General features: G+C 37.9%; 4 protein-coding genes and 1 pseudogene across 5 annotated transcripts in view; 3 read left to right on the top strand and 2 right to left on the bottom strand.

The window, feature by feature from the left end:
• Window positions 1-3438: 3438 nt before the first annotated feature.
• LOC127414520 (homeobox protein cut-like 2) lies at window positions 3439-204141 on the bottom strand. Its single transcript, XM_051652592.1, has 22 exons — window positions 204026-204141; window positions 121449-121559; window positions 115878-115925; window positions 64373-64451; window positions 36461-36601; window positions 34406-34544; window positions 33592-33668; window positions 33419-33485; window positions 26164-26212; window positions 23711-23806; window positions 23326-23511; window positions 19995-20053; window positions 19857-19905; window positions 19507-19606; window positions 17816-18460; window positions 13668-13766; window positions 11340-12166; window positions 9311-9476; window positions 8421-8705; window positions 7786-7974; window positions 7401-7677; window positions 3439-5203 (listed from the first exon to the last, which is right to left on the bottom strand). Exons 1-22 carry the CDS (start codon window positions 204086-204088, stop codon window positions 4489-4491), a joined length of 4467 nt encoding a protein of 1488 aa, XP_051508552.1. The 5' UTR covers window positions 204089-204141; the 3' UTR covers window positions 3439-4488.
• A 5565-nt stretch (window positions 204142-209706) lies between these two features.
• LOC127414810 (myosin regulatory light chain 2, ventricular/cardiac muscle isoform) lies at window positions 209707-223383 on the top strand. 2 transcript variants are annotated; one of them, XM_051653134.1, is made up of 7 exons: window positions 209716-209751; window positions 215121-215210; window positions 217313-217388; window positions 217491-217595; window positions 220925-221003; window positions 221146-221194; window positions 221375-223383. In XM_051653134.1, exons 1-7 carry the CDS (start codon window positions 209749-209751, stop codon window positions 221477-221479), a joined length of 507 nt encoding a protein of 168 aa, XP_051509094.1. In that variant the 5' UTR covers window positions 209716-209748; the 3' UTR covers window positions 221480-223383. The 2 variants fall into 2 exon arrangements, with proteins under 2 accessions (XP_051509095.1, XP_051509094.1); XM_051653135.1 differs by lacking the exon at window positions 215121-215210 and having other exon boundaries at window positions 209707-209751.
• Window positions 223384-227536: 4153 nt separating this feature from the next.
• LOC127415004 (protein phosphatase PTC7 homolog) lies at window positions 227537-242803 on the top strand. The gene is made up of 6 exons (XM_051653442.1): window positions 227537-228065; window positions 235312-235491; window positions 238066-238264; window positions 240923-241046; window positions 241132-241261; window positions 241512-242803. Exons 1-6 carry the CDS (start codon window positions 227864-227866, stop codon window positions 241568-241570), a joined length of 894 nt encoding a protein of 297 aa, XP_051509402.1. The 5' UTR covers window positions 227537-227863; the 3' UTR covers window positions 241571-242803.
• Window positions 242804-253272: 10469 nt separating this feature from the next.
• Window positions 253273-259466, top strand: LOC127414838 (SRR1-like protein; annotated as a pseudogene).
• A 132-nt stretch (window positions 259467-259598) lies between these two features.
• Window positions 259599-286673, bottom strand: part of LOC127414836 (clustered mitochondria protein homolog) — a 27697-nt gene continuing 622 nt past the window's right edge. Inside the window, exons 2-26 of the mRNA XM_051653177.1 lie at window positions 282480-282589; window positions 281414-281585; window positions 280070-280201; window positions 279669-279823; window positions 279330-279484; window positions 278464-278586; window positions 278254-278386; window positions 277765-277857; window positions 274045-274748; window positions 271554-271627; window positions 271358-271462; window positions 270028-270128; window positions 269792-269944; window positions 269587-269649; window positions 269176-269411; window positions 268765-268849; window positions 266172-266325; window positions 265948-266087; window positions 265403-265483; window positions 265186-265311; window positions 263687-263796; window positions 263207-263300; window positions 263001-263126; window positions 262836-262909; window positions 259599-260197 (exon numbers count right to left, since the gene is read on the bottom strand). Coding sequence (XP_051509137.1) covers window positions 259732-260197; window positions 262836-262909; window positions 263001-263126; window positions 263207-263300; window positions 263687-263796; window positions 265186-265311; window positions 265403-265483; window positions 265948-266087; window positions 266172-266325; window positions 268765-268849; window positions 269176-269411; window positions 269587-269649; window positions 269792-269944; window positions 270028-270128; window positions 271358-271462; window positions 271554-271627; window positions 274045-274748; window positions 277765-277857; window positions 278254-278386; window positions 278464-278586; window positions 279330-279484; window positions 279669-279823; window positions 280070-280201; window positions 281414-281585; window positions 282480-282589 — 3965 coding nt within the window. The 3' untranslated portion in view covers window positions 259599-259731. The remainder of the gene's footprint in view (window positions 260198-262835; window positions 262910-263000; window positions 263127-263206; window positions 263301-263686; window positions 263797-265185; window positions 265312-265402; window positions 265484-265947; window positions 266088-266171; window positions 266326-268764; window positions 268850-269175; window positions 269412-269586; window positions 269650-269791; window positions 269945-270027; window positions 270129-271357; window positions 271463-271553; window positions 271628-274044; window positions 274749-277764; window positions 277858-278253; window positions 278387-278463; window positions 278587-279329; window positions 279485-279668; window positions 279824-280069; window positions 280202-281413; window positions 281586-282479; window positions 282590-286673) is intronic.

Here is a 286673-nt window from a genome sequence, read left to right on the forward strand (position 1 = left end):
ACTGGTCGTGCTCTTACTGTAGATTCAAAAGAATTGGCTCATAAGAGTCATTTGTTTGGGAAATGCACTACACTGGTTGCGCTCTTACTGTAGATTAAAAATAACCAGCTCATAAGAGTCATTTGTTTGGGAACCACACTACACCGGTTGCGCTCTTACTGTAGATTCAAAAGAATTGGCTCATAAGAGTCATTTGTTTGGGAAACAGACTACACTAGTCGCATTGTAGATTCAAAACAACCAGCTCATAAGAGTCATTTGTTTGGGAAACGCACTACACAAGTCACGCTCTTACTGTAGATTAAAAAGAACCGGCTCATAAGAGTCATTTGTTAGGGAATCGGACTACACTGGTTGGGTTGTGTTTCTCGCTGTGGATTCAAAAGAACCGGCTCATAAGAGTCATTTGTTTGGGAAATGCACTACACTGGGCGTGCTGTAGATTTAAAAGAACTGAATCATAATTGTCATTCATTCGGGAATTGGACTAAACTGGGCGCACTGTGTGTTTCACGCTTTAGATTCAAAAGAACTGGTTCATAAGAGTAATTATTTTGGGAAGTGCACTACACTGGTCGTGCTTTTACTGTAGATTAAAAAGAACCTGCTCATAAGAGTAATTCGTTTGGGAATCGGACTACACTGGTTGGGTTGTGTTTCTCGCTGTGGATTCAAAAGAACCGGCTTATAAGAGTCATTTGTTGGGAAACGCACTACACTGGTCGCGCTTTTACTGTAGATTCAAAAGAACCGGCTCATAAGAGTCATTTGTTTGGGAACCACACTCTACTGGTCTCGCTTTAGATTCAAAAGAACCGGCTCCTAAGAGTCATTAGTTTGGAAATGCACTACACTGGTTGCATTGTGTGTTTCGAGCTGTAGATTCAAAAGAACCGTCATATATGAGTCATTTGTTTGGGAATTGGACTACAAGTGATCAATGTCACATATATGCTTACACTGGATTAGTACAATCTTAAATAAATAAGAAAAAAAAAATAATAATAATAATAAAATATTTCACAGCCCTAAAAACTTTATCTCCAGGTAAAAAAAAAAAAAAAAGATTTTCAACGTGGACTCAGACTTTTGGGCTGAATATAAGTTGTGTCACACACCATAATAAAAGTATGCACAATGGTACATAGTGCTTTTGTTTCTGATTTATTAGATATACAAAACACAATATCAGCCAACTGAAATGATCCAATACATTTGCACTTGAACATTGTTGGAAAGCAAAGCAAATGACAGTTTTGAACAGTAAACGTTGACCAGTGGTGTGACCTGACAGGTTTGTAAAGCTTAGAGAAGCAAGTCTACCCTGAGAGAAGTTTCTAGAACATGGGCAAGCTTGCCAGACCACCCCTGGCTTAATGTGTTTGGTTAATATAACTGTACACTCTTATTTAAATACCAGCACGCTAGTGTCCAGGACATAAGATATAACCTTTTCTGTAAATGTGTAATATTTATATATCTATACATATGTTTTCAAATCCAGTCCTCAGTACTATTAAGACATGTGCAAGAGTTTTAAATAGACCTCAACAAGACAAAAAGGCAAAGACTCATAGAAAACAAATTCAGAATAATAGCCGTACCTTCATCAATTCTTCACAATTTTGAAATTCGAAGTGCTGCACGCATTTTTCTCAAGTGGTACTGAGGAGCTGTAAATAGTGAGTACAAAACATGATACAGTAGGAAAAAATGCCAGTGTTTTAAAATATAAATAAAAAACATTTTAATCAACAGCAGCAAAACACACCAATGTGGAACCAGACTGATTGAATATAATGTGAGGTTTGAGTCATGTCATTTTAGATGCCAAATAAACACCGCGTGGTTCAATGTTTACAAACAAATACAAAACAAACTGCCCCCTCGTTTAGGAAAGAGTATTTGTTTTGCTTTGGTCACTGTGTTGCTTTTATCCTCCAATGTGTTCAGTGTTTTGTCTACAAACATGTTATTACATCTATGTACTTTTGATTTTATTATTATTATTGGTAACATTTAAAATAAGGTACCATTCGTTAACATTAGTAAATGCATTAGGTATCATGAAATAACAATTATTTTTATCAGCATTTATTATTCATTATTAATGGTAATTTATAAATATAGTTCATGTTAGTTCTTAGTGCATTAACTAATAATAACAAATACAAGTTCTAATTTAAAAAATGTATTACTATGTGTTAAAAATGAACTTAAAACAAGATTAATAAGTGCTTAAAAACAATTGTTTATTGTTTGTTCATGATAACTAATGAAGTTAACTAATGTTAACAAATGCAACCTTATGTAAAGTGTTACCTTATTATTATTATCATTCAGTATTATCATTATTATTGTTTTGAAGGAAAGTTTCAGTGAAGCTCCTACAGTAGAAAGAGCCTCTGAAAATAAGTATCAAAATCACAAGAATATAGCAAATGAGAACAAGTGCTCATGGGATATTAAAAATGATCAAACTGCACAAAACATCCTTATCTGATGTCTTGTATGTCATAAATTGATTTTAAGTGCATTTATTTTTGAACTCCCTGCTAAAAATTTGAAAAAAAAAAAAAAAAAATGACCTCAACATAAAGGCAATGTTCAGAATAGCATAGTGACATGTGATTATTTTTTTTTTTGTATGCATGGAATACCTGGATGACCTAAACTTGCCAAATGTGCGTTATACAACCAGAGCACTCTGCGGAGAACACCATGTATGCAGTACGCTATGCTAGTATGCCATTCCGAGCATTGCCAAAATACAATTGTTTTCCGTGTGCCGGTATGTCTTGCACACAGTGTGTGCGACGCAAATTTCGATGCGCAAAGACGCAAACAGTCCACGTGGCTGGAACAAATGTACTGCGTCTTTGCGTGTGGTTTGCACATGCACCTGTCGTTGCCTTAGCAAAAAGAGTACCACAAAGCAGTCGTAGTGTGCAGTCAAAAGAGTATACTTGAAGACGGCACACGGAAAAACAAAATATACCATAACCTTAGCATGTGACTCTCTTCCAACAAACCGCTTCTATTCATCACCTCGAATTGACTTTGTCATTCCATCAGATGTTATATATTGTGTCAAAGGTACATTAACAGTCGATGGAATGTTTGTTGAGACACAATGTCATGCAGGAGGAAACGGACTGGATGAACATGAGTATGATAAAACATGTACAGCATACAGCAAGTTTCCCTTCTGTTCTCGCCACCCGTGACCAAAAACTGCATCGCTGTTCAGTTTAAAACATATGCATGCTAACAATTCCCCGTGTAAAACCCACCCCACCAGTCTCTCCATCCATGGTCTTTGAGGCTTGTTCCCAGGGGCGTAGATTCCAGAGGGGATGGGGGGGGGGGGGGGGTAACCCTCCCAATAATCAAAACAAGCAAGTACAATCGCCCCCCCCCCCCCAAATGTTCAAGCCAAATCTACGCCCTTGCTTGTTCCACATGTATTGTACATCCAAACCTTTTGGCAGGAACTTAAGAATGGCAGTGGAAGTACACTGGCCCGTGCGTATGAGAGAGAGACCAGCTCGTAGAGACAGTAAAGTAAATGTATGATGAATTGTTGACAACGTGTAAACTGTTCTCACTCCCAAGTGCACTCGAGCCCTGGTGTGTAAACCTCAAAGTATCCAACCCCCAAAAAATGACATGTTTACTAAATGAATGAAAAATAATCTACCGTTGGACTTTTTTTTTTTTTTTACATTTCTTTTTCATGTTTTTTGCCGTTTTTCTCTTTTTATAGTATCGCTCAAGTATATCACAGGTTACTAGCTAGAGAGGAAATCGAGGGTAAATGATGTTCCATGCTACATCTTGTTAAGAGAAGGCTATTGCAGACGATTTCTACAACACACACATCATCACACGTTGTACGCTTGTATAACAAAAGATTCCAAACGTCACAAAGAAACTAAACACATACTGTTCACTATTTAGAGTCTTTTAGGACTATCCCTCGGACAATATGAAGCTGTCACATGTCACTTGAATTTGCTGTCCCGTCTTACAGACAAAAGTTGAAAAATTGCTATTCAAAAATTAGCAAATTTGGTCATTGTCTCTTATTATTTTTTAAATAAGTAGTGCTTTTTGATGGCTTAAGACAGAGGTCTTTAATTTTTTATAATCTCACCCAGTGGCAATCTACATGACGTCAGTGTGCATTTCATGACACCGTAGCGGCAAAGTTTTTCATCTCTCCTTCGCGGTTTAAAACGAATCCCAGCTAGTGCTGTTACACAGATTTCAAAGTTAGGTTTATCAAAATACCTAAAACACATTTATAAATATTAGTTTTTTTGCTTTCGTAAAATTCCGACAGGGATTTTTTTTTTTCATCAGAGTGCGACAATATCGTTTCCGAGTTCCCCGATGAAGTTCTTTAAGACGATCTTCAAGACCCTTTCCGGGTCGTTTCTCTCACAGAGTGAAAAGTGTACGTCTGCCACGCATGTTCGTAAACCTCTAGAACTCCCACTCGAGCGTTTCCTCTCGGTTCGCGGCTCGTTCCAGACGATGGATGATGTTGTTGAGGTTAGCCATTTTTTCGTTGCGCTTCTGAGTGCTTTTGTTGAGTTTGCCATTGAGCGACTCGACGTTGTGGTTGGGTTGATGGTTGGGGTTGGCCAGTGCGTTGGGTGGTGATGGAGAAATGGGGGCAGAAGATGACGGGACGGGGGACACGGACATCATGAGTCCTGGGGACGACGCGGCAGATGGCGAGTTGAGCGACACCTCCAGGCTGCTGCGAGAAGGTTCGGACGATGCTTTGAAACTAACGGGATCCTCAGGCGACTTCTCCAGCTCTTCGTTCCTCTGTGGGACCTCGGCAGATCCAAGACCCTGACTACGTCCCGGTTCCTCGTCCCGGACACTCAGGGGACGTTGTAGGTTCAAATCGGGGTCACTTTTAAGCTGCGATAACTGGACGCCAACAGAGAAGCACTTGGCCTGCCTCAGTCGGAACTCCTCGTCTTCATCCGGCTCGTTCACTTCCTGTTTGACTGCGAACCGTCGGGAGCCGACGCTGAGGGGGTGGATGCGGACAGCCGAGGGCTGCTTCCTGTCTTCACGGTCAGAGACGGGGCTGCGAGACGCGAGGGGGGAGTAGCTGTTGTGCTCAGCATCAGTGTCGTTGTCTTGGAGACCCTCCATCAGGACCTCTCGCCGCATACGGGACCTGTTTACAATAAAGAACAAGCTGTGTAAATGGCTGTACTTGGAATGAAACTCTAGCAGTATGTGCTGTATCTTTTTTTTTTTTTTACCTTAACACTTACTTAGTTTACTAATCTTAAACCATGACCTGCACTGCACACAAATAACTAATATTGGCATTATATTCATGATGTTAGTCAGAGTGAGTCTGGTTTCTCCCAAGGTTATTTTTCTCCATTAACCAACATCTTATGGAGTTTTGTGTTCCTTGACACAGTCGACTTCAGCTTGCTCACTGGGGTTCTAAATACAATTATTATTTAATTATTACATAACTATTAATCAAACTACACAATGATGACTCTAAGACTTTATAGATATTACAGTTTCATTTTCTGTTAATGCATGATCTTCTGTAAAGCTGCTTTGAAACGATGTGTGTTGTGAAAGGCGCTATACAAATAAAAATGACTTGACTTGTATCTGACATACTATTTTTTTTATAGTATGTGCAACAGTATGCAATGCATAATGTTTTAACCCGTTTACAGGACAATGATTAGAAGACAAGTTGTGAAAAATAGTACTGCTCAGTATGCATACTAATTTTTAAACCGTATGCAACAATGAAAGTCTCAATTGTATGTATTCAAGTAATATGCTAAATTTTTGCCATGTGATCTCACTGCATTGCATGTTTAATTCTCAGGAATAAATATTATTATTTTGCATTTTAATCAAATGTTTGATACAAATGTACAGTTTGTGAAACTTTATGCAGCATGTTAATGTTTCAAGCTGAAGTATACTGCATTGTTGTCACATGACCTCACTACATTGCATGTTTACATTAGTGAGTGGCATCCAATTATCATCTCAGGAATAAATATGATTATTTTGCATTTTTTATAAAAAAAAAAAATAAAAAAAAACTTTTTTTTTTAATGTCCAGTGTGTGAAACATTATGCAATATGACATGATAAACATTTCAAACTGTAGTATGCTACTGTTGTCACATGATCTCACTACGTTGCATGTTTATATCAGTGGCATCCAGTTATCATCTCAGGAATAAATATGATTATTTTTGCATTTTTAATTAAATTTTTGATAAAAATGTACAGTGTGTGAAACTATGCAGCATGTAAACATTTCAAACAGTAGTATGCTATTGTTGTCACATGACCTCGCTGTATTACATGCTTACATCATTAAGTGGCATCCATTTATCATCTCAAAAATACTTTTTTTTTTTCATTTTTAATCCAATTTTTAATCAAAATGTCCAGTATGTGAAACTCTATGCAGTATGTAAACATTTTAAACCGTAGAATTTTGTGTGTTATGATCTCACTACGTTGCATGTTTACGTTAGTATGTGGCATCCAGTTATCATCTCAGGAATAAATATGATCATTTTGCATTTTCTATCTTTAATGTCCAGTGTGTGAAACATTATGCAGTATGACACGATAAACCTTTCAAACTGTAGTATGCTACTGTTGTCACATGATCTCACTACGTTGCATGTTTCCACTAGTATATGGCATCCAGGTTATCATTTTAGAAATACGGTTATTTTGCATTAATAATAATGTTTTTTTTATAAAGTTGTCCAGTATGTGAGACACTATGCATTAATTAAATGTTTTAAACCACAGTATGCTGCATTGTTGTCATATGACTTCACTAAATTGCATGTTTACATCTGCTAGTTGCATCAAATTATCTCAGAAGTGAATGGTCATTTTACATTTTTAATCCGTTTTAAGTAGACATCGTCAATTTTGGCAGTCCGATTAAATAATAAGTCAAGAAGAAGAAGATATTAAAAACTATAATATTATGTTTATCTTGGTAGTTGTGTCTCAGGATGTCTAGTAAGTAATTGTGCAATACAAAAAAAGATTAATAAAAAAAAAAAAACAATCCATTCCTACAGAAAATTTGCACACTGTGCGCAGCACACATTCTGCATACTACTATCTTTCAAGAATTCTAGGAAGTGTGCTATTCTGAACATGCAATGATGTTGTTAGTGTTAAATTATTTCAATTCCTCCAATACCCACCAGGTGGTACCAAACTTTCATTTAAGGCTCACTAAGGCTTTGTCTAACGTTTAGCAACATATTTACCCTTTTTTCATCAGGACTTTTACGAGGTAAAAGTAGTAAAAGTTAGTTAACAGTAATAAACAGAAGAGAGCCGATTGTGACCTGTAGTTGTGGAACCAGTTAATGACAGTGTTGGTTTTGAGGTTGAGTTGTGCGGCCAGCATCTCTATGGTGTGTTGTGAAGGGTAAGGCTCCTGAAGATACGCCTTCCTCAGCGCCTCCTTCTCCTCCGTGGCCAGCACCACTCTGGGTTTCTTTGCTTGACTGAACGGGCAGAGCTCCAGCGCCGTCAGACCTGGACTGATGCAGTCTGAATGAGCACCGAACGAATCACTGTCTGATCCGGGACTCAACAGACCGTAACGTCTCTTCAGATAGGCTGAAAAAGAATGGAAGAGCAACAGAGATGTTTAATGGTGGTTTCGTTTGTTAAATGTTGTTTGTCACCATCAATAGAGCGCAATGATGACTGCACACTATTTCGTACCTTTCTTCTCCATTTTCTTGACGTCTCTCAGTTTGTCCACATTGTGCGGATCGTTGAGCCAAAGCTGCATACGGACGAACGGCTCTCGGCCCTTCAGACTGAGTTTGTGCCAGGGCTTCGGTCTGGACAACAGGTCAGACACTGAACCCTGGGTCAATCCCAGAATGCTCTCTCCAAACAGTCGCTGACCTGCACACATACATATACAAAGTCAGAAAATAACTTTTACAGTAAGGGGCAAATATCTGCCCCCTGGATTTGATTTTCAGGGGCATTTTTAACCTTATGAGAGCATATTTTTTTTTCTAACCATTTAAAACAAACTGTCTTACCCATTTATTTAAAATACATCATTTTGAATACAAATTCTCAATGTTGAGTGCATTACCTCTTACCCTAAGAATTAAATCAAATCCCATAATATATATAATAATGTATGATCGGTATAATAAGTCATGTTAAAAACAGACTTTATTTTACTAGTAAAAATTCAAAACTGCCATTATAAAACCCATTGGGAACTCCTGAGAAAAAGCTAATTGTCTTCTGGCTTTCAGAACTACAAGCTAAACAGCTCTACTGAGGATTGATACAGTTGTTTTGTTTATATTGTCCTGTAAATGATTGCTTCTCACCTAAGTTATTGTCTGTCAGAACTTCCTTCACTCTCTTGGTGATGGCGTATGTGTCCAGTTCGGGTGACATGGCCACCAGTTCCTGTATCCCCAGTGGTGTGTGGGGTTGTTGGGGGACGATCAGGCCGGCGCTGGTCTTTCCTTGGTGAGGTTCCACATGCTGCGGCTGCTGGTTCTCTTTACTGCTCTCCAGAGCCAAACTGACGGGCTCCATGTTCATGTTGGGTCCGTCTTCAGGACTCGGAGGAGGAGAGGGTGATGAGTGGGTCGTCACAGGACTCTTATCTGAGAAACAAATGCCAGTGATGATATCAGAGGACAAGAACTAAAGGATGTGTTTAATACTATTGTATCTGTTCTGGCCTATTGAAACAAAACCTGGTATCAGTCATTGCCTGAGCTGTATGAGGACAGGGTAAGAAATCGAAAGAATTTCTATTTTTGCATGCATTACGGGAGAAATGTGCTTAATTTGGATGAAATTAATGTCACAATGCAAAAAGGTTTAACTGTCTGAAAATTTCTTTTGATTTTGGTGTGAAATATGAGCCGGATATGTTTCATGAGATTCAACCATCTCCAACATTAACCATAAAATGTCCCTCGACCAACCCTTAATCAGTGGTATTATCGTTAAAAAGAATAAAACGAAAACTACATTTTCGCTAACTGAAATAAAGATGGAAAATACAAATAAAAATACATGGGCGAGAAAAAAAACTAAACCAAACTGTACAGAGTCTACGCAAACTTCATCAGTGGCTTTGCAACTACAGAATGCTGAAGCTTACAGAGAAATTACTCTGAAACTGGCTTTGAGTGGGTTTGAGTGTTTGTGTTTGGTTGTGCTTGGTTACATGTTTTTCTTAGGATGAGTAATCATGACTAACCTTGGTTGTGGTTGTGGCTGGGCAGCTGGTTGAGTCCCTGACCGAGCTGGTCCACTAGCCAAAGCTGCATACGTATAAACGGTTCTCTTCCCTTCTGAGTGAGTTTACTCCAGGGTTTCGGCCTGGACAACATGTCACTCACACTGCCCTGAGACAAACCCAACACCTACAGAAAAGAAAGAGAGAAGACGACACAGGTAATGAGACGCAAAAAAGTTGCCTGACCTAAAAACACATTTCAAGTTATTATAAATACACATATTTCCTTTTATTACACAATAGAGTTCCAATTTGAATCATTCCAGCTGCCACCACAAGATGGCAGCAAAGAACATCACACTATTCAAGGGCAACCTCTGCCCGTATAAACTTCAAACTGCTTTGTATTTCAGGAAATTGCATGCTTTTAACTTATATAAAGTGGACCAAAAAGTATGTGGACACTTTGGTCACACTTAAACATGTCTGAATGTAAAAGCAAGTGGCATCTGCAATCAAATGCAGCTCAAGCTTTTCTCAGAACTAACTTCACTTTTCTTAGCCATTTAGGTCTTTTAAACAAATGGGGTCAAGGTGGTTTTTAGTGGATGTATGAAGAAGAAGAAATGGGGGGAAATGTACTTAACTGTTTTATATATTCTGACAGTGTTTCCTGCTTCAGCATGAACACTGTGCGAATGACTCTAATGAGCCGGTTCTTTTGAATCTACAGCGCAAGGCACACAGCGGTACCAGTGTCGACTGATTCCCGAATCAATGACTCTTATGAGCCAGTTCATTTGAATCTATTGTGTGAAACTCACAGCATGACCAGTGTTGACCGATTCGCAAACTGATGACTCTTATAAGCCGGTTCTATTGAATCCACAGCGCTTCCTGTGTAGTCCGACTCCCTAACGAATGACTCTAATGAGCCGGTTCTTTTGAATCAATTGTGTGAAACTCACAGCATGACCAATGTCGTCCGATTCCCAAATGAATGACTGTTATAAGCTGGTTCTATTGAATCAACAGCACTTCCTGTGTAGTCCGACTCCCTAATGAATGACTCTTATGAGCCGGTTCTTTTGAATCTAAAGTGTGAGAGACAAAGCTGGACCAGTGTATTTCGATTCCCGAACGAATGACTCTTATGAGCTGGTTCTTTTGAATCTACAGCACGAAACACACAGCGGGACCAGAGCAGTCTGACTCACGAATAAATGACTATTATGAGCTGGTTCTTTTTAGTGAATCAAATAACATACAGTGCTACCCGCGTAGTCCGATTCCCAAACAAATGACTCTTTAAACTGGGTCTTTTGAATCTACAACATGAAACATACAGCACTACCAGCGTAGTCCGATTCCCGAACAAATGACTCTTATGAACTGGTTCTTTTTAGTGAATCAAAAAACATACAGTGCTACCCGCGTAGTCCGATTCCCAAACAAATGACTCTAATAAACCGGGTCTTTTGAATCTACAACAAATGTCTCTTATGAACTGGTTCTTTTTAGTGAATCAAAAAACATACAGTGCTACCCGTGTAGTACGATTCCCGAACAAATGACTCTTATGAGCAGATTCTTTTGAATCTACAGTGCGAGACACAAAGCACAACTAGTGTAGTCCGATTCCCGAACGAATTATTCTTATAAGCCAGTTCTTTTGAATCTACAGCACAAAAGGGTGACGAGTGCGGTTCCCGAACGAATGACTCTTTTGAGCCAGCTCTTTGTTGCGAGACTTCAAATCAGGCAGTCCAGTTACTGACTGGTTGTTCATATAAAAATAAATAAATAAATTAAACATGCCATTTTGTTTTGTTTTTTATCAATAGATTCCTTATGATTCCCATCCCCTATTTGAAGTGATCTGAAATGTGAAAAATCCAATCTCTACTGTTTACACACAGACAACAAGGTCCAATCTGTACCAGATATTTGAGAAAAAACAATGCAGTTTCCTTTGATGTTGACTCTTGACATGCCAACAATCTCTCCAGCTGTGCTGTTTTTGAAAAACAGACAATTCCACATATCCCACCTTCTCTCCAAAGATCCTCTGACAGATCCCGTTCTTGGCCAGTTTCTCCTTCACCTGCCGTGTCAACTCGATGGTGTCCACCTCGCGGTACATGTACATCTCATACTGCTCCGGGGTCAGCGGGGGTACCGTGGGTTTTAGGGTCCGAGGGATGTAGGTGGGGTAAAGCGACACTCGCCCTCCTCCACACGGAGCCTCTCCACTCACGGACGCGTCCGGTTCCACTTTAATCTCCACCGGCCGCGCCAACACGGGTTCGTCCTCCGGAGCTGATGCTTCCTCGCCGTTGGCGGGACAGTCTCCATTCTCCATTCGCGGCCATGGACGGGGCATCGATGAGTGACCCGTAGAAGAGGAAGAGGAGAGCGAGGGAGACACAGAGGTGAAAGGGCGAGAAGTGACGCCCGCTCCCATCATGACCACACCACGCTCCGCAGACCAGTGCTGGTCGAAATACGTGCCAGCCTCGCCAATCTCCGACTTCACTTTACGAATGATGTTCTGGACGAAGGCGGCAGGTGACAGTACGCTCAGAGGGGTATGAGGGCTGCTTGAAGGATTGGACACGCATGCTGGCACGGACACGCCCTCTTCCTGTTTGATAAAAGGCGGTGTTGGGGGTGGCTGACCCTTTGTGGGATCTTGCAAGGCGAGACGTTTGCTGGTGGATGCCCGGCCGCACGCCTCCATCTCCAGCAGGGCCTGCTGCTGCGCCTTCATCTCTCGACGGGCCTGCTCCAGAATGTTCTTTATGGTTTCATCTGAACTACTGCTTCCTCCAGAGCTGTTGCGCCCTGATGAACAGCCCATAGATGACTTACAATCACCTGTACAACACACAAACACAGATGAGATCAGAACATAATTCTACTAATATGCCATGCAGATCTGCAGAATAAGATTTAAAGCTCTGGCACAATGATTTAAGAACATGTTTACTGCATTCAACACTGAACATGACTGTTAAGTTTGCTTCCAGTACTTATAAAACATAGCACGACATATTTTACCCAAGAAGAACATGATCCTGGATCCACATTCTTTCAATTATTCTTTGGAAACAGGACGAAACATGTTCCTCAAATTAACCTGCCACTAGTTAGCAACAAATAGCAACATTTTTTTCTTTGCAATTCATCAGAGATTAGCAGTAGAATGTTCTTAACACAAACGTAACAATTTATCTTACTTTCTCTTTTTTTTTCTCTCAATTGTGTCTAAAATCACCTTTCCTTAGACCAAAACTCAGTACTTCATACAGATAAAAATCTATATTAATATAAAACACACACACACACACACACACACACACACATATATATATATATATACTTATTGCTTTATATTGAAATTGATTTATATTTGTATTGTACGTTTAACTTGTATTTTCCGTCCCAACCATGATATGTCAATTGTAAAAATTGTTTAGAATTTTTATACATTTGTTCTCATTTTAAGTAGGTCCTTTTAGTTTAGAAAAACAAAACAGCTACAGCATTTAAAGGAATATTCCAGGTTCGATACAAGTAAAGCTCAATTGACAGCATTGTGTTGATTACCACAAAAAAAAAATTAATTATTTTTTTAATTGTCCCTCCTCTTCTTTAAAAAAGCAAAAATCTGTGTTCCAGTGAGGCACTTACAATGGAAGTCAATGGGGCCAATATGTAAACGTTAACGTACTCAATGTTTCAAAAGTATAGACACAAGACGTAAATAATATGGGTGTTAACATGATTTTACTGTGATAAAATCACTTACTAACCGCATCTGTGTAAAATTACATTCAATTTGACAACTTTGGTGCCATGACGACGTAGTGCCATATTCACTGTAATGCCAGTAATTTTGTAGTCTGCCGCAAAAACGAAATTTTACACAACTTTACAGCTCAAATAATACACAAGTTTTAATAGAAGAATTAATGCAAGTACTTTTATAAAATTAAAAAATTGGCCCCATTCACTTCTATTGTAAGTACCTCACTGTTACCTTGATTTTTGCTTCTTATTATAGAAAAACAGGGACGAGTCGAAATTATTTTTGTGGCAAACAACATTATGCCACAAATGCTGTTGATTGAGCTTAACTTGTTGAACCCAGAATATTCCTTTTTAAATAAAAAAGCAGGAGATACAGAAGCACGCACACATAGGAAATACCTCATGTTTTACATATTAATGCAAAATATATGCATAGGTAAACACATCAAAGTCCATTTAACTATGTTGCTTGTTATTTTGTTGGTATAGAACGCAGCACCCAATTAGTGTGTGATTCATAAATTGGCTTTTCATACAATATTCTGCATGTTTCTTTGTAACGCACCTCTCTGTGACTGGATCTCCTTCTTGGCCTGTTCTAGAATGTTCTTGATGGCATCGTCTGACCCAGTTTCAGGAGTTCGGATGCGAGGAGTGATGCTCCCTGCCGGGGAGAGAGAGAGAGAGAGAGAGAGAGAGAGAGAGGTGAGGAGAGTGGGCCGTTGATCAGAGCGCCGCTCCGCAGCCTAATGTTTGATTGCTTGATCAATGGTGGCCTTTGAGAACTGGCATCAAGTGAGAGTGCAGTAACACGTGAAAGCTTCAATTTCAAAGCTCAGAGAGAAAACAGAGTATCACAACAAATACACGATTGAGAGGGAGTGAGGAAGTAGCGCATAAATACACCAGCGTTCTGGGACTGATAGAAACGTCTGAACAGGAAACCTCGATCGACTCATTTGAGGATCTGAAACGGTTCTGAGGCATTTAGAGGGATGAATCTTCAGGAAGTCAGATGGGCCTTTGGGATTAGTCAAAGTCCTTTTTAAAGTCAACATGAAACAGCATTCGCAACCCATTTTACTTCCGTAATGTGATGCATTTACGAGTGAAACAAGATATTCAACAGGAAAAAATAAGTAGGGTGGGACTTGACTTAATTCATCAGGAATTGACTGGATGGTGAAAAGTAGTCTCTTTATGACAGGTGGTTGGAGGGGAGCAGTTATGTTATCCATAAAATAAAGTCATTTTAGAGGTGGCACAAGTTTTTCTAAAGGAATAACATGCACTGATGAATCATCCACAATAAGACCAGAAATGTGTATTAAAGGATTAGTTCACCCAAAAATGAAGATTCAGTCATTGTTTACTCACCCATGTGTTGTTATAACCCTATATGACTTTCTTTCTTTTTCTGAACACAAAGGGAGAAATTGAACACAAAGGGAGAAATGATGTCACACAATGGCAGTTTATGGTGACCACCTCTTCAAGCTTCAAAAGAACACAAAAGTATAATTCAGAAGTCTAATAAATGATTCCATGAGACTCATGATTGTTATGAAAGCATACGATAAGATTTGATGAGAAACAAACTGAAATCTAACGGATTATTTAGTGAAAATGTTCACTGACCGTTGATCTCCTGTGTGCGGTCATGATAGGGTACGAGAGCAACAGTTCACGCAGCCGCCTCGTGACATTGGGGCGTTCAAGCAAAAACTAGTTTTGTTTATCTAAAAACAGGTCCGCCACAGCAATAGTGACAACAGAACACAACACAGCTGCACACAAAACAGAGAACAGAACTTACTAAACATGTCTGAAGAGTTTGTAGTCAAAGAATTGATGCATTTCTATGCCCAGCCTTATTTTTTTGAACGGAGCACTCGGAAATCAAACAGAAACATCGAGGAGGCTACAGGCAGCCACAGTCACACCGTGTCCTAAACTGACGGCAAACGACATACAATAAAGGTATATTTTCTATGGTAATCAGAGTTTTGTCCTAACCAGCAGTGACGAGCAATGGTACATTCTATCGATCGCTTGTTTTCAATTTTCGGATCGCGTGGGTAACTCTGTCCACTGTGAACTAGCACCAATCCAAAAACTTTCAAAAAAATAAAAAATAAGGCTGGGCATAGAAATGCATCAATTCTTCGACTACAAACTCTTCAGACATGTTTAGTAAGTTCTGTTCTCTGTTTTGTGAGCAGCTGTGTTGTGTTCTGTTGTCACTATCGCTGTAGCGGACCTGTTTTTAGAAAAACAAAATGAGATTTCACTTGAACGCCCCAATGTCGCGAGGGGGCAGCATGAACTGTTGTTCTCATGCAATATCGTGACCGTGCACCGGAGATCAACTGTCAGTGAACATTTTCACTAAATAATACATTAGATTTCAGTTTGTTTCTCATCAAATCTTATCGTATACTTTCATAACAATCATGAGTCTCATGGAATAATTTATTAGACTTCTGAATTATACTTTTGTGTTCTTTTGAAGCTTGAAGAGATGGTCACCATAAACTGCCATTGTATGACATCACTGAGCACAACGTTTTTTCACTATTTCTCTCTTTGTGTTCAGAAAAAGAAAGAAAGTCATATAGGGTTATAACAACACAGGGGTGAGTAAACAATGACTGAATCTTCATTTTTGGGTGAACTATCCTTTTAAGAAAGCAGTGATTTCATGTTGACTTTAAACATGAAATAGTGTAATTTTTCCAGAAACTAGCTACCTTTTCCAATGAGCATCAACAAATGTGTAGTGGAACAAAATGCTACAACACTGTTTTTGGCACATTGCCTGTCGAGCTGAGGGAGTAATCAAACATGCTTCACTAAACTCTTACATCTCTCATATGTAATGTTGGGAAGTTTAAATCATTTTAGTGAATTAGTTCATTGGTACGGCTCTTATATAAATAAAACGGTTAAAATAATTGTAATGAAAATAGTGACACAATACAAAAACAAATTAAAAAAATTAAAAATTGTCCTAAAAACAGTCCAGTTAAGTCATTTAATATTAAAGCATATTTAAAATCAATAAAAGTTGTGCCAATGGGCTAAACAACAGAAAGAATTATTATAGGGTCATTCCGTTTGAAGTCAACCAGAGGACAACATTTTATTTTTGACATTTATATATATGCACTACCAGTCAAAAGTTTTGAAACACTTACTCATTCTTTATTATAATTTTTTTCAGATTTTAGAATAATAGTAAAGTCATTAAAACTATGGAATAACATAAATGGAACTATGGGAATTAAATTGTGACTAAATAAAATCCAAAATAAATCACAACTGTGTTATATTTTAGCATCTTCAAAGTAGTCACCCTTTGCCTAGAATTTGCAGACATTTTCTCAAGCAACTTCTTGAGGTATCACCCTGGGATGCTTTTTAAACAGTATTGAAGGAGTTCCCATCTACAGTATGTTGGGCACTTATTGGCTGATTTTCTTTATTATTTGGTCCAAGTCATCAATTTCAGAAACTTTTTTTTTTCTTAATTAAATCTTAGTTTTATAATGAAATAAATGAATATGGTGGCACAATTATATTTTTATTTTTTTCAAATTTTATTAAATTTCAAACATTTAAGCATACACCTTCAGATCAAAAGATTTTTAAGATTGTGAAAAACATTTCAGTCAAGTGTTTCAAAACTTTTGACCAGTAGTGTATATTTATTATTATTATTATTATTATCATCATTTTTTTTACTGGTGGAAGTAATACCTAAATGATGATAAAAGCCAAAATATTAAAATGGCATGGATCAATGTTTATGGAAATACTACCAAAATTTGGTTTTCGACCACTAAAATAGGTAAAATGTAACAATTTCTGCATGGAGCCACGTTGAGAGCCCCATATCTCTGGGATTATACCATACAGGACAAATTTAGATACTGTATAAAAAGGAAAGTTTGTTCTAAACCAGATTCTAAAAGAATTTTAAGATATATTTAACATTTCTGGAGTTATAGGCACTCCAACTTTGGAAAAACAACACAGGAAAGTGTTTGTTGCCATTTTTGGACTCACACCATTGGCATATAATGCAACAAGAAGTGTTCAAGTCAACTGATTTTAATAATAGACTTGCCAATCTCTGTGTAAAAATAAAATAATGACACTGACACCTTTCTAAGGTTGTTTTTTGACCTGTAGTTTTGCTCCAAAATCATAGGTGAGAACTATCTTTTTGACCCCCTCTGCAAAACAGTGGATTACTCCGTAAATATTGATCCATGCCATTTAATATTTTGACTTTCATCAACATTTCTGTTTATCTTTCTTCAGAAAAAAGTATTAACAAAATCAAACATATCAGCCAGGGGAAGTTTCTGAAATTTGGTTGATTTGACATGCAATATCCCTATTAATATAAGAAAATAATCAAAAACTAATTCGAACAAATAAATAGAAACAGCATTTAAAAAAGTATATAGAAACAAGAACAATAATCAGATATAAAATAAAATAAATCAAGCAAAATATAATTTCTTCTTTTGATTTTGGGGTTAAATATGACATTATGGTTTACTTCGTTCTTTGGCGTGCCGTTCCATCTCATGCATGAGAGGCGCTCTAGCATTTCAAAATAAACTCTTCTGACTGCGAGCCCATACAAATGCGATTGATGCATTCGCACTACGACTGGTGAGTGGTTTGGTTAAGTCCACTCACCTCGCTGGCGAACCTGTATGGTGCGTAAAGCCAGAATGTTTTGCTCATCCGACAGGAACTGTTTCATTTTGATGAACGGCTCTTTGCCCTTGACGGTGAGCTTCCTCCAGGGTTTGGGTCGTGCGAGGATCTCGCTGACTGAGCCCTGCGAGAGGCCCAGCACATAGTGACCGAACACGCGCTGACCGATGTTGTGTTTCAGCAGCTGCTCTTTGACCTGAAATGCGATTTCTGATGTGTCCAGCTGGTCGTCGTCTCCTCCGCCTGAGCTCCCACTCTCTGATTGGTCACTTGGCATGCCTGTCTCCATGGCAACGGGCACAGAGGAGTTCTGATTGGCTGACATGAGGGCAGCTTTGGCGGCGTAGAGGGCAGTAGGGAATGCCATGATGGAGGCGCTGTCTTTCTTAAAGAGGGGCGACAGGAGTTGCTTCTGCAGGAGTTGATCCAATGGAAGTTTCTCGCTCGAGAAGGATGACACTGAAAAGGGGCGGGGCAGTTCAGGGGCAGAGGAAGGTGTGTCGTTGTCGGCCGGGTCTGGGCTGGAGGAAGTGTGGCCATCGATAGGCAACGTTCCAGGAGGGGAGGAATTCGACCCTGCGGGGCGACCCATGTCCTTACTGGAGTCCTCTGAGGGACTCTTATCTTAACAGACACAGATAAATGTTAATGTTTCATGAATGTTCAAATGTATTTAAAGGGATAGTTCCCCCAAAATGAAAATTCTGTCATCATTATTTACCATCATGTTGTTTTCAAACCCGTATGAACACAAAAGGAGATGTTATGCATTATATTGAAAGATGAAGTTAAAGTGAATGGTGACTGAAGCTCAAATTCTGCCTCATCAACATCATATTTTGTGTTTCACTGAGGAAAGGATGTCATATGGGTTTGGAACTTCATGAGGGTGAGTAAATGATGACAGAATTTCATTTTTAGGTGAACTATTCCTTTACATTTACTATTACGTTCAGATATTTAGCAAGAGGCTTTTATCCAAAGCGACTTACAAATGAGGAACATAGCAAGCAATTTGTCATACAAACTATTCCTTTAAGAGAAGAGAAAGGCGTAAATAGGCAGGGTTTAAAATTAAACATTTAAAATAAATACAAATGTAAACACTACAAACTATAGCCAACAAGACTTCTTTGTTATAATTTTATATTTCCTTTAACAAGTAAATAAGCAAACACAATATCTCATGTTTCATAATAACTACACACCCATAATATTTGATTCTTCTTAAATGATATTCCTTGTAATTATAAGAGAGTTTTAATTAGCATTATGGGGATTTAATCGAAAATAAGGCAGGCAAGATGTATATATATATATATATATATATATATATATATATATATATATATACACAAGCGTAAAGAAAATGTATTTTTTTTTAATTAGGCAAAGTTTCATTTTGATTTTAAAAAATAAATAAATACAAAAATAGCCTATTTACCTATTAACCAGGTAGTTAAAGGGGAAGGCGTTAGAAAATAAGAGGGCTTGGTGACATCAGCCAAAAAGCAAGTTATTACATTTTGATGAAAAATTGCAAAAAATAAAAAAATTATATTTGTCTTTGGAAAAAAACAGAAACATTTATTAAGAAAGCAAATATTGTCAGTTTTGATTTCATGTTGACTTTAATTAATACTGGTACATCTAAACAGATATTTCCTTACCATTTTTGTGTAACACTCTGACTTTATCCACAAAAAATTTGTGAGAAGACAAAAAGGCATCTTTGTCCAAAAGCAGGGCCTCTGCGGTTTTGGCTGAATCCTGCTCAAACACACACACAGGCAGTTAAAGTCAGATGAATCAATGTTAATGGCTGAGTGAATCAACATTATAGATGCTGCTAGTGAGGTGTTCACTCGCATCGCTGTAGTGTTTCCTCATTGACAGATTTAGACAAGTGAAATAAAACACCTGATTTTGTGGAGAAGTTTATTTGAGGGGCTAACAGTGTGTTAATGTAATGCAGTACTGTTAGATGCAGAATGAACACTTATTAGTTCAGTTTGCTCACCTGTGAGGAACTTCCGTTTGCTGATGCCAGTTTCATAGCTTTCAGGATACTGCAGGAGACACAGAGATACGCCATGTTAAGACTGTCCTTACTAAAAACAGGACCAGTTATCATAATCAGAATTATGCTAAACTTTACCTAAGTTCTGTTTTTATCTCTTCATAGTCCATCTGGGACTGAAGTTTGGCCTCAAGGGTCTGTAAAGACACCAAACGATATGATAGTTATGTCAGGTTATTGACAGATAACTGTATTTCTTTACTTTGTGAGTAGCAGAAAGTCTGCTGACAGTAAAAGTATCCTTTTAAATGTTGTCTTAATAAAATAGATAGATAGATAGATAGATATACAGATAGATAAAATTAACAATAGAACTAGTGTTAGACAGAAAGAACATAGAATGATAGAATGAACAACAATGAATGATAGAACAAATAACAGAACAAACAGTAGAATGAGTGGTACAACAAACAATAGAAGGAACATTGGAATGAAAAAACTATAGAAGGAATGTAGGATAGAAATTACGAACTATAGAATGAAAGACAGAACGAACAGTGGAACAACGAATGAAAGAACAAACAATAGATAGGTAAACAGAACGAAGGAATGATAGAATGAACAATAAAATGAACAAAAAATGAACAGACCGATAAAAGAACAAACAAATGATAGAACGAATGAACAAACGATACAATGAGCAATAGAACGAATGATAGAACAATACAACAAATGATAGAATGAACAATAGAACAAATGATGGATAGATGGATGCTATGAAGACTGAATGACAGAACAAAAGAACGAACGATACAATAAGCGATAGAATGAACAATAGAACAATACAACGAATGATAGAAGGAACGATGGATGGATATAAAGACAGAACGATAGAACAAACAAACTAACGACACGAGCAACAGAATGAACGATAGATCAATACAATGAATGATAGAACAAACGAACGAACAATGAGTGATAGAACGAAATATAGAACAATACAAAGAACGATAGAAGGAATGATAGATCGATTGATGATGGATATAAAGAACGATAGAGCAAACAAACAAATGATACAATGAGCAATAGAACGAATGATAGAACAATACGATGAACGATGGATGAATTTAAAGACAGAACAATAGAAGAAACAAACTAATGATACAATGAGCGATAGAACGAATGACACAACAATACAACGAATGATAGAACAAACTATAGAACGAACGATGGATGGATGGATAAAGACAGAACAATAGAACAAATGAACAAACAATCCAATGAGCAGTAGAACGAACGTTAGAACAATACAACGAAGGATAGAATGAAAGTGGATCGATGGATAAATTATGTTATAAAGACCGAACGATAGAACAAACCAATGAACATTAGAACAAACGATGGATTGATTGATGAAGGATATAAATAAAGAACCATAGAACAAACAAACAAATGATACAATAAGCATTAGAACGAACGATGGTATGGATGGATATGAAGACAGAACAATAGAACAAACAAATGAACGATACAATGAGCGATAGAATGAACATTAGAACAATATAATGAATGAACATTAGAATAAGCAGTAGAGCAAGCAATAGAACGAATGAAAGATTGAACAATGGAACAATAGATAGAACGAATGATGGATGGATGGATGGATGATTGATGATTAGACAGAATGACAGAACAAGTGAACGGACAATAGTGTGCGATAGAACAATACAACGAATGATAGAACATACGATAGAACGATGGATGGATGAATATAAAGACAGAACGATAGAGCAAATGATACAAAGAGTGATAGAACGACGTTAGAACAGTACAATGAACAAGAGATCAAATGATGGATTGATGGATAGATAGAATGATATAACAAATGAACAATAGAATACATGATAAAATGAGCTGTAGAGTGAGCAATAGAATGAACGAAAGATTGAACAATGGAAAAAAAAGATAGAACGAATGATGGATGGATGGATGGATGGACTGATGAATAGACAGAACGACAGAACAAGAGAACAAACAATACAATGAGCGATAGAACAAACGATATAACAATATAAATGATTATAAAACGAATGATGGATGGGTGATATAAAGATAGAACGATAGAACAAACGAAAAAACAATACAATGTGCAATAGAATGGACAATAGAATATAACAAACAACAGAATGAACAATATAACAATACACTGAACAATAGAATGAACGATAGAACGAATGATAGAACAATACAATGAACAATAGAAAAAACGATACAATGAGTGATAGAATGAACGATAGGACAATACAACGAACGATAGAACAAATGATGGATGGATGGATGGATGGATGGATATAAAGATAGAACAAACAAACAATAGAACGTAGGAACGATACAATAAGCGATAGAACAAATGATAGAACAATACAATGAATGATAAAAAGATTGATGGATCAATGTATGGATATAAAGATAGAACTGAAAGAACAAATGAACAAGTGAACAATAGAAGGAACAATAGAATGAACAATAGAACAAACGATACAATGAGTGATAGAACGAACGATAGGACTATACAATGAACAATAGAACAAATGATGGATCGTTGGATGGATATAAAGATAGAACGATAGAACAAACTAACAAGTGAACAATAGACCGAACAATAGAATGAACGATAGAACAAACGATACAATGAGTGATAGAACGAAGGATAGAACAATAGAATGAACAATAGAACAAACAATACAATGAGTGATAGAACGAACGATAGGACTATACAATGAACAACAGAACAAATGATGGATCGTTGGATGGATATAAAGATTGAATGATAGAACAAACGAACAAGTGAACAATACACCGAACAATAGAATGAACGATAGAACAAACGATACAATGAGTGATAGAACGAAGGATAGGACTATACAATGAACAATAGAACAAATGATGGATCGATGGATGGATATAAAGATAGAACGATAGAATAAACTAACAAGTGATCAATAGAAGGAACAATAGAATGAACGATGGAACAAACGATGGATCGATTGATGGATATAAAGATAGAACGATAGAACAAAGGAACAAGTGAACAACAGAAGGAACAATAGAATGAACGGTAGAGCAAGCAATAGAACGAACGATAGAATGAAGGAACACAAGAACAAACAATGAGCGAGAAATAAACAGAACGAACGGACAAATGAACGAACGATAGAAAGAGCAATAGAAAAACGACAGAATGAAAGATCGATAAATAAAAAGATAGATAGATAGATAAATAGAACGACAGAATGAACGATAGATATACTGTATAACTGTCCTGTTTAAATGAATTCCCCCCACAATACAATGAATACAAACTGTTCCAGTGAAAACACACGATACACAGTTTGTACGCTGCAATTTCCACATTAAACACTGTATAAAACAAGGTATAAAGGTTTAACAATTAGAGAAATGCTCTCACCTCTATAGCTTCTGACTTATAGGCTAACTGGCGTTCCAGCTCTACGATCTGATTGGCCGATGAGTCCTGGACTTCCTGTAAAGTGAACTGCAGCCTCTGGACGTTCTCGAGCAGTCTGAGGATCTCTCTGTCCTTCGAGAACAGCACCGCCTCCAGCCGCACGTCCCTCTCATCGCGCTCTCTCTCCTGAGACAGGAGTGGCAGAGGCTAACATGAAAATCTCGTTTCAACTTCAAAATATCCGCCTCCTCTGCCTTCCTATAATCACATTGCCTCAAAGAGCCACTAATGAGGTTGCGGACAGCAGATTGGATGCGTTAAGATGGTAATTTGCTGTGAAGCGAGTCGCTCGTCTTTCATCTAAAAGTTTGAGGCTCACTCTTACCTCTTTGGGTCCCTCCTCTGACGGGCCGGCCCCTTTAGAAGTATCAGTGAGCTGTTCACGAAGCCTGTCCACTTCTCTCTGGGCTAAATCTGCTCTCTGTCATCAAACACAAAACTTTTTAAAAACTCTGTTCCCACTTTAGTCACTGCGCATGTGCGCAATGTCCCCAAAACTATTTTAAAACTTGCGCTACACTTGATAATGTACAAATTAGATAAAATATCCAAGAAAGTGGCATTTATTTTGAATAAAGATAGCACAAGTACACTTTTAAAGAAAGAGAAGATCGCAAGGTTTCAAATGATAAAACAATAGATAAAGTGTTCAAAATTTGAATATAAAGTATTTGTAAAACCTCACTTTTTACAGTGGCGACCAAACACAGTGCCAAAACTGTTTTTCGCACCAAAAGAAAAACTTTTAGAGAAGTTTTATAGTTTAAGTGTTTGGTTTCTAAATGTGTCTTGAATTTTGATGGTTTCATGCTCTCGGCAGCCAATAATTCAAATGTAATGTTTACGATCATTCATGTCCATATCTCAAACGATGGTCCGGATGAGTTATGTATTGAAATTGAATGTTTTGGTTGGGTTAGGGATTTGTATAAAAATGATACAAATTATTTAAAAACAAAATGACACCTGGTTTGATATTTTATCTAGTTTAATAACAGTCAGACATTTGTAAGTGTGACTTTTAAGTCCCAAACACTTTTAGTCTTTATTTAGAAAATAATATCTATAGTTTGATCATTTCAAACCTAACAAACATCTTTTTTTGTGTGAAATATTTTGCTTGAAAAGTGTACTTGTGCTATCTTTATTTAACCTTGTGCGACCCCGCGTCCACATGCGTGGACGTTGTATTTTGGCTTCGCTATACGCAACGCATAATTTAATTTCATTTAAACCGACTGATATCAGTTCAGGAGACTCTGGGCTGTCAGTAAAGGGTTAAACTTTTGCAATGTACGGAGTCATGTGACAAAACAACATGGCGGCGTTCGCAGAGGAGTTTGTGTTTGGTTGAAACCCCAACACAACTGCATCTGGTAAGAAACCTAATTAAGCTTTTACATTGAAACCTGTTTGAGTCAAGAGTCTCTAGTTTCACCCGATATGCCATTTTTAAAACCTGAGTGATTTATCGTGAAACGGCACGCTTGTTAAACACAATGACCACATTCGTGGACTTCATGCTCAGTTTCAGTTAAAATATCCTATAGTCACTGTGCATTATCACATTGAGAATCAATGGGTTCATCCAAAAACTGGAACATGTTGCTTTCAGAGGCTGTCTATGGAGTTAGGATGAAAATAAGATGCATTTCGAACTGTTCTGAGACCAGTGCAGACAGACAGCATACTGAAGGTTTAGTCAGTCCCTAATTAGGAAGCAAGGGAGCATCCTATAGCTCTCTATGCAGCCAAGTACATTCAATCCAAACTTCCTATTTAAAGTTCAGTTTCAGGCTGCAGATGATGTTTGGACCACTCAACATGTTTGACAGACATGAGACAATGATAATCAGTACATAGATTCAGAATTTATAATGTATCATTTTATTTTAACATGGTTGACAGTGATTGGATGATGCTGGACTTAATAAACAATTTGATTTAAAAAAAATCTGACTTTCTATAGCTTTGTATTATTTAAAATTTCACAACTTAGTCCCACTGTCCACACATGTGGATATCAATTTTTAGGACATTTATGGGAATGGAAAATGCACACAGCAGTCATGCAGGGGTCTCAGGAGGTTAAATTAAAAGCCACTTGCTTCGATATTTTGTTTTCTAATGCTTTTTGTGTACAAGCCTGTCTTAAGTGTCCAAACACTTTTTGGGGCCACTGTACATGCAGAGCATTTAGTAAAATATCACACTGAAAATTGGAACATCAATAACAATCAGCCACATAAATTCCATTTCAATGCATTTTCAGGCCGAACACCCTCAAAACCTCAATCAGAGAGTTTTACAGGTGCTTCAAAACATCCGCAGGTAAAACAAGGCAGGCATCTCACTCTCTCTCTCCGTTCTGCTGAGGTGAATGTTTACTTGCAGCCACTTTCTTCCCAAACTGTTTACCTGCTCTGTCACACTCGGCCTGCTAATTAATGACTCATTTTCGAATCATTTATCTAAAAGCCGCCGGCGAAGGGAGAAAACGCAAATCACGGTGGAAAAAAGGAAGCAATCAGCGCAATGAGGGCACTAATAGCCCTCCTCGTTCACTTTGCATCGCACGCGGCTCTCAGCAGCCATCCCTCGCCACGCGTGCACCACCATGGGAAAGAGTGGCGGGTAATCACGGGCCCGTGCGAGCGAGGGCGAGGAGGAAGAGGGGCTGCAGGGGTGTCTAATTAAACTCAATGCTTAATTATGAAGGTGATTATGTTGACGTCGTAGCGTCTCAATCAGAGGATGAGAGGAGGGCACCACACTCACCTGGTTGGCCTTCTCCAGATTCGCCATTAGTACGCCCATCTCCTCCATTCTGGAAGATACAAACGACACGGTAAACATCAAACATCACGTTGCAAGCTCACACGTAACTGCACACAGGTCTATGCTGCTATAGTCGGTGTGCAAATTATCCAAACTCTGCCTGACATGAAAAGACACAATTTCTTCTGGAACAGCATACATGATGAGTGAGTGAGTACTAACTTTCTAAAGTAGTAGGCTAGCAGAGATTCACAGGTACATTAACAGCATTTGAACTTAATAACAAAATGTATCATGGTGGATTTTGACCGATATGGGTTTTCAAAGGCAAATAATGAATGTCGATATCTAGAGAGCAGGGTGACCAACAGATTATTTACAGAGCAACATCTACTGATAGCAAATGAGACATACATAAAAATCCGCACAAAATTAACCCATGCTGAAATTCATTATTTTACAAAACATTTACTCAGTTCTTTGCAAGCAGAAAATGGCTGTTGGTAGAGTTTGGAATTGGTAGGTAACACTGTGAATTGGCCAAGTGGGCACAGTTACGACACAGCCGATGCCAATAACTTCTCATTTTATTGTCCGGATCTATTAAGTGAATAAAATAAACCTCTGCTATGATGAACTTGTTTTCAAAAAGTCATTTTGATAATTCTTTCTGCGGCATGAAGTCAAAAAATGTTTGGGGTGATGCTGCATCTCTCATAAGTAGCATTGGGAGTTATGAATCATTCTAGTGAATTGGTTCATTTAGAGGTTTCATGTTAAGAAACGTATTCACATATCAAAAGATTCACTGATCAAATAAACAATTCACTGAACAAATATATGATTCACTGATGAAATAATTCATCAATCAAATAAAAGATTTACTGATCAAATAAGTCATTCACTGTTCAAATAAATGACTCACTGATCAAACAAATACTTTATTCATCCAATCATTTAATCCAGTGATTCAATGATCAAATAATTCACTGACTAAATAAATGATTCACTGAACAAGTATATGATTCACTGATGAAATAATTCAATGATCAAATAAGTGAGTCACTGATCAGATAAACAATTTACTGATCAAATAAATGATTCACTGATCAGATAAACAATTTACTGATCAAATAAATGATTCACTGATCAAATAAACAAATTGCTGATCAAATAAATGATTCACTGTTCAAATAAATGATTCACTGATCAAACAAATAATTTATTCATCCAATCATTTAATCCAGTGATTCAATGATCAAATAATTCACTGACTAAATAAACGATTCACTGAACAAGTATATGATTCACTGATGAAATAATTCAACGATCAAATAAGTGATTCACTGATCAAATAAACAATTTACTGATCAAATAAATGATTCACTGATCACATAAACAAATTACTGATCAAATAAATGATTCACTGTTCAAATAAATGAGTCACTGATCAAACAAATAATTTATTCATCCAATCATTCAATCCAATGATTCAATGATCAAATAAGCAATTCACTGATTAAATAAATGATTCACTAATCAAATAAATGATTCATTGATCGAATACACGATGCACTAATCAAATAAACAATTCACTGAAGAAGTACATGATTCACTGATGAGATAATTCAATGATCAAATAAACAATTTACTGAACAAATAAATGATTCACTGATCAAATAAACAAATGACTGATCAAATAAATTATTCACTGTTCAAATAAATGACTCACTGATCAAACAAATAATTTATTCATCCAATCATTCAATCCAATGATTCATTGATCAAATACACGATGTACTAATCAAATAAATGATTCACTGAACAAGTATATGATTCACTGATGAAATAATTCAACGATCAAATAAGTGATTCACTGATCACATAAATGACTCACTGATCAAACAAATAATTTATTCATCCAATCGTTCAATCCAATGATTCAATGATCAAATAAGCAATTCACTGATTAAATAAATGATTCACTAATCAAATAAATGATTCATTGATCAAATACATTATGCACTAATGAAATAAACAATTCACTGAACAAGTATATGATTCACTGATGAAATAATCGAATGATCAAATAAGTGATTCACTGTTCAAATAAATGACTCACAGATCAAATAAACAAATTACTCATCAAATCATTCAATCCAGTGATTCAATGATCAAATAAGCAATTCACTGATTAAATAAATGATTCACTGATCAAATAAATGATTCATTGATTGAATACACGATGCACTAATCAAATAAACAATTCACTGAAGAAGTACATGATTCACTGATGAGATAATTCAATGATCAAATAAGTGATTCACTGATCAAATAAACAATTTACTGAACAAATAAATGATTCACTGATCAAATAAACAAATTACTGATCAAATAAATGATTCACTGTTCAAATAAATGACTCACTGATCAAAAAAATAATTTATTCATCCAATCATTCAATCCAATGATTCATTGATCAAATACACAATGTACTAATCAAATAAATGATTCACTGAACAAGTATATGATTCACTGATGAAATAATTAAACGATCAAATAAGTGATTCACTGATCAAATAAACAATTTACTGATCAAATAAGTGATTCATTAATCAAATAAACAATTTACTGATCAAATAAATGATTCACAGTTCAAATAAAAGATTCACTGATCAAATAAACAAATGACTCCTCCAATCATTCAATCCAATAATTCAATGATCAAATAAGCAATTCACTGATTAAATAAATGATTCACTAATCAAATAAATGATTCATTGATCAAATACATGACGCACTAATGAAATAAACGATTCACTGAACAAGTATATGATTCACGGATTAAATAATTGAATGATCAGATCAGTAATTCACTGATCAAATAAGTGATTCATTGTTCAAATAAATGATTCACTGATCAAATAAACAAATGACTCATCCAATCATTCAATCCAATGATTCAATGATCAAATAAGCAATTCACTGATTAAATAAATGATTCACTAATCAAATAAATGATTCATTGATCAAATACATGACGCACTAATGAAATAAACGATTCACTGAACAAGTATATGATTCATGGATTAAATAATTGAATGATCAGATCAGTAATTCACTGATCAAATAAGTGATTCATTGTTCAAATAAATGATTCACTGATCAAATAAACAAATGACTCATCCAATCATTCAATCCAATGATTCAATGATCAAATAAGCAATTCACTGATTAAATAAATGATTCACTAATCAAATAAATGATTCATTGATCAAATACATGACGCACTAATGAAATAAACGATTCACTGAACAAGTATATGATTCATGGATTAAATAATTGAATGATCAGATCAGTAATTCACTGATCAAATAAGTGATTCATTGTTCAAATAAATGATTCACTGATCAAATAAACAAATGACTCATCCAATCATTCAATCCAATGATTCAATGATCAAATAAGCAATTCACTGATTAAATAAATGATTCACTAATCAAATAAATGATTCACTGATCAAAAAAGTGATTCACTGATCAAATAAGTGATTCACTGTTCAAATAAATGATTCACTGATCAAATAAGTGATTCACTGATCAAATAAGTGATTCACTGTTCAAATAAATGATTCACTGATCAAATGGTTCAATTCTCAAATATGCAATTCACTAATCAAATAAACGATTCATTGATCAAATAAACGATTCAAATAAACAGCTACTCTATGTTTCAGATTGGTTTAAAAACTAAAATGAATTAAAATGAATTATGTTGTGCACTCTCGTGTGTATTTAATGTGCAAGGAAAGTATTTTAATACCTTTTACTTTTACATTTTTAAGTCATTATATATATATATACTGTATTGATGTAGATTATTTTTTGTAAAGAAAATGCTACAAATGTTCTTCAAAAATGTTTGAAACCAACATGGACGACAAGATTTAATTTCTACACACTTGACAGACATGTTTTAAACTAGATTTTTTAAAAGATTTCTAATTTTTATCACTTCGGACAACATTGTGTCAGTGACCCAAACATCAGTCGACGATGTTACTATCAGGTCAAGTAATTTTTATTACGTTGTTTTAAAGCACCTTTACAAAAAATTGTACTGTTGTGTTTATAATATCTTGAACGTCCTAAAGTCCCCATTGAGCAGTTTCATTGAAAATCATGCCTTAATGTTTTTGTGCATAAGCTATTTTTTGTCTGTTACTATCTACGTTGGGGCACGAATAGCATCTTTATAATGTGTCACATTTCTGTACAACACAGACTCTAGAGAAACACCAGAATCCATCAATTGAAGAAATACTGTAAATAAACAAGTTCAATAGTTCTTAAGGGAGTCGCTGAAGTCAAGCAAGTATAAAGCAAGGTTTACTGTCATTAGAGTCGAGTGAGTCATTTCTTATCTAGCGCTCTCCTCGGCAACATCGTATCCCAACATGCCCACACACACTCTCGCACAATCAGAGCGCTCTCATTTGAATAGCATCTCGGGGAGATTATTCATAAGATTTGTTTGAAGTTCAACAGTTTCCTCTCAGCCATCAGGGAGTTGATTTTCAAAAGGTGGAGAGATGCATAATAAAGAGAAGTGAAAGATTGATTAAACACGCGCATCTCTGAGGCTGTGCTAAACAAAGACAGCTTCTCAATTACACAAGATTTACTTTCAGAGCACAATCAGAGAAAGCTCAAGTTTCCAGAGGAGAGGACCACTCAGTGTACTCGTGAGCCGTACAGTGCTTTCAGTTTCTCAGTGTAGCAAATGTCTAAGTTAACATAGCTAATGTAATTGCATCATCAGCACAGCTGCTAATAATATTTGGCAATCACAGTGGAACTTTGTCAAATGTAACCAAACCGGAATTGCTCTACCAAACTGTCCACTCTCTCAAAAGTAGCGTTGGGAGGTCTGAATCATTCTAGTGAATCGTTCGTTTAGAGGTTTCATGTAAATAAATGATTCACAGAAGAAATGATTCACTGATCAAATAAGCGATTCACTGATCAAATAAATGATTCACTTATGAAATTATTCAAATATCAAAAAAGCAATTCACTGATCAAATTAACGATTTATTGATCAAATAAGTGATTCACTCATCCAATCATTAAATCCAATGATTCAATGATAAAATATGCAACTCACTAATTAAATAAATGATTCATTGATTAAATGATACAATTATCAAATAAGTGATTCCCTGTTTAAATAAATGATTCACTGATAAAATAAACCATTCACTCATACAATCATTCAATCAAATGAATCAATGATCAAATAAAAGATTCACTGATTAAATAAATGGTTCACTCACCCAAACATTCAGTCCAATTATTCAATTATCAAATAAGCAATTCACTGATTAAATAAATGATTCAGTGATCAAATATGCAATTTACTAATCAAACAAACAATTCACTGATCTAATAAATGATTCACTGATTAAATGATTCAACGATCAAATAAGTAATTCACTAATCAAATAATTGATACATTGATCAAATACACAATTCACTAATCAAACAAAGAATTCACTGATCAAATAAATGATTCACTGATGACATGATTCAATGATCAAATATGCGATTCACTGATTAAATAAATGATTCACTGATCAAATGATTCAATTATTAAATATGTGATTCACTAATCAAACAAATGATTCAGTGATCAAATAAACTATCTACTCATCCAATCATCCAATCCAGCGATTCACTGATAAAATAAGTGATTCACTGATCAAATGATTCAATGATCAAATATGCAATTCACTATTCAAACAAACGATTGACTGTTCAAATAAATGATTCACTGATCAAATAAACTACCTACTCATCCAATCATCCAATCCAGCGATTCACTGATAAAATAAGTGATTCACTGATCAAAATATTCAATGATCAAATATGCAATTCACTAATCAAACAAACGATTGACTGTTCAAATAAATGATTGACTGTTCAAATAAATGATTCACTGATCAAATAAACTACCTACTCATCCAATCATCCAATCCAGCGATTCACTGATAAGTGATTCACTGATCAAATGATTCAATGATCAAATATGCAATTCACTAATCAAACAAAGGATTCTCTGATCAAATAAACGATTCACTGATCAAATGAACTATCTACTCATCCAATCATCCAATCCAGCAATTCACTGATAAAATAAGTGATTCACTGATCAAATGATTCAATGATCAAATATGCAATTCACTAATCAAACAAAGGATTGACTGTTCAAATAAACGATTCACTGATCAAATAAATTATCTACTCATCCAATAATTCAATCCAGCGATTCACTGATAAGTGATTCACTGATCAAATGATTCAATGATCAAATATGCAATTCATTAATCAAACAAATGATTCAGTGATCAAATAAACTATCTACTCATCCAATCATCCAATCCAGCGATTCACTGATAAAATAAGTGATTCAATGATCAAATATGCAATTGAATATTCAAACAAACGATTGACTGTTCAAATAAATGATTCACTGATCAAATAAACTACCTACTCATCCAATCATCCAATCCAGCGATTCACTGATAAAATAAGTGATTCACTGATCAAATGATTCAATGATCAAATATGCAATTCACTAATCAAACAAACGATTCTCTGATGAAATAAATGATTCTCTGATCAAATGAACGATTCACTCATCTAATCATTCACTCCAATTATTCAGTGATCAAATAAGTGATTCAATGATCAAATAAACAATTAACTAATCAAATAAATTCATGATCAAATATGCAATTCACTAATCAAATAAATGAATCGTTGATTAAATAAATAACTCAGTGAGCAAATAAACGATTCACTCTTTTAATTTGTGGCAAAATAATTCGCTAAATGCTACTGTTCATCAGTTTGCTTCCGACTCTGCTATTTAATGTGACGTGTTTTATAGTTTCAGTAGTTGTTTTTAGTGTAAAGTCCTTAAATTGAAAGATGTCACACAATTTGAGGTCCTAAATGTTTTTGTGCTAAACACTTTGATTGCAAAAATATATATATATATATAATCTTAAAGTTACATTTTTAAAAAGATATATATACCCCTTTAGTAGCTTCAATACCTCTATCTGCTTTTGTAGATAGCTAACTACTGTTTCAAAAGAGTAGATTGAGTTTAGTTTTACTAGATTAAATCAAATACATTGTTGCATGGCAAAAAAAATACATTTTACATTAAAGCTGTAAGAGTTTCTTACCTAGCAGCCATTTCCTTGTCGTATTTACATCTCATTGCCTGCAGCTCTGATTGGGCTGAGTTCAGTGCTGAACAAACACACAAAAAAAGAAGGAAAAAAAACCCCAGGTTGAATTATTGACCTTTGACCTCACAGAAGCCTCAGATGATGTCTGTGTCTGATATGGATCTTACATGACAGAAGTGCTTTGATCCGATCCTCAGCCTGGCCGAGTCTGACAGGCAGAGAAGCATCTGATTTATGTTCCGACCTGCAGAAGGATCAGAAAAATCTAGATCAGACCAGGAAGAGACTGAGACACTGATGAGAAATGATGAAGATGTTGAGTACATCATTTAAAATCCACTGATTTCAGTCAAACTTACTATTTTCACCTCAAGAAAAGGATGAAATCCCTTTAAAAAAAAAAAAAATGGCTATGCTTGTAGAATACTACAATAAGACTTGTACTATTTTTGGAGTGTGCACTGTGCAGTATGTATACTTTGCATAGTCTACAAAGGTATTTGTATGCATTAAATACCCAAATAACAGAACAGAACACAAACAGAAAACACTGTAAAATCACTGTGTAACGCTCAATATGTGCTCTGACTTGACCTTCATTTTCCAACCTGACCAATGCACACAATGACAAAAACAATACACATTTTTGTCCCATTCTAAACAGTTTATTTGAGCAGAGATGAAATTTGTTGCACAAAACTAGATTAAAAATGTATGTATTTCTGAAAGAATAACTGGACGGCATTTGCTGAATTAAGCATGCAACGTTATGAGAATATGTGACACTGTTGCATACTGCTTTTTGAAATAATTACCATTTCATACTGCATACTGTTTCACACACCTTTTAGTTTTAGGCATTATACAGAGCATACCGTGTAGTATGGAGGAAGCAGTTCGCTAGTATTCCATTCTGAACATGAATAGAATGAATACTTGTTGACAGTGTGTATGCGCTTTATCATTTTGTATGTCACATACTCTTCTTCCGTGTTCTGATGGATTTGGAGAGGTGACTCTCCATCCTGGATGTTCTGTGTGCTGTTTGGTGTCATCTTATGGGGCCGCTGTGCCAACGCCTCCCCTGTCTCCACGGTTACACACCCCTCCTCTGTGTGTTCTGTGCATGAAATGAAATTATATTCAAATATATTGTTATTTGTCCAATTTCACTTGACATACTGTTAATCATCTGTTTACGAGTTTCAGATCAGAATTTGAGAGAATCTGAGAAGTGATTTAGTGATGTATGAAAACAGACAGACACCAGTGGAGTGCTTGACTGCAGAACAATCAGTATTGTTAGTACATGTCTCATAATGTCTTGTTATGGTAAAACAAATACACCATTGCAATATCTACTCTGAGGTCAGACACTGTGACTTGTCACGCTGCAGGACTATTTAAGTGTTCTGCAAAGAAGCTAAAATGTGATTAAAAATGGTGAAAAACACAGTTTCCCTTATAATTTTACATAGTAACAAAAGCTTTGTCGAAAAGAAACAAAATGTAACAAGTTTGATTTTTCTAATAAAACAAAGTATCCCCAGAAGTTATCTAAGCTGAATAAAATAATAATTAAATTAAATTAAATCTAGACCTTTCCTTAAATAAATATTCCGGGTTCAATACACATTAAGCTCAATCGACAGCATTTGTGGCACAGTATTGATTACCACAAAAATAAATTTCGAATCATCCCTCCTTTTCTTTAAAAAAATAAAAATAAAATAATAAATCGAGGTTACAGTGAAGCACTTACAATAGTAGATGGAGGCAATTTTTGTAGGGTTTAAAAGGCAGAAATGTGAAGCTTATAAAAGCACTAAAATTAATTCTACTGTTAAAAGTTGCGTATTATTTAAGCTCTAAAGTTAAAGGTGCTGTAAGCGATTTTTTTTTCATGGAAAGGTATGCAAAAAACATTCCTACTCCCTGAAAGATATTAATGAAATAAGTGTCCTGAAACATCTCACCTGTCTCTGTGACAGCTCTAGACTCTGTAAACAGCAAACAAAAATGTGTCCGTGGTCAATGACGCTTTCTGCCTGTCAATCATTTTGCTCATTCTCATAGTATTGTAGTTGCAGCGCTTTATTGATGCTTAATGCCATTTTTTGCCATGTTGTTCATAACAGTTGTCAGTTGAGGGCGCTATTTTGCTGCTGTTGTTTTTGCAACCGTTTCTGCTCGTGTCAGTCTCAATAAAGCTCATTTGGTATCTTTGAAATATGGGTTTTGGGAAAAGGGGGCGTGGCTAATCCAAAGGCTCAGTTTGTGGAAATTCTATAACAGCTAAAATCACTTACAGCACCTTTAAGTTAAATCATCATTTTTACGGTCATTTTAGGGTTTAAATGTTTACAGCACTATGTCATCATGGCTTTCACTTTACACAGATAAGGTTAGTAAACGATTTTATTACACTAAAATCATGTTAACACACACATTGTTCACATCTTGTGGCTATACTTTTGAAACAGTGAGTATTTTAACATTCACAGATTGACCCCGTTCACTTCCATTGTAAGTACCTCACTGTAAACCAGATTTTATTTTATTTTTTTTAAGGCTAAATTAATTTTTGTGATAATCAACATTATGCCACAGATTTTTGTCTATTGATTAACTTGTATTGAACACAAAAAAGCGATTAATTCAAAAACGAAATAAAGTTTGTCTTTTTAATTCAAGTTTTCTTTTAGGGTGAGGGTTAGAGTTTGGGTTAAAGTTGCTCACAGTAACTTCAAATTCTGTCGGATTTTGTCCTGTGACAGACGGGTTTGTCTCAACTATGCTGAGATTCAGAGAAAACAGAATGAGACAATTTTATAATCCACATTTGGCTGAACAATCAAATTCTTGTTTCACCGCTGGCATAGTTACTGTGTTTTGTCTTTGTAGAACAGTATAGTAATTATAAGTAACTTAATTTTAGAAAGACAGAAATCAAAAGTTTCGAATTACAAAACTAGCCAAATGTTTGTGTATGAACACACGAGTGTGTGTGTGTGTGTGTGTGTGTGTAGCTCTGACCTGCTTTATCAAGGCACTCTAGGTGTCTCCTCCAGTGGGTCGAGATTTCTGTGATCAGAGCATCACCATCAGGAGCCGAATGCTGAAGTTCTGCCAGTCTCTCACTCAGAGAGTGTGTGGCCGCTAGCAGTGGAGTCGGATCTGTACACACACAAAATACATGTGTATTTGTAATAAATCAAAATACATATCTAACACTTTTCAGTCCTTGTATAAAGATGATTCACAGTCTGTGGTGACAAGTTTCCCGCTTATTTAGTGTATTTTAATATGACATTATATCACATTACATTTGTACATTTTATTTTATAATAAATTATAATATTATATTATAATAAATTATCTTAAATCATACTATATTATATTAAATAATATTATATGATATATCATATTATAATAAATTATATTATATTATATTATAATACATTTTATTAAATAATATATTATATTATATTATCCTGGAATTAATCATAAAACCTAGTTAACACCTAGAAAAAACATAGAAAGCGATAAGGTTTCAAATACATCTATTTAGGGACTGAGAGTAAATTTGGCATATTTCTATCTTCTAAATGCTGTAATCCATATCACTCTGGTTTAACTACTTTAAATCTAGTTTAAAAAAAAAAATGTCCTTCTTTGGAAAGTCATGGAAACATAATGGGAATGCAAAAATAATTTCTGCTGTAGTCTCCTATTTACTATAGAAATTTACCCCACTATAGTTTACTTCTGCTTTCCAAACGAATTATTATGGATTCTCAATCGCTCTGGCCAACTCTCATTGGTCAGACAATGAGACAGTCCCACCCCAAACTCATGCCATTGGTCGAGTCATAAGTTGTCATGTCGGACCACTCAAATAAACGGAGCAATTTTTTGAAAGTGCACAGAACCACAGTGTTTACACTATTCAGGAAGTCAACCTACAAATGGCTTACACTTCAGCTTCTACCGGTTAACTCTGATTTCTGTTAAAACAGATAAGCTCCAGCATCAGACGTCAAAGTCAAAGCTTTTTTATTATCATGTGTAAAGAGTACAGAGTACCAAGTACAATTAAATTCTTACTTGGGTGCTTCTCGCAAAACTGAGGCAACATGTATGTGCAAAGAAAGCAAGGCAAACAGGGAGTGACAGACAGCAAATTTACATAAACTTACACAATAAAGCAACATGCAAAGAGAATGTATAGTGTAAACGTGTATAGAGCAGGGCTAGCCAACCCTGCTCCTGGAAAATATGTAGTGTTATGTATATGTAAAATGAGTATGCATATATGCACTCATACAGTTGAAGTCAGAAGTTTACATACACTTAGGCTGAAGTCATTAAAACTAATTTTTGACCACTCCACAGATTTCATATTAGCAAACTATAGTTTTGGTTAAGTCGTTTAGGACATCTACTTTGTGCATGACATGAGTAATTTTTCCAACAATTGTTTACAGACAGATTGTTTCACTTTTAACTGACTATATCACAATTCCAGTGGGTCAGAAGTTTACATACACTAAGTTTACTGTGCCTTTAAGCAGCTTGGAAAATTCCAGAAAATTATGTCAAGCCTTTAGTCAATTAGCTACTGATAGGCTAATTTGCTAATTGGAGTCAAATGGGGGTGTACCTGTAGATGCATTTTAAGGTCTACCTTCAAACTCAGTTCCTCAAAATCAAAAGAAATCAGCCAAGACCTCAGAAAATAAATTGTGGACCTCCACAAGTCTGGTTCATCCTTGGGAGCAATTTCCAAATGCCTGAAGGTACCTCATTCATCTGTACAAACAATAGTACGCAAGTATAAACACCATGGGACCACGCAGCCATCATACCGTTCAGGAAGGAGACGCATTCTGTCTCCTAGAGATGAACATAATTTAGTTTGGTGTGAAAAGTGCAAATCAATCCCAGAACAACAGCAAAGGACCTTGTGAAGAAGCTGGAGGAAACAGGCAGACAAGTATCTATATCCACAGTAAAATTAGTCCTATATTGACATAACCTGAAAGGCTGCTCAGCAAAGAAGAAGCCAGTGCTCCAAAACCACCATAAAAAAGCCAGACTACAGTTTGCAAGTGCACATGAGGACAAAAATCTTACTTTTTGGAGAAATGTCCTCTGGTCTGATGAAACAAAAATGGAACTTTTTGGCCATAATGACTATCGTTATGTTTGGAGGAAAAAGGGTGAGGCTTGCAAGCCGAAGAACACCATCCCAACCGTGAAGCATGGGGGTGGCAGCATCATGTTGTGGGGGTGCTTTGCTGCAGGAGGGACTGGTGCACTTCACAAAATAGATGGAATCATGAGGAAGGAAAATTATGTGGATATATTGAAGCAACATCTCAAGACATCAGCCATGAAGTTAAAGCTCGGTCGCAAATGGGTCTTACAAATGGACAATGACCCCAAGCATACCTCCAAAGTTGTGGCAAAATGGCTTACAGGTACTGGAGTGACCATCACAAAGCCCTGACCTGTAACTCAGCTACACCAGTTCAGTCTGGAGGAATGGGCCAAAATTCCAGCAACTTGTGGAAGGATACCCAAAATGTTTGACCCAAGTTAAACAATTTAAAGGCAATGCTACCAAATACTAACAAAGTGTATGTACATTTCTGACCCACTGGGAATAAATCATTCTCTCTACTATTATTCTGACATTTCACATTCTTAAAATAAAGTAGTGATCCTAACTGAACTAAGACAGGGAATGTTTTCTACAATTAAATGTCTGGAATTGTGAAAAACTGAGTTTAATTGTATTTGACTAACGTGTATGTAAACTTCTGACTTCAACTGTATATTAATGTGTAATATAAATATGTTTATATGTATATAAGTGTGTAATAAATAATTATGAATAGCAGCAGTATGTTGAGGTAGCAGCGATGTTCTAAAAAAATAAAACAGCAGTCGCAGGCTGAACAGAAATAATAGTGAAAAAAGGTAATTTATATAAAGTGTGTCTGTGAAGGGGTCTATAAAGTTATGTATTAGATGTAACAGTATGATTGAACAGTCTTATGGCAGTGGGGTAGAAGCTGTTTCTCTATCTTGATGTGCGTGTGCTGATGCACCTGATCCACTTCCCAGAGGGGAGAAAGGAGAAAAATTGTCATGCAGGGTGACTAGAGTCCATGATGCTTTCATCTTTCCTGAGACAGCGTTTAGAGTGGATTTCCTGGATTGCGGAGAGACGTGTGCCTATTATTCTTTGAGCTGTTTTCACCACCCTTTGTAGAGCAGTCTTGTACTGTGACAAACAGCTGCTGTACCAGGATGTAATGCCTCCGGTGAGAATGGATTCAGCAGCGCACCTGTAGAAACTGGTCATGACTGTTGTGGACATCCGAGTTTTCCTCAGACGTCTGAGGAAGTAAAGACATTGGTGAGCTTTTTTGATGGCAGTCTTTACATGCTCAGTTCACTTGAGGGTAGAAGTGAGTGTGACCCCAAGGAATATAAAACTGTTCACCCTCTCAACAGAATCATCTCCTATGTAGATGAGTGCATGCACTGTTCCCTGTTTCCGGAAGTCAATAACCAGCTCCTTTGTTTTTGTTTTTGTTTCCTTTGTCCTGTTAAATCAAGATATTCTCTTCCATATCAGGCCTGTATCGTAAAAACCACCAACCTCAGCTGCTTAACTTGCTCCCAAATACTTATCTAGACAAATCCAACAAAGTAGAAAAGGATTAAAAGTCACCCAAAAAAGGAATAGTATATATATATATAAAGGTGAGATTCTTTAGCACAACAGAGGAGCTGTTTTGCAATGCATGTGTCTCAGCGAAGGGGCCCATGGGGCCAACTAGGAGGCTGTTTCTCTGCTAACAAGTCTCCACTGAATCATTTGATCATTTAAATTATTATGCCAGGAATCCTCAGGAGGCACCTCGGCTCTCCACATCACAGGGCTGTTTTTAATCTTCTCGTCTTTGCTTTCTTCCACAGAAAAAGTTCAGCTCGGCGCCTCTCAGAGAGAGCAGTGCTCCCGTTGTGTACCTGGCAAAGGAGGTGACTCCCCCAACCATGGCACAGAGCGAGGGGAAGCTCATGGGACACAGGGAGGGGTGATACACGCGAGCACACGTGCACTGAAGTCTTTCAAAACTCCAAAAGAAGAGGGAAATCGCTTCCTTTCCAACTCCGACCCCTGACGGCTTTCATCCAGCACTCTCTGGGCGCAACAGGGGTCCTGTATCATTCTCTGAAATCTCACTTCTCACCGATGCTAAACTCTCATTCCCAGCCTCCTTACACACGCTAACAGCCACAAACATCCCTGGAAATGCTTGGACGTGAAATGTTTCCGGTTTGATTTTAATTTTTGGTGGCCGAGAATGTGAGAGCAGACTTTAATAAATCAAGTTGTTTAAAACAGTCTGAGAGTCTTTAAAGCACTAGTATAAATTCCGAGCACGCATGCACGTGTTGCTATGTTACAAAAGCACAGTGGCTATTGCATCAGTCACTTGGGACATCACTTTTAAGAGTAGTATAACTCCTTTATCACAAAGACGACAGCTTAAATCAGTGCACTTCAGCACATAAACTCCTTTATCGCCGCCTTTTAAGTTGTAATGATCAAACCCTTCAGGCTTTATTCTCAAACGCAACCAGCGATTCTTCTCCTTCAGACGCTAAGAGTCAAACTCTGCAAACTAGATGCACGTTTGTGAGACAGCGGAAATCACATTAGGGAAGTCATGAAATAGACGCACATCGCTGTCGGGAGTGCAGGGATATTAAAGTGTGTATTTGTGCATCTGAATCATCTGTCTGGATGTATTTGAGTAAAACTAAAATGGAGAATTGATTAAACCACAGACATATTGCATACAGCTTTTGGTTAACAGTGAGATACCAAAACAAACCTTTTTTTGTATAAACTATGTAATACCTTGGATTTTTGGACCCAGTTTTTCTTTTTGGACACTGAACCCTGGTAATACTTTTTAGGCGTGGTATCATGGTAATACCACGTTTTAGACATGGTACCATGGTGATACAATGTTTTTTTGTTTTTTTCTATACATGGTAAAATGGTAATACAATGTTTTATATATTTTATGGACATCAAACCCTGTTAATACCTTTTAGACACGGTACCATGGTAATACCATGATTTTCGCACATGACACCATAGTAATACAATGCTTTTCTTTGGAAAAGTACTATGGTAATACCATGTTTTAGACAAGGTATCATGGTATATATATATATATATATATATATATATATATATATATATATATATATATATTTTTTTTTTTTTTTGCACATGGTACAATGGCACATGGTACAAAACCTTGATGTACCGTGTAAATACAGTGTTATTTGAATAGGGTAATCATTCAGTACCATAGTATTGCCATCTGATGCCATCACTGTACCATGGTAATACCTTTTAGACATGGTTACCATGGTAATACCATGCTCTTTTGGACATGATACCATGGTATTACAATGTTTTAGACATGGTATCTTTGTAATACCATGATTTAGAGACGGTATCATGGTAATAGTGTTTTTTTTTTATTTTTTAGACATGGTGCTATGGTAATATCATGTTTTTTGTACATGGTACACCGGTAATACAATGCTTTTCTTTGGACATGTAGTATGGTAATATCATGCTATTCTTTGAAATACCTTACAGTACTATGCAAATACCATAGTATATGAATAGTTTAATCATCTGATACCTTCACTGTACCATGGTAACATGGTTCTTCTTTGTAAGCCACATATTTCTGAACTCTGTCTGTCTTTCTAATCTGACTGCACATTTAGGTAATACAAGTACTCCATGGCAACAGATTCTCCCCAAGGCCACACACACACACACACACACACACACACACACACACTTGGCAACAGTCAAACGACTAACTTTCAAAGACACACCGAGTATGTCAGGATTCAAACATGACATACACTGAACTGAAACTGAAATGAGTTCTACTGTACATATGGATCACATATCTTGATTGTGATTATGGAGGCTATTAGACGGTGTTAAAAGTATTCTATCAAATCATACCCTGATTAATTTAGGCACAAATAGCAGGTAAAGGAGAAAGCTTCTCGTCCAGGCCAGCGGTTCTACGCTGAGTTTGAACATCACAGACCAGTGATTATCTTTATCTGTCCTTTCTGTAGTGAGAATCACCCTGGCACCAACTGAAATGAACTGGGCCTCACACAAGACACCAAAGTATGTGCTGATTTTTATCACACTTCACTTAATGTGTGTGTGTGTGTGTGTGATTATTAATATCAGACCCCGCCCTCCATCCTCGGGGCACCAGCTAAGGAGTTTCATTTTACCAGTAAAATAAATATGTAAATTGGAGGGAGTTTGTCATCTGAATAATCTGAAGGATTCATGAGATTCGGCCTAACCCTTTAGAGCTCTTCTGTATCATCCACAAAAAGGATCACACAGCTGTAATAAAATGAGATTTATTTACAAAAAGATAAACAAGAATAACTAACAAAACCAACAAAATGGTACTAATATGCTAAAAGACTAAATAAATGAATCAGTAAATAAAGGGCATAGGATGGAAAGATGTAAGTGGACGAATTGGATGTAGCAATGGGAAAGTATAACAAATATCTTATGAAATATAAATAGCTGTTTCTCTGTTAATTAATACGGTGAAAAATTTATTTCTATTGAAATAAATAATGCAAAGATTATTTGCTAGACATCTGATACACAGGTTATGCAATCTAAGGAACATTTGATAGTCATAAACTGATAGTATACACTAATGCCAAGGTCTCTGGAAAGAGGTTTCGTGGTGATATTTACATTCTCCTTGATCAATCGATGAGTTCGGTGACGGCGACGTCTTCCATTGGGGCTCAGGGCCACATTACACTGGGGAAGGAGCTCAATAACATTTCAACAGCCTTGGACACAAAGGAGCCGAGGAATGCTGATCTCCTGGAGGCACCAAGAGGGTTCTTGCAATCTGGAACATGCAGATATACAGCCCTTATGTTGGTGCAAGATTCATCATCTGTAACATGCAGATGCACGAAACTTGAAGAGGAGATTTGCTCTCCAGAGCTAAACCTTGTCGCTGTAGTTATCTCCCTGGTATAGGGATTCCGAACTTGCCGTTGCAATAGTCTCTTGTAGTGAGACTTGGTCGATCTTCTTCTGTCTCCTGGATGGATACTAAGAACGCTGGGTGATATTTTATCCTCTCTCTCTCTCTCTGTGAAGTGGAGACAGCACATTGGATGGTTTGTATTCTGTTACATCTCCTGTGAGTGTTGATTAATATTCTGTTACTTCTCCTGAACTCAAACAGCCGGGAACTCAGAACGTTGATTATTCTTCTGTTATTGCCTCTCTCTCTTGTAGAGTGAGACCAGAACGGAGAAGTGTTATAGAAGTGTATCCTGTTAACAACCCTCTGGACGGGTACTCAGGACAAAGGTGTGGTCATCCGGAGGATAGTTTTATACCTTCCTGATGAGGAGGAGATTTGGCGCTTACATTTACATTTATGCATTTGGCAGACGCTTTTATCCAAAGCAACTTACAGTGCAATTATTACAGGGACAATCCCCCTGGAGCAACCTGGATTTAAGTGCCTTGCTCATGGACACAATGGTGGTGGCTGTGGGAATTGAACCAGCAACCTTCTGATTACCAATTATTTGCTTTAGCCCACTATGCCACCACCACTCCCATCACCACACCACTTCTTGTTTTAGGGTGACATGATATTGAAAGATTGAATATTATGCATGTATTCATTTATACCTTAATAGTTCAGAATGTGTGAACTATTGTGTTAATCAAACAACTGCAATTTACATAAACAGTTCTGTGAACACACATGGAGTAGTTTTGCAGTTGAAGTCCATTTTAGGAGTAAAAGTTTGTGTGTAAAGATTTGTTTTTGTGGCTTGTTTGTTTCAGCCTTTTCTACCATATTGACGTAAACGCTGCCTCTGGAGTTTTTATGACCATCTTAGCTAGGATGGGGGTTTCAGATTTTGGTGCTGGAAAATCAGTCATGGACCAATGAGAAGTCTCTTTCCATGTGTAGGTCCTTATTTCCTTATGAGGGGTGTCTGGCAGTTGTCCGAGCAGCTTATCTGATGGCTGTGCTTTACATTTGTTTGTGTTGGTCCTGCTATGATCCAATCAAAATGGAGCCACTCTTCTTTGCCTTGAAAGTTAGGGAGGGGCTCAGCCATAAACTGACTCCTGGAATGTCCTCTGGTCTGATTGTTCACCACATTTCACAGTCCATGTACATATTCTGCAGTTTTTTAATGTGTCCCCTAACTTTGTTATGCATGATTGGATGTATGCCTTAACGTCACGTTAAATAATAACAACAAATTGCCTATATAGGCAGTTATAAATCTTAACCAGAAATGAATGAACAAACAAGTATGAAAAATGTTTTAATTTCAACATAACTAAAACATTAAGATGAGAATAAAATGCTTGGAAAATGTTTCATTGTGGCTGTTTGGCTATGTTCAGAAAACAGACATGACACACTAGCCATACTATTTTTCTGCAGTATGCATACTTTGCACATTATGCAATTTCTATATGCATGAAATGACAAATCTGTCCCACAATACAATGTGCAGGAAATGAACCTGAAGCGATAATCAACCACGATTTTTAACATTTCATTGTTTAACCAAGCTGCCAAAAGTTAAGGAACTTTTACACTAAATTCCATTAAAAATGCAAAACAACTAACTGTCTCATTCCGAAATGAAAACTGGAAGCCACTCTCTGACTAACACATGCATAGTAGTGAGGTCATGTGACAACGAAGTACCATACTACATAAAATGTTTATCATTGGATATAGCATATCCAATGAATTAGCAAAGTGCAGATGCGAAGTTTGTGTCTCATTTTTGTGTTCCACAGAAAAAAGAAAGTCATACAGGTTTGGGTGAGTAAATAATATCAGAATTGTCATTTGAGGGCGAAGTATTCTTTTAAGTTGCGCTGTGTCTGTGCTACAGTAGCGTCGCTGAGCGCTCAGGGTGGTGCGGCGTGCCAATACGAGCAGGTGTGCCAGGGCGGTCTGTCCTGCCCCTGTCAGCGCTACACCGTCATTAGCCAGCACAGCCTCAGCGGGGAGCGGCACGCGTCTCTCTGGGCCCTCTGTAATTATGCTCTGACATAATTAACCCAGCAAGCCCATTAGCCTAGCGCCGACTGCAAAAAAAGCTTCGCTATAATTATTTGTTGTGTGCATGTTAATGAGACCAGCTGTGCACCCATCGTACAACATGAACAAATTAATTTACAAGGCTGCACTTCAAGGGTCTTTTTTTCAGACGTACCACTCAAATACACACTCAGAAACTACCACAGCTACTTTCACTGCATCAAGTGGATGTTCAGAGCTCAAAAACATCTCTTGTGAGCAGAGTTCTCAACTGCTTTGGATAAACTGTAGCGATTTCTCACAAATCAATGATACATGTAAAAGGACATATTTTATTTACACTCAAAAAAAAAATAAAGGGGACCAAAAGTTGTAAAGGCATTACCATTTTTTGACATCACACTATGGAAATGTCATTTTTGGATATCAGTACAGCTGTGCAGTGTTGAAAGCTCTCTATATGCATATTATATTATTGCTGTATATTTTGTGTAGGCTATATTTTTTATTCCAATTGACATTGTGTTTTTCAGACTTGTAAATCCTTGTGTATGTATGTACCGTGTGCATTTGGATCATTGACAAATAAGATTGTCCGAGGCGATAAAAATTAGAAATCTTTTAATAATCTAGTTAAAAACATGTCAAGTTTGTAGAAATTTAATATTTGTGTCCAAATATTAAACAATTAAAATGTTTTACCTTGAAAAATATCTTTGAGAATATTTGTAAAAATGATTGATTAAGCTGCATACACGATGTATTCAAGGTGCAAGGAAAAAAAATACCTTTACATGATGGTTGTACCACCTGACATTTTTAAAGTCATTTTTAAGTATTTTTATAAAATATTTATTTTATAAAATATTTTATTAAAGAATGTGTTATACATGTTGGTTTCATGTAAAAAGAATTAATAATGACTTTAAAAATGTTTAAGTGATGCAACCATGAAGTAAAATGTATTGAGATATTTTCCTTAAAATACATGCGCAATTTTTCAAGATAAGAAGTTTGTCACGAATTTCAAGTTTTTTTTATTATTTATTTTTAGAATTACTCCATTTGACATAAACAAATGTGTCTTTTCATAAAATTGTCAAAATATCTGATATTTAGGGCCTGGGTAGCTGAGCGAGCATTGACGCTGACTATCATCCCTGGAGTCACGAGTTCGTATCCCAGGGCATGCTGAGTGACTCCAGCCAGGTCTCCTAAGCAACCAAATTGTCCCGGTTGCTAGGGAGGGTAGAGTCACATGGGGTAACCTCCTCGTGGTCGCTATAATGTGGTTCTCGCTCTCAGTGGGACGTGTGGCGAGTTGTGCATGGATGCCGCGGAGAATAGCGTGAAGCCTCCACACGCACTACGTCTCCGTGGCAACACGCTCAACAAGCCACATGATAAGATGCGTGGATTGACGGTCTCAGACGCGGAGGCAACTTTGATTCGTCCTCCGCCACCCGGATTGAGGTGAGTCACTACGTCACCACGAGGGTCTAAAGGGGTCCATTCTGTTTTTGTTGTTATTGTTGTTTTTTTCACGTCAAAAAAGAAATAATCATTTAAGATTATTCAAAACTATTTATGCTAATATAATTTTTTACATTTTAGGCTTTTTAGGCATGTATCACAGTATTCTCTGAAGTAACCTGTATCATGTAAATATCATGGTACATGAAAATCGCTATCATTTATTAATATATCTAAATACCGGGGGGCCTGGGTAGCTCAGCGGTAAAATACGCTGGCTACCACCCCTGGAGTTCGCTAGCTCGCTAGTTCGTATCCCAGGGCGTGCTGAGTGACTCCAGCCAGGTCTCCTAAACAACCAAATTGGCCTGGTTGCTAGGGAGGGTAGAGTCACATGGGGTAACCTCCTCGTGGTCTCTATAATGTGGGGCATTCTCAGCGGGGCGCGTGGTGAGTTGCGCGTTGATGCCACGGAGAATAGCGTGGGGCTTCCACACGCACTACATCTCCGTGGCAACGCGCTCAACAAGATGCGCGGGTTGACGGTCTCAGACGCGGAGGCAACTGAGATTCGTCCTCCGCCACCCGGACTGAGGCGAATCACTACGTGTCCACGAGGACTTTAAAAAAAAAGCACATTGGGAATTGGGCATTCCAAATTGGGAGAAAAAAAAGGGGAAAAATCCACACACAAAAAAAATAAAAATAAACAAAAATTCTAAATACCAATGTATTACCAGTTGATACCACCACAGCACTTTTTTGTAAGGCAATAACGGAGTATATCATGAAAACTTTCTGCTAAAGCACGAAAAAATGTGACCTTATCTTACAGTAAATGTTCCATGAAATATATAATTCAAACTGAAATTGTGTTCATTTTATCAATTCATCTTTCAACATATCTCTGCCTGTGCCCCCGACACTCAGTAGTTATAATAACTGTTTTCGTAAAAGCCTTGATGAAGGCAATACAGAGAACGAGGCAGACAGAGTTGCGTCTCTTCCCACGGATGCGTGCGCTGAAAGACAAACTTCCCTCTCAAAGCGATTTTGTTTTAGTGGCGTTGTGAAGGACACAGTCGGACAAACATCAATAAGAATCAGATGTGAAGTGTGCTTGAAAGCGGCGCAGAGGTGCAGCTGCATGAAGCTTCGCTGGAGACGAGTCATCTCAATAAAAAATGAAGGATACAAACAAGGGGGAAGCTGGCGATGGAGTTAGAGAGGCCAAACAGTCTTGTTGAACTGTGGAATATTATGTGAAGGCCACCAGGCAGGATGATTTCACCAGATGCTGGTAATAGGTGACGCCTGTTGGCATGTGACTGTCGCAGATCTGAGCAATCGCTTTGGAATATTTATGGGCAAAAGTCAAGGTTTGAGGTTATGACACATAGAACAAAATGCTACTTAAGAGCTTAGTATTTACAAAAGGGTTAAAAGTGTTAAAATCTGAATGTCATTGCATTACATAACAAATGATCAAAGCAAGCGCCCTTTATTTTTAAAGACAGCACAGCAACACTTTCCAAGAAAAACATTTCACAAAAAGAAGTTTGTTTAAATGTTAAAATGATAGATATAGTGTTAAAAATGAAAACATACAATATTTACACTTTATATTTGTCAAATGTTAGTGGAACATGTTAAAGGGATAGTTCACCCAAAAATGAAAATTCTCTCATCATTTATTCACCCTCATGCCATCCCAGATGTGTATGACTTTCTTTCTTCAGCAGAACACAAACAAAGATTTATAGAAGTATATCTCAGCTCTGTAGGTCAATACAGTGCAAGTGAATGGTGACCAGAACTTTCAAACTCCAAAAATCACATTAAGGCAGCATAAAATAAATCCAGTGGTTTAATCCATGCATTCAGAAGCGATGTGATAGTTGTTGGTGAGAAACAGATCAATATTGCAATCCTTTTTTACTATAAATCTCCACTTTCACATACTTTCACATTCAAGTGAAAGTGAAAGTGGAGATTTATAGTAAAAAAAGTATTTAAATATTGATCTGTTTCTCACCAACAACTATCACATCGCTTCCGAATGTAATATATGTATCAATATCACTAGTATAAAACGTTTGTGTGTCTGCACTGTTTACGCAACGGACATGAATGATACAGTTCCTCAAATCATGCGGCTTGTTGATGAAAGGTGTGCTATTACTTTTCTAATTGATCAAACTTACTTTTTTCAGCTGGCAGATGATAAAACGCACGAAAAAAACCAAACAGACTTACACTCTCTAAGGTGCTCTGAAAAACATGAACCTTATATTCACACACACTCCAGTATTCTCCCTATGGGCTTCATCTCTACTGGGACTCATTGAGTGGGCAGCACTTTTATGAACATAATGCATTATTAAACACCTCAACATCTCCTGGGCCTTCTGTTTATTACTGCTCTTACAAATCATCAGTACATAATCTCCACTAGCCCACAGAGATCTATCTCTCTCACACACACACACACCCCGAAACATGACGAAATACACCCCAGAAAAGTCGCATCTTTGACAATAAGACGCCCACAGTCTAAACTACTAATGAAACATGTGACATTGAACATGTATTTTCCCAAAGGACCTCAAAACCATAAACAACGAGAATATGGAAGATGCTTTCATGCAGATGAAAAGGTATGTTGTTTTTATGGGTCCAAAACTACGATAGGCTGGAAGGTGAGTTTGTACATCAAACTGAAAGAAAAATAATAAACTAGTTATTACTCTTCAAGCAAACGGTGACAAAGTAGCTTCCAGATCTATGAGGGAATTACAAGAGTGAAAACTACATTGAAAAGCTAAAAACTTTTCTACACAAATCTCTAAATCACTTTCTTTTTGATGGTTTAAGGAATAGTTCGTCCAGAAATGGCCATTTTTGTTCAATGCTCACCCTCATGTCATTCCGAACACATGACTTATTAGTAAGTAGATGTTTAGCAGAATGTCCAAGCTGCTCTTATTTCATATAATGAAAGCATACTGTGAGCAAAGGCTGTCAAGCTCAAAAAAGGGCAAAAACACACCGTAAAAGCACCACAAATGTAGTCCAAGACTATAATTCCAAGTCTTCTGAAGCCATACGATAGCTTTTTGAGAGGTACGGACTAAAATGTAAGATCGTTATTCACTGAAAATCTTGCCCTTCGCCGTAGCGCTTGCATCTCTTTCTCATTAGGTATGTCCCAATTTTTTTGAGACTGAGTAAGAGTACTGATACTCACTTTTCGGAATTTGCCGATACGGTTTTTTTTATTTTATTTATTATTCCACATCAACAGTTTATTTCAATTTTTTAATCAAAATGGTGTCTTAAATGAATCATTAACACTTTAATCAAATGAAAATAGAGCAATTAATTTTCAACATAATATTGCATTATTTTCATCAAATTAAGTGCTTTAATACAGAACCTCACAGCATAATCTAAAACACAATACTGGAGTTATTTTTGACAAATAAAGAGCTGCATAGCAGAGCATCACAGATGTGAGATATTGCTTAAATATAATACGATTACTATTGATTTATTATTATTAATATTATCAGTAGTAGTAGTCATAGTATTACAGTGAATATTAAATAACTACACAGTAGTAGTTTATTTCTGTCGTAATTTCCATTTAAATTGAGCTTTTATTCTTAGAGGAAGCTTTTATTTTGAAGTCAAACCCTTTCCGTTTTTGTGTATTTTGTATGTTAGTTTCTCACCTCTGGAAAAGCATGTCGCTACGTGACCCAATGTGATAATTAAACTGCAAAATGCTGATATTTCATTAAATAAATATGTAGCCTGTATGTGTCTCACGCTTCATAGTGAATTAGTGATCTGCTCGTTGTCATCTGCTACAAACAAAGCACATAGTGTACATTTAAATACGGCATGTAAAAATAATGATGACTGTGTCAGCGGGGGCGTGGTCGAGCGTCTGTCCGGAGAGAGAGAAAGCGGTAAGGGTGCTTGCACCTGAGCTAGATTATGTGTAACACCTGTCTCTAATTCCAGTGAGCATGGGGAGAGCAGCATATAAGCAGCCACACCACCACCAGCAGAGAGAGAGAGAGAGAGAGAGAGAGAGAGAGAGAGAGAGTCTGGCACAAGGAAGGCCACGGTGCTCCTGAAGCTGCTACGTTTATCTGTTATGTTTGTGAAGCTGATGTGTTTAAGTTACTAGTGCCTGTGAAGCTAATGAGTTTAAGTCTACGTGCCTGTGAATCTGACGAGTTTGTGAAGTTGTAAAGCATTGAAGTGGCCAATTAAAAGTCCTACCTGAGCCTGATAAAACATGCTTCCCTGTGTTCTCCTTCCCTTCTATTTGTGAGCCGTTACAATGACAAACTGCATTGTTCTTGTGTTCTTGTGTGTTCATAACATAGTATATTATAGTTTCAAATGTTCAATTCAGTTTCGCTGTTTCCACTCTCGATAGTTTTAGTTTAAGCTGTTTTGATGTTAGTTTTATTTTGTTTCTTGGTTTTCTATTCTAAGAGCGCAAGCATTAAGCGCAACGCAGTGCCTTAAGTCATAAGCGCAAAGTCAATGGGCATGCCCATGAAGTGTTGGTATTTTCGTGCTAGCGTGTGCTAAGTCTAGGCGCAAGTGGGTTTGGCAAAGTCGCATGCGCAAGGCGCTAATCGGGTCAAGGAGGTTCTTCTCTGGCACCGTCTCCATCCTATTATCAGTCTATTCCCTGTCAAGCAACAGCGATATAAACAAAGACAGTACATTCATAAGAAGTTGGTAATGGAAATGGACTGTATGCACTGAATTAGAATAATAGAAATATGGATTTACATTATTTTGACCTCTGTCTGACACCTTGTTAAAAATGGGACACACTCCTTTTATATGCATGGAAAATGTGGATCAGGATATGGATGTAGGCTCCATTAAATTACAGAGAATGTAAGTATCATTAATAACTTCCATCCACTGACACACAAATCATGGCTAGTATTAACAGTGATTGTATCGGCACACACTTCACTTCTACCAGTCGATTTTGATTTTGAGCAAATAAATTCATTAACAAATAAAACCAAATATATTTCTAAATTCAAATTACACTTCAAACTAAACAAAAATATAATCAAAATAACAAAGTGGTAAAAATAAATAAATAAACAAATAAATAAAAAATAAAAATCATACCAAATCCAAACATTTAACTCTGTCCAACTTCTTCCACCTGCCCCTTTTGAAGTGACTTGAAAGTCACTAAAAAAAAAAAAAAAACAACAACAATATAAATTAGATCATAAATACAATAGTAAATATAAACATAAGAATAATTGAAAAATAAGCCATGACCTTTAGATAGTTTAACACAATCTCATAATAATTATAATTTTTTTCTTAAAACGGCTATGACAGTGATTGTAATATTTTGGACATAGTTTGGACATGAACTTTATTAGCACCTGCTGGTGAAATCTCCAAACTACAAATGCAGGAGCTTAATTTGGACTTTGCGCTGAGATAAGAGGTGGTATTGAAACATCTTAGCGCAACAACCAAATTCTTAGGAAAACAGCAAATTGCGCTTTGTGCCACTTCATTTACATACAATACACCCACAGTTTGCGTGCCTACACCCACAGTAGCGCAAACACTCCCACCCATGCCCATTTGCGCTTTGCACTGGCACGGAAATTGGATAAGACGCTGCACTTTGCTGCCTCACGAAAATAGAGCCCTATAAATTATATTATTAGCACCTAACCTTAACCAAGCATGCTGCTTTCCTCATAAATAGGACGGCTCAAGCGCCATCAATAATGCTGTCACCATCTAGTGGCATTTTCATGCTTAATTTAACTTCAGTTTAGTTAATGATAATAACGTTGCTTGTAACCAGTCGTGATGTGCCAAGTTTGAATATTCAAGAGTGCAAATGGCATTTTGCCCGTTTAAATGGAAGGCGAGATTTTCTGTCTCGCTCACACAAAGCTATCGTATGGCTTCAGAAGACTTGGAATATCAGAGTTGTATGGAATTACCCTTATGTTGCTTTTTTGTCCTTTTTGGTGTTTGACAGCCATAGTTTTCCCATCCACTTTCATTATATGGAAAAGAGGAGCTTGAACATGTGGCCAAACATCTCCTTTCGTATATTGAATAACAAAGCATTTCACAGAACCAGTGTTGGGGAGTTACTAACTAAAAGTAGCGAGACTACTAAAATGTTTCAGTAGTGTGACAGTAGCTAAACTACTTTCACAATAGTGCAGCTTTTCCAGTAACGTAAATAATTAACTGATGATATCAGGGTTCCCACTCTTTTCAAGGCACAATTTTCCAGGAAACTTTATGTGCCCAATGGGTGCATTATTTAAGCAAAAACACACTTAAATCGTGCTTTTATTTTGCATGTTTCTGTGTGTTTTTGACGGTAGTTTCTAACCTCCAGATAAGCAGTTCCCTACACGGCCCAGTGTGATTATTTATCCCCGTAAAGCTGTGATTTAATTAAATAATGACATAGTCTGCATGTGCTGCACACTTCAGAGTGCTCTGCTCTCTGTCATCTCATACACACAAGAGCGCGCATGATGATCATGATGGTGTTTTCAGTGTATAAGCGGCCAGCTTTACACATTCATTTTGAAGCGAATCAAAGAATCATGCAGATTATATATTAATTTAATTAAATCACAGACTTTTGCAGTTTAATTATAACAATAGAACATTTTCGCAATTTTGCATTCAAACAAAATATGTTGTATTCCATGACATTTAGCATTTTATAGCTAATGCCAGGGGTGGATTGGTAAGAAAATTCGACCCGGGATTTTACATAGAAACTGGCCCAAAAGAGGGGGGGGGTTTGCATATCACTGCCCCCTTCCGCATATCGCGGTGCCGTTTTGTGGCCGGCCCACCGGGAAAAGTTCCGGTTCTCCCAATGGCCGCGCCTGGCTAATGCCATTTTTATGACTTGATTCCGCAGACTACATGTGGTAACCGTGAAATAAGCAAACTCCGATCATTGAATTATTGAACATTAATTCACATCTCGAGGTGTGAATGCCGAATAACCACACAACCAATTCAGGGAGTGAATTAGTTTTCACAAAAAAAATCAGTGGTCTGACCGTCAAATGTTTTTGTGGTTAAAATAACAGCAATGTTGGAACGAAAAAATGTATTTTGCTCTATATCAATACTTAAACTATTTAGTCAGAGCAAAGCAGAGACGAGCAGAGAAAGTATGTGACATGGATTCATTTTTGACAGTTATCCGTTGATGTTGTTTCACAATGCGCAGTGTCAAAATGATACAAATTTGTGTGTTTGTCTCCTATTCCGAGTCCCGATTGTTACCATGTTTTTTTTTTTCGTGTAACAAAAACCTTGTTAGCCACACAGTTAAACAATTCTATTAAACTGAAATATTTTCCTGGAGAAATCATTACTTTCCAGGGTATTTTTCTCATTTTCCATGACTGGAAAACTGCACTGAAAAATTCCAGGTTTTCCCGGATGCATAGAAACCCTGTGATTTGCTTGAGTTCCTGCGCAGCCTTAAAGGTTTCATCTTTTTTTAAGGCTTTCTGCCTTAATTATCTCTACAGTTCAACTTTATATGATTATATGAAATAGGGTGCTTTCTATTTTTATTAGTTTACATTTATATAGTTTATATGCTCATTTTAACATTAACGTAAGTGCATCAGGTCGAATTAAATAATATCATGTAATTGTTATATATTTAAAATATATTCTTCTTTAAATAGCATCAATGTAAGTAGCTACTTTTTGTTAGTAGCTTGTAGTGTGGACATGGACATGCCCCTTTTTAAAAGAGTAGCTTGAGTGTTTAACTACTTTAAGTCATGAGTAGCTTGTAGCTTAGCTACAGTTTCAAAATAGTTTTCCAAAACACTGCACAAACACAAAGAAAATCAGGTTTGTAACCACATGATGGTGAGTAAATGATGACAGAACTTTCATTTTGGGTGAACTGTCCCTCTGTCACTTTGTAGTAGTACCAGCGGTCACCACTAGCCTGCACTGTAACACAAGTGTTCTTAAGAGCAAACAGCACATTTACACGGCCACTTTCATGACAAAAGCACCTTCAAAAGCTCTGGCTAAAGATCCATCCTTTTAAACTGAGCTCTACATTTCATCTCGGCCTACACTTACCCATTTCCTGAGGATCCAAAGCTCTCGACTGACATGAAAAGAGTAAGACACAGTCTCAGGGGTCTTGACGGAGGGAGAGCTGGTGAACGAGAGGAGAAGAGCAGGGCACAGGGGGATTACGGGTACAAAAACACCGGTAGAGGTAGACTGAGCCCCCGTAGCGCCTGTCTTACGACTATGCCCCTGGCAAGAGTCCTTTCTACGTGACACAGACACCTTTGAGTGGCAGGCTGTCTCTGTATCTCACATTACAGGAAAAACGCTCCTCTAGAGGGTCTAACTTTATCTTCTCCCTGTTTTTCTCCAGTAAGTGGATGCAGGAATGGAAAGCATCCATATGACCGCAGGGCATGAATATGATGGTACTAAAAAACACATAACCGTGAGGTGTTATTTACAGGAAAGGCTCGGATGGATTTTTTTTGCAGTGACTGCAGGGCAGGTAGAAACGTGAAGTGATAAGCATTGAGAACGTGAAGCAGATGGTCTGTTAACAACATCAGGTGTGCCGGGACCTCCCAGAAGAGCTACCTGTGAACTGCGAAGCGTTCAGATTCGTACAGTTTTAGAAAGCAACTTACTTTCCCCTAAGAGCCGTGCGGTGCAAAACGCTGAACTGCAAGATCACAGAAAGTTGCCTTTCATGGAAACACCAACACACACAAAAAGCATAAACTTGTGATATTTGTACAGTATTTTTCAGCTGTCTGTGTATGTCTTTTTAAAGCTTAAAGAAATAGTTCACCCAAAAATGAAAAGTCAACTATGCAAGCGAAACCGATACATGTCCAGTTATACACGCTCTTACCCTTCTGTGACGAGGAGGAGGGCATGGCCGGGCCGTGATGGTGCACGGCCGGCACTGAATCAGGTGATCAGTGGGAGAGCGAGATAAAGGGGAGCCGGAGACGCCAGTTCGAGAGAGAGAGAGACGCAAGTGGCTGTGCTGCATGTGTGTTTGTGTTTGTCTTATGTTTTATGTTGTTTTAAGTTCATTTATATCATTAAACCTTTATGCTGACTGTTCAGCCAGTTCCCGCCTCCTTCTTGCCTGTCTTTATTTTGTCACAGTGTTGCCGAAACCTGAGAGGGAGGTAGGATGCGATGTCGCCGAGTCCTCGCCGCTGCCATCCGCCAGGGGAGCAGCCGCAGCCGTCTGCCTGGGGACGGAGGGGTCGCTACCGGCCACCGAGAGCTGGAGGAACCGCTGCCGTCCGCCGAAGTAGGGGAGGAGCGATTCCGTCCTCCAGGGGCTGGAAGACTCGCTGTCGTCCACCGGGGAAGGAGCGAGCTGTCGTCCGCCAGAGGGCGGAGAAGCGGTTGAGGACCGGGCGACAGGATGTGGGACTGGCTCTCTCTCTCCTTCTATCTGTGTGTCTCTCGTTCGCCCTTTCCCTCTCCCCATGCCTCCCCTCTCCCCCAGGTTCCCAGGAGGCGGAGTGGACACCGGCTGACAGAACGGCCAGAAGGGCAGCGTCTCCCCTCCAGAGATGGGGGTGGGGGGGAGTAGGTCAGTCCGGTGGCGCTCCGGTGTTGACTGTTCAGCCAGTTCCCGCCTCCTCCTTGCCCGTCCTTATACTGTTACACCTTCATTTAATCATCATTTGATGAATTACTGCTAAAATAATGAAAAAATTAATAATATATACATTTAAAAAATTTAAATAAATGTATGTATATATATATACTTCCCAAAATAAACATTTTATTTAAACTTTTCCCTCATTTAAAAAAAAAAAAACACAAATAAATTGTGGTTAAAGTTATTTACAATTGAAGTGAATGGGGCCAGTCCAAAACATTAAAATACTCCATGTTTCACAAGTATAGCTACAAGATGTAAACATTAAATGTGTTTATCACTTTTACTGTGATAAAATCGCTTACTATACCTAACTGTGTAAAGGTATATCCAATATTACAACTTCATTGCCATGACGACTCCAATAATCCCTGATTTTATTGCACTGAAATCATGTGGAACAGATATTTTATCACACTAAAATTATGTTAACACGTATAATGTTTATGTCTTGTAACAATACTTTTGAAACAATGTTTATTTTAACGTGTATGAACTGGCCCCATAAGTGCCTTACTGTAAACTGCAATTTTTAAATAAACGAGGAAAGAATTTAAATGATTTTCTGTGGTAATCAACATAAAATGCATATTAAATGCTTTCAATTTAGTTTAACTTGCATTGAACTCAAAACCTTTAAATAAAATGTGTTATCCAACTTGCTTTCTACAGACGCTAATCAAGCTAACGCTAATTGCGGCATGCAAATAGTGCTGACTTTTGAAAATAAGGTGCATTCCACACTGCCTGGCCAAAAAAAAAAGTTGCATATTCTAATATTTCGTTGGACCACCTTTAGCTTTGATTACGGTTTGCATTCGTCATGGCATTGTTTCAACAACATTATGCAACGCCTCAACATTTATTTCCGTCCAGAGTTGCATTAATTTTTGACCGAAATCTTGTATTGATGATGGAAGAGTCGAACCACTCCGTAAAGTCTTCTCCAGCACATCCCAAAGACTTTCAATGGGGTTAAGGTCAGGACTCTGTGGTGATGTGTGAAAATGATTCCTCATGCTCCCTGAATCACTCCTTCACAATTTAAGCCTGATGAATCTTGGCATTGTCATCCTGGAATATGCCCTTGCTGTCAGGGAAGAAAAAAATCCATTGATGGGATATCCTGGTCATTCAGGTACATTCAGGTGTTCAGCTAACTTATTTTTAAGCACTATGCATGATGAACATCGCTTCACGCTCTTCCTTTCTTACCCTGACGTGCACATCGCTTTGAAATAGGGTAAATCTGGACTCATCAGACCACATGACCTTTTTCCATTGCCCCACAGTCCAATCTTTACCCTCCCTAGAAAATTGAAGTCGTTCTTTCTGATTAGCCTCACTAACAAGTGGCTTTCTTGTGACCACACAGCTGTTCAGTCCCAGTCCTGTAAGTTCTCGTCGCATTGTGCATGTGGAAATGCTCTTACTTTCACTATTAAACGTAGCTGTGAGTTCTACTGTCGATTTTTTATGAAGTGACTTCACCCAAGCGTTTTTAGTGATCTCCGATCACGATCATTCAAGATTTTTTTCCAACCACATTTCTTCTGCAAAGCTGACGGTTCACCACTATACTTCCAGGTTTTAATAATGCATTGGACAGTTCTTCACCCCATTCCAGTGATTTCAGCAATCTCCTTAGTTGTTTCATTTGCTTGATGCAGGCCAATAATTGGCCCCTTCTGAAACACAGTAGCATCTTTTCCACGACCACGGGATACGTCTTCAGTATACGGCATCAGTGAGGGTTAAAAGAATTGTTGCCAGCTGAAACATATTAATCACTGGAATAATGATCCAATCATAGGCTCTTAAGTATCTGCTTATTTAAATCCAAACGGAGACTTTTTTTGTGTTTTGGCCAGGCAGTGTATAATAAGCCCAAGTTGCAAAGAAATAGGCATGTTTGCACTGAAAAGAATGACAATGACATTTACAGTACCACATGGTTAAACTGGTTTGCGGGTGGTTAGTGTAGACGACGCAGGTTTAATACAAAGAGCAAAAGTGGTGCAACTGTTTAGTGAATTTGTCCCAAAGTGTAGTTTTGACTGTCCTTTATACTGTCTCGCTGTTTCCTCTATTCACACAAACACACACACACTTACTTTAATGTCTTGTACATCTGTTTTACAGTTGTTTTTTCTAATTATACTCAGCTGAATGATCAAGGATTAAATAATTGCTGACAAATCAGGAAAAACACAGCAAAACATAAGAGAGTGGAAATGGGGAGCCATCACGGATTTCTGTCGACATCAGCCACACAAACACTGAGAGAGACACACAGAAAGAGATTAGTATGTCGACGTAACGGAAGCATCAGCACTTTCTGTTTGCCTCGTCCTACAGTGAACAGACAGACTCTAGTCTTTGTAGATAAACAGATGAACTGTGTGTTTTAGTTAACTATATCAATACGTTACAAGCAGCGCATTAAAACAGCACTCCAACACTTAAAAGGAAGCCAACTTTCAGACAGAGCAGTGTTCAGGACTCTTATGTTTATCTGAAGTGGACATCATTGCTGTGTGATACAGAAAGAATCATAACATGGTATTTCATTAAAGGAATAGTACACACAAAACATCAGTTACACACCTTCATGTCATTTCAAACCCAAATGACTATCTCTTTCTCATCCTGACCACTCTTTTCCATATAATAAATGGGAACAGAGGTTGTCAAGCTCCAAATAGGTCAAAAAAGTACCATAAAAGTAGTCCAAACAACCTGAGCACTATATTCTTCTGATAGTTTTGTGCAAAAAAAAAAAATTACCAAAAGTCGTTATCCACTGAAAATCATCCGCTCCGCCAAAGCTCTGAAATGGACTATAGTAGTCATATGAACTACAAAACTGGCACGTCAATTCCATCGCGTCTAAGACCCCGTTTCCATCTGGTATTAAGATGCGTCTCGGGTGATCCGATCACATGTGGTCAGGCCTAAATAGGGTTTAAAACGTTTTGTGATCGAATCACAAAAACCACATACAAATGTGACCAAAAACGCATGTGACCACTTCACATTTGAGGTGGAAACGCTAATCCGTCCTTTATGCGTCCCGGCAGCTGTGAAGCTCCGCCACTCACCTGTCAATCAACAACACACTGATATAGTGATTGATGTATGTCGTCATGAAACACAGACCCTCTCCTCCAAAGCTGAACAGAAGTGGTCACAGAAGACGCATTTAAACGAACAGGTGTAAACAGCGATGTGTCTCACCTGACCACATGTGATCGGATCACCCGAAACGCATCTTAATACCAGGTGGAAAAGGGGTCTATCGCCATAAAACCTGATGCAGTGTATCTAATGCAGGCATATTTTGAGATGGTACAGTGGAGGGGATGATAAGTGAATAACGACTAATATTTTGGTCTGTTCCTCAAACAAAGCTATCGTAAAGTGTAATACTTTCATGGTGCTTTTAACTGTCATTTTGGGGCTTGACAGACCAGTCCCCATTCACTTTTATTTGATGGGAAAAGGCCAGAATATTGTTAAAATTCACCTTTTGTGTTCCATGTAATTAGTCAGTGATGTGGGTTTGAAATCACATTTTAGGGTTAACAAATCCTTTAAACCAGTTTTTATAACAAGCTAATTTAGGTTAGTTATCACTAGCTGGGTTTCCATCCACATATTTTTATGTGAATTTTGAGATATTGCATAAAAAAATGCTGGATGGAAACACCAAGATGCAAATAAAATATCTAAAATGAGCATAACATATGCTCGATTGAGGTGAATGAATATTTCATTTAATAAGACGGCATGCAGGGAGCCTGGGTAGCTCTGCGAGTATTGATGCTGACTATCACACCTCGTGTGTTCGAATCCAGGGTGTGCTGAGTGACTCCAGCCAGGTCTCCTAAGCAACCAAATTGGCCCGGTTGCTAGGGAGGGTAGACTCACATGGGGTAACCTCCTCGTGGTCGCGATTAGTGGTTCTCGCTCTCAATGGGGCATGTGGTAAGTTGTGTGTGGATCGCGGAGAGTAGCATGAGCCTCCACATGCTGCGAGTCTCCGCGGTGTCATGCACAACGAGCCACGTGATAAGATGCGCGGATTGACGGTCTCAGAAGCGGAGGCAACTGAGACTTGTCCTCCGTCACACCTAACCCTAACCCTAACAGGTGAGTAACCGCGCCACCATGAGGACCTACTAAGAAGTGGGAATTGGGCATTCCAAAGGGGATTAAAAATAAATTAATTAATTAATTAATTAAAAAAATTAATAAGGCATGCACATAAACTATGATGGAAACACATTTATCGAATATATTCCCCAAAGCATTCACATTTAAACACTGGACAAATCACAAATAAAATCTATTTTTTAGCAAATTCCACGGTATTTAATGTATTCGCAGAGCATGGAAGCCGTTTAAGGTTTGTCTGCACCATCCAGCAAATTCTGTCTACTTCCTGCGTTTTATTTTTATTCCCTAAATGTGATCTAGATGATTTAAGAGGGGCTCGTGTGCTTGTCTGGTTCAAAAGCCTCACTTCCTGCCTCCTAGAGTGCGCCCTGTTAAGTCAAAATGCTATGAAAAATGCTTTTTCTTCATGCTAAAAAATATTATATAAATAACAAATGGCCAACTGCACACACACAGAATCCAGTTACTGTGCGTCTTGATAAGAGAGGAATAGGTCAGGGATTTAAAACCTAACCGAGACACTCGGTTCTGCCCTACTCACTGTGAAGGGTAAAACACTGTACGGTGCAGCGCTGTCTCATGTTGGGTTGAAAATGAACAAAAGGAAGAATATTTCTGATACAACCCCCATTTCCTTAGGAAAAATTACATTAACTGTTATTAAACATTTTCTCTTTAATCCATGTGCAGTTTAATTTCACTGTGTACACTAGTGTATATCAAGATTAAACATTTAAGTGCTACATACTGCATTACAAAAAGGTCATAATAAGCTCGCCCACATACAGTAGCTATTCTAACTATGCTTATTTCCATCGTTGGTATAAGTAGCAGAAGGAGGTTTTGAAAAAATAAAAGCACAGTTTTACAGCATCATTTCTTCAGTCACCTCTTCATTCCTACAGATGAACCATGTAGTGAATACCCACCTTAAACTCATATGTGCCCCTACATGAACACCCTACATGAAGACAACTATATTTTGAATCTGAATATTACCTTAATAATGTAGCAGCACAATTCATACATGACTTCATTTATACACTGCAAAAATGCAATATTTTTGTCTTGTTTTCCAGGGAAAAGTCTAAGCATCCTTAAAACAAGATACGTTTACCTAATAAGCTAAACTGCATAAGATATTAAGGCTCGTTTTCAGAGAATATATCTTGTAATCCATAGGCAAATTGCGTTTTCTTGTTTCAAGCACATAAATCTAACAAAATATATTGAGGTTTATGCTTAACACAAGAAAGAACAATATAACAATGGGGTTAGAAAAATAAACTTCATTCAGGATTATGTTCTATAAAAACAATTCTTATTATCTTGCGCAACTTTGCTTCTCAAGAAAGTTTGTCTTGTTTTACGGGTGTTTTAGATATTTGTAATAAAACAAGACAAGTGTAGACATTAATATTATTGTGGCAAATAAATCAATGGCTTTTGGCGTATTCAATTCAAACGTATTTTATCTTTGGTATATTTACACAGTCCTTGCGTGTACGCAATTTAAATGAAAATAAATTAGCTCAGGTTTCAAATCGCAATGACTTGCCACTCAGGATCATTGTCAAAACAGCTTTTATATCAGAGTATGTACACTCCGCTAACAGCGTTGTACAGTGGTTTAAGGGCCATTTGTGAAGAGAGTCACTTGTATTTGGAACGCCTTTACATGTAACGTCCCCTTTCCACAGTGCCCTTCAAGGGTGCAAAAATGCCATCTTTAATTCACCTAATATGAAGTACAAGTGATCAAGAAGACCTTTAAAGTCCTTTGTTCAGACACTATCTCTTCAGTAGAAGCTTCTGTTAATGAAAGTGTAAACAGAATGAAATCAGACTTGCTGCATTGGCTGAGAGGACGGTCCAGCAGCAGATCGCTGTCCTCATTCTCCCATTTCTATTTGTCGTTTTTCTTACTTATCGTCTCTCCTTTGCCGTACACACCTCATCAATCCAATGTTTTACTCTTTACCTGTGTGTGTGTGTGCGTGCATGCCTGTTGGTCACTCTCCAGCTGAGTTCTGGTTGGCCAGTCAACACAACCTAAGCCCATATGGACGAACCCAACCACAAACAATTCTCCATTCAACAAGCATAATTTGTCAAGATCATCAAGAACATATACAGTTGTGCTCAAAAATTTGCATACCCTGGCAGAAATTGTGACATTTTGGCATTGATTTTGAAAATATAACTGATCATGTCTTTTATTTGAGGATAGTGATCATATGAAGCCATTTATTATCACATAGTTGTTTGGCTCCTTTTTAAATCATAATGGTAACAGAAATCACCCAAATGGCCCTGATCAAAAGTTTACATACCCTTGAATGTTTGGCCTTGTTACAGACACACAAGGTGACACACACACAGGTTTAAATGGCAATTAAAGGTTAATTTCCCACACCTGTGGCTTTTTAAATTGCAATTAGTGTCTGTGTATAAATAGTCAATGAGTTTGTTAGCTCTCACGTGGATGCACTGAGCAGGCTAGATACTGAGCCATGGGGAGCAGAAAAGAACTGTCAAAAGACCTGCGTAACAAGGTAATGGAACTTTATAAAGATGGAAAAGGATATAAAAAGATATCCAAAGCCTTGAAAATGCCAGTCAGTACTGTTCAATCACTTATTAAGAAGTGGAAAATTCGGGGATCTGTTGATACCAAGTCAAGGTCAGGTAGACCAAGAAAGATTTCAGCCACAACTGCCAGAAGAATAGTTCAGGATACAAAGAAAAACCCACAGGTAACCTCAGGAGAAAAGATGGTGTGATTGTTTCAAGGAGCACAATATGACGATACTTGAACAAAAATGAGCTGCATGGTCGAGTTGCCAGAAAGAAGCCTTTACTGTGCCAATGCCACAAAAAAGCCCGGTTACAATATGCCCGACAACACCTTGACACGCCTCACAGCTTCTGGCACACTGTAATTAGGAGTGACGAGATCAAAATAGAGCTTTATGGTCACAACCATAACCGCTATGTTTGGAGAGGGGTCAACAAGTATTGTGCTCCTTGAAACAACCACACCTGATCAGACATATTTTCAAAATCAATGCCAAATTTCACAATTTCTGCCAGGGTATGCAAATGTTTGAGCACAACTGTAAAAGCCATAAAGTATTGTACACTTTTGCAGCATTTAATCTTTATATGTCCACTTGTAATGTTAGTCAAGCCTTTTTCATGTTTTTATGAGTTGAGTGAAATGACAAATGCATTTACGGTTTTGTTTATGCACATAGTTACAGTACATAAGAGAGAAAGAGAGAGAGAGCGAGAGAGAGAGATTGCACAGGCAGGTGTGCTGCTCACCTGGGGCCTCGATCAGCTGTTTATATATTCCCAGGAATGCAGACTCCGCCTCCTTACTGCGCTGGCTCAACGCAACCACCTGCAGCAGAGAGATGAGGTCATCAATCTAGGACGCACTTAAGGGCCGTGCAACACAATTCAATATTCAAATCAATAATTCTGCTCCATATGTTTAAACCACAGCACTACGAACACAGAGAAAACTTTATTCTGCTACTTAAGCAGAGAAAAACATTAGCATGATCACTTGAGTAATACCATGCATCCTAATAAACTCACCAATGCCATAAAGCATCCAATATACAACTGACTCTCCACAGCAGCTTACACACTAATCACAAGACTCCCTCAGGCTATGTTTAGAATAGCATACTACCATACTACTTGTACTAGTACATACACTGTGCACACTATGTGAATTTTCTATATGCATGGAATATCCTGATGAGCTACTGTGTTTGCTTAAATCTGCAGTATACACTACAATGTGTGGAGTACTGTATTCCACAAAGTAAAGCACTCGACTTGGCCTTGCATTTCAAGTGTGATGAATAAATCGGAATGTCTCTTTCTTGACTCATCATTTGATCCGACTGCAAAAAGTGAAGATATTTACACACTTGTTTAGGAATGCAAAATAGTTTATTAAAAACACACGCACACCAAATAAATGTTTGTAAGGAGCTGGGTATAAAACAAATAGCCTTAAATCAGAAGAGAGAGAGAGAGCTCGCAGACTGACTTACTTCTCCAAAAAATATACCATATTGGTTTTTGTGAAGATTATTGGACTCCATTAAACTGAATTATACATGCAACATAATAAGGTCATGTGACAACAATGTAGCATGCTAATATTTACAACATTTATCATTGCATACTACATCCAAGTTCCACACACTATATGCAATGTATTAGGTACAATATGTAAATATTAGCATTCTGCATTAATTATTCATAAAATGTAGTCTGATCTTCACCTAATAACAGTCCTAATAACAGACCAACACAATCTGCTTAAAGTAATGACAAACAACTAATTGTAGTTTTCATGTTTTTATTGAACATGTTGCTTAACAGTCCATGCTGGAAAAAATATGTGAACCTCTGGGCTTCTGACTTCTTAAAAAGCTAATTGGAGGCAGGTGTTCCAGTCAATGAGCTGAGATTGTAGGTGTGGACTTTAGAGCTTTTCTGCTGTATAAAAACAGTACAGTCTGGGTACTGACAGAGTCTGAACTTCTCAAGAAGCTGGTGAAGCTCGCTAGTTCGAATCCCAGGGTGTGCTGAGTGACTCCAGCCAGGTCTCTTAAGCAACCAAATTTGCCCGGTTGCTAGGGAGGGTAGAGTCACATGGGGTAACCTCCTCGTGGTCGCTATAATGTGGTTCGTTCTCGGTGGGGCGCGTGGTGAGTTGGGCGTGGTTGCCGCGGTGGATGGCGTGAAGCCTCCGCATGTGTTATGTCTCCGTGGCAACGCGCTCAACAAGCCACATGATAAGATGTGCAGGTTGACGGTCTCAGACGCGGCGGCAACTGGGATTCATCCTCCGCCACCCGGACTTAGGCGAATCACTACGCGACCACGAGGACTTAAAAGCACATTTGGAATTGGGCATTCCAAACAGGAAAAAAAAAAAAAACTTGAATGTTCACCAATCAACAGCATGACAAATTGTCTACAAATGGAGGAAATTCAGCACTGTTGCTAGTCCTGCATAGTTCACCCCAAGAGGACAACATGCAATGCTGAAGGAAGTGAAAAAGAACCCAAAGGTAACAGCAGCAGAAATCTCTAGGACTTTCTAAAGCCTCTGTTCATGTGTCAACTATAAGAAAAACACTGAAAAAGAATGGTGTTCATGGGAGGACACCACGGACGAAACCACTGCTCTCCAAACAAAACAATTCTGCACGTCTCAAGTTTACAAAAGACAACCTTGATGCTCCACAAAGCTTCTGGAATAATGTTCTATCAGGAAGACTTGCAGACTTGGGTGAAATTTAAGGTGACATTTATTTGATGAATATAAAACAGAAATGTAATGTCTCTCTTCTGGTGGTCTGAAGAAGTTGTACTCAGAACCATCATATCCTGCCAGAGGTAGGAGGCAGGGGCGAGGAGCCTACCCCTGTACAGGACGGGACTCAACTTGTGGTGGTTGGGTGGTGGAGGTTGCCGTGTTAGCGCACTGAAACAGCAATGTGATAGATTGTGAGCAGACTTATAAAGCAATGGCTTACATGTGATTGGCTAGGAGTTACCTAGCTAATGGTGCGATGATGTACAGCTGCTAGTCTTCCCGCTAGAACTACGCTGTGCTTACATTTCTGTGGACATTTTTGGCACACCAACACAAAAACCTCATGGTTTGGGGCTGCTTTGCTACATCAGGGTCTGGACAGCTTGTAATCATTGAGGGAACAATTAATTCAAAAGTGTATCAAGAGATTTTATAGAAGAATGTCAGGGTAGAGGTCCATCATCTAACAGCTGGGTGACTCAACAAGACAATGATCCAAAACACACAAGCAAATTAACAACAGAATGCTTAAAGAGTAAGAAGATATGTGTGTTGTTCTGCTGAAAGAGGTTCTACCAGTTATTAAATACAAGGGTTCACATACTTTTTCCAGCATGGACTGTTCAATAAACAACATGTTCAATAGAAACACAAAAACTACAGTTATCTGTTTGTCATTACTTCAAGCATGATGCAGAAATGCAGGTAATTCCAAAGGGTTCACATACTGTTTCTTGCCACTTTAGATCGATCTAGCTTTTCAAATAAACTAAGGGAGTTTTAAGGTTGTTTTTAAGGATGACATAAATGGAAAGTAAACTGCTATTGAGAGTCCGTGCACAATGAAGGCAGTTCAGATTCTAGCAGCACCTCATCTAACCCTGACCCGTCACTCCCGCTATCCTCCTCTCCACAGGTGACTCAAACCAATTACGGATTCATTAAGACAGAGCAGGAGAGCAGAGGGCCTGCCACCTGGCCCCATAGAGAGGGCACCTGTGCCTGTGGATATGTGTGCTACAGTTCCACAGACCACACAGAACACCTCCAAACAAACACCGTTACACTCTGTTCGCCACAGACTCGGGCCTGCAGCACTGACGGCTGTCTTTGACTTTCTAGTGCACACCAAATGGAGGTTATTGCTTAAATCGGCCAGCCAGGCCCCTGACGCGACACTGTGTCAATGTGAAATGTGAGCAGACAGGCCTGTGAGTGAAGCAGATACGATGGCAACTTAGTAGCAAGTGGCTGCGACTAACATTCAACCACATCCAACGCAGTGGTAATGTTCGGAATGGAATACTAGAATGCTACTTACTGCATACTGCACAGTACATACTGTATACTGCCTACTATATTTATTCATTTAGCATCTGCTTTTATCCAAAGCGACTTTTATACTGCACAGAAACGCTGTGGTTCATCCCTCCTCTGTCACTGCTTCATGGAGTTCATGCAGAATCGAGAAGCACTTCAGCAATCGATACAGATACAATAGTCTCCCGCGCTCGCCGTCTAAAAGCAATTGTGTTTCTTTCTTTTTTCCAAGACATGACATTCAGCTGCTCAATCTGCACTCACATACTAAAAACACAAGCCAATACATGTGAGCAAAGTGTGTGTGTGTGTGTGTGTGTGATGCTCACTGTGAAGCAATCTGCCTACCTGATTAGTTTAAAAAGGTTTATTTTATAGGGCAAGCACCTCTAAAACTGTTGCTCCTATTTAGGACTAACATGAGTATTACATTTCATAACTCATCCCGCACCGTTTGTGCAACAGACATGAATGATACGACTTGCTGAAGAGAGGTGGCTGTTATTTTTGTTACGAATTTTATCATAACTTACTGTATTTGAGCTTTTAGTGTTGAGAATCACAATCTTATTAGAGACTAAAAATCAGTGTGTTTAAGAATTAACAGTATGATTTATTTTTTTTCAGTGCACACTTGCAATCTTTGGGACTAAATACATGAATGAATTGTGCACAGACTGTCTCACATATGGCCAGATAATTAAGCAAAGATAAATCCCTACAAGTTGGCAAAAGACAACAAAGATTTCCTTATGAATTTACACAAGATGAAGAGATATGTTCCTCTCCATTTTTCAAGATATAAATAATCAGACAGACAAAACCATCACGATGATCACCACCACCATCATAGCATGTGATGTGTGTATAAACTGCGGCAAGATCGTTACATTGTTTCAGCACCTCCTCCATCATCTCCTAACAAGAGAACACAAAGATCACACCATTAACCTGTCTTAATTCAACCACCTAGACATCAATTACACACACACACACACACACGAGGGCATGCACTGGTGCTTGGTATGCAGATCCTCCCCCATGTGCTCCAACATCAAAGAAGCGTAAGGATGGTGCGAACATCACACCTGCTGTGCTGGAATCAAGGGACACGTCCCTAAGCCAGCATCATGAAACAGATTAGATTATATTTTATAGCAGTCGTTTTCAACTTGTCGAAGTCAAGAGTCAAAAAAGACAGATATCAACATGGACGGGTTGCGTGACATGCCCTCACGCTTGAAAACCATGAGTAAATCTATGCAAAGTTGGTTTGTTTGTTTGTTTTTAACACCATGCCAGCTTCTTTGGCTACTTTCATTTGCAAAACATAGATTGAAATATGATACTGGATAAAACTAAATTAAAAACCTTTTAAAAAGGTTTAAGATCAATTTTAATAAAAACTCTTAAACTGATTCTGGAACGGCCAAGTCCAATTTTACTACAAAAAAATTCAAAGAAACAAATTATATTTTGCATAAAAAAATTATGACTATTTATAGGGCCTTAAATATATATATATATATTTTTTTTTTTTCTTTTCATTTTATTTATTTATTTTTTTCATTGTGACAGTTTCATGACAGTTATGCACATTTTACCCCTCAATTCTCATTAACGCATTGCAAAAAAGATGGTTATGACATTCTCATTAGGGAAATGTGTTAATATTATATTTTATTTAAATTGTAAAATGTTTATATATCAAAATAGTACTCCTTGGTACTACCTTTCATTTTAGCTGATTTTAATAAAAAATAAAAAATTACATATATACTGTATATATATATATGGTACAGTTGCAACAGTAAAAATGTTAATACAGTCAAAAAATTGCCTGTATTATGGTAATGATATGCATCATTAAAAACAATGGGAAATGTAAAAGTAAAACATTCTGATGCATTGCGGTAATGAGAACTGGGAGGTAAAATGTGCTTAAGTGTCCTGAAATAAAATTGTCCTAGTCCAATTTTACTACAAAAAATTCAAAGTTACAAATTATATTTTGCATATAGAAATTGAAGGCTATTTTTAGGGCCTTAAAGATTTCTTTTATTTTTTTTACATTGTGACAGTTTTCATGCCAGTTATGCACATTTTACCCGCCAATTCTCATTACTGCCATGCAATAAAAGATGGTTATGGTATTCTCATTAGGGAAACGTGTTAAAATGACACATTATTTGAATTGTAAAATGTTTATACATCATAATCGTACTCCTTGGTACAGTCTTTCATTTTTGCTGATTTTAATAAATAAAATAAAAAACAGTTGCAATACAGTAAAAAAATTTAATACAGTTAAAAAAAAAAATGCCTGTGTTATGGTAATGAAACGCATCATTAAAAACAATGGGAATAGTAAAAGTAAAACATTCAGATGCATTGCGGTAATGAGAACTGGGGGGTAAAATGTTCTTAAGTGTCCTAAAAAAAAAAAGTCACAATGGATATGTAAGCTTCATTTTCTTAATGTATTGTATTGATTTAGGGTTATGTAAATATGACCAGGACATTTTCTTTTCATGCGATTTCATTAGATTCGCCCAGGTAAACACACAAAATGTGATTCAGACTTAATTAAATACAGGATCGCTTGTAACGAAGAAAAGCATGATTTGTGCCGACCACAATGTGCTAGTATAAGGAAGAGACTGAAATTGAAATCTTTATTCACAGAAAATGTTCCCCTCGTTGTAGCTGTCAAATCTCATTTGCACTTATGCACATATTCAAACTCGTTACGTCACAATCAGTTATGAAATGTAAGAACTAAAAGTGTTTGACATCACTGATGTCAAACCTGGAGAGATGCGTCTTGAGGTGCCAAATTTGAAGACGAGTAATGACATTTGAGAGTTTTCGTTTTTGTCCTTTTTACAGCTTGACAGATCCTGGTCACTATATGCTTTTGTTGTATGGAAATGAGCAGCGTGATCATGCTTCAACATTTCCTTCATTTGAGTAAATGTGAATTACTCCTATAAAAAGGTTAGAGTCATTTCTTGTTCTAGTTTGTAAAAGCAGAGCTCAGCACAGCAATTACTTTGTAATTACGGCTTCAAAGGTTTTCTAGAACTTTAGGAAACTTCTCAGTCGCCAAATTTAAAGCAGCGATCTGCCACATTTCAAAGGTACAATTTAAGTAATCAACTAATTTCTCATTTGTGCAGATGAAGAAAGAAATCAAATGCTTAACGGCTAAAAGCAACTGTGGCTGAATTCCTTAATTCATTTGGAAACACAGAAATACGGCTTGATTTTCAGAATCAGTCAATGAATGCATTAAACATACGTGCACTGTATTACAGAACACATGCAACCCTTGTGTGCGGGTCAAGAGAAATACAGAGAAATCTATTACAGCATCTTGATTGGTGAAAAGTATAAAAGAACGTGAAAGTGAGAGAGAGAGAGACTGATAAAGCAACCAATTAGCAATTATACATTCATCAATTACAATTATCACAACTGGTGATTATGCAATTAGCAGAGTGAAACATCAGTTTTGGCCGTGACGGCGACGATGAAGACGGGGAGTGTTTGGGTTCATGAGGACAAAGATTGAGTTTAGAGAGAGTTCATACAAAACTTCCATGAGTGTGAATACAAACGTGTTACTTTAAATGAATAGCTCACCCCATAATGTCATTATTTACTCACTGTCGTGTTGTTACATTTACCGTGGAGCAACAAAAGTATACATTTTTGAAGAATCTTCACCCAGCTCTTTCCATAAAACGCTGTAAAGCTACAAAAAAAGGACAAAAAGCCCCACAAAAGCATCATAAGAGTTGCCCATATGACTTCTAAACACTTCAGGCCCTGTGAGGAACTGACTGACTTCCAAGCGGTTATTCACTGAAAATGTCTTTTTTTGTCCACTTATAATGTTTGTCAAGGTTGTATTTACAATTAACCAGGCTGTTTATGCTACTGTACATTTTAAGACTTCTACTGTATGTGTAAATGACCTCTGTTGACCCCGGAGTCCTTTTTGGAGTTTAGATTTTTTTTTTACCATCTGCTGAAAGTCCACTTTTAGGAGTACTTTAGCATATAAATGACCTCTAAGCCAACTGACAGGCTGTCAATTTTGATTTCATGGGGTTTGTAAAAATATTTTAAAAAAGTTCGTGAAGCCCATATTTATAATGCATTATACTGCATTTATAATGTGTCATAATACACCTTATAACAAGTTATAACTTCTCATAAATAATTATAACGACAGTTATAATACATTATCAGACTTCCTCTATTAATAGTTATACTTTAGAGTATAATGCATTATAACACAAGCAACATCCAATTTTAAAGCAGCAGAAGATAATAAAGTTAATCATGTAAGTGCTGTATAGTGTAAACAGCAAATGATTTATGACGTGATCATATTAAGTGGTCTTTTCCTGCTTTAAGTTACAAAAGCAATATCTTCTTATAAACAGCCATAATATAAACTTGTAACATACAATACAAGTCAAATGTATACAATGGAAGTGATTTATAAAATAAGTCTCCAAATAAGATGCACAGAAATGTAAGTTTATTGAATATACTGGAATGCAAGCATACTGCACAGGAAATATGTCCACAACCAAAAGCAGTACAAGATCATACAGATTCTGAGGATAATAGTACACTAAAGCACCTTCTTAAGGCTATCTACAGTTATCCATCACAGCTTCTAATCAGTAAATCTGGCTGTAGTGTTTAATGTGGACTTTATTCTGCGTGTTATAACGGCTGCTGTCTCTCAGACACACGCAGAAATGAGCAACTGTAGTTCTGACACACATCCTGTCCCCACGTCAATTACAATCAGTAGCCCGTGTCACTCACACACTCACTGCTCGTCCTCTGCCCGATGCCTGCTTCCACAGCTGGGCAGCGACATTCACAGTACCAACCACAGACCCAGCGCTGATGCACTGGTAATGCTTTGCCCTCTGGCACTAAATGCCTCTTAGGTTTTGTTCACAATGCATGGGAATTTTTTTCTAAGTCAGGTTTGTTATCATTTCTTCACATATTTCAGAACAATTAATATATATATATATATATATATATATATATATATATATATATATATATACTGTATATATATATATAGTATTAGATTGCAGCTATTTTTTTTACTGTAGTGGGTGGTAGTTATAGTAATGCCTTGGAAAGCGGTGTATTCACAGTTGAATATAAAAAAAAAAAAAAAAAAGTAAAAAACATTTTTTGCAATGCAATGGCAACAAAACTGAATAAACAGTTCAGGTAACGAATGAAGTCAAATACTGATCTGGATTCAATTTAATTCCGCACACATCGCAGAGAGAGAAGCATCTAATGATGGCAAGGCTTCAGATCTCAGATGAGCCTTGTACAGATCTCAGCTCAGCTCTAAATCCAGAGGAAATTCACAGAAGGAGACATTAAACCAAGTTCAAAGTCTTCAAGACTCAAACCCTCTGACCTCTACAGAGCTCCCCAATCCATCCTCAACGCCTAAACCACAGCACAGAGCCCTGACCTGACTACCCTATGAGCATGAGAGATGTCAACGCAAGGACAGAGTTTTAAGGTGTGATTAGAGAAGTAGAAAACAAACTTGAGGACTTAACTTCAAGACTTTGCAGTTGAGAAGACAAGAGCCTCTTTCAGAAGAACAGAACTTACAAACGTTTCAAGTATAAAGTGACCTTAACACTGGAGGAAACTTGAGTGTGTTTAAACAGCTAAAGAAAACATGAAAAAGCATGAAAAAAAGGACTAAAACAAAAGCATGAATAACTGTGGGTATGAGGTAAAAAACTAAGAATAGGGGAAAATGAATGTTTTGGAGGTTGACTATAGTACTTTGTGGTTCCGCCAAAATTGGGGTTAGCTGGCCGCGGTTCTGGCCTGACAAAACAATTGTAATTAATGGTGAATGAGGCAACTAACAAAACTTCAGTGAAGACAGCACCTAACAAATGTAAGTTGAATGCTTTAACGTGTGAATATGTACGTTGTTCCAGCGATAGCAATAGTGACAACAGAACACAACACAGCTGCACACAAACCAGAGAACAGAACTTACTAAACATGTCTGAAGAGTTTGTAGTCGAAGAATTTATGCATTTCTATGCCCAGCCTTATTTTTGGACCGGTGCCAGTTCACAACGTACGGAGTAACCCGTGCGATGCTGAAAATAGAAAACAAGCAATCGATAGAATGTACTGTCGCTTGTCACTGCTGGTTAGAACAAAAGCTATGATTAACTTAGAAAATATACCTTTTATCACATGTCATTTGCCATCAGGTTAGGACACGGTGTGACTGTGTCTGCCTGTAGCCTCCTCTATGTTTCTGTTTGATTTCCAAGTACTTTGTTCAAAAAAATAAGGCTGGGCATAGAAATGCATCAATTCTTCGAATACAAACTCTTCAGACATGTTTAGTAAGTTCTGTTCTCTGTTTTGTGTGCAGCTGTGTTGTGTTCTGTTGTCACTATCGCTGTGGCGGACCTGTTTTTAGATAAACAAAACTAGTTTTTGCTTGAACGCCCCAATGTCGCGAGGGGGCTGCGTGAACTGTTTCTCTCGTGCCCTATCATGAACGCACACAGGAGATCAACGGTCAGTGAACATTTTCACTAAATAATACATTATATTTCAGTTTGTTTCTCACCAAACTTTATTGTATGTTATCATAACAATCATGGGTCTCATGTAATAATTTATTCGACTTCAGAATTATACTTCTGTGTCCTTTTGACGCTCTGGTAAAAGGAGAGGTGAGATATTTCCGCAGCACAATGAGTTGACAGAAATGACGATTGCTTTAAGACTACGTGGGAAGCAAAGCTTTCCTTACAATTTCACAAGAAATACGGCAATGACAAGCTGAATATTTGTACATACTGTATAATCTAAATAAATTACGTATCACTTTTTGTGCATTTCAATATTAGTGCGAAAAAGTGTAAAATATCACACATCACTATTGCGCTGTTCGTTCAAGTAACACAATCTGCTTTTTTTTCTACATGTCCATAGAAGACAGTAGCTTCAATGGAAGTCTATGGCAGAGACCTGTACTACTACATTTCAGAGAAGTAAAGATCGATGTTGATTGGACTAGAGGCTCTAAACACATCATTTGATGTAAAACATGAAATGTAAAAGCACCGCTGTTGAGTGCAGTGTTCAGCGGCAAAGAGATACATACACGGTTATTTGCAATCTGACGTAACTCATTTATTTGAGCTTTCTTATTCTGATATTTTGCCTATTTTGTTGCAAAAACTGTTTTGATCTTAGTTCATTATTTCCGTTAAGAAATTGCTCTTTTGGGCAGCCTTTGGAAGCAACATTGCACCAAAAACAATAGTCTGTGCTTCCCCACTTTTGAAAAGCACCATTGGTTTACAGAGATCTTGAAAGAGAGAACATGATGACTTAAGCCCTGATCTTGCCCTATCAGTGACCCTAGGGCTGGGGAGCGACCCTCAGGAGCCTCTCTTGTTCTTGTGCATACACTCCAAGATGAGATCCAACATTCATGCCCAGAGCTGGTATGGAGCTATCTCACCATGTAACACATAACTAAACTCATCCATTATGAGCACTCGGGTGCCAGTCAAGGTGAGCCAGCGCCGTGGAGAAAGAGAGAGGGTCTGGTCCTTGATGGATGTATCTCGGCCGCCGTGACTCCTCTCTTCTCCTGCAAAGAGCTGGTGACTTTCCAACCAGGCAATTATCATTGCAGAAGGCGTAATAGCCTAATTAATTACCAGTGTCAACGCTGCCTTTGTTTCAGTGTAACAGGACATCATGCCAACAGAACATACCACTCAAAGCAAAAAAATGCTGATGAACGAGGGGCTCGCGGACCACGCATGACAGCGTGGAGACACGCTGACGGTCAGCACCGAGCTAAAACCACAACCATCATTATTTACTCACTCTCAAATAGATCCAAACCAATATTTCTTTATTTGTTCTGGTGATGTTTTGGTGACTGTTTTTTCATACAACGACATCTTCAAGCTCCAAAAAGGACCAAAAATAGCATAAAATTATCATATAATGCCATACATTTTATGGCTTGAAATATAGTGCACAATCAGGGTTGGGGAGTAACGGAATACATGTAAAAGGATTACGTATTTAAAATACAAAATATTAGTAACTGTATTTCACTACAGTTACCATTTAAATAGATCATAATCAGAATACAGGTACATTCAAAAATTATTTTTATATCTATTATTATTTTATTGTCATTTGTTTCATTTAATATTTAGTCTATTCATAAAAATACCATGTTATAATATGCTATACAAATATGGTTCATATGATATTGGTACATATTGGTATAATTCAGAACCATGGTATTACTTTTCTTTGTAAGGGGTGCCTTGCTCAAAGGCACAATGGCACTGTTTTTTTTTTTTTTTTTGCAGAGTTCGAACTAGCAACCTTCTGGTTACCATCCTTGTTTCTCAACCACTACGCCATACTTCATATTCTAATCAGAAGCTTACACGCATCTTAAACCCTACGGGCCCTACGGGACACTTCAAATAGCTCGCCACATCTAGTTCACACAGATCACTGGAGCCGAATGTACTTTATAATAACGTAAAAATGTCACAGCCCGTCCTCAGCCAGCCATCAGAGAGTGAAATATTACATGTCAGATCTGTCACATTCCCTCCATTTCTACATCAGGAATGAAACAGCAGTACACAGGCAATCAGACGGCAAAACAGAAGAGAAATACAGGGTGGCAGCAGCCGGGGAGAAAGGAATTGCGCCGTGACTGATGAAGGCGGTGTGGAGAGGACGGCAAACGCAACATGTCTCATCTTCAGTTAAACGCTGCACGCCGTTCAACACGAACTTAATAAAACTGCATTTATGAGAGCAACTAGAAAGAGGGTGTGTGTTTCGGATGTGACAGTCTGAGAGTGTGTTATTTGGGTGAGTGTGTGTTTGTGGGAGTCATTTCGTGAAAGCTATGGCATTTTTGTCCACATTTTATGATGTATACTTCACACAAAAATCTGCTATTAAGTGTTTAGCAAACTTAAAAATATACTGATTTAAAAAAATAATTATAAATGTTTTTATTAAAGAATATTATTTCATGTGATGGTGCATGTTTAATATTTTAAAAGGTCATATGCATGTTTACATTTCTGTACAGCCAATCCTAAAAAAATTACATATACAGTATAAAAAACTTTTTTTTTTTTTTTATAAAAGTTTGCATTTAATTTAGCATTTAATTTAAGATTTTAAAGGAGCATAAGTTTACATGTCATTTAGGCAATTAAAAAAATTATATTTTATATACAGTACTGTGCAAAAGTTTTATGCACTTTTGCATAGTGAGGATGTCTTCAAAAATAATGCCATAAATAGTTTTCATTTATCACTTAATGTCATACAAAGTCCAGTAAACATAAAAAAGCTAAATCAATATTCGGTGTGACCACCTTTGCCTTTAAAACAGCCCCAATTCTCCTAGATACACCTGGACACAGTTTTTCTTGGTTGTTGGCAGATAGGATGTTCCAAGCTTCTTGGAAAATTCACCACAGTTCTTCTATCTATTTAGACTGTCTCAGTCGCTTCTGTCTCTTTATGTAATCTCAGACACGATGTTCAGTGGGGGGCTCTGTGGGGGCCATGACATCTGTTGCAGGGCTCCCTGTTCTTCTATTCAAATCTTTTCTATTTGCAAAAGTAATGTTTGGGAGTCTAACATTTATATTTCCTATTGACACACTAAAGCTGAAGATATAAATAACCATCTGAAGACAAATGCTTTTGTGAAACATCTTATGTGCCTAAGACTTTTGCACAGTACTGTTTATATACATTAAAACATTTCATTTAAATATATATATATATATATATATATATATATATATATATATATATATATATATATAGCATTAAAATAATTTAAACAATTAATAAATACTTTGTTGAAATTATTATTATTTATTTTATACATACACTGCCGGCCAAAAGTTTGGAATAATGTACAGATTTTTGCTCTTATGGAAAGAAATTGGTACTTTTATTCACCAAAGTGGCATTCAACTGATCACAATGTATAGTCAGGACATTAATAATGTGAAAAATTACTATTACAATTTGAAAAAAATGTTCAGAACTTCTTAAACTACTTCAAAGAGTTCTCATCAAAAAAATCCTCCATGTGCAGCAATGACAGCTTTGTAGATCCTTGTTATTCTAGCTGTCAGTTTGTCCAAATACTCAAGTGACATTTCACCCCACACTTCCTGTAGCACTTGCCATAGATGTGGCTGTCTTGTCGGGCTCTTCTCACGCACCTTACAGTCTAGCTGATCCCACAAAAGCTCAATGGGGTTAAGATCCATAACACTCTTTTCCAATTATCTGTTGTCCAATGTCTGTGTTTCTTTGCCCACTCTAACCTTTTCTTTTTGTTTTTCTGTTTCAAAAGTGGCATTTTCTGTTGCAAGTAAGTGTCAAGACTAAATCGATCATCATATCATCACAACAGCGATCCAACAGAAACATAATGGTGAGTTAACACCAAAGAACAAGATCCCTAAAAAACTTGACATGATCGGAGTGGAGCCCTGATTATATTGTGTTTCATCCTTTAATGAATCAAACACTTCACTAAGGATACATTTCTCTGTAAGTTCAGTCTGGTGAAGTGTTTAATAAATAGTGTTTCTGGTAAAGTTGCTGTAAAATGTTTAGGGACACAGTACAGGGGCGTAGCAGTCATTTTAAAAGTGGGGGGACACAGCTGTCAGCAGGTGGCTCACACAGACCCAACACTTGCAGTGCAACATTAATATAATACAGTATAAATTAATATATAAGTATTATCTTAATATATATGTATTATTTACTTTTAATATTTGTAGTATTTTACTTCTGTTTCACACATGACAATAAAAGACTGAGCACAAGATGGTCCTGAATAAATTATTTAATCAAGTACAATAATGTCAATTGTGCATGTGCACAATTTTATGTTTTACTCTGTGCATTGTGGGATTTAAATGTATCCAAGTGGCTCGCGTGTTCTGACTACGTTCACCAAAATTCATTCAGATCCATTTAATGATTCAGTTAATATTTTTGGTGATGCCAGAAGGTGGTGACTAATGAGTGCCTTGTGTGAAATGAGTTAGTCACTGAATCAACAATTAAAAGAAAATTTTAATCCTTTAAAATGTGTATGTCTACAGACCTACAAAGAGACTTTAGTAGAGGTTTTATGCATTATAAAAACAAAGCAAATCTATCATTTCCCTATAATTTGTGAGCTGCTGTGCATGACTTTTATCAAAAAACAACAATAGTCTTATAATAATTATAATGAGTTTGAATAACGTCTGTGTGTTTTTATGTATAAGCATGTCTACATATCTATTCACTTCAGTAAAATGCATAAGTGTTCTAAGAACACAGCAGATCTGTCTTTTTTCCTAGTTTGTCGACTACACACCAACATAGAGGTAAAAAACAGGAGCTGATATTAAAAATAGCTTTACATATTTAACACAGATCTAGAAATCTGCTTAAAATGGCAAAAAGAACCGACCTCACAAACATAATGTAAAAAGCATAACTTAATGAAGACTCATGTGCTGATATAAACTCCACTTACAATGTGTGCTTAAAAGAAGGATTGTCCTTTGTAGTTTTTTTTATCTGCAGTGCATTTCACGTAATGCTGCCAGTAAAGAACGATATACCGATTAATAACTCTCATTTGTGTGTTCCTCATCTCTAGATTATTAATTTAGATCAACATCAATGCCGATAAAAAACATGGATAAATGAGCATTGTTGAAAGCAACTTTGTAGAAATGAACGGAGCCGTGCTGATTAGACTGTCTGACTGACGGCTTATTACGTAAGGGTTGATTCGGCTCATGAAACTCACCTGTGATTGGCTGGATGGTCGCTCAAGCAGCCCAAAGTAACAAAATGCAAAGAATACCGTATACAAATCCACCATTTGGACTCGGTATGGTTTAGCTTGGAAAAGATAAGTGAAACAATTATAAGCCTACTTCAATGTAAATTGTAATTTCAAAATAATTAAGGGTCTTCCATTGAACTCGTATCAGTCACATCACAGGTTTCACTTCTTAAATTTGAGCTATTTTATGTGTACAGTGATTTCCTTAATCATAATTCATATTAAAAGATATAAATAAAAGTGATGATTATGATAAACAAAACAATTGGCAATTCACGTTTTAGAGACCAATCGAATGACAAAATAATAAATACAGCTTTTCGTCAGGTTTTTCATTGTTAAAATAGCCTATAGGAATGAATGAGTAACTATGGTAACAGTGCTTTGTTTTCCTCACAAGTGGGCGGGGCCTCTTTGCCAACTGTATCTATAGCCAATCATAAAAAATCTATTCTATATATATATATATATATATATGTACATATTGTATAATTAAATTGTATTTATAAAATATTTATAGAATTACAATTATAATTTTTTTATTATTTAAAAATTATATAAATATTATTACATTTACAAACTTCATTAAAGATGTTGGATGATTATTAAAATTAACCAAAACTTTCCCATGATAAAATATGTACTGGTTTTTCCATTCACACTAGATCACTCGAGTCAAAAACACATTCATTTGAATAAAACAGGATCATTTATCTGTCCTTGAATATTGATTTACCACTGTCATCCCACTTATTTACCTAAAAATAATGGTAAACTGACATTATAGAGAGGAAGAGTATCAAAAAGGAAGCAAGCCATTATTTTGTTTCCAGAGCCAAGTTCAAAAGTTGGTACGTTCTACTCTCATTTAACATTCATAATTTGCCATGCCTGACAAGTTATTAAGCAGCATATCACTCAGTCACATAAAATAGACTGCATTTATCTTTTTGTACTATTTACAGAAAATACATACGGTACTGTTGACTATTGAATGCTAATGATAGGCCATAAATTTGATAACAAAAACAGCAGCAGCCATTTTGGTTTGAAATGTTGCACTTCGTCACAAGATCAGACACTTATTTGTATTATTTCGTCTTGAAATGGGACAACGCAATTAGCACTATAGAATGTTTAAAATCTACTAGGTAATAATCTTTCCAAAATCTTTCCTGTTTCATAGAAAGACATCTGTGTTTATCTGTCTGTGTGTGTGTGTGTGTGTGTGTGTGTGTGTGTGTGGGTGGGTGGGTTTGGGTAAAAATGCAGAAAGTTTTTTGTGAGGTTTAGGTGTAGGGTTAGGGTTAGGGGATAGAATCTATAGTTTGTACAGTATAAAAATCATTATGTCTATGGAGAGTCCTCATAAGGATAGCTGCACCAATGCAGGTGTGTGTGTGTGTGTGTGTGTGTGTGTGTGTGTGTGTGTGTGTGTTAGCGTGGCGATGTAATCCACGCAGGGGATCCGAGGCAGCAGGGGGCTCCTTGTGGAGCATGTTGACTCTAATAGGAGTCGTCTCCACTGTAGTATGCAGCTTCTCAGCTCCCACTGCGAGAGGAGTTTTGCATAATTAATGACTGTTGATGTTTCCAGGTAGTCGCCCGGCAAATTCACTTCAGACCGGCTGCCACGATCACCGTCACCAGCGAGAGCGACACCGGAACAGACAGCTAACATTACCACCATAAACAAGGCAATTTTGTACAGTGTCTCCCGTCATTATTGTGAAGTGTTCAGGGGCGACAGTTTGAGTCACTTCAGAGATGAGAGCGCAAGGAAAAATGATGAAAAAATAAAGCCGCAGCAGAGAGCTTTTTGGTGTCGGCAAACCTACAGAGGCTTCAGTTCGTTGTTTAGTGAAGCTTCAGTGAACTTAAAGATGTCAGCGGAGAACCGGCGTCTTTTGTGCTGTCAAAGGAATACGAACAGACTTGCAAGACCCACAAAAATAGTGTATTAATGAACGCACCTCCAACAATAATCCACACCAGCACTATAATTTCCAATACTAAAAAATGAGAAAGAATCACCATGCATTATCTTTAGAAATAACTACAACCAGGCAGCATAATTCTTACTGTAAACAGCAATGACAAACAGTGTTTTTGTGTGTCATAAAGCCAAGCATTTGCCCAGGTTCTCAAGCAACCCCTGCTAAAAAAAGTGATTTGCTGGTCTTAGCTGGTTTAAGATGGTCAGCCAGTTGACAAGTGCTCAACACCTCTTTAAAATCATCAAACCAGACCAGCCTGAACCAGAATCATCAAACCAGACCAAACCGAAACAGCTTGGCTAGGCTAGGAGACCAGCTTAATACCTATAACTGGATTTAACTGGTCTGTTTAGCTGGTTTTAGAGGGGTTTTGTCAGCCAGTCAGGCTTGGTGACCATCTGGTCAGCTAACTAAACCAGCTTAAGCCAGCTAAGACCAGCAAACTGCCTCAAAGCTGGTTTAAGCAGACAAGAAAAAAACAAACAAAAACAATTTGCCTAGATCCTAGAATAATACATTTAATTCAGGATATATTCTCAAACAAGTCTCATTATGCAATTTTAATTCGAGTAAATCTTGTTTAATGGATGTTTAGATAAATTTACTGAAAAACAAGACAAAAATACTGCTAAAAAATATAATTAAAGGCGAGGATTGAAGTTCGGTTTTCCACAGCTGCCGTATGCGTTATTAAACATTTATAAAAAAAGAAAAAAGAAAACCAAATCCAGCCAAAGGTGGCTAGCTAGTTTTAGCTAGTTTATGCTGGTTCAGCTGGTCTCTCAGCCTTGGACAAGCTGATGCTTAGCTTGGTTTTGATGGTCGCCAAGTTGACAAGTGCCCAAAACCCTTCTAAACCCATCAGACCAGTCTGGGAAACCAGCTAACCACTGTTTTGTTTTTAGTTTTTTCAGCAGGAAAACTGCCCTATTTTGCTAGTTTTTGAAGGGCGCTATTGAGTAAGTAATGCTGGAAGACCATCTGGTTGAAAAACTAAACCAGTTTAACGTCAATATTGGTTTATGGTAATTTCTTACTGATTAAGAGTTTTTTTTTTTTTTTTTTTGCAGTGCAAACGATGGCACAAGAGATAATGAGAGGAGTCCAGGTCACCTACGGCCGATGCATGTGTAATTAAACATTTATAACAACCCAGCAAAAAAAAAAAAAAAAGTGGTTTGCTGGTTTTAGCTAGTTCAGCTGGTATCCCAGCCTGGAAAAGCTGGTGTTTAGCTAGTTTTGATGGTCGCCCAGTTGATAAGTGCCCAAAAGCCTTCTAACACCATCAGACCAGCCTGACCAACTCGGCTAGACTGGGAGACCAGCTAACCACTGTTTTTTTTTTTTTTTTTCCAGCAGGGAAACTGGTCTGTTTTGCTAGTTTTAGAGGGATTTGGGGCACTTTTCAGGAAGTAATGCTAGAAGACCATCTGGTCAACTAGCTAAGCCAGTTTAAACCAGCTTAACCTCAAGACTGTTTAAGTGTGGAGTTTTTTCCACTGGGAAGCATTAACCTCAATTTTATTTTTAATACATTTAAATTATAATATTTATTTATATTTATTAAAACAATAAAAAAAAATGCCAACCAAATAAAACAAGTCTCTATATCTTACACAATTTAGCTCCAAGTAGATATTGCTTTATGCATGTTTAGGAATTTCTACTAGAAAACAATAATTAAGCAAAATAATGCTTAAGAAAATGATTTCACAAGAGACGAGGAAATGGTGTTCGGGTCATCTACAGCTGCCATATGGGGAATTAAACATTTAAAACACCCCAGCTGCCTGGGCCAGGCTATTTTTTACATCTTTACCTTCTCATTATTAATTTGTAATAACCTTTGAGGCTTTTTGAGGTCATACATATTTCACAGAGAGATATCCTTCCTTTTTCACAGGCTTCATGTTGGGCTGTCAAAAGACGGATCGCTGGCACGGCGTGAAGGTGTGCCATCACCTGCTATAATTAGCAGGTGGTTTGAACAAAGAGAGGTATTAACCTAGACCTGTGCATCTGAGGAAGTCTGTGTGAAAACATTATAACGGAAGGCGAAATAAATGAGATGCAGCACAACTGATGCTGCATGTGTGAATGATGTCTGTATTTACAACTGCGAGCATTTGCAAGCTATTTAAGAGTCCTGACACTTGAAAAATGCAGCGGATCGAGTGGTGATAAGTAGCTAATAATTTCAAGCCACTTAGGCGTGTATGAATATGACCTCGGAGACCCCCTCATGTGGTGTAAATCAGCGTTGAGCAGAATGAGACCCAGAGGAACCACAGAGAACCCTGATGAGTCCCATAACTCTCCAGACTTGGACTTCCTGCATCACCATCTGGACAACGGCCAAAGCTTTTGCCGAGCGTTGCGTCTTCGTGCCAAACTCTAAGAGCAGTAACGTAAATTCCATCTGTTTGTTTAATGCCACTTTCTTGGCTGGGCAGCTCCACTGTGATGGCTGTTCCTCTCTGTGACCCGAATGCTGTGCTGTACCTCTCAATGGGACAGTGTATATGCACAGGTTTTTAAAGACATGTTAAAGTAATAGTTCACCCAAAAATATAAATTATTTCATCATTTACTCACCCTCATGCCATCCCAGATGTGTATGACTTATTTTCTTTTGCAGATCACAAAGGAAGAAGAATTTTAGAAAATATCACAGCAAAAAAAAAAAAAACACAAAACAAAAACGCATAAACGCAGCATAATAGTAATCCGTAAGACTCCAGTGGTTAAATCCATGTCTTCAGAAGCGATATATTAGTTGTGGGTATGAAACAGATCAATATTTTAGTACTTTTTTAATATAAATGCACACTTTCACTTCCACATTCTTCTTATTTTGTTTTTGCCGATTCACATTCTTTGTGCATATCGCCACCTACTGGGCAGGGAGGAGAATTTATAGTAAAAAGGACTTAAGTATTGATCTGTTTTTCACCCACAAATATCATATCGCTTCTGAAGACGTGGATTAAACCACTGGAGTCTTTTATGCTGCCTTTATGTGTTTTTTGGCGCTTCAATGTTCTGGCCACAATTCACTTGAATGGACCAACAGAGCTGAGATATTCTTCTAAAAATGTTCATTAGTGTTCAGCAAAAGAAAGAAAGTCATAAATATCTGAGATGGCATGAGGGTGAGTAATTGATGAGAGAATACAATTTTTGGTGAACCATCCCTTTAAAGGTCAAGTCATTTCTATGCCACGTGTGGCACCAAACGTGTAGACGTAAGACGTAAACAATAAGTGTGTTAACATGATTTTAGTGTGAAAAAAAATCGGTCACTGACCTTTTTTGTGTAAAATTATATCCAATTTTACTACAACATTTCCATGGCAATATAACACCATAAAAGACTGTAAAAACGGCAATTTAAACAACTTTACAGCTCAAATAATACACAAGTTTTAACAGAAGAATGGCCTCATTCACTTCCATTGTACACATTTTACCATCCCAAAAAATGACCCATTTTAGCTTTAAATATTGGGAATTTTTGTGTGCTGGCATAAGCTTACAGGCATAATGGAAGGCCAACTAATGAATGCACATTGGCTGACCCCACGCAAATATTCATCTTTTTCTTGGTGACTAAGAGCATTATCTGCACTTCTAGTATCATAAAAAAAAAAAAAGAATAATCTTTCCTAATAACCACAATCAGATGGCATTATTCTTCCAATAAACAGTGATGAAAAGCGGTGTTTCTGTGCATGATAAAGTCTGGCATTTGCCCAGTTTCTCAAGAAACATGAACTGTATAGAAGTAATTCAGGTGACAAAACACATAGGATATCAGCCATCCAATCATTACATCAAACACTGACAAAAGAGAGAGAAAAAAACAAAGATATAAAACTCAAACAACTCTATATACTATTTGGTAGAAGCAGTATTTTACTAAAGGCAGTTCCAAACTTAAATTGTGACTGCAACAACTTATTATTGGATGCTAACAAATAAAGTTATGTTTGTAAACCAAAGGGTAGAATCGCTACAGCAGTGCATTGCAATTGTTTAAAGGCTTTTGTTATAGTACGATCACTACCATCTTGACATTCACCTCAATTACAGATTGTTATTTTGAAACCTTTGCGCAGCTAAAAAGAAGCACCACTCTTAAGTGAAAGACGACAATCACAAACAAGCAGTGTTTCTATTTCTAGGTTGAAAAGTTACAGTTAGCATGTCAATGGCACTTGCAATCGCTTTAAACAATTCTCATCTTTGACAAAACAGTCCTTAAAAACAATATGACAAATATAGAGACTTCTAGGTCATGGATCTTGTGGCAACACACTCCGCTAAGTCTGTTACAAAAAAAACGCCAGAAAACACAAGTGTGATAAATAAAGAGCTTCTGATTGCGGGTAAGAATTTGCGTGGCTTGCAAAACGATGATTAAAGTAATTAAATGTATATTAAGATCTTGTGAATCATTTGCAAATTTCAAAGGACATATTTAAAAGTCTGCAGATTAGTAGAGAAAGTGCATACTAAACAAAGCAGAATGCAGCTGAGTGTGTAAGTCCTGAAGACAGACTTGTGACTTTGTGTGCAAGCATGTTTGAACTGAGACTCCTGACATTGAGTTGATTGAGTCAGGGAATAGATGTCTGTCCTTCAGACTGTTGGCTAAGATTGGTCCCAATATGAAATGTAATAAAGTGCAATATCACTGTCTCTCTGTGCACCTCCAGTCATTCTGCCTAGGAAAAAACACTGCCATATACAAACATATACTGTACAGATCAGTGCTAAGGAAGCTTCTTTTAAACTGTAGTATCTGAAGCTACAGATCACCATTTAAAGTAGTGTAACTACAGTCAAGCTGTCCATTATAAAGAGTAGTTCGCTACACTACAAACTATTATCAAAAAGTAGCTAATGACATTGAAGCTATTTAAGGGGGCAATATCCTACATATATTAGATTTCTGTCATTTTTGTCATTTTTTTCTGAAAGTCATGAACATTTTAGCCTGATCTCATTAAAACTTATTGCAAGGGACCTGGGTAGCTCAGCGAGTACTGACGCTGACTACCACCCCTGGAGTCACGAGTTCGAATCCAGGGCGTGCTGAGTGACTCCAGCCAGGTCTCCTAAGCAACCAAATTGGCCCAGTTGCTAGGGAGGGTAGAGTCACATGGGGTAACCTCCTCGTGGTCACGATTAGTGGTTCTCGCTCTCAATGCTGCGCGTGGTAAGTTGTGAGTGGATCGGGGAGAGTAGCATGAGCCTCCATATGCTGCGAGTCTCCGCGGTGTCATGCACAACAAGTCACGTGATAAGATGCGCGGACTGACGGTCTCAGAAGCGACTGAGACTTGTCCTCCACCACCCAGATTGAGGCGAGTAACCGCGCCACCATGAGGACCTACTAAGTAGTGGGAATTGGGCATTCCAAATTGGGAAGAAAAGGGGATAAAAAATAAAAAAAAACGTATTGCAAAATGAAATTACGTGCTTCAATCCACGTTTTGCTGCATTTTCCCAGTGAAATGTCCAGCGGTGGGCGCCAAGAGCGAGTGAAATGGTGTTATAATCAGGCAAGGTTTTTAAGGTAATGATTAAAACGTACCTCCCTAACCTAACCTAAAACTTTAACCTAAACCTAACCAATAGTGTCTTAAAAGCAAATGCGACATGAAAAGCACATTTTCTGAAGCAACCACGTCCCTTTGTGTTGCTTCTATGACACTTTCGGCTCGGTGTTGGAGGAAATGACGCTGATGGAAATTACATTTTTAACATTTTGGAAATAAAACAGCAGACTCCTTTGTCTTTCTTATGCTAATTTCATAACTAACATTTTGTTGTGTCTTAAGTACACACCATTAAATAATCTGAGTGACTATTTGCACTAGGTGTAAATAGCACTGGAGACAAAGCGGGGATATTTGCATTCCAATAGTCTGGTGGAAACAGAGAAATTAAAGTCAAACTGTATCCAAAAAATGTCACTGCAATAGCATAGTGCGTAAAGATGGTGTGAATGAATTTTTATCACGTGGACGTCCTGGGTTCGATTCCCCCCTCTGTCCCAATTTTTCCATCCATCTCCTGTCTCCACTCTTAACATTACCTACTTATAATTAATATAAAGGTTTGTTTATTTATAATTATTTATTTATTTTGGACATGGTGGGGAGTTGAGAGAAAGGTTTGATGCGGGTAAAATTAACCATGCTTTTACTATAGTAATATTGTGGTATAACCATGTTTTTTGGCCATAGTTTTAATGCAATTAACCATAGTGTTACTACAGTAATACAGTGTAATATAGTAACAGTGTTTAGTTTTATAGTTTACTATGATTTTACTACAAAATCCAATGGTGATACTGAAGCTACTGTAGTAAAACCATGGTTAATTTTTGTAAGGTAAGATTAGGGTTAGGGGTTGGTGTAGGGTGTCTGTGAGACTCTAAATAAACACTATAAACACACTGAAGTGATGCCCCTATAGTGTACGTTAGTATTTAATTAGGAGTGCAAATAGCATCTAACACTATATACACTCAGTCCAGAGAAGATGCCTTTGTTGCTATTTACACTTGAAAATGTGCGTGAAATTGAGTGTACAGGTGCTGGTCATATAATTAGAATATCATCAAAAAGTTGATTTATTTCACTAATTCCATTCAAAAAGTGAAACTTGTATATTATATTCATTCATTACACACAGACTGATATATTTCAAATGTTTATTTCTTTTAATTTTGATGATTATAACTGACAACTAAGGAAAATCCCAAATTCAGTATCTCAGAAAATTAGAATATTACTTAAGACCAATACAAAGAAAGGATTTTTAGAAATCTTGGCCAACTGAAAAGTATGAACATGAAAAGTATGAGCATGTACAGCACTCAATACTTAGTTGGGGCTCCTTTTGCCTGAATTACTGCAGCAATGCGGCGTGGCATGGAGTCGATCAGTCTGTGGCACTGCTCAGGTGTTATGAGAGCCCAGGTTGCACTGATAGTGGCCTTCAGCTCTTCTGCATTGTTGGGTCTGGCATATCGCATCTTCCTCTTCACAATACCCCATAGATTTTCTATGGGGTTAAGGTCAGGCGAGTTTGCTGGCCAATTAAGAACAGGGATACCATGGTCCTTAAACCAGATACTGGTTGCTTTGGCACTGTGTGCAGGTGCCAAGTCCTGTTGGAAAATGAAATCTGCATCTCCATAAAGTTGGTCAGCAGCAGGAAGCATGAACTGCTCTAAAACTTCCTGGTATATGGCTGCGTTGACCTTGGACCTCAGAAAACACAGTGGACCAACACCAGCAGATGACATGGCACCCCAAACCATCACTGACTGGAAACTTTACACTGGACCTCAAGCAACGTGGATTGTGTGCCTCTCCTCTCTTCCTCCAGACTCTGGGACCCTGATTTCCAAAGGAAATGCAAAATTTACTTTCATCAGAGAACATAACTTTGGACCACTCAGCAGCAGTCCAGTCCATTTTGTCTTTAGCCCAGGCGAGACGCTTCAGACGCTGTCTGTTGTTCAAGAGTGGCTTGACAAGGAATGCGACAGCTGAAACCCATGTCTTGCATACGTCTGTGCGTAGTGGTTCTCCCCCACATTTTGGAATGGGTTTTGTTTCACAATCCTCTCCAGGGTGCGGTTATCCCTATTGCTTGTACACTTTTTTCTACCACATCTTTTCCTTCCCTTCGCCTCTCTATTAATGTGCTTGGACACAGAGCTCTGTGAACAGCCAGCCTCTTTTGCAATGACCTTTTGTGTCTTGCCCTCCTTGTGCAACGTGTCAATGGTCGTCTTTTGGACAACTGTCAAGTCAGCAGTCTTCCCCATGATTGTGTAGCGTACAGAACTAGACTGAGAGACCATTTAAAGGCCTTTGCAGGTGTTTTGAGTTAATTAGCTGATTAGAGTGTGGCACCAGGTGTCTTCAGTGTTGAAACTTTTCACAATATTCTAATTTTCTGAGATACTGAATTTGGGATTTTCCTTAGTTGTCAGTTATAATCATCAAAATTAAAAGAAATAAACATTTGAAATATATCAGTCTGTGTGTAATGAATGAATATAATATACAAGTTTCACTTTTTGAATGGAATTAGTGAAATAAATCAACTTTTTGATGATATTCTAATTATATGACCAGCACCTGTATGTATGTACACTTAGTGCAAATAGCATCTATCACTATTTGCTACCTTAAATAATATGTTCACACTTTTTGCATAATTTGGAACAATTACAGCTTGATTGGAAATGATACCCAATAAAAATATTCTGCTCACAAGTGATATTTACCTTGAATTTCCTTTGTTTTCTTCAGACATCACTCATTCAAGCATACTCTTCACTTAAACTTTTGTAAACTTGGTTAACAAGTACACTAACATTTGAAAATTAATTAAATAATAACAAATTATCAGTGCCAAAATTTATTGGTGTGATGGAAATGACGACACAACTGCGGGACAGTCGTAATTTTTGAAAAATGTCTAGAAATTATTTTCACGATAAATATTGAAAAGTTTTGTTTCACTCTTTGTTTACATCATCATACTTTTAAACATTAGTATTTTTATAATGGATTTTCTAATTATAATTTTTTTTTAATAATGGATTTTATAATGGATAAAAACAACTTTTTCGTGAGCACTTGACCATGCACTCAAATTAATAATAATGAAAAAAGTATATTAAAATTATTTTTGCACTCTAATTTCTCTCTTGGCAAGTAATTTTCTAATGCAATTGAAACTTTGTAATGCAGCACTTTTCGTGTTATTGTCTCCTTAAGATTAATCGCTTATGCCGCATCCTTCCTCATTTTTTAAGTCGCTTTGGATAACCAAAAGTGTCTACCAAATTAATAAATGGAAATGGAAATATCATAGTTTAATATTTAAAGTCTGGGTCTAGGAAAAGGCTAAAATAGTCAAATCTGTACATAAAAGGCATTTGAAAAGTACCAAAAAGTAATGAAGGTTTTAATGTAAACTTAGTAATCTTAGTTTTGATAAAAATAAAACAACAACTTGCCCACATTTAACCCCCCAGTATTTATTTGGCCCAAAAACAATGCATCTCAATTAGGTCAACCCTAACCCTAAATGAGCTGAAAACAGTGACGAACATCAGCATTTAACTCAATATTTCAACATATAATGTGTATTTGTTACGTGTTACGTATTCAATGCCTCGCATGTTTAGTGTTTCTCTGTAACATGATTGAATGACGATAAAGTTGACTGACTGACTTACTTAAATAAAGACTATGTAAAATTCAAAGATAATAGGTGAATCATTAAATTGTTTTTTGATACAAGTAAATTTACATGAACTGTCCAAATCACCCAAATCACTCAAATCACTAGATATGAAAGAGGACATGCTAGGTTTGTTTGATTATTTCCTCTAAAACTACGCAACAGCCCTGCAGCATTTTGTCTCGATATGGCGCTGCATGTTAGAAAAATACACTAGTTTCAGGAAATGCTGCACTGTTTTTTAAACAACTACTGTCACGCTACTGAAATATGCCGTTAGGTTAGTAGCATCACTAATTTAATTAGTTACTCCTGAACACTGCGGCAAACCCTCATTGAATCAAATACAAAATCATAACTCTGATCTTCGCTCTATGTTCCTTTTTTGAGGGGGGACATTTTTTCCCTTTTTTCACCCAATTTGGAATGCCCAATTCCCAATGCACTTTTAAGTCCTTGTGGTGGTGTAGTGACTTGCCTCAATCCGGGTGGCGGAGGACGAATCTCAGTTGCCTCCACGTCTGAGACCGTCAATCCGCGCATCTTATCACGTGGCTTGTTGAGCGCGTTTCCATGGAGACATAGTGCGTGTGGAGGCTTCACGCCATCCACCGTGGCATCCACGCTCAACTCACCGAGAACGAACCACATTATAGTGACCATGAGGAGGTTACCCCATGTGACTCTACCCTCCCTAGCAACCGGGCCAATTTGGTTGCTTAGGAGACCTGGCTGGAGTCACTCAACACGCCCTGGGATTCGAACTAGCGAACTCCAGGGGTGGTAGCCAGCGTCTTTTACCACTGAGCTACCCAGGCCCCCTTTCGCTCTATGTTCTTGATAACAGAGAATAAAAGAAAACCAAGCCGTATCAGAGTTGTGCGCTCAGTATAGGACTATCAGTGTCACACACTACAGCCAAAAGCCTGTTAAACCCGTTCTCCGGCTGGTCCTTTCACACCCGCTTGTGGTCAGAGGCATCTCTCGAAGCAAGAGACCCCTTTGACACTAATCCCTCGAGACCCAATTAAAAAGGTGACAATCACCATCACCACAGAAACCATGAGGATGAATGGATGGGACTATTTCCTTAACGAGATTATTAACAGGTACAAAAATATTTGAGAGCACACGCGTTTGTTGAAATCACTAACCGAGTACGAGCAAAAGTAATGGTGATTTTCTTTTGTACCTCAAATGAATTCTGCACCTGCATCTCAGAGTTCAAATTCAAGTAAACTCTCAAACCTAAAATTTCAAAGATGATGCATTTAATCGATTGCTTGATAATTCAGTAAAAGATTCTCTTTTATCCTCACAGTACAGCCAGATGTTAATTAGTATAGTGCTTAATCTCATACTGAAGAGCCCCAAACTGTCAGGTCATATTATAAACAATCGGCCTCAACGTTAACACAAATCTCCCCCTGCAAAACGCTCCCAAGGTACTAATTGGCCTAGTTTATGCTCTCTGTCTTTGAATTGCCATTTCTTTCTTAGTTTAGGGTATTAGTCTTGACAACCATCAGTCTGTTATGTGAAGCATTTTATATTTTCCAAGAAAAAAGGAGGTAGGAAATGAAATGAATGAATTAACGCCTTTGGCTTTAGCTCACGCGAGAGACGCAACTTTAATTCTGTAGGCGAGATTAAGAAAGAGTGACTCTGGTTTGCGTGTGGTCAGGTTTACTAAACTGAAGGATTGTGTGTAATTTGAGTACAGAATGAAAGTTCAAACACCTTGCCAGCAGCAAAGTAAGTAACTTTTCTCTTCCTTAAATTATTTAAGATTAGCAACATCATCCTATCAATCTATCGATCTCTCGGCAGAAAGATGAAAATGGAAAAATAATGAGGAAGATGAATGCCGTGTAAAGAACATCAATGTGCAAAATGTAATTATCTGCTACGGTGAGAAAAAAAAAAACAACGGTTGGCTGTTTTCTAAAACAAAAAGAAGCGGTTAATATTTTTTCCTTCTCTGCATATTTTAATTACCAGATCAATCATAACCGCGTATGGCGCGGCGCTTGCGAGAGAAGAGGAGAAAATTGCGAGTCTAAATGAAAAACAATAGATTTACTTTAAAGTGGGAGCTCTTTTGAAGTATAAATTAAAATTTCAGGTACCTTTAGGAGAAGTAGCTTCAGAAAGTTATGATATTCAATTAGTGTGTTTAGATTCCACTGAAATTATACTTCACAGCTCGACACCATGTTAAATGAAAACTCTGGAGATTCCACATTTCTCTTGCCCTAAACAGACAGTGGGAGTTCAAACCAACAGAGAAGTGAGAGAAAAATAATGGATCCTTAACCAAGTGAAATTCTCTGTGATATATACAGTACACACTCCACTGTTCAGTCAAACCCACACCAGCTATCGCTGCCTTCATGCTGGAATGATCGTTTACGATGAACGTCACCAGTCATAATTATCAATGGGAAGTTCTGTCTTTTCTTTGAGCCCTGACTTTAAATTTGGGGGCTAGTCATACAGTGGCATGCAAAAGTTTGTGCACCCCTGATCAAAATTTCTGTTGCTGTGAATAGCTAAGCGAGCAAAAGACGGCCTGATTTCCAAAAGGCATAAAGTTAAAGATGACACATTTCTTTAATATTTTAAGCTTTTTTGTACTTTTTTTATTTCCATCTTTTACAGTTTCAAAAAAAGGAAAAAGGGCCCGAAGCAAAAGTTTGGGCACCCTGCATGGTCAGTATTTATTAGCACCCCCTTTGGCAAGTATCACAGCTTCTAAACGATTTTCGTGGCCAGCTAAGAGTCTTTCAATTCTTGTTTGGGGGATTTTCACCCATTCTTCCTTGCAAAAGGCTTCTAGTTCTGTGATTCTTGGGCCGTCTTGCATGCACTGCTCTTTTGAGGTCTATCCACAGATTTTCAATGATGTTTAGGTCGGGGGACTGTGAGGGCCTTGGCAAAACCTTCAGCTTGCACCTCTTGAGGTCGTCCATTGTGGATTTTGAGGTGTGTTTAGGATCGTTATAATGTAGTAGAAGCCATCCTCTTTTCATCTTCAGATTTTTTACAGATGGTGTGATGTTTGCTTCCAGAATTTGCTGGTATTTAATTTAATCCATTCTTTCCTCTACCAGTGAAATGTTCTCCTGTGCCACTGGCATCAACACAAGCCCAAAGCATGATCGATCCACCCCCGTTCTTATCAGTTGGAGAGGTGTTCTTTTCATGAAATTCTGCACGCTTTTTTCTCCAAGCATACCTTTGCTCATTGTGGCCAAAAAGTTATATTTTAACTTCATCAGTCCACAGGACTTGTTTCCAAAATGCATCAGGCTTGTTTAGATGTTCATTTGCAAACTTCTGACGCTGCATTTTGTGACGAGGACGCAGGAAAGGTTTTCTTCTCATGACTCTTCCATGAAGGTCATATTTGTGCAGGCTTCGCTGCACTTGGAACAGTGCACCACTACTCCAGAGTCTGCTAAATCTTCCTTAAAGTCTTTTGCAGTCAAACAGGGGTTTTGTTTTGCCTTTCTAGCAATCCAACGAGCAGTTCTCTCTGAAAGTTTTCTTGGTCTTCCAGACCTCAACTTGACCTCCACCGTTCCTGTTAACTACCATTTCTTAATTACATTAAGAACCGAGGAAACGGCTACCTGAAAATGCTTTGCTATCTTCTTATAGCCTTCTCCTGCTTTGTGGGCATCAATTATTTTAATTGTCAGAGTGCTAGGCCGCTGCTTAGAGGAGGCTGCTGATTGTTGGGACAAGATTTGAGGAGTCAGAGTATTTGTAAAGCTTTGAAATTTGCATCACCTGGCCTTTCCAAATGATGATTGTGCACAAGCCACAGCCCTAACAAGCTAACTAAGGTCTGAGACCTTGGTAAAAGTTATCTGAGAGCTCAAATCTCTTGGGGTGCCCAAACTTTTGCATGGTGCTCCTTTCCTTTTTCACTCTAAAATTGTGCAAAACAAATATAATACACTAATCTTGCTTAAAATGTTGAAAAGAATGTTTCATCTTTAACTTTATGCCTTTTGGAGATCAACTCATCTTCTACTCACTGAACTATTCACAGCAACAGAAATTTTGGCCAGGGGTGCCCAAACTTTTGCATGCCACTGTACTGGTATTGATCATAGTAAGCTGTAATTGAGAATGTTTTAACGCATTTGTACTGTTGATGAAAATTAGCAAACAAGCTTGCCAGAAAATACGACTGGCTTATTCAAATCCACCAAATTTCAGAAACTTCCCCAGCTAAAATCTTTGATTTGTTAATACTTTTTATGAAGTAAACATAAATGATGACGAAAGCCAAAATATGAAATACTGTGTAATCCATCATTTTGTAAAGGGGGGTGGGGGGGTCAAAATGACAATTTGCGCCTATGATTTTGGGAGCAAAACTACAGGTCAAAAAAGCAACCTTAGATTAGTGGTAGTGTCATTATTTTATTTGTACACAGAGATAAGTAAGTTTAATACTAAAACCAGTTGACTTCAGCACCTCTTGTTGCATTTTATGCCAATGGTGAGAGGTCAAAAATGGGAAAAACATTCTTTTTTTGTGTTGTTTTTGTTGTTTTCTCAAAGTTGGTGTGCCTATAACTCCAGAAGTGTTAAATATATCTTAATATACTTTGAGATTCTGGTTCAAAACAAACTTTTCTTTTTGTATCTACATTTTTAAGGCCCCACATGGTTAAATCCCAGAGATACGGGGCTCTCAATGTGGCTCCATTTGTAAAATTTTACACATTTCCAATGGTCGACAACCAATGTGGACCTGTTCTTAACCAGAATCTAATAGGGTATTAAGATATCTTTAATACTTTTAGAGTTATAGGCACTCCAACTTTGGAAAAACCAAAAACAAGGGGTGCTGAAGTCAACTGATTTTAGTATTAGACTTACCTATCTCTGTACAAAAATAAAATAATGACGCTGCCGCCTTTCCAAAGGTAATTTTTTATCCTGTGGTTTTGCGCTAAAACCATAGGTGAAACTGTGTCATATTATTCAATAAATATTGATCCATGGCATTTAATATTTTGGCTTTCATCAATATTTATGCATTCCTTTCTACAGTAAAAAAAAAAATTAAATAAAAGATAAAAACGAAATTTTGAGCCGGTGGACCTCTGGTTGGGTTGGCTCGCAATGACCCCATTCATTTAGCCTGATTGAGGTGACAGGGTTCCGTGACCAAACTACATTTCTCATAATTATCTGTGGCAACATATGAACGATTATATTATGGATAAATTACACAACTGATGCGCACCTTTGCTCTTTATTTTGTTGCATTAGCGCTAAAAAAAAAAAACGTTACGATGAGAGTTGTGGGGAATGTGTGCTTAAATTCTTAATTGTCTTAAAATAAGCTGGACCTAGATGTGTTTTTGTAAAATATACCCAAATATGAAACTACCCAATGCGTCCATTTTATTTAATTTTTTTTAGATTTTCCGCTCAAAATTACATGAATGCACATCATGTCACATCAATTATTATAGATGATGTGTGAGTCTAACTGTTATGCATCGCTTTAAACACACACAGCTAATCAAAGATGGCATTTATCTAAACCTGCCACATTACTGTGTCACTATTCTACAATCTTAAGGTCGCAAACACCACCTACCAGAGCACCAGTCTGAATTATTCACAAATGTGATGGTTTGTTATCATACACTCACACGTTCATGAACATTTCACACTTCTGAGTGCTCTACGTCACCGTCAGCTGCTGTTGTTTTTTGTATGTTTCGACATGCGGTTTAAGGCCATGTACCTTAAAGCGGTAAAAAATCAGCACATTTGGCCTGACTGAGCTGACAGCACTCTGCGAACACGTCACTGCTTTGATTACAAACACTAATGCCACTATCTGACTCAGCACTTGCGTTCTGGCGGAGCAGATAGTGTGTTCCTTTCCTTCCCCCTCCTCCATGTCTCCATGGCTCGCAGTTTGTGCGAATGGGAGCTGATGTTTATTTCTTCTGGCATGTCCTCGGCCGCCGCTCCGCCACCCATTTCACACATTTTTATTGGCTAATTTAACTATGTTTGTGCCAGCGTGCCACGGATCACTCCGTGACAGCTGCACACGTATCACAGACCGAGAGAATCTGGCCATACTTTTACACGTCACACGTGTCGCTGATCGTAAGCAAACAAAACGGCAAGCTGGAGCACGGCCGGAGATTCTGGGCTGGCTACGTCTGTGCCAGCTTTGACCAGTTATGTACAGCCATGTTTTTATCCGCTATACGTTGATAAAGCGTCTGTTTAGAGGAATAAACTGAATATCTGTGGTTTGCTTTAGTATGTCAATGGGTTGGTTTATCTCCCACTGTCATTCACTGTATGGTGTGAAGGATTAGGCAAAACTCCTCCTGTCAAGAACATTACTGAAGGTTATATTCTTTATTTAACTGTTTAAGTTATTTCTAATGGATGACACCATTAACACAATTCTACAATTGTTTAATCTGCATTTTTATCATAGTTCCAGCATCATGTGGTGATAAGATTAAAGGGATAGTTCTGTCCAAAATGTAAACTCTGTCATTTTCTCACCTTCATGTTGTTCCAAACCCATCTGACTTTTTTACTGAGGATATTTGGCAAAATGACGGCCTTGGGCCGAAAATAGTATGAGTAGTATGGTAGTATGCTATTCCGAACATTCCATCGGTTTTTGTAGAGAAAGATTTGCATACTCTGCACAGTACACACATGCAAGATGAAAACAGTAGTGAGTAGTATGCCATTCCAAAAATTCCATCTGTGCCTGTATGAAAGATACTCTGCACAGTATACAAACTACAAAAATAGTATGCATAGTATGGTATTCAGAAAATTCCACCTGTGTCAGTACAAAACAAATCAGCATATGTATGCAAAGTATTCAAAAATATAGTATTGTATAATACTATTTCAAACATTCCATCTGTGTCCGTGTGAAAAATTTGCATACTGTGCACAGTATACATACTGCATACTGGAAAAATAGCATTAGTGTGGTAGTATGTCATTCTGAACATTCCATCTGTGTCTGTACGGAAAAATAGCATAAAGTATATGGTATACATACTGCATACTTAAGAAATAGTATGGGTAGTATTAGTATGCCATTCTGAACATTCCATCTGTGTCTGTACGGAAAAATAGCATAAAGTATATGGTATACATACTGCATACTTAAGAAATAGTATGGGTAGTATTAGTATGCCATTCTGAACATTCCATCTGTGTCTGTAGTAAAAAGAAAATGCATACCGTGCACAATATACATACTGCTAAAATAGTAAGAGTAGTATGGTAGAATGCCATTCCAAACATTCCATATGTGTCTGTACAGAAAAAAAACAAACATCAAATTAAGTATACATACTGCATACTTAATAAATAGTATGCTAAGTATGGTAGTATGCTATTCTGAACATTCCATCTGAGTCTGTTTGAAAAAATTGCATAGTTTATAAAGTATACATACTGCATACTTAAAATGTATGGGTAGTATGCCATTTCGAACATTCTACCTGTGTATGTATGAAAAAAATTGCATTGTGCACAATATACATACTGCAAAAACAGTAAGAGTAGTATACCATTCTGAACGTTTAATTTGTCTGTATGAAAAAAGTGCATCTTCTGCACATTATACATACTGCATACTGCAAAAAAGTAAGCATAGTATGGTAGTATACCATTCCGAACATTCCATCTGCATCTGTACGAAAAAAATGGCATAATTTATTTGATCTACATACTGCATACTTAAGAAATAGTATAACAGTGTCTTAAATGCAAAGACAAAGAGAGGGGCGTAGTCAGACTCTTTTTAAAGGGACAGTGTCATCTGTCTGTCTATTTTTGCTATATCAGAACGGTGAGTGTTGTGTGTGTATCACGCAAATGCTATGTCCGCAAATACGTCTTAACATTTGCACAGTGGTGGCGTCACTCGTCTGTAGCATCTCTTAAGTTCTGAGAGCTTGTGCTGTCAGGACAGTAAAAATTAAACCCTCCGCTGATGACACCCAGCAAAATGTGCTGAGGCGCATCAACTGCACCTGGCTACAGCGACAGAGACCTATTTATAAAACACACACACTTATACATGAATGCCCAGCCTGTAGAAACACCACTCTAAATGACAAATATCTTGTATGTACACGTATCAGACCAGATGACATTCCAGGAGCCAGTTTATGGCAGAGTCCCTCCCTAATAGTAAACAAAGAAGAGCGGCTCTATTTTGATTGGATCATGGCAGGACCAACACAAACAAATGCCAAGCACAGCCATCAGACATGATGCTTGGACAACTACCAGATATTTCAGAAAGTAAGGCCCCGGACCTTCCAACACGTTGGAATAGACTTCTCATTGGTCCATGAGTGGTTTCTTAGCAACCTCTCAAACCCCTCATCCTAAGGTTTGCCTTAAGACCAGAGGTGAGAAGGACCATAAAAATTCTTCATCCTCAAAAAGTAATACTTTACCATTGCTGCATCCAATTCATCCATTTACATCTTTCCATCCTATGCCCTTTATTTACCGATTCATTTATTTAGTCTTTTAGCATATTAGTACCATTTTGTTGGTTTTGTTAGTTATTCTTGTTTATCTTTTTGTAAATAAATCTCATTTTATTACAGCTGTGTGATCCTTGTGTGGATGATACAGAAGAACTCTAAAGAGTTGGGCTGAATCTCATGAATCCTTCAGATTATTCAGATGACAAACTCCCTCCAATTTACATATTTTTAATTTATTGAATGGTCCATTTGGATCATTTGTTATACTGTTAAAGTGAAACTCCTTAGCTGGTGCCCTGAGTATGGAGGGAGGGGCCATCTGATATTAATAATCAAAACACATACACCTTAAGTGAAGTGTGATCAATAATCACGACATACTTTGGTGTCCCAGTTCATTTCAATTGGTGCCAGGGTGATCTAAATACAAGTGTATGCGGCGAGGAAATTCATGCACAGTAAAAGCCATGGAACAATGCATCCAGTTATACATGTGGCCTGTAGTTAATTTTGCCATGGTGCTTCTGTGAGTAATGAAGGTTCGAGGCCTGCAACTTATCCCATTCACTCTCTCTGATGCCAATCATTTCCAGTGACTTTCTAAAGTCTCTTGAATAAAATTGTATTTTTATATCACTTTTTATATAATAACATACTTCATGTAAATGATGCTATTCTTTTAATAGGTTGCAATGCAATAATGCATTATAACAGATTATGCAGGGTTAAACCTCACACTCCTATAAATCGGATGTGTGAATTTTTTCCCACGTGAGCATGAGAAAGTGTGAGAAAGAGAGCAAGAAAATGACAAAAGAGGCAGAGATCACACCCCACTTGCACGTGCCGGACACGGGTGATAAAGTCGGGGAGGAGAGGAGAGTCCTGGCTTCAGGCCTGCTCAAACCTATTTAAATCAGCACTGTGGGCTGAGGCCACCGGCGTGACATGAATACCCAATGACCTGCAGCAAGCAAACCTGCTAGTGTGGTTCAACGTGTGACAACGGTACTCATTAGCACATTAGACTGTGTTCTACGACTGAATAGGGACATTGAGGTAAGGTGAAACCTGTAGAGTACAAGAGCAGACAGAAACAGTGCTGAAGAAAATCTGAGTGGTGCAGAATCATGTTACTATACCTTCATTTTGCAAAATGAATTTAATGTGGCTCGTTGCATATATCATGGTAGTTTTCATGTGAAATGAACACTAGAGGCGCTACAACAAAATGTATGACATCTAAACACTTTTACGATAGCGCATGACTCATTTTAACGTTTTCATTACACAACCAACTACATTTACAAGCTTGTTCAAGTGTAATCAAATTGCGCGGTACATCAACTGATAAAGCGTAGCACTTGCAATGTAAAGGACCACGGTACAAGTCCTGAAGAGCATGCGAGTCCACACGTGAGCTGGAAGTGTCATAGAAGCACCACAAAAAAAAGAACAGGTTTTTATCTCACATTTGCTTTTATAACACTATCGGTTAGGTTTAGGTTTAAGGTTTAGGGTAGGGAGATCAGTTTTGTTGATTTGCAACTCAATACAGCATTAACCTTAAAAACCTCATCTGTTTGGGAGAACATTTAGCTCACTTTTAGTGCCACACATCGGACATTTCACCTCGAAACTGCTGCGATACATGTAATGAACAACGTAATGTCATTTTGCAAAATGTTGCCACAGTCATGTAATTTTCATTCGACTTTATTGTGCTGTGTCTGTAGCACAAATGGTACAGGAAAATGTACTCACCAAAGTGTATTACCTTAGCTAATAATATCATAGCCTAAAATATTTCCATGCAATCAAATTCTGATGGAAAAAAGAAAGTCCCTACTTATTTAATACTTATAAGAAGGGTTTTGTTCAAATCCCTAACTCTAAGTATGAGCAACAGTAATACTAAAAAGGGAAAAACATTTGAATGCCAAGTTAGCATCTCTGGTAGCCTACAATAACATTGGACCATCAACCCTCTAAATGTTGTTGTGACCTTTATAGTTCAGGGTTAACCCTATAACAGCTGTGTCCACTCCGTCCCTCAGGTGGGTCTGCCAGTTAAGAGGTTAACCCTCCTATTGCATTCGGTTCATTTATGGCCCGGTAGAGGTAGATAATAATTTTTAAATACCACATCGATTTTTTTTTTTTGTATGGGAACCAAACTTCAGGACTTTGTCAAGACTATCAAAATACACATAATGCATTTTTTTTTCTTCAGATTTGTAAATCAAAGAGTTTAAGAGATATGACCATTTAAAAAAAAAAAATTACATTTTTTTGCATTTGCGGGTAGCTTTAGCTTTATACATGATATTATGTAGATTTTTTGTACATCTATGAATGATATTTTTTCTTATAAACACTTCACTTACATTAAGCCTCTTTCCCATACTCTCTCACACACTTTTTTGTCTCTCACTGGGACTGCATCTTGTTTACAATCATGAACACACACACATACAGTCTCACACACACACACACACACACACACACACACACACGTACTGGTGCAGCTATCATTATGAGGACTCTCCATAGACATAATGATTTTTATATTTTTACGAACTATAGATTCTATTCCCTAATCCTAATCCTCACAAAAAACTTTCAACATTTTTACATTTTCAATAAAACATCATTTAGTATGATTTATAAGCAATTTGAATTATGGGGACACTAGAAATGTCCTCATAAACCACATTTATAGCATAATACCCTTGTAATTACCAGTTTGTAACCTAAAAAATGTCCTCGTAATCCACTTAAACCTGACCACACACACACACACACACACACACACACACACACATACAGTCTCACACACACACACACACACACACACACACACGTTGGTTTAGCTATCCTTATGAGGACTCTCCGTAGACATAATTATTTTTATACTGTAAGAACTATAGATTCTATCTCCGAACCCTACCCCTACCCCTAAACCTAACCCTCACAAAAAACTTTATGCATTATTAAATTTTCAAAAAAATGTAATATGGCATTTTCCTTGTAGGGACCGATGGCTGGTCCCCACAATGTAGGTGATCTCAGGTTTTACTATCCTTGTGGGGACATTTGGTCCCCACAGTGGAGGTTAAACCTGTACACACACACACATACACAGTCACAAACACACACACAAGTCACAAACACACACACAAAGTCACTCACACACACACACACACAGTCACACACACACACACACAGAGTCACTCACACACACACACATACACACAGTCACTCACACACACACACACACACACACAAGTCACTCACACACACACACACACACACACAGTCACACACACACACAGTCACTCACTCACACACATACACACAGTCACTCACTCACAAACACACACACAGTCACTCACACACACACACACAAAGTTACTCACACACACTACTCACACACACAGTCTCACACACACACACACAGTCGCACACACACACACAGTCGCACACACACACAGTCGCACACACACACACAGTCACTCACTCACTCACACACATACACACACAGCCACTCACTCACAAACACACACACAGAGTCACTCACACACACACACAAAGTTACTCACACACACACACACACACACACACACACAGTCACTCACACACACACACACACACACACACAGTCACTCACTCACAAACACACACACAGAGTCACTCACACACAAAGTCACTCACACACACACACACAAAGTTACTCACACACACACACACAGTCACACACACACACACACACACACACAGTCACACACTCACTCACACACACACACACACACACATTCCTGTACAAAACAGACATGACAGATGTAACAAACATAACAAATAAACTAAATCAAAGGTGCTACTGTCTAAAGGGGGTGTGGCGAGTACTAAAGTTCATGCACACATTAGTCTAAATAGGGCTTGAAAGAGGAAATTGTCCACATTTTACTCTGCAGCCATCTGATGTTGAACCAGCTTACAGTACACTCACACACTAACATTCAACAGTTCATGCAAGTAAATAGAATAGATTTAGCTTAAAAACAGAGTGTAGTTTGATTAAATATGATTGTATAAAAATAAATAATTAATAATTGTATTTAGAAACCCAGTGAGCAAGCTGAAGGTGACTGTGTCAAGGAACACAAAACTCCATAAGATGTTGGTTAATGGAGAAAAATAACCTTGGGAGAAACCAGACTCACTCTGACTAACATCATGATTATAATGCCAATATTACTTATGTATAGTGCAAGTCTAAGTAAGTGATGAATTTCTACATTTTTATTATTAAAAAAAAAAAAAGCATATTAATTAATAACTTTTATATTTGTCAGAACAGTTAAGAACTTTATAATGACTAACAATATATTCATAGATGAAAACCATCGAGTTATGAATGATTTATAAGCTTGACTTACACTGGGTCAGAATTGACCCGTGAATGCAAAAGATGTTTGTAGATTCTGAGCACAATAGGAGGGTAAATGTTGTACAACTTGTACAACTGCTGCTCAATATGTGCTTTAAGAACTTTTCAATGGGTTTGGGAAGTGAATTAAGAGTTTAAATCTAACATGGAGAGCTTTTTAAGAAATTACCTTGTTAATATTTGAAATATTCATTTTAGAGAGACATTTGAATAGCTCAGCAGTAACCGCTGTTAAAACTGCGCTGTGATTTGCAATTAAACCTTGAAAAGCTTTTGCAATATTTTTATGAGACATAAATGAGCTTACCTGACACAATAATACTAACACTGCTGGGAGTGACTCACACTTTAACACACACATACACACATTTTAGCTCTGTTCTAAAAACCTATTGAGACATCTAACCAGACAGCATTTTAAAGCTTTATACAGTAGGTGTGCCCCTGATGTAAAATCAGTCTGCTACAAAAGGTAGGCACAATATTATGCTGCCTTTTAAGATACCTTGATCTACCTGTAAGGCAGTATCACATGTACCATTCATAGAGAAAAGTTTATACAGTAGAGTATATACAGCTGGGAGACCAATGAAACAACTTAGAGGCTGTACAGACCAAACACGTTCTTGCACACACAAAAAAAAAAAAGCTAGGGCTGAGTTACAAATATCGATTTTTCGGTTAACCACGATGTTCATCTAAACAATCACAACAGAGATTTTTAAAACCCCAAGACTGATCTTGTACTCTATATGCAATGCTCTACAATGCAAGTAAATCACTCACATTTGTGACCAAATCTCACGCTTCACGACTACAAATGCCTGTGATTAGCCACTGGTCAGTAAATGTTCAGATTTCCTTTACCATGATTGAGTATTACAGTGTCGAAGAACTTCAGAACCAAGATCCTTTCACTGCATGTTGACAGTAAAAGTTTGGTATGACTCGTTCTGTGTAATGTGTATCCAAAGACGAGATCCATGCAATCCATTTGTCATTGAATAATGTCACTTTTAATACCCGTTATGTTCTTTACGCTCAGTTATTGATCAAAAACAACAACAAATAAACATTTCATTCTAATCATGCACGGATGCGGTAGAGAACTTGTTCTACATGTCAATGTAAATACCTGTTAATGGTACAAATCATGTACAGTATGTAAGCAATAAACATGTAACTCTCTCTCTCTCTCTCTCTCAATGACAGCTTTGCAGATCCTTGTCATTCTAGCTGTCAGTTTGTCCAGATACTCAGGTGACATTTCACCCCACACTTCCTGTAGCACTTGCCATAGATGTGGCTGTCTTGTCGGGCACTTCTCATGCACCTTACAGTCTAGCTGATCCCACAAAAGCTCAATGGGGTTAAGATCCAGAACACTCTTTTCCAATTATCTGTTGTCCAATGTCTGTGTTTCTTTGCCCACTCTAACCTTTTCTTTTTGTTTTTCTGTTTCAAAAGTGGCTTTTTCTTTGCAATTCTTCCCATAAGGCCTGCACCCCTGAGTCTTCTCTTTACTGTTGTACATGAAACTGGTGTTGAGCGGGTAGAATTCAATGAAGCTGTCAGCTGAGGACATGTGAGGCGTCTATTTCTCAAACTAGAGACTCTGATGTACTTATCCTCTTGTTTAGTTGTACATCTGGCCTTCCACATCTCTTTCTGTCCTTGTTAGAGACAGTTGTCCTTTATCTTTGTAGACTGTAGTGTACACCTTTATATGAGTTATTCAGTTTTTTGGCAGTTTCAAGCATTGTATAGCCTTCATTCCTCAAAACAATGATTGACTGATGAGTTTCTGGAGAAAGCTGTTTCTTTTTTGCCATTTTTGACCTAATATCGACCTTAAGACATGCCAGTCTATTGCATACTGTGGCAACTCAAAAACAAACACAAAGACAACATTAAGCTTCATTTAATGAACCAAAGAGCTTTCAGCAGTGTTTGATATAATGGCGATATATTTGATATAAAGTGATTTTCTAGAACCAAATTAGCAATTTAGCATGATTACTCAAGGATAAGGTGTTGGAGTGATGGCTGCTGTCTAGATTTGATCAAAAATGACTTTTTACAAATAGTGATGGTGCTGTTTTTTACATCAGTAATGTCCTGACTATACTTTGTGATCAGTTGAATGCCACTTTGGTGAATTAAAGTACCAATTTCCTTCCGAAACAGCAAAATCTGTATATTATACCAAACTTTTGGCCGCCAGTGTGTGTATATATATATATATACACACACACACAGCATAAAAAAATTATACTACATACTGCTATATACAATTTTAAGCATATTTACTAATGAAAAACATGGAATTTGTTCATTTTTAAAAAGCTAAAATGTGACCAAAATGGTAAAAATCAAATGAAAAAAAATTTAATTAAAATAGTCAGTGCATTAAAATAAAATATTCGTAATACTTCGTAATTTTTGTACCAAGTTAGAAGGTCCCCTGTATAATTAACAGCATTAGAGAATCATTCTTATGTAAGCAAAACAGACATTTGAACTCAAATACACCCAAACGAATCGAAAGCTTGTGAAATGGAATTGATTTGAATCGGCAAATCTTTATCAATACCAGAACCTAAAAAAAGCTCAAAGAATCAAGATGCATTTTTTTAAGTTCTTGTTAACCTGAAAAACGTTTTCGGTTTGACCACCCCCCCTTTTAAGCCATTTTTTTCCACAAGGAAATTAGTTATTTGCTGCCTTAGGAGGTAACTGCCTATATAGGCTCCCTAGATTTTGGAACAGAGTTTCAAATGTACGCCACGGCCCGTGCCCATTGAATCTTTGTAAAAGCGTGTGTGTGAGACAGTACCCCATTCACACACTCACTTTAGATATGGCAGTGCATTGGGCCCTCATGACAATTAGCTTGGGAAAAGGTTTATGACCGGCAGGCCCACAGGAGCGTACAAATCGGCGCAGCCGGAGGCAGCCTCGTGAAAAGAAAGGTAATTACAGCTCTCCACATCATAACGCTGAGAGGAAGCTAGCAACATAACACACTTGAACTTTTTTCATCCTTCTCTCTTCTCTTACATACTTCTATAATTAATTATCATGCCTTAACTCTTTGATTTATTCCACAATTCATGACATATTTATACATTCAAGATGAATTCTCATTTCCTCCAGGAATTAATTAAAAATTAGAGTAAGGACCGGTCTTGCGTGTTGTCGCAGGATCAAAGACGGAGCGACTTACCTTGCGGCGGGTATTCAGGGCACACCGCAAGGTCAGATGAGTTGAGGCCCGAAAGAAGCTACAGACACAAACAACAGACTGGTGTGATTTATAATGACATATGAATCAATGGTTCAACTGGTTTTGCATCAGAACGCAGATTTTAAATTTCACATCAAAGTCGTACAATCAATAATAATCGTACAAAAATCTAAAAAAAATTTACTTAAAATAAAACATTAAATTATCAACGCAAACTACATAGATATTATCGCTATAACGCCAAACAGAATGATGCAAATATTAGGTTGAACTAGCCTGTTGCTTCAGAAAAACGGGTAAATGAGTAATGTTTTCGCACAAGTTATATTGCTATGCTGCACTCCATTCAAAGTCGGATGTTGGATATTTGCTGGATATCTCCGAAGATAAAGGCATTCCATTGACTGATGCTCGGAAAACGACATATAGGGAAACAAATATGCTAAACTCCCTTTAGCTCAGCAGTAGTTCGAATGCCTAAAGAGGCATGGCAATCCAAACTGCGGTTGATAAACGAAGCTACGCAGTTCAAGCATGTTCTACAGGTGTACGATTATCAAAAGAGAATACAATTTACCGTATTTAACACACCTGTCACTTTGTTTCCTAAACAAGTTTTATCATTATGTAATGTAGGAACTTTGACTCATTTATGTTTTTATTTGCTTAAATCTCCCTTTTTTTCCTTTTCAATCTGATACCAAGTACTATCAAGTCCAATTTCGCTGATAACAATACCGATACATCTATTTATTTATTGGGTTTTTTTGCCGAATTTAGAGGATACAATGAGTAATTTTAAATATTCTGTTTAAAAGCCATAATTTAACATTTATAAACATAAACAGAAAATAATTAGACTTCAGTTTTTGTTGGTTTATCATTTATTAACAACAATTACAGAACACTATCAATGTTTTTACGACTTGTAATTAGGGCTGTCAATCAATAAAAAATTGTAATTGAATTAATTACATGATATACAGATTAATTAATTGAATTATATATATATATATATATATATATATATATATATATATATATATATATATATATATAAATAAATAAATAAATGTTAGCTGAGAAAGGCCCTCAAATAATAATAATTTAAAATACAATGATTAAATAATTATACTTATATTTAAATAATTATAAACAGAATATATATATATATATATATATATATATATATATATATATATATATATATATATATATATATATATATATATAAATGTTAGCTGAGAAAGGCCCTCAAATAATAATAATTTAAAATACAATGATTAAATTATTATACTTATATTTAAATAATTATAAACAGAATATATATATATATATATATATATATATATATAAAATAATTCAGAAAATTAAAATGCCTAACATTATTGTGCCAGACGAGAATAATATTGATAAGACAAGACAAAGAGCGGCTTTACAAGGCAAATTATTGTTTATTTCCATATAATTGAACATAAGTCTATTATTGGCCTACTGTCCACAGTAATCCCATTTTGTAATTAAATTCATCTAACTGTCTGAGATATTATTATTATTAGGGCTTTGTCTGTACAGATGGAGTTGCACTTACTGCCCCCTGCTGAAAACAGGTGGTACTTAAAGCATAAATTGCTCCGATGGTAGGAATATTCCTCATTACGGTTCGGGTACATGATTAGTTGCGTACAAGTTATTTTTCACAGAATTAAATCACACTGAATTAATGCAATAATTAGACAGCCCTACTTTTAATTTAAATAAACTTGTAACAAACGTCACACAAACTCATTATAATAACTAACTAAATAACGACACGTCCAGATGTTGTTTTTCAGTTTTACTCGATTGAGCGCTGTGACCGAGTATCACAAGCGCTGTCTGTAACTGCTTGTGTCTTTCGGCATTTCTGTGAGTTAAGATGTGCAAAATTTGTATAATTTGCAAGTATAATTTTTTTTCTTACTTCGAAACGTATAATATACTCATACATTTTCATGGTAACTAAATAATAAAATCACTAGTATATTTTTATATGAGGATTGATATTCTCAATACAATAGCAGTATCACAAGTATCAGCACTTTAGGATTGATCCGCCCATCCCTAACATCATGCATGGAGTTGATGATATCCGCATGAGTTTCAAAGTTAGAAGTCTGACTTCAATTGGCATTCCGTAGCACTTTTCCATGTAGGAAATTCCTAATCAATGGTAAACTAAGTGTTCAAACTATATTGTACAATCAACATTCACAATTACAACTCGCGACCAATTCCAAATAGCTTCCGCTATGATTCTTTAAAGCTGAATAAAGCTGTAATTTCAGCGACACTAGCATCACCAAATGGAGCTGCAAAAATAATTACTTTAAAAATAATTTTCAGTTAGATTCCAGAAAACTCTCCTGTCTTCCATTGGCTGAATAAACAGATAGTCCCGCCCTAAACTCACAAAATTGGTTGAGTTAATGTTGTTGTGTCAGGCTGGACGGGCCGTTTAAACCAACAAAGGAAGTTGTTGATAGCGCCACAGAGCAACAGTGCTACACTTTTAGGGGAAATCAACCTACAAATGGCTTACTTGTTGTTAAGTGGACTGCACATTAAGCGCACTTAGAAAGAAAGGATTTTAACATTGAAAAAAAACAAAACAGATCAGACACAACCCCAACTTGAAAAGTCGGGCCTGAAAGAAAATACAGCTTCCAAATGGCATAAATGACACTGTGGTGGCAATATGCGCGCTAATTTCATAAATACGATCATTCCAGCATGACTTGAAGACAGTACTTGCCTCATTCTTACAGTCCCATTTTGCTTTCCACACAGCACCAATAGTGCATCAAGACTGAAACCCACTTGGTAAAAAAGGGCCTAAATACCCTGATGCGTGCACATATGCAGAAAGCCATCCATTTCACTGATTAATTATAGAATGTTGCTGAGTGTTTTAAATGTACTTCTGAACAAACCGAGACTCTCTTGCCCTAGAAAACAGGTGTCTGACAACGAATCCCCACAAGCTGAGCAGGATAAATAGTTGGTCTGCGTTCGACTGTTTAGTCAGCTAAATTTACCTCGTCGTCTGATAATGGCTGGTGAAGACTTTCGGGCCGCAGGGGTTAATGGCACGAAACAGAACGAAGTTGCTAATTACATGTTCCGAACTATTTATCAGATTCACCATCTGTACAGTGCCACAGCGCTCATTGTGCACGCTAAATTACTCCTTGGATTATCTTTGTAAAGCAAGTTTTCATAATTAGAGCTCTGTGTGGATGTTTTCTCTCTGTGTGTAGAGAGGGATAGGAAGACTGGTTAATTTGAGCTTGACATCTTTAACCAGAATCACAATAGGCTCTCAAAGCGTCTGCCCTATGCAAACAAATCCTAAAGGAATGTTGAAAGGATTCTATTTGGAATTTGGAACATAATTTGCAACCTATCCCAAACCCTTTCGTTTTTCCTGTACTGACGGATTCCCCCAGCATGAGCTCTTTAATGCACGCTGTAATTAAAAAAACTTCACAGCAGATGCACTGGAGAACAGATGATATATTATCAAACATATAATGGGATTTTTAGATGTTTATAATGATTGATTATGACAGATAAGATGCAATGCGATACGCAACGTCTTGAAGCAGTCTACACTGGATGCGTCAAAGCGAACATTGGAAACAGTTTAATTGTCTTGTTTGCAGGAAGCGGCACCAGCTCATGTAGCGCAAAATGGAACGGGACATACGTTTGCTGTCGATGTGACATGCCGTAACGGACGGCTTCCAGAGCAGACAGCTTCAGTGATTATAGTCGGATCTATCTGCTTTTGATGCGAAGCACTGCTCGCGTCCAGTGTAAACAGGGCGATTCTCACGAACAATGTCAAGTAAATGTCCAGGTCATATTTAACCCCAAATAAATTTAAATACAATATATATATATGAATTTATATTTTGCATAAAGAAAAGTAAGCCTACATTTAGGATCATTTTTTTTGGGGGGGGGGGGGGGATTTTTCCCCTTTTTCTCCCAATTTGGAATGCCCAATTCCCAGTGCACTCTAAGTCCTCGTGGTCGCATAGTGATTCGCCTCAGTCCGGGTGGCGGAGGATGAATCCCAGTTGCCTCCGCGTCTGAGACAGTCAACCCACGCATCTTATCGTGTGGCTTGTTGAGCGCGTTGCCACGGAGACATATAGCATGTGGAGGCTTCACGCCATCCACCGTGGCAACCACGCTCAATTCACCATGCACCCCACCGAGAACAAACCACATTATAGTGACCACGAGGAGGTTACCCCATGTGACTCTACCCTCCCTAGCAACCGGGCCAATTTGGTTGCTTACGAGACCTGGCTGGAGTCACTCAGCACACCCTGGGATTCGAACTAGCGAACTAGCGAACTCCAGGGGTGGTAGCCAGCGTATTTTACCACTGAGCTACCCAGGCCCCCTCTACATTTAGGATCATTAAGACAATGGGTAGGATTAGGAGTAGGGTAAGGGTAAAGGGATTAGGTTTATTATTTTATTGGTAAGGTTAAGAGTGTAAATGCAGGTTCTTTACATGTAAGTACAATGCAACAACACGTATGTATATAATAAGTACATTGTATCAAATGTTTAGGTACATAGTAGTTGAAGACACCTAATATAAAGTGGGTCCCATTATGTTTCTCTATTACAGTAAAAGAGTGCTGTTGAGTGTTAAACAAAGTTTTTTAAATTATAAAAAAATCTGTGAAAATTAAAGGCAGTTTAAAAAAAGTTTACTACTATGATGTATAAATACTTAAAAAAAAAAAAAAAAAAATGTCAAATTGCGGTAATGAGAAAATCTTTTTTCGTGCCACAGTACTGAGAACTGGGGGGTAAAATTTGCGTAACTGTCATGAAAATAATATGTACTGTATTTGATCTTTTAAAACTTTAAAGGAACATTTCAGCAAAAAAAATTACATTTTGTGATTGTTTACTCATCTTCATGTTGTTCCAAACCGGAATGAATATCTACCCTGGAACACAAAAGAATGTTTAGCAGAATGTCCAGGCTTCTCTTTTCCAAACAATGAAAGTGGCTTTCAAGCTCCAAAATTGACATGAAAGGATCATAAAAGTAGTCCATAAAACGCGCTGACTATATTCCAAGTCTTCTGAAGCCATACTATAGCTTTGTGTGAGAAATAGACCAAAATGTAAGTTATTAAGCTCTCAAATCTTCACTTTTGCATTCAATTAAAATATAGCACGTGTGACGCCAGGCTTAATGTCAATGTCACTGGTTCTCAGGTGCAGGAGACTTTGAATTTAGCGCACAAGATTTAATGGTATTATAAAGTTTTGTTGGACCTCAACAGCATCAGTCCCCATTCACTTTCATTGTATAACATTAATCCAAGCTTCTCTATTTGTGTCCTATGGGTTTGTAACAACATGAGGGTGAGTGAATAATGTCCATTTTAATTTTAAGATGAACTCTTACATGAAAAATAATTTTGATGTACAAACGGGATATTTTATCATTTAGAAATCATAATCAGGAACTCTGTTCTAAAAGATCTTGATGTTATCTGATACAAACTCCTATTAGTTTAGGTTCCAAATGACAAAAGTTGCTATTTTCTGATTTAAAAGGAGTGCTATGAATTTGCATTATGCGTGGGTCACATGACACTCCTCAAAGGGAGAAAAGGGGCTATTCTGAAGAATATGTGAGTGATCGGTGACACCTCTTCAATATCAGGCCTCAAAGGTGCGGCTGAAACTATTAAGACACACACACGGTGTCGTACGCGAGCCTTCTCGCAGAAAATTTTATTAAAATTATCTTCATTATAAGACACTCTTCATTATAAAACCAAAAAGTGCTGCTGATCTCCCAGGGCCTTTGGATTAATAAGGACATGTATTTTAAGCTGTAAACTCAACTTCTTACTGTCCTTAATCTCCTTTCCTCTTCCCAGGCCAAATTAACACCTCTCCCCCGATCTGACGGGACCTCATTAACTGGCTTCCACTCTGAAAGAGAAAAGAACAAGAAGACTGCGAAGAAGGAGCGAAAGTAGGAAGACGACCAATGACAGCCAACAGCTCGGGGATTAACCCTTTCGCGCGACCGAAACGCTTCGGGAATCTAGGTCGATGCATGTTTCTAATCAGCCGCCTGGTTAACGATAATTAGCAGGCGAGGCGGGAAGGGACGAGAGGGAGGGACTCGCGGAAATGAAACAGAAAAAGAAAAGAGAAACCTGTCATGTCCCAAACACTTCAAAGGAAACGACTTCTCTTTTAAAAGTGCCACGAATGGGGTCCAGAAATCACCAGGGAGATCGTGAAAGCACAGCGCTGGCGAGAGGAGGAGAACACGGGCTGAAGAAACCTAAAACACACACGCGTACACACATGCACTCATCACAGGGACCCAAAACACACAAGCATACACTCCTCCTACAAATTTCTGCGAGCTTGCATAGTTTAAACTAGAGTTAAACTTTTCCTGCGCAAGTCAGGGCTGTTTAAAAGTGCTCTCAATGTGCTCGCAAATACACCAGCCAACAACTAAACTCATAATTCATATTCTTAAAACATACAGTGGCCCCAAAATGTATTTGGGCACTTTTAGGAATGTTTCGGGTTCAATGCAAGTTAAGCTCAATCGACAGCATTGTGGCATAATGTTGATTAGCACAAAAGATAATTGACTCGTCTCTCGTGTATTGGAAGAAATGCAGTTAGAGTGAGGCACTTACAATAGAAGTGAATGGGACCATAAACATTAAAACACACACTGTTTCAGAAATTAACAGGGGCTTGGTGCAAAAAATGTGGCCAAAACTAACAAAAATGCCCCTGAAATTAAAAATACGGTGGCAAATAATGAGTTCCTGTTTTAGTTTTTATTTAAATATATTTGAAATATTGTATTTGATACAGTAAAGTTCTTAATGTTCTATTCAAGACTTCATTATGTAATTGTATTAATAATACTTACAGTATAAAGTACAGTATTTCCAAATTAATCTTTACTGAACCAAATCTAAATCGGAAACTAATTGAATCGAGTCAGTTCCGGAAATCAGTGCCAATTCCCAACTCTACAAATATTAATTGGTTTCATTTGATTGGTAACAGCCTAAAGTTTGATGTCATGATTCAGATTTAAATAATTGATTTCTAAGGCTAGAAATAATTGCCCTTATAAAAGGTAAAAAATGCCCCTTGAAATCAATTCCATTGGGCAAATATTGTTTTTTTAATAAGCGAGGGACGAGTCAATGTTATTTTTATGGTAATCAATATTATGCTACCAGTGTTGGGTGTTATCCAATTGCAAAGTAATTATTACCTGTAATCTAATTACATTTTAGTCGAAAAGTAGTGTAATGCATTACATTTAAAATTATTGTAATCAGATTACAGTTACTGACTTTCAGTTAATTACTTTTAAGTACATTATAGTGTTATGCATATTTCTAATGTTACTTATGTAGAATACATTAATCATGGCCCTGTAACGGGGTGGCCTGGGTAGCTCAGCAAGTAAAGATGCCGTCTACCACCCCTGGAGTCGCGAGTTCGCATCCAGGGCGTGCTGAGTGACTCCAGTTAACTGGCCCGGTTGCTAGGGAGGGTAGAGTCACATGGGGTGACCTCCTCGTGGTCGCTATAATGTGGTTCTCGCTCTCGGTGGGGCGTGTGGTGAGTTGTGCGTGGATGCCGCGGAGAATAGCGTAAAGCCTCCACATGCGCTACGTCTCTGCGGTAATGCGCTCAACAAGCCATGTGATAAGATGTGTGGATTGACGGTCTCAGACGCGGAGGCAACTGAGATTCGTCCTCCACCACCCGGATTGAGGCGAGTCACTACGCCTTCCTTTAAGACACAAATGTGTGATTGTCACTGCATTAGATGCCATTTTTGCTTAATGATTTTTAATCAGCTGGTGTCTTGGTGATTTTTGGTAGATTCACACAGGCGCCCTAGAGGAACACCCACAAGTGAAGTTCAGCACATTTACACTAACGTTTGATAACCACAAAGTGTAACAGTAGTATTTGTCTTTGTCAAGTGTCCAGATTCGTTTTGTGACCACTGAATATATGTCACAACATTCCCACACAACGCAACATTCCAGAACTCTGCCCGTCTCGGCTCTGTGATGGAACTGAATCTCTCCGGATGAGCTGGGCCTCATGTAGTATCATTTCAATGTGCTTTGTGGAACACGGACGAGAATCACAAACATGATTTATGATCTTTGGTTTAATGGCTGTAACACAGGGTTTGAGAGGAGATCAGATGACTTTCTTGACATCGAGCATGTCAGGGAAAAAACAAGGAGTGCACTATTACAACAAGATGACAGAGAGAGATAGAGAGAGAGAGAGAGACCTCCAGTACTCCTGTGTCTTAATGCAGGAGAGATGCTACTTAAGTCTGATGGGAAAATGATATGGGTCAATACGGCAGGAGGGAGGAGGATGATGTGATGCAGAAAGATTTCTGAAGCCAATGTTTCTGGGATGGGCAGCAAACGACTTATCTTTATATAGAAACAATCACAGATCCTTTCACAGATCTGATCATTTGAATTGACTCTGACGTTATCATAGACAGAAATGAGATCTGTGTTATCATCGCTAAACAGTGACTTTTGACTGACCTGAGCTTGAAAACTCTTGAGGACAGGAGAAACCACCTCCAACACTTCCTAAAAAAAGAAACAACAGTTCTATAGTCAAATGAAATTTCACAAATGAGAAAAGTTTGACTTAAAACATTTAGTAAATGTGAAAACACATTTTATGCTGAAAAAGGTTCATGCAAAAATATATAAATTTGAATATTTTTTTTTATGCAGTCAAAACTAACAAAAAAGTACTATGGTATTACCATTTTTCTGGACATGTACCATGGTAATATCATGGTATTCTTTGAAGCACTTTAGAGTACCATGTAAATAAAATGTTGTGTAAATATGGGAATCATTCAGTATCAGATAGTAATACGATTGTCACGGTCCTGTCTGACCAAAACCCAGACTGACAGAGTGACAGGACCGTGACAATCGTATTACTATCTGATACTGTGGCATCATCGTCCCATGTCTGTCTTGTGTTTCGTTATCTGTCTTTGTGTGAGCGCACGGTTTTGGTTGTATTCCCTTCCGTGCGCTCTTCAGTCCGTCTTGTTTCATGTCGGGTGCACAGTGTCTGGATCCTGACTTATTGTCTGGTTCGGTTTCGGTCTGTGTCGGGATCCAGACACTCATGCTCCATGTCTGTCTGTTATTGAAGTGGGTGCATCACGCTTATGTCATCTTGGCAGCATGCACTCACGTCAATAGTTAGTCTGGCTCTCGCGAACGCGGGTGCGCCTCGCGTCACGCTCGCGTTGCATTGTGTGCCCGGGTCGCGAGCTGTCTTGATGTTGTGCTGAGGTTCGGTTACTTCGGTCTAAGGTGTCGAGGGTGTGTGTGGCCGAACTCTCACACAGGTGTCCTGTCTTGTTTTTGTCGCCTGTTGCATGCATAGCGTGGCATTTGCCTCGCGATGTACGTTCAGGTTTCGTTTAGTGTGTGAATGCGTGGCATCGCTTTGTTTGCCGTTGCTACGCTTTCTCTCGTGTTGTTTGTCGGTTGGCATGGGCATATATTGCCTTATTGTCTTGGCGATGTGCGCTTTGGCTTTGTTTTGTTTCTGTATCGCCGCGTGTCTCTCTGTCTTACGTCATACCCCGCCTCCTTGTTTGCACATTATTAGTTTATTAGTCACACCTGCCCTGTCTTGTTAACATGTTGATTTCTCTCCCTATTTTAGTCTCCTCATCTTGTTTGTTCGGTTGGTGTTGGTCTCATGTTCAGTTGGTCTAGCTCGTTACTTACCCTTATGCCATCCCGGATGTGTATGAATTTCTAAACAAAAATGTTTAGAAGAATATTTCAGCTCTGTATGTCCATACAATGCAAGTGAATGGGGTCCAAATATTTGGAGCTCCAAAAAGCATATAATGGCAGCATAAAAGTAATCAATACGACTCCAGTGGTTAAATCCACATCTATAGAAGCGAGATGATATGTGTGGGTGAGAAACAGATCAATATTTAAGTCATTATTTACTATAAATCTCCACTTTCAAACAGCCCAAAGCACTCTTCTCTCCGAAGAATTCTTCTTCTTTTGTTTTTGGCAATTCACATTCTTCGTGGATATCGCCACCTACTGGGCAGGGAGGAGAATTTATAGTAAAAAAGGACTTAAATATTGATCTTTTTCTCACCCACACCTATCATATCACTTCAGAAGATATTGGTTCAACCACTGGAGTCATATGGATTATTTTTATGCTGCCTTTATGTGCTTTTAGGAGCTTCAAAATTTTGGACCCTGCTGACTTGCATTGTATGGAACTACAGAGCTGAAATTTCTTCCAAAAGTCTTTGTTTGTGTTCTTTCAGAAGAAAGGAAGTCATACACATCAGGGATGGTATGAGGGTGAATAAATGATGGGAGAAATGTAATTGTTTTGGTGAACTATTTCTTTAACTTGTTTTAAACACTCAACATTGTTAAAGACAATCTTAACTTCTCCATTCGTACAAATCAAATGTAAAGCTAAAAGACTTGAATATGATGTGTTAATTTGAGACTTGTTTAAAAAAATTAAATTGCCAACAATATGTTCAACTCATGTCATGACTACAAACCAGGATATAGGTAAAATGGTATACAGGCAAAAATACCAGAAAGACACTGTTTAACACAATTTCTTCTAAAAGGAACTAAAAACCTGCATAAAAACCAGACGTTCATCCACCAAGAAAAGTACCACTGCTAAAATATTAAATATGTGCTATTTAGACAACTTTAAAGCAAAAATGACACATTTTTGTATGGAAGTATTAACAGAGGTGCTCTCACAAAAATATAAGCTTAATTTTTTTGCTTTTAATCCTTCTGGAACGGTAACCTCAAAGACGTGCATTTTAAGCGCATTACTGTAAACGCATTTTTTGCTTGTTTTACAAACTGCGGGACAATTCGAAAAAATGCTCTGCTGTCCATTGAGCTTAACATGTTTTGAACCCTCAACATTCTGTTAAATACATTGCTACCTTCTCCATTTATACAAATCAAATGTAAAGCTAAAAGACTAAATATGTGTTAATATGAGACTTGTTTAAGTGCAAAGTTATATCTAATTTTCAACTCCTGTCATGACTATGTAAACCACAAAAAACAGTATACGGGCAAGAATTAACTAACTGTTTACTAGTGGTCGACTGATATATCGCTGAGGCCGATAAATCTGCTGATATTCTGACTTTTTTAAATTATCGGCAGATACATTTTCCCATTTGGCCGATTTGTCTCTTGAGAGTGACGAAATCGCCTGCTTGCATGTGCAGCGACTGAGACACGTAAACGGCCAGTCACGGTTCGATTTGCCATCGTGTTAGTACAATAATAGACCGGTGTGCAACACAGTGTCATTTAAACGGTCCGCATATCAGAGCCGCACATATCTCATTCAAACAGATGTAATAAACAAACCTCACAAAACTTGAGCAGATCCAGCATCCTGTTGAATGCTCATAAATCTTCCTCTGAACCGCATATTCTAACAGTCTCTCCTCAACAGTTCCCTGTAACTTTTCTAATGATAAAAGATAAATATCAATAAAACTTCTATTATATACCATCTGCAAATATGCAGACATCTCGTTTAAACAGATGTAATTCACCAACCTCACGAAAATCCAGCATTTTCTTCCCGTCGAGCGCTCATCTAATATCTTCCTCTGAAGCACGTATTCTATCAGCCAGAATCAAAAACTTAAGGGTCAGGATCAAAAGTTCCTCTGATACACAAATCTTGATGGTCAGTCAATGACAATCCAAGCAGGCAATCCTGGTCTTTTAAACTGCCAGGAGATTTCTGCTGCATGCAGTATTGTATCGGCCTATCGGCCACCCTGCTCTCTGGATATTAAGAAACCCATATCGGTCGACCACTACTGTTTACATAGAGAAAACTCTGCCTATAGGAACTATGTGCATAAAAACCAGAAGTTCATCCACCAAGAAAAGTGGTTCCACCACTAAAGGACAATTAGACAACTTTTAAGGACAACTAACACACGTTTTTATATTAATATAAGTGCTCTCACAAAAATATGAGCTTCATATTTCTGCTTTTAAACTGTCTGGAACACTTGCCCCATAGACTTACATTGTAAGCGCATTACTGCAAACGTGTTTTTTACAAAGTGAGGGACAATTATTTGCTGCTGTCCATAGAGCTTAACTTGTTTTGAACCCTAAACATTATGTTAAAAACAATCACAACTTCTCCATTTATACAACGCATCGATTCACCTGTCAATCCTTTACTGACATTTCCTAATTAATTCACAGCTTAGTTTGTCTTCAATTATGCGACAATGCCTAATGAAACATACAACAACAAAGCCTAACCCATTCCAGACGTTGTTCGCTAATCTTGTAAATTCTGATGGTCTCTGATGACATTTGTGTCAAGTGCAGAGCAAAGGAGAAGTTCGGCTTAGAGTCGAGAGGTCTGATGCTGGCTCGTGTTGAATCTTCAAACGCAGCCTCAGAAAAAGGACGACTGCTAACGAGGAAAAATGTAAAATGTCAAAGCGTGTATAATGAGGGACGCATGACAAGCATCTCTCTCGCCGTTACCTTTACCTGAAGAGGAATCGGAGGCATTGCTCGGATTAGAGTGATGGGAATTTAAACCGGAGGGACTTGAACTTAACGACTTTTAGAAGAGGATTTTCTTCCCGGGGAACGACTAGCTCATTTTCTTAGATGTTTTGTTTGGGTTTTTCGAGAGAGGTTTGGAAGCTTAAATGCTGATGTTGGCTGATTCTGTTGGATACAGGGATGTATGTGACAAGCAAAGTCAATAAATGGCAGATACTCAGTTAAACTATTAGTGCTGATACTGGAGGGGCGAATCGTTATTATGTCTTCAATGAAAATAGTGACAGACTGATAGAAAGATCAGTAGATTTAGAGAGACAGTTTCTCTTTCATACTGTTAAAACGTTTTTTCGTGGTCCAGTCAGATTAGATACCGTGGCCCTTTAACAGTAGTTGCATGCGGCATGGATGGTTCAGAAATTTGACTGTGAATTGATATTTGCATATCCCACACCAGCTGTTTGGGTTTAACAATAACAGCAATTTATTCAGGGGAAAAAGAGCCATTCCTGTCAATCATATTTAATGAGTAGTGGAAGAGGTGATAGGGGAGGGGCTAAGAGTTGAAGGGCGGAGACAAGAGAGGGAGAGAGACAAGTGGGGAAGAGCTGAGAGTGGAAGGGTGGAGATATAAAAGGGGGCAAGATGGGAGGAGCTGAGAGTTGAAGGGCTAATCGTGGAGAAGCGCAAACAAAATAGGGGACAGGACAAGAGGGGAGGAGCTGAGAGAGGACAGGCGGGCGAGACAAGCTGGGAGGAGCTGAGAGTGGAAGAGCGGAGACAAATGAGGGGACGAAACAAAATGGGAGGAGCTCAGAGAGGAAGAGCGGAGACAAATGAGGGGGCGAGACAAAATGGGAGGAACTGAGAGTGGAAGGGAGGAGACATAGAGGGGGTGAGACAAGAGTGGATGAGCTGATAGTGGGGGTGTGAGACAAGAGGAGAAGAGCTGAGAGTGAAGGGGTGGAGACGAAAGGGGGGAAAGACAAGATGGGAGGGGCTGAGAGAGGAAGGGCTGAGACAAAATAGGGTGCGAGACAATAGGGGAAGAGCTGAGAGTGGAGGGGAGGAGACAAAAAAGGGGGGAAGACAAGATGGGAGGAGCTGAGAGTTGACAAAATAGTGGGCAAAACAAGAGGGGAAGAGCTGATTGTGGAGGGGCGGAAACAAAAGAGGGGGCGGGGCACGAGGGGAGGAGCTGAGAGGATAGGTGGGCGAGACAAGATGGAAGGAGCTGAGAGTGGAAGAGCAGAGACAAATGAGGGGGTGAGACAAGATGGGAAGAGCTGAAAGTGGAAGGGCGGAGACAAAGAGGGGGCGAGACAAGAGGGGAGGGGCTGAGAGTTGGGGGGCGAGACAAACTTTGTTTCCCTCTCAGGTAAGTTCAAGAACAGCAAAGAATACCTTGGTAGTGTTTACTAGCATGCAACTGGTTAAATGAATAAATAAATGAACTTAGAATTGGCGGGACCAATTTGTTCCGAGCAACGGCCTCGCACTTACCTCTGGGACATTTCTCTTGAATTCACGGCTCAGCTCCACCAGGTGTTTATGGCAGTCCTCGCTCTCTTCCTGTCGGCCTGCAAGTTGTGCCGCCACTGAATTTAGCTCCCTCTACAGAGGACGAGACAGAGACAAAGAAAGAGAGAGAGCTTTAGAAAGGCCCACCAACACTCACATACTGCACACAACTTAGTACATACATAAAATAAATACACACTGCTGAATATTAACCATGTAATCCGTCATAATGTGATAAAAGACGACTGCTTACTGTAAGCTCAGCCCCATTAATAATTAAACCAAAATAAATCCAATGCCTACAGTAACAGAAGGCCTTTTAGATAATCAGAATCCAAAATAATCAATACCTCTGCAACAGTAATGGGAGAGAGAGAGTGAGAGTGAGAGAGAGAGAAAGAGAGGGAGAGAGAGAGAGAGAGAGAGAGAGAAAGAGCACATGCAGAAACAAACAAGCAGGAACTCTGAATATTCACCAATATCTAGTATCTTACAGAAGGTAAGTAACATGGTAATACCATGTTTTTTAGACATGGTACCCTGGTAGCACCATAGTTTTCAGAACATACATCATGGTAGAAACATGGTACTCTTTGAAACATAGAAACCATGTCAACACCATAGTAAATTAAAGGGGTCACGACATGAGGAATAACATTTTCATTGATCTTTTGACATATAAGACCTCATTGTACCATAAAAACATACTGTAAGTTTCAGAACTGAAAACATCCTTAATAGAAAAAAGGCCATTTATTTAAACCAAGCTGCAAAAACAGCTCATTAGGAATTCGTGGAACTTGTGACATCACAAGGACCAAATATATCTGCATATGCAACACCTATTTTTCCGTCATTGCACCCTTGGCCCCGCCCACTGGTGTTCAGTCAATCACACAGTTGAAGAGAAGAGAGGTGGGGCCTGTCATGGGAGATTCATCCAAAGTGGACTTACACAGGACACCATGTCTCTATCTGGATTTATGTGTTTTTCTACATAAACATTCACAGACAGACGTCTTTGACCGCTTGATACACATCTCGGGCTGCTTTTAAAATACGCGGTGTCAAGTTACAACTCTGAAGAGGAGAAGCTCTCTGTCATTCAGCTGCTGCCTCGCGTTCTTTCACCTATCTGTGCTATTTTTAGTTGTTGGTGTATGAAAACATGTTGGAATGATACTGGAAACTGCATGTTGATGCGACGCGATGCAACAGCTTGAGGCTGTCTACATCGGGCGTATCGACACAAACTTGCTAAACCGTTTATTTGTGTTGTTGGCAGTAGTGGCGCCACCGTGTGTAGCGCAAAATGGAACGGGACATCGGTTTACTGTCGGTGCAATGTGATGCACGCAACGGACACTTCCATGGTCGACAGCATCATTGATTATAATGGTTTCTATTGCTTCTTTATAAGAGGGAGGTGTTTAATTTAAGAACACAAATATACAGTATATGTTCCTTTTTTGAAGTAAAATTCCACAATCTCCTTTAATACAGCATCTGTCCAATCAAATATCAATGATCAATTTGATATTTTCCACATTCCTGGTCATGTTTCATCATTTTTGTTGCCTGCATCAATTTTCTCACTGTCAAAAGTCTTTCTATTCAAACTAAAACTAAAAAAGTGGGGGGAGGGAGCGTTTCAATTACTGTACTAAATTCATGTATGATGTAAAATTAAATGTACTGTTTTAATTAATCTGTACTCTTACTTAAAGGCAATTTAGAAAATTATCTAATGGAAGAGAAAAAATTCCTGAGGACAAAAGCAGTAACGCAGCCCCAGATTTACGACACGGCTTTCTGCACAGCTTCTTGGACCATTTTCAATCCTTTCGTTTTGTTTACTGGAGCCTAAAAGTATGGATGGTCATGATTTGGGACAGTCAGTTTGTTCTTCCTGGACTCTTTCTTCTAAATCAGTCATATGGGCTTGGGATGACAGGAGGGTAATAAATGATGACATAAGCATGCTATATACTGTACACTAAAAAAAATAAAAAATCATGAAGTGGCATCCGTCCTCAAGAAAATACAGTTTATAATTAACATGAAAAAAAGGTATTGCGTTTTTTTTTATTATTTTTTTTTTTTTTTTTTATAGAAGTCATTTATAGAGTTTTGTTAAGCCATAATAGTTGAGGGACATGTAAAGTTTCTTGATCTGTGATGGTTGGATTTAACCTCTATTAGCTTTATGCAGACTACAGGCTGTTAATCTATCTAACTGACATATGCACGACAATGTCTTCATGGAGGAACTATCTAAATGATACATGAGTGTGTCCTGTTAACCAGACCCAAAAAACCAGTCAAATCCTGATAGTATCATCCAAAATTACTACTTGTGTGAAATTAGATGATTCGGAAGTTTGTAAAGAAGGTCTAATATCTGCAAAAGCGGGTGTGCTAAACAGCCTGGCCCTAATTCTAATTAAAAATATAGGACTGTTTTTGGAATTAAAGATGTCATTTTCCTGCTAGTGCTCTTATTTGTATCCATTCTTAATCATTCTGTACTTTAGTTATTTGAATCCTGACGTATGCTGTGTACAACATTTTTCAGTGGCTTTAGTGCGATAACAAAAGCATAACGTGTATAATAAGTAAGGAATAATTGACGACGGACCATTGAATTGTTGAAAATTAATTCACACCCGAGGTGGGCATTCGTTTTCAATAATTCAACAGACCAGAGTCAATTAGTCCACTTATACCACGGTTACCACACCTTAAGACATCGTTCAGGGATTTATCTCAAGACATTTTCTGGTTTTCATCCCTAAAACACTCTTATGAGAGGAACTACTTTCTTCCACCACGAATTCAGCATCTTGCTTTAATACAGTCAGAGCCTTCGTTGCTAGTTCGAAAACGTCACTTTAGAACTAGCAACGGAGGATAGCGAGGCTTGTCCTGCTTTCCTGGAGCACTTACTGGAGCAATGAGGTAGTGCTTTTGTGTGTGTGTGTTTGTTTTTGAGTGACTGAAAGAGAGAAACTCAGAAACTGAGAGAGATAGCTTCTGGGATTACCTTTTTTGTTGCAGCTCTCGTCAGAAGTAACATCACTTCAAAATTGCCAAAATGTAAGTTTAAGCACCATTTTTGTATATAGCTTATACCTTAACGATTGTTTTCAACCCCACTGAGATGCAGGTGTGCCCTGACATAACGGCTCTGTTTTTCGCTCACATAAGTGTGGGTGTAATGCATATAATGTATGTGTCTCCAAGTGTGTGGGAGTGTGTGTGAGAGTGTGTGTGTGGGGGGGGGGGGGGCGAGGGTGTTTCCCACAGATATTTCAGATAATATAGAATCTGTTGTATTTATCAAGTGTATCTAGCTTTGATACAGCTCAAGTCTTCGTTGCTAGTTCGAAAACGTCACTTTAGAACTAGCAACGGAGGATGCGCTGCTTTTCGGCACTGGAGTAACAAGGTAGTGTGTGTGTGTGTGTGTGTGTGTGTGTGTGTGTGTGTGTGTATGTGTGTGCGCACACATATGTATGTGTGTGAGCATATGTAAGTGCGGGTGAGACAAGGAGCATAAGGGCGCTTTTCAACCGATACTGAAATAAATGTATGATATTATAGATATTGTTTGACATTCTTATCCGGTGTACTTAACCAGTGTCTTTGTTTTGATTGGTTATTTTGTTGTGGTATGTATGGTGTGTGTGTGTGGGGGAAAGAGAGGGTGAAAGAGAGAGAGAGAGAGAGAGAGAGAGAGTGAAAGAGAGAGAGAGAGAGAGGGAGCCGAAGGATGCTTTTCAATCGAAACTGAAATAAATTTAGGATATTATAGACATTGTTTTTCATTCTTATCCGGTGTACTTAACCAATGTCTTTGTTTTAATTGGTTATTTTGTTGTGGTAGCCTGTAAAGCTCTTTGAAATAACTGAAATAATTTGGCGAAGTGATATGGAACTGTTATGCGGTCAAGACCTGGAACTACTTCATAGCTGTGCGTTTACTTGAAAAATAATAGCACGCCTTACAACGCCCGTCAACCAATCAGAATCAAGCATTCAACAGACCCGTGGTATAATTAGATTTTAAAGTAAATGTCAGAGGTTCTTGCCCGAACAAAACTCGGTACAACAATTCTAGGGTGTTCTGAGTGATCGCCAGGGCGTTGCTTACTAGCCCAAGTCAAAAGAGCCCACCAACAAGTCTCTATAATATTCTGGTCTCTAAATATATAAAGCGCAACAGTGCCCGTCCATTTATTAGCCGTCTTGGAACCAGAAGTGTTTTTCCCATTCATATTTTCCATAGGCTTTTAGTAAAATACTTCATAAAAGAGTTCTAAGCTGGAATGGAAAAAAATATAAAACTACTGATTTCAAGTTGTTGATTATAAGTATTTAAATTATATTGCAAAATATTCAGATATTTAAGTAGTTTGAGAGCGACTCGATTGCGTGTGTTATATGAATGGGCGGTCGCTGCAGAGCTCTTTTGACATGCTTTGTTGGCCGTGATTCTCTGATTGGTGGATTTACCCCTTAGGATCATGGGTACTGTAGTTCTTCACCAGGAATTCTGCCATTACACACGCATTTTAAAAAATGAAGTTGAAATAATGTGCACTTACAGTATGGTATCATTAGGAGCATTTACCATTGATTAAGAACCTCAGAGCTCACGGTAGGTCTGTCTTTAATGGTTTATAAGTTATCGTTAATAAACAGCTCCCCTATGGAAAAATGCATGGGATTTTTTACAGACTGTTGTGCTTAATAGAGATGCTTGCCTTAAAAAACAACACTAATTGCCTTAGTAAGCACCAGTAAAAAAAAACGCAACTGTCAAGACAGCACTTGTAGAAACGTGCTTAAGTTTTAACAGCACTAACAGTCACTGGCATATAAAGGAACGCTGGAATTTTTTTATTAATAGTTTTGGCATCCGATGCATCAAAAGCAGCATTTTTGCTCCTTGTATCTTATACAGAGAAAAGCTAACAGCAGGAGTTCAAAATAAGGCAGCCTTCTCTCACCTTTATAGAACAAATCCAGCTCACTCTCCATTGTTTTGTTGTTGTTGTTTTTTCCGTGTTTGTTCATTTGTGCTCAGAGAGCCATGAGACACTCCTGATGCAACAGCAGCATTTACCAAAAACACCTTTCTTCCTCATTTCTCTGCTACCCATGATGCAATGGGGCTCTGTGCCACCCGTTAAAGCAAGCGTGCTCAGTGGGTGATGATCCATTTTAGTCAACGTCTTTCCAACCAGGACAATTACAGTACACGTAAGAAGCATGAACTGCAGTCTGACACGAGCGATTCGAACTAGCTTAGAAAACATGGTAAAAACCACTTATGGATTTCAAGACACCTAAAGGAAAAAAAAGGTTCAAATGCACAATTTTCTTATTAGTTCACTAGAATAATTTTTGAATAGTTCCCCTTAAAATGGAAAATTCTGACATAATTGAATAATGAAAGTCTTACACAGGCCACTACAGTGCGAGCATAACTTATATAACACCATTAAAAAAAATATCCCTGACGTATCTAACCTCAAACGCAAAATACATTAAAGTATTTTAATGCAAAAATAACTAACGTGCAACTTTTAAAAGTGGCATTGTCTCACACATGAGCCACAGTGGCATATACCACGTAAAGATGGTTTAAGCGGCATTACTTGCTTGTTTTTTTATCTTTTAAAATGATGGAAAGTGTTTCAAATTTTTCGTCAGTGTTTTTAAATTCTGTAAATTACAGAGCAACATATACGGACACAAAAAAAAAAAGACATCTACAATAAAAAATTAAGAAATGTGAGAGCACAGGCATAGACAAAATACTGTTAATAATTTACACTTTAATGAAATACATTTAAAAGCATTACTGCATTATGATTAACAGATTGTTAAAACTTAAAATAGCCTACATTTAAATAGTTATGCATGTCATCAAAGTTGGATAACTACTAACCTACAATTTCTGACTGTGCCTCTAAAAATGTATGGGCGTGAGTGCTCCATAACAAAAACGTTAGCGTAGGGCACTGATACAAGTTTGGAACGCCATGATGGTAACCTATTTTTGGGTGAACTTTCCCTTTAAATCAGACCCAAGTCCCCAAAAAAGCCAGAGAAAACATCACTATTGAACAGTATTGAAATGCAACCACATTTGTGAGACAAAAGAAGACATCTTCAGTCAAATTGTCCACGTTTTAATGGTTTGGAAAAAAGGCAATCAGGGCCTGTGGGCAGCCGGGTCAATATTGAGCCGCTGTCATTAGGTCCGTGCCAGTCAAACATACGTCTGTAACTGACGAGTATATCTCTGGGAAACTCTGGCGATGTCATGAGGGGCGGGACAAACCACTTGTGGGTGGAGCTATAGTAAACCAAACCTGCTGAGGCCAGCATCTGTCATCCAGGACGATACGGAGAGGAAAATTGACTGGCTGAGGCGTTAACATGCACGTGCTGTGGACCAGTTGAACTTGACATTGAATCAAACATGTCTATGAGGGAATGAGATATATAAAACACCAAAAAGAAAACAGATAACTAGTAGTTCACTAAAACTAATTTGAAAGTTTGCCATCTTAAACTAATGAAGGACCATAAATTACAATGTATACTGTAAATATACTGTTGGAACACAAAGAAATAACCTTCAGATTCACTCTCGAGCTCGAAAAAAATCTTTACTATCGATTACCACAGAATCTATGGCACCCCTCGCTGATTACAGCAGAGAAAGAGGAAGTTGACATGTGGGAAAAGCAGACAGTTTCTCATCCAGTGAAGCAGAGTGTTTGGACCAGCAAAAACGAACGGAAAAAATTAGGTGGTTACCGCAAAAAAAAAAAAAAAAAAAAAAAAAAAAATGCATATGGAGGTATTATTTTTCTTTTTGTATCCCATCTAATTGCAATCATAGGCAGATGTCTGTGTGTGACAGCATCAGCAGAATTGCTGCTGAGAGCACAGAATCTTTGTCTAAAAATAATCAGACATTCTGGGCTCGGCTGTTTGTTATAATGGTAATCGATGCTGCAGGCTTTGAATTCCATCAATTTATAGATCCACTCTGTTCTGCCTGGTGATTGCGCTGCCTCTAAACCCCTGCTGTACACACACACACACACACACACACACACACACACACACACACACACACACACACGGTTCACAAATACAAGGGCCATTACCTATGCATGTAGATACAGTATGCAACCCTGCATGCAGGTTTTACCAGGGGAAAAAAAGATACCTACAAAACAATGTAACCAACACAACAAGCACAAAGGTTCACACAGATATGCATATTAAACAAACAAAATATTAAAACAATTACCTATGCATGCATACTTTATGCAGTTACGCATACATGTTATACACAAAACAAAGATATCTTCAAAACATTGACCTACTGTATGTATTTATTTACGGGACTTTTTACCTATGCATGAAAATATGCAATTACGCATGCATGTTAAAATATCTATTAGACCATTTACTTATGAATGCAGATATTCAACCATGCATGCACATTATAAAAAAAATAAATAAAAAAAATGACATCAGTAAGACGATTAACCTATTCATGCACAAATGCAATTACGCATGCATATTATACAGAGAAAACAATATCTACAGGTCCATTTACCTATGCATGCAGATATGCAGCCTTGCATGCATGTTTTAGAAAAAAAAATTATCTACAGAACATCACACATCAGTGTAGAAAGGGAATGGCCCATGAACGATGCAACACAAAAGGTTCACACACTTGAGGGCCATTACTTATGCATGCATGATATGCAATTATGCATGCATGCTATACAAAATATATATATATATGTTTAAAGAACCATTTAATTATGCATGCAGATATGCAACCTTGCATGCACTAATGCTGTACAAAAATGTATATTTAAAGGAACATTGACCTATGGATGCGGATATGCAACCTTGCATGCACATTATAAAAAAGTATATATATATCTACAGAGCATTAACACGCAAACATAAACGTTAATAGCCCATGCACCACGCATCAACACAAAAGGTTCACACAGGTGAGAGTCATTATTTATATATTGCATATACTGTATGCAACCTAGATGCATGCTATGCAAAAAAAGGTAACTACAGGAGCATTAGGCCTAATCTGCATGCAGATATGCAACCCTAAAACAAAATAATGATATCTACAGAACATTGACACATAGAAACACAAATATAAACATAATAACAGTAAGAGAACGGTCCAACCATGCATCTTGCAACCACGCATCCAACATGCACATACACAATGGTCACAGTGAGGAGCAGCAGAAGGGCTAGATAAGTGCAGTTTCTTTTCATACGTTTTCTTATCTCTGCCATTTGTAAGGCAGAAGATTTGTCCATAGCTGTTTCAGATTAGTGCCCCTTCTCAGACGCCACATTCAAGAGGAGAAATCGATCATTGAATCAAATCAACACAATCAATATGGCCCATCGCTGGAGTCTAGTCTGGCCCCCGCATTAAAACTGGCACCAACCCCACCCTCTCAAACCCCCCGACACCGAAAAAAAAAACAACAGCACGCTCTTTTTTTTCTTTTGGGAGAGATCCAGGATTGGGCCGTTTCTGGCCAGTGTCCATGGCAGAGATGTAAGATGATCCGTTATCTACTCTGACTTAGAGAGGAAAGTGGTTTGCTGGACGTGCACGGAGCTGGCGTGCAAGTGAGGTTGCATGCACTGGGGCGACTGGGTTGTTTATTTAGCAGTAGTAAAGAAAAATCACAAAGGAGATCTCTTTAATATCTCAATTGTTCCACCAAAACAGCAAAAATCAGGCCAGGACAAAATCTATTTTGGGGAAAAATCATAAGATTCTCTGAAATGGGTAAAACATGATAACATGTTTAACAGACCTGAGAGTACAACATTGTAACTGGTAGCTGAACGCGTAATCAAACTAACAAGCAAGGGGCAAAGGATGTGTAAAACTTTGAGAATGATAGATGTTCCAATTCAGCAAATGGAGACTATCGTTTAAGTCTCCTGCTTCTCAGATGTTTCCAACATAGTCTCATAATAATACATAATAGTTTGTACGAGATGGCGAAACTGTAAGATGTTGTATGACTTGTCACGAGACCAAATTATCTGAGCTATGCTATTCACATTAATTTAATAGCTCTGTTATAGCTCTATGTATGTTGACAATTGTCTTATTTGTGTCTATTTTTATTTCTTCTCAGGAATTTTAGGAGAAACATCTGGAGGTAAAGCTGATTCTTAAATGAAACATAAGACATTAAAGGGATAGTTCACCCAAAAATGAAAATTCTCTCATCATTTACTCACCCTCCTGGCATCCAAAATGTGTATGACTTTTTTTCTTCTGCTGAACACAAAGAAATATTTTTAGAAGAATATTTGAGCTCTGTGGGTCCATACAATGCAAGTGAATGGGTGCCAAAATTTTGAAGATCCAAAATGCACATAAAGGCATTATATAAGTAATCCATACAACTCCAGTGGTTAAATCCATATCTTCTGAAAATATAAGATAAGTGTGGGTGAGAAACAAATCAATATCCAAGTCAGTTTTTACCATAACTTCTCCTCTCTTCACACTAGGTGGTGATATGCAAGTAGAACACAAATTGCCAAAAATAAAAGAAAAATGTGAAAGTGAAAGTGAAGATTTATAGTAAAAGGACTTATATATTGATCTGTTTCTCTCCCACACCTATCATATCACTTCCACTGGAGTCTTATGGATTACTTTTATGCTGCCTTTATGTGCTTTTTGGAGCTTCAAAGTTCTGGTCACCATTCACTTGCATTGTGAGGACCTACAGAGCTGAAATATTCTTCTAAATCTCTTTGTGTCCAGCAGAGGACAGAAAGTCATACACATCTGGGATGGCATGAGGGTGAGTAAATGATGAGAGAATTTAAATTTTTGGGTGAACTATCCCTTTAAGAACATTAAGGTCCTTGAGCAATTAAAGAGTAACCTATGATCAATTACATTTATAGATCACATTGTGCAGAAAAGTTATCCTCATTCCTAATCCTGGATTGCAAATCATTTGTAATTATTGGTAATATCAGAAGCTGTCCAGCACAAATCTGATTAATCGTGATGCAACTGCGAGATTCCTTTCTGCACAAAATACACCACAGAAATTAAATATTTTATCACGGTATGTGAGCAGTCACCATCTCAGAATATCACATTGAGACACCCTTCTAAACCTGCCAGCAGAGTCTATGAAATGATCCCGTATAATTAATCCCCAGTCAGTCAGTTTGCTGGTCTCTCCACAGACAACACGACAGCTCTTAAACCGAAAGTCAGAGACACGCGAGCGTTACAATGATCGGGAAGGTGTGACTCACGTCGTCAAGAATTAGCTGTCACGCTGCACTTCATTTAAGAGTTTTAGCACCTAGTGCTGCAACCCGTCATCACCTTGTCTGAAGCACACAGGTTCTGTTCCGAAAGGTTTCATCTGGAAAGTTTTGAAGCTGACAAATGCAGTTGTACGCACGCACCCGTTCACGCCGCTGATGGTACAATGAGTTTCTGGTTTTGCTTTTGCTCTCAAAACAAGGACACATTTGAAAAGTAATACATGCTGTTTTGGACTAAAACCCCTCAGATATCAATGAGAAATTTTTGACTTGGTTATAGTAGTTGTTCAGTCTTAAAGGGATAGTTCACCCAAAAATGAAAACTCTCGTCATTTACTCACCCTCATGCCATCCCAGATGTGTATGACTTTCTTTCTTCTGCAGAACACAAACAAAGATTTTTAAAAGAACGTTGGTCCTTTCAATGCAAATTAATGGTGGCCAGAAATCTGAAGGTCCAAAAAGCAGCATAAAAGTAACCCATACGACTCCAGTGGTTAAATACATATCTTCAGAAGTGATATGATAGGTGTGGGTGAGAAACAGATCAATATTTAAGACCTTTTTTACTATAAATCTCCACTTTCATTTTCAGATGTGAAAGTTAAACTAAACAGGTGCCACATGTGACTTTAAGATGTGAAAGTGAAGGTGGAGATTTATAGTAAAAAGGGACTTAAATATGGATCTGTTTCTCACCCACACCTAACATATTGTTTTTGAAGATATGGATTTAACTACTGGAGTCTTATGGATTACTTTTATGCTGCTTTTATATGCTTTTTGGACCTTCAGATTTCTGGCCACCATTAACTTGCATTGAAAGGGCCAACAGAGATAAGATTTTCTTCTAAAAATCTTCGTTTGTGTTCTGGAGAAGAAAGAAAGTCATACACATCTGGGATGGCATGAGGGTGAGTAAATGATGATTTTTGGGTGAACTAGCCCTTTAAGTTACGTTCACACCACATGCTGAAGTGCACTCAAATCATGGTCGTTCACTTGACCTTTTAAACCAGGATTTTTTTTTTTTTATATCATTTAATATGAAATCTTATTTTGTATTTAAATAAAATTAGAAGAACTTCCATCTCAAATGTGTGCATTAGCATTAAAACATTTTACTTCTATAGTGCCTTTTCAAAGCAAGTATTGCAACATTTAAAGGCATAGTTCACTTAATTTAGTAGGCAATATGTTAGTCTCAGTCATCATTCATTTCATAAACCATCCCTTTAAGAACTCATGCACAAAAATGTATTTTTTAAACAAGTATATTATTGCACCTTTCTTTGTAAAATTACCACTGATTTACTATTAATAGAATACTAATATTTTGCTTTTGTGCTTTTTTCTTTCAAGTCAGTTCCTCAAATCAAACAGGTATTTGAACTAACTATTTGTATCCTTTTTATGCATCCATTTCTTAAACTTTTCTTTGTCCATGCATCAAAACATACATGATTTAAAGTCATAGTCTCCCAAAACTGCTTTGCGCAAACGTACGTCTAATGAATGTCTAAATGAGTGCATATTATTTATCATCATCATAATGGCTCATTGTTCTTTTAACACTCCACTATGTGGTTACAATCAGACCACCCATTATCTCTCACCGCCATGACTTGTGGTCGTGCATTTACTGGCGTGAAGTTTAAAAATGATAAAATAACTGGACTGGATGAAACCTCACAGATTTCATAGAGTAAAGGATGCTCTGTTTGTTTTTGACACAGTGTGATTTTTTTAAGCAACTGTCAAGAATGCAAAAACTTTTGAAATAGTTTTCAATTTGTCTCTGAGTTTTAATGCTGTATGGCTAAAAAAAAAGCACAAGTGTCTTGGTGAAATTTATTGTAGTGCAGATATAACCGTGTTAAGAAGAGCGATATAAATGGAGGCCAGTGACTTGACAATCCATAACAAACAGCTCCAAATCAGTCGGAGTACAAGTTTACCACCATGAAAAAAGAAAAAACAGATACAATGGCCCACTTTCTGTAAGAAATCGACAGCGGTTGGGGTGAAAAATGGCAAGCGGTATGATAACATAGATAACCTGCCATTGTTTATTCTCTCTTTAGAAATGTCAAATCTGTTTGTATCTCAGGTGATCTCCTTTTCCTGTTGTTCGCGCTATTTCTCATCCTCTCGTGACGTTCCCCTGTTGACTGCGCAGTGAGATCAAAGCCAAGCTGCTGCAAGAACGTGAATATTTCAGGTGAGCCGAGCGGCTGTGTTTCACACCACCTGCGTGACACCGAACCCGGTCCAACCCCTTGCAATTACCTGATCTCCGGAGGGCCCCTGAGAGCCCGGCGACATCAGTCAGGGCCACCTGTCAGAGTGAAAAACTCTTTTATTCCTACCCACATGTGCGACAGAAACAGCTATTTCTCATTGGAGACAAAAATAAATGTATCTAGAGCGGCGTGATTGGGAATATGGCCCACGGCAGCAAGGTACAGTTAAAACAAAGATGATAAAAAGGAAACCTGCAACGTTGCAGAACTTTGGGAACATCGAATGAACACGAGAATCTCTTGAGGAACACTTAAAAAAAAAACTTATTTTGCAACAAGAAATAGTTTAATAAGGCCATGTTCTCACCAAAAATTCAACGTTTTTTGTTAACATTAGTTAACAACATTAGTTAAAATGAACAAACAATTAACAATACTTTTATAGCACTTTTAATCTACTACAATTACATTACCATTAGTTATTGCATTATGAACAAACACGAACTAACAATGAGCAATTGTATTTTCAGAAATTAACATTAACCAAGATTAATATGCTGTAAAAAAAAAATCATTGTTCATTGTTATTTCATGATGCCTAATGCATTAACTAACATTAACAAATAGAAACGTATTGTAAATTGTTACCGTATACAATATAAAAAACACCAAAAAGCAACGCAAAAGCTGTGTTCCAAAACCCCCATTTTTTTTTAGCATTTTATGGCATAAAACTTATAACTCAGTCTGGCTAAATTCTAAAGCAGAGAACAGAGAAGACAATCCCTTATTGCATTACAACAAAACCAGTGGGGAATTTGTTTAATGTCAAATTAAAATAAAGTTGAGTCGAGAGAAACTTCTTTTATGAGCAACTCCTCAAACTAACTCCTGAAAAAGTACCAATGAATGCTCTTTTTATGCTATCAGATTCTATTTTTAATGCTTATTTATTTATTTATTTTTATCCCCTTTTCTCCCAATTTGGAATGCCCAATTCCCACTACTTAGTATGTCCTCGTGGTGGCACAGTTACTCACCTCAATCCTGGTGGCGGAGGATAAGTCTCAGTTGCCTCCGCTTCTGAGACCGTCAATCCGTGCATCTTATCACGTGGCTCATTGTGCATGACACCGCGGAGACTCACAGCATGTGGAGGCTCATGCTACTCTCCGCGATCCACGCACAACTTACCACGTGCCCCATTGAGAGCGAGAACCACTAATCGCGACCACGAGGAGGTTTCCACATGTGACTCTACCCTCCCTAGCAACCGGGCCAATTTGGTTGCTTAGGAGACCTGGCTGGAGTCACTCAGCGCACCCTGGATTCAAACTCGCGACTCCAGGGGTAGTAGTCAGCGTCAATACTCGCTGAGCTACCCAGGCCCCCTTTTTATGCTTATTAAAATTTGTTAAATAAAACTTAAGGTAAAACTTAAAGCAAGGTTGCTGTCTATACGTTCTAGGCCAATTGGCACAGTTAGGATTTTTCTTTTTCCACTGTGGTGCTGCAAAATCAGGATTAGAATGTACATAACAAATACATCAGTTGGAGACGGCGTGAGAGGTAAATGTTGGACCGAATGCGCTATGGAGGACGATCACATTTTCCAGTAATTAGGACTGCTTTTTTCACGCTGTTTTTTTACTCTACTTAAGCACAGGAAAGACACACATCACAAAAAGGAAAGCAAAGAGAAAAAGGAGGGAGGTTTACCATCATATGCTGAGGAGTTGTGTATCCCACCGGACACAAATGCAGAGAAAGGTAAAAGTTCCCAGACTAGCTAAAAATATTATATGAGTAATATACTGATTTATACAACAGATAGTTCCAGTCCTCGAATCTGGCATTAAAAGAGTGCTGATAAAGGAGTCATATCAGAACTGGGGATGCTTTACTTTTTGTATCATCACGCTTGTGTTTGTGGCGTTCCAAACTGAAGTGTAAGAGCAGTGTACATGTTGGGATTTTGATAATCCCTGTGACATTAAAGATTTCCGTCAGCAGGTGGTGACAAAATACCTTCTGTTATGTGTTTACGAGCGAGTTGTGTTGAGGTTGAGAGAGAACGTGTCGTTAGTCAGTGTGCAAGTTTCACTGACGTCATCGGCTTGCCTCTCACTCAATCGATCAGATTAAAACTAACTAACATCTTCTACGTTTCTGCTTATCACAGAGTCGAGACAGATGGAGTAATCAAACACACTCAGGGCGCCTACCTGATACCCAAAGTTTCTATGTTGGGAGGACAAATAAACTTTCAACATGGCAGAGGTGAGTCTGGTTTCTGTGTCGGTGTCAAAATAAACAAGAAATACACAAGAATAAAACTGCACAATGTTTTATCTCCGACAACAAAACACTTGAATGTGAGTGAAATACTCATAGGATCATTCGGATAGCACATCCAATAGGCAGCATCACTCCATGATTGCTCAGAAATAGCATGGATTACTATCACACTACAGCTGAGGAATAGAGTTAAACTAACAGTTTCAGCATTACTGTTCATCACTGCTTGGGGGTTGCAACAGACGCAAGTAATCACGTTCAGTCGCTCTCTATCTCTCTCTCTCTCTACACACACACACACACACACACACACACACACACACACACACACATTACTAGTTCTAAAGTGATGCTACTGAAGTTGTAACAAAGATTTGCATGCATCTTTCAAATTACCAATGGCAGATGCTGAATCTGTGGCGTAAGAAAGTAGTTCCACACATAAGCGTAGTTCCATTTTTTTTGGGGGGGGGGCAGTCCTTAGTTTTTCCACAGTTATTTATTTACTTGTTTGGTGAACTGTTGGATAAAAGTAACAACACACTCGCAAACGTGCCATTTTGTCTTATGCACCTGCAGCATGTGGCCGAATCACAGCTGTGCCGATATACGGCCATAACAGCACTCTTGCTCATGTGATATTGCTTTAATATTAAATGAGTTTTAACGAGCTAGCTAGCGTAATCTACCTCCCTGATGAAAAAAAAACAGTGTAGAAAAATAATGTTATACTAGTTAAACCATCATCATAATACCGTGAAGATACTGTCCACTAAACAAACACTATTTATTAGAGAACTTGGCCAGCTACCTAGAAACTATCGAGTTAACTTGGCATTGGCAAATTGACAATCGTTAATCAGCACTTACTAAAACCATTCCACCAGCACGGTTGAGCACAGTTAGCTAACCGTGCCGAGAAATCCGGGCTGTAATTGTTCCGTTCCTCACCATGCTCAAAACTGTTCAGCCTGATGGTGGAAAAGCGCTTTATGTAGAGAAATCCTGAAAAAAAAAAAGAGCGAAACAATGTCTGTGCACCTTTTCAGCGGTCTTGGTTCCGAAAGTATTTTCCCATTCGTAGAGATTTCATTAAATCCTTCATAAAAGTGTTCTAAGCCATGAATCAATCCAACCAGCTCCAAAGAAGTATTTGAAAATCTTTAAAAATGAATTCCCCTATGGACGGGATTAACAGGATTTTTACTTCCGGAACCAGTAGCGTAACAAAAGACATCTGTCTTGTGTATGTGTACATAGACCAACAATTAAACAATAGTGCAGATGGCAGAACACCACAAGAATGCATCCTCTGGGAATGTAGCTGCCTTTGTAGAGAGTAGACAACAAGGCAGTTAACTGGGTTTTTGAACGGAGCAAAAGACAGTTTGCACAAAGAGCTGCCAAATGTCCTACCCTGGATCTAATGTAGGATAAGCCTGTATGTGTGTGTGTGTGTGTGTGTGTGTGTGTGTGTGTAAAAGCATTTCAATGCTTGAGTGGTCTTCTCTTTTCCCACAGCCAATAAAAACTCCTCCTCAGGAGTCCACACCAATCTGAACAGCACTATTCAACAGTCGCACATGGCAGCTGCTGCGAGAGTTTGGAGAGAGAGATTGTGTGTGTGTTTGTCTGTTTGTGTATGTGTTGTTGGATGATGAGCACAAGGTGTGTGTGAGGGGGTTTAACGCAGCCCGTTTCAAACCTCGTCTCTCAGAACAGCAGTAAAGCCCTTGCAGCAAATTCAGTACATTCCTCGGTGTCAGAGCGGCCAACACACATTAGCCGTTTACATGGGAGGAAACACAATCTATTTGATGCTACGCTGCCCACATGTCTAAAGCCTTCCCTTCAAACACCAGCAATTCACACTTTTGACTCTCATCTCATATTCTGAGCAGGTACACAGAGAAGCACACTCCATATACTCGCAAAATCACTGTTTAAAGAGAAATCCGGCAGTACATGCAGAGCAGAACCTCACATTTGTTTATATTTACTCTTGAATGTCCATTTTTGAGTGGTTCCTCTAATTTATGCATGCAAATATCAGGCAAGCCAAAAGTGCATTTTCACTTCATATATATGTAAATAAATTATTTTTTTGCTCTGTTGGTTGTAACTTTGTCCTGTGAGACAGAGGGATGAATGTGACAATTGATTGGTCGTAGAGGCGTCTGGTCAGTGATCCCAAGGTAAATGTCACTTCACTCATTATAGCACACAAACAACATGTCGAACTGTTCCATGATAGAGGAGTGACCCCGCGAGAGATCGTTCGGTGATGGAGAGGGATTCTCTTCTATCACTATTCACGAACATCAACATATTGTACGTGAATCTGAAGACCTTTGATTGGTCAATTACAGATGAACCACAATCGAGTAGATGTGTGAAGAATCTTGCTGTAGAAACAGATCTGAATGTGTTGTAGTGCCTTATAACAACTGAAAAAGGAAAAGAAAAGGCTATGTTCAGAATGGTGTACTAGTGTTATTCCATGTCATATCAACCAATTTTCGGAAACTTTTTGATGTTACTACTTTTTCTGAAGAAAGATAAACATAAATGATGATGCAAGCCGAAATATTAAATGTCATGGGTTATGGACCCCTAATGATACTCCAGAGCTCTGCAGATGTGCATTTCTGTAATCTAAAAAAACTAGATGTATTGCATTAACTGAAGAGCAACAGGTGTCGCTTATTCTTAATAACAGTGTATTTTTGGGCAGCAATCTAAAAAAAATAGAGATTTTAACATTATTATTATTTTATTTTTATGCAATTAAACAAAGGTACATTTTTTAATTTCAACATTATTTGTACTTCAGACGTTTGTTCTGTTGGACAAGAAAAACTAGCTTCATACCATGTGACCCACATTTAGTTTTCGACCATTGAAAATGGGTCAAATTTAACAAATCACGCATGGAGCCACATTGAGAGCCCCATATCTCTGGGATTTAACCATATAGGGCTTTAAAAATGGAAATACAAAAAGTTAAGTTTGTTCTGAACCAAAAACTAAAAGGATATTAAGATATCTTTAACACTTTTGCAGTTATAGGCACTCCAACTTTGGAAAAAAAAACAAAAACAAAAACGCTTTTTTGGCCATTGGCATAGAATGCAACAAGGGGTGCTGAAGTCAACTGATTTTAGAAATATACCTACCTATCTCTGTGTAAAAATAAAATAATAATGCTGCCACCTTTCTAAGGTCATTTTGTTCACCTGTAGTTTTGCTTCAAAATTATAGGCAAAAATTTAAATTTTTATCCCCCTCTACAAAATAATGGATCACTCCGTAAATGTTAATTCAAATGCTGATTTAATATTTTGGCTTTCATCATCATTTGTTTATCTGTCACCATTAAAAAAAAATAAAAAAAACATTTTAAAAAATTGAGCCGGGTACATCTGTGATCCACTAGCATTCTACTTATACAATTCTAGCAGTATATATACAGTGCACAGTAAGCACATTTTCCATATACTTGGAGTACCCAGATTACTTACTACATTTTCCAAAATGTGCTTATACAACCAGAACAGACTGCCAAAAAAGTGACATTTTGGGGGCCTGGGTAGCTCACCATGTATTGATGCTGGCTACCACCCCTGGAGTCACGAGTTCGAATCCAGGGCATGCTGAGTGACTCTAGCCAGGTCTCCTAAGCAACCAAATTGGCCCGGTTGCTAGGGAGGGTAGAGTCACACCTCCTCGTGGCCGCTATAATGTGGTTATCGCTCTCGGTGGGGCGTGTGGTGAGTTGTGCGTGAATGCCGCGGAGAATAGCGTGAAGCCTCCACACGCGCGCTGTCTCCACGGTAACGTGCTCAACAAGCCACGTGATAAGACGCACGGATTGATGGTCTCAGACGCGGAGGCAACTGAGATTCGTCCTCCGCCACCCGGATTGAGGCGAGTCAATACGCCACCATGAGGACTTAGAGCGCATTGGGAATTGGGCATTCCAAATTGGGGAGAAAATGTAAAAAAGTGACATTTTAACTAGGGCTGTCCATTTAACGCTTTAATTTAGCGGGATTAATTATATAACAAATAACGAGTTCAAAGAAAATTACGCAATTATTAATCATGCCCCCTGAGTGAACGTAAATTCCGTAATAAAAGTACGAATTTTCCTACCATACGAGCTGCAAGTGGGTGGAGAGATCTTTCAATGTTCATTACGTACGAGACGGTTGTAGAGTTGATGTCAGCAAGCAAAATCACATACTTTTTCAAGCTTGAAGTACATCTGTTTTTGCGAGCCGCGTGAAGAGGTGGGAGCGCGCCTTAACAAACCTCAGAATGAGAACCGCTCACTGAGGAAGCACAACAGGTGGGCAAAACAGAATACGGAAGTATTAAGACTTGACACAGCATCCTAAAAATGCAGCGTTTATGACACTGAATCCCAGTGAGACGCTCCAAACGTGTCCATCTGAATAATGCATATGTAAATAGATCGACAATTAAAAATAGCACAGGCGGAACGCAAGAACGCATACTGTGAGAACTGGATGTTTGACACATTTATCATTGCATATTGCATACCGTTTCACATGCTATTTATTGATAGTGGACAGTTTACAATATAATGTGCATATGCAGAAGGAAGTATGCTAGTATTCTGATCCGAACATCCAAATTCACTTTTGCAATATCAACACAGTATCCACACAGACAACACTAATCATATTATCATCAACGTCCAGCTGATTTAACACAGCATGTGACCTTTAGAATGAGTATGATGACTACTGATTGTCCTTGTCTGCTGATATTATACTACAATTATTACAGAATCACTAATTTTACTTAGTAATTTATGGCTAGTTGCCATGAAACACTTGTCTTGTGGTGTGACATACTACAATCCATCTAAACCATTTTAATCAGCATTTTGCTCAGTCTTAAACTAACCCTTTAAAATGAGCTAGTGAAAGGCAAAACAGGATAAAAAAAAATGTTTCTGTTAAAAACAAATGGTGACCAGTTACAGGACATTAGATATTCAGTTTTACCTTAGACAGTCATAGAATATATACCAACAATATTGATGTTGATGATGAGAAAAGCTCGTGGATATGTTGTGTTATATTCATTGTTATATGCGGTCTCTACCCTTAATCCAAATACTAGAACTAATGGAATATGAAATAATTTCAGTTTGCAATAAAAACAGAGAAAGTCTCTGTTCAACTAGTTTTATCTCTGTATTTTTCTGCACATCTCGTTCAGCTGTGAAATCAGTAGTGTACCATGACATGAGCTGCTGCGGTCCAACAGTTCCCATCTGTACCACGGCGTCTCAGAGGAAACGAGCCACACTATGGGCCGACAAACGTTATGACGATGGCGAAGCCGCCCGCGCACAGCCCAGCCATGCGATTTCCTCCTGGGCTTACGGGAATATTCTGGATTGCGGAGCAGAGAGACGGAAACAAGTGCCAGACTTCCCTTGTGTTTGGGGGAGGGTGGCGTTCGTTTGCGTTACGGCACGCTTGGAGAAAAACCCCAAAGAGGAGATCCGTGAAGTGTGAATGCGCCCTCTTGTCGTCAATCCTCCAGATAACTGAGTCGATCATTAGAACACTTACACACACAGATGGACGTCCTGCACTGGGGGCGAACGCAGGGTCTGCGGGAATTCAGGTGGATCCGACAACAAGCAAAACACGTGGGTAATATCTTTGTATCTACACTTATTATTCGAACTGAATCACAGTGTCTACACTGGATAGGAGCGGCCTGTTGCAATGCATCAAAAGTAAATCACTTAAATTATAATTAATTAGGGCAAAAGCACTGAAAGTGTGGAGACCCTATTGTTCTTCTAAGGATTATTATTATGATTATTAGGGCCCAAGCACTGAAAGTGCAGAGGCATATTGTTCTTCTAAGGATTATTATTATAATTTTTCTTATTATTTTTTCAAGGTTTCGGGGGCACTTAAAATGCTCAAAAACTCATGAAATTTTATTTGTTGAGTTGTTGACCATTATGGTTTGGTAAAAGTTCTCTGTAGCGCCACCTAGAAGATGGGCATGTTTGGGGGGGCTCTGTAGCACATCCCTTTTGACTTTGTACATATATAGATCTCATCAAGCCGGACAAATTTCGCGCTGACAATCATAAGCTCCTAATAAGAGTTTGGCAATTTTGGATTGTTTGAAAAATGCTTATTTATTTATTTTTTCTCTACAAATGTCCAATAGTGTATGCACATGCATCACCAAAGATTTGTCATTTTTGTTATTTTTTGTGAAGTCATGACATTCCCCACCACAGTGTAATTTCCAGCACATCTCAGATTCTGTACTGAGTTTAATAGAATTCTATGATGGGAATTATGCTGATGGATATGATATTTTTAAGTTCTTGAAATTAAATAGTCGACGACTCTGTCTTGCTAAGGCTAATTTCATAGCTAACATTTTATGTAGCCTAAATAGACACAATTAAATAATATTTTTGCCATTATTTGGCAACATTTCAGCTTGATTAGAAATTATGCCCAATATAATTGTTGAATTGTTTTCTTCAAACATCACTTTTCTCATATTTCATCCCAAGCATTGTCTTTACTGACACTTCTGTCCACTTGGTTAACAAGTACACTAACTTTTGAAAAAACTTTATTAGGGGCAAAATTATTTGGTGTGGTGAAAATGATGCTGCAATCAGTCAACATAAAATATCAGAGGAGGTGATTATCTTTAAAATGAGCCCACATACAAAGTAATCGGCTGCATAGATCATTAGATAACCCCCATGAAGCACAATGTGCACACAGCATCTGGCTATCTGGCATATTGCTACCTGGCTACAAACATGTTAAGTTTCCTGGATCAGTTGACATCATCGGAAATGCTGTAGCATCATTGAACACTAAACCATTTGGATTGGGTTCAGATTGCTCCAACCAGTGGTGATAGTACTCCACATTTGGGCAGAGAGTCATGTGATCAATCACTCTAATTACATATGGTCACCAGGAGATGGCGCCAAGTACATCACACAGACTCAATGATTACTCAAATGGCACAGAATGAAACTCATTCTGTGAAATCTCATTACTAAAATCATGTCTGCATGCTATGCAAACCTTTAGTCATTGTTGTTTTTGCATGTGTAATTTGTTCTTATGTACAATTATTATGTTTTATTTGTTTGGAGAGGCTTTTGGACACTTGGAGACGTTTTTGGACACTAGGATAAATAATATTTGTAATGCTATAACTTTTGATTGCTTTGTTGTATCAACACAAAATTTTACTCAGTTACAGATGACATGATTGTGAACAAAAAAGCAGTTTTTCATAGTCACCTTATTTACACCCTGAGATATATAATGTCAAATCAGAAAAATAAGAAAAAAGTGATTTTTTTGTGATTTTTCATCAATTTCTTAGGCTGAGAGTCCCAGAATTGATCAGAATCTATATAAATAAAAAATGAAAAAGTTTTCTTTAAAATGTACCAAACACTTGACCCTCATTGTTTGTCAAGTTTTAAGCCTTTAATTTTGGGTATGCCACTGAAACAGGAAATCTTTAAAAACTGTCACATATTCCCTGTTGTTTGTTTTGAATTTTATGTTGAAATTCTGGTTTAGTTCCCTGTCCCTGTTTCCTGTTAGTTTTGTAGTCCCTTGTAGTTTCTTTTCATGATTGGTTTTTCCCTGATTGTTTCCCCAGGTGTCCCTTGTTTTCCCCTGGTTTTTTGTCAGTCTTCATCTGTTTATGCTGTGCTTTGTTCCCTGTGTTTTGTTCTGAGTTACCTGGTTAACCTTTATTTTATTAAAAAGGGCTGCATTTAGATCCTCATTCCTCTCCTGCCTCGTCACAAAAAACACCCTCAGAACTTAAAGGGTTAACTACATTAGTTAAAATGAATTAACAATAAACATTAATTTTACAGCATTAATTAATCTTGGTTAATGTTCCTTTTAATATATACAAAAAAAAAATGTAAATTAAAAGTTGTATACTTTTATATACTTTTAGGCAATGCAATGTGAACTAACATAAACTAACAATAAACAATTGTATTTTTATAGATTAATATTAACCAAGATTAATGAATGCTCTTAATAACTATAGTTAATTGCTAGTTCATGATAACTAATGCATTTACTAATGTTAACAAATACAACCTCATTGTAGAGTGTTACACCATTTTACTCTGTTAAGATTATCATAGTTTTAAACATGTAATAATTCATATTTTTATAGTTTCATATTGAAAGTCTGCGTCGGGGACAAAGCTTAAACAGTCAAATCTATACATAAAAGTACCAAAATAAATGATGAAGGCCTGGTATAAAGTTTCTAAGTCAGTGTAAATGTCACCTTCACACAACAAAAAGAAAAAGGTTGAAATCTGTGTGTTTCTATGAAAATCAACTCCTGGGACATTAAATGGCCCTAAATGGAAGAAACACCCACATGCGTACACAAATTTAGTGAACGAAACTTTTTAGGTGTGCAATTATTTTGCTATTCTATTCTCTAATTTTTGTACCAATGGATTTCTAGCTAATGCAATTTTAATTCTGCAAGTAAGAGTTGATTTTCAGTGTAATTTATTTTCTATTTCACTGCTGAAGTCGAGCCTCAATCTTCGTGAACATTCTGAAATGACATGAAGCTTCACCTCTTTTGTTGCAATGCAATGCGTCGCATCCAGTGTAGAAACCATGTAAAAGAGGCGTACACCGCCTTCCCATAAGTCTCACGCTGATCCAGGCCACCCGGATCTCCATGAGGGATTTGTCCCTCTTATAATACATCAGGAATGACAGCACCACAGCGAGCAATATCGAGGGGACAGCCGCTAAAAAAAGAACTAAAGTTCAAACTAAATCTGGAGGCTTTTAGCTGTGTTATCCGAGTCTTTCCTCAGATACCACAAGTTAACTGATCTGAAACGTCTCAGGAGTTTAAAACCTCTCCTTCGGCTGCACACTTTTCCCTTCATGCAAATCTATTAAGCCCCTATGTAATCAAAGACCATCGAGGAATGTTCTTCAAACCGTCATACGTCAGTGACATCAATCAATACACTTTGATCCCTCGTTATTCTCTGGAACATTTCACAACGAAGCAAGGAGACAAGGATATTAGCGTTTTAACAGCTGAAAGAAAATACTGTAAACAGGCCACAAACAAATTATGCTATGGTGCAATCCATTATTCATTTATGATAAATTTTTCATTTAGCACTAGAAAGGGGGTATACGCAATGATGAATGCATTGCCCAGGATGCAATTTGTATGTAAAATAACACAAGATTAAAGAATATGTTTTAAGCATAGATGTAGTTCACTGCCATTTAAGGATGGAAAAAAACAGTCATTCGAGAAGAAAGAGCCCATGGCGATGTATTCTAAAAATCACTTAGTGCTACTTGGAGAGTCTAAGTAATCAAACACAATGAGGAACGGCGTTCCAGGACACAACGCGCTGCATTTCTCCATCACCGGATGAATGAGATGACGTTCTTAACCAAGAGAGCAGATTTTTATTGATATGTAATTTGGGGGGTCATTTCAAGAGTCTGTACGTGGACACTATTACATACACAAACACTGAACATTTCTTGGGTGCGCACACAGGAATGAATCACAAAACATTCAACAGCAGACTACTGAGGCTTTGCATTGTCTACATAATTCATCTTCACTAAAAACCTGACTCAAATTGGCAGAGCTTATGCAGCATTTCCTTTTCATTTTCAACTGCAGAAATGGCCTCTCCATAAAGTGTTCATGCAGTATGTATTTTTGGTATCGTCATTGTGTTCATGTGTGTCCTGATGGAGGTGAAGCTATCATGAGGTCTTTTGGAAGGTCTTGCCTTCACCTGGTGGGAAAAGTGATCTGTGTAATTCCTGTGTTAGATGCTGACCCATTAGCCTAGTGTCCCTGATGGCAGAGATCATTCCCCACTAGGAGGAGAAGGAACAGGGAGGTGACAAAGTCTATTTGGGTCAGCAACATCGATTTCAACTCCTACAGCTATAGAGGTCGGGAATTTCAGTATGGAGAGAATAACACAGGTGTTATTTGGCATGACTACGCTCTCTTTCCTAGTCTAAGACCGTTGATGGGACATCTGATGCATATTGCACACAAAAATGTCAAAAGCTTTCCCAAAAATCGCAAGCTTCATCTTGATTGGCTGGCTATATGAAATTTGAGTCAAACGTAACACTTTTTATTTATCTAAATGCAGTTCACATAAAACAATTACTTAAATACACTTCTATGATGAACATATTTTCCATTTCTGAGTTCAAAGTCATTTTGAAAATTTTTCAGAGGCTTAAAGTAAAAAAATTTAATGTGGTGTAATCATCCGGAAACAGTTAAAAAGTCTCAAATACTGTAAGCTGAAATTCTTGAAAAAATAATAGTTGGCATGAGTAGTGCAGAATAATATTTGATTAATATTTCTTTAAAAATGAAGGTTGTAAAACAACTGTGTTTTAAATAGAGCCAATAGTGGATTTTGCTGATGCCGATAACTGAGGTGTTGGGAAAGGACGATAACCGATTAATCGGCCGATAGTTTTTAAAATCGATTTATAAAATGTCAAAAATGTCTTATTCTTTCTTTCGCAGGCAAAGACAACAGTGCAGATGCAGTTTTTTGTTCAGCCAAAATCCCAATATTAACCAGAAAAATTTAAGCTTTGGTGCATTACGTGGGAATTTTAAGTATAAACAGGCCCAAAACACACCAGGGACTCTTATTTTGAAAAGATGAAAAAACTATCTGCAAAAATCTGTCGACAGTTGCAGATAGTTTTTTCATCATTTCAAAATAAGAGTATCTATTGGCATCGATTAATTGGTAAAACCGATATATCGGTCTACCTCTAGTTTTAAAACATGATCTGTATTTTGGTGTAATCATCACATGTAGGTTGCCATTTTGTCGTTTTTGTTGACAAAAAACAAAACTGTGTATTTATTTTTTTAATATCTGATGTTTTGACATTTTTATAAAAAAAAGGCACATTTTATTTAGGTCATGTGGTGTAACTCTGAGAAAACTTTTATTAAAAATAAAAAATAAAAATTATTTGCAGAAAATGCCGTTTTTTTTAAACTGGACACAAAGATTAAATTTCTACGAACTTGACTTAAACTAGGTTGTTTTGTTTTTTTTCACCCAATTTGGAATGCCCAATTCCCAATGCGCTCTAAGTCCTCGTGGTTGGGTAGTGATTCGTCTCAATCCGGGTGGCGGAGGACGAATCCCAGTTGCCTCCGCGTCAGAGACCAGTCAACCTGCGCATCTTATCACGTGGCTTGTTGAGCACGTTGTCACGGAGACATAGCACGTGTGGAGGCTTCACGCCATCCACCGCGGCATCTGTGCTCAACCACATTATAGCGACCACGAGGAGGTTACCCCATGTGACTCTACCCTCCCTAGCAACCGGGCCACTTTGGTTGCTTAGGAGACCTGGCTGGAGTCACTCAGCACGCCCTGGGATTCAAACTAGCGAACTAGCGAACTCCAGGGGTGGTAGCGTCTTTACCACTGAGCTACTCAGGCCCCCTTAAACTAGATTTTTAAGTCTTCTAATTTTTATCACTTCGGACAAACTTATTTGTCAATGACCCATTTAAAAGTTCCCAGACTAGACTGCAATGAGCACTTCCACTGAGAAACGCAATGGATAAAAAAAATTATGATCTTTGAAAGATAATTGAGAGTTTTGTTTGAGGCACTTTGTTTCAAGTAAATTATATAATTGTACACACGTGTTCATTCTGCTATACTTTATATTTAATGGCAAACTGAGTATGGTCGCTTTACATGTCAGTCAGTCGCTAAAATAATCGAGATTACATTCACGCCTGATGCACTGAACTGAAAAGTGTCAATTAGAGCTTTTCATTTAGATCGCATTGCATCAAAGTTTTGTATTTACAACACATTTTTTTCCATGCTTGAGCATTGTAACCAATCACAGACATGTTCACTGTGTGCATGAATGTAGTGAAGAATCAGAGGTATGTAAATGAATGTATGCGTCTATCAGTATTGGTAACCAGTCCTGATGCCGTATGATGCACATTGGTGGGTTTTATGCAGGAGTCAGCAGATATGGGGTTTTCACTGGTCGATAACGATGACTAGAGAGCAGGTTGGCCAATCAAATGCAATTACAGTATATACATGATTAGCAAAGTTAGCAAAGGAGATGTACATTAAATTGCTTAATACTTATTTTACTTATATTTTACTTATTCTTACAGTTGATTTTGAACCGAGTCTTAGTGGAATGACCACTTCTGTTAATCGACTAACAGTGCACAGTTATCAACCGATGCCAATATTCAATAATAACAATCGGCCTCTCACTAGCTTTATGTATCACACACAAAAATTAGTGATGAAGAAACATCGCCTGAAAATTCTGTTATCCATTTCCTAACGTCATCGTTATCCAAATATGTGGTACTAGAGAGCACTTTCAAAAGTTTACATTTTCAGTGGAAAATGCCGTTCCAGTGTAGATGAACGTAAACGTTGACATTTTTTTAAGTATCATTTCAAAATGTATTTGCATTGCTGGGTAGTAACGGATTACATGTAATCAGATTACAAAAAAAAAAACATTTTTAATGATTTGCAATCTGATTACAATTACTTTTTATGGATTACATGATTACAAATGAATCCGGAAAAGATAGTAAATTGTTTATAATTTATTGATCCCTCTTAGTCTTCTTTTTAAATAATTTACATTTTAATTTTCTAAATTGCACCCACAGACCTGATCCTAGCCTCCAGCCATAATTATACTGAAGATGGATTAGTTTTAGTTTTGTAAATTGCTTTTGTACTCCGCTTCAAAATTGTACATGAACGCGATTTTGCTTTTGTGACAACTTTTTAGATTGTTTTTTATTTATTTATTTTTTGTGACGATTCACAAATATAAATGGTCTGTTATCACACATGGATGGCGAAAATTGCCGGAGCAAGAACTTTTTTTGTGACTTTTTTATTTTTAGTCAGAAACAGATAAATGGTGAGTTAAAAACGTGCACAAAAAATCATATCAATTCTCATATTTTGATCCATAAAGTACATTTCTTTAAAGCATTTAAGCAATATTGTCAAAATGGTACAAGTTTATTCTACTTAAATGCATGTGATATAAACGCAAATTAAATCCGAAGTAATCCAAATGTAATCCAAAAGCAATCAGATAAAATGTAATCCAAGAGATTCTGTTACTAACTACATTTTCTGTCATGTAATTTGTAATCAGCACCAGATTACAATTCAAAAGTAATCTACCCAGCACTATATATTTGCAACCGAAAACTTATAAGTGTGGATGTGGCCTCAAAAAGTGGCCTCAGTCAAGAAAATGGATGTAGATGACCTGCTACTGCTCTACGTTTGCACCAAAATAAAAACTGACTGAAACAACTTCAAAGGAGACAAGGCAATACTGTACAAAATTAGCGCTGGATACCTGAGGTCATTTTATGCAACCAGCTTGCGTTAGCTTTTCATTATCTCATCTCCGTTAATACTGAAGAATACAGAAGGAACATTGCCAGTTCTTGAGCTGGAGTTTCCATTTCGTTCATGTGTAATAAGTGGCGATCCGGTGCTGGAATGTGTATTTTGAAGATGAGAGCACGTTGCGGCTTGAGCCCTTTAAAGTTTAATGGATTTTGATTGGCTGTCAATATTTTGATTGTCTATCAGCTGGGGGGAAAAAAACAAAATCGCACTGAAAGCGATCCAAACGATATCGTTCCTCTGTGTCGTTACGGTTATAGTTGTGGTAAGGGCTTCACTATTCGATTACAGTTGGAACGATTTTTAAAACTTTATGGTTATAGTTATTGTTCGTGGTGTAAACGGGCCTTAAGTGGGCGGTTCTTGGCCAGACTAAGTGGAAACATGAACCAGATTTGATCATGTTCCTACTTCTGACCAATACATTTACATATCCCTAACCTAACCTAATCCTAACCCTAACTCTAACCTAACCCTAACCCAGTTTTATATATATTTTATTTTTATAATAATTGTTTCAACTTTGCAATAATTAGAAATTGTATTAATTTCCTTAACTTTTCCAGTCCTGGAAATCACAATTTTTTTTGGGGGGGGGGGGGATTTTTCCCTTTTTCTCCCAATTTGGGAGAAATTCCTCCTCGTGGTGGCGTAGTGATTCGCCTCAGTCCAGGTGGCGGAGGACGAATCCCAGCTGCCTCCGCGTCTGAGACAGTCAACCCGCGCATCTTATCACGTGGCTTGTTGAGCGCGGAGACATAGCGCGTGTGGAGGCTTCACGCCATCCACCGCGGCAACCGCGCTCAATTCACCATGCGCCCCACCGAGAACAAACCACATTATAGCGACCACGAGGAGGTTACCCCATGTGACTCTACCCTCCCTAGCAACCGGGCCAATTTGGTTGCTTAGGAGACCTGGCTGGAGTCACTCAGCACGCCCTGGGATTCAAACTAGCGAACTAGAGAACTCCAGGGGTGGTAGCCAGTGTATTTTACCACTGAGCTACCCAGGCCCCGGAAATCACAATTTTAAATTTCCATAAGAGTTCCAGGTTTTCATGACCAGCTAAATGAGATTTTCTTCGCCCAGACTAATCCTACAAACACAATGATCCATATGTTAACTTATTCTAACCTTGTGACCAAATTAGGAAATCACTAGATGCATAAAAAAGCCAGTTTCTACCTTTGGGACAGCCTTTGCATCTGGAGTACACCAACAATGCCTTAAAATGCCCTTTAGGTAGTCAGCTCACTAGGTATTACAACAGAGCTCTAGTGAGAAAAGGTGAAAAACACATTAAAAAGCCACAAAGTCTTGAAAGAACCTCATGAATGCAATCAACAGGGGGTAACAGGTGGACGTTTCTGCAGCTCTCGCTAAGGAAACTGGTTTTGTGCTCCCACAGACTTCCGTCAGAAGCTCGGCTGCATGCAGGTGCGTCAGCCGTAATGAAGAGTGAATGTTAGACATGTTGAGAGTGAAAAGAAAGCTGTTTGAGCAGGTCAGATGACAGTGTAGAAGAGAAGAACGGCCTCTACAAACGCCTGTCAGAGCCTCTCAGACCGTCCGCCACGGGCTGCAAATGGGCCTGATCCACACGCATTGTGTGCGAGAGTCTCAGCTGTCTGCACTGAGAGCAACAACAGAGAAACAGAGGAGAAAGACAGACAGGGAGGAGGTGGAATTAGATCCAGGGTTTGTAGCCTTCACTGAGTCTCTGACAGGGGTGTTCCGGCTCAGAGGTGCTGGTTAATCCACACCTCTCTTGCTCACGCACCTGTAAAACGACGTCTCAACGCTGTTTCAAACACACCAATACCGTAACTCACACACATTCCTCAGTGGACCTCCCATAGCTCATTTAACATCAAACTTCCAGTGCAACATTCCCGGGAGCAAAAACACAAAGAAAGGCCTTTTTTGATCAGTTAAGAGGTTTTTTTCTTTGTATACTGTCAACAACAGCTCTCTTCAAAAGTGCAATCCACAAAATCCTTCTAGGTTTAACACTCACAGCGTATCTTTTGTGTTTTAATAACGTGGCCTATATATACTTTATTATCAAACGGATGGGTCTGACACAAATTTCTGATTAGATCAGCCACATTGAAAGATATTGTAAAATGCAGATGAATATTAATGCATCAAAAGTTGCTATGTTTCTAGGTAACTTTGTCTACAGCTTGGCTAATGAACAATATTATACGATGGAAAAATGGTTAATTTTGATTATCAAGATTACTAAATGTACTTATTTATTAAACTTTGGAATATTTTATCATATTGCTGTCATTTTAAACAATAAGCCACTCAAGGCTGAGCACTTCAGTGATTTTATCACTCTTAACTCATGGTAAAATCATGGTAACAATCAACCTTGAGTGGCATATTGCTTTATAGAGTGCAACAGTCAGGTTCCAAAAAACATCACTTTTTTCCATAGGGAAACTGATGTTTTACGATAACTTCAAGCTCCGAGGTTGTTAATTGATGGTATATATTCCTGCTGTATCCTTCCGTCTACATTATATCAACTTAATAGTGAAATGCGTAGTGAAGATTGCTCGTTTCAGTAGTTTTTAAACTGCTTCTAATGATTCATTTTACCACGGTTAAGGGTAACACTGCTTAACATTATGCCTAACAACTAGGGCTTGGTATTGATATGGATTTCCAGATCTTCCAGCTCTCGATTCAATTAGAGTCCGATTCGATATATTTCAGTAATGTCGTCCCTTTTTCTTGCATATAAAACAACTTATCTCCCAGCTAATTCTGTTAATTATACAGGTCCTTCATGGGCCTTCTAACTTGGTACGTTAAGAAAACATTATATTTTATTAGTTTTTCATCATTTTGGTCACCTTTTGGCTTTTTAAAAATGAACAAATCCATGTATTCAATCAATAAATAATATATTATATTTCATATATTATTTTTGTTAAATTTTTATTGTAATTTAATTGCATGATTTGTACTATTATCAAGTATTTACACAGATTTTAAGAACACGTGTTAAAAACTGGTACTGTCTCTTTAAGAAAACTGCTTGAATGGCTTTGCCTCATCTGTGCTCTGCATGATTAGAGCTAAATGTTTATTTTTGTTGATTCTGATCAACAACTGACTGTAAAGAACAGAAAGGATATTAAAAGAGAAATTTTTCAATGACAAATGGGTCACGGGGATCTCGTCTTTAGACACACAACACAACTTATACTCTCAACGCTGAATACATCACCAATATACTACTAAATTACTGGTGAGTGAAATGTAAACATTTAGCAGCCAGTTGGCAAATATATACATTTTAGTCACATAGTGTGAAATTTGGTTGCAAATGTGAGGGATTTCCTCTCATTGTAGTGGAAAGTTGCATATAGAGTAAAATACCGATCTTGGGATTTAAGAATCAACATCGAGATCATTCAAATTAACACCGCGTTGCATCAGAAAATAAATATTTTACCCACCCCTACTAACAACACCCCTTAACTCTGGTAAAAATCACTAACGAATGGCTTATCAATAATGCAATGTTCGCCATGGGTCACTAAGATTTAATTTTTCAGATGCTGATAAAACAGTCAAATATATATATATGCATTCCTGTAGCTCAACTGGTAAAACATGGGGTGTTAGCAATGCCAAGGTAATGAGTTTGTCTGCCACATGCAGAGGTGTTAATGTAAAATGTATATGATATGTTTTAATATTAGGATACAAGATGTAAACCACTTTACACAGAGAACGACAGGAAGCCAAGAGTTTTACGATTAAACCAAAGGTTTCTTGAGCTACTTTGAGACCAAACAGAACGCACTCTTTCAACTCTAACCCATACTAGTACACAAGTATACAAGTACAGCATTTTTACTGCATCAGACTACAGTGAGAGAATACGAAGCTGCTGCCAAGGCCAGAGATGAGCCGTTTTCTGGATCAGCTGGCAAAACTCAAACACGCACAGAGAAGACCTCCAACTGGCAACCACTCAACACAACACTCCAGCCTTAAAGACAGAAAGAGAGAAGGAGAGGGAGGCCAGGCCTGAGCACACAATGGCTTTTATCTTCTCAATGAATAAAGCAGCTTGAAGTGTTTCAAAGGCAAACACATTCACCTGCTCTTGCGTTGAAGTAGCTCGGGTCTAGAAACCAAGAGAAAGGAGGAGCGAATGGAAAACTAAAAAGCTTGTGATTCGACTAAAACTGTTCTGACCCACTCTGGAAAACCAGAGAACTTGACCGAACTTGACCGAACTTAAAAACAGACACTTGTTTCATTCCTTCTACTCAACTGGAAAAATAGTTTAAACCAGCCTAAGATGGTTTTACTGGTCTCACCTGGTCTTCCAGGCTGGTCTGTTTGCTGGTTTAAGGGGTTTGGGGCACTTTTCAGCTGATCAGGCTTAAAGACCAAGATGGAGACCATCTGAAACCAGCTAAGACCAGAAAACAAACTTAGGCTGGTTTAACTTTTTTTTCTCCTTCTTTTTTTTTTTTAGATATGCAGTGCATTTTCATATCCCCTTAATATGTATAATGTTTCCTCTGTCATCAAAATCACTTTCCATCCTGTTAGTCTTTCGTAATATTCCTTTAACTAACAAAAGCCAGTTCCCTAATAGACATTATTTTCTAGGAAGTGATGTCATTTTTGGTAGGGGAAAAAACAGAACAAACATCGTTAAGTATTAGCTATCGATCTGAAATCAAAAATGAAAATTCTGTCACCATTTACTTACCCTAACGTTGTCCTGAACACATATGGAAAACAAAAGGAGATGCTATTTTTCATACAATAAAAGTGAATGGCGACTGAGACTAACATTCTTCCTAACATCTCTGTGTTCCATGGAAGAAAGAAAGTCATACAGGTTTGGAACAACATGATGATGAGTAAATGGTGAAATCATTTTCATTTTTTTGGTGAAACCTGTAAAAGCACCAGATTTGGCAGACTAGTTGGTGACCAATTGTGAAACGCCACAATGGCGTGATATTAATTCACCAATACGTTTTCCCTCCATCACAGGCAATAAAGTGTTCCTCTTGGTTCTTCTCAGACTTAACGCATGTCTGACTTCACTCCCACCTGCAAACTGCAACTCGTAGAAACTACAGGTAATAAAAAGCAAGTCAAAGCATTCCAGTAAAAAGCAGCGACGCAATGTCGTAGAGCGAGCCAGCAGAGATTTATCCCTTCACGGCCTTTTGACACTAAATTAAATCATTGAGTCCATTCCCTGTGCTAGCTAGTTATCTTTCTGGGCTAATTTAACACTATAATTTACGTTCCATATAAAATACGTCCTGATATGGCACTGTCGAGGCAGTACATCATTCTCGCTGAGCGCTCCGGTTTCGGCAAAAAGGACAGAATTAGATCATATTCATGATGCAATTAAACACTTCAGTGGGAATCAATGTAAAACTGATGAGCCCTGAAAACAATGCATATGGCTGGGAACATTAGAACACATTACCTTCCTCTGGAAACCCTCGGCAGATGCAATTTAAACCCCTCCAACACTAACGGCTGCCATTGCTGCCGCCTCATAACGCGCAGCTATAATAAATGAATTTTTCACAAAATTATTCAACTACTAAATTGCCCATGGTAACTGAATATCAGATGAAAGTGATGTGAATTATTAAGAAGAGATACTGTTTGTTCTTAGCCAGAGTATAACAATTGCCCAAATGAGGGGGAAAAACAGGGGGATAGCGAGAAAGAGAGACAGAGAGGTACAGAGTTCTTTATAATAAACACCACCAATGATGTGGAGTCGTAAAGGGAGTTGGTCTGTGGCCATGCTCACCTGCTGGGATGATGGCATTGACCATTTCTCAGTGGACAGAAGTGCAGAACTGTGGGTGGTCTTGAGGTTTCAACAATGAGTAAATGATCAAGCTGTTCAGAGCTGTGTTTGTAGGCCCAAGACGATGCCAAAAACAATACATTTATTTTTTTCATAGGGGTTTAATAAAATCCTTCATAAAAGAGTTCTAAGCCATGAACCAAACCAACCAGCCTGGAGGTGAATCACAACATTGCAAATTTTGATTTGAAGCAAAAAAAAAAAAAAAAGCATTCGAAAAATCTGACAAAAAGACAAAATGTAGAAACCATAATCGAGTTCCTTATAAGCGATGGAAAACTAACAGTTTAAAGTTGTTGATTATACCTATACAAACAATATATTTTACTTTTATAGCAAAAACTCTCAGATATATGCAAATATATAAGTAGGGAGTAATTCAAAGTGCCTCATGGAAATTGGCGGTTGCTGCAGAGCTCTTTTGCCGCGATTCTCTGATTGGTGGATCATTTCCTTTTTTAGGTTCATGGGTCTTCAGCTTGGGATCGATGCCTTATCGTATTCCTGATGATTATCGTTATATATCAAAAAAAATTTCAGATATAAATTGGGCTCCTCGATGCACAAAAGTCTTTATCTGTTCAAACATTTTTCACACAAATTTGGTAAAGTGTGAGCGGCAGGATTAATTAAAGAGACACCAGATGTGTCCGGCGGACGGCATGGCGTGTTCTAAAATTCGAAACAATTATTTTCTACGCAGGTACGTATGCACACACCTCCAACGCTCTGCGTCAAAATTTTGCAGTGCCACGGAGGCATACTTCTCCATTAAATTCAACCCCAATCATTATGAAGGACAAAGACTATTTACTCTAGCCAACACTGGACATTGTGTATATGTTTCTTTTATAGAGCCTACTCAATGAATTTACAGTTACATGTATGTCATTTTGAAAGACCACTTCAAGGCTACATACAGAGAAATTGCATAATAAACGTCACCATTTCTAATCGTTTGCACAGTTACACCAGTTTCATACACTAACCTGCAAACTCAACAACATCACATTGTTAATTCTTGAAGTACAAAAACCTACGTAACTTTGGACTGCCATCTGCTGCGCCGCATCAGCTTGTCCTATGTGTGTGTGATTGTGATTGCGACCGGCTTCAGTAAATGTTATATCACCCTCTTGTGGTCTCCCAATGCTATTAGGCCAGACTGTTAAACAGAAGGCCAACGGAGTGAATAGGAGAGCACGCAAATTAGGCTTCTAATTTAAATGTCGGCTCATTTTAATATATCAAAAATGTATCAAGTAAACAATTTGCTAAACTATAATCAATATATTGATACTAATGACATCTCTAATGGGTAATGTAGTTCTTCACTAGGAATTCTGCTATTAAACTAAAAAAAACTTTTTTATTAAGGTAAAGTTACGTGGACTAATGGCTTGAACAGAAGCATATACCATCGATTACCAACTTCAAAGCTCACGGTAGGTCTGTCTTTAAAGTTATCAATCAATTCCCCTATGGAGAAAATTAAAGGGTTTTTTTACTTCTGGAACCAGACTGTTGCACTCTATGACATGCATTGAAAAATCTTGCACAATAACCGGCAATATGTATAAAGAAAGTACATTTATGCATTTACATTTATGCATTTGGCAGATGCTTTTATCCAAAGCGACTTACAGTGCACTTATTACAGGGATGATCCCCCCAGAGCAACCTGGAGTTAAGTGCCATTCTCAAGGACACAATGATGGTGGCTATGGGGATCAAACCGGCAACCTTCTGCTTACCAGTTCTGTGCTTTAGCCCACTATGCCGCCACCACCAAGTACATTTTGATTTCATGTTGACTTTAATATTAACAATATGTTAATATACTATGGTATATAGCCTAAATGGTACTCCAGGGAACTTTGAAGAATACCATGGTACTACCATGGACATTTCTATAAAATCATGGTATTAGCATGCTACGAGTACAAACAAAAAATATTCAATAGCAACAAAAAGCATATTTTTTGCACTAAGTGGAAATAGTGTTAGATGATGTATGCACTCCTGATTAAATACTAACATACAAGGGGGCCTGAGTAGCTCAGTGGTAAAAGACACTGGCTACCACCCCTGGAGCTCGCTAGTTCACTAGTTCGAATCCCAGGGCGTGCTGAGTGACTCCAGCCAGGTCTCCTAAGCAACCAAATTGGCACATGGGGTAACCTCCTCGTGGTCACTATAATGTGGTTCGTTCTTGGTGGGGCGCATGGTGAGTTGTGCGTGGATGCCGCGGTGGATGGCGTGAAGCCTCCACACGCGCTATGTCTCCATGGTAATGCAGTCAACAAGCCACATGATAAGATGCGCGGATTGACGGTCTCAGACGCAGAGGCAACAAAGATTCGTCCTCCGCCACCCAGAATGAGACGAGTCACTATGCCACCACGAGGACTTAGAGCACATTGGGAATTGGCCATTCCAAATTGGGTGAAAAAGGGGAAGAAAAAAAATAAAATAATCTTCCCTTACAAAAATTAACCATGTTTTTACTACAGTAACCATAGTATCGCCGTGGTATTTTGTAGTAAAATCATAGTAACCTACACCATATTGCTGTAGTTACACCATTGTTAATTGCATCAAATCTATGGTTTCTGCCAAAAAAACATGGTTACTACAATATTACTACAGTAACACCATGATTAATTTGACATAAAATATAAGTGAACAAAAAAGTCTCTAGACTGTTGAAGCCTCTTGCAAAACAAGGATAATTTAGGGGTTATTGTCAAACTATCAAACTCCTTTCCATCACATTTTGAACAAATGAAAACGTAATGTGACTGAATACTGAAAGAAGGTCTTGACTTTCTCTAGACAGACACATACTTATCTAAAGTCTTTGAATAACACAGTCAAGACTCTACAGCACTGAAGTTAAACAGTGTATAAAAACGGAGGAGGGGTGACTTTTTGAGCAATTATGCATCATTTCTGACAATTTGTGTTTCTCTCTTCTCAAATGGTAATTACACTAAATAATGCTTTAATCCGTCCATCACACAGGGGGTGAAAGAAGGGGTCACACTAAAGTGCTCAGGAGTCACACAGTGTCAGGACAAAAGTTAGAGGTCGCACAACATTACGACAATTGGACCAGCACACACACACATTTCTGCTGGGAAATGGCTCATAAGACACAACGACCACCAATACACACTGTTCTAGAAATCTCAAACAGCAATAACTAAACACAAAAGCACACCGAAGAGAAAAGTGTACGTGTACGTGTGTGTGTGTGTGTGTGTGTGTGTGTGTAAAAGAGATAGGTAATAATGAAAACAATTGTGAGTTCATTTATTTCAGAATAGCAATTGTGGCATTTCGGAATAGTGCCAAAGTTTCCCGTTTGGTTTTTACATCACCACGTGACATTGTTAATGTACTTATATCTCCAATATAAACAAGACACCAAGGTTAACCAACTGTCATATTTTTTTCTTGCTAAATTAAAATAATTTGTAATGTCCACTGAACTTCCACTTCACACAATCTATTATGGTATATGTTCACATGTATAAGTGTAAGAGGAAGATTTCTAAATTACTCCCAACAGTTGAAGCAAACATGAGACTAGTGCTTACACAAACAATTGACACACCCTTGTACCCATGTCATTTGTACTCTATGCAGGAAACCGCGAGTGAGAGCAGCTCATACTGGCCACTTTGATCCAAGCTCAGTGTTTTCTCTTTATTTCTGTGTCTGTCTCGTGAACCGTCTCTCTCTGTGACCACTTCACCTGCAAAATGAAGAGGAAAGACAACAAATCACTCTCAAATCTGCTGCTGTTGTTGCACAGCGCTCTCCGCCTCACCACGTCAATACCGAAGAGTGATGGCCGTTTGCTATATGATTGTCTTTTTTTATTTTCTTCGAATCTTCCCTTTTTTTCCCCCTTGCCTTTTTTCCTTCTACCTCCCCTCTCTGGTCTAATCAGTACAAGGAGCCAAAACAAAAGAGGGATTGTCTCTTTAACCAAGAGCAGCACTGCATCATGGCTTCCTTCCCTATTTCCCCGCTTTATTAGCAGCGTGGTGGACCACTGTTTATACTAGTGGGTATACCATGTTTGCTAGAACAATTACAGTATGACAAATGGTCCATCAACGCTATCTATCAGAGGCCGCTTGACAGGAATCCTATACGCAGGGCGGCCATTTGTCCCCTTCTTGCCATCTCCTGGGCACCATGCTTCAGTATCCATGACAACATGCAAGCCACTTGCCGTGCGCGGCGCTCCTTGATGAGAGATGGCACCCGAGCGCGGCTCTGGAAATTAACCTTTGACACCACCCCCCTCCTCCACACACGGTCTCCAATCCTACCAGCCCCCCCCCCCAGAACCTGTGCAGAAGACACGCACAAAAAAATGGTGTAGTGACCCGGGTGGCTTCGCCCCACCCCCCATGAACCCCCCCCCATGATTCTGGATAATCATCGGACCCAAACACACACCTCAACATGCCAAAATCAGCGGGGAAGATCTTGCCGGCACAGCTTATCTGAGGAACTAGAGCATAACATGGGTGCAAGATGGCTGATCGCCACTCCTGATATCCCATTATCCTCGGCAAATGTAAATACAATCATCCTCATCCCGCAGTCTGCACGGCGAATCACACTTCAGCCCCAGAAAACAAGATTGACATTTCATTGAGCGGCCTTTTGCGCTCTATATTAAACATGGGAAAGTATTTGCTTTGCAGCCAGGTTTGCAGTTGTTCATTATGCCTCACCTTTTGGCTTATTGATAGAGGGAACTCTTGGGTATTGGGAAGGAACTAAATTGCTCGGGACTTTCCTCGCTGTGGAATAGATAATACAGCTTTAATAAAACAGGCTCTGGTTGAAATAGACGCAATGTTGCAGAGGAACATGGGGTTTGAATCATGGTTAAAAGACGAGGGATGTGCAAAAATTTATATTTTCAACATTGACTAGTTGGTGGGTTGCCCAAATGACTAGTTGACTAATCAGTGTTGAGGAAGGCCTGTATGATTAGGCTGATTTCAAGTCATTGGAAGCGTTTGAAAAGAGAGCATTTACATAAAATTGGTTATTGTGTTCAAAAACAGCTGGACGATGCGCAACGTAACGTAACAGAACTGATGGGTCTCAAGACGCATTTCTAAAGGCCAATTTATACTTCTGTGTCGAACCTACACGTCGCTACACCGTAGCCTGACGTGCACCTCTTCCAAAATGTAACTGCTTGTCACATCGACGCAGACCACAACAGCTGTAGTCTTTCAGCAGATTAAAAAAGCACCTGTTAAGAGTTTGTTATTTTGCCTAAATGCATTGTAAAGTTTCTCAGCTTTAAAACGAAACCCATTTTGTGTTGGTCAAGCAAGCAGGTACTTATTAATTTGATCAATTTGAGTCAAAGTATGCCACAATATTTATTTATTATTATTTAAGCGACTCAAAAGCAAGCATACAGTACAAGCCTGATGAAATGTCTCTCTGCATTGCAGGCAACATGTATAATAAATAATATGTACTTAATTACTACATTTCACTTTTTAACCAATGGACACAACAGCCAATGTCATCTGTCTGTCTTCACTTTCATTGTATGGAATAATAGAGCACAGCACACGATCACCACACCAATTAATGTATTTTCACTAAAAATATCAAAATGTTAAAATAAATTAAATAAAAAGAAATACTTCTCATTTATTGACTAGTCGGTTTCTGGATGACTAGTCCACCTCCGTGACCAAGTTAAGTGAAGTGAACACACCAGGCCGAGGGAGAAACAACAGAAGGATCAATATTTGTGAGGCAGACAGAGGCGACCCTGGCAGACAAGAGGGGTCAAATTTAGACCTCTAGTTTGACCTTTGTCTGTTCTGAAACAAATACTATAGGAGACGGGCTAAAACACATAATGCGGGTCACAGACATCTCACTTACTGTGTCATGACCAATCGCATGTCGGCTTTCCCACAAGCTGCAGCTCGTGATAACAAAAATGGATAAATCACTGATATTTGAAAGGGAAATCACTTCACTGGCAGAAAGATAAAGAACTCTTTAAAATTTAAACAGAGGAATATTTAAAAATATATATTAATGCTAAACTTTAATAAAGACTTATTAGGACATCCATGGCTGGTATATATATCAGTGGCATACTGTTATATCGGCTAAGCCAATAAATTTATAGATTTGTGTCCATTTTGAGGTTATCAACCTGCTTGGCTGATAAAGTGGTAGTTCATTCATATCAGGTCACAAATCTGCAAACAATCTTGTAAATAACAGGGATGCTGCACAGATATTAAAGTCAAATTTAAGACTTTTTACGACCTTTTCTAAGACTTGGAAAAAAATAGAATTTGTTCAGTATGTCCATACCAGATCACATATTTTTTTTTTTTTTATGAACCAATATATCGACACATCAGTGGCGGCCCGTGCATTTAAAGTCTAGGCCTTCAGTGTGGTTCATGCCATTAAGAAAACAAGGTTTCACAATGAATGAGACACCCTATGCCTTTAGGTATCATACATTATGTCGCAGCTAACTAATAATACCAATTTACATTTTAAAAACACGTCCACGCACAAAAGCCTATGTGGAGTGGTGGTGGCGTAGTGGACTAAAGCACTGAACCGGTAAGCAGAAGGTTGCTGGTTCAGTCCCCACAGCCACCACCATTGTGTCCTTGAGCAAGGCACTTAACTCCAGGTTGCCCCGGGGGGATTGTCCCTGTAATAAGGGCACTGTAAGTCGCTTTGGATAAAAGTGTCTGCCAAATGCATAAATGTAAATGTAAAACCCAGAACTTGAAATAACACTTAATGCTCAAGCAAGCCTAATTTTAACTGCAGCATGACTGTTTTATGAAATGAAAGTCTCCTGAACAGACATTCAAAAATCATAATTTTTCAAATGAATCTATTAAGGAGGTCTATAATACCTGGAAAAATCTATCTAATAATATTTGCGATTTAAATGTTGCTTGCGATAAATTTCATCAGGGTACACGGTTATGCTGCGTTCCATTCAAGTTGGATGTGGGATATTCCTACTTGATATCTCCGACCATAAATGCATCCCATTCCCCGATATTCGGAACTGCAATGCTCCCATTAGCTTAGCAGGGGTTTGACTCTCATTAGACATGTCTCCTAGCAACCCAACTGATAAACAATGCTGCAGTGCTAGCATTTGTGCTACAGGTGTACGATTATCAAAAGAGATTATAATGTTTTATACACCTGTTTCTGCAGGCGTTTGTTAAACAAGCTTTAATATCATGTAATGTGGAAACAAACTCATTTATCGATATTACTTAATAAAGTGAATGTTAATCACTTACTTTGTATATCTCCCTGAGTGTCGACATGTTTGTGTGACATCATGCCCCTGCATCTTGGCGAAATCGGAGTTGAGAATTTCTGCACGAGCCTACAAGTTGTAATTCTGACTTAAGATGCATTGCACTTTTCCTAATAGGAAGATGTAAAATCTCTTCAACGAGCCACGTGATAAGATAAGCATGGATTGATGGTCTCAGATGCGTAGGCAACTGAGATTTGTCTTCCACCACCCGGATTGTGGCGAGTCACTACGCCACCATGAGGACTTAGAGCGCATTGGGAATTGGACATGCCAAATTGGGGAGAAAAGGGGAGGGAAAGAAAAACAACAAAAAACAATATCACTTCTATTATTAGTTTCTGTCCTCGCCTTTTCATTGTATAGGCCCCAGATATAGCCCTCCATCTGCTTTAATTCAAGAAATGCAAGCTTTGTTCTCACATTCATGATGCGTAAACCTAAACAAATCTTTAAAATTATGCAATGCACCGAAGTTGCATTGAGCAAATTAAGCAAATAACACAAATATTGAGTTTTGTGTTTTATTTTTATTTTGTTTTGGTACAACAAAGTCTCCACTTAGTCTGTCACATAATTCAGATCAAGAAAAATAATAGATCTGACCCACCAATGATCTATAAAGCAGTCCTGACCTGACCTTCAACATTCTCCCGGACTTCTGCGTGCATCCAAACATGCATGGACATGGACGCACGGACAGTGAGCAGCATAAGGCTTGATTTAAAGGTCATTAGGTTTTAATTGCACAGCTAATTCCCAGCACAGGACAGAACCGACACATTTTGGGGGAGGCAAGGGAAAGTTAAACCATCATGAATTAAACCGGGCACGCTCTTAAAAACCAGAGAGCCATCAAAGAACCGCTCTCATTCAAACAGCAGCACACTCCATGCTAGCACCACGTTATTAGATTTAATAAGCACAAATAACAGCCCGGCCCTGCACGTCATTATACAGTCGTTACTTTCTCGCAGACTGCCAAAACTGTTTTGTGCAAGCTGCAGACTGCCAAAGCCAACAATTGCAGATTAGTGAAGCCCTTCTCCCATTTTAACGGAGGTTAATAACAAGCGACAGGGCTAAGTCTGCTCTGATTAACTATGCTGAGAGATATTAGTGCAGTTTGTTACATCAGATCATTATTGGATTAAACGTGCACACGCACACACATACTCGCACAACAATGAAATTTTCATGAGATGTACAAACAAAGCCAGCTCGGGGAGTACACTTGTCAGAACAAAGAGAGGATTATTATAACGGTGTTCTTTCCTGCTTTTTAAAGGTAACTAAATCCCACAGTTATACTACAGTATTACCTGATGACAATCGTTCCTGCAACATTTCTGAGTTTAATGTTTACTCATTCCAAATTCATATGCTCTTATTTTTTTTTTTTCGTCTAACACAAAAGGAGTATTTGGGTGTTTCTTCAACTTCGGGCACTTTTAGCACTCTCATTAAAACATTTTTACTCAAAATTTGTTTTAATAATAACAATGTTCAACAGTGTATGTACATGCATCACAAGAGATTAATGTCATTTTTGTCATTTTTTCTTCCCACTATGGTGTCATCTTCAGCACATATTAAATTCTGTACTCTGTTTAACCTCTTCAACTTTGTAAGCATGTAATTCTGGTTTTGTTCACCCCATCTCCCTCCAAATAGCCTTATTTCATTTAACTAGATGGCAGGAAGTACTAGAAAAAATACATTTTCCTCTATCACCTTCCTTCACAAAATGGTGATCTGAAATGTAGGTGGCGTTCTAACGCATTTTAGCCCTCACAGTTGTGCTCGTCCATAGACATTCAGTCTAATTTTCAGTTCAAGCACCACCTTCATCGTTTCATCAAATATATCGGCCTCTGAGTGGACTACAAGCTCAATCTAGGTGTCATTAGAAAGCTGAGATCCTCCCCTTTGTGGTGAGGTATAACATTTTATCATCGATAATATATTCCGATGATTTATTTAGCATGCTTTTCCTGCTGGACTGCATATTTTGTTCTGGACATCTAAGGGGCCGTTTACACGACAACGTTTTCAACTAAAAACGGAAAACTTTTTATGCATTTTGGCTGTTCATTTACATGACAACGGCGTTTTGGGGCCTGAAAACGCAAACTTTTGAAAACGGGTTTCAAGGTGCAAGTTTTTGAAAACGATGCCATTTTCGTCTCCGTGTAAACATACAAAAACGCAGATTTGTGAAAACGATAACGTCATGCGTACGCGTATTACATGTTCAGTCTATGCGCGTGAACAAGTCAACAAAAAGTTGAAATCTGTTCGTTTGAATAAAAATTAACACCTGCAACATGAAAGTGCCCCAAGTTGAAGAAACAAATCAAATTTAGTTCATATGTCTTGAGTGTTATATTCTAAGTCTTCTAAAGCCGTACGACAGCTTTATGTGAGGAACAGACCAACAGTCGTTATTGCGTGATATTCTCCCCCTCAGTCAAATTTTCGAAATCTGCGTCACTATGATTTGGTCACTAAATGTTGTATGGAAAAGAGCTGAATGCAGCATCAGAAATTTAAGGTGGCTCAGGGCACAAATGCCACCAAAAATGACAAAAATGCCCCCAAAATGTAAAATGTGGGAGCAAAAAATGCCCTTGTAAAGAGTCCTTAATATTTTATTATAATCTTAGTTATGATTTGATGTTGATTTAATTCTTAGGGTAAGAGGTTACAAATTCTTAATCTTGAGAATGTGCATTAATTATTTAATTTAACTGACATATTTGATTAACCCTAACCATGCATGATGAAGGTAAAAAATGCCCCTGAAAATTAAATGCAGGGGCAAATATGGCCCCTTTATGTAAAAGTTCATTTCTGACACTGGCTGCAGTTTTGTAACCCCCCCAGCATACAGGTTTGGAAAGACATGAAGGTGAGTGAATAGCAACAGAATTTTCATGTTTCAGTGAACTATCCATTTGTCAGACAAAAACAAAAAGCAACTATTAGTAAAGCATTTCCTGCAATTACCCTCAGCAAAACTGAGACTAACACCTTTCGATTTTGACAGCACAAGGATCCGTAAAGAAGCTTTTCAGAGCTAAACACACCGGTTTTGATGAGTTAATGATTCTAGAAAGTGTTTCTTTGAAAAACCTTAACCCGGAACATACATTTAGCCTTAACTCTGAACTTAAACCAGACCTAAATCCCATCCCTAAACCTTCCCTTGAACTTAATCAACCTACTATTGAAACTACTTTCATTCCACCCAGATTAAAGAGTTCCCTGGTAAAAATCAATGGAGGTCAGTGGAGAAGAGAAGTTATTTCACAGCACAAACTGATTAAAACGTCTATATTTCAGATGCAAGACAATTACGCTATATCTGAAGATGTCGCCACATGGGACATGCTTACAACAATTTAGGGTTTAATTCAATATGAAGCATCTTTGGCACCAAGAAAGCTCAAACTACTGCATCTACATCTAAGGCAACCACTACTTTGCATTACTATTGCTCATACTTAAGGTTAGAGATCTGAGCTTGTGAATCAGAAAACCTGTATTGATACCCAGCCCTAACTGACACCAGACCTGACACCAAATTTATACATTTAATAAATAATGACCATTTACATTTTTTTTATGTAAAATTATCCAAAAAGTTTGCCTAGATCACTAGGTAACATCCTGTTTTCCTCCACCCCTCAACTATCCATTCACATATTTACCAGTTAAGAGACTTTTGCTGTTATTAGTCCAATCAGCTCTTTGATTCGGGCAGAAATATTAACTTTAGCTTTAGCCACTCTACTCTTTTCACCCTCCAAATCTGAGGTCCAGTTGTACGAGAGCCAAACCTGCTTCCACCAGCAGAAGAATGAGTAGGCTTCAATTAGTGCGTCTCCTGTGGTATACCCCCCTGTCCCATTACCTGCCATAAATCCTGATGCTTTACGATTAGGTGCATAAAATGAGTCATCCATCTGGACAGTAAATAAAAGCTTGTCAGTAGCCTGACGCCAGGAGTCCCAGGACTAAACACGGCTTCTCGTGAAACTCCTCTCTCTGTATGTGTACCGGCATCGGCACCAAAACAAGGATTAAACTGTGCGGAGAAATTGAGTAGTATAGTCATGCGATAGCTTACGCTTTAACAATAGACCACACATGCAAAACTATCATATGACTTCAGAAGACTTGGAATATAGCATGCACTACTTTATGGTACTTTTATGGTTCTTTTTTAAGCTTGACAGCCAGTCACCACCCACTTTCACTGTATGGAAAAGAGCATTCTGCTCTTTTTTTTGTTTAATTGGAAACAATAACTTCATGCGTATATAAAGTAGGGCTGGCCAATATATTTGGAATAGTCACAATATAAAATCAAAAGCAATATTGTGAATATCGCAATGATTTTAATATGCTCACTACGTTTTCTAAAAAGCCAGTCATTAGACTAGTTTCATGATCCTTTACAAATAATCAAAATAACATCAGAATCGCAACATGGTCATATGTGAATATCAATCCCGAAAGGCTGCTACTGGATTAAATTAATACATGGTCTGTGTACGCTTAAGAGTGAACGTGTGACACGCTGGGCTAATGATACACAGTTTATAGCAATCTCAGAACGGTTTCGTGTATTGTGAAAGCATAAGTGATGAAGGTTCACACATTCACAGAATTCCAAACATGAGTAATCGCTGCAAGTTATTAGACAAATCTAAAACGTGACACAATATCACAGAAAACCAGATGACAGCTCTTGACTACATTTGTAATGAGGAACACTTGTATTCTCTGCTCTTTCCGATTTGTGAGTGAATCTTGCTTTTGAGTCGACTGTTTGCAATAGCCGCGTTTCCACTATCAGGGCCAAAGAGGGCGTGCTAGTGCATGCCAGGGCCAGTTGCGTTCCCACTGTCAATTCAGGGACTTCATCGTGCCTCATCAGGGCTTGCTAGGGGCCAACGGCCTTTGGCCCACCTATTACCCTTGGGCCAAACAAGGCCAACCGGAGATTGAGGCGGGTTCAATGTCAAAGGCGGAGTTTCGCCAAACTTCCCAGGCTGTGTATCCAGCGCACAACGGTACAGGTTCTGGAAAACAATACATGAAAATTTTTTTAAAAAATGCGAGCACAGTACGAATCCGTTAAAATGCCCAATGGACAAAGTGGTTCCCAAAGAAATGACTTTCCATGGTTCGGTGAACTTTCATAGACGGTGTGCTGGGACATCGTCCTGCTGTTAGTGGAGAGACCACTCGGGACACCACGGCAGTTGTGTGAGTTGTCAGCGTTAACTTATCTTGCTGATTACATTTGATATAAACTCAATATTCTAAATAACTAGATAACATGATACCTCAGCTTGAGCTTCCCTCCTGCCTGTGAAATGGGCGAGGTGTGTGACGTTGGCATCGCAGAGGCGTATTAAGGACGGGAGTTTGAGCAACACTGCGGAGTTATTGGCCCGATGGTGGGAAAGTAGATCGATTTTGATCTTGCATCTTGAGGTCCGAGGCTATTGGCCATGGCTGGCCAGTTGACAGCCTTGGCTCGCACTAGCCTGATAGTGGAAAAGCGGCTATTGTAAACTTTGAAATACACACTGCATTTTATGTGTTCCACCAAAATAAAAGCTCCAGGTGAAGGTGAAGCAAATACGAAAGTATTCCTATATTATTCTACAATATTACTATTGATATATATATATATATATATATATATATATATATATATATATATATATATATATATATATATATATATATATGTGTAGAGCCGAGGAGGGCGGGGCCGGGCTGGAATGAGACACACCCGGTCCCCAATCAGCCTGATGGGGTGCGCGAGGGATAAAGGCGGCCGGGGACGACAGTTCGAGAGAGAGAGAATTGCAGGTAGCTGTACTGTGTGGTTTTTGGTTGTGTGTTTAAGTTGTTTATTAAATTATTATTTAAGTTGTCAAGCCGGTTCTCGCCTCCTCCTTTCCACTGAACCCCCTTACAATGTGTGTGTGTGTGTATGTGTGTGTACATACACACATACTGAATTATTATTCTGGGACTCTGTTAAGTTTATTTATATAATTTATATATATTTAAGTTAACTAGATTTTTCATGCATGAAACATTTTGGTTTACATTAATGTTCTTCTGAAATGCAATTATTTATTTATTTTGTTATCAGAGCAAAAACTGTGCATAGTTATCGAGATACATACATGTCATCAAAAGGCTGGAAAAAAATGTAGAACATTTTTTGTAGCCATATTGGCCAGTCCTAGTGTCAAGCAGCATAACAGTAAAGGGTTTCATTTTTTAAATGATCACTTTTAGGTGAACTATCCATTTAAAAGACACGATTGCCCAAAGTATGATAACCATGAATGTTATCTCTTTTAAAGGCACATCTGCCTTGATTATCATCCTCGCTTAGAATTTTTTCACAGGAATGGACCGAGTCCTTCAACCGAGATGTGATCATATCCATCAGCCACTGAACAAATGAAGACAAATATTTAAAGACATTGAGCTGCGTATTTTGAATCGTAAAAACATTTGCTGCTGCACCACAGATTTATGCACTTAATATGGTAAAAATAACTTTATTTGTTCGCTTTCCTTTCCTTTATTTGTATTTATTTTGTTATATATGACTCAATATCAAGGAACGAGGAGTCGATCAAGAAGTGTGCTGCATCAGGCCTGTTTTATGTAACTGCCAGGGGCCAAAGGCCGCTGGAAACCCCACAGAAGGGGCCACATGCCTCAGGACTGACACATGCCGTCAGCAGAAGATAATTAATGCTTGTGAATAGTTTGCGCTGGTCTGAAATGACTCCCTGAATGAGTGTAGTGCATATCAAACAGAACAAACCAAACAGAGGAGTGTTTGAGTGTTTGTGTGAGATATTACAGGACGAAATACTAATATCTTGTTCCACATTGTGTTTGATTTTCTTATTCATACTTAGTTTAAAATGGAAAATGATTCAATATATTTATATTTTTGGATTTTTGGCACTTTTTATTGACAAAAATCATAGAGAGGAGACAGGAAATTCATGTGGAGAGAGGGGAATCCATAAATAATGTCTTAATTTCAGTCTGTTCCTCACATAAAGCTATCGTATGGCTTCAGAAGACTTGGAATGTAGTGAGCTAATTTTTGTTGAGCGAACTATAATAGAACACGGGGGGCCTGGGTAGCTCAGTGGTAATAGACGCTGGCTATCACACCTGGAGTTCGCTAGTTCGAATCCCAGGGCGTGCTGAGTAACTCCAGCCAGATCTCCTAAGCAACCAAATTGGCCGGGTTGCTAGGGAGGGTAGAGTCACATGGGATAACCTCCTCATGGTCGCTATAATGTGGTTCGTTCTCGGTGGGGCGCATGGTGAGTTGGGCGTGAAGCCTCCACACGCGCTATGTGTACGTGGCAATGCGCTCAACAAGCCATGTGATAAGATGCGTGGGTTGGCGGTCTCAGACACGGAGGCAGTTGGGATTCGTCCTCCGCCACCCGGATTGAGGCGAATCACTACGCGACCACGAGGACTTAAGAGTGCATTGGGAATTGGGCATTCCAAATTGGGTGAAAAAGGGGAAAAAATACCCCCAATTATATATATATATATAATAGAACACAATCTGCTTCCAGAAGTAAAAATTGCATTAATTTTCTTCATAGAAGAATTTATTATTAACAACAACTTATAAACGTTTAAAGACACACCCAATGTGAGTTTTGAGGTTCTTAATCAATGCAATATGCTTTTGTTGAAGCCAAAAAAAAATTATTGAATATTTCAAAGGATTTATATTTTTAGCACTTAGTGTTATGTATGGCAGACCAGTCCAATGTTACTCACAAGAAGCGATCCACAAATGAATGCTGGACAGAATTGTGTTTGCGAGTTAAAAAATAGACTTTTTATTATTATTTGCTAATCTCATTTTATTTATTTGTGAATTCACTTTATTTTTGTGAAACTCCTAACATATATTTATAAATCTCATTCTTTTTATTTGTGAGTTAATTTCATTTTTGTGAAACTCCTTACATTTATTTGACCTGGCTGGTTTGCGTCATGGCTTAGAACTTTTATATGAAGTATTTTATGAAATCCCTATTGAAAAAATTAATGGGAAAAATACTATTGGAATCAAGAAGCTGAAAAAATGACTGTTGCACTCTACTGCCATAGTATAAACTGAATAAACTAATTATCAACCATTTTCATCTGTTTGACATAAATGAGTACAGAGGAGGATATCCTCCCCTTAATGAGCTCACTTCCTATACACATTCTGATTGGCTATTAAAAGTTACAGCCATAAGCATCAAAACATTTCTGAAACTATCAACACTTCCTATTCAATGAGGCTGTTCTACACTCAAATCACCCTAACGCTAACATCTTCTGTTCATCACAATGGCGTTACGTTGAGAATAACCACACTCCATTTTAGCTCCATGTATTTCCTAGTTGCTCCCCATTTCAAAATACTGTAAAATAACCATAGAGGGGACGTATTTATTACTGCGTCGTGCATTGGGAAGGATAGTAGACTGATTTATTGCGGTACAATGTTAAAAGTAGGACACTTTCACAAGAGGGGTTAGTTCTAAAGGAGGAGGAGTGCGGAGAGCTTATTTGCTATATAGGCAAGCAATCAGTGTGGAATTCAAACACGAGACGGGCCTCCAGAGCTCTTTAATAAGGGAATGAGAAGGGGGGTGCGGTGCTGCCGGCTACACGGCATGCACACGTATACACACACACACACACACAAACATGTTCCCATGTGACACCATAAAAGTATCTTAAAAAGCAAGGCCAGCTATTGTCTCTGTTTCAATAAGTTTTTATGTGTGGTCCAAAATGTGGGTGAAAGAGACACAGTTAGGAGAAATGAGCCGAGCTGCTGATGTGCTGGTCAATGAGGTGATATTACCACAAAACTCAAGAACGTGGTGGTTTGAAAAGTATGGAAAATCCTTCACAAATGATCCAAACGTAATGATTAGAAAGTTGTGCATCTATAGCCAATGAGCATATGCCTTTAAATACCTTCATATTCCTTGATATTAAAGACAACATGCCACACAACTTGTGCGCTTCATACCAGGTCTTCTGAAGTGATTCAATAGCTGTGTGAGAGGAACAGACCAAAATGTAACTCATTACTGAAGACACGGTTGCACTAGATTTGACATCAGTGCTGCCGAACACCATTGGTTCTCACATGTCATGTGACCAGGGATGGGAATCATAAGAAAATGTACGATTCCTCTCAACGACCCTGGACCCTTAATGGTTCCATTATCGATTGTTTTTTCGTACTTTTGAGGACAAAATATTTGGAAATAAGAAATGAAATTCTTATTGGATTTACAGCCCTCAGCAGCCTGTTTCCAAATGCTGAAAAATTGTAATTAAAATGCTTTAATATTCATAAATTTGTAAAAAATACTACCAATTACAACAAAACTCATAATATGTATCTTTAACTGGACATACCAACAGCTGATTTAGGAACATATGGCATGATTGCGTGTGTGTGATATTGCTTATAAACAACAGTTCAAGGAACAAGTAAATATGAGTACAGTCATAAAAAACGCATTTGTGCTTGGAACTACTTTCTTACGCGTCGGATCAGAATCTGCCATTGCTGGCTCAATCCAAATGATGCATCCAAGCCTTTGTTAGTAATTCAAAAATGTCACTTTAGAACCAGAAACAGCCCAAGCTGTGATACTAACAAGTTATTGGAGAAACAAGGATGTATGTGTGTGTGTGTGAGTGAGAGAGAGAGAGAGAGAGAGAGAGAGAGAGAGAGAGAGAGAGAGAGAGAGATGGAGCGTGTGCGATCATCTGTTGATGATGCTGTAGTCTGTTAGTCAGCTTTCTGAAGATAATGTCATTTTGGTCAAATTATCCTATTTTCTCAGTGGAAAAATAGCCGTTCAAGCGGGGGTATTCCTCCCTTTTTCGCGGAAACCGGTGCGCAAGAGTCTTTCACTATAGAAACCGCAATGTCCTCCTCCATTTTGTCCTCTCCAATGTGGAAAGTCCGGTACGAGGTCAGCGCCTTGAGTTTGTGTAATTAATAAATCTGTTGTGTCTCTCAGCTGTGATGAGCCTTAATGCTGAAGTTGTTAGTTTAAAGCCGTTTAAAGCTATTTCCTAGCTTTAGTAGTGTAGTAGTAATACAAGCAATCACGGGGTGCTGATGAATGAAAACACTGACTGACGCTGACTCACTGCATGTCACCAACTGGCTCATATTACACACAAAATTGTCTTTTGCCTCCACCTGCTGGCTAAAATATGTAATGTCACAATATTAAATGTAAAGAGACAGATATAGCCCTTAACACATCTGCACTGCTCTTACACTTTAATTTAAAATGGCATGAACACAAGCGGAGTGATACACACAGTGAAGCGTCTGAGGGCTGATGGTGTGAGGCCATCAGTACCCATGGAACGTCTCACGTCCAATCAGAATCGAGGACCGAAACTAACTGTTGTATATTCAGATTTAAATCTCACAAGATTTATACATATAACACAGTAACATTCTTGGTTCATTTAGAGTCAGACATGACAAAACGAATGACTTGTGATTCAGTAAGTTTTTCATCCATTTAAAAGAACTGGCTGATAAACAGTCATCCGCTCAGGAGGTAGCGCTGTATGGTTCGTGCTGTAGATTCAAAAGAACCAGCTCATAAGAGTCGCACTGTATGTATTGTGCAATAGATTCAAAAGAATCGGCTCGTTTGGGAATCAGACTACACTGTTCGCGCTGTATGTTTCGCACTGTAGATTTAAAAGAATCGGCTCATAAGAGTCATTCGTTTGGGAATCAAACTACTCTAGTGCCACTTTCTGTTTTGTCCTGTAGATTCAAAAGAACCGGCTCATAAGAGTCCTTCATTTGGGAATCGGACTACTCTAATGCCGCTTTATGTTTTGAACTGTAGATTAAAAAGAACCAGCTCATAAAGAGTCGCACTGTACGTATTGTGCAATAGATTCAAAAGAATCGGCTCATAAGAGTCATTCGTTTGGGAAACGCACTACAATGGACATGCTGTAGATTCAAAAGAACCAGCTCATAAGAGTCATTTGTTTGCAAATCAGACTACACTGGTCACACTGTGTATGAGCTGTAGATTCAAAAGAACCGGCTCATCAGAGAAATTTGTTCAGGAATCCGACTACACTGTTCGCAATTTTTATTTTTGCATTGTAGATTCAGAAGAACCAGCTCATTATAGTCATTAATTCGTAGATTCCATAGAGGTGTTAACAACGTCAGAGTATTTTAGTACAGTGATTCGTCCAAGGAATGGAACCGAAAGTCATGAAAATCATTTGGTTCCAGTATTTTTTTAAAGTGGAATCAGTTATGAATAAGAACCGCTTCTAGGTTCCCAACCCTACACGTGACCCATCGTGACAGCAAGTTTGAATATGCAGCAGGAAAATTAAATTTAAGGGCTATGGCAAAGGGCAAGATTATTAGTGAATATACACTTAAAATCAAGTCTGTTCGTCACACAAAGCCACCGTATGACTTCAGAAGACTTGGTATATAGCACTCAAGTCTACATATGAGGGTAAGAAAAATGACAATTGTTTTGGGGTAAACAATTCCTTGAAGAAACATGATTTCATCATGATATCTTGTTCTGTTATTTTCTTCCCATCTACTCAACAGGACAAAACTCTCCGACGCTCCATTTATCAAAATGTTCACCTTGTCTATACACAATTGTGTGGTTCTTTCAATACATTATATCTGCATCCAGGCCGACATGAACAGACATCTAACAGTAAATGTTCAGTAATCATTGTGCAATTAATTAATCTGCAGTCACATCAAACCCAAACCTCAGTGTACATTCTGGTATCTCACAAGCAATATTTATGACTCTCTCATTATTTAATAAATTACAGCTTCCCTGCAGCCCAATGAAAATTTTATGCCGTTATAATGATGGCTGCAGACATACAACAACTATGTGTACACATGAAATAGAAATAAACAGCTGCATAAGATGCAGAGATGCAACAAAACCAAAGGAACAAAAGACATCCATGCAAAAAGGTACTGCAAATAAACTTCAACACAAACATTCACACACCTAGTGTGCTCCCAACACAAGTCAAGGTCTGACAAGGCTATATCCTGTGTGCATAAAGTTAAAAGAACAAACAGTCCTGTAAATAAAGACGTCTGTCCGGCAACTGTCTTCACGGAGACGCAATTATTGGCCATAGTCAGATGCTCTGCTGATTAAAAATTGATCCCTTTCAAAAAATCTAATCAACAGAGCAGGATTCTTTCATGTGACGAGGCCACAGCTGCTGACACAAAGGTTGCCGACCTGTTATTAACCCTTGATCCACCATGCAAACGTGCACACACACACACACACACACACACACACACACACACACACAGTCCCTCAAGGCCCCTGGCCAGACTGCGGCCCAGACGTCTTGAATAATTCAGGAGACTGAGAGAGGAAAGAGTCTACGGCCACCTGACAGTAGGGACTGCTTGTCTTAGGGATAGTTCACCCAAAAATTAAACATCTGTCATCATTTTCTCACCCTTGTTTTGTTACAAACCTGTATGACTTTCTTCTGTGGAACTCCATGGAAGAAAGACAGTCATACAGGTTTGGAACAATATGAGGGTGAGTTAATGATGACAATTAACATTATTAGAGGAACTATCCCTTTAAATGCACCATCAAGGGCCCCAAGAGCCTGGGACACCCAAACAAATGGTCAAGATGGAGCGGGTCAGCTTTAGGGGTGTGAGAACGCATTCATCAGCGAGGTAGCAAGGGTCAGCAAAGGTTAATGATGTCACACGTCTAGACGGCCGGCGCTCTTGGCCTTTGTCAGACAGCCAGCTGCGGGTGAGACAGAAGAGCTGGGAATATGAGTGCATCCCATGCCGCACAGACCGTTATTATGCATTAACCACGAGTCATGATGTGTCCTTTTTTCCATTGAATAATATACACGAGTGAATCTCATGAAAACATGCCCAGGTCACTTTTCACCCCAAAATAAGATACTGAAATGGGTGATTGATCCGAAACCCATCAAGAAAATGTCCTGGTCATTTTTAACCCCAAATCAATGCAAAAAAATATGAAATTATATCTTGCATAAATAAAATGAAGCCTACATTTAGGACCATTATGATTTTTTGCATTGTGACTTTATTTTCAAGACAGTTAAGCACATTTTACCCCCAATTCTCATAACCGTAACACATCTAGACGTTTTACTTTCACTATTCCCAAAACCCAAAAGAGTCAAAAAGCTTCTCCAAAACAACATCCTGTGATTAGACCCTCATTGCACGCCACTCAATACTCAACCTGCTATCATTACACACACAATTACTGCTCTCTCAGCACCAACCTAACCTGTTTAGTAATCACTCTTTCAGGAAAAGCAGGAGGGAGGAGGGGGCTGGAGAGGTTGGCAATGTTTTTGTCGTCATGAGTCCCATCTCCTTGGTGATCCCGAGCAGGTGCCTTTGACCAAACCTCAAGAGTGCAATTGCAGTTAGTTGTAACACTTTGAAAGCATTGCACAAGCTTTTCCCATTATCTCAGCAGTGGTCTACCAATTAACCAATAATATCATAGCCTAATAAAGTCTCTCTGGATTTTACATTACCCAATGAATACTCCCATTTCTCTCTGAAATAGGTCACATAGCAGATGTTAAATGCATTGTGAATGTTAAAAAAAACAACTATATGTACAGCATCAATAGGTTGGGTCCCTCGAAAAAGAAGTATGATCTCACTGAATTCTCTGTGTACTCTGTTTCGGCCTCACTCTGAAATTGGTCTATGTTTGCCGAAATTTGAAACACTGCCCCCAGTGGCTGAAGCAGGAAGTGTTGCTGAAAGTATGGACACGTGTGGGCTCCAGTTTACGGGTCCACAGAGTGGCGCCAAAAGCGAGTTTATTAACCCTCTAACCCAAATCATATGGTTCATGGTTCCAGCGGGACCATTGCACATGCAATGCGCTATCAGTAGCGCTAAAGGAAAGTGTGTTTACATTTGAACTGATCGAAAAATATCTGATGGGTGATGACGCTTGTCAGTAATCCAGCAGTATGGGGTTGATTATAGAGTACATGAACTTTCAGAAGCAACATGTCGATTTCCCATGTGATATGTTGCATTTAGTGAAAACACTGTGGCGTTTTTATCAAAACATTGCTCTGTTTGTTTGAGCAACCCAACCAGCCCGTCAGAAAAATGAGCTCAATCTCTTTGTCGAACCAATGGATGGTGGAGTGTTCAGGAATATAACGTGTCTTTTTTATTTCAAAGTTAACATGGTACTACTGTCTTTACTAAGTGCCTCACTGTAGCCTAGAATTTTGTTTGTTTGTTTTTTTTTTTTTTAAAGAAAAAGAGGGATGAGTCAAAAATATTTTTTGTGGTAATCAACACTATGCCACAAATGCTGTCGATCGAGCTTAACTTGTATTGAACCAGGAATATTCCTTTAATGTGCAAATGTCTGGTGTCGTCTGTTGAGGTCAACAGCGTCTGCACAGACTGAGCAAAACTCAAGGGCAGCCGATCCAACTGGAGTCGCCATTTACCCTCAATACAATTCTCCCAGCTCTCTGCATCAAGGTGACTGCAAACATAACTCACATATCAGCATAGAGGGCAATCCCAACGGTCGTGCGCTGACACACAGATAAAAACAAAAGCAAGAACATGACAAACAGAGGAGCGTTACTGAGAGGATACACATTCTTTAACATTCTTAAATAACATCAAAATGTTTGCCTTAACTTTGATTGCTTTCAGTATCTCCTTATACCAGTTATACCTGAGCAAACACAATTCTGATCTGAGCTCTGATGTCATATGAAAGAAACCAACAGGGAGGAACCGCAATATTCATGCACTTCTGCAAAGATCCCTGTTATCTCCGAACAAGTATTACTCATTATTATCATTAACATAATTTGCTGTCGTAAATTAGACCTCATCAGCCTGCACTGTGTGCATCTAGAAACAACACTTAAGGGGACAATTCACCCAAAAATGAACATTCTGTCATCATTTATTCACCCTTAAGTCATTTTCAGGGTTGGGAGGGTTACTTTAAAAATGTCCACTACAGATTACATGCTGTAAAATGTAATTTGTAACATATTTCGTTAGATTACTCAAGGTCAGTAACGTATTCTGAATACTTTGGATTACTTCTTCAGCACTGGTAGATTTTTTTCACTTGTTTTGACTATAAAAACTCTGCCAGTACAGTAAGACAAAATGCACATGTAGCTCAGTGGTAAAATACGCTGGCTACCACCCCTGGAGTTCGCTAGTTCGCTAGTTCGAATCCCAGGGCGTGCTGAGTGACTCCAGCCAGGTCTCCTAAGCAACCAAATTGGCCCGGTTGCTAAGGAGGGTAGAGTCACATGGGGTAACCTCCTCGTGGTCGCTATAATGTGGTTTGTTCTCGGTGGGGCGCATGGTGAATTGAGTGCGGATGCCGCGGTGGATGGCGTGAAGCCTCCACACGCGCTATATCTCCGTGGCAACGCACTCAACAAGCCACGTGATAAGATGCGCGGGTTGATGTTTGGCATTCCAAATTGGGAGAAAAAGGGGAAAAATCCCCCCCCCCAAAAAAAATAAATAGAATAAAATACAAAAAATATCTTATGCAGCGTTGCTTCTAAAACAAGATAAAGCAACTGAAAGATCTTGGTTTTTTTTTTGTTTTCTGGGGGGATTTTTCCCCTTTTTCTCCCAGTTTGGAATGCCCAATTCCCAATGCGCTCTAAGTCCTCGTGGTCGCATAGTGATTCGCCTCAGTCCAGGTGGCGGAGGACGAATCCCAGTTGCCTCCGCGTCTGAGACAGTCAACCCGCGCATCTTATCACGTGGCTTGTTGAGCGCGTTGCCACGGAGACATAGCACGTGTGGAGGCTTCACGCCATTCACCGCGGCAACCACGCTCAATTGGGAGGTTACCCCATGTGACTCTACCCTCCCTAGCAACCGGGCCAATTTGGTTGCTTAGGAGACCTGGCTGGAGTCACTCAGCACGCCCTGGGATTCGAACTAGCAAACTAGCGAACTCCAGGGGTGGTAGCCAGCGTATTTTACCACTGAGCCACCCAGGCCCCCGAAAGATCTTGTTTTAAGGATTTTTAGATTTTTAGAATTCTCATCAAGAATAACATTTTTGGGGGGCCTGGGTAGCTGAGCGAGTAAAGACGCTGACTACCACCCTTGGAGTCACGAGTTCGAATCCAGGGCGTGCTGAGTGACTCCAGCCAGGTCTCCTAAGCAACCAAATTGGCCCGGTTGCTAGGGAGGGTAGAGTCACATAGGGTAAGCTCCTCGTGGTCACTATAATGTGGTCCTCACTCTCAATGGAGTGGTGGTGGCGTAGTGGGCTAAAGCACATAACTGGTAACCGGTAAAGGTTGCTGGTTCGATCCCCACAGCCACCACCATTGTGTCCTTGAGCAAGACACTTAACTCCAGGTTGCTCCAGGGGTATTGTCCCTGTAATAAGTACACTGTAAGTTGCTTTGTATAAAAGCGTCTGCCAAATGCATAAATGTAAAATGCAATGGGGCATGTGGTGAGTTGTGCATGGATGCCGCGGAGAATAGCGTGACGCCTCCACGGTAACGTTGCTCAACATGCCAAGTGATAAGATGCGCGGATTGACGTCTCAGTCGTGGAGGCAACCGAGATTCATCCTCCGCCATTCGGATTGAGGCGAGTCACTATGCCACCACGAGGACTTAGAGCGCATTGGGAATTGGGCATTCCAAATTGGGTGAAAAATAAAATAAACAAATAACAAAATAAAAAGAATACGATTTTTGCCCTACTATCAAAGGTCTTACTGGAGAGAAAAACATTATGATCTTGCATGATATTTCTTGAAAAAAAAAAAATAAATGAACATGCCTAGTAACAGGTGCATGTAAACTGGCTAGAAATAGCATTTTAGCTTAAAGCTAAATGTTCACATGACAGTTTACACAAGGATTATTTCTATTTCTTCTGCTCCAAACTTACTTCAAACTTACTTCTCTGTCTGCTCGTATGAATGTAACACATCATAAGAAAGTGTTTCACCGCTGTTCAAACACTCCTCGGACTGAATCATTTATATGAATAAATGTTTTCCATCTGAATAGACTATGACAATAGAAACAAATGACAATAAAATGCAAAGTAATCTCTTCAGTAATCAAAATACTTTTTAATATAACAATATTCTGATTATAAATGATTTAAATTGTAACTGTAGTGGAATACAATTGTATTTTAAATATGTAATCCCGTTACATGTATTCCATTACTCCCCAACCCTGATCATTCCAAACCCATATGACTTTTCTTCCCTGTAACATAAAATATGATATTCTGAATGAATATTGTGATCAGGGCCTGTCAAGATGACAAAAAAAAAAAAAGCTCTATAAATTTAGAATATGAAGTTCTTCCACCATCGTAGCTCTCAAATCTCATTCACATTTCTGCACATTCAAACATGCTGTATCAAGGCAAGTTTGCACGTCAGGTTTGATGTAAATGTTTACATGCATAATCTTACACTGATTATACTTATTAAGCTGACAACATGCATGGTCATGTAAACGCCTTAAACGGTTTTCCTTTATCAAGGTTGAGTCATAAACAGTTTAAGCAATAAAACGATCAACAAAGGCCGATTTTCACGTTAAATCCGAATTAAATCCAAATTAAACTCGTTTCCTTAGTCCACAAGAGGGCACAATGAACAGACACAAACCATACAGTACCATGTTATTGCAAAGAACATTTCTGGCTGTTAAAAAAGTGCTTTTAATTTTAAAGTACGTAAAACAGTAATAAAAATAAATAAAACGATTTAGTCGGTTCATACTCTCAAATGTTAAGTAAAAATACGTGACACACATCCAAAATTCAAATGCAGAGTTTTGTGCATTTTTATCTAAATGTAAATGTTGAATTTTTATTTCACAGCCTTACATTGTAAACACCTTTATCAGCGTTCCTGTCGGTTTATCCAAAGTGCGCAAGCATTGCACGCATGCCAGTTTACGTTTTGATGTCAAAAGCAGAGGATAACCGGATGATTTCAAATCTCTTGTAAACAAGGTTTTCATGCGTTGTCGGATTGCTTTAATAAGCAGATTTTTGGTATTTATCTGCGTATTGGTGTGCTTGCAAATGTGCTCAATCAAACTTCAATATACATTAAACATTTAAACGCACTGGTTTTCGCGCGTTTCGTAACTGAATGTGACATGCCAAATTTGAATATGCACATACACTAATGAGATTTGAGGGTTGCAGTGGAAGGGAACATTTTCAGTGAATAACAGCATAAATTTCCATCTATTACTCACATAAACCTATTGTATGGCTTCAGAAGACTTGGAGTGTAGTGCATGAATCTTATGAACCTTCATTGTATGAATTTTGTATGTAAATGAAAGATTAACATTTTTAATAGAGGGAGTTGCACACAGCTGCTTTTGTCTAAACCCTACTCTGTACCCTGAGATTTTTTGGATAGCTGCGTAATCTACAGACAATATTTCAGAGTGATCTGAGCAGTCAAGATACTGCCAGTGGAACAGCTGTGAAGCAGCTCCCTATAAGAGCATTCTGGGAATAATGCACAGATCAGAAGTCTATTGCAGCTAATGATGCTTCATATGGTGCTTTGATTACTTAGGTGCTGGTGGAAACCGTACAGAGTTCCTGTATTTACAGACAGTGAGCTTTCAGTGCTTGAACCACGAGCGGTTAAACTGAAGTGACACTGATTTATAGTGCCACTGATTTCCCTACATATAGAACATGCCATCAAACCTAAATAATAGCTTATATACTATGGAAAATAAATGGTCAATACATAAACAGCGCAATGCCAGAGCCGGCAGCAAAAAATGTTCCCTTTTGAGAGAAAGATGTATTTTAAAAAATCAAAACAAACCAGTAAAATGTTTGAGCTCAGTGTAAGATGATTGAGTTAGCAGTAGGCTTTAGCTTTGGCAACACATTCATTCACTCATGCTTTTGGATGGCAAATTGTATTTTCACCAAATTGATTTTCTTCCTATTGATTTTCTTATTTTACAAAGGCATTTCGTGCAGTAAAGTCCTGTGTTGCTCTAACATCAGTCATCTCTGCACAATAACCAAACAAGTGCAAGTAACACATCAGAAAACCAGAAACTTCACAGATAATGGTGAAAAATACTGTGATGCTCTGGTGTGTATAAATGACACTACACTTCCATTATAAAACACTGGCTATGTTCAGAATGGACTACTAGCATACTGTGCAGTATATACTGTTGTTATGGCTGGCTGATTTTTTTCCAATTTAACAGATTAATTCGAATTTACATTCAGAATCAAGGTTTTGCATAAAAAATATTAGCAAATGCTATAGTTAGATATATTGTCACTCCACCAAAGGCTAAATAAGAGAAAAACTATTTTCATATTGTAAGCTCTGATCAGATGCACATGAGAAAATAAGCCTTTATATCACTCTCCGTGTTGTTGACCTATGTCACATGTGCATCAGATCAGAGCTAACAATATGAAAATAGTTTTTCTACAGGTAATATTTCCAGTGTGATTGTACAGTGTAACTGTAGCTTGACTTCATCCATCATGCATGTATGCATCAGCTTAATCAGACCATAACTTGCCTTGGCGTTCTGCGCATGCTGATGAACAAAATAGGTCTTCTTTCTTTTCTTTGAATACCCATAATTAAGCGTTAGTTATGGGCACTTTATACCAAGTCATATGGATAGGCTATAAATGGGTATATCCACCGCTTCTTTTACCATGATGATTCAGAGAGATTGCTAATTATTGCTTTGTTCTGTGATGTGTTTCAAGTGCACTGCATCTATAGCCAACATTTGGCCAGCAATCATTTTGACAAACTTTACGAGTTGAATTGTAATGATAATCATTTCATACTGCTGTGCTGCTCAGTGTTTACTGTACATACCGCTAGAGGGCGCCGCATGCTCACGCAGCGCTGACTGAAGTGGTGAATGCAGACTGTCGAGATTTTAAAACACAGCTGTTTTACATTTAGTAAATTGCACAAGGCCATAATGCGATTTAAATCTTAGTTCCATCAATCGTGCAGCCTTAATGGATACCATACCGGTTTCTCAGATGTCAAAGTCTGCAGGTTTCAAAGTGTTTTTTCCTTTTTCCATGTCCATATTTTCACGTCCGTAATGCAAGTTCATTTCCTGTTCTAAAAAAAGGGTTGTTTTTTTCTGATGTCTGGACTATATCTGCAGGGGATTATTATACTTGCAAATTGTTTGATATAAAATGAGAAATGTTTTATATAACTTGATAATTTCTAGATATAGATCTCTAGATAAATATCTAGATAGACTTGGTTTAAATAAAAATTAATACCAACATTGGCTAAGAAGTATTTTGCAGTTTTCTTATTTTATAATATTATTATATTTTTATTATTAATAATATTAATTTATAATATTAATAATATTTATTATTATTTCTGAGCATCTGGGTTATTTTAAATAAATTATATTTTAATTAATCTTACATTTACACTTCCTGTGTGGTTTGTTTATTTTTTATTTCACAACTGCTTTCTATAATAAATAGAACTTTGATTTCTCTAACAAGGTTGCCTTGCATTCTAATAAAGAACATGTTATTTGAAATATAAAAAGTTGAAAAATCGACAGGAATCCTTCTTTAGTTAAATTTTTTTTTATTTTATCATGATTTGATTTTTTTGCCATATTGCCCAGCTCTAACTGTAATATATAAAAATATTGGGCCTCATTCATGAAACATGAGTGAAACAAATTGATGTAGAAATTGCAAAACAATTCAGAAAACAGTTAAATTCAAAGTAACAATTTACTTTCATTAATGAGGCCCAATATGTGAAATAGTATGCAGTATGCAACACTAAGCATTTTAAACAATAGCGTGCTACATTGTTGCCGCATGACCTCAGTATATAGCATGTTTAATCCAATTGTAAAGTGTAAATCCAAATATGAAGTTTCTTACATTTTCGCTGTCCAATCATATATACTGTATATTAAAAAATATCATGTTGTAATACAGAAAATGCAAGGTAGGATTTGCATCAATTCCGATTCCAAGAGTCGACTCCAAGATTTATATTTGCCTTTTGATTCCCAATCAACTCCCAGCCCTAATAGAAGGTCAAGTCAAGAGCACTGCATTGTGGGATACAGTATAGCTGTCTCATCTGGTTGTACACTGCACATGTTGTAGGTCATCCAGGTATTTCATGCATAAAGAAAACTTGCATATTGTACTTGCATACTGAAGAGTACTTTTTACAAAAAATAATGGGTATTATTCCATTTTGAACACACCCAACGTATTAGATCATTTTTTGGGCTGATTACGCAAGCAGATCAACTGGGAATGCTAATAGACAGCTCTCTCCAGGTATATTAAACTACTTTGGTTGGATACTGCTGTTAAGTAGGAAAGCCAACTAGCTAGCAAGTACAGTGAATTGGTGACCTAAGTGTAAACGCACCTTTATCCAGAACATCGTTTGTCCACGTTCTTCAGATTGAAGGGCCACACGCATCACAAAAGCGCCTGGAGTGCGGGACCCCGTTGTGACGACATATTTAAACCCTACCAGTGGGGCCCTGGGGACAACGGTCAGCCCCGGTCCTCTCCAGCAAGTCCTAAAGCAGCGTTTAGCAAAGCCTGCTTCTCACGGTAGGGGCAAGTAGAAAGAGAGAATCGAGAGAGAGAGAGAAAAAGGAGAGAGAGATAGAGAGTCCCCAGAGGGCTGAACAATCAGACAATTTCAAGATCACGAAGCATTAAACCAATCCCGGCAGGGTACACTAATTAAACAGCCGGGCCCAGTACCGCCAACCAATCCCCACAGAGCAATTAAATCCATCCCCTCTAAAACACTGTGGAACCTGTCTGGGGAAAACCGCGGCGAGAAAGCGAGAAGAAAAACATCAAATTCATCTGGAGAGAGAGAGAGAGAGAGAGAGAGAGAGTGGAGGAATACTGGGGAAACGCAGTATAAGCTAACAAGGGGAGTTGAACAGGAATGATTCAATTCTATTCTTTGTTCCTCCCCATCTTTATTTTTTTAATTACTAGAGTCAAAAATATCTGATCTATCTTTTGATATTGCCCCTGGAGGGCGGGTGAGAGGGGGCGGGGCCCAAGACTATTATTGTCATGCATGAATGTCATGCATGTATGACCCCAGGGTGATGTACTGAATTTTCACAATATATATGCGATGATTTTGCTGGCGGTCTAAAATTACTAGGGCTGTCAATTAAAAGCATTAATTCAGTGTGATTAAGTATATAAAAAATAACACTTTAAAATTGAATGCAATTAATCCTGTCCCAGGACCGCAAAATGGAATATTTCTACCAATTCAAGCTTTACGTACCACCTGTTTTCAGCAGGGGGCAGTAAGCGCAACTCCAGCTGTACAGACAACAAGCCACACTCAGGCTTCACACCAGCGACAGCACAAGATGAGAATGCGTTCTTGCTTTCAAACACAGATGGACGGAGCACAATTCCTAATGCAGGGATCTCGAGATGTGTTTTACTAAATTTCAAACTGTGACACAGCGACCAAAAAACGCTGTGTTTATGACGCCACGCAGCCAAAGTGAGATGCTCCAAAAGCATCCGTCTGACACTGACGCATCTTTAGAAAAGCCCTTATAATAAATCTACCTCAGACAGGTTGACTATTCAATTGCTGTAGACCAATGACAGGCTTATGTTCAATAAAATAAGGAAATAAAGCATATATTGCCTTTTAAAGACACTTTTTGTATTGTCTTATCATTGCTTTACTCGTCTGCCACAATAATGTAATGTATTTTAATTATCTGAATTATTATTTTTATAATACATATTATAATTATTTAAATATAACTGTAATTATTTAATCATTAAATATTGAATCATTGCAATTTTTTTTTTAATTTTTTTTTTTTTATTGGATTGACAGTCCTACAAATTACATCATGAAAATTTATGATGATTTTAATGTGCTCTTAATTTGGCTATTATGATTTTCAGAGAGCATGCCATTAGACTAGTTACGCAATCCGGCAAGGCCGATGTTTTAATAGCGTCCGAGATTTAAACTTAGCGTTAAAGTTGGCAAGTTTGATTCATTTCTGTGAATCAATCTGATGAATTGATTCAAAACTCTGATTCAACGATTTGTTGCGCCATCACTCAAAATTTATCACAGAAGTCTTAACGTGAAAATGTTTTTTCATAAAAATATAATACATTGGTAAATATTGCCGTTAATTACTACATTGGTGCAAATAAATAAAAATCATTCAATATAATTCTTCCTTGTGTTCATTTACTTAAAAAACAACGTGGAAAACATTCCTTGGATACTTTTATACAGATTTTTATTGTATTCTAGTTCTTAAATTTAAACATTATTTTGCAACAATGGCTGTTTGGTTGAAAATATGGGTCCCCTGTAAGCACTTTCATAGCAAATACATAAATATCAAGATATCAAATATAATTGTCAAAAGGCTGAGAAATATCCAGATATAATTTTGAAACTATATCGCCCAGGCCTACCCCAGTGCTAATTCATATTAAAGAGTTCAGGAAATACTTCTAGACTCACAGGAAGAACAACTGCCTGGAGCTCTTAATATACCAGCGGAGATGATCACAGCATTACTGAGCACAATCTATTCACCAGCACACTGATCATAATCATCCAGAAATGAAAAATGATGCCATCATCCGTCAAAGAGCTCCCAGGCACTGCTACACTCCATATGGATAACTCATCCCAAATCCAAGTTACATGGAAAGTCTGTGTGTTAGCTCAACTTATAATAATGTCACTATCATCAAAGATCACATTTGTAATCTATATCAACAAACTGTTTTACTTCTGTTCTGTGCAATATTCTTTATAAAACATGCTGACAATGTTGAAGCCATGGGGGGAACAAACAAAAAAAAGGGCATTTGAGCAACGGTTGATTATTTTCGCTCAGTTTGTTAAACTTTATTTGAATAATTATAGAATTATATTGACACAATCTTACACCGATTATGCTTAATAAGCCAACCACATATAATGTCATGTAAATGACTTGAACCATTTCCCTTTATCAGTTTACGCATTAAACGATCGACGCGAGTAAATTTTTGCCAATTACCCTGATTTTGCGTTGTATGAAAACACCTTTCCCAGCGTTCTTACCGGCTTATCCAATGTGCACAAGTGTTTTATGGATGCCATTTACATTTTAACATCAAACAATGCACATTTTTAAATGTTTTAGTGCTGTTTAGTGTTGTCAAAAAAAAAAGATGATGAAAAGATGCAGTGTTTCTGCAGTACCGGTAGTAACGAGCACCGACTCAATTCGGTATGTCATAATAAAAGCATGTTTCAAAACATAAGCTAGAGCCCTGAAATTGAAGAAAATGTGACGGGAATATATTACATCTCTATAGTAAAATGCAAGGCCGTAACCATGTCTTGAACATTGGGGGGGACCAAACCATTTTGGGGGTCAATCCGCGCATCTTATCATGTAGCTCGCTGTGCATGACACCACGGAGACTCACAGCATGTGGAGGCTCATGCTACTCTCCACAATCCACGCACAACTTACCACGCGCACCATTGAGAGCAAGAACCACTAATCACGACCACGAGGAGGTTACCCCATGTGACTACCCTCCCTAGCAACCGGGCCAATTTGGTTGCTTAGGAGACCTGGCTGGAGTCACTCAGCACACCCTGGATTCGAACTCGTGACTCCAGGGGTGATAGTCAGCGTCAATAATCACTGAGATACCCAGGCCCCCACAATAAAGTTTTTTTTAAATGCAACCAAAATTGGATAATTTCTGGTTTCAAAAGAATTTTTTTTTTTTTTTTTTACATTCACACAGTACAAGACAAACATCAGCTGTACAAGACAAATATCAGCTGGCTAGCAAAAAGAAAATACACAAGATTATTTACTGTCCTCAAGTTGTCCCTCATTGTGCACCCTTGGAAATTACTTTCTGTTGGTACAAAATTTTAATCATAAAACAGTGGTCAAATTTGGTATGTTTTGTTAGATAAATCTTACATGGCACTAACACTTAACCTGAACTTCTTGCTGATGCGTGTCGCTGGAATGATCCACGAGGTTCCCGCTTAACTTCTTAAATTTAAGTCCCGCCTTCATCGATTTGATTGGCTATCTCAAATGACATTGACAAGCGGTGTTAGACGTTATCTGCATATAGGTGTGCATGTAAATGCAATCAATGATTTCATTCAAATTTGACTTCTTTAAAAGTGCACAATTTCTGTGCTACTAGTGTTACCTAGAGAAACTGCAAAAATAATGACCATTTTCAAACAAGTTTCCCGAACACTCCCCCGTCTGGTCATTGGTCAAACAGATAGTCCAGCCCCAAACTCACGGCAAATAATTTTAACATTAGTCTGTTGGATTATTTTTCCCGCCCATTAGTACTGTGGCTACTCTCCCTAGAAGTGGCCGTCCAGCCAAAATGACTCAAAGGGCACACCACAGACTGCTCAATGAAGTAAAAAAAGAACACTAGAGTGACAGCTAAAGACTTAAAGGAATTATTGGAACTGGTTAACATCTCTGTTCATGAGTCTACTATACAGAAATCATTCAACAGGCATGGTGTACATGGCAGGACACCAGGAAGGAAGCTGCTGCTTTACAACATAAACATTGCTGTGCACATGCAGTTTGCCAAAGACCACCTTGAATCTCCAAAACAGAACTGGGAAAATGTTTTGTGGACTGATGAAACTATGGTTTCATTGTTTGGGAAGAACATGCAGCACTTCGTATGGTGTAAAAAAGGGCAACGCATACCAACATGAAAACATCATCCCAACGGTGAAGTACGGTGGAGGGAGCATCATGATTTGGAGCTGCTTTGATGCTTCGGGGCCTGGACCACTTGCCATCATTGAGGGTAAAAATGAATTCCCAAGTTTATCAAGATATCCTACAGGATAATGTCAGTAAGTTGGGTGATGCAGCAGGACAATGACTCTAAACTTCGAAGTAAATCCACTACAGAATTGCTTCAAAAAAAGAAAATCCACCTTTTGGAGTGGCCCAGTCAGAGCCCAGATCTTAACCCAATAGAGATGCTGTGGAATGACCTCAAGAGAGCCGTTCACACCAGACATCCTAAGAATATGGCTAAGCTGAAGAATGGTCCAAAATTCCTTCTGAACGTTGTGCAGGTCTAATCCACAGCTACCGGAAACGCTTGGTTGATGTTGATTTCTGCCAAAGGAGGATCGACCACTTATTAAATCCAAGGGTTCACTTACTTTTCCCACAGCACTGTGAAAGTTTAATGGGATGTGTTCAGTAAAAACATGAAAGATTATAATTGCTTCTGTGTTGCTAGCTTAAGCACATTGTGTTTGTCTATACTTGTGACTTTGATGAAGATGAGATCACATTTTATGACCAATTAATGCAGAAAACCAGCTAATTCCAAAGGGTTCACATACTTTTTCTTGCCACTGTAAAACAAACCCCTAACATTAAGTATGAACAATAGTAAAGGTGATGCTTCCATTCGCAAACACCACTAATAACCTTAATATATATATAGTGAAATATTTTGATTCTGTTTTAGCACTTCTGATAGCAGGGTTGTAAACTGAATTTTACATTTGCTTGATGCAGTTATTTATTTATTTTCGAATATAAGGAATATAATATCATGAGCAACAAAATACCCACATTGCACGTGCAGCCACTTATAAAAAACACACAATCATGGGGTCTCCTTTAATCCATGAAGGGCAGAATGGACAATAGCAAGCTGAATTATGGCAACTGAAGAACTGCCTGGTATAAAAGAGGCACAGAGCCAAGAGAGAGAGAGCAAAAAGAAGAATGGGAGGGATTCAATAAGCCCTCTGTAAAATGAACAAGAAAGGCCAGTGCTCGATATATCTGCCATCAGACAGTCAAAACAAATAAAAAGGGCAGCCATACAGGTACACAGCTCAATATGGCTTCACCAGCTCGGTCTTTGGGTGCCAGCGGGGAGAAGACACAGCTTTATACTCCAACAGATGAACCATTAGCTCACTCACTCGCTCTCTGGCTCTCACGCAGTGGTTTATGAGGCGCTGTCGGATTTAGGTGGCCGCTGAGAGCCGGGCCTTTACCTCGCTGGTGCAGTAGACTAATGTCTCCCTGAAGTTTTGTTAAAACCTCATTATTTACTGAAGTGCGGAGACCATCGGCATACCCAAAGGTGTCGGAGCTCAGGGTATTAATATGAAAATGCAGAGATTCATTGCCATGAAGAACTATCAGACTCCAGCGCGGATCGATTGGGAAAAATTGAGGATTGGTGCTTTTGGGACGTTGTTAAGGATTTAGAGGAGAAACCGGCTTAAGGAGGTGTCTGTCATGGTTTTACTATGTGTGTGGTGCAGCACCTCTTTTACACATACACATACACAGGCTGTGTTTTAAAAACCTAGTGAGCTGCCTATCTAGAAAGCTTTTATGGAACACATAGGCATGATCGAATCAAATGTTTAAAAATAATAGGCAGATTCGAACATTCAATTTGAAGTATTTATGTCCATCTTAGGAGCATTCAAACTATTGATTGTGTATTCTTGTCCATAATAAGAGAGTTTGAGCGTTCAATTTCCAAGTATTTTTTTTTCCTGTCACAAGTGCATTCAAACATTTGATTGCATATTTTGGCCATAATAAGAGAGCGTTCAATTTCAAGTTTTTTTGTCCGTCGCCGGACAGTTTGAACTTGCGTTTGAACATTTATTTCTAGATTTTTTTTTATTATAGGAATATTGAATGTTTGATTTGAAATATTTTTTGCCACGATAGGCACATCCAATTTGAACATTTAGGCAATGATAAAAATGTAAAACAGTGTGCTACAATTTTGTCTTTTGGCAGTAAGATTAAATAATTAATTCAAGAAACATAATTGCTGATAGTACTCCCAGTTCATTCGTCACTCAGGAAATGGAAGGTCAAGCTGAGCACATTGCATTGCGTGATACACTACACATCGCTGTATACTGCTCATTTTGCCAAATATAGTAAGTATAGTAAGGTATTCCATGCATACTAAAAAGTACATATACTAAATACTGCAGAAATATTAAGAATAGTATGGCACAATGCTATTCCAAACTCTCAGAATGAACAAATTTGCTGAAATAAAATTGGATTTCCCAATGCCACTAACTTCAGTTCAATGCATACTCAAGGAAACCAAGAATAATAGCATTGGTGAGCTGTTGGCTTTGTGTAGTTGAAGATATAAGCCACCAACGTTACAAAAAAGTGCACTAGAGTATCAAAGCACGTGTACGCAGGGTTAATCCCAGAACAGTGTCAGTGAATAGGGGAAAATAAGTGTGGACAGGTATGAAAATCAAGCCCCAGAGGGTCACAGCGATTAAGGCACTGTTTTATGACAGACCGGCTCTCTCACTCCATGAATAGGCGCCCGGCGCCATGTGAAAACCGGTTTATCATTCCACTCCTCGCATTGAAGTACCGGCTTTGAAGTCTCAAGCGCTAATTCTACAGAGGAAGGTTAAACTGCTTAAATCTTGAGTCAGTTTCACATCTCCTCTAATGTTGTCGGTGGAGTGGGGGTGGAATGTGACTCTGGAATCTTCACAACTCAATTTGCAGACAACGTAAAAGCTTTTTCTCAATGCTTTCCTCTTCTCTTTGTTTCCTTCGCCGAAGTTTCACAGAGAGCGAGATGGAATTTCCAATCTACTAGTTTGATGGATGATAGATTGTTCTAAGTAGCTTATTTTGCAAAGGGTAAGACATTAGGGTGCATACTTGACATGTTTATTTCTCAGCACAGATGGAAGCTCTCGAGTTTAAATAGGAGTTTGTCTAATTTGACAAAATCTAACGATGGTCAGCAGGGCTCAACAATAAGGATTTTTTCTGCTGGCAAATATAGCTGAAATTACACAGCTACTTTCACAAGGAAACTTTGCATAGAGTGATTTGTTTACAATTTCGACTAATTCTTACTGATGCTTTAAAGACTATCACAAATCATTCTTGCTACTTCAACAAAATGTTGTCCATTTAGTCAGCTAGATAAATTTACCCTGGTGACGTGGTTAAAGGAACAGTGCACCCAAGAATGAAAATGATGTCTATAGATAATATGTAGTCTCTCTTTCAAGCAATTATCCTCGACCTTTATGAATTATCTTTGACAACGTCCACACTAATACGTTTACGTTTGAAAACGCAGCCACACTAGAATGCCGTTTTCCTCCAGCGAAAACGAAGCTTTTTGCATACTTTGAAAAATGATGGCGTAAGGAAACTGAAAACGAAAACGGATTAGTGTGGATGTGGCCTTAGTACAAATTGCCTGTAGTTTTTTTGTGCTACTGGTTAAAGTTTCTAAGGGCATCTAAGGTTTCCTCTCAATAAAACCGCTAGTTCTTTTATCCCTAAAAATCCCAGTGCCTTGCAGAATAGCTCTAAACCATTTCCAAATCCAGTGTGTTTGACAGCAACAATAACAGCAATAAACACAGATCTCCCTCCTCCATGAATGAGTACAAACTTGAAATGAGTATTTTTTTCACGGCCAATTGGAGCAGGTTGGGGAAAAGCTCTCAGCAAACGAAAATACAAAGAGGCCCAGTGGCTACAGCCACACACACACAGGCCGAGGAGTGACAGTACTGTTTGGTGATACCAGTATCACATTCTCTGGAATAAAGCTGACATCCAAACGCCTGAATCATGCAGAGTGTGGCAGAGTTGCACCCTTCCTACAATGGTTTCTGATCTGATTCGCACTGGCCCTGGAGAAACCAGGCCCCTCTTACACCAGTGAAATGATGACATAAAACTTGAAGGTGAAGAGTATGATTTCTGCACCACCTGCACACCAAACTGAACTGCAAAAATAACTGGATTGCCTGTACAAAACTTACAACAATGATGCTAGGAGTTGCCAGGGTGTTGAAATGCAGTTGCTAGGGTTTTCTGGGTTGTTGCTAGGAAGTTTTTTGCTGGCCTAAGTAAAAAATATCACATCCAAGTCACTGTGATATTTTGGTCTCTAGATATTGCTCACGTCCTTCCTTTAATAAAGTCTAAACACGCGGTCACACATACCTTCTCACGGCGAATTTCTGTGGGCGAAGATGCCATGGGAAGATCTTGAGCATGTGTGAATCCAACAAAAATATAATTGTCAAGCAGCCCTTTTTGATGCTGCACATTATACTCATTGAGACTTAAGTTAAAGAGATAGTTCACCAAAAATTTGCTCATAATTTACTCACCCCCATGCCATGCCAGGTGTATATTACTTACTTTATTCAGCAGAACACATTTGAAGACAAATAGGAAAAAATATCTTAGCTCAGTAGGTCCTTAAAATGCAAGTGGATGGTGATCAGACCTCTGAAGCTCCAAAACGAACAGACAGTCGGCATAAACGTCATAAATGTCTTCTAAAGTAAAACAATCGCTTTTATTGTGTATTTAAGTACTTCTTAACTAGAAATCATCACTTCCTGTCAGCAGCAGTATACGCACTCGCAAGAGGGCGGAGTTCATGTGGTCTGAAGTGTGACGTATTCGCATTGGCATGTTCGGACGTAATATCACGTTTTGACTAGGGCTGTAACTAACGGTTATTTTGATAATCGGTTAATCTTCGAATATTTCTTCGATTAATCGGAAAAAAACGAGATTTTATTTCCTGCATTTTATTGCAATATAATTTTTTACAAAAACAGAAATGATAAAGGGTATAAGGATTTGGTTTATTTACAGTGCTGAATTCAAGATTCTATACTCTCACAAAACTTTAAACAAAGCCTGAATCATGAAAAGTTATGTTTGATTTTATTATTATTATAATTACTTTCAGGAAAAATGCAAAACAGTTACTTTACTTGTAAAACTTAACAAAAAGTACTGTTCGTTAAAGAGTAAAATCATCTATCGGGGATGGAGTGAGACTAAAAATCAGCCCAGCAGAGGGCAATGGTAAGACCAGAATAGAAATATTAATCATTCTGCCCAGCTGAAAAATACATAATTATGTTAGATACATATGCTTGTACACTTTCACTGATTTCACTGATTCACTGATGTTTTAAATTAATCTTGTAGATTTTAGGGGCCTGCATGGTTAGCTCAGATAGTGAAGACGCTGACTACCACCCCTGGAGTCGCGAGTTCGAATCCAGGGCGTGCTGAGTGACTCCATCCAGGTCTCCTAAGCAACCAAATTGGCCCGGTTGCTAGGGAGGGTAGAGTCACATGGGGTAACCACCTCATTGTCGCGATTAGTGGTTCTCGCTCTTGGTGGGGCGCGTGGTGAGTTGTGCGTGGATGCCGCGGAGAATAGCGTGAAGCCTCCACACACACTATGTCACCGCGGTAACGCGCTCAACAAGCCACGTGATAAGATGCGTGGATTGACGGTCTCAGACGTGGAGGCAACTGAGATTCATCCTCCGCCACCCGGATTGAGGCGAGTCACTACGCAACTACGAGGACTTAGAGCACACTGGGAATTGGCCATTCCAAATTGGGGAGAAAAGGGGATGGAAAAAAAAAACAATATTGTAGATTTTAAAATAGTATTGTCACCGATTACGTTTCTAAACTATTCTTTTCAAAAAATATGCTTAAGCTTATCCAGTCAAATAATGTTTGCCATAGATTGCTATTGACTTTCAAATATCAGGACCCGTAGCATTATTTTACATTAAATTCAGCATTATATACACAGTTTAATATAATACAATCATCTTGTAAACACTGTGCAGATTCACTCTCGTGCTGAAAAGTCTCATCGTTGCTCATTGTATTACATGCGCTTGCATGATGAAGAGAAATCATCAAAAACACTTTTAAAACCGGCACAATTGGACTTCTGAGACATCCATGAGCTGCACAATAGATTACAATCAAGGTATACTGTTGCACGATTACTAACTGCAAAGCAGTTTAATCAAAATGATTGCACTCCCTTTCTCCATTGCGATCGGTTTGATTGACATGGATGCGCGCACGCGCTCGTTCGCTCAGTGAAGTATAACAGAGACTCGCATGTGGTAAAAAACTGTTTTGCGAAATACCCGGAAATACGCACCTGATTTTGAATTCATAACATACATATAGGCAGCAACCGCTCCACATTAAACTGTATGTTTATTATGATCTTCTTTGAGGTGTTTATAAAGTGCTCTCGTGCATTGGACACCTTGGGTCGTGTTTTTCTGCTTCAGCTTGTCTCCGTTGTTCTTTCAAATGAGTTTCATCATGCAACACATTTTCACTGGGCTGTAAAGTGACGTCATCGACAGAGCTTCTCCGTGCTCGCAGCAAATATCTAACTAATCGATAATGAAATTCGTTGTCGATGATTTCCAATATCCATTTTATCGATTAGTTGTTGCAGCCCTAGTTGAGACATCCAGGATGAGCACACAAATGCACCATTGTGAGTAAACACACATATACAAATACAGATCTAAACCAAAACCAACGGAGCTTCTGTACGGTGTTCCTCCTACTCAGCTGTAAACAGCGCTGCTCTTCCGGGTGTGTCACACGTGCGTCTGTTCTCGCTTGAACGCGATTACGTCACGTGCATACTGCTGCTGACCAGAAGCGATGATTAAGTGTTAAAAAGCACTTAAATATTGATCTTTATCGCACCAAAAGTGATCGTTTCGCTTTAGAAGACATTAATTTAACCAGTGGAGTCATATGGATGACATTTATGCCGACTGTCTGTTCTTTTTGGTGCTTCAAAGGTCTGATCACCATCCACTTGCATTTTAAGGACCTACTGAGCTAAGATATTTTTTCTATTTTTCTTCAAATGTGTTCTGCTGAAAAAAGAAAGTCATACACATCTGGGATGGCATGAGGGTGAGTAAATGATGAGAGAATTTTCATTTTTGGGTGAACTACCCCTTTAAAAAGAAACTCACCAATAAAAATATATCCTTGACCATTGTGAATATTCAGTGTAGCTGGGTACGAAGCATCGCCCACACAGAGGTCACTGCCAAAGTAAGCAACTTCCTATTGGTCAACGCAGCGAAATTCGCCTGTCAAATTTACCAAATTTGAACTTCACGAGAAATCTGCGAGTGTTTATACTCTTCAGGAATTCAGCCTATGACTAGTTTATATAGTAGTTGCATAATAAACTGGAATAGAAGAATAGAAGAATTTTTATAAAAATTATGGTAAGAAAATCTACAAACAAACTTCAATGATAGCAGTCAAAATGTAAAAAATATTTTAAACTGTTAAAAGTAATGAAATTTAGAATATCATAAATGCTTATACTGCTTTTGTTGTCCAGACAAACCATTGTGATTCTGATTGCACAACTAAGTAGCTTCCAAATTGGTCGCCAAAGCTCTACGCACTTTGGGACAAAAAGAGGACACCCTGTTTGTAGAGGGATCTCAAAGGCTTGTTCCCTAATGGTCACAATCCGTCCTAAAAGAGTTTAGCGGGGGCCCTTTTGGCCTGTCCTTTCCACAGGTACCCACGGAAATGTCATCTGGCTGGTGTGAATTATTACCACGGCAATGGCAGTGTGACCAAAGACCAATGGAAACCAAGGTCACCAAAACCTGTAGACCGTCTATTTCTGTATCATCTCTTTTATGAGCTTAGAAGAACCCAGCATCCATTCTTATGAGGACATGTCCTATTGCTTAGGAAACAGATTAAATGAGGAATATTTGTTGCCGTTTCATCCTTAGTTCACAGTGTGATTTGTCCATGTGGACTTTGACAAAGCACACAGTTGCAAAGATGGCATCGTTAATGAAAAATATTACAAAGATGAAAACTAGCAGTGAAAAACAGTTAACTATGATAAAAATAAAAACAAGAGTTTGCTAAAGAATAAAAACTAATCTGAAGCTGTAAATGTGCACTAAAATATTGCATCATCTGATTTGATTAATCTTCTAAGCACAATTTTAAACTACCAGTCTTTTCTGTCAAAAGGAACGACCCAATCAGGCAAGAGAGGTCGTCTGATTGACATGTAAAACAACCAATCTCCTGATAAAGTGTGTGTTGTTGCAAGCAGACAGAATGATTTGTTCTACTTTGTTATAAGGGACGAAACATGAAAAATAAACATGAAAATAAAAACCAGCCATTTTTCAAAGACACAAGCAAAAAGTGGGGCTGGGTAGCTCAGCGAGTATTGACGCTGACTACCACCCCTGGAGGCGTGAGTTCGAATCCAGGGTGTGCTGGGTGACTCCAGCCAGGTCTCCTAAGCAACCAAATTGGCCCGGATGCTAGGGAGGGTAGAGTCACATGGGGTAACCTCCTCGTGGTCGCGATTAGGGGTTCTCGCTCTCAGTGGGGCGAGTGGTAAGTTGTGCGTGGTTTGCAGAGAGTAGCATGAGCCTCCACATGCTGTGAGTCTCCGCGGTGTCATGCACAACGAGTCACGTGATAAGATGCACGGATTGACGGTCTCAGAAGCAGAGGCAACTGAGACTTGTCCTCCACCACCCGGATTGAGGTGAGTAACCGCGCCATCACAAGGACCTACTAAGTAGTGGGAATTGGGCATTCCAAATTGGGAGGAAAGGGGATAAAACATTTTTTTTTTAAAAAGACACAAGCAAAAAGTATTTATGAACAATTAAAACTAATTTTAACTAGACTCAAATTGAAAATAAAAATACATACACAAAAAAAAAAAAAAACTTGCAATATTTTCAAAACTGTAACAATCCAGGCTGTAAAACCATTTATCTTATATTGACATATGATGCATATCGACATCTCTGCAAATCACCTAACTCATTTTAGTGTACGAATATCACAAACAACTCAGAAAACTCCAACTGTTTATTATTTATATCGAGAGGATACCAAATAATTTTGAAAATACATTACATAAAAATATAAACTAGTGAAATTTTCCAAATTATTTCAGGGATGCTGCACAGATTTTAAAATCTAATTTAAGACTTTTTAAGACCTTTTCTAAGACTTAAACAAATACAATTTGTACGGTATGTCCTTACCAGATCATATTAAAATTGTTTTATGTACCAATATCAACACATACGAATTAGAGGTCGACCAATATTGGAATCGCTTTTTTACTGTGATGGGCACAGACACAGAGGTAAACCAAATTTCCAATTATAACCAGAAAAAATGAAGACTTGGTGCATAACGCAGGACTTAAAACTATAAACAAGCCGGAAATACCACAGGGACTCTTATTTTGAAATGTCTGTACTCCCAGTTGCTCACACAATCTGATAAGGGAAATAAAATATGCAATCTTACAATCATCTACAACTTTTTACTATATACACGCTGTAAAATAAACATTAGCAGTAAATAACTGATTTTGGACCACTCTGAAACCGCTGGAAACACTGTATCATGAGCTATCATGAGAATGTGCAACAGTTCATACAGACTATAGATTTATTTAATCAAATCACAGCCTTCTGCAGTTTAATAATTACATTTGGCCATGTCACAATTCCTGTTTTTCTGTCCCTCAATTTAAGGCCTCTTTAAATGATAATTAAGACTTTTGTTACACCATTTAACATATTTAAGACTTTTTATGGCATTACATTTTGAAAACTGAATTCAAGACATTTTAAGGACTCGAGGGAACCCTGTACTACAACCCTAGCTGCAAAACAAGAATTTAACTCATATTGACAAATATCTCAGAACTCATTTTAGTGTACGAATATCATCACAAATCCGTGACAACTCCAATCGTTTTCTACTTATATCAAGAAAGGACACCAAACTCGGCCTTGTGAACAATTCCCCAATGAGACCAACCAGGCGAGGTCCATTCAGGAGGGAACATCAGTGAAACACCTTTGAGGATTAATGGCAATACAGGAACTGCTGTATGAAATGATGTAATTTGAGAGCAACCAAAGCGACAGTCATAAGCCACAGACCCCCGCGAAAACATCATCTGACATGGCCAGATGCACCGCTACAGACCAACACAGACAAAGTGGGCCATAAATCAACTGTCAGCCTCAGATACACCTCCCACCTCCTAAACGTATCCATCCGTTGGTCAATACAAGCAGTCGCTCTCCGTTCAGGGGGGTCTCGGGTTTGGGGAATAATAACTGATGGGACGCTTTAATATCTTCAGGGAATAAACATTTGAACTTGAGGCTTTTGTTGATTTTTATGTATGTGAAGTTTTAGATGCAGTAAAGGAGTTTAAAATATCACAGATTTTTTTTTTTTTGTCCTTTCACTTTCCCCCATCCACACCTGATCTATGGCTCTGGTTTGAGTCCAAGTTCAAGAATGGGTAAGAGGCCCCTGGGGGACGCCGTGGACATGATGACCCACAGGGGCCGCACGGTAGAATAACAAAGACCAAGCCAGTCATAACAGCATCTGTCTCAACTCGTAATGGATTTAAAGGCGATGTTTGGTAAATACTTCAAAATAAATAAGTTAACGTGTCCAAAATATGCAGCATTTGTTCAGCAGATGCCACTTGTTTTTTTTGTTCATAAATTTTCAATGGTCAAATTAAGTGTCCAAATGCTTTTTGGGGCCACTGTATGTGTTCATGCATGCAATCTGCAAAATGTAAATAAAGCAATAGTGTCAAATGTGACAAAGATTTGCATACGTTTACATATGGAATGTAAGCATCCATCAAAATGCAAAGTTGTGCAACGGTTGGTTACTCCTAAAGAAGTCCTACTACTGAAAAATCATGTATTGCATGTGCAGTTGTTAAAAATAGGTACAACACAATATGCTTTTGTATGCACCAACATGCCTTATCTGTTTTTTTTTTGGGGGGGGGGGGGGGGATTTTTCCCCTTTTTCTCCCAATTTGGAATGCCCAATTCCCGATGCGCTCTAAGTCCTCGTGGTCGCATAGTGATTCGCCTCAGTCCAGGTGGCAGAGGACGAATCCCAGTTGCCTCCGCGTCTGAGACAGTCAACCCGCGCATCTTATCACGTTGCTTGTTGAGCGCGTTGCCACGGAGACTTCACACCATCCACCGCGGCATCCACGCTCAACTCACCACGCGCCCCACCGCGAACAAACCACATTATAGCGACCACGAGGAGGTTACCCCATGTGACTCTACCCTCCCTAGCAACCGGGCCAATTTGGTTGCTTAGGAGACCTGGCTGGAGTCACTCAGCACGCCCTGGGATTCAAACTAGCGAACTAGAGAACTCCAGGGGTGGTAGCCAGCGTATTTTACCACTGAGCTACCCAGGATGCCTTATCTGTTTTAACGAGAAAATAAAAAATGTAAGTTGCTGTGAAAGTATTCGGTGGAAGCATTCACGTCGCATTAAATATGACTCGAACTGTCACAAGCTGCAGGTGAACACATCAATAACTCCGGAAACAAAGCAAATTTGTGAGACTTAGATGTACCAATGTGTGCGATTAATTTATTGAGCCCAATGGATCCATGGGAAATAACACAAATCAAAGTCTTCGCCGCTAGTTTGGTCGTCAAAGTAAAAATTAGTTTTATCAGCTGATTCATAATCAAGCAACAGACAGAAAACAGATAGATTTCATCTATGCAGATTAAGCAAAGTCCGATAACCTGGTATCACAAATAAACACTTAAGAGAGTTGCATGACATACAATGCATGCATAAATTAACATTTTAGACCGTGTTTGCTTTTCTTTTCCAAAATCACTTAACAAACTCAACCATGTTTACAGCAACTAATTCACAGTCCTCAGCTGGTGTGGTTGTCAAAGTTAAAGTGACATTTTCCGGCTGACTCCTAATGGAGTAACAATGACAGACAGATTTCAGCTGTTTAAAGGAATACTCTGGGTCCAATACTATTTTGGACCCAGAGTATTCTCTTACAGTGGAAGAGAATGGGGCAATTTAAATGCAGATTGTGAAGCTTATAACTTTATAAAAGCACTTACATTAATTCTTCTGTTAAAACTTGTGTATTATTAGCGCTGTAAAGTTCTTTAAACGTCATTTTTAAGGTATTGTAGGGTTTTTGGACATTACATCGGCATATAGCTTTACATGGAAAATTTTATCACACTAAAAATCATGTTAACACACATATTGTTTATGTCTCATGGCTATACTTTTGTAAAAGTGAGTATTTTAACGCTTCACTTGCATTGTAAGTGCCTCACTGTAACCCAGATTTTTGCTTTTTTTTTTTAAGAGGAGGGACGAGTCCAAATTCATTTTTGTGGTAATCAATATTATGCCACAAATGTTGTCGATTGAGCCTAACTTGTACTGAACCTGGAATATTCCTTTAACTAGTAGATAACAGTGCATTACAAATGACCGAAAAGAGTTGCATGAAATAAACACTTAAATTAATATTAAGCGATTATATCCAACATTACAGACCTCATGTACTCTTTTTTTTTTTTTTTACTCAGAAAAACACTAATTACCAACTAACTTAACCACGTTTACATGTTTAGCTTCTTAAAACTGAACTAATTCAGAGAACCCAACTGTTTTGTTCTCTAATGGCCACTGAAGTGGGACATACTTTGCAACATTCAGATCAGTCGTCGATCAATATGGGTTTTTCTTAAACTTCTACATACGAGTTACCAATCTTGAATGTTTGGTTACAATTAAACCAATTCGCAGAATCGCTTGTCTTGTCCTCAGCATAGACGCTGAGGGGGACATGTCCCTCCAAGGGCGTAGATTTGGCTTGAATACTGGGGGGCGGGGTGCAGCGTGAAGCATCTACATGTTTCCACTGATCATGGTAGAAATATTGGGGGGGGGTACCTCCCCTATCCCCCCTGGAAACTACGCCCCTGCGTCCCTCCAAATATTCAGATTAGCAGTGGATCAATGGGTTTCTCAAACTAATCTTGAATATTTGTCCTCTAAGAAAAACAGTGTTGCACTGTAGTTGTAGTATAAACCTTATTAGGCACAGTCCTGACATTAACCATCAGATATTTGTGCAGATGAGTGCCGAGTGAAAACATGTCCATGAACAGGTCCAGAGTTTGGATAGCCTCAATGTGAAGGTGTCCCATGCACGCTGTGTGTCTGTATTGTGGATAAACTGAAGACATGAGAGAGACCTTCCAACAACAACCTACATGATGGGGTCTGCTTTGGAAAGGCTTGAATAACAATCGGCCACACACACACACACACACACACACACACACACACACACACATAGAGAGAGAGAGAGAGAGATCTGATTCCTCTCTGGCTTGGCTTGGCATGCTCTTGTCATTTCTTATGTTACAGAACATCAATCATATGGCTGAGTCTGTGCCCTTGCACTGGCCGGGGCTGATTTACAAACATTAGCAGGGAATGCAATTACACAGTCCGAGAAGCGCGATCGCGTGCGACGCGTCAGAATTGGAACGCGTTTACAGTGCATAGGCAGCTTATTGTGATGTTAGATTGTAATGAAGCGTTCGCGGGGTTCTAGAACGCGTTTTGACGCGTCGCAAGCAGTTTAGATGGAGTGTAGCCTATACACAATGCGTCTGGTACGCGGAACGCGCGTTTAAATACGACGCGTTGACTGTCACCTGTCCTAACGATATAGCAATATTTCTCACGTAGCCTAAATAAGAACAATAGTCGTTAAAAAATAAAGTCGAATCTTCTTTACATCTTAATATACATTGGCTTGAAATAACTTATCGCATTAGTGAATTATAATTTCCACGCTAAGACTATATACACAAGATATGACAGGTTTGCTAAAATTAATCTTAAGCATTTCCAGAATATCGTTTAATAAAGCAAGTCGAATCTTAACTGTTTATATTGCATCTCAAGTCAATTTAAAGCTAATGTATATTAAGATAAAGACCAGCTATATGCAAGATAACACATTCATTACCGGACTCATTTTAAGTAAATGCATGCATAAATCAAGTTGACCTTTTATAACACGAATACTTCCTATAAACAACATACCAGATATATATGGTGTTAATAAACTCACTAATAAATAAATAAACTTTCGCAAATAGAAACGCTGCTGGCGCGACGCTCCGTAAAACACGAATAAACTCAATAAGCAATAGCTAGATAAATGCAAATCAACATAAAGGTCTATTATATACCAAATGATTATTTGACAAAGTCTGAGATGAATCGCAAAACGACACTTTGCAGAAAACCGCGAGTCGCGCGCGTCACCGTTTCGCATTTCTATTAAAATAAAACACATTACGCTGATAAAAAGTTCAACTCCACAGACACGCCGAGGCATTAAAAGTTTCCGTTTTCGACAAACCTCGCGTTAGAAGTGTTCGAATAACCTGAAATGCGACGCTGAAGCGCGTTAGTGTGCGCGATGGTGCCGCCGCTGCTCACGCGCGCTCCTGATCAATGATTGAACCGAACAAAAGCCAGAAGAGGATCAATTACTAATAACTATCAATGCAACACCACCATCCAGTCCCTGTAAAGTCGCCCAAAGCGAAAATACGCAAAATGCATGATGTGTTATCACGTATATGATCGCGTCGTGTAAAAAAGGTGAGAAAAAGGACCAACCTGAAGCCGCCGGAGATCAAATTTCTTCCAATATTGAAACATCGATCCCACATCGGCGGCCATCTTGAGCACAATATCCAAGAGCGGCTACAATAAATATATGGGCTGGATTCCCCCCGTTAAACAGCGTTGACGATTACACTCCACATGGAAAAAGAATGTTGGGAAAATAACAGTTAAGGAAAACTAGATGGGATGCGCAGCGCACGAGAGCCGGTGCATGCGATATGAAAAGAATATAGATGCATTAGTGGAGCTCCAGGGATTAACTGGCCATTTGCACTTGATTTGGGGTTTGGTAAAGTTATCAATACTGACGTAAAGGGTTGATAAATATCGTCTGGGAACGGGAAGGCGAACAACGGAATTATTAACCAATGCGCATCGCCATATGTATGATGCGGTGAAATTATTATTCGAGTTTGCACCTTACATATCATTAATGAGTCCCATATAATGAGATTTGCAACTTGCAACGCAAATGCATTAAAATATTAATTTTTATAAAATAAACAATGAACAAATAAGATGAACCTTTTTGTGTCTGGAGTTTTTTTTTTTTTTTAAAGAGAGAAACTATTTTAATAGAGTCCTTATGAATAATGAAGTGTTGAATATTTCAAAATACATCATGACATTTTTGTAAGTTTTTATTATTTACAAGAATAGGGTAGGACCAATTGAAAACATTTTCAGTGCTTTTTCATCAGTCTCATACTGGAATATTCAAACAGTAATAAAACAATAAACAAAACAATTCAGATATCCTGATACATGTTAGTAAAGAAAAACAAATTACACATGCTTGCAAAAACAGTGCAAGTTTTGTTAATGCAGTTAGTTTAGACAGCACATAACTGAAGATATGCACCACACAGCAATGTGTAGAATTTGAATAGATCCTATATTAGCTGTTTATCTAGAACGTGGCCAAATGCATGGGGATCAATTGTCTAATCGATCCATGATCTGTAATTCTGAATGGACAGTTCTGTTTAAAAGTTAACACATGCTCCCTCTTGTGGAACATGGTGTTTGTTTCAACTGGACCGGGCTGTTAACCAAAAAGCCTTTATATGTGCAACTATATTCTGATATTAGTACATGCAGGCAGGGCCGTAGCTAGTGGGGTGAAAGGTGGTAATGATTCTAGAGGCCCAGAGGTCCAGGGGGGCCCACAACAAATACAAAACTGTACTTTTTAATAGGTAAATGACCCAGAGCAATATACAGTCAGGGGGCCCTAAATCTCTGCTACGACCCTGTGCAGACCACATATAGCATGTATTTAAAAGTCACTATATTTGAATTGTAAACTGTAGTTTTATTAGTACGATGTTAATGGATATATCCATAACCAGGGGTGTAGTTTCCAGGGGGGATGCGGGGGCGGATTTAGCAGAGCCACGCTTTTGGTAAACTTTGTTTAGATTATTAGACAAGTTTTTGTGGAATGGATTTATTTTCCTGTTTAGAAAAAACAGCCTGACGTATGTATCTGAAACACTCCCGATTAAAGATATCAGAATAACGTCGTCTCAAAATGAGACCGTTTAAGAGGTTACCTGCTCCAGTAGCTTGTGGACTACGAGCAATTACTAAGTGAGCACATCTGTCATTCTTCTCTTTGCTATTAAAACCAAATGCAAGTCTATTTTTAAGTAGAAATTGATTTGCACTTTGTAAGCCACCTACGGGGAATATAAAAGGTGCTTATTAAAAGTTTCTGTTTTATTGCTTTTTATTTATTGCTTCGGGGGGAACAAATACTGCATCGGTCTTAGAAGAAAGGAATCATATATCTTGTTTTGATATGGCATACTGTTACATTTGAAATTTAAATCAGTTCTGATATACAAGCACGATGCAACACTTATTACTTTTGTTCAAATCTAAATATGAAAAAAATTTAAGAGTGCAAAAACACACCATGGTAGATTTTCCGTAACAGTGTGCGATTTGTATGAATCTCTGTGGACAGTGGTAAGGGCAACAAGATTTTTGTAAGGGTTTTGTGGAATGTTGTATTTTGGAGATACAAACTAATAATAGTAACAATGTGAAATAAAAATAAATGTTATTTAAAAGGTGATATAGCCCTTAGAACTCATTTAATGTGTGTGCAGTTGTACGTTTGGATTGACGATGTAAATGCACTGGCCTAAATACACATGAATGTTTGACTATGCTTGGAAAGTCATTCCAGGAATATTGCTGCTGAACTCTGATATATTGATTGATTCTGGAGTGCAAAAGGCCTTAAAATGGAAGCATGTTGAGACTGCCATCAGGTGGCTGGAACGTTCCATTCAGCGCAAGAGTTTTCATTTTATTGCTACAGAAAAACATCACTTAGTTACGAGCAGGTGTCAGCACAGTTTATCTATCTTTTGGGTTTTGTTAACTTTCACAATGAAAAGTAAGAGACAACCCCCAGAGAGAAACCAATGGAAAGCTATTTTCATAAACAGGGAATATTCTGGGGATTTCAGTTTTAAAGTCAATGTTTTACAAGTCTTTCTGTGTCATACATACATTGGCCCCGGAAAGTATTTGAATGCTTAAGTCACACTTAAAAATGTCTGAATGTCATTGCATTAGATATCGACACATCAAGCAACGATTGCACACTTTTCAGTTAACAAAATTCACAAAAAGAAGTTTATTAGATTTGAAATGATAAAGCAATAGATATCCTGTTCAAAATGTGATGAACTGCGTGGGAAAGTCAAGTCAATTTCTTTTGAAAAGCACTTTTCACAATAAACATCGTTTCAAAGTAGCTTTACAGAAGGTCATGCCTTCATGTCTTAATGTCCCCAGTGAACTGCTTTATAGAAAATCATGCCTTATTATCTATACGCCCCCAGTGAGCAAGCCAAAGGCAACTGTAACAAGGAAAAAAACTCCAAAAATGTTAGATAGAGGAGGGAAAACATCATAAGATGTTTAGTTAGATGAACCAGACTCAGCTGAGGAAGCCAGTCCTCCTCTGGCCTCCGGAACCTGTGTGATCTGACACCAGTTGCTTATAAGTGACTGCAAATATCACTCAGAAATGTAAAGTTAGTGCAGAAAAGGTCAAAGGTCACTTGCTTTGAAATGTTGTTATTTGATACAATGACATTCAGACATTTTCAGTGCAGCCAACACACTCTCACGGCAAAATCGTCAGGATTCGTACGACTTTTCAAAATTTGGCTAATTCGTATGTGTAAAGGGGGTTTAGTGGAAAGGAGGAGGCGAGAACCGGCTTGACAACTTAAATAACAATTTATTAAACAAAAAACACAACCAAAAACACACAACTAAAAACACACAGTACAGCTGTCTGCAATTCTCTCTCTCTCGAACCGTCGTCCCCGGCCGCCTTTATCCCTTGCGCGCCCCATCAGGCTGATTGGGGACCGGGTGTGTCTCATTCCAGCCCGGCCCCGCCCTCCTCGGCTCTACACTCCTCCCGGCGTTGCCTCAGGCCGGGGAGCCCCCGGCATGACGTACATCCCCCCCACCCTTCCTCTCCGGGGTGGGGGGGGGGGGGGGGGCGTGCCTTATGCCCCGACTGCCGGCGGGTCCTCCCCGCCTTCCTCGACCTGGGAGAAGACAGGAGGGGAAAAACAACAACACAAAATGGCGAGGGAAAGGCCAACACGGAGCGACAGAGAGAGAGAGAGGAGAGAGAGAAAAAAAAAAACTCACCGGTTCTCTGATGCGCCGTCGCGTGGTCCTCGATCACTACTCCACCATCTCAGGCGGACTGCAGCCGCTCCTCCCCGGGCAGACCGGAGTCAGACCTCCGACCCCCAGCGGACAGAACGCCCCTCCGCGTTCCCGGCGTCCCATGGGGACTCTCCTCCGCCCCTGGCAGCGGCCCTACCACTCCAGGCGGTCGGGGAGTCGCTTCCCTCCTCCCCCCGCGGACGGCGGTCTTCTCTCGACCCCTCCGCGTTCCCGGGGGACGGCAGGGCACTCCTCCGCCCCCGGCAGCGGCTCCCTCGCTCCAGGCAATCGGGGAGTCCCGTCCCCACTCGCCTCACGGACGGCGGCCGTTTCCCACGTCCGGGTGGTCGGGCTACTCCGTCCCCCGTCGGACGGCAGCGGCACTCCCCTGGGTGGACGGCAGTGTCGAGGACCCTGCGACGGGAATCCCTCCTCCTTCCCAGGTTTCGACACCAGTGTAAAGGGGGTTTAGTGGAAAGGAGGAGGCGAGAACCGTCTTGACAACTTAAATAACAATTTATTAAACAAAAAACACAACCAAAAACACACAACTAAAAACACACAGTACAGCTGTCTGCAATTCTCTCTCTCTCGAACCGTCGTCCCCGGCCGCCTTTATCCCTCGCGCGCCCCATCAGGCTGATTGGGGACCGGGTGTGTCTCATTCCAGCCCGGCCCCGCCCTCCTCGGCTCTACAGTATGATATCGTGCCACTGCTCTCGTTTGAATTCCTACGACTTTCACTACGGCCAATGACGTCGCTGGGCATCGTTTCCATCTAATACGTGCCAATTACTTCCTATCATGTTTACAAACTCTAATGATTGGTTAAGTTTAGATAAGGGGTTTGGGTAAGGGCATAATATTAATAAGTATGTCTTTGGGGTCCTGGGTAGCTCAGTGGTAAAATACGCTGGCTACCTCTTCTGGAGTTCGCTGGTTCGAATCCCAGGGTGTGCTGAGTGACTCCACCCAGGTCTCTTATGCAACCAAATTGGCCCGGTTGCTAGGGAGGGTAGAGTTACATGGGGTAACCTCCTCATGATGGCTACAATGTGGTTCGTTCTCAGTGGGGCGTGTGGTGAGTTGAGCGTGGATGCCGCAGTGGATGGCGTGAAGCCTCCACATGCGCTATGTCTCCGTGGCAACGCACTCAACAAGCCACATGATAAGATGCGCGGGTTGATGGTCTCAGACGTGGAGGCAACTGGGATTCATCCTCTGCCACCTGGATTGAGGTGAATCACTACGCCACCACAAGGACTTAAAGGCACATTGGAAATTGGGAAGAGATCCGTGATGAAGTTTGCACGTGATGAAGTCGTACGAGTTTATGCGAACAACATCGTGCAATACCATACGAAAAAGCCAACTCGTAAACTATGTATGAAGTTCATCATTCAACGGCCAACGGTCGTATGCGTGTTCACAAGAGGGTCGAATTCACGCTGCCTCTTGTGTGACGCAAGCTGAGATATTTTAAATGATGTAAATGATGAGAGAATTTTCATTTTTGGGCGAACTTTCCCTTTAAGTTCCCAAATACTTTTTTGGGGCAACCGTATAACACTAAGGTCTTTAAAAGGCATTCTGAATATCCAAACATTGAGCTTCTATTCCACTTGTATCTCTTTGAATAGAATAAAATGTACCTACAGAGACTGAGAAACACTGATTTAAACAAATGCAGCTGTCAATCAAACTAGCAGTCACATTCTATGGTTTAGGAAAGTTCTAGCTGCATTTAAACAGCTGTCTGCTCTATTGTGTGTTAAAGCCCGTTGGCTGATCTATTAAACCCTTTTGATCAGGATTCTTATAATAACTTCTGATGTCTACAACTGGCATCCTGGTTAAGCAGCATGGCGAATGTATTTATAGACAGACAGAGGTGGGGAATGAGGTTATATATAAATATATATATACGGTATAGGGTAAATAAATCAGCATTTCAGCCCTTATGTCTGATATTACTTCAACTTTGGAATTCAAGGGTCGGAGTTATGGTGAGTTTCTATCTGCATTTACATTTATTCAGCCTTTCTTATCAACAAACTTTTAAAGGAATATTCCGGGTTCAATACAAGTTAAGCTCAAACAGCATTTGTGGCATGAAGTTGATTACCACAAAAAAATATTTTGACTTTGTTCCAGTGAGACACTTACAATGGAAGTGAATGGGGGCCAATCTGTTAACGTTAAAATACTCACTGTTTCAAAATTACAGCCACAAGATGTAAGCAATATGCGTGTTAACATGATTTTAATGTGATAAAATCACTTACTAATCTTTTTTGTGTAAAGTTGTATTCAATTCAACTTTTTTGCCATGATGATGTAATGCCGGAAACCCTAAAACGACCATGAAAATGACAATTTAAACAACTTTACAGCTCAAATAATTCACAAGTTTTAATAGAAAAATTTAGGTAAGTGCTTTTATAAAATTAAAATTTCTTTAAATCCTCCAAAAAGTAGCTTTCATTGTAAGTGCCTCATCATAACCTTGATTTTTGTGTGATTTGTTAACACTTTACAATAAGGTTCCATTCGTTAATATTAGTTAATGCATTAGCTATCATAAACAAGCAATTAACAAAACTGTATATTTCTTTCATCATTTATGAATCTTTGTTAATCTTTGTTCATATAAAATACTATTGTTCAGTTCATGTGAGTTCATAGTGAATTAACTATGTATTACTACATGATGAAATTAACATTAACATTATTAAATGCTGTAAAAGTATTGTTCATTGTTAAAGTTAACTGATGTTTATAACTAATGTTAACAAATAGAACCTTATTGTAAAGTGTTACTAATTATTTGCATATAAATGCAATCGATTGAGCTTAAAGGGATAGTTCACCTAAAAATGAAAATTCTGTCATCATTTACTCACCCTCAAGTTGTTCCAAACCTGTACAAATTTCCTTGTTCTGCTGAATGCAAAGGAAGATATTTTGAAGAATGTTTGTAACCAAAAAGTTGTGGGTCACCACTGACTTCCATAGTATGAAAAAAATACTGTTTGGTTAAAAACATTTTTCAAAATATCTTCCTTTGTGTTCAGCAGAACAAAGACAGGTTTTGTACAGGTTTGGAACAACTTGAGGGTGACTAAATGATGACAGAATTTTCATTTTTGGGTGAACTATCCCTTTAACTACCGGGACTATTACTTTAAGTCACTATTATCTTGTTGTTTTATCAGTCATTGAGATGAACATGTTATCAAGGCCTCAAATTGAAAACATTTATGTAAATTAGTTTGATTGAGTTGGTTTGTGTTTGTAATTGTGTTAAATAGTCGTCAGTGCCACTTATATCTGACTGAGTCATCCACTGCCTCTAATGTTTTATTAATTTTACTTTAAAAAAAAATGCAATCTGTTTCTGTTTTCAAAGACAGATATGTACTATCAGTATATAATACGCAAAAATAGAAAAAGCAGGCAGGTGATTCATCCTTTTACCACAAAAACGATTGAAAATTCTTCTGGAAAAAAAAACAACATGATGTTTCATAACTTCACACTGAAACGAAAAATCAAATGAGATTTCTTTAATATCGTCAGACATGAATGAGATTAAAAGGAGAGCAAAAAGAGACTTTTGCCTAAGTCTCCTGGTTCTCAGATTTTTCTCCTTAGACAAAGACCCTGGTAATCACATGTTTGTCTCAAGTCCTTGAGTTTCAGAGGAGATCTCAACTGTGTCTTTAAACTGTGTTTAGATTTGACCAAGATCCCCAAAGTCTGTAATCAAAGGTCAGAGATCTCACTATAAACTCAAACATTTCTCAGTACATTCTCCCAAGACCAAATGATCTGAGCTATGCGATCCAGATTCATTTTATTGGTCTATACTCTTACTGAATGTCAACAACTGACTCATTCAAGTCTATTTTCATTTCTCTATAGAATTTTAGGAGAAACATCTGAGACAACGTTGATATTCAAATGAAACTGCACTGAGAACTCCCTGAGCTATGAAAGAGCAGTCTTTTCTCGGATGACTCATTCTATTGATTGCAACAACAAAAAAACATTGGAAAATACTCCTGTAAAAAACTGCAATATGTTTCATAGCTCAGCTTTGTGCTCGTCAACTTCACAAATGTTAAATGCAATCCGGACAGAAGGCCGATACGCAGCTGTCGACGCTGCCACGGAAATGGCCTGTGATGTCATCGAGCAGAAATGCATTTCACAATGTTTTCCAAATTCTGTGGCAGGAATGTAAATAGTGGCGATTAATCCCTGTCTCGGTAGGATTACCTATCAACAGGCTCAAAGACGAGACTGTCAACACTCAGTGCCAGTGTGTAATCCCACATCTGATCCACTGGTTGAGTTCTCTCTTTCCAAGCTAATTATACATCCTGCAGGGCCACGCAAACATTTCTATTCTCACGCACTCACTCAGAGAAACGTGTCAATGCTCAGAGACTGCTCTTTCATAGCTAAGGAGACTTCTCAGTTAAGCTTTATAGTCATGTTTCCATCGAAGTTTCGAATTTAATATATGAACAAAATCGGAATATTGCACAAAAAAAAAATCCCATCTATCCCATGTTTTAAAGAGAGCAAAATCATCACTTTTGAAGTTTGAAGTTGAAGCCACTGTGGCTCTTTTATTTAATAAAACTGATTACTTGTGGTTTAGGGCACGCAGACGCTATGCGATGATATTCTCTGAGCGAAATATGCATTAACATGACTTTTATTGATGTGCATCTCTATTCCTATTTAAATTATATGGGAATTGACGTATGTGCATGTCTTCTGTATACTGTTTTTATGCGCATTTTGGATCTTGGTTTTTCCATCCAGCATTTTATATGCGAATAAATCAGATTTAAGAAATAAAAATGGATGCAAATGACACAGTTGTTGACAAAGTAGGCATATAAACCTATAAAATGAATGTTGATACCATAGTCAGCGCAGATGAGTGCAGATCTTGAAATAATTTGGGTAACACTTTCTATGAAGCCCATATTTATAATGCATTGTAGAGGCATTATACAAGCATTTGTAATGTGTCATAATGCACCTTATAATAAGTTATAACTTCTCATACTGTAAATAATTATAACTACAGTTCTAATACATTATAAGACTTCCCCTATTAATAGTTATACTTTCGAGTATAATGCATTATAACACAAGCAACATCCAGATTTAACACAGCAGAAGATAATATAGTTAATCGTGTAAGTGCTGTATAGTGTAAACAGTCAAAAGATTTATGACGTGATCATATTATAAGTGGTCTTTGCATGCTTTAAGTAAAGTTACTAAAGCAACATCTAAACAGCCATAATATAAACTTAATTAGATACAAGACAAACTTATGCAATGTGTGTTTTTTAAATTAAGTCTCCAAATAAGATGCACAGACATTAAACTTTATTGAATAGAGTTCAATATAGAATCAATTTGATTTTCTTTTTTTTTTTTTCTTTTTTATTCTTGGGTGTGTTTACACCCAACATGTGTGATCAACAACATATTTCTGTCTCTCGAGAAAGAGTTTATGATATAATTTAACCTTGTAGCTTTACAAGTGTTTTTCGTATTATCGAAAATGTGTAATGTATATAACTTCCAGCATGACTTGTAATGTCTTATAACCACTTAAAAATATCTTATGGATGATTATGAGAAGACATTGCTTTTGTCACTTTACTTAAAGTATACCTATTATACAGGATATATTACAAATATATATAATCCATTATAATGCTTGTGTTATAATGCATTATACTCTAAGGTATAACTATGAATAGGTAAGTATCATAATGTATTATAATTGTGCTTACAATTATTTATGAGAAGTTATAAAATATTATATGCTGTATTATAACAAATTACTAATGCATTATAACACCTTTACAATGCATTATAAATATGGGCTTCATAGAAGTGTTACCACAAACTGATTATCATTGTTTGAGTTCATATTGAAATCTCTGACTTTTGATTGCAGACTTCCGTATCTTGGCAAATCTGAGCACAGTTTGAGACATTGTTGAGATCTCTTCTGAAACTCTAGAGAAGACATGTGATATTACTGGGGACATAAGGAGGCAGGAGAGTTAAGCAAAAGTCTCCTTTTGCTTCAATGATGTCTAGGAGAACCAATTGTGATATTAAAGTCAAAGAACACCTGGTATTATATATATGTTTTGCATCTTGTTATTGTATGATTTAATAAAAAAAAGAACACCTGGTATTAAGATGCGTTTCGGGTGATTCGATCACAAGTGGTCATACAGGTCTTAACGGGGTCTAAAAATGTTTGTGATCAAATCACAAAAAACACATACAAATGTGTTCAAAAACACATGTGATCACATCGCATTTGAGGTGTAAACGATGTCCGTCCTGAATGCGTCCCGGCAGTAGTGAAGGACCACCCCTCACCTGTCAATCAACCACTGCGCTAAAACAAGAGTTTAAACTTTGCCGGGTTACGTGCGGCTTTAAAAGGAAATAAGCATCCGATTGTAAAATGTAAGAAAGCGGATACATACACAGTTACGAGAGCTTCACGGATCTTCAGTGTGTCTGATATCAACACAGATGACAAGCACGAACACCCGTTAACATACTGTTAATCCTCTAAAATAACAGATAATTCTGCTTGACATTTTGCGTTTGTGCTTAGATTAAATTTCAATCGCATCTGGGAGAAACAGCGCACCGTTTTTTCCACTATTTATTTGTCTTTTCTGACTTTGTTGCGCTTTAATATCAGGCAGTAACACAGTACGTAGTGACTGATGTATGTCGTCATTAAATCAGAGACCCTCCCCTAATCCGAACACAAGTGGTCACAGGAGACGCATTTAAGCGTGTGACTTATGTGACTTGCCTGACCACATGTGATCGGATCACCCGAGACGCATCGTCATACCAGGTGGAAACGGGGTCAAAATGAAATTCGCAACCAATTTTACTTCTGTAATGTGACGTATTTCAGACTGAAACAGGATATTAAACAATAAACAATATAGGGTGGGGATTGATATTAACCATCGGGAACTGATTGGATTGTGATGTGGTTACTATAGCATATGAGAGATTAAATAACATTATGTTTGAAAGAATTTAAAGATTATGAAGAAAAATATTTGTATTCCTTCAAATTACGTGCACCACTGAATCATGCACAATAAGACAGTAAATAGGGTCAATTTTGATTTCATGTTTACGGATGGTTCTTGTGGTTCAGGGCTTATGTACTGTACATGTTGACTTCTCATTTGTGGTTTTCTTTCCTGTGGGCATCCTTGAGAATATAGTCATGCAAAATGTCTGTTTATTCAACCAGTCACAAGTATTTTGGTAAAATATTTTTATAAAGGCACCCAAAAAAGCAAAGAAGCGGGCAGATGGAGCCAATTCCAATGTCTTCTCCATGTTTGAGCAAGCACAAATCCAGGAGTTCAAAGAGGTACAAACCAAGCACTTGTTCGACTTTAATTGCTATGACAATTTTCTTTATCACCACTGTTTCACTGTCATGTTGAGCATCTACTACAGCGAGATTCCCGTATGTGACTTCAATATGTCAATGTTCATCATCGCTGGTAAATAATTCAGAATCTGTCAGTAACGATTAGCACAGTGGAGTGAATTAAACACACTCACACATATAGACACTCAAACCTTCTGTCAAGCTGCTGAAATCTGCACGGAAAATGCAGCAGGACAGACACGCTCTTTGGTCTCAAAGCAGCTGTGAAAAGATCACGACAAACAGGATAAGTTTGACACTGATCCAAGATGGCAGTGATGAGAACGTGCAGACACATACAACCGTGTCTCTCTCTCTTTCTCTCTCTCGCTCGCACGTATCACAAATAGACACAAAGACACTAAGTAAAGCACAATTACAGGAACTATAAATATACAAAAAGGCAAAACATACCACTTGCAAAAAAGTACCGTGTTGGGGAGTTTGGGGAGATCTGACACTTTTTACACTAATTAAGAAATAAACTCAGCAAAAAAAAGAAACGTCCCTTTTTCAGGACACTGTATTTTAAAGATAATTTTGTAAAAATCCAAATAACTTTACAGATCTTTATTGTAAAGGGTTTAAACAATGTTTTCCATGCTTGTTCAATGAACCATAAACAATTAATGAACATGCACCTGTGGAATGGTTGTTAAGACACTAACAGCTTACAGACGGTAGGCAATTATGGTCACAGTTATAAAAACTTAGGACGCTAAAGAGACCTTTCTACTGACTCTGAAAAACACCAAAAGAAAGATGCCCAGGGTCATCTGCGTGAATGTGCCTTATGTATGCTGCATGGAGGCATGAGGACTGCAGATGTGGCCAGGGCAATAAATTGCAATGTCCGTACTGTGAGACGCCTAAGACAGCGCTACAGGGAGACAGGAAGGACAGCTGATCGTCCTCACAGTGGCAGACCACATGTAACAACACCTGCACAGGATCGGTACATCCGAATATCACACCTGCGGGACAGGTACAGGATTGCAACAACAACTGCCTGAGTTACACCAGGAATGCACAATCCCTCCATCAGTGCTCAGACTGTCCGCAACAGGCTGAGAGAGGCTGGACTGAGGGCTTGTAGGCCTGTTGTAAGGCAGGTCCTTACCAGACATCACCGGCAACAACGTCGCCTATGGGTACAAACCCACCTTCGCTGGACCAGACAGGACTGGCAAAAAGTGCTCTTCACTGACGAGTCGCGGTTTTGTCTCACCAGGGGTGATGGTCGGACTCGTGTTTATCGTCGAAGGAATGAGCGTTACACCAAGGCCTGTACTCTGGAGCGGGATCGATTTGGAGGTGGAGGGTCCGTCATGGTCTGGGGTGGAACTTGCAAGTGCCTTGGTGGAAGAGTGGGGTAACATCTCACAGCAAGAATGGGCAAATCTGGTGCAGTCCATGAGGAGGAGATGCACTGCAGTACTTAATGTAGCTGGTGGCCACACCAAATACTGAATGTTACTTTTGATTTTGACCCCCCCTTTGTTCAGGGACACATTATTCTATTTCTGTTAGTCACATGTCTGTGAAACTTGTTCAGTTTATGTCTTAGTTGTTGAATCTTTTTATGTTCATACAAAAATTTACATGTTAAGTTTGCTGAAAATAAAAGCAGTTGAAATTGAGAGGACGTTTCTTTTTTTGCTGAGTTTAGTTCACCCACATATGAAAATTCTGTCATTATTTACTCACCCTCATTCATTCCAAACCTGAATGGCTTTCTTTCCTCTGTGAAAAACAAAAGGAGATGTAAGAAAAGATGTTAGACTCACCATTCGCTTTTCACCGTTGCATCTATTTTTTCCCATACAATGAAATTGAATGGTGACTGAGGCTAACATTCTGCCTAACATCTAATTTTGTGTTCCACGGAGGACATACAAGAGGGGTTTGGAACAACTTGAGGGTGAGTCAATAGTGATAGAAGTTTAATTTTTGTGTGAACTATCCCTTTAAGAAAAACCATAATAACATTTTACCAGTCCACGCATACACTATATTCTCTCTCTGTTCATCTGTTTCAGGCTTTTACTATTATGGATCAGAACAGAGACGGATTCATTGACAAGAATGACCTGAGGGATACATTTGCAGCTTTAGGTGGGCTGTAATAAGTTCTGCTATCTGACGCTGTACTTTTGCATGGTGGTTAAATTATCTTACTGACAACTTGTGTGACCTCTGACCTCTTTGCCTCCACAGGCCGCATAAATGTCAAACAAGAGGAGATTGACGAGATGCTGAAGGAGGCACCAGGACCCATAAACTTCACTGTCTTTCTCACCATGTTTGGAGAGAAGCTAAAAGGTGAATAACAGAGTAAACGAAAAAAAAAAAGAAAAAAAAAAGGCTACTACAAGAGGTGCATTCAAACAAAACAAAAAAAGTCCAAAATGTCCTATAGGAACTTGAATTTATTCAGCAGGCAAGAATCATTGTTACCATTGCATATTTACTTACTTAGGGAAGTATTAAAGGAATATTTTGGGATCAATAAAAGTTCAGCTCAATTAACTGCATTTGTGGCACAATGTTAATTTTCACAAAAATAAGTTAAACTGGTTCCTAAAATACACATCGTTTCAAAAGAACAGCCCCAAGATGTAAACATAGTACATGTTAACATGATTTTGGAGTGATAAAATCGCTTAGTAACCTTGTTATAAATGATATTCATGTTACAAATTTGTTGTAATTACAATGAAACCCTGTATTCCCAGTATAGAGCGCAACAGTATGGCTCTGGAAGTAAAAATGGCATTCATTTCTTCCATTGATGAATTGATTTTCAATGATAATTTATAAACCTTTATACAGAGATTATTTAGCAGAGACGGGCCACTTCTATTCAAATGAATGGGAGAAATTGGAACACCCAACCAAGAAGCTCTAGTGCCCAACGGTCAATGGATGTAGAAAAGAAGTCCCGCCTTACAGGTAATACAGCCAATCACCTTTTAGATACAGACGTGATGTCAATCAACTCTAGAAAGCGCATGAGCATTAGCTATATAAGCTGGGAAAATTGCGTTCACGTGCAGCAATGACAGCTTTGCAGATCCTTGGCATTCTAGCTGTCAGTTTGTCTAGATACTCAAGTGACATTTCACCCCACACTTCCTGTAGCACTTGCCATAGATGTGGCTGTCTTGTCGGGCTCTTCTCACGCACCTTACAGTCTAGCTGATCTCACAAAAGCTCAATGGGGTTAAGATCCATAACACTCTTTTCCAATTATCTGTTGTCCAATGTCTGTGTTTCTTTGCCCACTCTAACCTTTTCTTTTTGTTTTTCTGTTTCAAAAGTGGCTTTTTCTTTGCAATTCTTCCCATAAGGCCTGCACCCCTGAGTCTTCTCTTTACTGTTGTACATGAAACTGGTGTTGAGCGGGTAGAATTCAATGAAGCTGTCAGCTGAGGACATGTGAGGTGTCTATTTCTCAAACTAGAGACTCTGATGTACTTATCCTCTTGTTTAGTTGTACATCTGGTCTTCCACATCTCTTTCTGTCCTTGTTAGAGTCAGTTGTCCTTTGTCTTTGAAGACTGTAGTGTACACCTTTATATGAAATCTTCAGTTTTTTGGCAATTTCAAGCATTGTATAGCCTTCATTCCTCAAAACAATGATTGACTGATGAGTTTCTAGAGAAAGCTGTTTCTTTTTTGCCATTTTTGATCTAATATTGACCTTAAGACATGCCAGTCTATTGCATACTGTGGAAACTCAAGAACAAACACAAAGACAACATTAAGCTTCATTTAATGAACCAAATATCTCTCAACTGTGTTTGATATAATGACAAGTAATTTTCTAGTACCAAATTAGCAGTTTAGCATGATTACTCAAGGATAAGGTGTTGGAGTGATGGCTGCTGTCTAGATTTGATCAAAAATGACTTTTTTCAAATAGTGATGGTGCTGTTTTTTTACATCAGTAATGTCCTGACTATACTTTGTGATCAGTTGAATGTCACTTTGGTGAATTAAAGTTCCAATTTCCTTCCGAAACAGCAAAATCTATACATTATTCCAAACTTTTGGCCACCAGTGGATATATTTGTGTATATTGGAATATTCTGCAATAAACATAAACTATATTATTTGTATACTTCTGATAAAAAATATAAAATCAATAGTTTTATATACTTCCATAGTTTATATTCAATTACATAATTCGCAGTGCTTCATGGGATTGTAGTCCGTGCCCTCCTGAAAGACGTTGAGTAGCTACACAGACGAATACTTTTTTGCCTTAAAACAAAGTCTGTAATGTGATTGTGATTCACGTTGGAGCTGGTGGGTTTGGTGTCAGCTTTACAACTCTTTAATAGAGGATTTTATGAAAAGTATATGGAAGAAGGGGGCCTGGGTAGCTCAGTGGTAAAAGACGCGGGCTACCACCCCTGGAGTTCGCTAGCTCGCTAGTTCGAATCCTAGGGCATGCTGAGTGATTCCAGCCAGGTCTCCTAAGCAACCAAATTGGCCTGGTTGCTAGGAAGGGTAGAGTCACATGGGGTAACCTCCTCGTGGTCGCTATAATGTGGTTCGTTCTCAGTGGGGCGCGTGGTGAGTTGAGCGTGGCTGCCGTGGTGGGTGACGTGAAGCCTCCACACACGCTATGTCTCCATGGCAACACGCTCAACAAGTCACATTATAAGATGCGCGGGTTGACGGTCTCAGACACGGAGGCAACTGGGATTCGTCCTCCACCACCCGGACTGAGGCGAATCACTACGTGACCACGAGGACTTAAAAACAGCACATGGGGAATTGGGCATTCCAAATTGGGAGAAAAAGGGGAAAAATACAAAATAAAAAGTATATGTAAGAAATGAATGGGAAAAATACTTCTGGAACCCAGACAACTAAAAAAGTTTGCAGCCACTGTTGTGCTCTTTTGGATCTAACTTCACATAGAGAAGCTTAGTAGGCGATTTGATCAAACTAAAATCATGTAAACACGCATAATGTTTACGCATTGTGGCTACACTTTCAAAACAGTGTGCATTTTAGTGTTTATGGACTGGCCCCATTCACTTCCATTGTAAGTGCTGTTTTGTTTTTAAAAAAGAGTCAAAATTATTTTTGTGGAGATGCAATATTATGCCACAAATGCTGTTGATTAACCTAAATTTGTACTGAACATGGAAAATACCTTTAAACTTTGATGTGTAACTCTACACTGTTTGTTTCTATGAACATGAATAATACTTCAAATCATGCGGCTTTTTGAGAAGAGGTGTGTTATTACTTTTCTAATCAATCTGACTTGCGACTTAAGCCATAATACCAGGGACCAACATATCTTAGAGATTTGAGGGTGGTTGCCACCTTTCACTTTGGCCAGTGAGTCACCCACCCCTAGCAGTTCAGCATGTGTAAGCACCACTTAAACTCATACTGGATATCTTAAAATCATATTTGATATTCTTTAAAAGAAAGTTGTATTTGAATAATGTCTTGCTGTCTTACAGAATCATTTTACCCTACTGGGAATCATAAATGTTAGGAAATATCTTGTATGAGCCTATATGACAATTCCCATTAGGAATGGATCCAAATTAAGGTAGAAATTCCATTAGGAATCCTGTACAAATTTCTTATTGCATTCCATCTGAATGTTCTCGAAAACTCAGGTGCTGACGCAGAGGAAACCATCCTGAATGCCTTTAAAGTGTTCGATCCAGAAGGAAAGGGGACTTTAAAGAAGGATTTGTGAGTGCAATTTTTAAAAAAGCAATCAATTTAATAAAAAGCAGCTGAACCTGTCTATGTTTTCTCTGTATAAACTGATTCATTGTTTCCTAAGACCTTAGTAAAGAAAAATATTCAAATTGGAAGTTTGTCTCTCCCACAGTCTGACACAGATGTTAACAACGCAAGCAGACAGATTTTCTCCAGAAGAGGTTTGACGTTTCTTAGTTATTCGATTGATGTTATATTAAGTGCATTTCTGTGTCCTTAATAGGAATCATCGTGTTGTACGACTGTATTATCTGTATTATAATGTCACCATGACTATTATATTGTATGTAAATAAAAGTGAAGTCTACTATTTTAACCACAAATTAAGCATCTTTTCCCAGATGGAGCAGATGTTTAGTGCTTTCCCTCCAGATGCTGCAGGAAATCTGGACTATAAGAACCTGGTCTACATCATCACACACGGAGAGGAGAAAGACCAAGAGTGAAGCATCTTTCATCCACCAACTTAGATTTACACTATATGGTTTTCTCAGACCAGGGTCAGAAATGAATGGGACTCGAGACAAAACTGGCACTGAAAGTGACAAAAATGCCCCCAAAATTCAAAATGTAGGGCCAAAAAATGCCCCCATTATGAGTTATTTGTAGTTTTATTTGTAATATATGCTATAGCGTATTTCTTTATATTCTATTCTAGGCCTAGGTATATATTATTACACATATTATTTAATAAAACTTGTATGGTAATAATTAAGTATTTGACATTACTTTTTTATATGATTACAAACCAAATGCCCTCATAAAGGTGAAAAATACCCCTGAAAATCAAATCTAGGGAGCAAATATTGCCTCTTAACCCTCCTATGGTATTGAAAAAATGACACCTCCCTTTAGTATTCACAGCCATTTCTGAATGGAAGGGTCAGATGTGTTACCTTTTATTTATTTATTTATTTATGTATTTATTTATTTATTTATGATGATGATGATGATGATGATGATGATACCATTTCCTCTTCCCTGAAGAACAATACAATTATGCATTTCTTTTGGGATTTTATGCAGTTGTGATCTTATTTACATGTACATTTCTAAAAGTAACTATTAATTTGCATACACAAAAAATAAATTCATAACCTACACTTCTTGAAGTTGAAACATGAAGAAATAACAAGAATGTGACATAAATTGGAGGCAGATTGCTGCCATCTGGTGAACAAAATATAAATAACATGACTTGGAAACCATGTCATGCCAGTAACAGCCAGTGGATGGCTGTAGCCACCTACTGTATAGTCTGATGGCTTGTTGTAAACTAATTTTATATTTTAACACAAGATATGCATTTGGATATATATTTAAACATGATCAAACTATTATTTGTCAAAGTTTAGCATTTTAAAACAGATTTGAAGTGTCAGTTCATGTCATTATGCTTGCAATCAAACCTGACCATGGTGTTACAAAGGAGGCACCACAAATTTCTGACCATGAATACCAAAGGTGTTGCTTTTGTTTTTACGACCACTTAGACTTATCAAATTAAGACCAATTTATTTATTTATTTATTTATTATGTTCAGATGCCAAATGGAAGAAAAGTCGCAAAGTCTTGTACTGCTCAGATAAAGGAAACCATTTTTATTAAATTAGGAAAATATATTTCGGTCAAAAATGACCGAATACTATAGGAGGTTTAATGGAAAAGATATTTTCTGACATTGTCTCAGATGTAGTTCTGCATACAGTTTGTGATACAACAAATATGTTTGTTGTTCGTTATCGTCTTTTATTTCTAACACAGAATCAAACATTTAAACCAGTGTCAGCAGAAATGACCTTTTCCATAAATGGGCAATAATTGCCCCCTAGATTTGATTTTTCAGTTGTGTGTTTTTGTTTTTTACATTTATGAGGGTATTATTATTTTCTAAACATATAAATATCATACTGTCATTCTTTTATTCAGATACTCAGATCTCAAGTCATTAACATAAATTCTCAATCTGAATAATTAGACTGAAAATATATTTCCTCCTACCCATAAGATTAAATCAAACATAAGTGATATTTTATATGTTAATTTTTATATCTAGGCTTATGATATGGTATAAATAAAAAAACTGAAACTTGGGCATTTTTTGCCCCCACATTTTGAATTTCAGGCATTTTTATTTGATTTTATTTTTTCACTTTTGGGGGCATTTTTGCCCCAAGCCCCCCTTAATTTCTGACCCTGATTTAAAAAAAAAAAAAAAAAAAAAATGCCTTTAATTTTAGGGTTGGTTTTGTGATTTTAATGTGGATTGAGGTTTTTGTTGTCAAATTAAGAGTTTGATAATGTAAGCAAATGATATAAATTCCCTAATAAAATGCATGCACGAAAGTCTCATCATTTCTTATAATTTTGCTGTTACTTGTTAAGCATAAGTTGAAATGAAATTACAGTGGCCACAACAAGTATTTTGAGTCACTCTTAAAAATGTGAGAATGCCATTGCATTAGATAACAAAATAGCACACTTGTCAAGCAAAACCTCAAACAAAAATACGTTTTTTAGGTTTGAAATGATAAATATGATAGATATACTTTTCAAAATGAAGACAAAAATTATTTGGATGCATTCTAGTTGTCAAACATTAAGTCTTTACTGCCATCTACTGCCTCAGTACTGAGGCTGTTAGTTGTCTATTAGCTCAGTCATTCTGCATATCAGTGAGAAATTGAGACTGAAACTTGAAAAAGTTGACAGGTCCCTTTTTTGTGCTCTAATCTGTGAGTTGTGTCCCTCAGGAGGACAATATATGACAAGCAGTCTTTCATGTTAAAGCAGTTTTTAGAAAAGATAATGACTAAAATGAGAATGTGACTGACAGCTAAATTCCAGTCAAATAAGACACTTATTAAATCTGTTTTAACCACACTGAATATAATATTCCTTTCCTTTCACTCTTATGGTTGCATACTTTTTATAACACTGAACTTCAAATGCTGTCAAGGCACTTTTTACACAAAAGATTCATTCTTAGTCTGAACAACGAAGCATTCCATAAACCTGAGTCATCCATACTGATCCCAAGAGTTCACAATCCTTTGAGGAAAGCAGCAGGTTTGATGTTAACAGTGCTTCATTGCTTTGATGCACTTGGATAACAACACACTGGACACCCCACAGATATCACTGAAGCTTGCCGATACTGACTCAAAAGAGTGCTCCAATAAACAACACATGAATCAAATTTAGGATTTCTCTAAATTAAGAGCAAATAAAGTGAGACAAATTATGATATTTACATTGGCCACTACCAGTCAAAATTCAAAACACTTTCTTTACAAAACTAATACAAAAATTTAAACAGATGGTCAGAATACATTGATGTTTTGTATTTATTTTTATATAGTTTTTTTGTAATTTATGAACTCATTTATTCATTTCTGTAAATATGTATTATACTTACATCTTATATTAATTCTATATGCTTACATCTATCTTTCATTATTTATTATTTTAATTATTATATATATATATATAAGGAATGTAGTGTTTGATTTGTTGTAGTAGTAATTTTATTTTATTTTTTATTGTTTGTGTTATTAATTTTGTTATTATTTTTTTCCTCTCTTCATGTGAGTGTACTTATTTTCTGTTAATAACTGCTATTGTGGATATATATATATTTTTATTATTATTATTATTATTATGAGATGGCAATAACCAATTGGGGAGGGGGAATATACATTTTCTATTTTCTTTGTTAAACATGCAAAAATGTTTATAAAAATTAATTTTAAATAAATCAAAATATGTATAAAAATAAAATGTATTTATTTACACATTTATTATTTCATTTTATTGTTTCTGTTTCTTCCTCATTCATTTATTTCTGTATTTTTATTTCTTAATTTATTTATTGCTGTATTCTTGCTTACTCGTTTATTTATTTATTCATCCTATATGATAATGAGGAGGTGTGGCTTCCACATTCAGGCATAGGTTTTGAGCCCAGATAATAAAAGTTGCATCATACTGTGGAAAGAATGGGTGTGTATTACCTGGGCAGTGAGATTTGCAGTTGCACATGACATGGAAAGATATGGGTGAAAAACTCAAATAAACTGCTTCAAATAATTGTTTGTCCACGGTTGCTTCAGTGGGAGAAAATTAAAATAATAAATACATGAAAGAAAAAAAAAATGAATACAGAAATAAATATTAATACTTTAATTTTAATTATTAAAATTTAAGTACGTTTTTTTTAAACCATGTATTATATATCATATAAATTATGTATTTATTTTATAATTGTTTTATTTAATTTTTTCCCTTCATTTATTTAATTTATTTTTTGCAGGTGTGGTCCTCTTTATGAAACTGTACTGCACCAGTATGATCACTAGGTGGCGACAAAACATTTTAGAAATTATAAGCGTGAGCTCGTTTCATGCCATTCGACCATAAGAGTTCAGAATTGGTGTAGCAAAGTATTAGTACACAATACAAAACCTACAATGCAAACATAAATTGGAACCAACATGAAAACCTGTTTTATGTCAGGTTACTGATCCTGAACTAGTTCACACATTTGAAATATGTGTAGTTCATTGATGAGAGCTACAAACCGGCAGACTCCAGCACGTGGTGAGAAATTACTACACTGGACTTTGTCCAGAGGTTTGTAAGTTCATGTCCTGGAACTTTGTCCTGATGTGACTGAAACCAAAAGCTGTTCCAGTGCAAAGCTGTTGCCACATGCAGCCTGACCCATTATACCTCACAAAAAGGGCAACTTTGAAAACTTACTGCAACTCCTTAAAGGTCCTATCCTATTACACTATATAAGACATTTGCTTTTTTTTTTTTTTTAAGCAAAATTGTATTTCATCATAGAGGATCTTGCAATACTTAACATTACCTGTTATTGCATAACAGATCATTAGTATAGACTATATATATATATATATATATATATATATATATATATATATATATATATATATATATATATAAACAGCTCTGGAAAAAATTAAGAGACCACTGCAAAATGATCAGTTTCTCTGGATTTACTATTTATAGTTATGTGTCTGAGTAAAATGAACATTTGTGTTTTATTCTATAAAGTACTGACAACATTTCTCCAAAATTCCCACAAAACAAATATTGTCATTTAGAGCATTTATTTGCAGAAAATAACAAAAACGTTTGTGCAAATGCAGTGTTTTCAGACCTCGAATAATGCAAAGAAAAGTTCATATTCATTTTTAAACAACACAATACTAATGTTTTAATATTTGGTGTAATAACAGTGATTTTCAGTCACAGCTTTCATGCGTCTTGGCATGCTCTTCACCAGTCTTTCACATTGCTGTTGGGTGACTTTATGCCACTCCAGGTGCAAAAATTCAAGCAGCTCAGCTTTGTTTGATGGCTTGTGGCCATCCATCTTCATCTTGATCACATTCCAGAGGTTTTCAATGGGGTTCAGGTCTGGAGATTGGGCTGGCCATGACAGGGTCTTGATCCGGTGCTCCTCCATCCACACCTTGATTGACCTCACTGTGTGGCATGGAGCATTGTCCTGCTGGAAGAACCAATCCTCAGAGTTGGGGAACATAGTCAGAGCAGAAGGAAGCAAGTTTTCTTCCAGGATAACCTTGTACGTGGCTTGATTAATGCGTCCTTCACAAAGACAAATGTGCCTGAATCCAGCCTTGCTGAAGCACCCCCAGATCACCGATCCTCCACCTGGTCATCTAATGGTTAGATGGAGACCTGAAGAGGCTCTCAAGCCACAGTGTCTCAGTGCACCCACTGTGAAATTTGGGGGAGGATTGGTGATGATCTGGGGGTGCTAATAATATATATATACAGTAACAATATGATAATATATATGAAATTCTAAGATGCATTAACCAATGATCTGTTATGCTTGATATAAATAATAATATTTGAGTGTGTGTGTGTGTGTGTATATATATATATATATATATATATATATATGATATAGGTACATTTGGTTAATGTCATTTAAAGTGCACATTTGAGTTCATGAGAAAACTTCTTGATATTGTTTACTTAAAAAATCATGATATTTGTAAAATATATATATATATATATATATATATATATATATATATATATATATATATATATATATATATATATATATAAGTTTTTAAACATATGTGTCAAGGTAAATATATATATATATATATATATATATATATATATATATATATATATATATATATATATATATATGCAAATGAATCATATGCATTTAAATGATCAACTTTAATATAATATGTACTGTATACATGAATACATATTTAATATATATTTAATTTAGAATAGTATCTGCATTTCAGGTAATATTTCTACATTTACATGAAGTTATCATAAGCATTGTACATTGTTTGTTAGTTACCTTTTTTAGTAATTAATAAAGGTATTATAAAAGTGTTACCAAAACGTATAATCATTAACCTAAACTAACCAAACAATCAAACTCTAAGGCCTGTGGATTTGACGTCACAGTCAACTTGTGCCCCTTTAAAGGTGTACGGGTTGCGTAACGACGTGTGACGTCAGAACAGTCGCAAGACTTAAGTCGCGTCGCGGCCTTCAGCAGTTCATGAACCGCAGCGACACGCGAACACACGCTACGATGGTGCTCAACGTGAGAAGAGAGAGTTCAATAGAAACCGCATCTACCTGGAAATTCTGAATCAACGGAGAACTGAATGAGACTGATCAGCGTTGGTGATTGATACGTGAACATTGTTGTTACGTTGTTTTAACATTGTAGTAGCATTGCAATATCTTCAGACGTCAACTACCCTAACAACCCCCTTCAGCCGAGTCCGGAGGTAATGTTGTCCGTTCTCTCGTACGGTAGACTGGTGGCCCGAGCGGTCATCGGCGGACTCTCTCAAACCGACAGTCGCGATTACAGCCTCGTGTCCGCCAGTTGCGGCTTCGGAAAGGATTTTCGTAGGGGGATCTTAAAGAAAGGGATGTGTTATGGAGACGATGCCTGCTTTATAGCCCGACACAGGTCTGCTGATGTGTTAGGTAAGTGATCTACTAACAGGCGAAGGCAATCGCGAATAATTAAAGGCTGTTAGTGTAACATCCGGTGGAAAGTTGCATGGAAATTCCTACAAGAACGGTTTTGTTTTGTATTGTATAGAATCGCCTGTGACGTCACAACCTCGCAAATGATTGGCCTGTAGGTGCACCAACAGAAGTCTTTACAATCATCACCCATGCGGATACATACACTACTATTACTACAGCGTCATATATACTGTATGTGCCATTAATTAACGGTATTATGTTTTATTAAGTTAAAAGCAGGTACTTTATCAGTCGGTTGGGGTGTTTTTTTAACATTGTGTAACGAGGACAGTGATGCTTCAAAAAATGTTCTGCGTGCGCAAGATTCAAAAGTTATTTTACATGCAGTGTGGGTAGGAGAAAGAAATATTCACATTCAAATAAAATGTATTCAAGGGCAAAATTGATTTTCGTTTGCTCAGAATTAATTTATCTTTGCAAGAAGATACATTGCTTTACAAAACTGAGTTCAAGAGCATGCAAAATAACTTTTTTGCGTTCAACATATAATCTTGCGCGTGCAGAAATTTTTTTGTGCGTTCAAAATATAGTCTTGCGCGTGCAGAAAATGTTTTGTGCGTTCAAAATATAATCTTGCACGTGCAGAACATTTTTTTGTGCGTTCAAAATATAAACTTGCGCGTGCAGAATTTTTTTTGTGCGTTCAAAATATAAAGTTGTGCGTGCAGAATTTTTTTTGTGCGTTCAAAATATAATCTTGAGCGTGCAGAATTTTTTTTGTGCGTTCAAAATATAATCTTGCACGTGCAGAAAATATTTTGTACGTTCAAAATATAATCTTGCGCGTGCAGAAATTTTTTTTGTACATTCAAAATATAAACTTGCGCGTGCAGAAATTTTTTTTGTGTGTTCAAAATATCATGTTGCGCGTGCAGAAATTTTTTTTGTGCGTTCAAAATATAATCTTGCACGTGCAGACATTTTTTTTGTGCGTTCAAAATATAATCTTGCTCATGCAGAAATTTTTTTGTGCGTTCAAAATATAATCTTGCGCATGCAGAATATTTTTGTGCGTTCAAAATATTATGTTGCGCGTGCAGAAAATTTTTTGTGCGTTCAAAATATTATGTTGCGCGTGCAGAACATTTTTTGTGCGTTCAAAATATAATCTTATGCGTGTAAAATAACTTTTTGTGCACTCAAAATATCATCTTGAGCATGCAAAATAACTTTTGTGTGCTCAAAATATAATTTTACACGTGCAAAATTGTGGCATGTATTTAACTCCATATCAAACAGACCGCTACTGAAGTGACGCGTCACATTTTTCCATTTTGACGTCAACGACGCATGTGGGATCAGAATCGCTACCCAGTAGTCAACAAAACAATTACTGACTATAAAATTAGTGGGAGAATGTTTTCACTGCAAGCTTCTAACATTTAGTGGTTGACATGAGTTGGAGAGTTCTCTTTATACAGGCGATACATGTTTACTTTTTGCTTTCTGAACTGACATGGAGTGTTATGGACACAAAGTGGGATAAGATGTTAAAAATAAATCATATATTTCATGTAAAGTTGATTTAAACTCTAAACTTTTAATTAGTGGCACCGGCTAATATTCATAATTACATTTAAAAGTAGATTATAGTGTAGGGGTGAGTAAAAATATCGATTTTCCGTTGCATCTCGATCTTCATTTGAATGATCTCGATATCCATTCTTAAATCCCAAGATCGATTTTTTTAGTCTATGCGAAGCCCTCTACAATGAGAGGAAATCACTTGCATTTGCCACCAAATTTCACGCTATGCGACTGAAATGTATATATTTGGCAACTGGCTGGTAGATGTTTAGATTTCACTCACCAGTGATTGTGTAGTATAGTGGTGAAGTATTCAGCAGCGAGATCCTCCTTTTACTTCATGTTGCGAGTAAAAGTTGTTCCTTGTGTGTCCAAAGACGAGATCCATGCGACCCATTTGTCATTGAATAATTTCTATTTTAATACCCTTTCTGTTCTTTACAGTCAGTGTTTGATTAAAAAAATAAATAAATAAACATTTAATTCTAATCATACATAGCATGGATGAGGTAAAGCCATTCAAGTGCTCATTTAGAGACGCTCATTTTCACTCTCACGGCAAAATCGTCAGGATTAGTACGACTTTTCTAAATTTGGCTAATTCGTATGATATCGTGCGACTGCACTCGTTTGAATTCCTACGACTTTCACTACAGCCAATGATGTCGCTGGACATCGTTTCCATTGAATACGTGACAATTACTTGTTTCTGTCGCACACAACAGCTTCCTATCATGTTTACACACTCTACTGATTGGTTAAGTTTAGATAAGGGGTTTGGGTATGGGCATAATATTAATAAGTATGTCCTTAACGCCTCATGCGCGGATCTCGTGCTTACATCCACATTAGAGATCCGGGAATTTGCACGTGATGAAGTCGTACGAGTTTATGCAAACAACATCATGCAAGACCATACGAAAAAGCCAACTCGTAAATGATGTACGAATTTTCATGAGATCGGGTTGGAAATGCTGGTTTTCTTAAAGAGACAGTACCGGTTTTTAACACGTGTTCAACAAATCAGTACAAATACCTGTTAAAAAGTACAAATTATGCAATTAAACAAAAATATGTAACATTAAATAATATATTCAATATAGTATTTTATTTGTTGATTTAATTCATGGATTTGTTATTTTTTTAAAAGCTAAAATGTAACCAAAATGATAAACGAATAAAATATAATTAGTAAAATTAATATTTTCGTAATGTACCTAGTTAGAAGGTCCCCTGTATAATAAACAGCATTAGCTGGGAGAGAATTTCTTTCATATGTAAACAAAAGGGCATTATAACTGAAATATTCCCACATGAATCGATAGCGAATTGAGAGTTTGTGAATCCGAATGGGGGAGATCTGTATCAATACCCAGCCCTAACATAGTGACAGTGGCTCAGTTATTATTGCTGATACATTTAGCATATGTACCATTGTTGAACGCTATTCCACAACCAATAGTATGAACTGTAATGTACATTAGAATTATAATGGTAAGGTTATTGTTAGGGTTTACTTAACTTAAGAAGTTTCTTGCAACCGGCTGCATAATATTACTTCTAATCTAAGAAATTCTGTTACGGTTATCAAGAATGCAGATTCGTTTTGACGTGACAGGAGACATCATCTAGTTGCAATTTGAGTGCTAACAAAATCTGAACATTTAAGACCACAGAACAGGGTTTCACTTTTTCCTTTATCTCTAGTTTTGATCATGTGTAACAATTCAGACCCTCAGAGAGCGCAAATGTTTTAGTTCATGCTTCTTGTGAGACTAATATAGATTTATATATTTTTTAAAGAAATACTTTGTTATTTGTCGTACTTAAAAGTTTACTTCTTAGATGTTTTGACTAGTCCTTGTACCTTTTTGGTCTACAATTTTACTTACAAATTCAACTGAAAAATTTTTACCAGGTCTAATAACATCTGTCCTTAGACCTGGTGGACCAGACCTACTTGCACAGCAATTCAATGCATCTTGTAGAAGTCAAATTAACCTGAGATATAAATCCTCTTGGACAGCTAAAACATATGGGCCGGGACGGTCTGTTGTCTTTGCATTTGTAGGAAGAAGCAGGTACTGAGGCTTCTATGCAACTTAACTTAAGTCAACAAATCTAACTTTAGAAATCCCAGTAGTGCTTTTAGAGGCAAGAGGATGCAGGTCGATACAAGAGACTTGCCTTGTATGGTCACAATCTAGTGTTCCTGCTCATTGTCTGTCACAAGGGAAGCTGGGGGGGCTATGTAGGAAAATTCCATGTCTATTAGGACTGATTTGGATAATGTCACAAGCTCGTTGGGGTGTAGGCCATATGCATTTGCTTTAGGGATGCACCAATATGGAATCTCGGGGCCGATATGATAACTGATAATTCACGGCTCATTGTAGCTGATAACCGATATTTAAAAAAAGTTTTTAATCTTTTAACCTGGAACTGCTACTTATTCATTAAAAGCTACTCATTTGAAACATGGGTGTCATTTAAAAGCTATGAATTTGGACTTGACAATCTGACCAACTCTTAACTGCTGCTATTTAATGTTTGTCAGATGTAACATGAACCAGAATTGTGCCTATATTACAAATGTATGCTGATTTTATTAAGATATAAATGGCAATACACTTAAATTGTATGTTGTCTATTTATATGACTGTTTATGATAATCGTGATGTATCACTAACAGAGAGAGAATAATGAACTTCAGCTGCAATAATGCATTAAACCAAAATGAGGCGATAAATTAACAGCATGTAACGACATTAAACAACAAAACACACAATGCAAATCCTAATCTCTGTACTGTGTGTGCAGCGGTGGTTTGAGTGTGTTATGTTTGTGCATGCATTGTGCACATGCGCGTTTCATATCACAGAACTTATGAAATGTAAACACAATAATCAAAATGGGAATAGGTAGCATACAGATTGAATAGTCATAATAACTAGGTATGTCTTAAACTATCGATATATTGATTATTATTTGGCACTTTATTTTATAGATACGTTTTTTTAAGGCATCGATATATATTTACATTAGCCGACATTTCAAGTAGAAGCCTAATTTGCATGCTTTTTAATTCACTTGGCCTTCTGTTTAATTTAGTCTGGCGTAATAGCGTTGGGAGACCACAAGAGGGTGATATAACATTTACTGATCCCAGCCGCGGGAGGGACAAGGCACGGTTCAAACTAAATTGTGGATTTTCGGGGGGAAGGGTTTAATTTTATTTAATTTGATTCCGCATTTTCTGTTATGTTTATTTAATTTGTTGAATTAAATAAATTTTTTTTGTTAATAATAAAAACAAGAATTAACAAAGTTACGTTGATGAGTTTGAAGGTTAGTGTTTGAAACTGGTGTATAGACTTGCCAAGATATTATAATTTTCACACTGGTGCAAATTATCACTTGTTGTGGGTTGTTGCGGGTTTATTGTTGGTGTTTTATCACCTTTCATCCCAGTACACAGTTTAGCTGCTTTGGCAGGGTAGTGACTTTGAGTGTGTGTGAATAAATTCAGTGTGTTCCCTCCTGCTGGGTGATATGCAAGAAATATGTTCACAATATTTTTATTTAAAAAAATCACGAAATCCGATTACATCATCAACCATCAAAACCGGTAACATCGTACACCGTGGCAAGCCTACTGGTGTAACTGCACAAACTAAACGATTAGAAATTATTACGCAATTTCTCTATATGTAGCCTTGAAGAGGTTTCGATTCAAGCTGTCAAACCACAAAAAGACATTCTGAAAATACATTGCGACCCCCTTTAATTTACCCTGCCGCTCACACTTTACCAAAATTGTGTTGAGAAATATGTTTGAAGAGATAAAGACAATTGTGCAAAGAGCAGCCCTATTTATATCTGTAAAAATGCGGGGACAATCTGGAAAATTGTCTGATTATCGATGCATGAAAATGGTAGATCCCAAGCCTAGTCATAACGTTAGAAAAGTCTCAACTTGTAAACTACAACAATCAGATTCGTTTTACTCACAAACTGTGTATTCAGCCATCTCGAGACACTGTGTGAATTATTTCAAAATCTAAGCACCGTGTTACGTTGTGTTTGTGCTTGTTTTAATCACAATGCTGTGCTGTAAGTAACAATGTGCTGTTTTCCATCGTAACGAAGTTCAATGGAAAGGAGGAGGCGAGAACCGGCTTGACAATATAAATAATAATTTAATAATAAACTTAAACAAAAAGACAAATTCACACATGCTGGGCAGCTGCCCGTAACTCTCTCTCTCCAGAACTGCCACCTCCGGTCGCCTTTATCCCTCTCGAGGGCTTGAGTAGCCTGATTAGGGGCCGGGTGTGCAGCATCACGACCCAGCCCCGCCCTCCTCCCTGCCACATTCCTCCCTCCTTTCCTTCAGGCCGTAGAGCCCGTCCCCTCCTTTCCGGGTGGGCGTGCCTTCCCGGCCCCGCCTGCCGGCAGGTCATCCCCACCTCTTCGGACCTGGGAGGGTGACAAGGGGAGGGAAAAAAACAACAACAAAAAAAAGAGAGGGAAAGGCCAACACGGAGCGACAGCGGGAGAGAGAGAGAAAAAAAAACGTACTCACCGGTTCTCTGACACGCCATCGTCCGGTCATCGACCGCTCCACCCTCTGGCGGACAACAGCCGCTCCTCACCGGGCGGACCGGAGTGAGTCCTCCGACCCCTGGCGGGCAGAACGCCCCACCACGTTTCGGCGGCCGGTAGGGAACTCCTCCGCGCCTGGCAGCGGCTCCACCACTCCAGGCGGCCGGCAGCGAGCCCCTCCTCCCCTTGCGGACGGCGGCCATTCCTCCATGTCCAGGCGGTCGGCAGCAACTCCTCCGTCTCCCGGCAGATGGCCGCGGCTGCTCCTTTGTGTGGATGGCAGTGATGAGGGATCAATGACAGCGCATCCCTCCTCCTTCCCGGGTTTCGGCACCAATGTAACGAGGTAAAAGGGAAAGGAGGAGGCGAGAACCAGCTTGACTATATAAATAATAATTTAATAATAAACTTAAACAAAAAGACAAACACATGCCGGGCAGCTGCCACTAACTCTCTCTCTCTGGAACTGCCGCCTCCGGTCGCCTTTATCCCTCTCGAGGGCTTGATTAGCCTGATTAGGGGCCGGGTGTGCAGCATCACGACCCGGCCCCGCCCTCCTCCCTGCCACATACATATTTTGTTTATGTATCATGAATATGTAAAAATGATTGCCCCCAAGTAGCATGCATTCCTGTCTTTATCATGAAACAAACAGATAATGGGAAATTACATGTCGTTACTTACAGCAGATAATTCCGATTGAAACCAGCCCCAAAACAACGTAACAAGGTGTAGAGATGTTGAAATAATCCTCACAGAGCTACACACTAGCCTGGCTCTCACTGCAAATAAACCGTAACAAATTATCTGCACAAATATCAGGAGTAATTTCATTATCGGGGCAAAAATAATATTTAGATTTTCCCAGTTATGGGCCAATAATACTGTATATCAGCTGCCGATATATCGTGCATCCCTATTTATTACTCACAGAAACTTGTAAAAACTACTTTGCTAGTCTTTGCTAGAACTCGATTAGAATGTAGTAAATTCAGTCAGTCTATTGGAATTGGCCTTCTCATCATGTATGTTTCTTCAACAACTATAGGTGTGGCTGATGGAGTGGGTGGTTGGCGTGACTATGGAGTCGACCCTTCTCAGTTCTCTGGAACCCTCATGAGGACGTGTGAACGATTGGTCAAAGAAGGACGATTTGTTCCTAGCCACCCTGTGGGAATCCTCACCACCAGTTACTATGAGCTACTTCAGAACAAAGTACCACTGTTAGGTAAGCACATTCAGTGCCAGTTTATGGATTAAGTCAAGAAGTAAATTTGTTAACATCAGCAAAAGAAAAGGCGGTTGTATTACCCCTTTTAAACCTTAAAAAAAAAAAAATATTGATATACTTTCAAATCAATGCTATCAATAGATTAGATTATTATAGTCTGCCTTCAAGGCTGCAGAAATTGTGGTATAGAGAGCAAATGAGAATATTGCAGCAATAGAGTTCAAAAGTGACTGCACACTACCATAAAGCATTGCAAGTAACATAATGTAAAGAGTAAATCTATCTACACTGTCAATCAACTTTGCACGTTTTCACCTGCGAAAACTGTTTATATAAGTTACAATGTTTTGTAATACACTTCTTTTTTTTGTTTGTGGATTTTTCCCCTTTTTCTCCCAATTTGGAATGCCCAATTCCCAATGCTCTTTTAAGTCCTTGTAGTCGCGTAGTGATTCGCCTCAGTCCGGGTGGTGGAGGACGAATCCCAGTTGCCTCCGCGTCTGAGATCGTCAACCGGCGCATCTTATCACGTGGCTTGTTGAGCGTGTTGCTACGGAGACATAGCACGTGTGGAGGTTTCACGTCATCCACTGCGGCAGCCACGCTCAACTCACCACGCGCCCCACTGAGAACGAACCACATTATAGCGATCACGAGGAGGTTACCCCATGTGACTCTACCCTCCCTAGCAACCGGGCCAATTTGGTTCCTTAGGAGACCTGGCTGGAGTCACTCAGCACGCCCTGGGATTTGAACTAGGGAACTCCAGGGGTGGTAGCCAGCGTATTTACCACTGAGCTACCCAGGCCCCCCTGTAATACACTTCTTATTATATTTTATGTTTTCAAATATTTCTTTGTTTTTAATGAACTGATGATGTAATTATCAATTAGTTTAGTTTAAGGCTTGGAACTTTTTATTGAAGCCATTTTTTGAAATGCTGAATGGCAAGAACCATCTTGTAGCTTGTGTACTATTATGCTCCGCCTTGATCTAAATTAGGCACACATTAGATTTGGAGTCTGTTCCAACTCTCCGCAGACTGTGTTGTAACTAACGTTTCAGGCTAACATTTCTGCCAAAGGTGTTTCTGAGCAACAGTATCTTGCTTTCTTCTGCATGCACCAACATGTGGGAGAGTACACACTGTTAAGCCGTAAAATTGTGGAATGGATATTATGTTCCAGGACATTCTGTGTCATTCAAGAGTAGAGTTTTTATTTTTCCTGAATTGGGAGGGAAATGTTTTTTGGGAAGGGCTCTGGCTCGCTTTTCCCAGGATGAGATCAAAGCTGTAACTGAAATGTGATGGACAGAAATGAGTCATTGTACAGAATCTGAACTCAAAAACACGCTAATGAGTCACGGACAAAAGTGCACTAGGCCACAAGTTTGGATTTTGTACAAATTCTGCACAGATACAAAGCTAAACGACAGTTTTAGTGTTGTAGAATTGTTTAAAGGAATGTTCTGGGTTCAGTACAAGTTAAGCTCTAATGAACACATCCGTGACATGTTATCATTTATTACAGGGAGTAATTTCGCTTTGTCCCTCAGTTTTTAAAAACAAGCAAAAAGTTGGGGGCCTAGGTAGCTCAGCGAGTACTGACGCTGACTACCACCCCTGGAGTCACGAGTTCGAATCCAGGGTGTGCTGAGTGACTCCAGCCAGGTCTCCTAAGCAACCAAATTGGCACGGTTGCTAGGGAGGGTAAAGTCACATGGGGTAACCTCCTCGTGGTCACGATTAGGGGTTCTCGCTCTCAATGGGATGCGTGGTAAGTTGTGTGTGGATTGCGGAGGGTTGCATGAGCCTCCACATGCTGTGAGTCTCCGCAGTGTCATGCACAGCGAGCCACGTGATAAGATGCGCGGATTGACGGTCTCAGAAGCAGAGCCAACTGAGACTTGTCCTCCGCCACCCGGATTGAGGTAACCGTGCCACCACGAGGACCTACTAAGTAGTGGGAATTGGGTATTCCAAATTGGGAGAAAAGGGGATAAAATAAAATAAAAAAATAAAAAACAAGCAAAAAAACATGTTTACATTAATGGACTTAAAATGAAAAGTCGATGAGGCGAGGTCTTGTACCTGGATGTTAAAATACACACTTTTCGAAATCTAGCCATAAGACCTAAACATTATATAAGTGAGACCGGTGTCATAGAATTGCTAAATGTTTCCATGCAAAATTATATCCAATGCAACACCTGTCATTACCAAGTAAAGCTGGTAAACCCAGTAACTTGCACATGATATGTGCAAAGATACCAGAAAAAAACGGTTTACAAATTGACTGTTGGTAACGCATAACCATAAGTTCATCGGTTTAGAAAAGTAGTTCCAGCACTAAAAGGATGATTAGACAAATTGACAGATCAAATAATGCATTTTTGTACAGAAAAATGAATATAAGCTATTTAACAAAAATATGAGCTGCGTTTTTCTGCTTTTAAACCATCTTGGATGCCTTGCCCTATTGACTACCATTGTAAGTTTATTTCTCCATTTTGAAGGTGAAAATCTAATAGAATGTCTTTGACGTGACTGATTAAGTGTCTTGTCTTCAGGAAGCAGCACAGCGTGTATTGTGGTACTAGACCGGCAGAGTCATCAGCTACACACAGCAAACCTGGGAGACTCTGGCTTTCTGGTAGTTAGAGGAGGAGAGGTTGTTCACAGGTCTGACGAACAACAGCACTACTTCAACACCCCTTTCCAGCTCTCAATCGCCCCTCCAGAAGCAGAGGGCTCTGTTCTCAGTGACAGGTACAATTGTCTGTTGCGTTATTTGATTTTTCTTTTCACTTTGTGATTATGCAATGCTGTCGTGTCCCTACCTAGATGTGAGTGAGACATAATCCTCTCGATGGGAATACAAGAGCATGATTAGTCCTCACACTGAGAGCCTTCTAATTAAATCGACTGGATTATCAGTCCCTGATGGGGAGAAATTAGTCATTTGACTCGTGTGTGAAGACAGCAGTATCTACTCCAAAGTTTAGTATACTAAACAATCTCTGTTCTTCAATTCTGAGTGCTGCGTTGGTGAATTTCAGCAAAGTGGAAAAGTACACAAAATTACAAAGATTGTGTAAATTCATCAAAGCCCTACTTTTGTAAAACACCACCAACAATACATTTCAAGTAAATTACTGTCATACACTGCATGCTGCAATGTATGCTCAAGCTAACAACACATAAACAATTATAATCTTTCATGTCTCTATTGGACACAACCTATTAAACATTCACAGTGCTGTGTTAAAAACAGGTCGATCCTCCTTTGGCAACAATAACCTCAACCAAGCATTTCCGGTAGCTGTGGATTAGACCTGCACAACATTCATAAGGAATTGTGGACCATTCCTCCTTACAGAACTAATTCAGCTCAGCCATATTCTTAGGATGTCTGGTGTGAACGGCTCTCTTGAGGTCATTCCACAGCATCTCTATTGGGTTAAGATCTGGGCTCTGACTGGGTCACTCCAAACGTTTTTTGAAGCCATTCTGTAGTGGATTTACTTCAATGTTTAGGGTCATTGTCCTGCTGCATCTCCCAACTTCTACTGAGCTTCAGGTGGCGCCACCCTGACATTATCCCTTTATCACTGTTGGGATGATGTTTTCATGTTGGTATATGGTGCCATTTTACAGCATATGTAGTGCTGCATGTTTTCCCCAAAGAATTTAACTTTACTTTCATCAGTCCACAAAACATTTTCCCAGTAGCGTTGTGGAGTGTCTAGGTGGTCTTTGGCAAACTTCAGGCATGCAGCAATGTTTTTGTTGGAAAGCAGCTGCTTCCTTCATGGTGTCCTGCGATGGACACCATGGCTGTTTAATGTTTTCCATATAGTAGACTCATGAACGGAGATGTTAACCAGTTCAAATGATTCCTTCAAGTCTTTAGCTGTCATTTTGGGGTTCATTGAGCATTTTGCGGTGTGCCCTTTGAGTCATCTTGGCTGGACAGCCACTTTTAGGGAGAGTAGCCACAGTACTAAATGGTCTCCATTTATAACAGTTTGTGTAACTGTTCACAGATGAAAATCTAAGCTCTTCGAGATAACTTTGTAACCCTTTCCAGCTTTGTGGAAATCAACAGTTCTTGATCGTATGTCTTTTTTGTGAGGCATAGTCCACGTCAGCAGATGCTCCTTGTGAATAGCAAACTCAAAAATATTCGAGTGCTTTTTATAAGTCAAAGTAGCTGTAACCCACACCTGCAATCTCGTTTCATTAATTGGATGCCAAGTTTGCCAACTCCTGGCTCAATTTAGCTTTTGTTGACGTCATTAGCCTAGGGATTCACATACTTTTTCCAACCTACACTGTGAATGTTTGAATGATGTATTCAGTATGTACAAGAACAAACAATACATTTGTGTTATAGTTAAAACAGATTGTGTTTGTTCATTATTGTATCTTAGATGAAGATCAGATTTTAAGACAAATTTATACATAAATGCAGGTAATTCCAAAACTTTTCTTGCCACTGTAAAACTGAGTCTTATGTGGCTTTTTGCTTTATTTTGATTTTCATGACTTGAAAAGTTAAGCTTTAGTGATGTTTAAATGCACCAGTTTAAGTTGTGCCTCTTTCCTGGAATGGTCGTAGGCATGTTCTGCGTCTTGTCTGTTGTAATTTTGCCAAACACGTGGCATGGCTGCCAAGCAAGTGAAAACAACCTTAGCATGGCCTCTGTAAACCTTGACATTGTTAGTTTTCTCTTTAAAGGTGAGCTAGTGGAATAAGTACCTGGAGGCCAGATATTCTGTAATTTGAGGGTGAAGGATCTTTAATATGCTTCCACTTTAATACTGCTTCCACTTCTTAACTTCTCTGAATTTTCATTCAAGTATCATGTTTATACCAAATGACCTGGGGCCGGCTAGGCTGGCAATGAGGGAAGGAATGACGGCCAGTGTATTCGTAGTGTCAGTGGGCATAGCATCTGCTGCAGACTTCCTGGAACAAAACATGATGCTTCAAAGCTGATCCATATGTTTCCTCTACTTTAAGCTGTAATTAGGTTCAAGCTATATAAGCTTCTAGATTGAAACTGCTTCAATTGCTCTCAACTTATACTCCTAAATATGGTCAGCAAACAGCAATGCTTATATAAGAGCTCCAAACTGATTTAAACTTGGAAAGCGTAGAATGTGCTGTTATATAAACGGTTCTGATGGATCATTGTGTTCCTGAAATGGCCTAAAGATATGGCTTCATTCTCAGTAAGACTTGGAAGTTGAATGTTTAGGTTTTGTCAGATGTCAAACGTGAAACCCGGAATATTGCACTTTTACTGTTGAAGGTTAACTTGGATTTGAAGTGATTGTTTTGTTTGATAATAGAGCTATTTGGAGCCGTTCCGACCAAACATTATTCAACAATAAGTCACATTGGTCTTTCTTTCCCCACAGCCCTGAAGCTGCCGATAGTTCGTCCTTCGATGTCCAGTTGGGTGACATCATACTCACGGCTACAGATGGTCTCTTTGACAACATGCCAGACTACATGATCTTACAAGAACTTAAAAAGCTCAAGGTACGAGAATTTCTATAAACAGCACTTCCAGAGTTCGGTTTTCTCTTTTCCAGCATCTCTAATGTGAATTGTGTTCCGTTCCTAGAATGCCAACTATGAAAGCATCCAACAAACAGCCAAGAGTATTGCCGAACAGGCCCACGTTCTAGCATACGACCCCAATTATATGTCCCCTTTTGCACAGTTCGCCTGCGATAATGGCTTGAATGTCAGAGGTAAGTCGTACTAATGCGAGATACATACTTATTTTAAAAGTTGACTAAAAAGGTAATTAAATATAGCTGTTGCTTTTCCTGATTAACTTCTCTTTACAATTTTATGAGAGATCTGTTCATGCCAGCGGTCATCAATGCGTTTCTACTCCCCTAACTGGCACATATTGAACGGCAGAGGGTTGTAAATATCCTGTGAATTTGTAGTTTCGACATTCGCCTGACAACATTCCCTTTTGTTTTCTTTTCAAAGGAGGAAAGCCAGATGACATCACCGTTCTGCTGTCAATTGTAGCGGAGTACACAGACTAATGCTTACAAGGGCTGCAAAATGCGTCTCTTGTCGTCTTTTTCTCAGTCACTGGACTGGCGGCTGTTTCCTGCTGGCAGGATTGAGGTCTGCATGAGTTTTCTGTCTCTGGTAGAGACTTGGACCCCACATCTATTCCTTGGGCTCTTTGGTCTTACAGTACTAGACCGCACTATTGATGTTGTCTCCTCATGTAAATGGACTCATGAAAAAGTAAAAGTCCACCTTAAACATCTTGATATGGACTGCTTCTTTTTTCATTCCTTGGTGGCTAAAGTTTAATGGCACAACTTTGGTTGTGCTTCACAAGGGCTGCAACAAGTTTTTGTTTGAACGCTACTCCAGTACGTCTGTAAGAATCGAACGTCCTCCTGTCGTCCAGAAATAATTGAGGTGGTGCTATGTATGTGGTTGAGAAAAACCGACATGAAGCCAGAAAATGAGAGGAAAGCAAACCAGAAAGGAATACAAATCTGATTATGGATAAGCATCCCAAAAAAGGACTTTTTCGCATCAGGAAGAGTCATTAAGATGGCAGCGTCTTGCCAATTTTAGAACACTTTGCTCTGGGGAGTCTGAGTGTATAACTTTACAAAAGGCCAAGGGAGATGCCCTCAAGTTACATTTCTCTTGTGATGGCACATTTTGCCCGTTTACTTTCCATTTAAAAAGACATCTGATCTGCTGGATAGCTGAGATCTGAGGTTATTAGGCACACGTAACTTCAACAGACTCTCTACTAGCTAATGGACAGTTTGTGTTTTGGGTAGCATGTTGAAAACGTCACGTAACTGTGCAGTACGAGATCGATTAGAGTGTTTAGCAGCAACTAAATATTATCAAAGTTAATGATAAACCATAGAGATGCCTTCCTGTAAGATACTGATGAACTGATGAAAGAAGCTTTTGGAGCTTGAGGAGAACAATTATTCATTACCGAATAAAGGGTCGATGGCATAAAATAGAAGTGCACAAAATGCACAACAAAATAGATTTTGAGGTCCAGGGCGCATTATTTTTGCTTGGGGAGACATGTAAAAAAAAAAATCCCTTCTTATTTATTAAAAAACTCCCCATTTGAGTTTTTTAACGTAAGTACAGCAATGCAAGAGATTGTGGGATGTGTTGAGAGCCTTGCGTAAAACCACTTTTAAAAGTTTCACATGATTGTGTTGTGTGTGTGTGTATGTGTGTGTGTTTATCTGTGTGTGTGGGGCGAGGCGGGGCGGGGCGGGGCGGGGGGGGGGGGATGGGGGTTTACAAGGACATTTTTTTAGATTACAAACTGGTAATTACAAGGGTATTATGCTATAAATGTGGTTTGTGAGGACATTTCTAGTGTCCCCTTAATTCAAATCACTTAAAAAATATACTAAACAATGTTTATTTTTTGAAAATGTAAAAATTCAGAAAGTTTTTTGTGAGGGTTAGGTTTAGGGGTAGGGTTAGGGTTAGGGGATAGAATCTATAGTTCTTACAGTATAAAAATCATTATGTCTATGGAGAGTCCTCATAAGGATAGTCACACCAACGTGTGTGTGTGTGTGTACATGTTTATACTACATTGTGGGGACCAAATGTCCTCACAAGGATAGTAAAACCTGAGATCACCTACCTTGTGGGGCCAGCCAGCGGCCCCCACGAGGGAAATGGCTTATAAATCACACTAAACTATGTTTTTTTTGAAAATGTAAAAATGCAAAACGGTTTCTGTGAGGGTTAGGTTTAGGGTTAGGGTTAGGGTTTAGGGGATAGAAATTATTGTTAGATCTGTATAAAATCCATAAAATGATTGGGAAGTCTATGGAGAGTCCCCACAATTATATAAAAACGTGTGTGTGTGTGTGTGTGTGTGTGTGCGCGTGAGAGAGAGAGGAATATCAATGAGGTGTAGATATTTAGAAAACTGGCTGTATATTTATGTATGACATTATGCGTTTGAAAAAGTGTAAGCTATTACACATCAGATGTATATGACAGCATATTTAAAGATTGTGTGGATTCTGTTAAAAACAAGTTTTTTTGTAAACTTTAATTTTAAATATCCCTCAAGGTGTGTACACACAAGGCTAATATAATGCTAGCATCTGTGAATGCTTTCAGTTGGTATATGATGATCACCTGATCTAATAAAGTTATATTTTTATAACTTCTGTATGTAGCTTTTTCACTAATTTAGTCAAATTAATGTTCCTCAGGTGAAAATCAGAGTTTTTATGTTTTTGAGTTAATATCAATTAAAATGTTTTTGGTAATACCTTACAATAAGGTTCTAAACCGTAAGCACTGTGTTTCTGTGGTGCTATGAATATTGCTCTGTTTGTTTTGAGAGACCCACTAAGACCCGCCCCAACAACGTTACTCAACCAATGGCGTGAGTTGGGGGCGAGTCTTTTTGTTTGACCAGTGTTATGTGGGGTGGGGGGAGGATTCAGAAAGCTGTTTAGAAAACATTTATTTCTGAAATTCCTTTCAGTGTCACTAGTGTCGCAGCAATTACATCAGCTTTATTTCATTAGGTATCATGAACTAATTATGAATGTTCATTTTTATTTATTTATTGTACACCATTTATTAATCTGGGTTAATGATTATTTATCAAAATACTATTTTACATTGTTCATGTAAGTTCATAATGCATTAACTAATGTTAACATATGCAATTTAATATAAAACCTGCAGTAGTATATGTTGAATATAAAACTACCTAGGATTAATAAATGCTGTTAACTATTGCGTTAACCAGTGTTAACAAATATAACCTTATTGTAAAGTTTTACCATGTTTTTGGATCATTTTAAAATAACCCTGCGGTTTGACAAATTTTTTAAAGTACAAATATTACATGTATTCTTAAAGGGGTAGTTCACCCAAAAATGAAAATTTTCTCATCATTCACCTTCATGCCATCCCAGATGTGTATGACTTTCTTTCTTCTGCAGAACACATTTGAAGAAAAATAGAAGAATATCTTAGCTCAGTAGGTCCTTAAAATGCAAGTGGATGGTGATCAGACAGTGAAAAGTACAGACAGTCAGCATAAATGTCATCCATACGACTCCACTGGTTAAATTAATGTCTTCTAAAGCGAAACGATCACTTTTGGTGCGAAAAAATATAAATATTTAAGTGCTTTTTAACTATAAGTCATCACTACTGGTCAGCAGCAGTATGTGCATTCTCAAGAGGGTGGAGTTCACATGGTCTCTCATGTGATGTATTCGCGTTGGGATGTTACGGACATAATCTCACGTTTGTCTCTCGGTTGGGACATCCTGGATGAGCACACAAACGCACCATTGTGAGTAAACATACATATACAAATACAGATCTAATCCAAAACCAACGGAGCTTCTGTACAGTGTTCCTCCTACTCAGCTGTAAACAGCGCTGCTCTTCCGGGTGTGTCACATGTGCGTCTGTTCTCACATGAACGTGCCAACGTGATTATGTCACACGTGCATACTGCTGCTGACCAGAAGTGATGATTTAGAGTTAAAAAGTACTTAAATACTGTTTCGCTTTAGAAGACATTCATTTAACTACTGGAGTCGTATGGATGACGTTTATGCTGACTGTCTGTTCTTTTTGGAGCTTCGAAGGTCTGATCACCATCCACTTGCATTTTAAGGACCTACTGAGCTGAGATATTCTTCTATTTTTCTTCAGATGTGTTCTGCTGAAGAAAGAAAGTCATACACATCTGGGATGGCATGAGGGTGAGTAAATGATGAGAGAATTTTCATTTTTGGGTGAATTATCCCTTTAATTAATTAGTTCATAAAACTTAGTGTATAGTAATTACAAAAGAATTGGAAATATGTTGTTTAAAAATAGCTTCAGATTAAATATAGCGTGTTACTTTGCAGAATACTGCTGACAATGCTTGACATGTCAATATCCACACTGAAAAAAACAATACATTACAATACATTACTAGTGTTGTTTCAGTTATGTCCAAGCCATTTGCACCCTGCTGAATTAACCCAATTACACCATCGGATGAATCTGTAAGGCCACCTGCAGAAAGCAGTCTTCCCTTTCTAAATGCTCATGCTGAGCAATTTAAATACAGTCCTGCTTACTGTTTCTGTGACTTACAGCGAAGTGTGTTAAAATACTGTCTCCTATCCCAGCTCTATAATGCAGAGACAGCATGGCTCAACCAATGGCATGAGTTTGAGATAAGACTATCTCTATGAATGACCAGTTGCAGACAGGGAGTGTTTGGAAATATACTTGGTGACACTAGTGGTACAGAAATAACACACTTCAACTTTAAGGCTTTAATATGTCCATTTCTGGCTAATTTTTCATGCATCTGTACAGTGTACAACTATTATGGTTTTCTGGTTTGTAACGGTTTGTGGTTTTCCTACATTTTATGCTCAGCTGATTTATTCATTTTTACAAAGGCCTGGAGATCCTCAATTATCATGCACATTACCACATCGGTAAGTGGTTGGAGATGATATTTATTTGTCTGCATCAAAAACAAAATAATGGTAGCAATGGAAGTGACCCGGAAATCATAAGCATTAGCTAATTGAATTGCAATTGATCGTACTGTCCCATTAAGAGCTCATTTGACAAAATACCACAAATAGTGCTAAATGAAGTTTTGCATTTAATGGTTATTGAGCTTTTAAAGGGGAAGGAGTGAGAAAATTATATTCAACACAATGCAACCAATTCACTTTAGAATAACAGCCTCTCTGCTATGATTTGATTAGCTTTGATTGTCAAAATTCTTCAAAATCCGGCATTTTTATAGTCAAGTGTAACCCGCAGCTCTCTCTGGATAATGTAGCGAGAAATGTGTACAATCCCAGTAATTCCTGCAGTCTTATATAATAATTGTTTCCAGATATTTGAGTGCCGAACGGCATTTTAAAGCACTGAGTCAAAGCTTCCTTTGAGTCATAGGTGGCCACACAGAACAAGGTGTTCTCAGTCCCTGACAATGTTTTTGTTTTGAGGGTGTTTATCTCTTTGGTGAGCGCACTTGACTGAACTGTGTGTTTAGGTACACATTCCACAGTCCTGTAACAGAATGTGAAACCTGCCCCGTCTGGCCTCTCCTCTGCTTCCCTTGTACTTTACTCTTGATTAATAGTAAATACCTCATATACCACAAAAGAACATTTTAACACAAGGAAATGTACCGTATACTGAACCATGCACTTGCATTTATTTATGTACGGAACTGAAACAAAATCAAAACGTTCGCTTACAACCAGTGTGAAAATTTTTTTTTTAATATTAATAAAATATTCTAAGATTTGCACTAAGGTTTTAATGATTACAGTCTAGCAATGGCATTGGCAGCTATGACTAAGGAACATTTTTCATTTAAGATGTATTCGTTTTAAAACAGACCAACCGTTTTGTAACATGTAACATTTCACAGCAGAAAGCAATTCTGTTGACTTTCAGTACATCACGCAATAATGTGCATGTTACCTGCGTCAGGTAATCTTGTCCTGTTCCTCCTCTGTGTCACTGGGATACACCAGACAGGGTAAATCCACAGTATCACCATTGCTTTTGTCACTGAATACATTCCCAAAGAGCAAGGAGTAGAACTGAAATGAGATATAAAGGAGTCTCTTGCCACAAAAATTCCCCATATTAGCACTTGTGCTCCATTTCATGATTATTTGCAAAAACCTGAAGAAAATGTCACAAAACTGCAGCTATCATTGACTTTAGCCCCTATAGAGCTCAACAATAGTGATATGACAGTAAAATACTTTTTTAAGACAACATATGAACCTTGCAAGACGGAACTACCACGAGATCAAAGTTTAAAGGAATATTCCGGGTTCAGTATAAGTGAAGCTCAATCAACAACATTTGTGGCATAATTACATAAAGGCAGAAAAGTTGTAAAAGTTTAGTAAGTGATTTTACCACACTATAATCATGTTAACACACATATTGTTCACGTCTTGTGTTTATACTTTTGAAACAGTATTTTAACGTTTACAGATTGGCCCCATTGACTTCCATTGTAAGTGCCTCACTGGATTTTTGCTTTTTTTAAAGAAAAGGAGGGACGAGTCGAAATAAATTTGTGTGGTAATCATCATTATGCTACAAATGCTGCCGATTGAGCTTAACTTGTATTGAACCCGGAATATTGCATTAAAGTAGAGACTATTTAGCAGAGACGGGCCACTTATATTAAAATAAATAGGAGAAATTAGAGATGGCCCACGGTCAACGGATGTAGAAAGGAAGTCCCGCCTTCCAACAGGTAAAAGAGCCAATCACCTTTTAGATACAGACATCATCTGTCAATCAACTTGAGAACGTGCATGAGCATTAGCTATACAAGCCGGGAAAATTGAGTAATCTTAGGTAAAAAAGCACAATTTATGACACCAGTGTTGTCATATTTTACTGCTGATTTGAAATATGTTCTTTGATCGTAATCTTGCCCAACCATTTTGGAGATTTCATTCTTTTACCATTCAAGTAGATGCATTTGTATGCTGCTTGCTTACACTGAAAAATTGCTTTAAAACATACTTTTTTAAAGGGACAGTTCACCCAAAAATGAAAATTCTGTCATCATTTACTCACCCTCATGTTGTTCCAAACCCATATGACTTTCGTTCCTCAGTGGAACACAGCAGGAGATGTTATGCAGAATGTTAGACTCAGTCACCATTCACTTACAGTGCACCTTTTTGCTATATAATAAAAGTGAATGGTGACGGAGGCTGTGAGTCCCTAACATTCTGCCTAACATCTCCTTTTGAGTTCTACCTTGAGGGTGAGAAAATAACATTATGACAGAACTGTCATTCATGGGTATACTACCTCTTTTTTCCACAATGCTTTATGGGATGAGTAGTACACATCTTCTGATTTTTTGTTTAATTTTTTCTCCCCAATTTGGAATGCACAATTCCCAATGCGCTCTAAGTTCTCGTGGAGGCATATTGACTCACCTCAATCCGGGTGGTGGAGGACGAATCTCAGATGCCTCCGCATCTGAGACCGTCAATCCGCGCATCTTATCACGTGGCTTGTTGAGCGCGTAACCGCAGAGACGTAGCGTGTGTGGAGGCTTCATGCTATTCTCCGCGGCATCCACGCACAACTCACCACGCCCCCACCGAGAGCGAGAACCACATTATAGCGACCACGAGGAGGTTACCGCATGTGACTCTACCCTGCCTAACAACCGGGCCAATTTGGTTGCTTAGGAGACCTGGCTGGAGTCACTCAGCACGCCCTGGATTTGATCTCATGACTCCAGGTGTGGTAGTCAATGTCAAAAACATTATTTTGACTTTAAAAGCCTTTTTGTATTGGCTGAATGGTTGTCTGTTGCCACAATATACAGTATGTATATGATGTAATGTATTTGAATTATAATATTTTTTATTATTTTATATTTATAATGACTTTAATTATTATATATACAATGATCTTTATTTGGAGGCCTTTCTCAGCAAATATTGATTTTTAATTAATTACGATTATTTCAATTTATTAATCAGCACATCATGTAATTAATTGGCAGCCCTAATCATAATATTCAGATGCAGCAGCCCTGCTATTGTTTTCAAGTCATTTCTAAGCAAATGTGATGCTTCTTACCAGTCAAACAAGATAAGCTGAAATGGCCTTCATGTACCATAGACTTTGTTTATATGCAAAACACAACTTTGTTGAAATCTAAGCAAATATCAGAGCTTTCGCTATTTTTTATAACTATTTATTTTAGCTTCGACTGGCGTGGATTATTGGCGTAAGATAGCCTTCAGCAGTCTGTGAAAGGTCAGCAGTGACGTATGAGCATACTTACTTTCTCTAAGGGCAAGTTTGCCAAATATTACCCTAAGGGTGTCTATCATGCCAATATTACAGCATCGTACACTTTTAGACCATGTGAAAAAGAGGTTTAAAATTGAATATCCAGGTTCAGGGGCCACCTGATCCTCAGTGACCTGGGATGGGCCGTTGTTGTTTTGATCCTTGAAGATGGACAACACAACATTGGCCTCCAGCATCATGTCTTCCACACTGAAGGAAACAGGCTTGAAAGACAGCGCAGACACAATCAACAATTAATCCTCTGGTCTAATTTAAAAAATGTACACTGGACTGTTACTTTATGACTTTGGTCTGAATATATGAGGGTTTGGTCAAATCAAATGGTGGCTTACTGTCCAGCTACGCCGAAGTGACCGGACACTGGTACACCATACGACTCTGCAAAGGACAACAGCCCCTAAAAACAATTGAATAATTATGAATAGTTTTCATTTAAATAAATCTTTGAGTCATCAATATTAAGGTCTGTTTTCCTGGAAGAGGTAGACTGTAAATTTGAAATATTTGACATATGCTCTAGTATTTTTATAATATAGGCTAAAAGTTTAGTATATACTAGCATTAAGGCCTCAAAGCTAACACATGGACTAAAAGCCACAATAATCATATTTTAATTTCATTGGGTTGTCACCCAGAGGTAGCCCTGCACAATATTGAAGAATTAAGACCTGTCAAAACAGATTTGTGCATGGTATTATACACAAGGGACACACTGATCCGTACAGATGTATTTGACCCCTTTTTTAAACCACGTGAGGAGAAGGTCAGTCATGTGTGTCCAGACCAGAGTGTGCTATCCAGCACTGTAACACAGTGTGACAGGTTAGCTGGTCCAAGAATCTGTGCAACTGCATCAATGACTGACACAAATACACTGTGGCCTGCCGAAACATGACGCCATGCAGCTAAAATGCATACGTGAAAAGTGTTGGTACTTCAGGGGCATAATTCAGTACCACTAGACTTCCCTGGAAATCAGGGTCAAAGGTTGAGTGGTAATATACAAGATGAGCTTGGGGTTTTGTTTATTCTGGATGAATTACAATTTCAAAATCATGCCAGATCAAATGTGAACATCAGGTGTTTGTGTATGCCCACTTGGAAATATCTGAACTATCCATTTAGTGCTGAATGTACCTAAAGTTTGAGGTTGAGCAGAAGTTAAAAGAACACTGCAGTCCACGGCACATGCATAACATACTTTCTTTGAACTCGCTCGGGTGAATACGATATGCACAAGGACTACCGAACATCCAGGACAGAAATAAGTCCCTATAAACATTTATATGGGCAGGTCCTCAACACACTACACAGATGTCTAGCTCTATTAAAAACATTCTACCAGGAGGAGTTAAGGACACACAGAACTTGCACACATATCCTGTGTAAAAACATTGCGTGCTCAAGTCTCACCCTGAGTTCATTGAGGCCGAAGGTTACGGATGAATCCACTCCAATCTGAAAATAGTCAAATTCCTCCAGGTGCAATGATAGGTCAGTGTTCATGATTTTAATACAGCCTGATATCAAATAAAGGTCTAATCAATGCAGTTCTGCACTATTCAACACCTGCATGTTTTGTCATTTAACATTAAATTTCTCTCCAGCAAATGGATTTGAATTAATAATACTTTGTAAGACTCATGCCATTATAATATGATATTTATATATTATGATGTCACAATAGGGCTTCAAAGTAACTTTAAGAGATCATATGGAAAGACTGACCTCTTCTTGTGAAATCGGGAAATGCACCATAACATCACCTAATAGTCTAAAATGCAAACATTATAGGATGAAGTTTACATAACAGTAATACTACCCTTAAACTAATGCTAAATTAAAGGAATAGTTCACCCAAAAATGAAAATTCAGTCATTGTTTACTCACCCATGTGTTGTTATAACCCTATATGACTTTCTTTCTTTTTCTTAACACAAAGGGAGAAATTGTGAACAAATGTCGTGCTCAGTGATGTCATACAATGGCAGTTTATGGTGACCATCTCTTCAAGCTTCAAAAGAACACAAAAGTATAATTCAGAAGTCTAATAAATGATTCCATGAGACTCATGATTGTTATGAAAGCATACGATAAGATTTGATGAGAAACAAACTGAAATCTAATGTATTATTTAGTGAAAATGTTCACTGACCGTTGATCTCCTGTGTGCGGTCATGATAGGGCACGAGAGCAACAGTTCACGCAGCCCCCTCGCGACATTGGGGCGTTCAAGCGAAAACTCGTTTTGTTTATCTAAAAACAGGTCCGCTACAGCGATAGTGACAACAGAACACAACACAGCTGCACACAAAACAGAGAACAGAACTTACTAAACATGTCTGAAGAGTTTGTGGTTCAAGAACTGATGCATTTCTATGCCCAGCCTTATTTTTTTGAACGGAGCATTTGGAAATCAAACAGAAACATCGAGGAGGTTACAGGCAGCCACAGTCACACCGTGTCCTAACCTAATGGCAAATGACATGCGATAAAAGGTATATTTTCTATGGTAATCAGAGTTTTTGTCTTAACCAGCAGTGACGAGCGATGGTACATTCTATCGATCGCTTGTTTTCTATTTTCGGCATTGCTCAGGTAACTCTGTCCACTGTGAATTAGCACCAGTCCAAACACTTTTCATATGACAGCCTACTTTAGCTTCCAAGTTAGTCTTAAATATAGTAATTGTACGCTACACATCCTTTTTGGGCATCATAGGCGCCCATGATGCCCAAAAATGCTGACTTAATAGACAGCATACTAGGTTTTGAGCCACAGCCAATGATTATGTATATAAAATATACCCCTTTCTCCAATGGATCCAACCACATTTTATCACCAAATTCTTGACAGGGCATGGACTGCTTTTCCAAATACTACAAACAGTAAAAAGACATTAATTAACAACAGAAACTAATCTGACTGAAAAAAAATATAACGTGTCATACATTTTCAATTATGCACTTCATTTTAATTCTTTACTTTATTTCAACATTAAAGACGCAAATTCTGAAAGAAAATGTTTGAAAAGAGTGAATTTTGAGAATAAAAATAGTTTATTTTTTTTTTTATTTTTTTAATATATATATATTATTATTATTCGTCTCAGATTCTTCACAGCATCCGAGTGCGCGCGCCCGGGAATGAGGATGTGAACGCGCGCCATGTCGCGTTCATGAGAGGTCTCGCGACGCGCTTCTAAGTCAGATGTGTACACACATGCAGTAAACAATCTTTTCCACAACTTTAAACAAATTAATCAATAAATGCATCGTACAGTCTGTAAATAAATAGCAATTGTCCAATTATTAACGGTCCATTTAAAATACTAATCAGAAGAATATGTATGAAGGACGAAACCTGCGAGTATAATAAATAAATTAATTAATAAAAACAAATATTTGTGCATAAATAAATATATAAATAATGAAATGTGCGAGAAGATACAGACATTTTTAAATATATAAATAAATAAAGAAATGCATCCATCAATGCAAAAATAATACAATAAAAAACAAATAAATGGTTGGAAAAATGTAAAAGGAAATGCAATATTGAAAGTTGATTTTTAATTCAATATTTCTGTAGCCTAATTATTCAATTATTGGACATTTAATTAGTTATATATAAATATATTTACGCATGAATGTGTGGATTTATTTATTAATTTTAGGTTTCGTGCTCAATAATAAATATGGTGTCAGATTTATTTATTTATATATTTTTTTACTTCTCTTTTTTTTTCTCTCTCTCTATTTATTTATTCGTCACATTGTCATTGTGGAACCATTCTAATTGAATATATCGTGAACAGCGGCCGACCGGGACGATTAAAGTGTAACACACAACACTCACATGGTCGTGCATGTAAACAAATATTGCGTTTAAATGACAAAGTAGTCTAAATGAGTGTCATTAACACCTATAGCTATACAACATGAGTTAATATGGACGTCGATGCACTTTAACCGAATTGATCATGTTTTTCGGGCTGTATAGACTTTAAATAGTCTTAATCTTGGTGAAGTAAAGAGCTTTTTGCAGTTATGGCTTGTAATGATATTGACTGGCAGATAGCAGGACGCCGTAAAGGCGCTGGACGAAGAGGAAACCCTATTTTAAATCCAAAACCAGACTCTCCTCAGGTCCACAACTGCAAACTGGAAGAGCAGAGGATAATAAATGCCATGTAAGAGTCTTGTCTGTCATTATTACACGACATAACACGTTACAAATCCAAGCCCCAACACTAACAAACTTCCTTGGCATTACTTTGCAAGTATCCTCTTGGTGTCCTTTGAATTACATTGGATTACCGTGTAAATACCATTGTAAATAAATATGAAAATTATACAGATAATCATGGCATTACCATTTGATATTGCAAGGAAATTGAGTTGAACAGTTAAAGGGATAGTTCACCCAAAAATGAAAATTCTCTCATCATTTACTCACCCTCATGCCATCCCAGATGTGTATGACTTTCTTTCTTCTGCTGAACACAAACGAAACTTTTTAGAAGAGTATCTCAGCTCTGTAGGTCCATACAATGCAAGTGAATGGTGACCAAAACTTTAAAGCTTAAAAAAGCACTCCAGTGGTTTAATCCATGTCTTCAGAAGTGATATAAGTGTGGGTGAGAAACAGATCAATATTTAAGTCCTTTTTCACTATAAATTCTCCTCCCTGCCCAGGAGATGGCGACATGCATGAAGAATGAATGGCCAAAAACAAAAGAAGTGAAAGTGAAAGTGGAGATTTAAAGGAAAAAAGGACTTAAGTATTGATCTGTTTCCCACCCATACTTCTCATATCGCTTCAGAAGATATGGATTTAACCACTGGAGTCATATGGATTACTTTTATGCTGCCTTTATGTGCTTTTGGGGGCTTTAAAGTTTTGGTCACCATTTTCTTGCATTGTATGGACCTACAGAGCTGAGATATTCTTCTAAAAATCTTCATTTGTGTTCAGCAGAATAAAGAAAGTCATACACATCTGGGATGGCATGAGGGTGAGTAAATGATGAGAGAAGTTTCATTTTTGGGTGAACTATCCCTTTGAGTATTGTTGATGTCCCTGTGATGCACTTTGTACTTTCTCTCCTTCGCAGGAATGAACTGAGAGAAGAAAAATTCTGGCTGGAATGGAGAGGTGACTCTGTTTTCCATACATGTTGAACTACAATTTATGTCAGCTAAACTGCAATAATCACCACATTTCCCTCTCCCACATTCAGATCTCCTATCTGAGAGTTTTCTTCCCAATGCTTCTATGTCCTCAGAAAAAAATTGTGTCTCCTCAACACTGTGTGTGTTATGGTTTGGGTAACTTTGCATCTTGTGTATCTGCCCGATACCAGCTTGCAATGTTGTTACTGCTTCTAGATACACTCCAGGTAAACTAACACACACGCACATACTCACTGTGTTTTCATAATTTGACCTATTAAATATTGATATTGTGGTCCAAATAAAATCTACCTCTCTTTTTGTCCTCTGGTAGTAGATGTCTGGGAGTTGGGAAGCATTGTTTTATTTTTCTTTCTGGTGGCATGCTTATCAGGAGGGGAAACGAGTGCCATGTGAACCGACCCTGTTCTACTTGATGCATTGTGGGAAGGCTCTGTGTAACAACTTGTTGTGGAGAAACTGGTCGTCACAGACACTGCCAAATATTATTATTGGCAACAGTTTTCATGGCATTCAAGAGAGGTAGGTGTCTTAACCCTTTAATGCATACCATGGGTCATTAGTGACCCAGGACCTCATTTCACCCCCTGTACTTCATCCATTGTTTGGAGTTATGCCCAGACCTCTTATAGTGTCACCACTCTGAATAGTGTCATTTTTTCTTCTTCTTATAACTGCTTCGTTACCAAAAGTGTATAAGATCATTAAAGACCCTAGATATGTATTAGTCATTTTTGTGCACTTCTATAAATCATATTTTTATAATTATTTCATATCTATATAGTTTACTATGACAGGATGTATATTTCTTTATTACACAACAAATGATGACTATATTGCATTGATTTCATATGCAGTTATTTTCATGTGCATGTGTACACATACATATTATACATGACATTTCTTACTTAAAGTGGCTCTAATGTGTCAGTGATTGACTTGATTTACATTTGACATTGCTATTTGATGAAGAAGCAATGTGGAAGTAAACTATAGCAAGTGTAACACATGAACAGTATGATTTAGGCTATTGTCATTTGGGCGTACTACTGAAATTAAGTAAAAAGGGTATGAGAAAATACATATGTGTAACTTATGTGTTTTGTGTTGCTTAATAATATGCATTTGACAGCCAGTTGCGTCTGAACTTTCAGTGTGGAAGTAATGAATCCTGTTCTGTATCTGTTGCATCATCTCTTTGATATATGAAAAATTAAGCATCAAAATATAATATATCAGAATATGTTCTATTCTATTATTTTCTTATTGTCTAGAATTTTTTTTATTTCATTTTTTTATTTGACACTATCTGGACATTTTGTAGATCCAGTAGTGATAGATATATGTGCCGGGTCTCTAAAGACCCGAGGTATGTACAGTAATAATGTTTGGCAAAACACCCGTGCATTTAAGGGTTAACAAGTCAGCTGAGTATTATGCTTGGTGAATTAAATGAGATAAGCTCAGTTCTTAGTTCTTTATGCAAAATTGAAGGGTGTGAACTATATTTGAAACTTATTTTTTAATTATTTATTTTTATTTGTTTAGTCCTTCCTCTCAAATGTATCCTTTAAATCCATTTTACACCTTACATTACACCTTTACCTTTAAAACCCATATGTTTTTGTTTAACTTCCTGAGACTCCACGTCCACATGCGTGGACATTGAGTTTTGGCTTCGCTATAGGCTATGCATAATTGAATTTCATTTAAACCATCTGATCTCAGTTCAAGAGACTCTAGGCTGTCATTAAAGGGTTAAACTTTCAACACAACAAGTCATGTGACAAAACAACATGGCGCTGATCCCTGCGGAGTTTGTCTTTTGGATAAACACAAACAAAACTACATCTGGTAAGAAAACTCATTATGTTTTTACACTGAAACCTGTTTGAGTCGAAAGATTAGAGTCTCTAGTTTCATCCGATATGCTATTTTAAACATTTCATTGATTTATCACGAAATGGCATGCTGCTAAACACAATGACCACATACGTGGACTATAGGCTCATTTTTCTTAAAATATCCTATATTTAATGTGCATTTCCACATTGAGAATAAATGGATGCATCCAAAAACTGGAACATATTGCTTTCAGAGGCTGTATACAGAGTAAGGATGAAAATAAGGTGCATTTCAAACTGTTCTGAGATCAGTGCAGACAGACAGCACACTGGAGGTTAAGTCATTCACTAAATAGGGAGCAAGGGAGCATCCTATAGCTCTCTATGCAGCTAAGTGCATTCACTCCTAAAATCTGATCAAAAGTTCAGTTTCAGGCTGCAGATGATTTTTGGATCACTCAACATGTTTGATTTTTTAATGGGAATGGAAATGAGGCTGTGAGGGATAGACTTACCATTTCTTCAATGGCATGCATGGTGTAAATCTGTAAAAAGCTCCAATATCCCATCTGATTTTCCACAACTCATGTTGTCTGGAGTTTTTTGTCTACTGAGTGTCCTTGAAAATATATATTTTTAATGTTTTGTACACAGAACGATCCAAAAACACTAAACTGCAGTACATCTCATCGAAGAGACTGTACGTCTATCCCGCACAGCCTTGTTGTCATTGTCATTAAACATCAAAGATATCGCTGCTGTGAATAAGGTCTAGCATGTGCTGAATAACATTTATATATTTTGTCTTGGCAGATACCTTTAAAAAATACATTAACAGGTAGTTAAAGGGCAGTTCATTTAAAAACTCACCCTTGAGTCTATGAATTTTTCTCTGCCATGGAACAAAAAAGGAGATGTTAAGCAAAACGTTTAGCCTCAGTCACCGTTCACTGTCACTGCATCTTGTTTTTCATTCAATGAAAGTGAATGGTGACTGAAACTCCCTAATATCTCCTTTTGATATCCACTGAAATAATAAAGTCATACAGGTTTGCAACAGCATGAAGGTAAGTGATGACAGTTTTCAATTTTCGAGTGAATAAGTTCTAGCATTATCTCAAATAAAACCTCATTAAAAATGGCCGTTTAAAGTTGACAAGATGTATTGAAAATGTTAACAGATTAAATTATGAAAGAGAAGGAGAGGGAGAGACGCATTGCTGTTGTTTTCCCCTTGATTGGTCTGAATAACTCGCAGCATCATGCAGGCTGCTCTGTCTTGTCTGTCTGTGCGCTGTCAGTGTCCTCTTTGCTCCACGACGTTATCACTGCGTGAGAAAAGTGACGTGTGGCGTGAGAACAGTGTCAGTTGCGTTGGCAGCCCTAGCTCTAGAGAGATGGAGATGAGAGATATAACAGGTGTAACTCTGCAGCTGAGTAGTTCTGTTAGCTTTACAATTATTGTCAAAGGTATAGTGTAAAATAAGGAAACGCAACGATTTGAAAGGTGTCAAAAGACGCTCCTGCCTCGCGCGCTTGCAAATTGTAACGTTGACCGCTTTGTCAATTATAAGCAGGAGCGACAGTGTTAGAGACGCAAAATAACGGCATTTGCATTTCTGATTAACGGGTTTATGAAGGTTTATACGTGTGTAACATCGTAAGTTCAGTAAAAATGTGCTTCCCTGTGCGCGCTCACACTACACTCAAGCGTCAGCTGCTAAATGCACAAGAGAGAGATGATTTTGACTCGCGCAGATTCTGCTGTTTTTTGCGTGCCCTCTATTCACGCCCCAAAATTTAAGACCTCAGAAAACGAAATTTAAGACTTCTTGTAATTTATTTAAGATATTTAAGACTTTTTAAGGCCTTAAATTTTAAAAAGTAAATTTAAGACTTTTTAAGGACCCGCGGATACCCTGCACTCAATATGTTGGGCAGACATGGGACAATGATAACCAGTACATAGATTCAGAATTTATCATGTATAATTATATTTGAACATGGTTGGCAGTGATTGGATGATGCTGGCCAATACATTGAATCTGGATTAATTATGCTAATTTCTGATGTAATGTCTGTAACATGAATAACCAACACTCCTGGAAACATAATGAACAATTTGATGAGGAAAAAATCTGACTTTCTATAGCTTGAAATTATTACAATTTTCAGAACTTGTGTGGACATTGATTTTAAGGAAAACTATTTATTTATTTTTTTGCATGTTTCTTAGGTGCTACCAGTTACAAATCAATAAGGGGAATGGAAAATGCACAAAGCAGTCACACTCGGGTCTCAGGAGGTTAAAGATGAATACCAACACAACATAAAGGGAGAAAAGTAACAGGGACTTTGATCCATTTTAGATATGGTTTCTCACCCAGAACACAAATAACTAAGTGTGCATATATATTACCAAGTAAAATGAATTTGCACTGGATTTTTTGAAGCCTATTTTTAAGCTCTTTCTTGTTCAATATCTTGCTCTTTTGAGACAAAATAAATAAGGGTCGCGCTGTAAATGTGATTGTTACAGGATTTTTTTCCTTGAAAGGATGTTGCAGTCCTTGAGTCAGCTATTGTTTTAGGTGATAACTGTGTGTGATGAGACATCTCTGCCCTGCTCACCGCGCTTCCTGGATGTGTTTAATGACACGGCGCTTATCCAGTTTCCTCCTGAAAATCTGAACAAACTAGCAGACGACACATGGATTCAGCCTTTAGAGCCGCTGTACCAACACAGCAAAGATCTCGAGATCATCCAGAGAGAAAAACACTGCTGAAGAATAAAGTGTCACTACTTTAAACATGCAACATTTCCAGTTTTTTCAGTCTCTCTTAATAGGACTTATGTTTTCTTGTGACTTCCCAGGACTGATTTGTTTCTTAACAAATATCCCTTTTTTTGCTTGTGCATAATTCATCAGGTCATGTTATTCAAAAGGAGAAAAAACAAATGCTTTCATCAAACTTTCTCCACCTCTAAAACAAGTCAAATTCTAATACATGAAATTAAGTCCCGCCCTACATCATTTCCTGCTGAATATTCACTTTGGCTGTTAAATGTGTTGCTAATGCAAATGAGCTAAAAGCAATGAGTTTGATGTGTTACAGATGTTCAATAACAGAAATGAGACTTTGGTCAAACATTTTATTGACTTCATATTTCCTCTCTTGTATTATTTGTAAAACCACTCGATTTAGATGGTCGTACAGTCATGTTTATGTCTTTCAATGCTTTCAGATACTTTTTATTTCTCACTGAACGTCTCACTCTGTCTCAGCCTGTTTCTCCAAATCAACTGAGCCTTCGCTGACAACACACTCTTTACCATTTACAACGGCTGATTCTGACTGTGCTTTATTTGCTGACAACATAATGTTAGATGATTTTAATTGGTTTTCAGGTGGGACACCATTGGTGACATCTGATTGATGTTCTTCCTCCTCGCTTTTGTTTTGTGTGCCACAATCTCCGTTTTGCAGGTGGGACTCGATCTCTCCATTCATGTTTAAGTGGTCGGACTTCTCTGAATCATTGGTTTCCCCGTTTCCATCGGTGGCTTCTTGCGTTTGTTCCCCATTGGACGTTGCGTACCCAGTAACTTCTCCATTACTGGCTTGCGGCTCTGAAGCTTCATTCTCATTGGTCGATTCAGAGCTCTCTGATTTGTTCTTTTCAGCTTCTGCTGCTTTCCTCTCTTTCAGTTTTTCTTTGATCTCCATTATTCTTGTGCTTAAACAACAACAATGAAAGACATTCATTCAGCTTTGTTTGCATTAATTAAAAATGCATCAGGCCCACAGCAAGACCTGCCAGTTACAGCAGAATTCAAACTCCTGTCATTCACAAAATTTTAGTTATCACCCTTGTCTTGTGAAATAATGTATCTGTTATTTCGTATTATAATTGCAATTTTAAATTTATTTTGGCTGCCAATAAGCAGTGCCCAAAATAAAGTTCCACATGATGGTAAATTAATATTAAAAATGTATAATAATTATTTATAATACTATATTGTTAATATAGCAAAAAATATTTAATATCTGCCATGAAACTATTTTGCATTATTTCATTAAAAGTGTACCATAATGCAAAACATTCTCAGTACTGTCATGCAAAATATCACGAATCATTAAATATATTATTTAAATTATAAAGTATGTTTACATCTTGGTAGTATTTGCTGTGCTGCCTTTAATTTATGATGATTTAAATAATACAAATATTGTATTACGGTAATGAGAATCTTATGAAAATCACCATCTAGATAATGCAAATAACAAAAAAACTAAAAAGTCAAACTAACCAGACACATTACAATAATGAAAATTAAATGTGCACTCTTTGTGTCATCTTGGACTTACACTGACACCTAGTGGTGTGGATGCAGCATCATTTAAAATCGATAGTTTTCAGTTTCAGATGCCATCGTAGAAATGTAGAATTCACAGTCAGCTATGATTACTTTAATCAATGAGTGAAAGTGTCCAATAACAGGACGGTTACTGAGATTAAGCGAGTAGTATTCGGCTGGTCATGTGATCATAACATGGCAGCCCCCACGTGCGGACCCTCTCCATGTAGAATAAAACAGCTTTTATAAGGTTACTGATATGACTGGAGTCTTTATTTTAATATGAGTGCTCATGATTTCCTACATAAAGTATATTGCAAAATCACCATTAATGTCTGAGTTAAAAAAATTGTAATGAGAAAAAAAATAACTTAGTGCACCTTTAAGTTGAAAATGTTCTTTATCTGAAAATGTGAAAATAAAGTCAAAATTCCTAAATGCTCTAAAGCATAAAATAAATTATATATATATATATATATATATAATTTATTTTACACGCACAAAAAAAAAAAAAATATATATATATATATATATATATATATATATATATATATATATTTTTTTTTTTTTTGTGTGTGTGTGTAGAATTTATAAATAATGAGGACTTGCAGTCGGAATAAATATACAAAAAAATATTTATTTTTTTATGACTTTTATAACTATACATTATTATTTTGTTGTCTTCTCTACACAAATTAAATAATGTATTTAAATGTGGGTTTTTATATATATATTTTTTGTTTGTTTGTTTACAATCATTCAATGTTGTAGTCGAGACCAACTCATCCGAGTTCGAGTCAAGACCAAGAACAGAGAGGGCCATGTCCGAGTCGAGACTGAGACCAGTAAAGGCTGTGTCTAAGACTATTGACTCTAGGCGTGTATATCAAATAAACCTCATTTATTATTTTCTTAAGCTTATGTTGGTAAAACAATATTACTAGCTGAGAATAAAAATGAAATACATGACACGTCTTACTAGGTTAAGTGAACAAATCGGTTATGACATGTCAGTGTCAACAAAATGTCAGTGGAAAAACTCAAATGAAAGGTTCAAAGTGCTTATGTGGCTCAGCATGGCAATACAAACTACCAGCTTCTGTATACGGTCATATTCCATTCAAGTCAAGTAAACATTTCTGCTTTACAAAATACAGTATTACTGTACTATAACTAAAATGGGCCTAAAAACCAAACAATAATGTATTATGACAATGAGACAATGTCTATGCATAAAGTGAATACAAACATTTACATTCAATTTGTTAGCAATTTCCTCGATTGCACTACTATATTTCATTCATTGTAAGTCAAGTAAGCATTTCTGCTTGCTTTTGCCTGCAAGATTTCATCCTGCTCCTGCACGAGACGCCAAAAACACAGTGATGTGTAATGCAGCGGTCAAGGACATCCGTTTAGCATGTTTACAAAGAAAAACAACTGAAAAACAGCGTGGATGGACGCAACAATGCATTTGGTGTGAACAGCCCCTTATTAACAAGACACGGCACCAATGGAAGTTTCTCAAAGTTACCTCTCAAAAAGCAGTCTTTTGTTCACTGTAGGTAAATATTCACTTTATCCAACAATTGGTTTGTTTTCCGTTTTCTAAAATATCCCGATGCTGTTTTGATGAGCGAGAAACTGCTGCAAATGATTCAGTGAGATGAGTGAGGTGAGTGAATAGCCAATCGATTCAGACCTCTTTGCTAACCTGTATGGCCAATTCGCTGAATTGACCAATTCTCAACAGAATGATTTATTTGAGAACTGGGCATCATTAGTTATAATTCTACGCAGCAGATTGAAATGCGGGACATGACGTCAAGATCTCGACTAGACTCGGGGTTAAGTCCGAGTCCACACTTGTTCGAGTCTGAGTCAAGACAGAGTCAAATTGCTCACGAGTCCTTGACAAGACCAAGAAAATATAGTCTTGGACTTGGTCTAGTTTAAAATGTAGTTTTCTTACTGAACACAATTCGTAAGTAGTAAAATCTCCTTAACGCCTCTTACCTGTATGAAGTCATCAGTATGCCATTGATCAGAGCAAGTTGTTCCAATGTTGTCTCCAGAGAGGGAACCAAACTCTGTAGATGTAAAAGAGAACACACGTTTAACAGAAATCATTAGCAAGACCAAAAACCTTTGCTTAAAAAGATGGTTTCAAACTGCGCTTGCCTCAGGCAGTGTATTAGAAAGTTCCACGCCTCCCTGACGAATCGACCGCTCCACGCGTACAGCCTGCTGGGTAATATTCCTCAAGAAGTCTGAGCTGCATTTGGTTTGTGGATGATCTTCCCCCCACTGTAAAACAGATACAAGCAAGCTCAGATCACCATCATACACAAAGAAAGAATGAAATGTACAAACATTCAAAATCTGACCTTGTCTTGGAAGATGCTGTGAGCGTCTTTCTCGTGATTCATCCCTCCTCGGTAGTCACCAGTCACACACAGTTTCTGAGCCAGCAAATGGTGACTGCAAGTCAAATGATGAAATAAAAAATGACCTCTAATTAATCATTTTATGTGACTTAAATTAACCTCTTTTATTTGAGTTTGATTACTCTTAGTCTTAGTGAGCTGCCTCACTGTCTACATAGGCAGCATCCTAAATAAAATAAAAACCTATTTAGGGTCCCAAATCTTCTTAATGGGCAACAACTCTGTATACTACGAAAACAGAAATGGCGAAAGACGTCTGTCTAATGCTTGTTTGCATAGAAAAACAACTCGAATGGATGGAAACTGCACTTGGTGTGAACAGCCCCTAAGTACTTGAGGTTTCTGAGGAAGCCATTGTATGATTACTTTACAGTTTCATCTATTTCCACATTGGCGATGTATTGGTGTACGTTGTCTTACGTCAGAGCTGTTGTGACGTCTGTTTCTCCTCTGAAAGAGCTGTTGAGTTTCAGTGCACTCTGTAGGTACTGTATCGACTGCTCTCCCTGAAGAACCAATCCAAGAGAAGCCTGCGAGATAATGAGAGGTAAAATGTTAAATATTACCACTCAAATTTATATTAAACTCAATTAGTGATTAGTTGATTATGGTCAGTCTCAGCCTCAAAAAGCAAACCCACAGACATACTGCACACTAAAAACAAAAGTAGCTTTCTCAAAATGGCAAGCTCGAATCTGATTGGCTGGCTTGAAGCTAAGTGTTGTTAACAAGGTACCAGGTCGATACAATGAGCGCTTTTGACGATAAAACAATCACTAGATTTGCCAAAGTTTGCCTGGTTAGGGACAAAGTCTTTGAAAGATATTTAGAGATTATATTTTGTTTGAGGCACTTAGTAGTAAGTTAACTAGATATCCACTAGTAGAACTTTGCATGTCAATGATGTGATGCTCAGTTTATGGCCAAAATGTATTAAAAATAAATTTAAAAATGCAATTCACACAGAACAATTACTTGAATACTATGTTGAAAATGTTTTCAACTTCTAAGTTCAAAGAGTCATTTTTATAATTTTTTTTTCTGGGGCTTAAAGCAATAACACATTTTTTTTTTTACAAGTGGTGTAACCATCCGGAGACAGAAAAAAGTCTTATTTAAGCCTTATTGTTGGCTAAAGTACTTTGGAACAATCTTTTATCATTATTTCTTAAAAAAAAAAAATACAAGTAATAATAATAATAACTTTAAGTCAAACGGAGTTACCCTAAAAAAATGTCTTGATATTTGTGACTCAAAATTCATAAAAAATAAAAATAAATGTTTTTTACATTGGAAAATATGTTTGATAGCTTTTTTTTAAATTAATGATTAAATTGTGTACACTCACATGTATTCAAGGTGCAAGAAAAGTATTTTAATACCTGTTACTTAATGGTTACACCACATGACATTTTTTAAATCATTTTTTTGTGGAGAAAAAATAAATAAATAAATACAATTTTATGTAAAAAAAAAACGAAATGCTATAAAAAAAATAAAAAAATTAATGAAACCAACATGGACACAAAGACTACATTTCTATGAACTTGACACGTGTGTTTTACACTACATAGATTTCTAATTTTTAGCATCTCGGACAACCTTATTTGTTTATGTTATGTCTGAAATACTCCGTATTTATTGCTCTGGGAAAGACAGGAATTTCGTCTATTTGTATTTTCTGTACAACCATTTGTGGAGGCATTATGTATATTCTTTTTTCCCATGCTGGTTTAGTATTGTGGTATTACCTCGTTCAGAAAAACGGCACATAAAAACAAAACAAACTGCGGTTGGTCAATTTACATGTCAACCAGTTGGCTTTTTCCTATCTAATAGGGCAGCTCTTGGCCAGAATAATTTGCAATATGGGCAAAGGTTTGCTACCTGAGACTCGCTCAAAGGTAAATGATGCTTACATCTATGACTGCAGTGTACGGATGATCTGATCCGTGAACCGTCAACAGAAGAACTTTGGCACGATATAGGCAGCGCTGAGCCAGAGCGGTTTCACCTCCAGCAAACAAATACACTGCTAACAGTACCTGGAACGAGAGTGGCGACTGCATGAGATTTTGATGATCTCAAGTGCATTATCAGAAGTAGGTTTGTGTTGTTTTGTGAAGCGTTACTCACATATTGCTGAATGGTGTTGGGATGGTCAAAGCCCAGAACTCTTTCACTGATGACCACAACCCTCAGCTGCACACTACGAGCCTACAGAGAGAGAGAGAGAACGTTTCACACTTTACTATGAGAACAGCCACAGTTTTAGACACTTGAAAAGCACGTTCCAGTTTCAATACAAGTTAAGCTCTATCGACAACACTGTGGCTTAACTTGACAGCCTTGTGTGAAGAACAGACAGAAATTTAAGTTGCAAAACCTCGTCAACAATCTTAACCTACGCCAGACTGATTACATTTTTGGTCTGTTTCTCACACAAAGCTATCATATGGCTTTGGAAGACTTGGAATACAGCGCAAGGAGTCATATGGACTGTTTTAATGGTACATTTATTATGTTTTATGACCTTTTTGGAGCTTGTCATTGTATGGCAGAATTGTCATTTTTGGGTGAACTATCCCTTTAATACACAGCGCTGTCAGTTCAGCACTAACTCACTGGGCAGCAAAGCTTCTGTTCAGGAAGCACCCTAGATAGTACACAAACACACACACCTCAGCAGGACGGCCCTGTAAATAGGCCACTTTTGCCAGAAGACTAAGACAATGGCAGGCTTCAGGGTGCAGGTCATCACACACACGACCAAAGAGATACGACGCTTCTTTCAGCTGCTCATACGCCTGCTCCAGTAGCCCTACAGTGAGAGACCCCATCAGTCAAACAAACCTGCTCACATGAGATTAATATATGAGGCTTTATGACCTTGTTCCATAGTTACCTTTCTGAAGGCTGTTCTGAGCTGCCTGAAACATCCGTGTGGCGTCAGTGGTTGTCAGAGTTATGTGCTTGATGACAGGCAGAATGTTGAGCACGTCATCAGGAGAGATTGGCGCTTTGTTACGGTTGTCAAGATCATACTCTCTGAGACGGAGCTGTGAGACACATTCATATACAGACCATTAAAAAGGGTTTCTCTATAATACAAGTCATAGGTCTCACAACATACAAATCAATCTCGATGTAATTACTAAATAAGGATTTTAAGATATCATTTTGGATTCAGTTTGATTTGCTAATGCATCATTTAGATTGATTTGTGAACTAGTTCACCCACATCGAAAAGAACCAAATCAAAATAACGATTTGCTCACATTGGACATAACCATGTATGATGATGAGGAGGAGGGCATGGCCGGGCAGAGAGGATGCATGCCTGGCGCTGAGTTGCCCAATCAGCGGGAGAGAGATAAAAGGAGGAGCCGGGGACGCCAGAGAAAGAGAGAGAGACGCACGCAGCAGTGTTTTGTTTGTGCGCTTTTGTTATATTTCAGTTCAGTGTTTTATGTTGAATTAAATGTTAATCCGGATCCTGCTTCCTCCTTTCCCGATGAACAAGAGGCTTGTCCATCACACCATGGCTTCCAAGCAAGTTTTACTCTAAACAAGATACATATCTATCCAATTAAATATTTTAGAGAAATGTGGAAAATGTATATTCCCTATAGGAATTTCCAATACTTTTCCATGACTTGAACAATTTTATTAATTTCAGTGACTTTTCCATGTCTAAAAGACTATTCCATGACTTTAAAATGTTTTATTAATTTCCATAACTTTAAAGATTTAATTCCCATGACTTTAAAAATGTAATTCCTATGACTTTTCCATGACTTTAAATATTTAATTCCCATGACTTTAAAAATGTAATTCCTATGACTTTTCCATGACTTTAAAGATTTAATTCCCATAACTTTAAAAATGTAATTCCTATGACTTTTCCATGACTTTAAAGATTTAATTCCCATGACTTTTCCATGACTTTAAATATCTAATTCCTATGGCTATTCCATCATTTTAAAGATTTCATTAACTTCCATGACTAGGGATTTTTATTAATATCCATGACTTTTCCATGACTTTAAAGATTTGATTAATTCCCATAACTTTTCCATGATTTTAAAGATTTAATTCCCATGACGATTTCATTACTTTAACAATTTTATTAATTTCCATGACTTTAATATTTAATTCCCATGACTTTTCCATGACTTTAAAGATTTTATTCCCATAACTTTTCCATGACATTAATATTTAATTCCCATAACTTTTCCATGACTTTAAAGATTTAATTCCCATAACTTTTCCATGACTTTAAAGATTTAATTCCCATAACTTTAAAAATGTAATTCCTATGACTTTTCCATGACTTTAAAGATTTAATTCCCATAACTTTTCCATGACTTTAAAAATGTTATTAATTTCCATAACTTTTCCATGACTTTAAAGATTTAATTCCCATAACTTTTCCAAGACTTAAAATATTTAATTCCCATAACTTCTCCATGACTTTAAAGATTTAATTCCCATAACTTTTCCAAGACTTAAAATATTTAATTCCCATAACTTTTCCATGACTTTAAAGATTTAATTCCCATAACTTTTCCAAGACTTAAAATATTTAATTCCCATAACTTTTCCATGACGTTAATATTTAATTCCCATGACTTTAAAAATGTTATTAATTTCCATAACTTTTCCATGACTTTAAAGATTTAATTCCCATGACTATTCCATGACTTTAAATATTGTATTAATTTCCATAACTTTTCCATGACTTTAAAGATTTAATTCCCATGACTATTCCATGACTTTAAATATTGTATTAATTTCCATAACTTTTCCATGACTTTAAAGATTTAATTCCCTTGACAATTTTATGGCTTTAAAGATTTCATTCCCATAACTTTTCCATGAATTTAATATTTAATTCCCATAACATTTCCATGACTTTAAAAATGTAATTCCCATGACTTTAAAGATTGTATTTATTTCCATTACTTTTAGGATTCTATTAATTACATTTCTAAAACTTTTTCATGACTTTAAATATTTTATTAATTTCCAAGACTTGTCCAGGCCTGGAAAACACCATTTTAAAATTCCCTAATATTTTCATGTTTTCCATAACTATGGTAATTTCCTGCTCTCAGTGTTATCGCAATACATTTTCTTAAAATAAAAATGATTTAAATAAACCCTTGAATTGCACAGTGATGTTCAACTGTCAAATGGATACACATTTATTTATATTATTATTTTGTCCATTCCAACAGAAAGATACTGTTTTACGTTGCCTTACAAAAATTACATTGGTATAGTGATGGTATTACCATGGTACTTGTCTAAAAACCCATGGTATTTCTATGGTAATACTATATTACATTTTTGTTAGTGCAATCCAATATCCAAACCAAACTATGTTAAATACATTTTAAAACTTTATTTATCTTCATTTAGGATGACACCAACGATTTTCAAACACACATTGTTTGAGGTTCAATTAAGATCATTCTTGTTATAGTGGTTAATACCTGAATGCCAGTCTTCAAGCATATCTCTCTCAACAAGGATATCTTCTGGAGTCCATACTGCTCTACCAGATAGTCCACATTTGATCTGCAAGAAAATGTTGGATTATTCACACACTACTATTGAGTAAAACACATATGACACATGTTAAAATTAAAGGAATAGTTCACCCAAAAATGAACTATTATTATCATTATTTACTCACCCTCATGTTGTTCCAAATCCACTTGTTCATCATACAAAGTGATCATCATATGTCTTTAGAAGTCTCGCATGGACTACTTTTATAACACTTTTAGGTGCTTTAAAGTGAGTCACTATCAACTGCTATTGTACGGAAATCAGCAATCGCACAAATTTAACAGGTTTAAGAGAAGTGGCTCCTGGGGTTAAAGTGGTCGATTGTCCCTTACCCAAGTCCTTCTTTAAGTCTGTAGGTCTCCTGAGCATCTTGACAGATCACATTCCACAGTTCATTCCCACTGAGTGCACTCCAGGTGGTGCTATCAGAAGCCCCTCCCCCTCCACGACCACGCCTCCTGGAGCGCTTCTTAGACTCCTCCCCATTGGATGCTGAACTGAAGTGATTAACCAGTAAGCAGCAGAGGAAATGACTCACTGCTGCAGACAAGTAAGTTGTCTCCACCCCCTAAACAACACAGCAGAAGAAATGCAAAACATTTAAAGGGATAGCTCCCTCAAAACTGTCTCCTTTCGTGTTCCACAGAAGAAAGGAACATGAATTTTCCTTTTTGGGTGAACTTTTCCTTTAGGTTAAAACACAACAACATTTGTTTACAGATCAACTGAATGAAATGACATGCCTGAATGTAGCCATTGAAGAACCTTTGTGCACAACGCACTACAATCTCAGCAAATGCCAACCTCTGCAAAAGAGAGAAACAACAATATACAATGTATTACACTATAGATGATAAAGTGATGTGCAATAACTCTGCTAAATAAGGAGAAAATGCATCATAACAGTCTGTGAAAAGGGTCCATTATTAAAATGTGTCATTGCCTTACCGTGATGTGCCTTAGTTGATGTTTGAGATCTGATTGGCTGATGCTTAAGATCAGGTGACCTAGATAGCGCAAGTTTATGCCCTTCTGATGGAGGGCTTTTCGTAAAGTAGTCCCATCAATGGGCACATCAGAGCCCTGAACGCAGTCGTTCATCTGAAAGCACAAACTGACACTGTTATACACTGTTTCTGCCATGCATATACATAAAAACTTACACAAACACTGAATACACTCACAAGTGCCGGTATTTGGTCGTTGATGATGAAAGACGCAGCTTCTTTCAGTAATCTCTTCTGAAGCGCCACGGCGTTACTGTCTGAGCTGGGAAACTGCACGCCTACACGGAAGAGAGTCAAAACAATATTTAAGGTCTCAAACTAAAAAGCTATGATAGTCATTATGTACAGCAGTAGAAATGGATTATTTCTGTTAAAAAAAACCTAGTGAGACAGCATGTTAGGGTGATTCTCACAAAACCCGTCAAGAAAATATCCTGGTCCTAGTTTCCTCCCAAACCAAAAGAAACAAAAAATACATTTGATTTTGTATATAGAAAACAAAGCATATTTTAAAAATTCTCTCATCATTTACGTACCCTCCATGTATGACTTACTTTCAGAACAAAAAGGTTTTTAAAAGAATATCTCAGCTCTGAAGGTCCATACAATGCAAGTGAATGGTGACTAGACCTCTGAAGCTCCAAAAAGCACATAAAGGCAGCATAAAAGTAATCCATAAAACTCCAGTGGTTAAATCTATGTCTTCAGAAGTGATATGATAGGTGTGTGAGAGAAACAGATCAATATTTAAGTCCTTTTTTACTATAAATCTCTACTTTCACTTTCACATTCTGACAGTGAAAGTAGAGATTTATAGTAAACAATGATTGAAATGTTGATCTGTTTCTCACCCAAAGTGATTGCATTGCTTCAGAAGACATATACTAAACCACTGGAGTCATATGGATTACTTTTACTATGACTGTCTGTGCTTTTTGGAGCTTTAAAGTACTGATCAACATTCACTTGCATTGTATGGAACTACAGAGATGAGATATTCTTATAAAAATCTTCTCCTGAAAGTCATACACATCTGGGATGGCATGAGGGGGAGTAAATGATGAGAGAATTTTTACTTTTGGCTAAACTATCCCTTTAAGTGTCCTGAATATAATGCCCCAATGCAAAAAAAATAATGGCCCACTTATGATGTTACATTATAGTTAGGATGCCGCCTTAAAAGGTAGCTGCCTATGTAGACTACCAGCTAGCTCACTAGCTTTTGGAACAGAGCTATTGAGTAGTTTGTTTCCCTTCTGGCAAAAAAAACAACAACAAAACAAACAGCTTAAAATATCTTAAAACAAGGTAGTTTGCTGGTAATGGCTGGTATAATTGCTCTCCTGGTCCAGCCAAGCTGGAGTTTCACTGGTTTAGACCAGCTGACAAGTGTCCAAAACCCTTTTTTAGGCCAGGCTGGTAGACCAATAAACCACCTTAGGCTGATTTAGGCTGTTTTTCCAGCAGTCAAAATGTAAAAAATTCCAAATGAGCTTAATGAGCTGACCTGGAGAGAAGATATTAGGGTTAAAACGCATCTCAAAGATGATGTCACTGACAGATCCAACGTCTTTGCACGCCCCTCTGACTGCGTCTGTGCTCCGAGAATCATCTGGCAACACAAAAATACACACGACATCACCTCTGAAACATCTCATTTGCAGTTCAACGCCACATGAAAACAGTCACTTCTTTCTTCTTACCAGCTTTTATACACTCCTCCACCCCTCCGCTCTCTTCCATGCGCTCCTTCAATCGCTTCGTAAACTGGGCATTTCTGAAATATCGAGACAAATTGTCATTGATGGGACTGTACTGAGATAAAGAAACCTTAAGTCTCTGGTTTATAGATTTAAAGGAACAGTTCACCCAAAAATAAAACATTTATAATTATTTTACAGTACAAAAGAATGATTCGTTCACAAATCGGATATCGTTACTTCATGCATAGGATATGGTGGATGTCAAGATTATTTTTAAGTGAAAAGCAACTTAAAAATCATATGACTTCAGAAGACTTGGAATAAAGTGCACAAGTCATAAGGACTACATTTATGACACTTTTACGGTGATATTACGTCTTTTTTTAAGCTTGAAAAACCCAGTCCCCATTTATTGTAACTGCATAGTAAAGAACGACAATTATATCACTTAAATGCTCTCCTTTGCGCAAAAAAGAAAGTCAGTCAGTCATAAACTGCATCATTTTCTTACTCAGTCTTGTTTTCCAGTAAAAATATTCCTAAACATTCATAAAAAAAAAAAGACGCGTTTACTTTAAAAGCAATATGACATAAGTAGAGCTGTCAGAAATAACTTTTTAAATATAAAAAGTTTAACGTGCTAATTTTTTTAATTGCGATTAACGCATTTACCGTTAATACAGCATAAACACTGGTGTGAATGGCTGGACCTTTGTAATGTGTCCGCCCGGAGTCACTACACTGACGCACACGCCACAACAGTGCCAGAGCCCTTCTACCAAGATGAGCCTACAAGCTTAGCATAAAACAGCATAACGCGGCGGTCCCATAGACATACTATGGGCGGAACTGTCTTAACATGCTAGTTGACTGTTACGCTCCCTCCTATGAGCCGCGGAGGTTGTTATCTCATTAAATAAAATAATCTATGACAGCGCTTCCCTGTCAGTGATAAAATGATGAAGAAAGGAGCTCTTAAAACTATTTGAAGTACAAAACAAGCCCAGATGGGACTTGTGACAGAAATCAAGTATTTCTCAGCCTATGAAAGGCACGTTTTAATTACCACAGAAGCAAACCAAATCATAAATACCACCAAAACGCAGAATGCGATGTTTTTGTTTGTTTGCAATCGCTTTTCATAGCGAGTTCAAAGTGGCATTCAACACTGGCGTTGACGCTCTGACGTGAATCATGAACGCAGCTTCACGATTGCTGTAACAAAGCGAATAGCCACAGTCTACCGGCAGATTAATATTGTGGAGGATGAGAATTTAAGGGATTTAATGCCCATTGCAATGAATATGCAACCTATGTGGGGACTAGATCTTTCAATTAGTTAAACTCCCACTTAGACTTTGGGAAACGTTTAATGTTACTTGAATTGGTGCTATTTTAGTGCATTTCTATCTTTATACTGTGGAAGGCTTTATTTGGAAAATGTACATAAAGCATTATATTGCCATATATTGTTTTGTTTTCTTTACTAAAAGGGAAATAACTGCATTTTGAAAAGAAAAGTATATATAGTGTAAAATTTCAGCACTTTTAAAATCTACGATTAATCGCAATTAACTACATAAAATTATGCGATTAATCGTGATTAAAATTTTTAATTGACTGACAGCACTAGATATAAGATATTAAGTCTTGTTAACAGAGATCAAACAAAATTCATTGAGGTTTATGCTTAAAACAAGAAAAAACTATTTGCCAATGGGGTAAGAAAAATAAAATGTTTCTTCTCTTTTAATTAAATGCATTTTTCTTACCACTTTGGTAAATTTTTTTTTTTACCATAAACCTCACAAAATTGTGTTCAATTTCTCTGAAAACAAGACTTAATATCTTCAGTCATTTTGCTTCTATATATATATTGTTGTGACGAGGAAGGGGGCGTGGCTGGGCCGTGATTTTTTTCTTGTTTTAAAGATTTTTTTTTTTTTCTTTTACCTAGTAAGAAAATGCTTTTTTGCATTTCTTACTGAGATATATATATATATATATATATATATATATATATATATATATATATATATATATATATATATTATTATTTTTTTTTTTTTACCTGAAAAAAAAAAAAAAAAAACAAAAAAATCGCAGTAAGAAAAGCAAAAAATTAAAATCTTTAAAACAAGAAAAAATTACATGAGAAGCAGAATGACAACATACTATCATACTATACTAAAGTCTTGTTTTCAAAGAGATCTAATAAAAATGTATGCTTAAAACAAGCAAAAAATATTTTTCCCTTTGAATTAATTTTTTTTTTTCTTACTCCATTGGCAAACAGTTTTTTTCTTGTCAATTAATTTTGTTAGATTTCTCTGTAAACAAGACAATATATCTTATGTCACTTTGCTTCTCAAGTAAATGTAAAAGTTTGGGAAACCTGTTTGAAAATTGTTATTTTTGCAGTTCCGTTTGGTGACGCTAGTGGCGCAGAAATTACACACTTCATATTCAGCTCACACAAATCAATACTCACTTGTGCTGAACGAACGCCTTCACCAGCTCCGGTCGTAAACGACACAAAACGTGAGGGTATCGTCTGGGAAAATGCTCCTCTTTCCCCTCCTCATGTTCTGTTTCTACTCCATCACCATCTTCCACAAGGAAGTTGGCGTCAGCTGGCATGGTACGGTACACATCCAGCAGGTAATAACGACCATCAGCCCCCAGTAAGCCCTGGGCATCTACAGAAGTGAAAAGGGGCAACTGATGTCCAGTGGGCCCCACGACCGCATGTCTTTGCAGAGAAAGCGCCTTTGCTGACTGTGCAAGTAACTCTAGAAGTTTCCGTCTTGCTGGATTTTCCAGGGGCCCCACGCTGAAGCCGTATAAAAGGCCATTGGGAACTTCAGCCTGCTCGGAACCCTGGAGGCCAGGTGCCAATCCCTGCGCAGAGAGCCGGACGCCGCGGTAGTCAGCCAGAGCGGTGGGGATAGTATGCAGGTTTTGAAGGTCTCCTTCCAGGTCGCTGTAAACTTGAACTCCTCGGAGCTCGAGGCGCTGAGCGGCCCTGTGACCTCGCTCACCGCCCAGCCACTCCTCACTGTGTGTTGGCATACTCACAAACACTCCGCCTAATAAGAAAGCCGGGTCGTCGTGAGAACCGTTGATAGGGTCGACAAAACCATCGACCACCTTCTCTGCTGCCTGAGCCACAGCCCACACAAACGCACTGTTTACCTGCAGGAATAGACAGACAGATAAACAAGAACTCATTTAGCATTGAGCACAGCAGTTCACAAAAAACAATGCTTTATTTTCATGCTGTTGTCATATGCGTTATGTTCTCCACCCCTCCTCTATTTAAAATCAAAATTTATTTCATGCACACATCCATACATTTTATTTAACAGTATCATGCAAACCTGTGTAGATATTAAAAAGATGTGCTTTTGATTAGAGGTCAACGGATAATGGATTTTGCCGATACCGATAACTAAGGTGGTGGAAATTGCTGATAACAGATTAATCGGTCGATAGTTTTTTAAAATCGATTAATAGAATGTTTTTTTTTTAAATCGATTCTTTCGTTACTGTAACGGGCACAGACATTGACAATACAAGAGTCGAAAATTATTGTGCAACCAAAATCCCAATAATAACCAGAGAAGATTTGGTTTATAACATGGGACTTTTAATTATAAAGCAGAAATTCACTTACTTATTTTGAGACTTGTCTTTGTTACAATGCTCAATATTTAAGTATTTACCAAATTAAGCTTTTTATAGCCTATATTTTCACCAGATTGAGGATTTATATATCCACAATACATTCACAGTGTGTATACTTTATATGTATATATATACATATAATCCGATCAGCCACAACATTAAAACCACCTGCCTAATATTGTATACGTCCCCCTCATGTCACCAAAACAGCTCCAACCTGCATCTCAGAGTAGCATTCAGAGATGATATTCTTCTCACCACAATTGTACAGTGAGGTTATCTGAGTTATTGTAGACTTTGTCAGTTCAAACCAGTCTGGCCATTCTCTATTGACCTCTCTCATCAACAAGGCATTTGCGTCCACAGAACTGCCGCTCACTGGATGTTTTTTGTTTTTGGCACCATTCTGAGTAAATTCTAGAGACTGTTGTGTGTGAAAATCCCAGAAATACTCAAACCAGCCTATCTGGCACCAACAATCATGCCACGGTCCAACTAAGATAAAATTTTTCCCCATACTGATGGTTGATCTGAACATTAACTGAAGCTCCTGACCCGTATCTGCATGATTGTATACACTACACTGCTGCCACACGATTGGCTGATTAGATAATCACATGAATGATTGTTGGTACCAGATGGGCTGGTTTGAGTATTTCTGTAACTGCTGATCTTCTGGGATTTTCACACACAACAGTCTCTAGAATTTATTCAGAATGGTGCCAAAAACAAAAAACATCCAGTGAGTGGCAGTTCTGTGGACGGAAATGTCATGTTGATGAGAGAGGTCAACAGAGAATGGCCAGACCGGTTCGAACTGACAAAGTCTATGGTAACTCAGATAACCACTCTGTACAATTGTGGTGAAAAGAATAGCATCTCCGAATGCCGTTCTGAGATGCGGGTTGGCGCTGTTTTGGTGACACGAGGGGGACCTACACAATATTAAGCAGGTGGTTTTAATGTTGTGGCTGATCGGTGTATATATATATATATATATATTTTATATATAAATCACCGGATGAGTTTAATTTATTATTATTCACAAGATATGAAATTGAGACACTATGTATTGTATGTGCTGGCGGGCAAATTTTCATATACTCGCATTTTCTTTGCATGGCCTCCCTTTAATTTAGTACACTTGATTATCTAATCAAAATAACAAAATGTGCTTGAAGTGAAGACAAAAAAATATGGATCTTGTCAATGATGAACGACTGTAGAATTGCAGAATCCTCTGGAGCGGTGTTTCCCAACCCTGTTCCTGGAGGCCCCCCAACACTGCACATTTTTTATATCTTCTGACACACCCAATTCAGGTCTTGGAGTCTCCACTAACGAGCTGATGAGCTGAATCAGGTGTGTTTAATTAGGGAGATATCCAAAATGTGTAGTGTTGGGGGGCCTCCAGGAACAGGGTTGGGAACCACTGCTCTGGTGGAACATGGTGGAATGAAAAAATGAAAAAAAATACTTGCAACTATCAACGTTGATTTTCGCCGATAACCGATAGTTCCAAAAAGCAACTATCAGCACCGATTAATTGGTAAAACCGATATATCGGTCTACCTCTACTTTTGATCAAAGCATATAGGAGTAAATAAAGTTTTCACAGAAGTACCTTGCATCCGTGAACAGTTTGGTTATTATTAATGCACCAAAATGGCAATTCTTCTTGAATGCATTATTCAGTTTTACATATATTCTTAAGTATGATTTAAAGGAATAGTGCATCCAAAAATGAAATTTCCTTCATCATTTACTCACCCTTTCTTATGCAGAACATAAAAGGATATATTTTAATGAATATCGCAGTAAGTATTTTAAATACAATTATTGCAGTTGACAGGGTCTCAATTTAAAGATTAAAAAAGGACACAAAAGTAACATACAAATTAGTCGATGTGGCTTGTGCGTCATATTCTAAGTCTTCTGAAGGCATACGCCAAGTTTTAGTGAGAAACAACCTAAAATCAAAGTCATTTTTCAGAGAAAAACTTGCCATCCATTGCACATTCATAAATGTTATGGGAGAAGCTCATTCACAGTAGTTAATGTGTTTGAAAATGCATAAATTGACAACTTTTAAGTTACTGTTTGGGTCCTTTTTTAAGCTTTAAAGTGAGGCGCTATCCACTGGCATTGTATTAAAAAGACAGACCAAGATATTTATTAAAACATCTCATTTTTGTCCCACATAAGTCATAAAAAGTCATACGGGTTTGGAACACTATGAGGGCGAGTAAGGTCACGTCCACACTAATACGCTTTCGTTTGAAAACTCATTGCTTTTGATATATGCATCTCATCCACACTGGAACCAAAAACCAAATGTTACGAAAACACTCTCTATTACCGCATACTTTGGAAAACGGTGAGTTATAAAACGTAAATGGATTAGTGTGGATGTTGGGTAAATTATAGTTGGGTGAACAATTCCTTTAAGTGTCCAAACACTTTTTAGGGCCACTGTAAAAATGGTACGTCTATGTGGTGTGTGTGTGTGTGTGCGCGCTCACACCTGCAGTAAGGCTCTGTCTCTTTGCAGTCTCTCCTCTAGACTTCTCCGTGGAAGATCTCTGGCTGCTTGCAGTTCTTTATTCCAGTCAGGGGCCTTTAAAATACACAACAGTGTTAGTATGAGAAAGCGACGGGCCAGTCATTGAAAAAACAAATAGGAGAAATCACAAAGTACATAATGGTGGCTGTAGGAAAGGAAGTCTTGCCTTTGAACGAGAAAAGCCAATTGCCTTATTGGCAAAGACATGGCATGGTCTTACAATGGTTCTTACTTTAGACCGCACATGTGCATGAGCCTAGATGTTTCAAAAAGCCCTTCGTCGACAAAATTAACAATGCTTGCAACCAAGTGTCTCAAACATAACTTTTGAATGTTTTGCAAAGATTCAATAGCATGAACTGCATAAACTTTGGATCTTTCTACTAAGTACTCATTGTAGCAACCTGTGAATTTGTAAAGCTGATAGATGAGTGAGGACCCAGTGCGTACCTGAGCATTGAAGTCCTGGTCCAGACCCAGTCTGCCGCTGAAGCTGGATTTGTGCGAGTGAAGAGACGAGTGGCCAAGCCAGCTGAGTGTTCGATACGGAGTGGACAGCGTCTCTTCAGCCGGTAGGGAAGGCCTGGATAGACAGAGACACTTACTGAACTGCACTGAAGCATGTGAGGGAGTGTGTATGTGTGTGTGTGCGTGTGTCACCTGTGTCGCAGTGAGCTGAAGTTGTGTTTAAACTGGGGGCTGATGTGAGACAGAAGATCGGTCAGACAGTGACACACTGGAGTGGGCTGGGCGGGGCGAGGGTCAAATACATCAAGAGTCGACCTGAAACACAAATAACAGGATTTAGAATCACTGTCATTCTTTGACTCTAATATGTCACCAAAACGTTGGATGTTTCTTCAAAATGTCATGTCCCAGGGATTGATTTTTATCAAAACGAACACATTTAAACTTTTTTAGATTTGTTATATGAAGGTCAAATTAAAACTGACTTGGAAACTTTTTACCAGACCTTCATCATTTATTTTGGGTGCTATTTAAATGCCTTTTATGTGTAGATTTGACTGTTTTAGCCTTGTCCCAGACCCAGACTTTCAATATTACACTATGAAAATCCATTATAAAAATACCAATGATTATGTTTCAATAGTCATTGTGTGAAAAAGATTTGTCATTATTTCAAAACGTATGACTGTCCCACAGTTGTGGCGTCATTTTCACCACATTAAACAATTTTGCCCCTAATAAAGTTTTTTCAAAAGTTAGTGTACTTGTTAATCAGGTAGACAAAAGTGTCAGTGAAGAGCATGCTTGAGATGAAATATGATAAAAGTGATGTTTGAAGAAAACTTCAATGTAAATATCACTTGTGAACAGAATATTTTAATTGGGTGTCATTTCGAAAAATAAAGCTGTAATTTTATCAAATTAAATAAAAAGTGTGCACACATTATTTAATTGTGTCTGTTTAGAATACATAACATGTTAGTTATGAAATTAGCCTTTGCAAGATTGGCCATTTTAGTTCAAAAACATTAAAAATATCATAATGCCCATGGTCTTACCTGTTCAGGAAAAATCCACGTGGACAGCAAGTGATGTCACACTGCTTGCCCTCCAGCGTGTGGACCCTGATGTACAAGAAGTCACCCTGCAGTTTCCTGAAGCCAGGGGGCGGGTTCCAACAGCTGAGTGACAGGTCGAGCAGGTAATTGGGAGCCTATTAAAAACAGTTTTGTATTTATTATCAACTCATAGGGAAAAAAACAACAAAAACAAATGACATCTCAGTTGTTTCTCCTAAATAGCAATGAGATCTGAGACTGAGAGCTATGAAAGAGCAACCTCTGAGCAATACGTTTCCACTGAAAAAATGAAAAACAAAGTGTGTTATTTTCCCATACTTCGCTGTGTGTGTTAGTGGGCAGCAGGGTCGTCAGAGGAGGAAGTTCTGAAACTCCGGGCAAGATGTATGCAGGTGGGGGCGGTGCTTCTGCTGACTGCTCTGCCTTACTATTGGCTCGTCTGTTTTTTGATGAGTGGAGAGTGGGAGGAGCTTCTAATACACACATATACATGAACATTTAGTCTCATTGACAGGGTGAAGATAAATCAATGCATATTGAGTTATTTAAAGGCAACACAGAATACAAGCACTGTACATAAAGAAAGTAAAAAAATAAAAAAATAAATAAAAAATAGATCTTTACAATATGTGAAGAATATTGTATGTAAAGTGCTGTGGGTGTTTGTCAGGACGTTGCTATGCGGTTGTTAAGGTTAGGGTTAATATTCTAATTCTTACCGGACGTATGGGTGAGTGTGTTCAGTACACTGGGCGATCGGCCCTCCATGAAGGCATCCTGGGGTCCGGCAGCTCTCAGCATCTCTTGCACACGTGCCAGGTGTGCCTGCGCAGACCGAGGGGAGTACGGCTCTGTAACGAATACACATGGGTCAAAGGTCACAAAGGTTTGCTGTGACTCCATATATCTCAGTTTAATTTTAATGTCTCTCATTTTGCAAGAATATAATTTATCCAATGAGTAATAAAGTAATCCACTCTATAGTCCTTTTCCCACACTGTTCCTAAAGACTGACTCACTTTAGTTCTGAGAAATGACTAATTAGTGTGCCAACAAATGGTGCCCAAGCAGTGAAATCAAAAAGTTGAAAAACCAGTATAGCACAATCCCCCACCGATTCCCACACACACTCTTTAGATGTCCCTGGTAGAAAACCAGCTCAAGCTGATAACTTTTGGAACACAACAGCAGTTTTCTTGCTGTTCCAAGCTGTTTGACCATCTGGACTTACAACAAACCAGCTACTAGCTGGTTATACCAGCTTAAGGTGGTCAAACTGTTTTTTGGAACATGGTAGCTGGTTCAAATGGGTTGAACAGCTGGTGAGGACCTGGCTGGGCTCCTAGACCATCTTGGACTTGCAACAAACCAGCTGCCAGCTGGTTTTACCAGCTTAAGGTGGTCAAACTGTTTTTTGGAACATAGCTGGTTTAAATGGGTTGAACAGCTGGTGAGGACCTGGCTGGGCTCCTAGACCATCTTGAAGACCAGCAACAAACCCACTACCAGCTGGTTTGGAACATAGTATCAGGTCCAAACTGACCCAAGATGGGTCCTGCCTAATAAGGGCCAGCTTGGACCAGCTAAAAACCAGCTGCCCCGTTCCAAACATAGTTACTGGATTCAAGCTGGAAATATGGCAACACATCAATAACATCCAACCTCATTGGTTCTTGCATGTCTAGTGACCAAACGTCATGACACAGTAACCAGATTTAATGTTATTGACAAGTTTCAATATTTGATTTGTGCACTGTATACATGAGCTGATCAATTATTTACTTCAATTTCAGTCTGTTCATCATACTAAGCTATCGTATGCCTTCAGAAGACTTGAAATATGATGCACAAGTCACAGGAACTACTTTTACATTTGGGTGCTAAAGTGCTCTAAAGTCTGTTATTATCAACTGCTATTGTACGGAAATCAGCAATCGTGACATTTTTTTTGTGTTTGGTGAAAAAGTCATACGGGTTTGGAATGACACGAGGGTGTGTAAATAATGACAAAAGTTTCATTTTTGGGTGAACTAACTCTTTAATTGGAAGTTTTTGTTGTTTACCTTCCACTAGACGGAGAGTGACTCCAGCTTTGAAACCCTTGGCATCCTGGAGCTCTGCCATGGGGTTGAGGGTCACACCCGAAAGGGCCAGAGTGAGAGATGTGCGTGGTGCCACCTCCTCCCTGCCCAGTATGGTCAGTATGGTGTCCTGGACCAGCCAGAATCCATTGACCTGCACAAAGAACACCCAAAATATTACTGTCCTTCAAGGAAAGACACCTTGATAGTCAAAAACATACAATCTTATGTTAATATAACATTTAAACTAGATGACTTGTGCTTTGCAATCTTTGATATTCTTTAGCCAAACGGGGGAAAATATTTGCCACTTATCATTCATTTGGTCACTTAAGCCACGCTTAAGTTAAAAACATCTGAATGTCATTGCACTGGATTACAAAATATAAAACCAAGTAATATCTGCAAATATATCCTACTTTTTTTTTTTTAAACTAACTTCACTTTTCTAAGCTATTTTTGACTTTTTACTTTTAATCAGCTGGTGTTTTTTTAGTAAATGTGTCAGTTCCCCACAAGTTCTGGTGTAGTTTAGAACTTTAACTATATGTTTCACTAAAATATGTTACACTAAAACACGTTCCGTCTTCATTTTGAACACTATTTCTACTTTTATCATTTCAACACCTAACAAACACACACACACACACACATCTATATATATATATATATATAATTTTATTTGCTTGAAAAGTGTGCTTGTGCAGTCTTTCTTTCAAATAAATGCCAGTTGCTTATATATATATATATATATATATATATATATATATATATATATATATATATATATATATATATATATACCCTATAGGTATATAGGGGTGAAGTGTCTCGATCAAATCCACAGTTGTGATCATTCATGAAATGACCTATGTGGGGTTTGAACCTAGCCAATATCTTTTAACCACTTTGGTCAAACTACCCCAAAAATACTCTCCGTAAACAGACATAATTTTGTCTTCCGTTCTTGAGTGCTCACAGCTCACCACAGAATCCACTGACCTGCACAAAGGACACCCAAAATATTACTTGAGTGCTCACAGCTCACCTGCATCTCAAAGGGGTCAACACCTGCACCCTGAATCTTTATGGGAAATGAGCCGTCATCTTCTTTTTGGCTTTCAGAAGCTCTTTTCCCATTTGCTGGACACAAAACATCTGCAGAGTGAAGAGGGGGGTAAAGCATGAGTGGATTCCTCACTTTCAGCTCGAAAATGTGCTTCAAGCCAAAACACGAGTTACATAAGAGAGTTGGGAAATATCTGCCCAAAAGTCATAAAAGAATCTAGAGAAAGACAAAAAAGATTTTCCATCCCAAAATTCACTAACAAAAAAAAGTACCATGGCACAACCATGGATTTTGGACAAGTACCATGGTAATATCATGGTATTCTTTAAAGTACATTGGGGTCCAAAAGTCTGAGACCACTAATGAAAATGCTTTTTTAATAAAAATATTTTTATTTTATTTATTTAATTTGTAAATGCAATTTCTTGGTTGATTGCAAGTAAATATAGCAGAAAAGATCAAATACTTTCAACACTGAATAAGTTAAAGCATGAACTTGAAAATATTAAGTAAATTCTACATTTGAACTAAATCCATAATAATGCTCTAGCTTATAAATAAAATCTTACTCATGATTGTTTGTTATCTTTACAATGCTTCATCATGTATCAATCTTAAAGTAGAAAATCTTGTCATATTTATTTGCTTAGTTGAGTAAATTTCACAGGTAAATAAAATAAGTAAATTTTACTTACATTTTCGGAGCTGGTGTTCCCAGCATGGAACGGGCTTGAATAATTAATGAGCCTGCATTAAGTTTATTTACATAATTTTTATTGTTGATTTTGCTGTTGCATTTGGTAACATAGTTTTTTGTGAAGTCTGAAGTTCATGATTAAAAAATAAAAATAATTCCTTTCGATTGTTACCATCATTGTGTTTTGCGCATCAAGTGTTGAGGTATGCATATCTACACAGCCCTGTATCTCGTTTCTATTGCCTGTAGTTGGAGTGGTGGTGGCATAGTGGGCTAAAGCACAGAACTGGTAAGCAGAAGGTTGCTTAAATCATGTTTACACACATATCCTTTATGTTTTGTGGCTATACTTTTGAAAAAGTGAGTATTTTAAAAAATAAAAAAACTGGCCCCCATTTACTTCCATTGTAAGTGCCTCACTGTAATCTTGGTTTTTGCTTCTTCTTTTTTTTTTTTTTAAAGAAAAGGAGGAACGAGTCGAAATAAATATTTGTGGAAATCAGCATTATGCCACAAATGCTTTCAGTTGAGCTTAACTTGTATTGAACCAGGAACATTCCTTTAATGTGACAGATTTGCTTACTTTTCATAAGTGACCTAGAAATGCACAATGATGAATCTACCACTAAATATTCTATTTTCTTTTATTATATTTCTTCTTAATTATAAATCATAACAAAACAAATCCAAAGATTTTCAATGCATTATAAGACCTTTTGACCCTACTGTACCTTGGAGTACCATGCAAATACCATAGTACATGAATAAGGGTTTGTGTAGCTCAACTGGTAGAGAATGGTGCTTGCAGCGCCAAGATCATGGGTTCATTTCCCATGCACTATAAGTCGCTTTGGATAAAAGCATCTGCTGAGTGCATAAATGTAAATGTAAGCAAATACGTTAATCATTCAGTACCACAGTACATCTTGAAATGCAATGGTACAGCATCATTTGATATGGCAACATGTTGAAAAAAAAAAAAACCTGCAATCTGATATCTGATAATCCTGAAGGATTTGTGTATGGCACATCTATGCCTCTGTAATAACAGCAAGACTAGACTTGATTTAGAATGAGCTTGTCCAGACAGACTTTAAAATTTCCCCCTGGTTACCGAGTGGAGAAAACAACCACTGGATAAGTGGCTATTAGTAATAAACCGCACCCCCTCACTGACAATAGAATATGACTTTATAATGCATCTATGAGATTTGTCTGGCTAACTCACTCTAGCAATACTTCAAACACAAAAAACGGCTTGATTGTGACATAGCCGCTTTCAGGACGTGATCTTTCGCCAACTTTTACAGTACTTAAAGACAAGCGATGCATCACGTGCACATTACTGTTCATAGTGAATAAATGAAATTGAAACTAAAGGCCATTGCACATGAAACGAGAATTTTCGCCACGATTATCATTTTGAATCGAAACAAAGGATTCCTATGAAGCCATTCACACATGATGCGAACATTCGCACGCAGACAAAGCGAGGTTTTTTTTGTTGGTTTTTTTTACGGTGTGTTGATATCTTTTTCGCCGGATGATGAAATGCCCTGACCAATAAAATGTGAGCTTTGGATCACATGTCAGGAGCCACTGCAGTTACCAAAACCAGCGAAACTGGTAGCGTTAAAGCACAGAAAGCTGTTCACACTGGCATTAAACGCTGCAGTAACTCGAGCAAGAAATCCTGAATCAGCACTGATGATGAAGGGTTACTTTAAAAATGTATTCCACTACAGATTATAGAATGCATACTGTAAAATGTAATTTCAAACCTATTCCGTTAGATTACTCAAGGTCAGTAACGTAATCTAAGTACTTTGGATTAGAGGTAGACCGATATATCGGTTTGACCAATTAATCGGTGCCGATAGTTGCTTTTTGGAACTATCGGTTATCTGCAAAAGTCTTCAGCGATAGTTTCGCATAGTTTTTTCATTATTTCGTCATTTCAAAATAAGATTCCCTGGTGTGTTTCAGGCTTGTTTATACTTAAAGTTCACGTTTTGCAGCAAATCTTAATTTTTTCTGGTTATTATTGGGGTTTTGGTTGAACAAAAAACTGCATCTGGGATTTTATTCATTTTGGACTCTTTGTCTTTGCCCGCCATAGTAAAAAAATATAAAAATAACAATAATAATAATAATAATAATAATAAAAATGGACATCATATAAATCGATTAAAAAAATTATCTGCCGATTAATCGGTTATCTGCCTTTCCCACCACCTTAGTTATCGGTATCAGCAAAATCCACTATCGGTCGAGCTCTACTATGGATTACTTCTTCAGCACTGGTAGATTTGTTCACTTGTTCTGACTATAAACAAGTTAATAACAAGTGACAAAAATCTGCCATTACAATAAGATAAAACACACGTTAAAAAATACATTCTCTGAAAAACCAAAATATCTCATGCAGTGCTGCTTCTAAATCAAGATTTGTAGATATTCTTTTCAGAAAAACAATACAAAAATTCTCATCAAGAATAAGATTTTTGCACTTTAATCAAAGGTCTTACTAGAGAAAGAAAAATGATGATTCTTCATAGAAAAAAATATAATCATGTCTGGTAACATGTGCATGTAAACTGGCTAGAAATAGCATTTTAGCTTAGCATAAAGCTAAATGTTCACATGACAATTTACACAAGGTTTATTTCTATTTCTGCTGCTCCAAACTTACTTCAAACTTACTTCTCTGTCTGCGCGTTCGAATGTAACACATCATAAGAAAGTGTTTAAACGCTCTTTGGATTGCATCGTTTGTATGGATAAATGTTTTCCAACTGAATAGACTAAATATTAAATTATTTAACATTACCCAAAAAGTTGGGGAATAAATATAGAATTTTCAGACCACATATTTCTGATTGGAAGCGAACAAATGTAACCATTTAAAAGAATAAAGGTTGATTGCTAATTTAAATATTGGGTGGATTCCAGTTTGATAATGTTGACCTACAATAACCTCACGAAACAAAATGTTGTCAGTGAAACAGGAATAATAGTGCTTTGAGGTTTACCTCGAAAGCAACACATTCTTCATGACAGGCAAGAATGATAGTGGCATGCATTTGCCCAGGGAGTAACACGCTTATAATGAAAGACAGGAATGTCTCGTGGTGTGTTGCACTATCACTATATCAAGAGGAAACTCACTGGAGAGGATCGCACACCGAGTTTTAGCTTTAACAGATGTGTGTTTGTATGTGTGCACACAAAGGAAAGAGGGAGTGTATATGAAGAGGTCAAAGGTTACGTTTGTTTAGCAGTGGGGTAGTTGACAAAGTACTTTAGAAGTGTTGAACTGTGATGCAAGGGGACATATTTAACTCCATCTAAAACTATTTTAAACAGCTTTTTTCGAATAATTTACCATGCAGTAATAGTAATAATTGCTATGCATGCATATTTGTGCATTTGTCACACCGTGGGATTGTTTAAAATAAACTTATGATGGCAAAAAG

Source organism: Myxocyprinus asiaticus, chromosome 24 (genome assembly GCF_019703515.2).
Source record: "Myxocyprinus asiaticus isolate MX2 ecotype Aquarium Trade chromosome 24, UBuf_Myxa_2, whole genome shotgun sequence".
In the NCBI taxonomy this organism is placed as follows: domain Eukaryota; kingdom Metazoa; phylum Chordata; class Actinopteri; order Cypriniformes; family Catostomidae; genus Myxocyprinus; species Myxocyprinus asiaticus.

Excerpts from the sequence above, each read along its gene's own strand:
- LOC127414520 (XM_051652592.1), bottom strand. The coding sequence starts at position 204,088 with ATGGCCGCCGATGTGGGATCGATGTTTCAATATTGGAAGAAATTTGAT. Across the intron at positions 34,545-36,460 it reads AGAGTGCCTTGATAAAGCAG|AACACACAGAGGAGGGGTGT; the intron begins GTCAGAGCTACA and ends TTTCATGCACAG. Across the intron at positions 23,512-23,710 it reads CAGAGGAGGGACCCAAAGAG|GAGAGAGAGCGCGATGAGAG; the intron begins GTAAGAGTGAGC and ends CTCCTGTCTCAG.
- LOC127414810 (XM_051653134.1), top strand. Across the intron at positions 217,596-220,924 it reads GTTTGGAGAGAAGCTAAAAG|GTGCTGACGCAGAGGAAACC; the intron begins GTGAATAACAGA and ends TCGAAAACTCAG. Across the intron at positions 221,004-221,145 it reads GGGACTTTAAAGAAGGATTT|TCTGACACAGATGTTAACAA; the intron begins GTGAGTGCAATT and ends TCTCTCCCACAG.
- LOC127415004 (XM_051653442.1), top strand. The coding sequence starts at position 227,864 with ATGTTGTCCGTTCTCTCGTACGGTAGACTGGTGGCCCGAGCGGTCATC. Across the intron at positions 228,066-235,311 it reads CAGGTCTGCTGATGTGTTAG|GTGTGGCTGATGGAGTGGGT; the intron begins GTAAGTGATCTA and ends CAACAACTATAG. Across the intron at positions 241,262-241,511 it reads TAATGGCTTGAATGTCAGAG|GAGGAAAGCCAGATGACATC; the intron begins GTAAGTCGTACT and ends TTCTTTTCAAAG.